Genomic DNA, 288,358 nt, shown 5'->3' with positions numbered 1-288,358 from the left:
CATGTATAACTTACATATGTTGGTGATGATGAGGATGGGGTGTGCCCTGGATGTTGATGGTAGTGCCATCATGTATAACTTACATATGTTGGTGATGATGAGGATGGGGTGTGCCCTGGATGTTGATGGTAGTGCCATCATGTATAACTTACATATGTTGGTGATGATGAGGATGGGGTGTGCCCTGGATGTTGATGGTAGTGCCATCATGTATAACTTACATATGTTGGTGATGATGAGGATGGGGTGTGCCCTGGATGTTGATGGTAGTGCCATCATGTATAACTTACATATGTTGGTGATGATGAGGATGGGGTGTGCCCTGGATGTTGATGGTAGTGCCATCATGTATAACTTACATATGTTGGTGATGATGAGGATGGGGTGTGCCCTGGATGTTGATGGTAGTGCCATCATGTATAACTTACATATGTTGGTGATGATGAGGATGGGGTGTGCCCTGGATGTTGATGGTAGTGCCATCATGTATAACTTACATATGTTGGTGATGATGAGGATGGGGTGTGCCCTGGATGTTGATGGTAGTGCCATCATGTATAACTTACATATGTTGGTGATGATGAGGATGGGGTGTGCCCTGGATGTTGATGGTAGTGCCATCATGTATAACTTACATATGTTGGTGATGATGAGGATGGGGTGTGCCCTGGATGTTGATGGTAGTGCCATCATGTATAACTTACATATGTTGGTGATGATGAGGATGGGGTGTGCCCTGGATGTTGATGGTAGTGCCATCATGTATAACTTACATATGTTGGTGATGATGAGGATGGGGTGTGCCCTGGATGTTGATGGTAGTGCCATCATGTATAACTTACATATGTTGGTGATGATGAGGATGGGGTGTGCCCTGGATGTTGATGGTAGTGCCATCATGTATAACTTACATATGTTGGTGATGATGAGGATGGGGTGTACCCTGGATGTTGATGGTAGTGCCATCATGTATAACTTACATATGTTGGTGATGATGAGGATGGGGTGTGCCCTGGATGTTGATGGTAGTGCCATCATGTATAACTTACATATGTTGGTGATGATGAGGATGGGGTGTGCCCTGGATGTTGATGGTAGTGCCATCATGTATAACTTACATATGTTGGTGATGATGAGGATGGGGTGTACCCTGGATGTTGATGGTAGTGCCATCATGTATAACTTACATATGTTGGTGATGATGAGGATGGGGTGTCCCTGGATGTTGATGGTAGTGCCATCATGTATAACTTACATATGTTGGTGATGATGAGGATGGGGTGTGCCCTGGATGTTGATGGTAGTGCCATCATGTAAACTTTAGTTGTGACTACATGTTGGTGATGATGAGGATGGGGTGTGCCTGGATGTTGATGGTAGTGCCATCATGAATACCGCCTGGTATTCCTCCTATGTATGGCAATTGCTGCAAGGTAAGAAAAGGAAATGTAATTTCGAAAACAAAGTCGAAAGTGTCGACATAAGAGGTATCCTGTACAATACTCACGCATACGGTACATGTGAAATTTTATTGATTGGCTCTTTTAGAATTCATCAATGCAAAAACAAATCCTTTAATTTCAAGAATACTTTATTCTTGGATTTTGTCAATACTTATTATCGTGAACGTATCTTTCATTGACCAGGTAAAGACTTATTATCGTGAACGTATCTTTCATTGACCAGGTAAAGACTTATTATCGTGAACGTATCTTTCATTGACCAGGTAAAGACTTATTATCGTGAACGTATCTTTCATTGACCAGGTAAAGACTTATTATCGTGAACGTATCTTTCATTGACCAGGTAAAGACTTATTATCGTGAACGTATCTTTCATTGACCAGGTAAAGACTTATTATCGTGAACGTATCTTTCATTGACCAGGTAAAGACTTATTATCGTGAACGTATCTTTCATTGACCAGGTAAAGACTTATTATCGTGAACGTATCTTTCATTGACCAGGTAAAGACTTATTATCGTGAACGTATCTTTCATTGACCAGGTAAAGACTTATTATCGTGAACGTATCTTTCATTGACCAGGTAAAGACTTATTATCGTGAACGTATCTTTCATTGACCAGGTAAAGACTTATTATCGTGAACGTATCTTTCAATGACCAGGTAAAGACTTATTATCGTGAACGTATCTTTCATTGACCAGGTAAAGACTTATTATCGTGAACGTATCTTTCATTGACCAGGTAAAGACTTATTATCGTGAACGTATCTTTCAATGACCAGGTAAAGACTTATTATCGTGAACGTATCTTTCATTGACCAGGTAAAGACTTATTATCGTGAACGTATCTTTCATTGACCAGGTAAAGACTTATTATCGTGAACGTATCTTTCATTGACCAGGTAAAGACTTATTATCGTGAACGTATCTTTCATTGACCAGGTAAAGACTTATTATCGTGAACGTATCTTTCAATGACCAGGTAAAGACTTATTATCGTGAACGTATCTTTCATTGACCAGGTAAAGACTTATTATCGTGAACGTATCTTTCATTGACCAGGTAAAGACTTATTATCGTGAACGTATCTTTCAATGACCAGGTAAAGACTTATTATCGTGAACGTATCTTTCATTGACCAGGTAAAGACTTATTATCGTGAACGTATCTTTCATTGACCAGGTAAAGACTTATTATCGTGAACGTATCTTTCAATGACCAGGTAAAGACTTATTATCGTGAACGTATCTTTCATTGACCAGGTAAAGACTTATTATCGTGAACGTATCTTTCATTGACCAGGTAAAGACTTATTATCGTGAACGTATCTTTCATTGACCAGGTAAAGACTTATTATCGTGAACGTATCTTTCATTGACCAGGTAAAGACTTATTATCGTGAACGTATCTTTCATTGACCAGGTAAAGACTTATTATCGTGAACGTATCTTTCATTGACCAGGTAAAGACTTATTATCGTGAACGTATCTTTCATTGACCAGGTAAAGACTTATTATCGTGAACGTATCTTTCATTGACCAGGTAAAGACTTATTATCGTGAACGTATCTTTCATTGACCAGGTAAAGACTTATTATCGTGAACGTATCTTTCATTGACCAGGTAAAGGCGGACCTTTTATGATATTGTTATTACATACCAACCCATTTAAATAGGGTAAATATTGTATCATCAACATCATAAAAGATGAACGATGATGTTTTAAAAAGAAAACTGATAAATTTATTCCCACAATAATTTAATTCCTGAATCAAGGTCGCGTTCAAAATGCAATATGTATTTAAACTATAAACATTTAAATATATCAAAGGTATAAGGAAGTAAGGGAGGGGGATTTAGTTTAACAAAGCTCAGGGAAGAAAAGGCAGTGACTTGGCAAACATTAGACAAGGAAATATCAGCAAGACGATTCAAATGTAACCTATGAATTAGGTTTAATATGCATTAATACTAGTATCCTTAAAGATAACCAGTTGAACTGGATTTAGAACTTATCTCATACTTTGTACAAAACAAACAGATAATACCAAAAACCCAGCAAATTAAAACAGCTTGCACTTATATAAAGAGTGTTTTATATAGTAATGCTTGACAATTTACATACTGATATATCTTATCCAGATTTGTATAACTGTCCCAACACTAGGATATCTACCGTATATAAGATGCTTTAGTATAATATGCGTCACACCTATTGATTTTTACTAAGTAACTACATTTAAATAGCAGCATATACAGCTTCACACATGACATTGAGAACATTCACTTTACAGCTCTTTAAGTTTTTATTTGACAATGTATCAAACATCTGATTGAAGATAAAACGGATACAATATAAATATGATAAAACAGGTATTAAAATTCCATTTCATTCGTTCAGATTTAAAGTCAAGTAGGGATTTCTACAAAGCTTCGGTCTAAACTTGACATTTTTATCTTAAGATATAAATATATTGTCTCCAGATAAGTTGTTTTATATACTATGTACTATTTTACTCACCGGGTTATATACCGTCCCGGCCATCCTGTGTCTTAAGATATAAATGTATTGTCTCCAGATAAGTTGTTTTATATACTATGTACTATTTTACTCACCGGGTTATATACCGTCCCGGCCATCCTGTGTCTTAAGATATAAATGTATTGTCTCCAGATAAGTTGTTTTATATACTATACACTATTTTTCTTTCATACCTACACGTGTAATACTGACTGGTCTAGGGCAATACACTCATGTCGCCTGAGGCTGTATTGCATGGCTACCCATGCAATAAAGCCTCGTGACGTCACGGCGTCAACAAAATCTCTATTTCCTCGGTAAAATTTTAACATTTTTTTCACAGAATTGACTGGTTTTACTATAAAAGATGCAAGCAACGGAATTTGTGTTGAAAATATAACGTAATTTTTCATGTATGGAAATTGACTTCAAGCCGTGGATTTCTTCGAATTTATTTCAAAATGGCGGCATATTTTAGTTGTAAAATTGCAATAAAACGTCGTGGTATGAAAGAAAAATACTCTTTCATAAGTGGATATGAAGGATAGGGATATCCTACCCTCGGGATCACAAAATGTTGCAAAACCCTCGGCAAGCCTCGGGTTTTACTACATTTTGTGACCCTCGGGTAGAATATCCCTATCCTTCATATCCACATATGAAAGAGTCTTATATTACTCACCGGGTTATATACCGTCCCGGCCATCCTGTGTCTTAAGATATAAATATATTGTCTCCAGATAAGTTGTTTTATATACTATATACTATTTTACTCACCGGGTTATATACCGTCCCGGCCATCCTGTGTCTTAAGATATAAATATATTGTCTCCAGATAAGTTGTTTTATATACTATGTACTATTTTACTCACCGGGTTATATACCGTCCCGGCCATCCTGTGTCTTAAGATATAAATATATTGTCTCCAGATAAGTTGTTTTATATACTATGTACTATTTTACTCACCGGGTTATATACCGTCCCGGCCATCCTGTGTCTTAAGATATAAATGTATTGTCTCCAGATAAGTTGTTTTATATACTATGTACTATTTTACTCACCGGGTTATATACCGTCCCGGCCATCCTGTGTAAACGCTTCTCCTTCTCTCCTCACCCGACTTATATTTAGGTGACAATCCGCCCACTGACGAGTTATCCCGTGATTCCCTCTGATCAATGGTCACGCGACAAAGGTGGCGCTAGTGTCGAGTCAAGTATTGACAAACGAGAGGCACGGTCATCCCGATACTTAGCCTATCGTTGTTTAGTGTGTGAATATAGATATACAGTTACATACACTTACATGTATATACAAATATTTATTATTATAAACTATTTACCTAATAAGCTTTTTATGGAGAATGTAGATATTGAGATATAAAGTGAATATAGCTCAGTAATCACAAAGGTTACAAGAGATACACGGAATATTTTACTTTCAAATAGGTCCTTATCTGGTAATGAACTAACCTTATAGAAAACCCTCATTTCTACTAATTGGTAAAATGATATGTCGATATGGGGAGAGACAACCATGCTGTTGGATGTTTTCTTCTCAAACGTCTGATTGTAGCTATATGGAAATTCCTATAACTAGAAGCAACAATAATAATGTATGTAAAGGTAAGATTTGTAGAATATTAAATTTTGGTATACAATTGACAGATGATAAAATGTATACCTTTTGACATAAATTGTAATAATGTAGTTTCATGTACTGTCATGTGTTACTGTGATATGTAATGTACACGAAGCAGATATTACACCTGTATACATATATATATCACCACAGCCAGGACTTCACTCACGGTAAAATATCCCGTGTGTATGATATCCCTACCTGCTGACTCCGCCACACAAGTTCAGACATTGTTTGTTTACATTAGCCTGATAAACACAGATAGCCTAAGTGTACTCATATTTTATCATAAACCCCGTTTTATCTTTAATACATCTAAAGACATGTTTCAGGGTTAGGTGAGGTAACAATTATATAGGTTTCCAATATAATATTGTCCAAATTTCCTGTGACCTTTGCACATCTTTAGACAATGTGTCTGATCAATGCTTACACATAATACGTATTTACATGCGCATTGTCCTGAACTGAGTAAAACTGTTTTTGATGCATTGATTATTCCGTTATCTTTGATCTCGACCAGAGTTTCCATAACCAGCGATCAAATTTGGTGTTAGATCCACTTTAGTATTAAAACCTTGTTATCCTGAGCTCGAAGTGTTTGTTTGTCCAATCTGTAGTGTGGTTTACTAAACTCAAACATTCTGGTAGCTTTCATTGTTTTCCTGGTTGCTTTAGAACACAACATAATAATTATATTTTCTTTTTTTTTCATAATAAATCCGACTTTCTGATTGGCCGATTTTTTTATTCATAACTTTATGAAGAAAATGCAAACCTAAAATGGCGCGTAAAAACTCGACTTTATGATGGAATCATACGTTTAAACGTATTTTATTTTATCATATGGTCTGCAAAAATAATTATAAACATTGGTACTGTTTGATTTTAATATCATCGGGTTATGAAATAGTGACATCAATGTTTTAATGCATTTGTTAATGCATACTCAATGTTCAACCAGGGCATTTTGGTAACATATTAATGTTTTGTATAACCATATTTTATTACTATATAGTTATTATATTTCTTATACAGCTTCAATCTTTCCATTGTACCGAATGTTTCCATGGCTTTGTATCACATATTTCTGAAGAAGGAGAAATCTGTTTTAAACATATGAAAACGACACCTAACTTCCGCGTTTGTGTGATGAATTGCTGGTTTTATATTCTAAAATACTTCCCGGTTAATATCAAGGTTGACTTGCAGATAGGACAGTAGGAATTTACCTGATGTCCCCATCCATGTATCGTAAAAGGCAACTAAATTTGGGATATCTTCGTTTCACTAACTGAAATTCTCTTTCTAACGTCTCCCTTGCCGTCTTCAGTTGAGCACTGTCTCAGAGCTCTGTCCTCTGGCCGAGACACATTGTAGTCTATAAAAATGGTAGTTTTTACTTCTGTTTAAACGCTGTTTAAACTCGTCTCGAAGTTTACTTTTTGCTCGCCAATGCTCGCAAAAATAAAAACTTCTTGGACTCGTTTCATAAAATCTCAAATAAAATGAACACTCGTGTAAGATCCTATATCTATGAGAGCAGTTTTTATCCCATAATCCGCCTGATATGCAGTGATTTGCGTGTGTAATATGACCTGGAGCGATTTCCACTGGCTGGAAATTCATTTTGACGTCAGACACAAACAATAAAATAACGTCAGGAAATATGACGTGACGTCAAGATTACGCTGCCGACGGGACAAAATGGCGGCCTCTGCTGGATTTACGGAATACATTTTGACGTGAAATTCTTTGTTATGTAGGTATTTGTAGTTATATGATAAAAAGTATCTTAAATTTGTGTTCATTTCGTATGAGATTTAAAGGGACAATTCATTCTGTGAGAACATTAAAATTTGTACATATGTCGGGAAAAACCCCAGTTCTAAAAGAAATTAGATCAACCGGTTTTACTGTGATATGTCAGAAAATCCAATGGTTGTGAAATGCGTGTGAAATGTTCAAACTCGCTCGCTGTCCGCCATTACACATTGTGGTCAAACATCTTGTATGCCGAACCCAGTCCCTTGCTCGTAGAGTAATGCTACGTTTGTCTAGAACTGCTCAAATCGCTCTGACAGAAGTGTGTTTAGGTGAATTGTCTTGCCTGAAAAATCATTATACCACCTCCACAATGGTTATGTAATTTATTTGTTTAACGTGCGTGACTTTGGCTCGGGTATGGGTAACGTACATATTGTACCTGCTTAATCATATTGATCAACGATTTGTAATTACAACGGTATCAATTAAAATAATAAACAATGACGTGGAATTTGTCAATATTTTATATTATATGTTTCATGAGAAATGTACAACAATACATTTATGCAATGTTTTGTTCTTGGTTATGTAGAAGAATTAGCCTGAGTGAATTGTCCCTTTAATGAAAGTCGTCTCGAAGTTTTAATTTTAACTTCTTAGACTCGTCTTATAAAATCTCATATGAAAAAAAAACTCATGTAAGATTTTGTATCTATGCTGCTTTAGGATTAAAAATAAAATGTTTATACTTTAAATTAACAATGACTTTAGCAGTATAAGAATAAAATGTTTATAGTTTAAATTAACAATGACTTTAGCAGCATAAGAATAAAATGTTTATACTTTAAATTTACAATGACTTTAGCAGCATAAGAATAAAATGTTTATACTTTAAATTAAAAATGACTTTAGCAGCATAAGAATAAAATGTTTATACTTTAATTGAACACAGACTTTAGTAGTATAAGAGTAAAATGTTTATACTTTTATCTAACAACGACCTTAGTTGAATAAAAATAGAGTATTTATACTTTAATTAAACATGGATTTTCTAGTATAAGAGTAAATTTTTTATACTTAAATTGAACATAGACTTTAGCAGTATAAGAGTACAATTGTTATACTTTTATTTAACAACGACCTTAGTTGAATAAGAATAAAATGTTTATACTTAATTTTAACATTAACTTTAATAGTATAAGAATAAAACAATCATTCTTTAATTGAACAACGATTTTAGTAGTATAAGAATAAAATGTTCATACTTTAATTTTACATAGACTTAATAAGTATAAGAATAAAATATTTATATTTTAATTGAACAAAGAAGTAAATAAAAACTCAGTAACACATTTCGTATCGTTTTATGAAATATTTTTAATCTTTCCACATACAGATTAAAGGATCACGTTCTTTGAAGGTTTCATATGGCTATATTTCTTTACTATGAATGCAGGTCAACTACGTCGTCAAAAAGGGCATCCCAAACTTCGTAGAACTCCGTATTTTCAATGTAACTGTCTTCTGTAAGTAGACGAAAAGTGTGCATTCAAACCTACAGGTAACAGTCTGTGTGTTAAAAGGGAGAAATTACCACAATAAGGTAATCTAGTGATCGAATTGATCATTAAAACCGTATCAAATTAATTATGATTTTCCCCTGTATTTTATTACAGTTTAATGACAGTATTTATCAGTGTATAGGGAATACTTCCGATTGTAGCACTTCCTCACCAAATACAAAACCACGCCAAGCACATGTCGCAATTAAAATTTATTATCATCAATCGCCTATCATATCATTACATGAAATAAAACTTTAAAATAGCAACGATCCATTTACAACAGAATTAATGAGATGCAGGTTGTAATATGATAATCAGTTCCATCTACTAACCTATATGTTTTAAAACTATTAAGTATGTTAATATTATCATACTCTGCGCTCTGAACACGGTACCAAAGTTGAATAAAAGTTTAACAGAATTATGACCAACATTACTTAGGTAAAAAGGAAATATTATAAAAGATATAGTTCTCATTCTTTTAACAATTTAATAAAAATAATGTCCTACTCATTCGTTTCTAATATTGGAACAGTAGTATGTATCAGTCTTGTGAGTTGGCAATGATTATGTCAATCATATGTAAGAGGCACGCCTGTGTCATTTGTGACAAAGAAAAGTATAAAATATCAGTAGCTTAGGAAATGCCTTTTGCATATCGAAAACAGGGAGATTTAGTGTTAACATATCTGGTATTACAAAGGACTGGAGGATCCTCTCTACATTACACTTACCGTTCTTATCATCTGGTATTACAAAGGACCGGAGGATCCTCTCTACATTACACTTACCGTACTTATCATCTGGTATTACAAAGGACCGGAGGATCCTCTCTACATTACACTTACCGTACTTATCATCTGGTATTACAAAGGACCGGAGGATCATCTCTACATTACACTTACCGTACTTATCATCTGGTATTACAAAGGACCGGAGGATCCTCTCTACATTACACTTACCGTACTTATCATTGGTATTACAAAGGACCGGAGGATCTCTCTACATTACACTTACCGTCTTATCATTTACATCTGGTATTACAAAGGACCGGAGGATCCTCTCTACATTACACTTACCGTACTTATCATCTGGTATTACAAAGGACCGGAGGATCCTCTCTACATTACACTTACCGTACTTATCATCTGGTATTACAAAGGACCGGAGGATCCTCTCTACATTACACTTACCGTACTTATCATCTGGTATTACAAAGGACCGGAGGATCCTCTCTACATTACACTTACCGTACTTATCATCTGGTATTACAAAGGACCGGAGGATCCTCTCTACATTACACTTACCGTACTTATCATCTGGTATTACAAAGGACCGGAGGATCCTCTCTACATTACACTTACCGTACTTATCATCTGGTATTACAAAGGACCGGAGGATCCTCTCTACATTACACTTACCGTACTTATCATCTGGTATTACAAAGGACCGGAGGATCCTCTCTACATTACACTTACCGTACTTATCATCTGGTATTACAAAGGACCGGAGGATCCTCTCTACATTACACTTACCGTACTTATCATCTGGTATTACAAAGGACCGGAGGATCCTCTCTACATTACACTTACCGTACTTATCATCTGGTATTACAAAGGACCGGAGGATCCTCTCTACATTACACTTAACCGTACTTATCATCTGGTATTACAAAGGACCGGAGGATCCTCTCTACATTACACTAACCGTACTTATCATCTGGTATTACAAAGGACCGGAGGATCCTCTCTACATTACACTTACCGTACTTATCATCTGGTATTACAAAGGACCGGAGGATCCTCTCTACATTACACTTACCGTTCTTATCATCTGGTATTACAAAGGACCGGAGGATCCTCTCTACATTACACTTACCGTACTTATCATCTGGTATTACAAAGGACCGGAGGATCCTCTCTACATTACACTTACCGTACTTATCATCTGGTATTACAAAGGACCGGAGGATCCTCTCTACATTACTCTTACCGTACTTATCATCTGGTATTACAAAGGACCGGAGGATCCTCTCTACATTACACTTACCGTACTTATCATCTGGTATTACAAAGGACCGGAGGATCCTCTCTACATTACACTTACCGTACTTATCATCTGGTATTACAAAGGACCGGAGGATCCTCTCTACATTACACTTACCGTACTTATCATCTGGTATTACAAAGGACCGGAGGATCCTCTCTACATTACACTTACCGTACTTATCATCTGGTATTACAAAGGACCGGAGGATCCTCTCTACATTACACTTACCGTACTTATCATCTGGTATTACAAAGGACCGGAGGATCCTCTCTACATTACACTTACCGTACTTATCATCTGGTATTACAAAGGACCGGAGGATCCTCTCTACATTACACTTACCGTACTTATCATCTGGTATTACAAAGGACCGGAGGATCCTCTCTACATTACACTTACCGTACTTATCATCTGGTATTACAAAGGACCGGAGGATCCTCTCTACATTACACTTACCGTACTTATCATCTGGTATTACAAAGGACCGGAGGATCCTCTCTACATTACACTTACCGTACTTATCATCTGGTATTACAAAGGACCGGAGGATCCTCTCTACATTACACTTACCGTACTTATCATCTGGTATTACAAAGGACCGGAGGATCCTCTCTACATTACACTTACCGTACTTATCATCTGGTATTACAAAGGACCGGAGGATCCTCTCTACATTACACTTACCGTACTTATCATCTGGTATTACAAAGGACCGGAGGATCCTCTCTACATTACACTTACCGTACTTATCATCTGGTATTACAAAGGACCGGAGGATCCTCTCTACATTACACTTACCGTACTTATCATCTGGTATTACAAAGGACCGGAGGATCCTCTCTACATTACACTTACCGTACTTATCATCTGGTATTACAAAGGACCGGAGGATCCTCTCTACATTACACTTACCGTACTTATCATCTGGTATTACAAAGGACCGGAGGATCCTCTCTACATTACACTTACCGTACTTATCATCTGGTATTACAAAGGACCGGAGGATCCTCTCTACATTACACTTACCGTACTTATCATCTGGTATTACAAAGGACCGGAGGATCCTCTCTACATTACACTTACCGTACTTATCATCTGGTATTACAAAGGACCGGAGGATCCTCTCTACATTACACTTACCGTACTTATCATCTGGTATTACAAAGGACCGGAGGATCCTCTCTACATTACACTTACCGTACTTATCATCTGGTATTACAAAGGACCGGAGGATCCTCTCTACATTACACTTACCGTACTTATCATCTGGTATTACAAAGGACCGGAGGATCCTCTCTACATTACACTTACCGTACTTATCATCTGGTATTACAAAGGACCGGAGGATCCTCTCTACATTACACTTACCGTACTTATCATCTGGTATTACAAAGGACCGGAGGATCCTCTCTACATTACACTTACCGTACTTATCATCTGGTATTACAAAGGACCGGAGGATCCTCTCTACATTACACTTACCGTACTTATCATCTGGTATTACAAAGGACCGGAGGATCCTCTCTACATTACACTAACCGTACTTATCATCTGGTATTACAAAGGACCGGAGGATCCTCTCTACATTACACTTACCGTACTTATCATCTGGTATTACAAACAAAGGACCGGAGGATCCTCTCTACATTACACTTACCGTACTTATCATCTGGTATTACAAAGGACCGGAGGATCCTCTCTACATTACACTTACCGTACTTATCATCTGGTATTACAAAGGACCGGAGGATCCTCTCTACATTACACTTACCGTACTTATCATCTGGTATTACAAAGGACCGGAGGATCCTCTCTACATTACACTTACCGTTCTTATCATCTGGTATTACAAAGGACCGGAGGATCCTCTCTACATTACACTAACCGTACTTATCATCTGGTATTACAAAGGACCGGAGGATCCTCTCTACATTACACCTACCGTACTTATCATCTGGTATTACAAAGGACCGGAGGATCCTCTCTACATTACACTTACCGTACTTATCATCTGGTATTACAAAGGACCGGAGGATCCTCTCTACATTACACTTACCGTACTTATCATCTGGTATTACAAAGGACCGGAGGATCCTCTCTACATTACACTTACCGTACTTATCATCTGGTATTACAAAGGACCGGAGGATCCTCTCTACATTACACTTACCGTACTTATCATCTGGTATTACAAAGGACCGGAGGATCCTCTCTACATTACACTTACCGTACTTATCATCTGGTATTACAAAGGACCGGAGGATCCTCTCTACATTACACTTACCGTACTTATCATCTGGTATTACAAAGGACCGGAGGATCCTCTCTACATTACACTTACCGTACTTATCATCTGGTATTACAAAGGACCGGAGGATCCTCTCTACATTACACTTACCGTACTTATCATCTGGTATTACAAAGGACCGGAGGATCCTCTCTACATTACACTTACCGTTACTTATCATCTGGTATTACAAAGGACCGGAGGATCCTCTCTACATTACACTTACCGTACTTATCATCTGGTATTACAAAGGACCGGAGGATCCTCTCTACATTACACTTACCGTACTTATCATCTGGTATTACAAAGGACGGAGGATCTCTTACATTCACGTACATCTGGTATTACAAGGACCGGAGGATCCTCTCTACATTACACTTACCGTACTTATCATCTGGTATTACAAAGGACCGGAGGATCCTCTCTACATTACACTTACCGTACTTATCATCTGGTATTACAAAGGACCGGAGGATCCTCTCTACATTACACTTACCGTACTTATCATCTGGTATTACAAAGGACCGGAGGATCCTCTCTACATTACACTTACCGTACTTATCATCTGGTATTACAAAGGACCGGAGGATCCTCTCTACATTACACTTACCGTACTTATCATCTGGTATTACAAAGGACCGGAGGATCCTCTCTACATTACACTTACCGTACTTATCATCTGGTATTACAAAGGACCGGAGGATCCTCTCTACATTACACTTACCGTACTTATCATCTGGTATTACAAAGGACCGGAGGATCCTCTCTACATTACACTTACCGTACTTATCATCTGGTATTACAAAGGACCGGAGGATCCTCTCTACATTACACTTACCGTACTTATCATCTGGTATTACAAAGGACCGGAGGATCCTCTCTACATTACACTTACCGTACTTATCATCTGGTATTACAAAGGACCGGAGGATCCTCTCTACATTACACTTACCGTACTTATCATCTGGTATTACAAAGGACCGGAGGATCCTCTCTACATTACACTTACCGTACTTATCATCTGGTATTACAAAGGACCGGAGGATCCTCTCTACATTACACTTACCGTACTTATCATCTGGTATTACAAAGGACCGGAGGATCCTCTCTACATTACACTTACCGTACTTATCATCTGGTATTACAAAGGACCGGAGGATCCTCTCTACATTACACTTACCGTACTTATCATCTGGTATTACAAAGGACCGGAGGATCCTCTCTACATTACACTTACCGTACTTATCATCTGGTATTACAAAGGACCGGAGGATCCTCTCTACATTACACTTACCGTACTTATCATCTGGTATTACAAAGGACCGGAGGATCCTCTCTACATTACACTTACCGTACTTATCATCTGGTATTACAAAGGACCGGAGGATCCTCTCTACATTACTCTTACCGTACTTATCATCTGGTATTACAAAGGACCGGAGGATCCTCTCTACATTACACTTACCGTACTTATCATCTGGTATTACAAAGGACCGGAGGATCCTCTCTACATTACACTTACCGTACTTATCATCTGGTATTACAAAGGACCGGAGGATCCTCTCTACATTACACTTACCGTACTTATCATCTGGTATTACAAAGGACCGGAGGATCCTCTCTACATTACACTTACCGTACTTATCATCTGGTATTACAAAGGACCGGAGGATCCTCTCTACATTACACTTACCGTACTTATCATCTGGTATTACAAAGGACCGGAGGATCCTCTCTACATTACACTTACCGTACTTATCATCTGGTATTACAAAGGACCGGAGGATCCTCTCTACATTACACTTACCGTACTTATCATCTGGTATTACAAAGGACCGGAGGATCCTCTCTACATTACACTTACCGTACTTATCATCTGGTATTACAAAGGACCGGAGGATCCTCTCTACATTACACTTACCGTACTTATCATCTGGTATTACAAAGGACCGGAGGATCCTCTCTACATTACACTTACCGTACTTATCATCTGGTATTACAAAGGACCGGAGGATCCTCTCTACATTACACTTACCGTACTTATCATCTGGTATTACAAAGGACCGGAGGATCCTCTCTACATTACACTTACCGTACTTATCATCTGGTATTACAAAGGACCGGAGGATCCTCTCTACATTACACTTACCGTACTTATCATCTGGTATTACAAAGGACCGGAGGATCCTCTCTACATTACACTTACCGTACTTATCATCTGGTATTACAAAGGACCGGAGGATCCTCTCTACATTACACTTACCGTACATCTGGTATTACAAAGGACCGGAGGATCCTCTCTACATTACACTTACCGTACTTATCATCTGGTATTACAAAGGACCGGAGGATCCTCTCTACATTACACTTACCGTACTTATCATCTGGTATTACAAAGGACCGGACCGGAGGATCCTCTCTACATTACACTTACCGTACTTATCATCTGGTATTACAAAGGACCGGAGGATCCTCTCTACATTACACTTACCGTACTTATCATCTGGTATTACAAAGGACCGGAGGATCCTCTCTACATTACTCTTACCGTACTTATCATCTGGTATTACAAAGGACCGGAGGATCCTCTCTACATTACACTTACCGTACTTATCATCTGGTATTACAAAGGACCGGAGGATCCTCTCTACATTACACTTACCGTACTTATCATCTGGTATTACAAAGGACCGGAGGATCCTCTCTACATTACATTTACATCTGGTACTTATCCGTAACTTATCATCTGGTATTACAAAGGACCGGAGGATCCTCTCTACATTACACTTACCGTACTTATCATCTGGTATTACAAAGGACCGGAGGATCCTCTCTACATTACACTTACCGTACTTATCATCTGGTATTACAAAGGACCGGAGGATCCTCTCTACATTACACTACCGTATTATCACTTGGTATTACAAAGGACCGGAGGATCCTCTCTTACATTACACTCTGGTATTACAAAGGACCGGAGGATCCTCTCTACATTACACTTACCGTACTTATCATCTGGTATTACAAAGGACCGGAGGATCCTCTCTACATTACACTTACCGTTCTTATCAATCTGGTATTACAATAGGGACCGGAGGATCCTCTCTACATTACAACTTACCGTACTTATCATCTGGTTATTTACAATAGGACCGGAGGATCCTCTGCTACATTACACTTACCGTACTTATCATTCTGGTATTACAAAGGACCGGAGGATCCTTCTTCTACATTACAGTACACTTACACAAGGACCGTGGGATCCTTTCTATTATACTTACCGTACTTATCATTGGTATTACAAAGGACCGGAGGATCCTCTCTACATTAAACTTACCGTAATCTTATTATGGTATTACAACGGAAAGTAGGGCTATACATTTACTCTTATTAGGACCGGAGGGATCCTCTCTTACATTACACTTACCGTATTATCATCTGGTATTACAAAGGACCGGAGGATCCTCTCTACATTACACTTACCGTACTTTCTCTTCTGGTATTACAAAAGGACCGGAGGATCCTCTACATTACAATTACCGTACTTATCATCTGGAGTATTACAAAGGACCGGAGGATCCTCTCTACATTACATCTTGTGCATCAAACCAAAACTCCCCGGTATCCATACGCCTTGTGTATTACCAAACTCCCCGTACGGGAGGGATCACTATCCCCGACAATATTGTGTAGCACAGCATACCAAACTCCCCGGCTATACGCCTTGTGTATCACAGCATTACCAAACTACCCACAGCACCAAACTCCCCGGCTATACGCCTTGTGTATCACAGCAAACCAAACTCCCAGACTATACGCCTTGTGTATCACAGCATACCAAACTCCCCGACTATACGCCTTGTGCATCACAGGCAAACCAAACTCCCCGACCTATACGCCTTGTGTATCACAGCAAACAAAACTCACGGCTATAACGCCTTGTGTATCACGGCAAACAAACTCCCCGACCATACGCTTTGTGTATCACAGCATACCAAACTCCCGGCTATACGCCTTGTGTATCACAGGCATACCAAACTCTCCGACTATACGCCTTGTGTATCACAGCATACCAAAACTCCCGACCATACGCCTTGTGTATCACAGCATACCAAACTCCCCGACCATACGCCTTGTGTATCACAGCATACCAAACTCCCAGGCTATACGCCTTGTGTATCACAGCAAACCAAACTCCCCGACATACGCCTTGTGTATCACAGCAAACCAAACTCCCCGACCATACGCCTTGTGTATCACAGCATACAAACTCCCCGGCTATACGCCTTGTGTATCCACTGCATACCAAACTCTCCCGCCTCCGGCTATACGCATATTGGTGTATCACAGCATACCAAATCTCCCCGGCCATACGCCTTGTGTATCACAGCATACCAAACTCCCCGACTATACGCCTTGTGTATCACAGCATACCAAACTCCCCGCCTATACGCCTTGTGTATCACAGCATACCAAACTCCCCCGACCATACGCCTTGTGTATCACAGCATATCAAACTCCCGGCTATACGCCTTGTGTATCACAGCATACCAAAAACTCCCCGACCATACGCCTTGTGTATCACAGCATACCAAACTCTCCCGGCTATACGCCTTGTGTATCACAGCATACCAAAACTCCCGGCTATAACGACTTGTGCATCACAGGCATACCAAACTCCCCGACCATACGCTTTGTGTATCACAGCATACCAAACTCTCCGGCTATACGCCTTGTGTATCACGGCATATCAAACTCCCGACCATACGCTTTGTGTATCACAGCATACCAAACTCTCCGGCTATACGCCCTTGTGTATCAAAGCATACCAAACTCTCCGACCATACGCCTTGTGTGTCACAGCATAACCAAAAATCCCCGACCATACGCCTTTGTGTATTACAGCATACCAAAACTCCCCGGCTATACGCCTTGTGTATCACAGCATACCAAACTCCCCCAGCTATACGCCTTGTGCATCACAGCAAACCAAACTCCCCGACCATACGCCTTGTGTATCACAGCATACCAAACTCCCCGGCTATACGCCTTGTGTATCACAGCAAACCAAACTCCCCGACCATACGCCTTGTGTATCACAGCATACCAAACTCCCCGACCATACGCCTTGTGTATCACAGCATATACCAAACTCCCCCCGGCTATACGCCTTGTGTATCACAGCAAACCAAAAACTCCCCGACTATACGCCTTGTGTATCACAGCAAACCAAACTCCCCGACCATACGCCTTGTGTATATCACAGCAAAACTCATACGACTTGTGATCACAGCATACCAAACTCCCGACCATACGCCTTGTGGTATCACAGCATACCAAACTCCCCGGCTATACGCCTTGTGTATCACGGCATACCAAACTCCCGACCATACGCTTTGTGTATCACAGCATACCAAACTCCCCGACTATACGCCTTGTGTATCACAGCATACCAACTCCTCCGAGCTATACGCCTTGTGTCACAGCATACCAAACTCCCCGACCATACGCCTTGTGTATCACCAAACTCCCCGGACTATACGCTTGTGTATCAAGCATAACAAACTCCCAAACCATACGCCTTGTGTATCACATCAAACCAAACTCCCCGACCATACGCCTTGTGTATCACAGCATACCAAACTCCCCGGCTATACGCCTTGTGTATCACACAGCAATACCAAACTCCCCGACCTACGCCTTGTGTATCACAGCATACCAAACTCCCCGGCCATACGCCTTGTGTATCACAGCAAACCAAACTCCCCGACCATACGCTTTGTGTATCACAGCATACCAAACTCCCCGCTATACGCCTTGTGTATCACAGCAAACCAAACTCCCCGACCATACGCTTGTGTATCACAGCAAACCAAACTCCCCGACATACGCCTTGTGTATCACAGCATACCAAACTCCCGACCATACGCCTTGTGTGTATCACAGCATACCAAACTCCCCGACGATACGCCTTGTGTATCACAGCAAACCAAACTCTCCGACCATACGCTTTGTGTATCACAGCATACCAAACTCCCCGACTATACGCCTTGTGTTATCACAGCAAACCAAAACTCCCCGACCATACGCCTTGTGTATCACAGCAAACCCAAACTCCCGACCATACGCCTTGTGTATCACAGCAAACTCCCCGACTATACGCCTTGTGTATCACAGCATACCAAACTCCCCGACCATAACGCCTTGTGTATCACAGCATACCAAACTCTCCGGCCATATACGCCTTGTTGTTATCACAGCATACCAAACTCCCCGGCTATACGCCTTGTGTATCACAGCATAGCAAACTCTCCGGCTATACGCCTTGTGTATCACAGCATACCAAACTCTCCGGCTATACGCCTTGTGTATCACAGCATACCAAACTCCCCGACCATACGCCTTGTGTATCACAGCAAACCAAACTCTCCGAAGCCATACGCCTTGTGTATCACAGCATACCAAACTCCTCCGACCATACGCCTTGTGTATCACAGCATACCAAACTCCCCGACCATACGCCTTGTGTATCACAGCAAACCAAACTCCCGGCCATACGCCTTGTGTATCACAGCAAACCAAACTCCCGACCATACGCCTTGTGTATCACAGCAAACCAAACTCCCCGACTATAGCCCTTGTGTATCACAGCATACCAAACTCTCCGGCTATACGCCTTGTGTATCACAGCAAACCAAACTCCCCGACTATACGCCTTGTGTATCACAGCATACCAAACTCTCCCGGCTATACGCCCTTGTGTATCACAGCAAACCAAACTCCTCCGGCTATACGCCTTGTGTATCATCACAGCATACCAAACTCCCGACCATCCGGCTAGCAACTACGCCTTGTGTATCAAAGCATACCAAACTCCCCGGACCATACGCCTTGTGTATCACAGCAAACCAAACTCCCCGGCCATACGCCTTGTGTATCACAGCATACCAAACTCCCCGGCTATACGCTTTGTGTATCACATCATACCAAACTCCCCCGACTATACGGCCTTGTGTATCACAGCATACCAAACTCCCCGGCTATACGCCTTGTGTATCACATCAAACCAAACTCCCCGGCTATACGCCTTGTGTATCACAGCATACCAAACTCCCCGGCTATACGCCTTGTGTATCACAGCATACCAAACTCCCCGGCTATACGCCTTGTGTATCACAGGCAAACCAAACTCCCCGACCTATACGCCTTGTGTATCACAGCAAACCAAACTCCCCGACCATACGCCTTGTGTATCACAGCATACCAAACTCCCCCGCTATACGCCTTGTGTATCACAGCATACCAAACTCCCCGGCTATACGCCTTGTGTATCACAGCAAACCAAACTCTCCCGGCTATACGCCTTGTGTATCACAGCATACGCCTTGTTATCACAGCATACCAAACTCCCCGGCTATACGCCTTGTGTATCACATACCAAACTCCCGCTATACCATCATGGCACCAAACTCCCCGACTATACGCCTTGTGTATCACAGCAGCGCTTTGTGTATCACAGCATACCAAACTCTCCCCTATACGCCTTGTGTATCACAGCATACCAAAACTCCCCGACCATACGCCTTGTGTATCACAGCAAACCAAACTCTCCGGCTATACCCGTGTACACGCATACATACTTACCAAACTCCCCGACCTTTGTGTATCACAGCATACCAAACTCCCGACCATACGCCTTGTGTATCACAGCAAACCAAACTCCCCGACTATACGCCTTGTGTATCACAGCATACCAAACTCCCCGACCATACGCCTTGTGTATCACAGCATATACGCCTTGTGTATCACAGCATACCAAACTCCCCGGTGTATCCACAGCATACCAAACTCCGACCATACGCCTTGTGTATCACAGCATACCAAACTCCCGACTATACGCCTTGTGTATCACAGCATACCAAACTCCCCGACCATACGCCTTGTGTATCACAGCATACCAAACTCCCGACCATAACGCCTTGTGTATCACAGCATACCAAACTCCCCGACCATACGCCTTGTGTATCACAGCATACCAAACTCCCCGGCCATATACGCCTTGTGTATCACAGCATACCAAACTCCCCGACTATACGCCTTGTGTATCACAGCAAACCAAACTCCCCGACCATACGCCTTGTGTATCACAGCATACCAAACTCCCCGGCCATACGCCTTGTGTATCACAGCATAACCAAACTCCCCGGCCATACGCCTTGTGTATCACAGCATACCAAACTCCCCGGCCATACGCCTTGTGTATCACAGCATACCAAACTCCCCGATCGCTTGTGTATCACAGCAAACCAACTCACCGACCATAACGCCTTTGTGTATCACAGCATACCAAACTCCCCGGCTATACGCCTTGTGTATCACAGCATACCAAACTCCCCGACCATACGCCTTGTGTATCACAGCATACCAAACTCCCCGACCATACGCTTGTGTATCACAGCATACCAAACTCCCCGACCATACGCTTGTGTATCACAGCATACAACAAACTCTCCCGCTATACGCCTTGTGTATCAGCATACAACACACGCATACCAAATACTCCCCGACTATACGCCTTGTGTATCACAGCATACCAAACTCCCCGCTATACGCCTTGTGTATCACAGCATACCAAACTCCCCGACCATACGCCTTGTGTATCACAGCAAACCAAACTCCCCGACCATACGCCTTGTGTATCACAGCATACCAAACTCCCCGGCTATACGCCTTGTGTATCACAGCAAACCAAACTCCCCGACCATACGCCTTGTGTATCACAGCAAACCAAACTCCCCGACCATACGCCTTGTGTATCACAGCATACCAAACTCCCCGGCTATACGCCTTGTGTATCACAGCAAACCAAACTCCCCGACTATACGCCTTGTGTATCACATCAAACCAAACTCCCCGACCATACGCCTTGTGTATCACAGCATACCAAACTCCCCGGCTATACGCCTTGTGTATCACAGCATACCAAACTCCCGACATACCCTTGTGTAACAGACTCCACCCGACCATACGCCTTGTGTATCACAGCATACCAAACTCCCCACCATACGCCTTGTGTATCACAGCAAACCAAACTCCCCGACCATACGCCTTGTGTATCACAGCATACCAAACTCCCCGACCATACGCCTTGTGTATCACAGCATACCAAACTCCCCAGCTATACGCCTTGTGTATCACAGCAAACCAAACTTCCCCGACTATACGCCTTGTGTATCACAGCAAACCAAAACTCCCCGACCATACGCCTTGTGTATCACAGCATACCAAACTCCCCGACCATACGCCTTGTGTATCACAGCATACCAAACTCTCCGACCATACGCCTTGTGTATCACAGCATACCAAACTCCCCGACCATACGCCTTGTGTATCACAGCATACCAAACTCCCCGGCTATACGCCTTGTGTATCACAGCATACCAAACTCCCCGGCTATACGCCTTGTGTATCACAGCATACCAAACTCCCCGGCTATACGCCTTGTGTATCACAGGCATACCAAACTCCCCGACCATACGCTTGTGTATCACAGCATACCAAACTCTCCGACTATACGCCTTGTGTATCACAGGCATACAAACTCCCCGACCATACGCTTGTGTATCACAGCATACCAAACTCTCCGGCTATACGCCTTGTGTATCACAGCATACCAAACTCTCCGACCATACGCCTTGTGTATCACAGCATACAAAAATCCCCGACCATACGCTTTGTGTATCACAGCATACCAAACTCCCCGGCTATACGCCTTGTGTATCACAGCATACCAAACTCCCCGACCATAACGCCTTGTGTATCACAGCAAACCAAACTCCCCGACCATACGCCTTGTGTATCACAGCATACCAAACTCCCCGACCATACGCCTTGTGTATCACAGCAAACCAAACTCCCCGACCATACGCCTTGTGTATCACAGCATACCAAACTCCCAGACCATACGCCTTGTGTATCACAGCATACCAAACTCCCCGCTATACGCCTTGTGTATCACAGCAAACCAAACTCCCCGACTATACGCCTTGTGTATCACAGCATACCAAACTCCCCGACCATACGCCTTGTGTATCACAGCATACCAAACTCCCCGGCTATACGCCTTGTGTATCACAGCATACCAAACTCCCCGACCATACGCCTTGTGTATCACAGCAAACAAAACTCCCCGACTATACGCCTTGTGTATCACAACAAACCAAACTCCCCGACTATACGCCTTGTGTATCACAGCATACCAAACTCCCCGACCATACGCCTTGTGTATCACATCAAACCAAACTCCCCGACCATACGCCTTGTGTATCACAGCATACCAAACTCCCCGGCTATACGCCTTGTGTATCACAGCAAACCAAACTCCCCGAGACTATACGCCTTGTGTATCACAGCATACCAAACTCCCCGACCATACGCCTTGTGTATCACAGCAAACCGAAATTCTCCGACCATACGCTTTGTGTATCACAGCATACCAAACTCCCCGACTATACGCCTTGTGTATCACAGCAAACCAGACTCCCCGACCATACGCCTTGTGTATCACAGCAAACCAAACTCCCCGACCATACGCCTTGTGTATCACAGCATACCAAACTCCCCGGCTATACGCCTTGTGTATCACAGCATACCAAACTCCCCGACCATACGCCTTGTGTATCACAGCATACCAAACTCCCCGGCTATACGCCTTGTGTATCACAGCATACCAAACTCCCCGGCCATACGCCTTGTGTATCACAGCATACCAAACTCCCCGGCCATACGCCTTGTGTATCACAGCATACCAAACTCCCCGGCTATACGCCTTGTGTATCACAGCATACCAAACTCTCCGACCATACGCCTTGTGTATCACAGCATACCAAACTCTCCGACTATACGCCTTGTGTATCACAGCATACCAAACTCCCCGACCATACGCCTTGTGTATCACAGCATACCAAACTCCCCGACCATACGCCTTGTGTATCACAGCATACCAAACTCCCCGACCATACGCCTTGTGTATCACAGCATACCAAACTCCCCGACCATACGCTTTGTGTATCACAGCATACCAAACTCCCCGGCTATACGCCTTGTGTATCACAGCATACCAAACTCCCCGGCTATACGCCTTGTGTATCACAGCAAACCAAACTCCCCGACCATACGCCTTGTGTATCACAGCATACCAAACTCCCCGGCTATACGCCTTGTGTATCACAGCAAACCAAACTCCCCGACCATACGCCTTGTGTATCACAGCATACCAAACTCCCCGACCATACGCCTTGTGTATCACAGCATACCAAACTCCCCGACTATACGCCTTGTGTATCACAGCAAACCAAACTCCCCGACCATACGCCTTGTGTATCACAGCAAACCAAACTCCCCGACCATACGCCTTGTGTATCACAGCATACCAAACTCCCCGGCTATACGCCTTGTGTATCACAGCATACCAAACTCCCCGGCTATACGCCTTGTGTATCACAGCAAACCAAACTCCCCGACCATACGCCTTGTGTATCACAGCATACCAAACTCCCCGGCTATACGCCTTGTGTATCACAGCATACCAAACTCCCCGACCATACGCCTTGTGTATCACAGCAAACCAAACTCCCCGACTATACGCCTTGTGTATCACAGCAAACCAAACTCCCCGACCATACGCCTTGTGTATCACAGCATACCAAACTCCCCGGCTATACGCCTTGTGTATCACAGCATACCAAACTCCCCGACCATACGCCTTGTGTATCACAGCATACCAAACTCTCCGGCTATACGCCTTGTGTATCACAGCATACCAAACTCCCCGACCATACGCCTTGTGTATCACAGCATACCAAACTCCCCGACTATACGCCTTGTGTATCACAGCATACCAAACTCCCCGGCTATACGCCTTGTGTATCACAGCAAACCAAACTCCCCGACTATACGCCTTGTGTATCACAGCAAACCAAAATCCCCGGCTATACGCCTTGTGTATCACAGCAAACCAAACTCCCCGGCTATACGCCTTGTGTATCACAGCAAACCAAACTCCCCGGCTATACGCCTTGTGTATCACAGCAAACCAAACTCCCCGACTATACGCCTTGTGTATCACAGCATACCAAACTCCCCGGCTATACGCCTTGTGTATCACAGCAAACCAAACTCCCCGGCTATACGCCTTGTGTATCACAGCAAACCAAACTCCCCGACCATACGCCTTGTGTATCACAGCATACCAAACTCCCCGGCTATACGCCTTGTGTATCACAGCATACCAAACTCCCCGGCTATACGCCTTGTGTATCACAGCATACCAAACTCCCCGACCATACGCCTTGTGTATCACAGCAAACCAAACTCTCCGGCTATACGCCTTGTGTATCACAGCATACCAAACTCCCCGGCTATACGCCTTGTGTATCACAGCATACCAAACTCCCCGACTATACGCCTTGTGTATCACAGCATACCAAACTCCCCGGCTATACGCCTTGTGTATCACAGCAAACCAAACTCCCCGACCATACGCCTTGTGTATCACAGCATACCAAACTCCCCGACTATACGCCTTGTGTATCACAGCATACCAAACTCCCCGGCTATACGCCTTGTGTATCACAGCAAACCAAACTCCCCGACCATACGCCTTGTGTATCACAGCATACCAAACTCCCCGACCATACGCCTTGTGTATCACAGCAAACCAAACTCCCCGACCATATGCCTTGTGTATCACAGCATACCAAACTCTCCGGCTATACGCCTTGTGTATCACAGCATAGCAAACTCCCCGACCATACGCCTTGTGCATCACAGCATACCAAACTCCCCGACTATACGCCTTGTGTATCACAGCAAACCAAACTCCCCGGCTTTGTGTATCACAGCATACCAAACTCTCCGGCTATACGCCTTGTGTATCACAGCATACCAAACTCCCCGGCTATACGCCTTGTGTATCACAGCAAACCAAACTCCCCGACCATACGCCTTGTGTATCACAGCATACCAAACTCCCCGGCTATACGCCTTGTGTATCACAGCAAACCAAACTCCCCGACCATACGCCTTGTGTATCACAGCATACCAAACTCTCCGGCTATACGCCTTGTGTATCACGGCATAATCAAACTCCCCGACCATACGCTTTGTATATCACAGCATAGCAAACTCCCCGGCTATACGCCTTGTGTATCACAGCAAACCAAACTCCCCGACCATACGCCTTGTGTATACACAGCATACCAAACTCTCCGGCTATACGACTTGTGCATCAAGGCATACCAAACTCCCCGACCATACGCTTTGTGTATCACAGCATACCAAACTCCCCGGCTATACGCCTTGTGTATCACAGCAAACCAAATGACAAATAAAACCATGATTTTTCCTAAATTGAATCAGTCTGATGTTTGACGGGTTTATCTCAAAAACAATATAACAATATTAAGCCAGAGAAAAATAATATAGAAAAAATTATTATTTATTTAAAAGATGAATAACATCATTATGTAAAATGTTTAGTTAATATATATTTAAAATGTTGTTGGTGGCTTCATCAGCATACAGGTCGTTAACATTTAATTTTATTGCTTATGTTTCACTTTGGTCAACATTAGCCGCAACATACTGCTCGGCTAGAGAAAACTTTAGCTCGATGATTTGAGCGTCAGATTAGTAACCCAGATGTCCCGAGTTCGATCCCTAACAGTGACAGTGACTTTTTGTTTTGAATCGTTCATCCTGTTACATGTGTGTCAGTATTACAACTTAAGTAGACAAATAACATTGTTCACATAACAGTAATCATTTGAGGGCATCATTAATTGTAAATGCAAAATATTTCAAACATTACCGCTATTACATCAATAAAAATATACAATAAAACAGTGTACTACTATACACATATGCAGTTCACTATAATATCTCATAAGGACTCCTTGCTGTTTACCTTTTTATCAAATGATTGTCTTAAGTTAAACAAAAAGCATCTTACCAAAAGAAAGCAAAAAGCAGAACAGGTCGAAACATGGTGGACATGATATGCTGTGTACAATGATAAGGATAATAGAGTGAGTGTGGTTATATGATACTCATATAGATAAGGGAGGTTGTCACTGTCCACACGTTTTTGACCGAAATGTTAATATAAATGATCAATGACACTTTAGTTATTCATTTATCTCCTCACGTTATCATATGCTATTATCTTATCATTTGTTCTGTAGTTTAGTTTCCTTCAAGCATTTCAACTTTTTATCTAAGATTACTCGGTCTGCACCCAAGCTTCCAAGTCTTGCAAAATCCAATACAATGTACTACGAATGATTTGAACCTACCAGAGGATATTCTATAGCTCGATAGCTTTGGCATTTCAATTGCAAGCTGGAGGTCAATTGTTCGAGCTCATGCGTGGGAACTCGAGGACGCGTTCTATCCTACAAAGGGTAGTATATATGTAGTAATGTTGTCTAGACTTATATAAAAAGGACATTGAATACCATATCCCAGTCGAACAATTTACCTCTATCTTGCCATTGAAATACCAAAGCGATCGACTCAACTACCTGCTCATCTATTGTCACACACAGAACTTCAATTTTGCTATGACATATTCCAGTGGTGGATATAACGACAGTGATAGTGAACCCTGGGATATCGATGATGTTTTAATTTGAATGAACGTTCGTATCTCTTCATGCATGAATTATTTTTATTATGGAAGCGAAAAAATGTAATAATAAAACGAAACACACCATATATGTTTGCTAGTTATCAGTATAATATGACCGGGTGAGGTATGATTTACGATTTCGTTTCCAGTATGCTTCAAACAGATGGAGGATATACTCCTTGTTTCTTTATACCATTAATATTTTATCACGTGAGGTGGAAACTTTGCTGTTTTTCACCCGTGAAAAATATCGAAGTTTCCACCTCACTCGACAAAGTATAACTGGTGTCAAGAAACAAGGAGTATATCCTACATCTGATCATCCGATCATGTTTATACTGATAACTAACAAACCTTTGCGGCATGTTTGGTTCAGGGGGACTGAATACATTCATTAAAAATCAAGAACACTTAACTATTTGTTGCTTATAATAATCATAATTGCTGCATTTAAAAACGAGTTTAAAATTATTTTTGAAAATATGGAATATTTAAAGAAATCTACGACATATTTCAACACAGCAATAATAATTCGTCCAGTGACGAGATTCGTTTATTTCTGTCTTTAGCATGAGAAAATCACATGTAGCATTATGTTTATAGAAATATCCAAATGTAAACAATAAAGTTGTGGTATTTTGTATAATTTAGAATACGAGTGAAGAAATTTCCTGATATAACATGTAGGTCTAAATGTGGTCAAGGTCTGGCCGCCCACTGTTTGTGGGAGTGTAACCATGTGTCTTATCATCTACTAGACTTATTACCGTATATAAACACGAACGGATTGTTTAGCAACACTCGTCATCATGCTTCCTTTCCTGGTTTTATCACTTTTTGTGTCCGGGTAAATGGTTTGATATGTTACGTAATATTTAATTAATAACATGTATTTAACCTTCTTACCAATTACAGGCTATATAACTAATTACAGGTGACATAACTAATTACAGGTGATATAACTAATTACAGGTGATATAACTAATTACCGGTGATATAACTAATTACACGTGATGTACTTATTGATATACTGTAAACTTACACATTTTTGTGGGTATTTATTTTAGTAATGTAATCTACAGAAAAAGGTCAGACCGGGCGGCTTCTACTTTCTTAACTTATGTGATTTTTGTATTTTCCAGCGTTGCCTCGGATCCGCATTGGCAGTCGAGCTCAAGCCTGTTCCAACACAGTTCTGCCGACAACCATCACCTGACCAAGGATGAGTTTGCCCACATCTTCCTCGAATTTGATAGTAATAGTAAGTCATTTATATTAGAGTTGTCCCTCTTTGATTTCGTATCACTTTTGTGTTATAATTTTTTTTTTAAATAAAAGCCTTTTTATTGAATTTTATTTACTCAGTTGCAAAAAGCATTTGCGCAATATAAAATATTTATTTGACAACAACATTGACAATCTCTTCAAGAAATATTACTAGATAAATGCAGAATATCCTTGTGGATTTCCAGTCTATTTTAAATGATGCCGTGTTTTTATGAGGTGAAACATTACCACTAAAAACATATCATGCTGTTTCTTGCCTTTTGTTGTTTGTGATTATATTTAAAAGGTAAATCAATTTAAAGGTATATTAGGAACATCAAACGAATTATCGTATATCGAAGTATAGGTGAAAATGTCATCATTTTGTCATAATCTAAACATGGACGTTGTATGATATGCCCAAACACTAGGTTTATGTCTAATTCAATCGTGTGTCTGGCATATTCTCATCCTTTATAAAAGTAATAATACAAGAGGAGTACCAGGATCAATAGTATCTCTAAAACCATTTTATACACTACAATATTCAGTTACAATTGAAGATACTGCAAATCATCGGTTAAACATAATTAAACAGGGACGCAGTCCCTAAATATAATATAAACGACGTTCAGTCAAAACTCCATAATTCCTGATATAAACAATTCGCTGTATCTTCTTAGCTTTAGATATATACTTATATATAACTATACGAGGCTTCAGCTCGCATAACATTTCTGTTGAATACACCAACATGTTACTTATCATTTTCTTATTCATTCTCCGATAACAATACATTTGAACGATCACTCGATAACACATTGTAACGAGAATTTCTATTGGATGTAAGATTTATGTTAATATAACATGACCTTTTAAGGAACTTTTGATTGGATACTATAACAACGTCACAGAGTTTTAGAGAAAAGAGTCCCTCGTTAAGTCAGACAGGATTAAATAGAATTATAAGGATTACAATGAATAAGTGATTAGATATAACAGAAAAATAAGGTTTACAATGAATAGGTTATTAGATATAACAGAAAAATAAGGATTACAATGAATAAGTGATAAGATATAACAGAAAAATAAGGATTACAATGAATAAGTGATTAGATATAACAGAAAAATAAGGTTTACAATGAATAGGTTATTAGATATAACAGAAAAATAAGGATTACAATGAATAAGTGATAAGATATAATAGAGGAATAAGGATTACAATGTCTAAGTGATTAGATATAACAGAAAAATAAGGATTACAAAGAATAAGTGATTAGATATAACAGAAAAATAAGGATTACAATGAATAAGTGATTAGATATAAAAGAAAAATAGGGATTGCAATGAATTAGATATAACAGAAAAATAGGGATTGCAATGAATAAGTGATTAGATATAACAGAAAAATAGGGATTACAAAGAATAATTTATTAGATACAACAGAGAAATAAGGATAACAATGTCTAAGTGATAAGATATACCAGAAAAATAAGGATTACAATGAATAAGTGATTAGATATAACAGAAAAATAAGGATTACAATGTCTAAGTGATAAGATATACCAGAAAAATAGGGATTACAATGAATAGGTAATTAGATATAACAGAAAAATAGGGACTACAAAGAATAGGTTATTAGATACAACAGAGAAATAAGGATTACAATGTCTAAGTGATAAGATATACCAGAAAAATAAGGATAACAAAGAATAAGTGATTAGATATAACAGAAAAATAAGGATTACAATGTCTAAGTAATAAGATATAACAGAAAAATAAGGATTACAAAGAATAGGTGATTAGATATAACAGAAAAATAAGGATTACAATGTCTAAGTGATAAGATATACCAGAAAAATAAGGATTACAATGAATAAGTGATTAGATTTAACAGAAAAATAAGGATTACAATGTCTAAGTAATAAGATATAACAGAAAAATAAGAATTACAAAAAATAGGTTATTAGATACAACGGAGAAATAAGGATTACAATGTCTAAGTGATAAGACATACCAGAAAAATAAGGATTACAAAGAATAAGTGATTAGATATAACAGAAAAATAAGGATGACAATGAATAGGTTATTAGATACAACAGAGAAATAAGGATTACAATGTCTAAGTGATAAAATATACCAGAAAAATAAGGATTAAAATTAATAAGTGATTAGATATAACAGAAAAATAAGGATTAAAATGAATAAGTGATTAGATATAAGAGAAAAATAAGGATTACAAAGAATAAGTGATAAGATATAACAGAAAAATAAGGATTACAGTGAATAAGTGATAAGATACAATAGACAAATAAGGATTAAAATGAACAATTGATTTGATATAACAGAAAAAATAAGGATTACAATGAATAAGTAATTAGATATAATAGAAAAATGTATGGCTAAATATATAGTTAAGATGGCGGTAAGTTGAGAGGAGGATCCATACCTTTTTCTTTTTTACTTTAACAAAAGTAAAATAAGCATTACTAATATTTTAAATCATTATCTGTATTCAATTTGATAAAATGTCACAAACAATTTATTCAGGTCTTAATTGAAAAAAAATGTGAAAAGATTGAAATAAGTAACTTTAGGTAAGGTATTGATTTTTGACATCTTGATTTTAAAAAAAAACATGCGATCATGAAAAAGAGATACTAATATATTTACTTTCCGATTCCAGGAGATGGTCACGTGACAATATCGGAGTTTGAGTCAGGCTGGTCACATGATCAGCTCAGGGACCCTGCCGATGCCGGTTTCTACTTCACGGTTGCCGACGTGACAAACGATCTGAGGATTACCAAGTCCGATATGGACTACCTGTTTACCGTCATGGACGCATCAGGTAGGTGTTCTGGTGTCCTTTACTTCTCCATGTCGTTTCCGGTAGAGGTTAGATCCAACTTGATTTGAATCAAACACCACCGGAAACGGTCTTATCACGAGATAACTTCCGGTTTAGTTTGTTTTAGATTAATTGATTTGAAGTTGTTTAATCACTAAAGATTAATGATACATCGAATTACTAATTACATAGCAAACTGATATTCGAAACAAAAACACGATTACATAACAGATGAATTTCTAATACACTTTTAACTTTTTGATACAACTTGGATTCATATAAAAATGCATTTGGTTCTTTGAAGTATATTGAATACAATGTGCTCCATAACTGGAAGAAAAAAGGTTCCTTCATCCATCTATTGAAAACTACAACATTTAATAGCAACAAGAAATAATTCATGCACTGTAAAATTCTTGTTTTTCATGTTTTATGTATGTTACGAATTCGATTTTCCAAAACATACACAACGATTCCTTTTTGACATTGTCATGAAAATGGCGGTTGTAAATGATATCACGCAAATATGGCACGGGACGTTCCAATTGATACCAACGTGCATATTCCAATGTTATAATATCGTCGGAAAATAGTTGGAATACTGTTTTAAGAGGAATAAATGTAAAATGGGAGTTTAGGTGAACATCCACAAATCTGTAGGCTTTGCCACAAATACAACGTTTGTTATTTTTGTTTCTTTGTTTCATGTCATTGTTCCTAAATGTATATAATAGGTGTTCATGTGATGATTTAAATGCCTTCCTTTATGCCATATTTGCGTGATATAATTTACAACTGCCATTTGCATGACAAGGTCACAAATTATGAGTTGCTACCTGCTATAGACACTAGTAAACATAATAACATGGTTATTTTGTGACAGAAATATGCATTGAACCCTGTGGACTTGTTTTCCTGAAATATTTATATTATATGTACAAATATATTTTTTAATGTTATATCGTTCGCAGCTGATGATTCCCTCTCGTCCGCTGAGTTTACCAATGGATGGCATCAACTATTTGAAACCGGAAACGGCCATGGTGATGGTGACGACGATTAGGAAGTATATTGCATCAGGACACAATAAATAAAATCCACAAAATAACTGTCTTCTCCTTATACATGTCAGTGTCAACTGTAAACCAATGTATTACCGTATCGACCTACTTAACAACATTAACTTCGATTCAGTTTTCAACTTTGCTTTCTAATGTCCTATTGATATGAAATAATTCATGTGATATAATGATGGCCTTCCTCCCATATCATACCTTCCACGTGTGTGAAGCGCCTGTGTAATGTGGGTGACTACGATATGTGCCTGTTTTGTCTCTATGTGTCTTGTCCATTTTGTACTGTGAAGGGCCTTTGTAGTGTGGGTGACTACGATATGTACGTGTTTTGTCTCTATGTGTCTTGTCCATTTTGTACTGTGAAGCGCCTGTGTAATGTGGGTGACTACGATACATGTATGTGCCTGTTTTGTCTTTATGTGTCTTGTCCATTTTGTACTGTAAAGCGCTTGTGTAATGTGGGTGACTACGATATGTGCGTGTTTTGTCTCTATGTTTCTTGTCCATTTTGTACTGTGAAGGGCCTGTGTAATGTGGGTGACTACGATATGTGCGTGATTTGTCTCTATGTGTCTTGTCCATTTTGTACTGTGAAGCGCCTGTGTAATGTGGGTGGCTCCGATATGTGCGTGTCTTGTCCATTTTGTACTACTATCTCACTGAAACATGCTGCTAAAGTCACAAAGCAACACAGTAAATCCGGCCATTCAGTGGCGTAGCTAGGTCTGGATAGGTCTGCATGCCTGGGGGTGCAGGGGGCGACAGCGAAGCCCCCCAGAAGCTGACGGGACATTGTTACAATGTAGTAACCATTTTACTTCTATGGTAACTTTAAACGTATATACCAATGGTTAAATGGAGGTCACGATATTTAGTTGATAACCATGCAAAACTATACACAAAATTAGAACTGTGGTGATTTTTTTTATATACATATAATAGTACTATACTAGACTCCCCTGACAAGTGCTCGAACAAAAAAAACAACGGATTTTCGTCTGTAAAAATTAAAATAGTAAGCAATGGCAATATTTTGTGTTATTTCAAGTGATAAAAAACTTATGGCGAATATTTTAAACAAAACTGATATTAAGTTTACGTAATTGCGTAAGAAGGGACCAGTCCTCGACCACCTCAATAAAAAAAAATAAACATAGTATTTATGACCTATTTTTCTACATATTCAGTTCTATTTCTAACAATTACAATAACAAAAAATATTTTCTTAATCAACAATCTGTTCATATTCTACAAAAATAAAAGTAAACTATTTCGTGAGTAGACACCGAAAATCATGGATTAACACGCGTTTTAACGGGGCGGAAGGTGAACTAAAATTGAAAAATTCACTTTGGCCAAGAACATATTGCAATTGCTATTTCAGTTGATTTGCTATCATTTAAATATAGTTATATGTTTTTAGAATATTTCTCACTTTTCATGCGATGTTGTTTATTTTGGTATTCGTAAGTGTTTTCCGATTCAAAATCCACATTTGCTTGAGGGAATTTGGTGAAGAAGTCTAATATTGTCTTCGACAAGATTCAAACAATCAAATTTAACAACTAAATGCACGTGGTAACCGGAAATATATAGACTATTCTAATAATTTTCCAGAATGGACCAATCTTCAAGTCTGTCAAATGTGCACAAAGTTATGTTAGGCATACAGTTGGACATATCATATGTATTTATACGTAATTTATATTCAGCAGCGTAACGTGTATTCAAATGTTGTGTTTTTTCTGACTGTACAAAAATGTAAGTCATATTATTTTTTCATGCTTGAGCATGCAAGCATGCACGGGCACTACGCCACTGCCATTATACTGACAACGGGCGAACCAGTCGTCCCACTATCATTATACTGACAACTGTCTAATCACTCGTCCCACTATCATTTTACTGACAACTGTCGAATCAGTCGTCCCACTATCATTATACTGACAACTGTCGAACCAGTCGTCCCACTATCATTATAGTGACAACTGTCGAACCAGTCGTCCCACTATCATCATACTGACAACTGTCGAATCAGTCGTCCAACTATCATTATACTTACAACGGGCGAACCAGTCGTCCCACTATCATTATACTTACAACTGTCGAATCAGTCGTCCCACTATCATTATACTGACGACTGTCGAATCAGTCGTCCCACTATCATTATACTTACAACTGTCGAATCAGTCGTCCCACTATCATTATACTGACGACTGTCGAATCAGTCGTCCCACTATCATTATACTTACAACTGTCGAATCAGTCGTCCCACTATCATTATACTGACAACTGTCGAACCAGTCGTCCCACTATCATTATACTGACAACTGTCGAACCAGTCTTCCCACTATCATTATACTGACCACTGTCGAATCAGTCGTCCCACTATCATTATACTTAAAACTGTCGAATCAGTCGTCCCACTATCATTATACTGACAACTGTCGAACCAGTCGTCCCACTATCATTATACTTACAACTTTCGAACCAGTCGTCCCACTATCATTATAGTGACAACTGTCGAATCAGTCGTCACACTATCATTATACTTACAACTGTCGAATCAGTCGTCCCACTATCATTATAGTGACAACTGTCGAATCAGTCGTCACACTATCATTATACTTACAACTGTCGAATCAGTCGTCCCACTATCATTATACTTACAACTGTCGAACCAGTCGTCCCACTATCATTATAGTGACAACTGTCGAACCAGTCGTCCCACTATCATCATACTGACAACTGTCGAATCAGTCGTCCAACTATCATTATACTGACAACTGTCGAATCAGTCGTCCCACTATCATTATACTGACAACTGTCGAACCAGTCGTCCCACTATCATTATACTGACAACTGTCGAATCAGTCGTCCCACTATCATTATACTGACAACTGTCGAATCAGTCGTCCCACTATCATTATACTGACAACTGTCGAACCAGTCTTCCCACTATCATTATACTGACAACTGTCGAATCAGTCGTCCCACTATCATTATACTGACAACTGTCGAACCAGTCGTCACACTATCATTATACTTACAACTGTCGAATCAGTCGTCCCACTATCATTATACTGACAACTGTCGAATCAGTCGTCCCACTATCATTATACTGACAACTGTCGAATCAGTCGTCCCACTATCATTATACTGACAACTGTCTAATCACTCGTCCCACTATCATTTTACTGACAACTGTCGAATCAGTCGTCCCACTATCATTATACTGACAACTGTCGAACCAGTCGTCCCACTATCATTATAGTGACAACTGTCGAAGCAGTCGTCCCACTATCATCATACTGACAACTGTCGAATCAGTCGTCCAACTATCATTATACTTACAACGGGCGAACCAGTCGTCCCACTATCATTATACTTACAACTGTCGAACCAGTCGTCCAACTATCATTATACTGACAACTGTCGAACCAGTCGTCCCACTATCATTATACTTACAACTGTCGAACCAGTCGTCCCACTATCATTATACTGACAACTGTCGAATCAGTCGTCCCACTATCATTATACTGACAACTGTCTAATCACTCGTCCCACTATCATTTTACTGACAACTGTCGAATCAGTCGTCCCACTATCATTATACTGACAACTGTCGAACCAGTCGTCCCACTATCATTATAGTGACAACTGTCGAACCAGTCGTCCCACTATCATCATACTGACAACTGTCGAATCAGTCGTCCAACTATCATTATACTTACAACGGGCGAACCAGTCGTCCCACTATCATTATACTTACAACTGTCGAATCAGTCGTCCCACTATCATTATACTTACAACTGTCGAATCAGTCGTCCCACTATCATTATACTGACGACTGTCGAATCAGTCGTCCCACTATCATTATACTTACAACTGTCGAATCAGTCGTCCCACTATCATTATACTGACAACTGTCGAACCAGTCGTCCCACTATCATTATACTGACAACTGTCGAACCAGTCTTCCCACTATCATTATACTGACCACTGTCGAATCAGTCGTCCCACTATCATTATACTTAAAACTGTCGAATCAGTCGTCCCACTATCATTATACTGACAACTGTCGAATCAGTCGTCCCACTATCATTATACTGACAACTGTCGAATCAGTCGTCCCACTATCATTATAGTGACAACTGTCGAATCAGTCGTCACACTATCATTATACTTACAACTGTCGAATCAGTCGTCCCACTATCATTATACTTACAACTTTCGAACCAGTCGTCCCACTATCATTATACTTACAACTGTCGAATCAGTCGTCCCACTATCATTATACTGACAAATGTCGAATCAGTCGTCCCACTATCATTATACTGACAACTGTCGAACCAGTCGTCCCACTATCATTATACTGACAACTGTCGAATCAGTCGTCCCACTATCATTATACTGACAACTGTCGAATCAGTCGTCCCACTATCATTATACTGACAACTGTCGAACCAGTCTTCCCACTATCATTATACTGACAACTGTCGAATCAGTCGTCCCACTATCATTATACTGACAACTGTCGAACCAGTCGTCCCACTATCATTATACTTACAACTGTCGAATCAGTCGTCCCACTATCATTATACTGACAACTGTCGAATCAGTCGTCCCACTATCATTATACTGACAACTGTCGAATCAGTCGTCCCACTATCATTATACTGACAACTGTCGAATCAGTCGTCCCACTATCATTATACTGACAACTGTCGAACCAGTCTTCCCACTATCATTATGCTTACAACTGTCGAATCAGTCGTCCCACTATCATTATACTTAGTAGGAACAAAAACTACCACTTTTATAGACTGCGGTGTGTCTCGGCCAAGGGACAGAGCCCACAGCCTTCCTCACAGGGCGAGCACTCAACTCAATGTCCAAAAGTGAGGTAGTGTCAAGGGAGACGTTAGGAAGAAGTAAGTTTGGAAGAAAGAAAAACCACACCCTTAATTTAGTCGCCTTTACCAACATACATAGCAAATATGTATTGTTTGTAAAATTTTAGCCCTATTTTTAAATAGGAAATCATTATATTGATTGATTTTAATTCCATATTCATATTATTTTGTTCAAGTTTCTAATTTGCATTAAATAACTAATAATTTCTAGTTTTGTTGGTTAGTATCGCGATCGAATAGCTCACATCATATTGAGCTTAATTGATTTAAAACTGTAATTACACTAAACTCACATGGCATAAACACCGTTTGAATAACAAAATTAAACACAGTAGCATCCATATTCACAAAAATAAACAAATAAGTGATAAATATCTAAAAATAAAATCTTTTATGAACGAGACCAACTTAAATATGCTTTTCAATAAAGATTTTAAAAAATTAAAAGCGTTGAAAAACAAAACAAAAAAAGTGAAAAAATATCTGAGGCAAAGTGGTTTTTTTAATGTATTCCTGACTGGGTTTTCTTCAGAATAAATAACTTAACTTTACTCGCGCGTCCATGTAGGTTAATGTTGTTTTATTCTTGTGACAATTACTAACAACTTGCAAGCAAACGTAATGAAAAAAGAAATTGACCAAGATTTCAGGAAATGTACGCTACTAATTACTTCACATGTAGAGTTTATTTTCATTTTTCCTTATTTCCCACTAACGTTTCGAGAAAATGTGATTGGCAATTCTCCGAAATAGTAATTACAAATTCTATGAATTCTTTCGAAGCGAAAGACAGTGTCCGAGATGCTGCAATAATATTAATGTCTTAATATGGTCATTGTTTTATATGACAAATCGTGTGTGAATAATCCAGTGGAGCTTACTTCATTCTGTGACATGAACACCAACATGAATTCTGAATTCTAAACACAATACAATATATGTATTAAGTGTCACATCTCAATTTACATAAAACATCATAAAAGGTGTAACTATACAATATGGTAAAATCTAAAATTGACATCAAACCAATGTTATTAAGCGAACAATAAACAATGCCCTTATTTTTCAAATTAATTGTTTCAAACAGGTACATTATCTGCAACATCTGGGCCCGGCACCATAAAACTATTCTCAGACAGAATTTTTACTCAAGTATATGATTTTCCATAGACTTGAGTAAAAAAATTTATCTGAGAAAGTTTTATGGTGCCGGGCCCAGAATAGGTACCTATCTCCAATTTCCACGGGTTTAATAATTGTTATCAAAACAGGAACAGGAAGCTGTGTATACTAGTGATACAAACTAGCCATACCAACTACAGTAAACACGTGAATATAAACAATAAATATACATTATCAAATATTTTACAATTAACCCTAGCTCTGAAATAAATGTAAATGAAAAATGAAATCAGATACGCAAAAATACATAAAATACTTCATTAATGAAGACGTGACAACTCGTCCAAGCTCATCATAAAAATGGAATTCTACCTCCGACGTGGACGCGACAGGTATATCGCTAAACACGTGGCCAAATTATACTCAGGTAAATTAACAATTTGAACTGACTTACAGCGGATTGTACAAGTAGATGAAATATGAAGATATTCCGATAGCCGGCTTTTAATCTGCAAGTACAGGTGGCGGGCAGATGGGTACCGAATAACAGCCACGTGACCAGTCTCGAGATGCTTCTCTGAGGCACGTGACCATCCTTCTGGTAGCCATTGTTTCGTAGTTTGAAGTGACATTGAACATCAGTCCTGGTATTATTTTCTGATCATTTTTGTGTACATTACACAGATAAAGTGTATTAAAGTAATTATTGCAGTGAATTTTAGTGTTTGGGCGATTAGAGTGGGACTCGCCGCAACTTATGTTGGAGTATCTTAATTAAACATAAAATCTGAGGACCGTCGACATCATTTTGTGACGAATAGTTCAATTGCTTTCTTCAGAAAAAAAAAACGCTCGGATTTTTTTGCCCATAAGGAGATTCAAGTGTGATGAAGACGGGTATCAACTGCGGAATATTTGAATATAGGCTAACTGAACAACAGAGAATAACGCGTTATATATTAAACCAGTCTAAATTAGCATATACTTAGTAATATTTAGAATACAGCACATCAACGTTCTTTATAATTTGTATAAAAAGTTGTAGGATACACGTGAAATGTATTTCATTATTAAACATTAGAAAAGTGCAAAATAAATAAGTACTTGAGCTTTACATTTACTTCGCACAGTGTGCGTTCATAAGTCGTCAGTGACTTTAACGTTTTATTTTATTGTTTTATTGACCATTGACAAATACCCCGGTAGGTTCATTTCAGCTGTGATAATGACTAACCCAGAATAGAGACAATGCTTCAACAAATAGATGGCAAGTGAGTGTTTTATTTCGCTATACCTAACCTTTTAGAACCAGTATCAATGGCTTAACCCAGGAAAAGATGTACGGACGTTATGTAATCGATAATTCTCATTTAAAACATTATCATGTGATAATTATTGACAAATATTCACAACTTCACTGATTCCTTAGGCTATATAGAAACCGTAAACTTCGTCTAATTAGTTTTCAGAGGTTTATTCAAATGAACATGCAAATGTGACGATGATTTTATGTTATTATGCAACTCCTAAATTCTTTTTTAAACATTGCTTCCCCCCGTTTGTTTGATTACAATATAAATGATGTTGATATATTCATTTTGAATCAATTGTTTTGGCGGCTCTTGCCAATTGCATGGAATCTATTTAGTTTCAGCGCTGGGTTTGGTATTGGTTATGTAGATTAGGTTGTAAGTTATTACCCATACCCGCAGTGCATACACAAACATGTAAATATTTGCTCAAGTAATGAAATTTACTCGCCTCGATTACGGTAAACAGATTTTCTCGGTTTCATTAACTTACCATATATTTTGATGCAAAAGTGATTACTGAAATGAAATAGTATCCGTAATTGAATGTTAAGTACCAGAGTTGGGTACTGGAGCCCATCCATCTCCTGGCCCGTCCGTCCAGCCGTGGTGGCCCGAGGGTGATGACAGTTCCGATTATCTGTTAATTATTGTTGTCGAGAAATAGGAGGTAATCAAAGCTAACCGGACAGCCTCTCGCTTAATAAAATCAATGATATGGAGCTTAAAGGCCTATATCGCGAGATTCTCTAAGCGTCACGCTTGATTGAACATGGCTGAGAACAGATGCGCTCGGAATTTCCCCTTAAGCACTTTACGCTTCCAAGAAATATAACGACGTTTAGTTAACACCCCTGACTCCCCTGTCGCTGTTAGTTTTTTGTTAAAAGCTACAAGCAGAATTTGTTATCTGAATTCGCTGATATTACTCCACAGTTTGCGTTAGGAATATATATATAGATATCACTTCCCTTAATACATGTACTAGTTCAATCTTACAATTTAAGCCTGAGGTTTTGGCAAAGGCATTGTCTATTCAGCTATCAAAAAGACGCCTTTTTTAGTACAAACCTGAATACCAACACCGCTAATGATAAAAAACAGCGATTCGATTTGCATACATTTAAGCATTTATGTCACTATATTTTAACTTCATCGGGTTATGATTTTTGTGAAAATCCGCTAAGCGGTTTCACACAGTTTGCAAACAAAATTTGCATAATAACCCTGTGAAATTAATAAATAACGACATCAATGCTTATAATTAATTTTCCAGACTACTTGATAAAATCAAATACATTTCTACAAGTACGATCTCATTTATTGTCCAAGGGATTATTTTTACAAATCAATACGCAACGTCAATGTTTTTATTGTGACGTACCGATAACATCGGGATTTCGCACCATTCTCGATTTTTCTTTAATAATGGTATGAGAAAAAAATCAGCCAATCTGAATGCCAAATTCAGAATGCTAGATTTAGATGATAACAAATGAAAAATAATCATTTAACATTAAAATGTTGTGCTGTTCATCGGATAGTTACAATCCAAACTTCGATCTAACATAGTTTGTATTCCCTATAAATTGCTATAATAATTTTTTCTTTGTTTTCACTGTAAATCTAGCTTTCTGATTGGCCGATTCTTTTTTCATATCACTAAAAAACGAGAATAGTACCAACAATCGACGTTATTGTAAAATCATTATATATACACAGACGTTGCATACTAATTTGAAAAGCAAAACAAGAAATCCTTGAAAAATCAATTGAATTGTACTTTCAAACATAGTTCATGTGATCAAATAGTCAAAACAATAATTATAAGCAGTGATGTTACTAGTTATTTTTTTTAATTTCATCGGATTGTGAAAAACCACTGGCTATATGAGGTATGCGCTGCGTGGCTGAGAACGACGAGAATATTCGGGTTACACTGAAATAACAAACGGAAATTAAATAACGTTTCGTCACTCAACTCCGTCTTTCCAGTTGGTTTAGCGGAGTCGTCCTGCATACTGACTAGCACGTTACGACATTAGCTTGCTATCGAATCACCAACAGTGATTATATATATGGAATTGGGAATCCGAAAAATTAACATCTAGTTCTTATTTCCACAATTTGTATTAGTGTGAGCCTCCGGGTTATAGTCTTAGAGTGGTGGAAATTGGCTGGGGCACGGGTCGTTTGACAGTGAACTAATATCCAATAAAAACCAAACAGGCGAACATAAATCTATTGATCAACTTATAATATTTTACCGTAAGTTATGGAAAACAAACTTGTGTCAGCCGACTGGTTAAATCCTGGTCCAGAGAGTATAGCTCCCAATAGCCCAATAAACATGTTTTATGTTACATACAAATGTAGGGTAATCTCCCTACCACATTATAAGTGGTGAAATTGTTACTATTACATATGTACAAAATGAAATTCTATTAAAATTGAATTGACTATTTAGCGAAATTATGTAGTTTTATTACAGTCTTACCATTTTGATGACGTAAAACTGGAAAAAACCATGGCTCTTCTAAATTAACAATACTGAGATGAAAGTACGCAAAAAGAAGCATCAGCTCTTGACAATAGAAACCTTAAGACAAACATCAAGATTTCCCGAATTCACTAAAAATTCTTATAATTTACAATGAACTGAGTAGTACTTACTTATCTGCTCCCTGTACAATAGAAGTGACGATGACATTCAGGTGTTCGTGCAGGCCGGCAATGAATCATATTAAACAATCTCTCTTGTGTATTCGGCTGCTGTTGAGGGGAAACACATGGATTATATAGCAATGAACTTTGTGTATTGAATGGAATGAAAGTGATTGTTTAAGTTCTGATTTAAATCAATGACACTCGGAACGGAAAGAAAATCAAGCAATCGGTAAAATAACCTCTCACCTGCATCAAAAGAATATATTTCAGAGCGCCGTCCTGCATCACAAAAGTTGTCATATTTAATTCCCATAAGAAAACGTTTTGAATGTTTCCAAAGATAAAATAAGGATAAGATATAAGGGATTCCTGTCCAGAACAATGCTATACGCTAGAATTAATTATTTGTCACGCAGAAAACTTTCCTTAGAAATACACCGGACGCGTGTGAACATCTTTATTATAAATCCAGTAATTGTTGATGAATGAGCGAATAATTGCTATGCTTCATTGTTAAACATATCTTATTCTATCCTAGAGTTAGCATGGTTTTAAAAGAGAAATGAATTGTGTCAGAGAATGTCTTGTTTCCATTGGAATTTGATTAAACGTGTGTTGTCCCTGTGACTCAAACTCTTTAGTGTGTATATATATATAAAATCAGAATCGAGACAGGTCATATGATTGTTTTAATGTATTACACCGTATAAGACGTTATAGCTCATGTGCTTTGTATATTTAACGTAATGTAACTTTGGTCTACCGGTATATCAGTGGTTTGTTTAGTATGGAGTCGTTTTTAGTAGTGATACAACATTTCCTAATATCTACCAAATACCTTTAAAAATTTATAATTAAAGTATCCATTAATTGGAGTTTATCCATGAGATGATTGAGCAGAGGACAAAACACAAAGCTAAAGAAATGAAATGAACGTTACGTTATTAAATAAAGTACTCAGATAAGCCAATGCTTTAACGATATGGTCTTTGACATTTCATAATAGCAAATTATGAATAGTTACCTTAACATTAGCGGTATCAAAGACATGATCAGTTTGGCCATATGTTACAATCCGTAGGTTAAAAATATTATAGCTTTGGCTGTCCATTTATTCGCCAGTAAACGCAAATACTAAATAATACATCGTTATGTAAACTGTTTGATAGAAAGTTACATGAAACGTAATAAACTCATATAATCGGCAGTATGTGATAAATATTTGGTACACTTCGAAATAAACAAAATCGTGAGTAAAGTATCGATTGCTATTGAAAGAATGATAATGTTCTGTCTATAAATAACCCGATGCAAGAGCACCCATATATATATTTCATCTTGTATCTTATTCTTCAGTTACAAAATGATACAACCCCAACAATGGTATGAAACACTATAATCATCAATTGCAATTGCATGCCTAATTGTTAAAAATGGGAACATTCACATCGCATAAAGATAAGTCATCATGTATTCATACCGCATTAAATTTCCTCAACAGAAATATGAGGTTTTCCCGAAAACATTCCACGACATTTAAAAAAAGTATCATTTTGGGTTAGCTGATGAATGCAAAGTAACAATGTATGTGACTGTAAAAGGTTAATAATTAAACAATGTAAAGGATATCAAACAATCAGAAAAATGGCAAAATAGACGAGACATATTTATCAATGAAGGAAAAAAGTCATAAATAATAGTGAAAGCGGTGTATATTTACTAATGGATTATCTGTTGTATAAGCCGGATGTATGCTAGGTTTCCAATGATATTATTGTAATAGTTCCAATTGTGGCTCGTTCTCATCTCATTGTTTTAATGGACCTCAAATGTTACCGCTTAAAGAATGATGAATATTTATGAGAAATGTAATTCACGGGTATAGTAAGGCAGTGTGACAGCTATCTACTATAGGAGATTGTTACCAGTCCGAGTGTGTATTACCGCCGCTAACATTTATCACCTGTTTGTATTAATTACACGTATAACCTAGCTTTGTTTTCACGGTTATTGCCGGATGATGTTGGATGATCAAGGCTTTTTAAGTCAGCTTCATAACTTTTAGACTATGTAACCAGATTGTTTTTCGTGTCATCAATGTACATTGTATTGATGTCTATTTTAAACTTGACATCAGCGAAACGTTTTACAGACATATTCGGGCAAACCGGTGGCACTTCGGACCTGTCGGTTGTAAGCAGTTTGATCGATATCGTAATACAAGCTAACAATGCCGATATTTACGCGCATACAAGGACCCATTCAAATGGAACTTGAATAGTTTAATGATATGAAAATACTGTAAATAAAAGATTAATAAGAGTTATTCTAAGCGATCGTGTTTAAATATTTTCTGTGTTTGCAGTGTAGCCGCTTGGATGAAGGCATGTTGTTAATCTATTGTCGTGCGATAGATAGGGTTGGAACGGGACTGGGAGGGGGATATAATTCATTAAACGTCATTCAGATGGACCTGCTCCCAGGAGACTGTCGGCTAATGTGTTTGTAACGTCCGATTTGTCACTACCGATACAGGTACAAATGTTGGATGATCGTCCGAGTGTGTCTGTAATTTAAGTAATTTCTACAGTCAAAGGCTTGCAAATATAGCCCAGCATTAATACCAGACAATATTGTACAGAACGTAATCGGATAGAATTAGGATGTGTATATTGGATATATTGAATCCTCATATACCTACTGGGTATCAATTGAAAGGTACGCTTAGCAGGTTAATATACCTCACCTGGGTAAATCTTACCTATAAAACCGAGTATCTGACGAGAACAGAATCAATTTTACGGTATTGTATACACCATAAATCCACTCTTAGTACTATAGATGTTTTAATTAGAACACCACCGCCAATCGATACTCCCTGATCAAAGATGCCTTCTGTCTAAGCAGGTTTAAAAAAGCGTTATTACTAAAGTACAAGTATTAGTCCTTACATGCACAGTCTATATAATTAGATCTCAACCCTTTGTACTTGCTTGACTATGGTTCAAAACACCGTGAGCAAGCCACACGTAACGCACCAGCAAGTATTATTTTTTTAGGGAAGTCGTAAAGTTAAAACGATCTGAGCTATCCCGTGATAGCTCTCATTAACGGTTATAATTAACCTGCCGTCAAAGACAAAGTAGAACAGTAAATTAGGGTGTTAATTTACCATTTAAAGCGGAGAGAGTCACTTAAAACAACATCAACTCTTATCAAAGGCAAAACATTATCTACTGTGAAATTCTATAGTAATTATAGCATTTTACTTGTAGGAGGAATCATTTTTTGTAACAACATTATTGATTTTTTTTATCTTGGAACCCTTTAAAGTATAAATTTTTGAATGTTGTCTAACTCTACAACACAAAGAGAAAATTAAAGAAAATCCTTATTTATTCTTACCGATCATAGTAAATCATTTAATTTGATCTTTGGAGGTATTTGTTTTGCTCCTTTGACAATGTCTATTTGATATATACTCGATACTGTATCATTCAGCCATGACTTGTCATACAGTCCGTGATCGACAGACATATCTTACCTTAAAGGCCTATACAAAGTAGGATGATTTAAATATCACTTTCTGGATACCACTGGTATTTACATTCATTTTACAATTACTTCTATATTGTCATGACGTGTGTGATGCGGGGGACTATCGGTGTTTTGCCCTCTTTTTTAACATTGCAAAATATGTTGCTTTAGATTGTTTTAAGTAAGATTTACACTGTAGACTCACTTGGGAATTGTAGATAACACAGGGTAGAAGTGTAAATAGATGACATTCATACAGAAAATTAAATAAAATACAACGCTTGTCAAACGGTCCTGACTGTTGGTCCAGGAATAGTGGAAAGTAGTGAAAAGTAGTCAAATACAAGCTCTAAGTGATCTTTGCCATGATAGATAAAATGTTAAATATTTTGACAATTTACCAACATTTAAACCACAACAAGCTGTAGGTTTAAGGAGTAAAAAGCTAGTAGAACAGAGAGAAGGGCCTCTGATAAAACGTTGTCATAATTAGTAAACGAAATACACCCTCACCCATCTGTTTATTATCATATCTTTATTTCCTTTAAAATACGAAGATTTCATGAACAAAATAAATTACATAAACAATTAAATCATAACATACATGCTAAATTCGTGCAAACAATGGATGGATATGCTACATGTAAAGAGCGTTACAGGGCAATAACCACCTCTCTTGTAGAAGGCTGAAGGAACATTGATTGGGGTATTTTTTTACATGTATTACTGCTTCACTTCCATTATAACATTCAGTTGCTAAAACATTTTTATGTTAGAACGGTTTTTTTATCGTGGTATTCTAAATCCTATCACGCGAACTCAAAACAGAAAAGGAATCTCAAAAAAAGGCATTAGTTATTATAAACAAAACACTTCGTTATTGCACTTGTAAAAGCAGTAGATAGACTATGTGTTATGCTTACCGACGGGATCAAATATATGTAGACAATGGTTCAAACTTATAATGTTGTTCCTATTGTCTCGCGACGATTCCAAACGCTCTATAATGAATCTTTTATCGATAGCATCATTTCAGAGCTAATTTTTTTCCTATTTTAACGATGCTATTTTCATTTTATCGATGTTTAAACTTCAGCGATAATGTTACTTTACCGATAATCTTATTTTAGTGTCAACCTAATGTGATTTCAAATGGTGGTATTTCTGGCAGTATTTTTTATTCCATTTTTTTCATTTCGATAACTTATGAAAAGTGCTTGCAGTTTATATAATTATGAAAATATAAGGGCACTCTGGCAGCCGTGACCAATAATCATTTTTTGTTTACAGATTACAGATATCCAGGGGTTAGAACAGCATGATATGACATATGATTAAGGTCATTTGTGAGTTATGGGAGGCGGGTTAAACAGGAGGGTCAATTTTCTGCTTTGTCCAGTGTCCAGTTTTGCTATTATTTGACATTTTTGAATGATATTCATAAATTAGAATGCATTGATATGCTGAAAATAAAATAAATTGGAAACATAACTTACTTTCAAAAATAGGTCACAGTGTTAAGTCATTTATTCTGTAATTTCGCTAGCGTTAATGCTTCTCTTCAGATGGTTTTGTTAAATAAACCAATCATTTTTTGTTTTATTAATATGTGATATAGATACCTGGATATCGATGCTAATCATTGCTACCGAAATATGATCGTTGTAGACCTACAACAATCATCAATAGGGACTGTTCGTGATTAAACAGTAATACAGAAACACGTGATACACCTTATGTATAATTAAATCATTATATAACATGGTCCATATGATGTGGAGTATGGTGCCCATTGTGTCCATGTGTACATGAAAAGGGGGCGGTGGCTGAGTGATTGAAATGTCCTTACATATCACCACAAGCCCTCCACCTCTTCATGTATGTGGGGCAGTTGCTAGGCACTGATACTGTTCGGTGGATTTTCTTCGGGAACTCCGGTCTTCCCCTACCAGCATACCTAGACACATTCTTAAATGACACTGGCTTCCAACACAACGTTAAAGTAATAAAACCAAATGAAACTAAATGTGTAATTTTATTTGAAAGTCGGTAACATTTACGTTACTAAAAGCTGGCTATCGTTAAAAGACAAGCCGTTTATTAACATTGATAATCCATCACTATTATTATGGTGACGCCTTTTTGAAAATTCTTTTCTCTAAATCGACGGGTGAGACAACGTGTTTGCATGGCTACTAAACCAATAACATTAAGATATGAATAATTGAAAAGCGTTAATTTTACTACATGATGGTGTCGGCCTTCAAGGTCGTGTCCACGCCATCTTTTTATCTGTAACGGTCCGGCATCATACAACATACTGGCTATACATTTCAATTACTCGATTGCTATATACTTTACCAATTCTAATTAGTATTAATCATATTAGCTGAAATAAAACGAAAGCCTGCATTAGAATATGACAACATTATCAGCACGGATGATATCGGCCAATTACAGTAGGTTTTTTTAGTCTGTTTTAGTAATCTTAAATAATTAACGTCAGGAATGAAATGGTAGTTGAAGTAATACTAGTTTGTCACGAGGCGAGTACTGAACTTGTTAAACAGTGTGTTTTGTGTTGAAATCGTGCGAAGAGTTAATTTAAACGAAATTATCTGCGATAATCACCTCAATGACATACTGTCAACAGATTCAGAAAGACCGATCAATAGCAAATAAAACAGAGACCTAATCACGGCCCACAAACATATAATATACCTCCGAGGTCGCTTTCTCAATTCTAAAACATTCGGGCTGATTGGGTGTAATTTCAGAGAAATAGGTATCCTGTCATACACGTGCAACGCACGTTCTAACAATGCCATGACGAGTGTCCATCCATCTGTTAAATGTGGCGATATGAATTTTAGCTTTAATTAAGTGACTACAGAAACTCACTTAATCAAACTGCTGTTTTCTAATTTGTTAAGCTAATTAAACAAGAAATAAGACATGTTTTGACTTTTTTATTGTAAAATTATTGTTTCGTTATTGATAGTTTGAAAAAATACGAAGCCTAAGATTGAAGTCAATTTTAGTCCTATATTGTCGGTGTGAAATACAAAATTATATAATAATGTTTTATATATATATGTTACAGAGCCACCTGCCCATGAGGGAAGGTATTGTGTTTTAGGTCATCTGTTTCTGTGTCAATGACGTAATGTTGCCCGCAAAGTGATAGTATACATGAACAGTCGATACTAACATGCAAGGGAGATGAATCAGTTATAGTAATAAAAAAAATATACGTTAGTATTCAAATTGACCAGAGCATTGGACAACGTATAAATATGACGTTTGACTAATAACCTTTCAATTACAGGTGTAGCATTTTTACTTAATCATATAATTCTAAAGAAGTTTGTTTACAACTGAACACAAGCGTGTTGATGGCGGAAAAATATGACCGGCACCTTTCAAACAAATCTTGTAGCAAAAATATGACCGGCACCTTTCAAACAAATCTTGTAGCAAAAATATGACCGGCACCTTTCAAACAAATCTTGTAGCAAAAATATGACCGGCACCTTTCAAACAAATCTTGTAGCAAAAATATGACCGGCACCTTTCAAACAAATCTTGTAGCAAAAATTTGACCGGCACCTCAAACAAATCTTGTAGCAAAAATATGACCGGCACCTTTCAAACAAATCTTGTAGCAAAAATATGACCGGCACCTTTCAGACAAATCTTGTAGCAAAAATATGACCGGCACCTTTCAGACAAATCTTGTAGCAAAAATATGACCGGCACCTTTCAGACAAATCTTGTAGCAAAAATATGACCGGCACCTTTCAGACAAATCTTGTAGCAAAAATATGACCGGCACCTTTCAAACAAATCTTGTAGCAATAATATGACCGGCACCTTTCAGACAAATCTTGTAGCTGATTTAATTGATACGTACCTTATACTAATGTTGTTTGTTTGCCACTAACTGTGTTAATTAGTCCTACACTACGATAATTAGCTAAAACAGGACGTTTTGAAGGATGACTAAGTTTAGTTATCAAATTGTCGTCACTGGTCTTCATTATTGTAACTCATATTGGTTTTAAATACCGAATAAATTTAAAAGTTTATTTGAGGAAGTAATCAGCGGCTAAGATGAACCACAAACATTCCTTTAACTCAGTGTAAATATTTCTATGAACACTGACTGTAACGCGACGCTAATTGATTTTGTAAGTCACAAAAGATACAAAACGGCATAATACACCAGTGACTGGATCAAGATGGAAGATACAGATGTCCATAAAATATTCCTCGGATCAACATGGAAGATACAGATGTCTATAAAATATTCCTCGGATCAACATGGAAGATACAGATGTCTATAAAATATTCCTCGGATCAACATGGAAGATACAGATGTCTATAAAATATACCTCGGATCAACATGGAAGATACAGATGTCTATAAAATATTCCTCGGATCAACATGGAAGATACAGATGTCTATAAAATATACCTCCGATCAACATGGAAGATACAGATGTCTATAAAATATTCATCGGATCAACATGGAAGATACAGAAGTCTATAAAATATACCTCGGATCAACATGGAAAAAACAGATGTCTATAAAATATTCCTCGGATCAACATGGAAGATACAGATGTCTATAAAATATTCCTCGGATCATGGAAGATACAGATGTCTATAAAATATTCCTCGGATCAACATGGAAGATACAGATGTCTATAAATAATTCTCGGATCAACACGGAAGATACAGAAGTCTATAAAATATTCCTCGGATCAACACGGAAGATACAGATGTCTATAAATAATTCTCGGATCAACACGGAAGATACAGAAGTCTATAAAATATTCCTCGGATCAACACGGAAGATACAGATGTCTATAAAATGTTCCTCGGATCAACATGGAAGAAACAGATGTCTATAAAATATTCCTAGGATCAACATGGAAGATACAGATGTCTATAAAATATTCCTCGGATCAACATGGAAGATACAGATGTCTATGAAATATTCCTCGGATCAACATGGAAGATACAGATGTCTATAAAATATTCCTCGGATCAACATGGAAGATACAGATGTCTATAAAATATTCCTCGGATCAACATGGAAGAAACAGATGTCTATAAAATTTTCCTCGGATCAAGATGGAAGATACAGATGTCTATAAAATTTTCCTCGGATCAAGATGGTATATAATGAGACGCAATATAATGACAGTATTATATCCCCACATCATTTCCCAGTGATAGTCGTTTAACCTCAAAATCCAGAAACATTTACGAAAATCACTTATTTAATATTACCCCAAGACCATTTTGTCGACAAAAGGATAGAGGCACCCTTTTTAGGTTAGAGGCCTTATTTTGGGTCAGGCAAGGTAAGGTATACACATTATAAACAGCTTTATATTAAGAGAAAATACGATGTCATTATCGTTAGGGTGGACAAGAAATCAAAAACATCAGAATAACAATGCATTCTTTACATCATAAAATCTATATTTATTTTGTAAATCCGATTGTAAACAAAAACATACTGTTGTATCCTACACTAAATCTAAAAAACCTAAATTAAGAAACAAATCGTAAACGTTGGCGGACTTCCTTTGACATTCCACAAAATCACGTGTCAATGTTTACTTATAACACATGTACGAGACAATCGCAGACATACAATTAAACAGATTTGTTTTTTTGAATATGTTATTACTATTTGACATGAAAAAAATAACTGAAATATAAGAACTATTTTTGCGACGTCATAGAAAAAGGGGCGGATGAGTATAGTTTGAAAAAATACGAAGCTTAAGATTGAAGTCAAATTTAGTCCTATATTGTCGGTGTGAAATACAAAATTATATAATAATGTTTTGTATATATATATTACAGAGCCACCTGCCCATGAGGGAAGGTATTGTGTTTTATTTCACCTGTTTCTGTGTTAATGACGTAATGTTGCCCGCAAAGTGATAGTATACATGAACAGTCGATACTAACATGCAAGGGAGATGAATCAGTTATAGTAATAAAAAAATATACGTTAGTATTCAAATTGACCAGAGCATTGGACAACGTATAAATATGACGTTTGACTAATAACCGTTCAATTAGTTCTTCATTCAATATAGAGCATAGTGCCATGGATTTTTTTTCGGGAAGCAAGAATTATTTTAAATATTTTTATCTGAAAGTAAAATAAGAAGCTCAAACTTTGCAACGATGGTAATAGTGTACACTAAGTAACTTTTGTAACTGAAGAAAAATAATGATTTGTCTGCTCCTGTTTATGATAACGAAAAAATACCATTTGTCAGCGGTGTAACATCTTTAAGGGTACGGTGCACAAAACAGCAAAACAGGCGTACCTTTTGATTACGTGGTTTCACCATACTGAGTGAGCCAGTGTACGCAACTTTATGTCGAACTCTTCAACAGCAGTGACTCTCTGTCCAAGAAGAAGCTTGAATTCCTCGTAGAGTTGATTTGTACTTTAAGTTATTGTAATAAATATTATCGAAACTTTACGCGTCGATATGTGATTAAAATACTAGTAATGATGGTCCTGTTTGTTATTTTACAGTTCAATACACGTGTTTATTTAAGAACATGGACAACAAGTTACAAGCAGAATTCTATGCTCGATATTCATCATGTCAATTCAACATGCAAATATTTGGCCGCATAATGATCATGCTTGTATGAATAAATTAATAATATATATCTGGACATTGGTATAATGAATATTGGAAATCTTAGAGTACATGCTACCTCGAAGCAAAAACTGGACACATCCTATCGCAAATATATATACTATTGACATAAAGATCCACAATGTTATTTTTATGTAGATAACTTTAGCTTCATTTAACGCATAAATCAGCAATATATATATATATATAAACTGTCATTGGTGAAAAATAACATTACTGTAAATATTATAAGGGTAGAATGAAAACTTACTACTGTGAAACGGGTTTTGTCTTTGTTGTCGTAGTGGTAGTAGCTGCATATTGCTCAGCAAAAGAGAGTGGATGGGACGACTGGTTTGCCCGTTGACAGTATGATATGTGACAGGCTGGGGTATGTTGTTCCGTGTCTTTTGTGGTATAATTCAGTAAGATATCAGTATGAAAATGGCAGGAGTTTCCACGAGTACAATACGACACAACACTAATATACCGTAGACTCACATAACACAAGACTTTCACACACGCAAAACATTGCACATAGGAGAGGCCGTCCTTAAATAACCCTGGCCGTAGATAGCTGTTAGGCCAACCCAAACCAAACCACAATCATCCTTAAAGCATTCCCTATCAAAACCTTGGAACTATTAGATTCGTAGATACAAGTGCCCCTACATATGCATCTTCGGTTTGTCCTGTTGAGTGTAATACCGACGCATTTGTCTTTAATCTCGTATCAGAACTTGCCATCAAGTATACAAGCCTTACAAACTGGCCGAGCCTTGCGTATGTCATTAGTAATTAGACGATAGACGAACTAATGATGAACCCCTTTCTAGCCCATGCCAGACTTGATTAATCCTTGAGTGCAAATCGCTGTATACGTACTAAATACTTAATGACTTATTAAAATTCGTCCTCGACCCGGTGTGTATGTACTGCGGCGGTAATGATGAAATGTCGCGGTAATTAAGACAATGCGTGTGGTGTAAATGTGACAAGACCTGGAGAACACAATTTATACCTACATCAGGTCAGATTAAAATACCTCGTGGATCTGCTACCATCATACAATTCTCATTAGATATTGAGCCTGGTCTTAAATTAGACCTGTATGGTAGGTGTCGTCAAAATAATGCAGATAATACTTCTGAAGCACCTGGTTCATGATTTTCTGGAAGTCTCTGTTTTTCTGGAAGGCTCTTTTCCAGAAGTCTATCATCCTCGATATTCCAGGGGTTCCGATCACATACGATCTCTACAGCCCTGGACTATCTCATAGTAAAACTGGAGGCAACAGAATAGAACAGGTAATTTAGTCATTTGATGTACATCAAAAGAGCCGTATAACGGTACACTGTGGTCGACTGTGTGACTTTGATGTTAGGCGTCGCTCTCTCTGTAGTCCTCAAAGGAATTTTTTTGTTAGCCTGTGATTGGTCAAATGTTTTCTGCTAAGCTGCCTTCAATTTCACTATGAGATAGTCCAGGGGTGTAGAGATCGTAAGTGATCGGAACCCTTGGAGTATCGAGGATGGAAGTCTATATCCGTAAAATAAAACACGCTACATAGTCTCTAACCAAGTCGACTACCCCTTGTTTCTTGACCAACAGTGGTATTTAATATTCATGGTGTCTAACAAACGTGATTATATACTTTTCCATTACTGGATAGTAACATCGCTGTTTCTGTAAAGTGTATTATGGTTGAAGTATAATGCTTTTGAGAAACACATCCTTCATCTTCGTAATTTAACTTTGTCATTGCGTATTTATGCATGATTGTTACAATTTCTTCTCTCAATTCCAAATTTTAAATTCTGACCTAAATGTTCGGTAGTTGAAATCCTGAAAAGCAGTCACAATTTGTAGTAGTACCACATCCTGGAAAGACACTACTGATATATATTGTAGCATACTTTTCGTTCTTCGATCCAAGCAAAAACAGTAATGCGGTAAACATAGATGTTTTTCATGTAGTGAGAACTGACTTGCAAACGCTTTTTTTCCGAATATTGTTCAAAATGGCTGAAAATCATAGTTGTAAAATTGCAATAAAACGTTGAGGTATGAGAGAAAAATACTCTTTCATACGTGGAACTGAAGGATAGGGATATTCTACCCTCGGGATCATAAAATATTGTAAAAAAACGTAAGCCGCGGGTTTTGCAAAATTGTGTGGCCCTCGGGTAGAATATCCCTATCCTTCATATCCACGTATGTAACATTTTCTTGTTTAAGTATGTTGATTTAAATACCTTTGTATAATGGTTACTGTTTTGCTGACCTTTAGATGTTATTTTGTTTAGGTCTAGTCAATGCTTTAGACTGACTTACATTACGTTATAACACTATTAAGGCAGCATTACGTTACAACAAGCCCTATACAATAGTATCATAATCTAAAAATACATCATATCATTAATAAAAAAAAAACAATACAAATTACATATGATCTATTGCTTTTGAAATATACTCTTAAGTAATTGGTCGATATATTAATGCCAAAAAGCCTTAGATGTGTATCGCCAGACTTCTATTGCCAGTAAACGCTAGACAAATATGGTGGTCGTGGATTAAATGGACATGATACCGGAACTGAGAGAGTGTCTCAAATTCTCCATCAGGTAATTGAGCGTTATTGGTGCTTGCTATCGGGCGGACGGATGTTGGTTCTGACCATTAGGTGTATATCACTGTAATAAAGGATTCCAGTCGTGGGTGATAAGCTAGCAAAACACGTGTTAATAGTCAATTTCCAAATTATAATTCTTCTGGAGCGTCGAGATGTTTGCACTACATTTAGGCTGTGTTCGGACATTGGATGTTATGGTAATTTGAAATCATTCCTTCCTATGGGAGTAATTTATTCTAGATACAAACATAACTTTAACAAATGGATATGCGTTTATGTTAACACGCGAGTCTGAGCCGTTAATCGTCGGCTATTGTTGACGAAGATATGCGCTGTGTTACCAATTATCGCCTTAATTTATCAGTGTCCATCGTCCCTGGCCCCGGGGGAGGCTCCGCACCGTGCGACACACCATCGTCTGGGTGTAGACAGGTAACCATTACGGTGATTACGCTCTGCTAAAGATCATTTACCTTACTAAACGCGAGTGCTCGCAAACGCCGACACTATAGCGGTAGATTTCACAGAAAGGTTTTGCTGTACGACATTCAAATTAACCAAACAAACACAAAATGTTGTTTTATTTCAATTATCGCCGACAATGATTTGTCCACGCTTTTAGAAAGATTTAATTCACAAATTGCCATTGTCGTGCTGAGTTTAACACAAAATCAAGTTTTTTATGCAGTATTAAGAGATAGCATGCAGATTATGTTGTGTATGACATTTCAACATGCAAGATTCACCTATACCCAGAACAATCGGCATAATACAGGTGATCGGTACCGAGCTGTTAGCATTCCGTTACAGACAAGATAGAGAGGTAAAAACAAACAATCATGACCCTAGTATATCCCTTTATGCAATGAGTCAGTATAAACAATGCTTAGACTGGTAATAATGATCACATTTAGATTGTATTATTCACACTTTTATTGTAATCAATTGCGTTATACTGAGGTGAATTCCGTTCCAAAGGGAAGATAAAGTGCCTCCTCCTCCTCTCCACTCCAATGTCACTGTACAATCAGCCAATGTTAAGTGATGGGCAATTAATAAATGGAAATTCAATAGCATTAAAATAAACTCTTTTTCACAAGTTAATGTATTTGTAATAACACTACAAAATCCTATTATAATTATTGATGATAATCCTATATTTACAATACAACAAACTAAGTACATCAAGAAAAATAGATTGATTCCATTTGGATGAAATACATTGTGTGCATCAAAAGATCATTATCTACATTTCAGAACAATGTATTTAGAATTCTATATATTTATGAAGAGGTTGTTTTCAGGGTTTCACATTTGTACTGGTGCATTTTCCACATTGCTTGATAAACATTACTGTATATGTTATTTACTTTAGAGATACTTTACCGCAGACAAATGGTATTTTTCTCTATCACTTTTTTTTCAGATACAAAAGTTACTTTACACCAATCAAACGTTTGAGCTTCTCATTTTACTTTAAGATAATATACTTAAAATCATTAATTGCGACCCGAAAGTCTATGGCATGATATGACTATAAATGAAGTACTGATTGGGCTTCTACCAAAAGCAAAACAAGTTGTTTCATATCGTTTTTGTGTTAATTAGACATACATTTACATGAATACCAATTATTATTGTTCAAATGACGAGTATCGTTTATGGTCTATCGGCGGTTACATGGTTATTCTACAATGATTAACAGAAATGCTTTGATATTTTAACCTCGGACAATCATATGTAGAGAATAATGCCCAATAATTTCTTTACACCATCACGCATTGAGATTTTATTTCTAACATATAAAAAGTTCAAATGAATTGTACAAGCATTGGTCATTCCAAAAGAAAATGAATACTACCAATATCCAATGAACAACGAAAGGCTTAGAAACGTGATAATGTTTTCGTTAATGCTGCAAGAAAAACAACTGTAGCAGACTGATGTTGATGTTCAAGAATAATAACATATATATCAGAATGGTAGTGTCTGCTATAGGTGCAATATCTAGTTCAAAGTATTATATATTGGTTATTCTGTTTACAGTGTATGTATTTAATTCATATAATTACTTTTTTGGAAAATACGCACCGCTTTAGTATTTTGTCAAATGTATTCTTTAGAATTTGTGTTATTGTGTAAATGTATAGGTTTGTTTGCAGCCGATAGGCCAAATGGCCTAAGGTAATAAAAGATTTGAAAATTGACTAGCGCTCAACATACCGGGAGTGGGACGACTGGTTCGCCCGTTGTCATTATAATGTGACCGGATAGGGTGTGTTGCTTGGTGTCTTCGGCATGCTTCAGTGATATAACACTATAACAAGGGCAAAAGTTCAGGTATACAAGAAGACACAACACGAATATACCGCAGCCTTCCAAAATATGCACCATACACTACATACACGCTACACACTTTATGCATGGGAGGCCGTCCTTACATGACCCTGGCTGTTAATAGGACATAAATAAAAAAAAATGTTGAAAATGTTGCTACTTGAAGTATATCACAGTAGTCATAAGTAGCGCTATAAAGTGTCAGGTGCCTGAGACACAAATACCCTTTGGAACTGAACAGTTATGTTGCATTCTATTGTAATGGTGTTCTTTACAACTCTCTAAGTTGTATAGATGAACCTCCACATTTTTCTTGTCGTGAGACTTGATGTTTATCATACATCTAAAGAAAGAGAATTATATTTTACGCTATGGATCTTAGTATCATGTGAAACGATCTCTCTTATCGCCTTTCAACGTTTTCAAATGATGAAACCAATGTGATCACTGACTACCTTTTAAACACTATAAACACACAGAAGATGGACCGTTAAACTAACAAAACTGCACATTCTGTTAAATGCGTTTTATCATCCTATTTCAGCTACGTACCTATCAGAAATTCAATTACGTTAATTTTTTCTCCATCACTGATTCAAATATACACCAATCCGTAAATTATTTGATATGTTGAATAGAAACTTTGTCAATACAGTTGATCAGTAACAATTAAACATGGACGAGCATGGTACAAAACTCCCCAATTATTATACCGGACATTAATATTTTATAAATTGTTGCAGTTGTCAGGGAAAGCGATGCTTCGTAAAATTTGTCATTTCATTATTCCAGTTTAACTTAAACGACTGAAAGGGCTTTTAGAAATGTTGGACAGCTATAACAATGTTGTGTGCATTTATCAGCTCGATATTGACGTTTTGGCGTGATCCGTGTGAAATGCTAGCCATATTATTTTCCCGTAAACGTTATAGTTATTAGTTTGAACGAGAAACGAATCATAAAAAATTGATATAATAACTAGTATTCTAAACTAGAAAAAATGTAATTGATTTAAATGAATAAATTATGTTTTGTTTGATTATTTGCATGTTGAAATTCACATTCATCGTCGCAAATCACGAACTTTATCTCTCTCTCGGCCGCAATCGATATACCACAGCGAGCTATTTTAGCAGTCGTAATATTTGCCAATTTAACCGTGAAAATTGACGGTTTATAATTATACGTTTGATACCAATTTTTTGTTGTGATTTGGACCTAATAATGTAAAGAGTTATAATGCATTATTACTAGGAACTTGAGTAGTTAACAACTTACCTTATTTAAATTAGATGCTGATGCGGAGTGGACATTCTGTCAAAGGCAAACTTTAATCCGACACTGAATGTGACACACAAGCAATTATTGTATTGGCTATCCACTAACATGTATCTGGTCTGACGTACTGTTTTACTAATGTTTTAATAAGGAAACGTCGTTACGTATTAAATGCTTAAAGATGGTCCACTGTAATCAGCTTATACACGACACTCACCATTTAAACAATAATTCGTGTTAAATAGTGTATAATTTTATTTATGTCTAATTGAAAGAAAAAAATATATGAAATAATTTATTTTGCTTTTCGTGCATACGCAATCAGTACTTCTTTCCATAAAAGACATGATGCCATGATTTTTTCGGTCTTAATTACTTATTTTTTAATATTTTCATCTGTAAGTAAAATTAGATGCTCCAACTTTTCAATGGTGGTAATGATGTGAAGTACAGGGCGCCGATTGGGACTTTATCTTTTTGTAATCAAATTAATTTTGTGTATACAAAATTGAATTCTGTCATTACGAAATCATTTTTGTCTTACAAAATTATCTTCAGTACACAAAATTAATTTTTGTCTCCACAAAATTCATTTCTGTCATGACAAAATTCACTTTTGTAGACGGAATTGAGTTTTGTTAGACAAAAGTGAAAATTGAACACAAAACTCGATTTTGTCTACACAAAATTCAGTTCTGTCGTGACTAAATTCATTTTTGTGGACGAAATTGAGTTTCATTAGACAAAAGTGAAAATTGAATAAAAAGTTTAATTTTGATTTACAGAAGTCAATTTTGTCACCAGAATCCAAATATGGATATATACAAATGAACTGTCTCATCACGACTTTGTGACGAGATCTAGACCTCTCATGGAATATAGTGACCGTTGGTATGGCACGCGCACACGGTGTTACATTATGTATTACATAATGGATAGGCTGCAAGAGCTTTTGGAGAAAGCTCCTGTGTTTGTATCATCCTTGTCATTCTTGTGGGTGTTTTAATCAGCAGATTATGTAACGACTTCTTGTGAAAGGCGCATGCTCTGGAATATCATTTATAATGGCTAGTAGAAGGGGAGAGGGGTTACAATATCAAGTACAGACAGATTACGTACATACAGAAATGGATACTCTATGGAATAAAGTCTTTCAAGGAAATGCACATGAATTGTCATAAGCGTAAAGATTACGTACCTATTAAACAAATATTCGTTCACTATATCACAACTTTTATGTCCGGTTACCCTTCACCAAAGATTGAGCGAACTGTAAGCGTTTAAACCAATCGGTTAGGAGCTTACATGGTCAAACATTAAAGGTCAAACATGGACTCATTTGCATACTTAACTGACGAAAATGACTTCTGTCGAGACGAAAATGAATTCTGTTCACAAAAATGAAATTTGTCCACTGAAAGATGACAAAAATTATTTTTGTCATAACGGATATGAAGCTATTATAAAAAAACAACACATTTTTATAAGACGAAAGTCATTTTGTTACGACAGAATTTAATTTTGTGTCACGAAATTGAATTTTGTCTACAAAATTGAATTTCGTCATGACTTTTGTACACTGAAAGATTGTTTGTATAACAAAATTTACTTTTGTAATATGTTATAAATTTTGTTAATCTGGACGCATTTTTGTCTACATAAAATTGGATTTCGTGGACAAAATTACAAGTGTCCCATTTTGCGCCCCGTATTACGTAAGGAACTTTAGTAACTAAAGAAAAATACTAACTCATCTGGTCCTGGTTTTTTTTATAGAGAAACAAATACAATTTGTCAGCGATGTAACACCTTTAAGATGCTCCACCACTGACAAATATTATTTTTCTCAGTGAAAACAGAAGCAGACGAGTTCGTCATTTTCTTTATTTACTAAAGTTTCTTACTTTAAACCATTACCACCATTGTAAAGTTGGAGCATCTAATTTTACTTAAAGATCAAAATATTTCAAATAATTAATTGCGCGGCGAAAAAAAAATCCGTGTCATTTAATCAATATTGAGCTACAGTATTATATATGGTTAAAATCAAAGCTTTGTAGTGTATGTATTGTAATGGTAAATGCCACGTGAACAGCTCCTCGTGATTCGTCAGTATGAAAATTACGACACATATAACTTTAAGTGTCACATATAATATCTCTATTTGTATTGGTTTATTGCTGTGTTACTTTATTCGCATAATATCATCGATATGTTTACGTTAAAATGTTGTCTTTCATCCTACTAAGTTAAAAGATAACATAATTCTAACACCCTTCCTGAAAACATTGCCATCGAGGCATATAAAATTGATATACATACAAATATTGCTTGAATATTACCCGCGTTTCGACTATATAATTGAAAATATTAAATACGAACTAATGTGAGCTATCTGATGAAATGGACTAAATATTAAAAGAAAAAGATAAAAGTAATATCCACCCCTTGGACGCTGTCATAGAAAAACTGAAGGTTCTCTGTGCGGCAACAGATTTTGTCATTTGATGCACACCAAAAGACTCGAATAATGGTATATTCTATGACTTTGAAGTTGGGGTCGCTCTTTGTAAATCTTCTTCAAATGAATACTGTATAGGCATTAAATGGTTAGCGTTTTATTCTCCTGAAATGCCTTCCGTTTCACTATAACATAGTCCAGGGAAAAATTATCCTAGAAAGGCGCAAAACCGTATGTTATTGTGACGTTCCATTAGAGATATTAACGGTGCGTATTGATACAGGAATAAAATCATTTAAATCTAACATTATAACGTATTTTATTTCATCAAATGATAACGAAACATTAATTATAAAAAAATGATACATTTTTTTCAGTAAGGAGCTAAAAATCATGAATGAGCGTATTATATTTATTTTTATGCAGACGACATTCCAAAATATAGTGAGACAGTCTCTTTAAAATTCAAATAATTAATGTCAGAAAACATAATAACTCGACACGTATATGTGTTTCATTGATTTATTGTAACAATTTGTTCTAATGAACTAAAAAATAAAAAAAAACATTCAACTGCACATCAACATGACAATAAAGCAATGCGAGTCAATTTGTGTCACAGTATATATAGATAGTTTAGCCATGCTAATATTTCTTTATAACGTCCATAGGCTAGCACTTTGGTTTAACTCTAACGAGACTAGCACTTCTTTTACAGACACTGGTCTAGGACCAGCAGGTCTTAAATAGATTGTAGAACTAGCACTTCTTTTACAGACACTGGTCTAGGACTAGCAGGTCTTAAATAGATTGTAGAACTAGCACTTCTTTTACAGACACTGGTCTAGGACTAGCAGGTCTTAAATAGATTGTAGAACTAGCACTTCTTTTACAGACACTGGTCTAGGACAAGCAGGTCTTAAATAGATTGTAGAACTAGCACTTCTTTTACAGACACTGGTCTAGGACTAGCAGGTCTTAAATAGATTGTAGAACTAGCACTTCTTTTACAGACACTGGTCTAGGACTAGCAGGTCTTAAATAGATTGTAGAACTAGCACTTCTTTTACAGACACTGGTCTAGGACTAGCAGGTCTTAAATAGATTGTAGAACTAGCACTTCTTTTACAGACACTGGTCTAGGACTAGCAGGTCTTAAATAGATTGTAGAACTAGCACTTCTTTTACAGACACTGGTCTAGGACTAGCAGGTCTTAAATAGATTGTAGAACTAGCACTTCTTTTACAGACACTGGTATAGGACTAGCAGGTCTTATATAGATTGTAGAACTAGCACTTCTTTACTGACACTGGTATAGGACTAGCAGGTCCTAAATAGATTGTAGAACTAGCACTTCTTTACAGACACTGGTCTAGGACTAGCAGGTCTTAAATAGATTGTAGAACTAGCTCTTCTTTTACGGACACTGGTATAGGACTAGCAGGTCTTAAATAGATTGTAGAACTAGCACTTCTTTTACAGACACTGGTATAGGACTAGCAGGTCTTAAATAGATTGTAGAACTAGCACTTCTTTTACAGACACTGGTATAGGACTAGCAGGTCTTAAATAGATTGTAGAACTAGCACTTCTTTTACAGACACTGGTATAGGAATAGCAGGTCTTAAATAGATTGTAGAACTAGCTCTTCTTTTACAGACACTGGTCTAGGACTAGCAGGTCTTAAATAGATTATAGAACTAGCTCTTCTTTTACAGACACTGGTCTAGGACTAGCAGGTCTTAAATAGATTGTAGAACTAGCTCTTCTTTTACAGACACTGGTATAGGACTAGCAGGTCTTAAATAGATTGTAGAACTAGCCTTCTTCTACAGACACTGGTATAGGACTAGCAGGTCTTAAATAGATTGTAGAACTAGCACTTTTGTACTGGTATATGGCGTTCATCTTTTTAACAATGATCTCTTGGAGTTTACGCACTTCTTTTACGTACTAGTTGAGGATCTTTCAAATGCTAACAGATGTAATATACTGGTCTGAGTCTTTTAAACGCGTTAGGGAATTAAGTACTTGGTTCAGGTATTAGTTTATGATTAACACATTTTTTAATTAATACCAGAACTAGTACTTATTTTAGATACAAGGATAGGAATAAAGAATTTAATATGCCATCAGGAAAAAGCACATTCCAATTTGGAAGCACTCTAACCCGTGTTGGAATTATATGAGGAACTAGAGCACTTAATGACATTAACAAGTTTTCCTACAAGAGCAGGAACATAAAGTTCATATAAGGTAGATTTGAAGAAAACAAAAGACAGTGACGCGGAATAAGTATGGACACAATGGATGGAATCACAGTAAGGAGAGAACTATTGTATATTTACAGAAATAAAACGTGACTTTAGATATCAAAGATTAAAGCTTGTGTCCTCTCGTCCCACAAAATTACTGTCGAGGAATTTCACCTTCCTTAAACGTACAATCATCGCACTGGCGAGATGCTAGCATTTTACACGAGAAGTTGTGCAGAGCGTCATGAGCCTCTGAAATAAAGAAAACATTTATTTAAAAAAATGGAATACTACGTAATAATCAAAGTTAATTGGTCATTCACAGCTGTTTTTTTATAAAAATTAATTGAGTTTCTCCGATCGAATTTGCACACTGTTAGTAGGTCTACTATGACCCATTAGTTTGAATTATGTAGTTATAACAAATATTTATATAAAAATATATGAAAAATAAACATTTATGATCCATTGCTTTAATTATTACCTTTTAGTTTCTGTTGTAGAGAAAACCGAACCTGCCGTTCCTGTTCCAGCTCATTTGTCAGAGTATCTGGAAGACGTGAACAAAATCATTATTTAAAGACAACATATTAAAATGCTTTGATAGTTACATCAAACAATTATTTGTCTTATTAGAGTATTCTTCTTCCGATTTTTTTTATTATTTATAAATCAATGAAGAAAATGGCATAATAAATGGTTAAAATGTAACCATCTTTTTAGCCTGGATGTTTTGCGTAAATTGTTTATTCGAGTATCTTCTTTGACGACGACAAAAGTTAAATGAAGGGAAAAGAAGATAAATGAATGAAACAAATGAAGGGAATAACAAACAAGCGAAGAAACAAAAGTGTTTCAAACTAACAGAAACAATGCATTCTCATAACTGAATAATGAAATTCCGGGACAGATACGTGGACCATAGCACCGACCTACCTCGCACTATTTGTAGCTGTTGTGTTATCTCATCCCGATAACTATGTTCTCTGTTCACCTCCTCTCGAAATGTTTCTTTAAATAAATAATAAATAAATAGCCACTTAAAACGCTGCCTTTGTAACATCCTGTATTCATTCAGATGTTTGACACGTATGTGTTTAATTTTTCATGGCCTTATCAGTTTAGGCATCTGTATCAAAGATACAAGTTATTAGACACACTTCATCTCCTACACGGTAATTCGTCTGAATTTTCAAAACTGACAGCATCTTATCTCAGCAGAGATCAATTTTACCTTATGGACTAACACAAATACCCTTGTACATACACTGTTAAAAGTTTAATTCTGAATAATTAATGGCAGCAAATTTCTGTCTTGTTCCGTGCCGATTTACGCTTTAGCTATGCACAATTTATCACGTAATTTATTGTCGTGGGACTAGTGTTGGGTACATTTACCTTTGCGCAAGAGTATAACGTTAGCTTTTAAATGTATCATACTCCTTTAAGATCATTCCAGCGATAATAAACCTGACAGTTATATAAGGACTCCTAGATGTTCAAATTCAAACACGGAAATCAGGATAGATCTACATAGCAAGTACAAACTGGACTTGGATGTTAAAAACATAATTGAAAAATAAAAATCTAGTTTTAACAACGGTTTAAATTTAATTGATTATCAAGTTCTAGGATTGGTCGAACAAATCTATGTTAACATCAAGTGTTTTGGCTTATTTTTTATCGATCGATGAAAGCTAATTCTTCTCAGCAGTATTAACAAGTTAAAAAATCAAACAGTTATATAATATCCTTAGTAACTGACGAGCTCTGGAAGATCAAAGCCGTAAATGTTTTAAAATTAATTATTTTTGTATTATTTCTTCAAAAAATTCTCAAATATTGTATTATTAAAACAGAAGGAAACAGAAACAGCTGTCTCTTCAATAACACTGAAATATTCAAGCGTTACTCATTTATCTATGTCACTCACTGAATGATGATAAATTAAACAACTCAAACAAACCTTTCATTAACTCTATGTCTTTTTCTATTTTTCTTCTGGTATCGATTTCTTTCCGGAGCTTCAATTGTAACTCTTCTGCAAGGTAATTTGAATAATTTCAATTAAATAAAAGTTGAAATGAAATGGTATGTGTCAGGAAATAGATATGATAAATTAATAGTACTGTTAAATTATTATCGATTTCGACAAATCAAAATATGCAATTAGCTTTAGATGAGCATTTCAATTAATAAATCACGCCCACAAGCGTGTATAAAATATTGATATCGGAAAAACGTCCATGGTGATATTTGTACATAATTAACATTCTGGATAACAAAGACAAAAGTAATGCAATTCGATGCACGTTAAACGACATTAATGTTCCGCCGTGACAATCATAACACAAAGAGGAGAGCTGAACGGATCAACTTGTTTGTTTCGTGAATATTAAAATTAAGGTAGAATACTGAGAAACAGATCAATTCACCTTTAGATAGATTGTCCTCAGCTGCTGTAGGGCTGTCGGTATGGTCCGTCTCGGCGTCTGTGAAATGATATGTGTAATTAATTGTCAGATGTGAATAAACTATAAATCAGCCATCTAATGGTCAGCTGAGCGTGTAATAAATCAACGGAACGTAGTTTTACGGATCAGTGGTCACAGATCATTGGTGAGAAGTTTGACAGGTCCTTTGATGTGAAAGGTCGTGTGTATTATGGTCTGATGTTTTATTGTCTATATTATAATGTTAAAGTTATTTAAAAAATAAGCATGTATTTTCTAGTCCAAGAACTTTATATACCAAGACTAAATTATTTCTTTAACGACCGTGAATAATTAGTGGCATATAATTAAGTGACAACGATGTATGATAAAGCGATATGTAATAAAGAGATATTTAAGTCAATCAGAATTATCGATGCTTGTAAATCTAACTGTAGTGACTGTTTCACCCAGCAACTTAATATTAAAATTCACAGGTAACTGAATAATGCATTGCTTAATAAATGACCACAGCGGTAAGTGTTCCCTTCAGCTGGGAGGTTTGTGTCGACACATTAATACTTAATTATTTTAGATGATTAAATGGCGTCCACAGACTAAATTAAAAGATGGATTATTAGATTACAGATACGGATGATGACCATTAAACGGATAGTTATACTATAACCTATAATTGTAATATTCGTACTCTACAAACGGTAAGAAATGTCAAATATTGAAATTTGAAATAAAACCAACAAAGAGGTTAACATTTAGGTTCAGTGTCGTATTTACAACGCCGCCGATTGAAATTTTAGATAAAGAATAATTATTTACCATTGAGGATTGTGTCCGTCCCAGTGGTGCACACTTTACTTGATGTACTATCTGGGAAAAAAGCCACAACACTAGTTAATACCTCAAATAAAACCACGCAGAACATATGTTATTAATCCAATTGTTATATTGTATATTATATTTATATTTCAGACTTACAAAATATAAATCGTATAAAAAGCAATCCGCCAATCTGTAGAATTCACACAAAACTCTGAAGACAATATCAAATAATGTCGAAAACTCACCTTCATTTAGGGGTTGCCGCTTTTCCTGAAAAACATAAAAATATAAAAAATACATATCATGCTTAACCAAACTGATACATATTATTTCATAAAAACTAAAACAAAAATGAAAATAGTGTTTAGATGTTTTTATATGAAAGTTGCGGGTTTGTATGCTGTTTAGTATTACCATTATTGGTTAAAAAGAGAAAACATGTACCTCTTTCCTCTCAGTAGCTTCTTTAGTACAGGAGTAGTCTGGTGAACACATTGGGCGGCTGCTTTTCTCACTAAATCTAGATCCACAAGGGCTTGGTGCATTATTATCAAGTTTTTCGTCTTCGCTGCAGCTGGTCTCGTGCCGTAGATTGTCATCTGCATCCTCGTGGCGACTCTCGTCTGTTATATTGATTTCCCCGTCCGAATCCTCGTCCTCCTCTCTTTCACTGTTCCTGGCGCTATCATTCGGATCGTCTGTCTTTTTCACTAGTCTGAATGCGGAAAACCTTTCCCCGTCCGAGTTGTTATAGGAAGGACTGTGATCTGGCGACGAGAGTTCGTTATCGTTGCCGTTCTCATACATATCTATAGTGTCCTGATTGTGAATGTCCTTAAATGGGTACATGGCGCCTCTGATGCCGTTACGGTGATGAGCGCCCATCTGAGAGTTCCACAACATGTTGTATGTAGGTAGAACACCGTGGAGACCCCAGGATGTGTTTTGTAAAGAGGCGACCTTCGCAGTGTCCGCACTGCTGTCCTTATTGAATGGTAGACCTAGACTAAAAGGGGGTGAATGATTGAGCTGTCCAAACTGGTATGATTTGCCTGGCAATGACAGAAGAGGAAATGGAGAGTAAGGGGAGGGATACATCGGCTTGTTCACAACGCATTCGTCAAGTCTGAGTCGACTTTTCTTTTCTGACGGCTCCATCTTAGAGGGTAAGACACGACTTGAGTTTCCACTACCACTCGACATCACTCTTTTCCTGTTTCCGCCATTGAACATCGCTTTTACATCTTCCCAGGCGCACGTTATTTCGTCTTTTTCACAAGGATCGCAAAGTTTTAGATGGCGCCTCCAGGAATTAAAGTTAGCAGCATCAGGGTGATTGTATTTAGATTCAGCGGTCCGATGAAAGTGGAAAATAAATTTATTGGGAGAGAAGTAGGCATTGCAAACGTTGCACTTGATACATTTTGCCCTAGAACTGTTATATCGAGATGGTTCAAACTGTCCAACGCATCCCCATCCACATTCGTGTTTCACATCAAATCGGAAATTCTCTGGTAACTTCGGGGGTGAATTGTCTTCCAGGAAAGATTTGACTAACCTTTCGGCCTCGCGTAGGGTGATCATGCCACATCGGCGTGATGAGATAGGCATGGCCCCAGCCCGTCGCAGGATTTCCAACTGTACAGGAGTACACTGTACACAAGTGATGCCCAGGGCCACCCGTCTGTTGTGGATTTCATTATAACTGTAATTTTTCAGAAGCGTGTTACTGATTTGTGCGAGACAAAGTCTTTCCTTCTGGTCAATGAACAATGATACAATGGGGACCCCCTGTAAAATAACACTGCCCACGTGGTTTTGACGGACGTACGTTCCGTTGGATAATCGCATGTGTGTCTGTGAGAGAACTTCGGGAAGGATTGTTGACATGTCAGGGGTTTCTTTGTCCATATTTGTTGTGTTGTTGATAATATCCTCCGTAATCAGTGGCGATCCGTCTCTACTGGAATCGTTCTATAATAGAAAACATTGTGATATCACACCGTTATGCATCGGACTGATATTATCAGTAATATTTAAACAGATAATATATAACCCTTAGTGTGTTAATTACTGCTCAACTTTTGACTAAACCTTTCTTTAAAAGTAGTATTAAAAATTATTTAAAGATTATCTAAATCACCCATTTCCGTAATGTCCGTATTACAAATAAGTTAAATAAATAATTCTTAATGATTTTAGTTTCAACATGATATGCAGTTGGATGTTTCTGAAATTATTTAAAATATTTATCGTGGCTTACATTCATTACCAAATGAGTATTATCACTATCGGCCAATCTTGTTACAGCTGCAGTTATCAGTACTAAAACATTATAATTACCATTGATATATTGATATAAAGCTTCATTATTTAACATTTTATGCCATTTTAACAACATTTCCTACCCTCTATCCCAGCTGTAAAACTTAAATGAACAGTTGTACAAATAACAATGATATAAGTAACTGGTATCTAACTTTTAAAATTAATTCAAATCTAATTTAATTTTACCTAAATAATCGTTAAATTAATGAAATTGATCAATCCATTTTTTGTGTTATGTGTACCTGTCAAACATTGGTTTATATAAATCACCATATATCGCGCGTCTGTATTTTGTTACAAAGATAAAGAAATAATTCAATCCATTATGATAACAACCTGCCAGGTAAAATATAGTTTATATAGGAAAAATAAACATATGGACAAATAAAGAAGATAGAAAAAAAACTAAGTAATACATTCAATGTTTTTTTTACACAATAAACAAAAGAAGTCGCAACATACAGATCACAAGAAAAAGAAGAGTACATGAAAGTTAAAATAGCCTCAAACCAAACTTTAAAAAAGGTAATTGTTGTGATTAATTTTAATGCGAGTTATTTCTGAACATATTCATCCGGTTCAGAAGCATGAATAACGCCATACCAGTACTGATAGCCTAACTGATACACCAGCATCCGTAGGAAGGAACATGATTTGTCGCTATCTCCAATCGATATCTATCAGCGTGCGATATCCGAGCTCATGTCTGTAAATGATTTCCGCTAAATAACTACAGAGTTGATGCTGAAATTGGAGATCTTTTGGGTGGCATTAGATTTTATTAACAAAGAAAATGGTGATGACTTCTATGAATAAAAGTTTGTATTGGTTCTGTATTAATAACAACCGTCGTACACCTCTGTATCATCGGTGATTTATGACGATTTCAATACAATATTTCCTGGCGGTGTATTTAATGAAAGAGAAACCTGTGAATCCCTGACTAATTTTCTAAACTTAATCAACTCCAATTCCCGGACATATGGTCTGCCTCATCTTCTCGCAGAAAGTCAAACCTTTCTTGTCAGTATTAAGACAGAATGACAATCACTTGAGGTTCGTCTAACACTGAAATGGCATACCGCCATTTACCTGTGTCACGGTTTAAAAGAAATGCTAACGATCCATATGTCCCATCGCCTATCAGTTACTACAGATATCTGAGTTTGATTCATAGAAACATCGGTGTGTATCTCCATTTCAGAGGACTTTGAGCATTAAGTAAAGTTTCTTGGTGAACGTTCAATAAATCGGTATAAAAACAAATCTGATCTTAGACAGCTGACCGTCCTTACAATGTGTAATTTGTAAAAAGATATGTTTTAGTAATAATTTTTATTATTAGAGAAATATTTCCCACAACGATTATTATTGGTTTATTTTTCACAGTGGACATATTATAATGTGTCATTCATTATTTGCTCTATAAAAAAAATTCAAAAATAGAAACCTTTGCCATCAAAGAAAAAGATAAGCCTAGTATCAAAATGATGTTGAATACTAAGTCGATGAAGGTGTACTCAGCTGTCAAATGATCTTCCTTCATCAGTGATATCAACATAATTCAAGACAATAGTTAATCACCGGTTGATGATTGCGTGTTCTAGCAGGTGCTGAGAGGCAATTTTCAGTTATTGGATAGAAACGTAAATTAAAAACTCTCATCTTTGACAGGAATTTTCAAGGGAGTCATATACAAAATGTATTGCTCCGCTGGTAATCAGAATATAAAACTGTACTTGGGTAGCATCAAAAAGGTGGACTTAGTGATCCCATGACTGGGCATTTCAAGTACCACAAAATAGCCTTGAACGGCAATTAAAGATAAAGGAGTCTAATGTTCTATTTAACATCATTTACTGATCAATATTAAAAACAATAAAACGATGCTATCTAAACAAATGATGCGCCCGTTCAGTTTAAGATTAATAATTTAAAGTAACAGACAAAATGCTATATGAATGTAGATTTTATTCTCTGATTGTCTGATATCGCATGCAGATTTCGATTCTTTCATAGAAGTATCGCTTGTTGCCTTAATTGAAATACTATAGTTGAACACAAAATTGTGATAAAAAACATACAGATGATAAAATGAATTAATCTTCATTAGAATATGCCTTTTGCCATTATAAACAAATTTCATGCGATATAAAATATAATTGTTATTGTTCGAACCAATGAAAAACTATGGAGTTAAATGTTGTAACTACAAAAGTTGAATAACAATGACTTCAAAATACATAAGGAAACATTTCTACTTAAATATGATGTGTAAACAAATTTAATGTAACAAATTACTTTATTTCTTACTAATTCACGTAATTAATCTGCCAATGATTTACCATTATAAATTTGATAATCAAATTAAAATTTCTTAATTAACTTGCATTTTCAATCAATCAATGAACACAACGGTGTACATCATTATTCATAGATGATAATTAATCTTTCAGACTGCTTTAAAGAAATCGAAGAAGAATTTGACATTTCGTAGCTTTACAAATCAAAGGTCAAACGATCTCCGTGTTTCATTTAGATGACTAGGAAGTTAAGATGATATGTAATTTATTTTTCCATTGTTACCATTTTAACACCAACTTAGTAGCAGTATTTTAATCATGAAGATGATAACAATATGAATTATATAAAAACCAATTAACAATAGTTTGGGTTTCCTGTATATTTAATCAATAATTTTATCATTCATAACATTATGACAACTGTACAAGTCACATTATTCATTGTGAATTGAAGTTTTTAAAGTGATACTATAGCTACAACAAATAGCACGCAGAGAAGAAGATGTTATTGTTGGCGCCTTAATTAATAGGAACGGTTTTTTTATAATTAATTATCTACGTTTACTGATGGTGAATTAACGAAAAAAAGACAGGCATTCAATAAATACAGATGCAAAACTTGGACTTTCAATTTTCAGATCTAATTTTAAAAAGATCCTTAATTACAAGTTAATACATATCGAATAAAGCATTATGTGAATCAACCAAATGAAAAATAATTTTGTTTCATTTTAAGCCATACTATATGTCTTTTTATATATATATCGTCCAAGCTGTTGGATTTTGCTGTACTAATTAGTATATAATGTATTACAGGAGCTTAAATCTATCGGGTTAACATTAAAACTAACGGTACTTTACATTATACTGTAATTTGTCAGTGTAATATCAGTAGATATAATGTATTACAGGAGCTTAAATCTTTCGGGTTTACATTAAAACTAACGGTACTTTACACTATACTGTAATTTGTCATTGGTATATCAGTAGATATAATGTCTTACAGGAGCTTAAATCTTTCGGGTTAACATTAAAACTAACGGTACTTCACATTCTACTGTAATTTGTCATTGGTATATCAGTAGATATAATGTCTTACAGGAGCTTAAATCTTTCGGATTAACATTAAATCTAACGGCACTTTACACTATACTGTAATTTGTCATTGTTATATCAGTAGATATAATGTCTTACAGGAGCTTAAATCTTTCGGATTAACATTAAAACTAACGGTACTTTACATTATACTGTAATTTGTCATTGTTATATCAGTAGATATAATGTCCTACAGGAGCTTAAATCTTTCGGATTAACATTAAAACTAACGGTACTTTACACTATACTGTAATTTGTCATTGTTATATCAGTAGATATAATGTCTTACAGGAGCTTAAATCTTTCGGATTAACATTAAAACTAACCGTACTGTACACTATACTGTAATTTGTGATTGGTATATCAGTAGATATTATGTATTACAGGAGCTTAAATCTTTCGGATTAACATTAAAACTAGAGGTACTGTACACTATACTGTAATTTGTCATTGTTATATCAGTAGATATAATGGAAAATTGAGATAGGGGCGATAGCTTACCTTAACTATAATAATTAAAATTCACAGGTAAAATGTCGATGGTATATTACCAGATGACTTGTAATATTGACCAGCGAGAATGAATAAAATAAAATGATAGTAAAGTATACATTCTGACGTAAGAGTTTTGTAGGCACATTGACCGTAACTGACATACATACAAAATGCATCAAGCGATATTTTTAATGTGCTTGATAACTTATGTGTTTTGCTAAATTCATGTTAAAGTGAAAAAAACATATAATTCAAGTGCAAAAAGATAAAAATAAATTAAGAACATCATATACATTAAATCATAATTCAAACAACAAACCAAAAAAACTTTCAACAATAATGATTCGATTATTATAAAATCGCTCGGCGTTTGTCATCACATTACGAATATCAAGTTAAATATGTTGACTTACCATAATTGTGACCATAATTTGGATAAGATATTCACAGGTAGACGAGCATACCAGTCTTCATGAAATGTTTTTTTTCAAAGTCTTAGATCATTTGTGCCATCTTCATTTACAGTGATGAATGAAGTTTGTACACACCACTTAGAAGTAGGGTCCGGCGCTGTATCTGATGCTGATACTAACGTTACCGTCCTGACAATGACGCTCCATTTAGCAGAACTGTCACATATACGAGTGTTGACGACCCGCTACAATTAATGATGAACATTTTAATTCTGACATATGGCAGACGCCCGCTACTGTTTATTTGTAGTCTGTCTTTAGAAAATTATGCATTGTAATATTCAACGAGCAATGAAAAATTGTATGATTGTCGGAGGACGGAGACATGGGAGGCGTGCTTATATTGATCTAAGATATAACGAGGTTGCTGGTTGGTCCATTCACCGCGACAGATTGTTACAGTGAACCAGTCAGGCGCGACCACACAAGACTGACAGTAAAGAACCCCGCTCTATCATTTCCATGCAGCAATGTGATCTCTATTGTAATTCAATTTGTCTGTTGAAAAGGATGAACGTCAAACGACTTCACGTTTCACTTTCAACATCATTTTGTGAAATAAATCGACAACAACACATATATATAATTATATCTAGATTTAAACATTTTATATGCAAACACTTATTTAATTACTATTTTAATTGATATACAATTGATTGCGTGGATGGAGTTAGAAATAGGATCTTTTATAATGTATCATGTTTATATGATATAGATAATATCTTAATTAACGCATTTTCTTGCACGGTCTGTTATGAAAACTTTGATAAAATAATCCACATCGCTTATTATCTCACCATGCTAAGATAAACTTGTAAATACACAAAATTTCTATTCTTTTTACACGAAACTATATTGTTTACCAAAGCCATTTTATCAATGAAACGGTAGCTGTTTAAAAAGAAGATAATGCTGTACTTAAACACTGATTTGGAGGCAAGATAAAGAATAAATGATAATGTTAAATTATTATATGTTATACGAAAAAAATATGATTTAAACAACAATTATAAAACTAAACAAAATGAAACTGTAAATTTAACTCAAAATAAAAGTGAGAAAAAATGTAATTTTAATTAGAAATAAAAATTTAATAAAAATTTAAAAAAAATAACTCCAAAAACATTGGATACTTAGTAAATGAGGACAATAATCATCTTCTTTATTCATGACACCAATATTATATGAACACATCTAAAGGTATACAAGATAAAAGTACAATAAATATATCACCAGCGAAGGTTTTTATGAATTGGATCCCTAAGACTGTGATAATTGTTTTTAATGTTGGGATTTATTTACCTAAACAGAAACAAGTCACACTCATTTCAGGCATGGCAAACATTACTAGTATTAGAACGCCTGTTATTGATAATACTGACACTGACAAGGCTTCCTGCTGGAATTTTATTTACCGTCCTTGTCATAGTTAAAGATGCTCCACCGCTGACAAATTGTATTTTTTCACTACAATAAGTAGACGATTTAGTATTTTTCTTCTGTTACAAAAGCTACTTACCACCATTACCACCATTGAAAAGTTTGAGCTTCTAATTTACTTCAAGTTAAAAATATGAAAAATAATTAATTGCATCCCGAAAAAATTCTTGGCGCTATATTCTACATGAAATGAAGTACTGATTGCGCATGCACCAAAGGCGAAACAAATTATTTTATATTATTTTTTGTGTTAATTAGGCATATATATACACGATTGAACACAAATTATTGTTCGAATGATGAATATCATTTATGCTCTGTCGGCGGTGGAGCATCTTTAAACTGTCACTTGCTTTAATATGATATTATATAACAAAGAGAAATATTTATATCAATAAAAACAATTTAAATATTATCATATTCGAATCGTCTACTTTATTTTAATACTATTTATTAAGTACTATCATCTTATTCAAAAATTTAAAAAAAAAATCTAATTATGAATTATTCTAATCCTCTAAACATTTGGTAAATCTGAATATTGGAATTTTCTTAAATATTGCTGAGATTGAAAATAGAAATACTCTGAAACCTCTGTCGTACAGTATGTATCACTGGTATTTGTTTGGTGTTTTATTTCTAATGCTGATTCAGGATGAGCTATACACTGCATGTGTAATTGACTAAAAACTAAGTAAACGTACTAGATACTGCAAACCATTTTATGTTCGTGAAACACAAAATTCCATGTCATTTCGTGTGAGAGATCAAACGTCAAATGATTCGCATGTAACTGTATACAACGTTACATGGACACACGTTTGTCACTAATTAAAAGTCAATGATCGCAAACTTTCGAGTCTATAAAATAACAAAGATGTGTACGCAAATAAAATGGTCTATAGCAGTTATATTACTATGGAAACCAGTAGTGATATTTTTATTTGTCATTAATTGTTGATCTTATTGTTTCTTTTATGACAATAGGATACACAGTGAACAGCTTCATATGTACGTATACAATAGTTCGTGTCTCTGTTATTGTCAATATATTTGAGAATACAAAACATCGCGATCAAAGGATCTTAACAATAATTCTTAATCATTTTATACAGGTATAAGCGAAATATTTGAATTTGCATACGAACTCTCGAAAATGTTTATCGAAAATAAAGTGTTCATACTAGCAGTACATGCTAAGGCGACAACTAGGATTTCATTCGACTTGTAATATGACCAAATATATCAATACCTGACAGAGACGTGAAAGCACAGTCGTAACAAAGATTGAAAATGACTACTGTTATGTAATAGCCGAGGCTTGGCTGTACATAGCCATTCCTTGTTATTGTATTATCACTCCCAGACGTGTGTGTTTGCCTCAATTATTTATCAACCAAGTGTATATGTATCAAAAGGTCAGGTCATTGGGTAAAGTTTCTACAAATAATCCAGTACTGAATAGTGTTATACACATTCTAAAAACTTTTCTCAATTTAAACAAAAATAAATATAAATTATTATATTAAAAATAAAAATGTTTGTCAATAGTTGCGCTTTGTGTTGTAATAACAGGTAAATCGATACCGCACACAGTCAAGAACTTCCTCTATTCACCATATGAGCTTTTGTTTCCTGTTCGCCCTCCAGTGCAGGGTAGGTATATTTGACATAATACAAACATATCTATTTTTGAATATTGATCTAAATGTGAAAATCCGCCACGTATCGTCTAGCACAGATGTGCAATAACCGTTTTGGAACAAAATGGCGCGATCCATAAAAGAACCAAAAAATACGCATAAAAACCATTTCAGTTTAATTCTGAATGCCATTTGCTAGAATTCATGAATAATTTGTCCGTTTTCAAAGACACATTCTCTTGCTGACTTTCTGGCTTCACAATAATTATTCCCTTTCAAGACAAATTTCCCTATATCTCCATCTTTGGCGGGAAAACAAGTTTTGCATATTTTATGATTTTTAATGGTAGAGCTCTACAAAGTAATTCGTTGTCACTCGTACTACTATATTCTTGCTAACATGAGGCACGCGAATACTAGCAGCCGCTGCACATAAACGGAAATCACACACGCGGAACCGTCTCAGTTTTTACCCGTGCACCTCATCCGCCTTTGACTTGTCGCTCGAACCAAATATTCCACACCTGTTTGTCTAATTAGAATTATTTATCTTTGTGAGCAATCTCCACAATTTACCGTTTTCGGCACAAAGAGCGCAAAAATCCGTCAACAGTATGTGCTATATACATGGAACACATCAGTGGAAACAGCAGTAATTAAAATCATGAAGATCATCATGTTACGTGCTCGCCAATGCTTAAAAACACTATATATAAAAGATCTAAAAGTATCTTAAGTAAGCAAATTATAAATTATAAATATGATATCGCATTACTAAAACAAAACTGATCAACTGATTGGTCTATCAGGGGTTTGGTAATTGGATTTTGGTGTTACTGCCGAGACTGATAAATTATCCCACTGATAGTGTACATTATACAGTGCTAATAAAGTCCAGTAATGTTGAGTACAGTCCATTTCTTCTCTTCATATATTACTGATGGAAGTAAGTGTTCACATTTCTACTATTACACCACTGTTACACTCAATAAAATCTGTTTGGCATGATATTAATAAAAAAAACATTTTTCTCTGATCAGAAGTGTTCACATTTGATGTTTTATTGTTGGTGTAAATGATTTGATATTTTTATTAACATGTATGGCAACACATATTTATCACGTGAATCGCGTGTTACAATATATCTGTATTGTAAATGAATGTCATAACAACAAATAAAGAAAATAAGCATACAAACAATGTATGGGTCACCTTTCCGAAACATAACAATAATATCTGACAACAATAATTACTCCAGAAAATTTATACCGGTGACCTAAGATAAGGTTTCAACACCAAAGGAATGCAAGGTTCTCTGCGTAGTTTATGTTAGCAGAGAAAATTAATGTTTCCGTTTTACATTCTGGCGAATTGATAGTCAACTAACGCGCGGGAAATAGGTTGACGGCGAGAAAAAAAACAAGACGACTCGCGTTATAAAAATTTCAAAACATTATTTTATTTAAATTTAATTGTTCATGAGGTTGATGATAAGTGTAATATTTCCGTTAAGCTAATAACTTTTGAGACTTTTTACCAATCTCGTTTTACATCATTATCTTAAAAGTCATCAACCGGTTCAGAATGATAGTGGACCTATGATTATTTTTTTCTTAAAGAATACTGTTAAGCAACCTGAATCTTATACTCCTCTACATGAAAGCTACATATATTTACTATGATATTAATTAAATGTTTAATATCACATGGCAATCTGTAAATGGAACTAATTTTGTGAGGTCTCCATTGGTGTATTCTATAAATTTTATATTAATTTGGTTAAACAAAGTGAAGCGGTACATTTATTTGTAAAAGATTGATGATAAGTACCTATCAGTTGTTGTAATACTCTGCATGACTACATTTTTTCGGCTCATGTCTAAAATCAATATTCTTCATGATTTATTTATGATATAATGTTTTATTTCATCCTTCTATTTTACAAACTCTTTATGTCGTAATTGGTGGCTTCTTACCGTGGGCAAGAGATAACAGATATGTCCTTACCAGGAAGCCATACCGTAGTTACTTATGGTAAGGGTACCTGTGACCCTGTTCTCTGATATTATCTTCAGTACCAACGATAGGACACGATAAATTGTGATCATATATCTATGATATAATATTTATAATGTTTTGATGAACAAAAAACATGAATTAAATAAATAAATGAGAAAAAACATGTATATAGTTTTAACAATGGCCTGGAAAAGGCGATATAGATTACAAAACCCAAATGATATCAAGGGTAATTTACTGAACAATCACAAAACAGGACGAACGTATATGAGAAATATGACTTACTAATCCTACTAGTAGTGGACCTTGACGATGACGTCACCACGTATAATCTAACACTACTATGTAATATCAAAACGAGCTCCAATGTGTGTTAATTAATCGCTGTATACCATAATGTATGTATGTCTTTATTAGGAAGTAAAAAAATGCATCTTGATAATATTTCTATGTACAGTAGATACTTGCTGTAACATGTTATTAAAAAATTACGTATGTGTATTTTGAACTGAAAACTGTTGTATTAATAACATTATCACTTAGTTAGATTTTGAAATGTGTTTATGTTTTTTATGTATTGGTTAATAAAAGATTTTTTAATAAAAATGTAAAGTAAGTCTGAAAATTAATCTTACTCCCCATTAGTGAAATGATGAGTGTCATTCACCACAGATATTCAATTAGTATTAACTTAGAAAAAAAACTATCGAGGAAAAAAATCATTAAAACACATTTAAGACTTTCTTTTATTAGAAGATAGAACTATCCTTTTAGTAGTAAATCTATTTTTCACCTAACAATACTTGTTCCTCCATACAACACACCCAGTGAACCCTGACTAAATCTAGGATTGTTGTTCCAGTCCATTCGTACCGATATATCAATCAAGATGATTGTCTCCCGGATTTAATCGTCTTTTCTTAAATAAGCAATATGTTTTAATTGTTACGGTAGAGCTTCACAGAATCTCCGGCTACCATCACTTATACTCTGACGGTAAGAGGATTTCCTTTACTGAGTATCTGCACAGGTAAAGCGGTATAAGTGGGTCAAAAGCCGGTTTTGTAGGAAAACCTGTTTCTATTCACACAAGCTTTTAACGAGGTGTCGATGGAACATAATGTATTAAATTTGCCTATTCTTAATAAAGAGAATTTCTTTACAAAAGCAGCTCAGGCGCTGTGACAGTCAGCTTAGACATATGACAGTTGAATTAATCAAGAAAAGGAATTTGTGTTTGGCGGTACCCGGGTGAATTGAGGCAGGATTCCCCATCTGGCTTGCTATTGGTTATTTCGAGGTGTTTTGTTCTAACCCCACTCGGGTCCAAGACGTCTAAATGTCACAAGCTATATCCGGAAAAGACAACCGTAATCTGTGTATTTTCTGTGTGAATTAACCATCATTAGATGAATATTGCAGGATATTACGTTTTGTCTGGCCAGCGACAATAGAGCTCTGGTCGTCCTTCAGTGCCTTACATATACGACAACCGTGCGACACTAGACATGCATATTAATCAGGTTAAAAACGATAAAATAGAAGAAAAGATATCAATCGTATGATTACATTAATGGTTCAAAATCTAAACTTCATTTAAGTACTTTTTTCTGCAAAAGGCATTAGAATGAAAAAGTAATTCATACAACAGTAAAATACCTTAAATTAATGTAACAGTGTCAGTTGTTTGTGACATTTGCATTTGTATAAATAAGTAGACCCTGCTAGATTAAGTTGTTTATATTTTAAATGTCTCTTTAAGGAACTAATCTGGTTGTCAGTTAAAATATTTTAATGTCACGGGGGATTTAAATGAAGTGATGCTAGGTTGTTGATATAGTATACGAGGGAAACATTTTCGTACATGGAAAATTTAAAATAAAAATCGGAAGAATTGTAAAATCACACGTCAACATTTTAGATTTTCTGTTTAATCTTATTTTTATGTGTAGCCTTATTTTAATACTTTCAAATCTGTTTTCATTTGTATTTGTTACAAATATTTCATGAACGTGTGTTAAACAAGAGAAAAACCATACTATGTACAAATCATAAACATTTTTTGCAAATTCTTACTTTATATCTACCAGGATAACATTTGAGCTAACAACAAAACCTTACTCAGAGACTATATGAATTGTCATCGAAATAAAGTACATGTCAATTAAGACATTTCCAAATCACCCCAACAGATATTGTTAGAAACTTTTTAATTAGACAGAAATTCCTTATCTTAAAGTTAGCCTTTGAAATAGTTCAGATAAAGTAGATAATATTATAATAGGGAAATGTCTCGCGTGTCAACGTACCGTTTTATTATGTTTAATAACAAAATCAAATCATCTCCAATCACTCGGCTTACCCTCTGGCTAAATGGGATGATTCTCTTGCCATTTAACAGTTCTATCCGATAACAGTCCTCGCTGTTCCTCACCCTATCGTACCAATCTTGTTTAAGTGATCATTTTCTAAAAGTTTTTAGGTGTTGTTCATAATTCATCGGATTTTAATGAATAATTGAAAGCTGGTCGCAGTTTCACTTTAAAGTGTGTTTAACTATGTACATATTTTTGTGAACTTGTAAGTCTCCGGTTTGGCTTAACGTTGTCACGGATGATTGTTTCGCGTGCTGAACCATTGTGATTCACTGTACCGTGGCGTTGCTGAACAAAAGAAACCCTCTCCACCGGATGGTTTGCTCGCACACCTCTATGACCAAGAATAAACTAAATTTACCTTTAAAATAAGGTTGATATCGGTAATTAGTATACCGTTAGAATCACGCTATTGTTCACAGTGCAAGACGATATCAGTTAAAGTAGTCTGCTAAAGAATATATGAGAGACTGTCCGCAAGAAAGCGGATTTAGACGCGTGTCTGTGGCTAAGCATCATCAGCTGATTATGATATTACGTTAGGATGTTTTTTTTTTCACAAAAACAACATTGTGATGATACAAACAACTGTTTTATTTTACCTTACAAAGTTAAGTTTGTGACGGACACTTTAACCATATGACAGAGACAGCTTTGATATGCTATTGAGACAAAACAGATCTGAACCTGGTGACAAACACCCCTACTGCGATAACGAGGTATTATAGTCGCCGAGCACCAATCACTCTGGTTTGCGGTGAATCTGATGACAGGAACTTTCAATTGCTAAGATTAATTTGAGCTCATACCCTCTTAGTGAAAATCTCGGAAATACCGAAATTGTGGTATTATTGAAAGTCTGTAATTATACTCAATTATACTGGAATGATGGAGGAAGCGGAGAATAAATTGTTGTTTTGAATAGCGTTTGAAGCTGATCCCATATGTTGAAGTGTAAAAATCTCCGGCAGTCCTGAATGCTTGACGTAAAATCAGCAACGATTACTGTTTCGCAGTAACGAGGGACTGACAATTGTCGGAAGACGAAAGAAGGCCTAGAGGAAGACAGCCTTCCGGAAACTGGCTTGGAGTACCATTACAATTTCACGCTAGCCTCGCGGAAATTGATTTACAAAATATAATTGGCTTAGCACTGCCTTATTTACAATTCTAAATAAAATATAGGGATACGAGCAATGTCTCAAAGAGAATTTCCATATAGGGATACGAGCAATGTCTCAAAGAGAATTTCTATATAGGGATACGAGCAATGTCTCAAAGAGAATTTCCATATAGGAATACGAGCAATGTCTCAAAGAGAATTTCCATATAGGGATACGAGCAATGTCTCAAAAAGAATTTCCATATGTCGCCTACTTTCGCTGCTTTAATCTCGGAAAAAATATTATTGTTCAATGTTGTGCAAAATAATTGGATTTATCACGCCACATTTCAGATTAATACGTATATGATAGTTCCGAAGGCTTATATTTCAGCAGCACTTATGACAACAAGTTTCGTAATGATACAAACAGCACTGTTATAACGGCACATGGGGTTACCTAACGAGAAAACAGAAACAAATTAAATCTCCAAACGCCATAGGAAAAGTGAGATAAAGAATTTATCGGTTCAGGGCTATTTTTGTTGTGATTGCTTTTTTAAAAATCTTTTTATTCATTTTTGTGTAACTACCTACTCACAGTCATTAATGACGTGTCAGGATTATGAGGTGGAGGGAGGTCTGGTACCTGGAGAAAAAACACCGACCTGCAATTAGTATATGCCACCTATTCAACATAGCTTTCAAACTTGGCGCTCATAAGTGGGGGCTTGTGGTATTTTGTTGGTACATCTTAACCACTCACCCTAAATAGCACAATGCTTTCTTTTGTTTCCATAATGTATTTTCTTGATGTAAAATGTCATTAAAAAGGGTAGCAAAAATCAAATCACCAGATCGATTATTTGACTTTATCTTTGGTAATCCATCCAGTTTGGTTCCTAGCACCATAAAAGTTTATTGTATTTGATGGCATCTACAAATACATGAATCTTGAATTGACATTTTAAAAAAATACCTATATCATTGAACACAATATCCTATTATTTTCAATCAGACGATCATATGAAAGAGGAAACTTCTGCGACAAGATCAAAGTTTTTTTTTGTTTTTTTTTTGTTTTGGTATTTATTTTAATGTTACCGTACAAATTTCATATTTATTTCATGAAATGGTGAATAAACTTAACAGCCATGCGATTTTGTTCAGAAATACGAGATTTGAAAAATTATTTAAAAATCGGGGTATTTAAGTCATGTATCAAAGTTAGATCTAAGTTAAATAACAATATGAAATATGTGACGTGATGATAAAAACTGTAAAAACTGTACAAGTATTCAGAACTCAGAATAACAGTTGAAATATGTGACGTGGTGATAAAAACTGTAAAAACTGTACAAATATTCAGAACTCAGAATAACAGTTGAAATATGTGACGTGGTGATAAAAACTGTAAAAACTGTACAAGTATTCAGAATAACAGTGTGAAATATGTGACGTGGTGATATTAACTGTAAAAACTGTACAAGTATTCAGAACAACAGTGTGAAATATGTGACATGGTGATAAAAACGAAACATTAACTTAATAATCAATCCTCAATCAAAATGCATCAAAACTGTACAAGTATTCAGAATATTAAACTATACAAGTATTCAGAATATCAGACTGCACATGTATTCAGAACATTGAATAATACAAGTATTCAGAATATCAAACTGTACGAGTATTCAGAATGTTAAACAGTACAAGTATTCAGAATATTAAACTGTACAAGTATTCCGAATATTAAACTATACAAGTATACAGAATATCCAATTGCACGCGTATTCAGAATTTTGAACTGCACAAGTATTCATAATATTAAACTGTACAAGTATTCAGAATATTGAACTGTACAAGTATATGGAATACTTAACTGTACAAGTATATGGAATACTAAACTGTACAAGTATGTGAAATATTAAACTGCACAAGTATTCAGAATACTAAACAGTGCGTGTATTCAGAATATTAAAATATATAAGTATATGGTATACTAAACTGCACAAGTATTTAGAATATCAAACTGCACAAGTGTTCAGAATATTAAACTGTACAAGTATTCAAAATATTAAACTGTACAAGTATATGGAATATTAAACTGCACAAGTATTCAGAATATTAAACTGCACAAGTATTCAGAATATCAAACTGCACAAGCATTAAGAATAATAGACTGTACAAGTATATGGAATATTAAACTGTTCAAGTATATTGAATATTAAAATGTACAAGTTTATGGAATATTAAGCTGTACAAGTGTATGGAATATTAAACTGCACAAATATTCAGAATATTAAATAGTACAAGTATTCAGAATATCAAACTGTACAAGTATTCAGAATATTAAACTGTGCAAGTAAATGGAATATTAACTTCAGAAGTATTCAAAATATTAAACTGTACAAGTATATGGAATAATAAACTGCACAAGTATTCAGAATATTAAACTGCACAAGTATTCAGAATATTAAACTGCACAAGTATTCAGAATATCAAACTGCACAAGCATTAAGAATAATAGACTGTACAAGTATATGGAATATTAAACTGCACAAGTGTTCAGAATATCAAACTGTACAAGTATTCAAAATATTAAACTGTACAAGTATATGGAATATTAAACTGCACAAGTATTCAGAATATTAAACTGCACAAGTATTCAGACTATCAAACTGCACAAGCATTAAGAATAATAGACTGTACAAGTATATGGAATATTAAACTGTTCAAGTATATGGAATATTAAAATGTACAAGTTTATGGAATATTAAGCTGTACAAGTATATGGAATATTAAACTGCACAAATATTCAGAATATTAAATAGTACAAGTATTCAGAATATCAAACTGTACAAGTATTCAGAATATTAAACTGTACAAGTAAATGGAATATTAACTTCAGAAGTATTCAGAATATTAAACTGCACAAGTATTCAGAATATCAAACTGCACAAGCACCCAGGATATTAAACTGTATAAGTCTTTAGAATATTAAAACTTTACAACAACTCTACAGAATGTTAAATTGATCAAGGAGGCAGAATATTTCCCAAATAATGTCGATCAATGACTTTCCATGCCGTTAAGTATAGCTTTGATAGTTTTAGGTCTATTCCTTATTATTGTTAGACACAAGAAGAAAACTCCTAATGATATCACCAGCGACAGTGGCACCTGACTAGTATACCGTTATTGAAGTGGTTAGAATCATTAGCTATAGTAAACAATGAGAGTGGATTATCTGTTATCTATGTCGGCGAGCAAATACAAACAAATCCCGCATTCAATTAACATGTTATAAAGTGCTATTGGGACATGAAATTCAATTTGTAGGTGTAATTACAAATAAAAAATATACCCATTACTATCAAAACTCCATCACAATTAGCTGTTAGTCGTGTGCAATAACGGTGCCGGCACATCAGTAAGGTAGTTATATGTAACAATTAAACATAGAGTTTCCTTCATTTGTGTGTATGGAGATGAAGGGAGAGAAACATTGTGATCAAATATTCATAGTCAATGCTTAGTGTGGCACTGACTATTTATTACATCAGCCATCATCAAATGACATTACGTACACCTAGTGTTTTGTCTAAAGCTATCAAATGCCTCACGATACATCCTGTCAATAATTTAACGAGGATCTCATCATCCTGTCGCCATCACACAATGGCTAATATATGTAAGGAGGCTGCTTCTATTCTAGTTTTAATTTTTGATTCTGTTTCATTTTTGATAGTGGCGAATGTATTTGTATTTATCATGTTAACTGTAGAGAAATGGCATTATCAAAACGGTTCTGAATATCACGTTGATGTATGCATGAATGCCTAATTGTAAATGTATTAAGTAATACTTTAAATAATGGACGACGTTTTAAATTAAAATAATTTCCACGGAATTCATTTTCATGCTCACATTTCAATCTCTAAAGATCATTATTCTCGAGTCACTTTTAATCACTAAGAAGTCACTAAAATGAGAACTCCACCTCGTATATTTTGGTCTGGTTTCTCTATAATTGCCTTGTGTTTTAATGCAATTGTACAATGTTATGGTCACAAGAAATAAATATAATTATTTCTGATATCCAACTTTACTTTGTTGTAAAAGAAGTCATGACTATTAACTATGGCTTCATACTTTAAATCAAAACCATCAAAATACTAGTGGTAGGATTTTACTCCTTTGCACTTAATATGTCCTATCCGTTCAGATTTATTTCAAAAATAATATTGAAATGATTGAATAATTGACCGGTTAAGAATGCCATGTAAAATGTTACGTGATTTGGTGCCCGATAAATATCTATAGGTCAATTTGTTACTGTTTTAGTTATTACATCAGCAGGTTGATGTGTTACATGTGAAAGTATTACAGTTTAAAGGCCATAAGATAGCATTATATCTACTTTACGAATTACGATTTCATCTTTATATTTTTCCGATTGACATGTTTAATGCTCTTGCGGTGCATCTGAAATTCAGCATTGTTTGGTGTCCATAACTTTTGTTACTGTATGATTATCTTAAATTCCTTTTTGTATTTTAAATATGCTATTTATGATACATAGGATAGGATTTCAGACCTAAACATAATTTGTTATTTCCTATATCTTCAATGATAATTATATCGTGAAAAAAAACTAGGAACATTCTCGTCTCTTTTTAGACAATATTTGGTATTATAGTGTCACACTTTCTGTATGTATAAAAAAGCCATGACGCATTTGCATCTCTATAAAAAAATAACATTTTGTGTATTACAAACGTTTTGATGTATAGGACAAGACGCCATTCGCGTGTCTAGTAAGTCTAACATTTCATTACAATGCTGTATTGAATATCAAAATATCTTGATCCATATCCTTATCCTCTGTGAATATCTTCGACCATTTTCGTTATATCTTCTCCAGTATTGTAATGAGATAGAGGTGAATCAACATGACATAAATAAGGCAATACCAAGGATCCTATTAGGTTGTGATAATCGGAAGACACCTTGTCTAATGCAGGAAGTCCACTGTGGCCCCTGTGATCCTAACCAAGTCCTTATGAATTATGTAAGGAGTTTTACAGCGATCCCACCAGTTACAGTCCCTGTGATCCTAACCAAGTCCTTATGAATTATGTAAGGAGTTTTACAGCGATCCCACCAGTTACAGTCCCTGTGATCCTAACCAAGTCCTTATGAATTATGTAAGGAGTTTTACAGCGATCCCACCAGTTACAGTCACTGTGATCCTAACCAAGTCCTTATGAATTATGTAAGGAGTTTTACAGCGATCCCACCAGTTACAGTCCCTGTGATCCTAAACAAGTCCTTATGAATTATGTAAGGAGTTTTACAGCGATCCCACCAGTTACAGTCCCTGTGATCCTAACCAAGTCTTTATGAATTATGTAAGGAGTTTTACAGCGATCCCACCAGTTACAGTCCCTGTGATCCTAACCAAGTCTTTATGAATTATGTAAGGAGTTTTACAGCGATCCCACCAGTTACAGTCCCTGTGATCCTAACCAAGTCCTTATGAATTATGTAAGGAGTTTTACAGCGATCCCACCAGTTACAGTCCCTGTGATCCTAACCAAGTCCTTATGAATTATGTAAGGAGTTTTACAGCGATCCCACCAGTTACAGTCCCGTCCTGTCTAAGTGATAGCTATCACTGCCATCTCTTTGATGAACGGTATCTAAGTTGTTATACCGACGATGCGTAAATAATGAACAGGATATTAAATATATCAAAAACTTATAATTACCATCTAAACGCTTCACTATTGATTTTCAGATTGTTTTCTTTTTCAAAAACACATGTAAATTACTAAAACATGAATTAGTTATTTACTTCAGCTTCTATATTGAGAAAATCATACCTTAGATTATAAATAATGCAATTTCACAAACCGATGAATATGTAAAATACGCAAGGGACTGAACATTATATACACTAGGTTCAAAGTCATAAGAAACACTATTAATAACTGGTTATTATGGAACTTGGTAAACATACTTGTTATGTCAAGAATTATTTGTTTGAATACGAGACTGTGTACTATATGCACCGTATAGGCTCACTCGTTTGGGAGAAGACAACATTGTTTACCTAGTAATAATAGCACAGGTATATATATATACTAAACAAAGGAGGGACAAGTACCACGAATCTTATTGACTAGCGGAAAAAGTGCACAAATGTTGGTGACATAATTAAATACATCATTGCACTTTTAATTTAATTGTAACCCTCTCATGTTAGGTTATATGCATTGTGTTCTGTTCGCTGTCTGTAGTTTATAAAGAGAGTCAGAAAATATTCATAAAGTCGCGTCGAAAGTTATTGTTGTCTTTCTCCAAGGGAAACACACAATAAACTCACCTTATCTATTTCTGTGCATTAGATATGCACTAAATATCTATACTATATATACATCTAGTAAGCCTAACGTGGAGAGCCTGGGGTTCGAATAAGCGGAGCGGTCACCTATCACAGCCCGCGATAAGCTGTGTTTCGCTATAATGATAGTAGATACCGACACCTAGTGGAACCTGCGGCTGAAATGTCCATACCTATGTGTCGTCACAGGAGCTTCTATACCGCTACAATTATATTTATGAATGTTGAATCTACAACATCATATACCAGTTGTTAAATAATTTATCATAGTTGGCCTTTTTTTATACATTATTCGATTAATTTGCCACCTCGTCACATAAGATCATTGTGGGAAAAGGAAATATTTGTTGGTCTGGATTGTTAATAAAATCACATAGGATCATGGTGGGAAAAAGAAAAGTTTGTTGGTCTGGGTTGTTAATAAAATCACATAGGATCATTGTGGAAAAGGAAATGTTTGTTGGTCTGGGTTGTTAATACCATCACATAGGATCATGGTGGAAAAGGAAATGTTTGTTGGTCTGGGTTGTTAATAAAATCACATAGGATCATGGTGGGAAAGGAAGTGTTTGTTGGTCTGGGTTGTTAATACCATCACATAGGATCATGGTAGAAAAGGAAATGTTTGTTGGTCTGGGTTGTTAATACCATCACATAGGATCATGGTAGAAAAGGAAATGTTTGTTGGTCTGGGTTGTTAATAAAATCACATAGGATCATGGTGGAAAAGGAAGTGTTTGTTGGTCTGGGTTGTTAATACCATCACATAGGATCATGTTGGAAAAGGAAATGTTTGTTGGTCTGGGTTGTTTATACCATCACATAGGATCATGGTGGAAAAGAAAATGTTTGTTGGTCTGGGTTGTTAATACCATCACATAAGATCATGGTGGAAAAGGAAATGTTTGTTGGTCTGGGTTGTTAATACCATCACATAGGATCATGGTGGAAAAGGAAATATTTGTTGGTCTGGGTTGTTAATACCACCACATAGGATCATGGTGGAAAAGGAAATGTTTGTTGGTCTGGGTTGTTAATACCATCACATAGGATCATGGTGGAAAAGTAAATGTTTGTTGGTCTGGGTTGTTAATACCATCACATAGGATCATGTTGGAAAAGGAAATGTTTGTTGGTCTGGGTTGTTAATACCATCACATAGGATCATGGTAGAAAAGGAAATGTTTGTTGGTCTGGGTTGTTAATAAAATCACATAGGATCATGGTGGAAAAGGAAGTGTTTGTTGGTCTGGGTTGTTAATACCATAACATAGGATCATGGTGGAAAAGGAAATGTTTGTTGGTCTGGGTTGTTAATACCATCACATAGGATCATGGTGGAAAAGGAAATGTTTGTTGGTCTGGGTTGTTAATACCATCACATAGGATCATGGTGGAAAAGTAAATGTTTGTTGGTCTGGGTTGTTAATACCATCACATAGGATCATGGTGGAAATGGCAATGTTTGTTGGTCAGGGTTGTTAATACCACTTAAAGTTATAGATGTCATAATTAATATCAAATAAGACAAGACCGAAGGCTCCTTAAACACTGCCGTGACTCTTTAATCACCTATTATAGTTATTGTTTTAACATTTATCTGAGAAGTTCCTTAATCAACACTTTGATTAGGTCTTTAAATATTAGTCAAAAAGAAAATAAAGCAACCACTTAGATTGACGATAAAGATAATGTTCAGATAGACGATAAAAAATGTCGAGAATGGTTATAAATGAACACTCAAATAGGTGACAAAGAAACCATACAAATAGGTGGCAAAGACACCACACAAATAGGTGGCAAAGAAACAACACAAATAGGTGGCAAAGAAACTACACAAATAGGTGGCAAAGAAACCACACAAATAGGTGGCAAAGAAACAACACAAATAGATGGCAATTAAACAACACAAATACATGACAAAGAAACCACACAAATAGGTCACAAAGAAACCACACAAATAGGTGGCAAAGAAACAACACAAATAGGTGACAAAGAAACCATACAAAACAGGTGGCAAAGAAACCACACAAATAAGTGACAAAAAGACCACACAAATAGGTGGCAAAAAGACCACACAAATAGGTGGCAAAGAAACCATACAAATAGGTGGCAAAGAAACCACACAAATAGGTCACAATGAAACCACACAAAGAGGTGACAATGAAACCACACAAAGAGGTGACAATGAAACCACACAAATAGGTGACAAAGAAACAACACAAATAGATGGTAAAGAAACAACACAAATATGTGGCAAAGAAACAACACAAATAGGTGGCAAAGAAACAACACAAATAGGTGACAAAGAAAGCACACAAATAGGTGACAAAGAAAGCACACAAATAGGTGGCAAAGAAACAACACAAATAGGTGGCAAAGAAACCACACAAATAGGTGGCAAAGAAACCACACAAATAGGTGACAAAGAAACCACACAAATAGGTGACACAGAAACCACACAAATAGGTCACAATGAAACAACACAAATAGGTGGCAAAGAAACAACACAAATAGGTGGCAAAGAAACAACACAAATAGGTGACAAAGAAAGCACACAAATAGGTGGCAAAGAAACAACACAAATAGGTGGCAAAGAAACAACACAAATAGGTGACAAAGAAAGCACACAAATAGGTGGCAAAGAAACCACACAAATAGGTGGCAAAGAAACCACACAAATAGGTGGCAAAGAAACAACACAAATAGGTGACAAAGAAACCACACAAATAGGTGGCAAAGAAACCACACAAATAGGTGGCAAAGAAACAACACAAATAGGTGGCAAAGAAACCACACAAATAGGTGGCAAAGAAACCACACAAATAGGTGGCAAAGAAACCACACAAATAGGTGGCAAAGAAACCACACAAATAGGTGACACAGAAACCACACAAATAGGTCACAATGAAACAACACAAATAGGTGACAAGGAAACAACACAAATAGGTGGCAAAGAAACAACACAAATAGGTGACAAAGAAACAACACAAATAGGTGGCAAAGAAACAACACAAATAGGTAACACAGAAACCACACAAATAGGTGACAACGAAAGCACACAAATAGGTGGCAAAGAAACCACACAAATAGGTGGCAAAGAAACAACACAAATAGGTGGCAAAGAAACCACACAAATAGGTGGCAAAGAAACCACACAAATAGGTGACAATGAAACCACACAAATAGGTGACAAAGAAACCACACAAATAGGTCACAATGAAACCACACAAATAGGTGACAAAGAAACAACACAAATAGGTGGCAAAGAAACAACACAAATATGTGACAAGGAAACCACACAAATATGTGACAAAGAAACACACAAATAGGTGACAAGGAAACCATGCAAATAGGTGACAAGGAAACCACACAAATATGTGACAAAGAAACACACAAATATGTGACAAGGAAACCACACAAAAATATGTGACAAGGAAACCACACAAATATGTGACAAGGAAACCACACAAATATGTGACAAAGAAACACACAAATATGTGACAAAGAAACACACAAATATGTGACAAAGAAACCACACAAATATGTGACAAAGAAACACACAAATATGTGACAAGGAAACCACACAAATATGTGACAAAGAAACACACAAATATGTGACAAGGAAACCACACAAATATGTGACAAGGAAACACACAAATATGTGACAAAGAAACACACAAATATGTGACAAAGAAACCATGCAAATAGGTGAAAAAAACCTCACAAATATGTGACAAAGAAACACAAACAGGTGACAAAGTAGCCATATACTTATGTAACAAAAACACACAAATAGGTGACCAAGTATCCATACCAATAGGTGACAAAGAAACACAAAATCAGATGACAAAGAAAATACACAACGAGATATCCAATGGGTAGCTTTAGAAACACTGCAAGACCTGTTTGAACAGTAAAGCCAGGAAGCCATTTCAGTATGCTAGCTTACCTGATTCAATTAGGTAATGGTGTGACGGTCATCTCAACTAATCTTATTTCTCCAATTAACTCCAGGAAACTTGTTTTACGGAGCCTAATTGATGGTAATCATTTACAATAACCATTTGATGAGGGTAACTACATTAGCCGTGATAACATCGCTGGGATTATTTATTCACAAGTCTGTGAGGTTCATTACGGGGCTTTGATGACCAGCAAATGGTGTACTATTAGGGGACTCTGATGACCAGTACATTGTGTGCCATTACGGGGCTCTGATGACCAGCACACGGTGTGCCATTACGGGGCTCTGATGACCAGCACACGGTGTGCCATTGCAGGGCTCTGATGACCAGCACATGGTTTGCCATTACGGGGTTATGATGACAAGCACATGGTGTGCCATTACGGAGCTCTGATGGCGCCCATGGTGTACCATTCGGGGACTCCGATGGCCAGTACATGGTGTGCCATTACGGGACTCAAATAGGTGACAAAGAAACCACACAAATAGATCACAATGAAACCACACAAATAGGTGGCAAAGAAACCACACAAATAGGTGGCAAAGAAACAACACAAATAGGTGACAAAGAAACCACACAAATAGGTGACAAAGAAACCACACAAATAGGTGACAAAGAAACCACACAAATAGGTGGCAAAGAAACAACACAAATAGGTGACAAAGAAACCACACAAAAGAGGTGGCAAAGAAACCACACAAATAGGTGGCAAAGAAACCACACAAAGTGGCAAAACACACAAATAGGTGGCAAAGAAACAACACAAATAGGTGACAAAAAAACCATACAAATAGGTGACAAAGAAACCACACAAATAGGTGGCAAAGAAACAACACAAATAGGTGACAAAGAAACCATACAAAAAAGGTGGCAAAGAAACAATACAAATAGGTGACAAAGAAAAAACCATACAAAAAAGGTGACAAAGAAACCACACAAAAAGTTAGGTGCAAAAAGTGCAAAGAAACCACACAAATAGGTGGCAAAAAGACCACACAAATAGGTGGCAAAAAGACCACACAAATAGGTGGCAAAAAAACCACACATATAGGTGGCAAAGAAACCACGGGACTCTGATGACCAGTACATGGTGTGTCATCATTACGAGACCCTGATGACTAGCACATGGGGTGTCATTACGGGGCTATGATGACAAGCACATGGTGTGCCATTACGGAGCTCTGATGACCAGTACATGGTGTGCCATTACGGGGCTCTGATAACCAGCACACGGTGTGCCATTACGGGGCTCTGATGACCAACACATGGGTGCCATCATTACGAGACTCCAATGACCAGTACATGGTGTGCCATTACTGGGCTATGATGACCAGCACATGGTGTGCCATTACGGGGCTCTGATGACCAGCACATCGTATGCCATTGCGGGGCTCTGATGACCAGCACATGGTGTGCCATTACGGGACTCTGATGACCAGCACATCAGATGGTAGCTCGGAACTAGTTGATGGGGGTTACTAAAGCAGATTATAATGGTCATAGATAGACAAACGAAAATGTGACTTGGTTGTCAGTTAAATGAAGTTCACATCTATCGGTAGTTGTAACATTACAGACATGTCTCGCAGTGTGGACTATTGGTTCATACTATTATGTAGACACATTTTATTCAGAAATAAACAAGCCATGTATTCTGAGGAAGTATAAAAAAACACGAGAATTTACTGTTAGTTAAAATGTTATTCATTGTATGACTACCAAATTCATGTACGTAAATTTATGCATAGTTATCCTGAATATAAATCTCTTTATGAATACCTTTTTAAGTAATATAAAATATACGCATTAACATATTGATACATCTCTGGCGATTTTTTTTAATTCTTAATCGAACCTTTTTCTAATGCTGATTTTTGTTCATATCTCAAACTGATTTGGGATCTATATCAAAGACAATGTTTTTCGGTCTACAAGAAATACAAATTTGTCACACAGGGAGACAAAAACGTCTTTAAATATAACTCGTTAACGTTTATTATGTTTTACATTGCCACGAGTAATAATTATGGCATTGCTGACATACTTAGGCATGGGTATACATTTGTCGGCATTAGGTTTGCTGTTCTTCTGAAACCCTCCATGATCTCTTTTGTTATTATCAACCTAAGTTCATCGTATCATATTATACCTTCGTTTACTTCATGTCTGTACACACGGACCTCTAAAACGTAGGGTTAGGTAAACTTTCCAAAAACAATGAGTGCAGACAAATTGATGATTGAATTCCGCAAACAGATTGGCATTTGACACGACTGAGCGGTCCTCCTGTGGTGAGCCTCAATATTAACTTTATCAAGATTGAGTCGCGAACGACAGCAAACGCAGAGTCATGGCTCGCGGGAAAAGGTGACAAACATATAGTCAGCCGGCACCTAAGGTTAACTGTGAATTGATAACGAATAGGCCCAACACTTAATTCTGTAGCCATAAGGCATTAAATAACAAAAGTAGAATTAATCTGCACGATTACTAACATTAACTTCAAGGGAAAAAGTCAGTTTTCACGAAACTAATTTTAAAACTTGACAATGAAATTATATAATTTCTCGGCCTGTATGATGACATTGACTACGAGATACAGCAACATGACATGTCTGTGGCTACGCTACAACTTAAATTACATTAATCAGAAAAAAGGTTGCCTAATAATTGAAATGGCTTCCGTCTTGAAGCTTCCTGAAAGCTTCGCGATGCGTGGTAGAATGTAGAATCCTAGAAAAAATAATATCCATTAAATATTCAGATTTATTCTTGTCGATTTAGAATCTTTGAGAATAACCAAATATCAGAACTGGTCATGAAATAATAATTTGTTCAATTTTAATCCTGCATGAGAGAACATCTGTTAACTACCGGAAAACATATAGACGTGTCTCCTCTATTGGCACATCTGATAATTTTGAAAAATGTTAAGGTTAACATCGCAAAACAGCCGTGTTAGTAAATAAAGAAACAATATCAGTAGGGAAGACTTTATATCAACACCAAGAGTTTGTAAACAACACTATCTTAATTCCGCTGTCATCTTTCTATATAATGATGTAGGATATATATAATTATCTGTTTGCTGAACAAGTTCTTCTGAATGAATCTTAATAATGGCTTTAATGGGCTCTCTGATGGATTATACAAACGTTTTCAGAATTTTACATAATGGGAGGAAATCGTCTGTCTTATCTATCCACGGATCCCAACTGTTCCTAAAGGCCAAAAATTGATGTGGACGGAGACAAAATGAAAAATACAAAAACAAAATATAGCCGGGTACAAAGATAAGGTAAACAATCTCAAAGTCAATAGTTTTACAAACTTCCAATCGGAATACCTCAAGTTTTGGACTGTTTTATTACTACATATCTTTATTGATTTGTTTTATTTTCTAATGTGTGATGGTGTTATCATTTCCTGTTACCTAGATAACAATGAAATAACATTTAACATTTAATAAAAGCATACAATACCTAGATAACTGGTAGGTATATGGTTGTAGGACAGTGGACGTACCAACATTTCCTGTTACCTAGGTAACTATATTAACATTAAACATTTAATAAAAACATACAATACCTAGATAACTGGTAGGTATATGGTTGTATGACAGTGGACATACAAACATTTCCTGTTACCTAGGTAACAATGAAATAACATTAAACATTTAATAAAAACATACAATACCTAGATAACTGGTGGGCATATGGTTGTAGGACAGTGGACGTACTAACATTTCCTGTTACCTAGGTAACAATGAAATAGCATTTAACATTTAATAAAAACATACAATACCTAGATAACTGGTGGGTATATGGTTGTAAGGCAGTGGACGTACTAACATTTCCTTTTACCTAGGTAACAATGAAATAACATTAAACATTTAATAAAAACATACAATACCTGGATAACTGGTGGGTATATCGTTGTAAGGCAGTGGACGTACTAACATTTCCTGTTACCTAGGTAACAATGAAATAACATTAAACATTTAATAAAAACATACAATACCTAGATAACTGGTGGGTATATGGTTGTAAGGCAGTGGACGTACTAACATTTCCTGTTACCTAGGTAACAATGAAATAACATTAAACATTTAATAAAAACATACAATACCTAGATAACTGGTGGGTATATGGTTGTAAGGCAGTGGACGTACTAACATTTCCTGTTACCTAGGTAACAATGAAATAACATTAAACATTTAATAAAAACATACAATACCTAGATAACTGGTAGGTATATGGTTGTAGGACAGTGGACGTACCAACATTTCCTGTTACCTACGTAACTATATTAACATTGAACATTTAATAAAAACATATAATACCTAGATAACTGGTGGGTATATGGTTGTAAGGCAGTGGACATACTAACATTTCCTGTTACCTAGGTAACAATGAAAGAACATTAAACATTTAATAAAAACATACAATACCTAGATAACTGGTGGGTATATGGTTGTAAGGCAGTGGACATACCAACATTTCCTGTTACCTAGGTAACTATATTAACATTGAACATTTAATAAAAACATACAATACCTAGATAACTGGTGGGTATATGGTTGTAGGACAGTGGACATACTAACATTTCCTGTTACCTAGATAACAATGAAATAGCATTAAACATTTAATAAAAACATACAATACCTGGATAACTGGTGGGTATATGGTTGTAAGGCAGTGGACGTACTAACATTTCCTGTTACCTAGGTAACAATGAAAGAACATTAAACATTTAATAAAAACATACAATACCTAGATAACTGGTGGGTATATGGTTGTAAGGCAGTGGACGTACTAACATTTCCTGTTACCTAGGTAACAATGAAAGAACATTAAACATTTAATAAAAACATACAATACCTAGATAACTGGTGGGTATATGGTTGTAAGGCAGTGGACGTACTAACATTTCCTGTTACCTAGGTAACAATGAAAGAACATTAAACATTTAATAAAAACATACAATACCTAGATAACTGGTGGGTATATGGTTGTAAGGCAGTGGACGTACTAACATTTCCTGTTAGGTACCTAATAAAAACATAAATACCTAGGTAACAATGAAAGAACATTAGGTAACAATGAAAGAACATTAAACATTTAATACAAACATACAATACCTAGATAACTGGTGGGTATATGGTTGTAAGGCAGTGGACGTATTAACATTTCCTGTTACCTAGGTAACAATGAAATAACATTGAACATTTAATAAAAAAACACACAATACCTAGATAACTGGTGGGTATATGGTTGTAAGGCAGTGGACTTACAAACATTTCCTGTTACCTAGGTAACAATGAAATACAATCCCTAGATAACTGGTGGGTTTATGGTTGTAAGACAGTGGACGTACTGACTCTTGTAAGGTTATTAGCATTGTTCTCTGGGTGGAGAAATAGCTTAGGAATGGTTTTGTTTTCACTGTAGACTAGAGAAAATGTATTGTAATCAATGGTTATTGAAATGGCCATTTTAGTGTCTCCAGTTCTATGTTGAATGAGTATGAAGTCTTTGTTATTGTCATGTAACCATTTTATTATTTTGTATGTAATCATTGAATGCTTTTTAATGTTATGTTTTAATACAATATTATTTAATTAATTATCATAATAAATATTGTATATTTTGTATAATTGTATACCCTATCACTAAACAAGGTTTCTTAAAAAGACTGTGTAAATTATCTCTAAAAACAAATAGCAACTAGTTATTACAAATAATAAGCACATTACCAGATTAGTAGTATTTACCTGTTGGTATCATGACTTAAAGGCCAACTACCTTACCGAAACGGTTTTTAATTTTTTTAAAAACGATGTAAAACAATTGATTTAAAAAAATTATGGAGTCGAAAAGATGTTAACCTACCGTTAATACTACATTTATCATCACCTTCTGAACATTTTAGTTGAAATGAACAAAATGTTAATTTTTGTAACGCAGGTCGTCTTATGTTTCCCGCGGTTGTTCTAAATTACACAGGAAATCTTGCGTATGTTTGGTGTTGTAACCTCATTTTAGGCCAGCGATATATATTTTCTCATGTTATTAATGTTTTTTAAGAAATATTTATGTTTTTCTCCGGAAAGATAGTGGAACTTTAACAAGAAAAAGGTACATATTGTGTTCAAATCAAAGACATTAAAGGATGAAAAATCTACAAATTCATAAAAAATGCGCGACCGTATCACTATTTACAATTAAAACCTGCTACACTACCCCCCTCCCCCCAACAGAAAACAAACACAATTTCTCTCTCCAATGAAGCCTCTTATACTTCCACTTGGAGAGGTCAACGGCACCCACAGAACTGTGTTACAGTTATATATAATGGATGTAATATCTATTTGGAAAACGCTGTTAATATATTATATTTCTTCCTGGTACAACCAAAATCCAAAAACACATTCAGGTTAAGGAAACATGTCAATGTTTTGGTTAATCGCTTCCAATGCATTATATATGGCTTTATATCCATCTTTAACCCGCTCATTGGTAGTTCAGAGCTAATCCATGTAATCATCAATAGAAACAGTTCCGAATCAATGATGTGAACAGGTTTAAGTGCATTCTGTCTCTGAATGGCAATTCGGTGTAGAAAATATGATAGATATAAATAATTTGTGGTAATCACTTCACTGTTGCATATCCAGATAGAAGTACATCGTGAAGGTGCAGCATACTAACTGAACTTGCTACGCTCATTGTATAATCGTAATAAATAATATTTTTATCTTGGTTTTTCGTATTTCTCATGAGTTGACTAAAACTGTCTCATGTTAAATACGTGAGCATCCTATGATAGAAGTTCGGCGCCCTATACTGGCCGGTTTACGTCACTGTCGAGACAATTCGAGGTCCCACAACTAGAATACGCTATAAAGCAAACATATAAATGGTATGTCCTAAATGTTAAAATCAAATCATAAGTACTTTTAATATCAAATAAATGTATAAGATAATGTAACAATTAAGAAGGTATGTGGAAACATTTCAAGAATTCTTTGAAATCATTACTCTGTTGCCATTCAGAAGCAACGTTACAAATGGCGATGCCATTTTCCTTCATCAGCTGGTTAAATAAAGTGTTACGCCAATGAAAATGCTCCTCGGTATGAATTGCCTTGAAAAAAACATTTTTCCTTTCCTTTGATAATGTCCTTGCATACAGCAAGCGAAATAGTTTAATTTAAGTGTTATTTAATGTGCATGTAACACCTTTAGAAATTAATAGCCGGCATCCCTAATATTAAGATATTTGCTATTTGTAACCAGAAAGTCTTAAAGATGAATATATCGAATATGACATCTCTTTCATAAAATGAATAAATAACTTATCATTACAAATGAAGAAAACAATAGCAATGTTTCATTAAATTAAATTGGTTATGAATTTTAAGGCCAAAGCTTTATTACTGAGACAACATCCCATGAGACGTTCTAGAGTGATAAACGTTAACAGGTATTGAAAATTATTCATAAATACGAATTCACTGTATATAAAGTGTATACGTCTTGTCGCATACGAAGAGAAAACCACTCAGAAGTCAAACCGATTCAACCCATTAGTTGTATCTTTAATTAGTAATCTGGAGAGATAATCATACGAGAACATTGTACGCCATAGCACTGGCACTGACAATGACAAGTTTATTTATGTTCCAAGATAAGAAATGATATTATTTTGCATGTCCTTGTGATGCAGCATACTTTAGTTTATGTTATATTATAGTTACACAACCAGTACATACCCCGTGTACCGTTCCCATGACTATTACGGTGTTTACGCTGTAACCGATTCTCACAGCTTGTTTGACAATGTCGTTACATAAACCAAACTTCCCAACCTAAAGAAATGATTCGAAATAGCTGAATATATTATTATATTTTATCAAAACGATTGATATACCACGTACATGACTGGGTTGAAAGGTTATGTACAAACACCTGGAGCAAGTAGCTGTCACAAAAGTAGCATGTAGAAGGTCTGATTCTAGTTCCTGTCAAGGAAATAGTAATGTACAACCTATTGGATGGCACAAACCATAATATAGATATTCTATTTATATCATGTATTTATGCTGACTGTTTTTTGTTTTTAATCCATGTACTTTATAGACTAGAAGGACTTGTGATACATTTTTTATCATATATTGGTTTTTTCAGTTGATTTTATTTTTATATAAGTTGTAAGAGGTATTCCCAGTCTTATTGTCTCAACTTATAGCATGTTGCCATATAGAATATCATACTTTTATTGCCGAGAGAATTATTAATACATACATTTTGAGAAATGACCAATTTGGTGGTCATTTTGAAAAGGAACATTTCTAACCCTTTGTAGAGCATCGTGCATATAGAGCACCGTGCATCATTCTACGAACATATAACATCGTGTATCAGCCGATGCTATCAGCCTATTGGCTGATACATGATGCTATACGTTCGTAGAATGATGAGACTTGAAAATGTTGGAATTGCATGAGATTGTGTAGAATGGATTGAGATATAAAAATTGAGTTGAGGCATGAGATTGTGTAGAATGGTTTGGATTATAAGAATTAATTTGAATAAATAGATTATGAAGCTACATCACAAAATCGTAGTGTATTATTTCCATGAACTGCCCAGTTAATACTGTAATATATTGCAGTCCTCCATTGTGTACAAATAACAGCATGTTATCTACTTTTCAGGATTTTGGCATCCATTTTGGAAATGCTGGTATAAAGAAAACTAATATTCTATTATCCTTATTAAACTTTTAAATGAGGGGAATATCATACTAGAAATAGTCACCATATATCGTATCCATATAATATCATACTAGAAATAGTCACCATATATCGTATCCATATATTATCATACTAGAAATAGTCACCATATATCGTATCCATATAATGTAACATGACGTAAAAATACCAGTCACAAAGCATTATGTAAAAAATAGCATTTTACAATATTACTAAATATTTTATTTTAATAGAGAAAAGAATTTTGGACACGCGAGATCGTTTTAACAAATTAGCAAAAACTCTTTATTTCAATATCTTAATTGAAACATTTAAATAAGTGATAGTGTTATTTTAATATTTAATGTTAGGACAGGGAATACGTGAAATCTAACCCTAAGACATGTGAGCTGTAATCATTTAATGGTAAAACTATATATAAACTGACAGCTATAGGACAGTATTCTATACTGACACAAACAAGGAATTTAAATATTCATCGTGAACTATGCAAGACTCTAATTATAAGACCGACTGTCCGCCACTGTCCGTTGACATTCTACAATATGGTCCCTTACGCTCGCGATAATGGCACTGTCAACAATGAAGCTCTCCTCAAATTAATTCTACGCATCAGCCGAGAAATCGGTGGTAGTTAATTCCCCGGATATATTTTGTGTAGCCCAACATGCAATTTAATCAGGAAATGGGTGCTATCAAAAGAATTTCCCGCTCAGTTAATGACGGGTTGAATGTTTAAAACTCCATCTCGTATTCAGGATGGTTTCCGCTCCGACTGGGCGTTTAGACAAGAGGAGTTTGTAGGATATCCTGAATGTCAAACAGACAATCGTACCTCGTCATTTACTCTTGGCACTTTTAAGCCATGCTGAATCCTTTGTCCACTTTTCCTCAGTAGACCATTTCCCTGTGTAGCTTCATTAATATACCATTTCATTAATACACTGATTTCTTTTAATCTTCTGTCGGCTCCCAAAGAAAGTGGGCTGCGTTTACCTACAATGGTCACGTAATGCCAGACTATGGACGCTGCCATCACTTGCATATACAACAATGTATATCATCTAGCTATTGTTTATTCAAGCCCTCAATACCACGGAGACAGCGAGAAAAAGAACCATATGCTTTATAAAGATTAAGTTTTACCTTTTAATGAATTTCTCTCAAATATCACGCGATAATTACCGGCAGAAGACATAAATACCTCTAGAAATGGACACAGATGGACACAGATGGTTTATGAATTTGCGGTTATCCGCATTCATATATCAATGAACGCAATCCCCTTAGCACACCGTTATATTGACATTTTAGCCTTTTAAATTTTATAAAAAGAATTAATACAATACGTCTCTGTGCATGGGAAGTAAATATCGCTACCTTAAGTAATTCAATTGAGCGCGTTATCCTTCTAATGGAAATTATAAAGATAAAATGGATGTCTTGAAGAAAACTACATGTATTAAGTTAATAGCAACCAATTATTTATCTTACAAGGTTGGAAACATATATTTTTGTATTGTCATTTCAATCGTTTTATTTTTATAAAATACAAATGATAATACAAACTTGGTTAAAACGTTTTTTATGTAATTATTTCTATCGGATCAGCACTCACTTTAGATTACGTATACTAAGGGTTAAGCTATCATTGTCTTATTTGGAGAACGCTACATCTGTATTTCATTATTATTCTTAGTTCTCGAATTAAGCTTTAAGCAGCTTCTTTGACTACAAATTATTTCATCTTCTTCGTTATTCCAGGTTGGAGCTGCATTAATCTAGCTACAGTATATTAATTTGGGGGAGAAGAGGAGGAGGACTGGAACAATAGCAACGACGAGGTGGAGGGGAAAACGATGACGATCGAAATAAGGAGGGAAGATGACGATGAGGATCATAAACAGGAGAACGACGAGGAGGAAGTAGACGAGAGGACTGCGATTTATGGACTTGGGAGGTTACATTTGTATGGATATATATTTAATAACCTTTTCGAAAAGTGCATGATATAACTGTTAAAATATCTCAAACGAATGAATCACAAAATCTCTAGCATTATATCTTAACAAGTCCACAACCAATACCTTTCTTCTCAACAGCTTAAGTTCAAATGAGTATTTTATTTCGTTTATTGAGATCGGAGTGTTACCTGCTGTAATAGGTGTTAGGGCGTACAGGTAAGCTGCAAATAATGGGTACAACCTTTAATGCTCACGGTGAAAGTGTATGACATATTTTCGACGGTAAGATAAACTTCATATGAATTGGATTTTGCATTGAATTCTAATTATTACGATGATAAATACTGTCTTTGATTGGGATCAGTGAAGATGAGCGCCTAGAAATACCCCCTCAGTAAGCTTTGTCACTATTCCGCACTGACATCTCTATAATGAATAGACCATTGATTTTGGCTTTAACGAAGCGGTTTGTACCTTCTGATTCTGTCAATAAACTAGACCTACAAGAAAAGAAAATGAAACGTTTATAATCCCACTCCTTCAGGGGTGTTATTGTAGAAAATCACAAACGGCCGTGATTAATTTGTATTTCTCTCTCGTGGTTCCCCACAGGAGATTTAATTAAGCTAACGAGATAATAATAACAGTTTTGTGATGTCTTTAGTCTTTATCTAGCAGCGGGCATTCTAACACCAATTACTATCGAGTGGTAACACCATCAAGATACAGGTAAATCGACAGGTAAAAACAAAAGGTGATTAGTAACCTAGGAACCAAACTACAACAAAGGTGTACCTTCAAAGGTTGGAGACTGAGGTGTGGTAAAAGCCATATATTCCTTAACAAAACTGGTGATTATTCTCTCATCAGGCAGCATCTCCCACAGTGGAAATGGCTAGTTACTTTGTGTAGAATGCCATGATCGCTGCCAATTATTTTACAGACTAGTGTACTTTTCGCACTTTCGTAAGACCGACAATTAGTTTACGTGTCTTCCGTTAAGGTATTAAAATACCACAGGGGAAGTAAAACGACTAATGGCTTTATGTGTGCATAATTTATGTTAATGAAACTTTTTATGAAAATGTTACTTATATTCTGTTAAATTATATGAAATAACGCTTAGCAAAGTCGTATCTATATCAAATTTATTTATTGGCTTCTTAAACACAATATTGTTGATATTTTCAACACAATATTGTTGATATTTTTATCACACAAAAAAAGAGAAAAAGATCAATCATAATTTATTAGCGCAGATACAAAGTATCACAATTCAGTGGGTCAAAACCGAAAATACCATTTTACAAAATTTAACGCTGTACATGAATTTTATTGTTAGCGCATAAAAGATAAAATAAAACTATTATAGCTAAAATAAAACTAATGCTAAAATAAGTATGTTTAAAGTATAAGAGGATTTCATTCTTATATTTGAAACAATATTAACCAAGGTCTGCTTTGAAACAATAAAACATATTCTTAGGCAGTCAAAGGAGAAGAATCATGAAAAACCCGTAACAGGGTGATGGCCTGTTCCATTCCATTAGTGGCGATATCCTCATGAATAACTTAATACAGCGATTCCAGTTATATGTCAATATTATTACCGTTTTGTGGAGATCAAGCCATTCCTTACCAATAAAACCTACGTACCGATACATGTATATGTCATCAGTTTACCATTTATCCATTCTAATCTGTAAATTTTTAAACTTGTGATTAATGGAATGTCTATGTTTATCACAGCTCAAGCGTCTCTGCTATAGAGCCATACAGGCGCCAACATTGTCGTTCTCTCTACATATGTAACCATTATGTGTAATATACATTTACACTTTGTTAGATTATACAGTTGCTTTAACGAATAGTATTTATGTTTGTTTGATTTTTAAGTGATTATATACTTGTCCAAAATCACATATACCACATGCTCCAATTACGTTATCGAATACTTAAAGATGCTCCACCGCTGACAAATGATATTTTTTCACTATCAAAAACACGAGCAGACGATTTAGTATTTTTCTTCAGTTGCAAAAGTTACTTACTTTACACCATTACCACCATTGAAAAGTTTGAGCTTCTAATTTCACTTCAAGTTAAAGTTACAAAAAATAATTATTTGCATCCCGAAAAAAATCTGTGGCACTATATCCTATATGGAATTAAGTATTGATTGCGCATGCACTAAAGGCAAAATGAATTATTTTATATTATTTCTTGTGTTAATTAGACATATATATACACGATTAAACACCAACTATTGTTCAAGTGATTAATATCATTTATGCTCTGTCAGCGGTGGAGCGCTCATCTTTAATCCTCACCTCGCTGCTTTCTCGGAATAAAGCTTGTTTAAAATAAAAAAATAAATAAAAATACAGAAAAACGAAGTCAAATATTCTTTAAGATACTTTACAATATGGATTTTGCAGCTTTTCCAAATCAGCAACATAGACTTTTAAAACAAGGCAGACTATGACTAACTTTTGTTCTAATACACATGTTTAAAAAGACATTCAATCACTTGATTTTGGAAATAGCAGGTAAAATTAATTATCTTACCCTATTAAAACACTTTGACCAGACAAAACTGGCCACATCTGCCAATGATACAACGTTTAATATTATATTTAATATAAATACTCAAAAACATTGCCGCCTACAAAATGCCTATAAACTGAAGGTCCCTCCTCCGTCAGTAAATACAATAAAGGAATTTCCAATATAGTCGTATATATGTTTCTGCCTATACCTGCTTAAAAATAAAAAAAAATCCCATTTTTTACAATATTTGACAGATTTTTACCTCCGTATAAAAATTACAGATTCTCGACATTTTTATATATGTTTCACTTAAAACAAACAGAATATTCTTCCAAAAACCGACATAAAAGACACATGTTTGCATGAATCCCAAGAGATATTTGTCAATTTATCCAAGATACACACATTTTAAAAATAGGTCATTCCCATTCTTGCGCAAAAATCTAAAAACTATACAAATAAGATTTTTACTCAATTTTCACATGGCAGCTTGCTACAAAAATGTTTTTTCTTAAATCACAAAACCTTTTTGATCAATTATGGAACGAAACTTTCACGAGACTGAAACCTGACTACAGTGGATCCTTAAAATCACTCTGATAACGGAAAATGGTATTTTTTATATACAGTGTACTTTGAACAGTATGGGTCGACTGCTTCTAAAAACAATTATCTAGTCTAAGATGAGAAAGAAGAAAAAAGTATCAAATGTGATGATACCCTAAATGTTTTATATATGTAAGATCCCATTGGATAATTGGTATGTAATATAAAAGACTATTTACTAATGACAAACATTGATAACAGAAAATACCACAAGCCCTCCACCTCTGGGATGCGGGTTCGAATCCCATGTGGGGCAGTTGCCAGATACCGACCGTTGTCGGTGTTTTTTCTCCGGTTACTCCGACTTTCCTCCGCCGAAAACCTGGCACGTCCTTACATGACCCTGCCTGTTAATAGGATGTTAAACGATTAAAAAAAAGATTTCTTAAATCCCTGAGGTCGACCTGACACCTCCACATTACATACCTACTTGTGTTTGCAATGAAGTGATTACTTCTTTTTGGTATAAACTAAAATAATTGCTGTATATTGAATCATTATTTGTTTCGTTTGTTGTTATATCTAAGAATGTTTAGTACATGTAGACAAAACACAATAACGCAGAACTTCCCTAAAAACTAAACATAAAAAACTTTCACAGCACATCGCAGACAGAGAATGTCGTCCTTAAAGACAATTATCATAAAAAAGCAACTTCATCACACTACATGATTTTTTTCAGGTGTAAAACTAATGTTCATTTGCCAGTCATGTGTTAAAGGCTGCCAGGATGAGGACTCTCGCTTTATAATCATATGTTATTATTAATGTCGCGATTAAAATGTTGTGTAGGATTGATAAAATGTTTTCTAAGTTGATATGATAAGTGAAGATCGTTCATGTCATAAGCTAGAAATCTATGGTATGTCTATAACTAGCGTTAAACGAAAGGAATAGCTAACATTTAACGCATTGGGGAGTTTAGTAACAAGAAAGTCGATAATTGTAAACATAGTAATGGATTCAGAAAAAAATGCAAACTAAAATGGTTGTGACATGTTTTTAAATTTTCGATCTTTAGTTTTAACATAATGCCAAGATCTACCCGTTAAATGCAGTGAAGTAGCACTTACAACGTAAGGGAATGATAAATAAATAATAAACCAAGCCTTGGTGATCGTCTTCAAACTCAGACAAGAGTTTAAAGATGAGGACAAGCATAAAACTATATATCTAAATATACAAATATGTGGCAAAACAGCCAAGATAACATCAATGTTTTAATGAGCATTCAACTTTGTATTCATGAACTGGGAGGTTTAAAATGCAGACCGGGACTCGACAACAGACGCCATAGTAAATAAAACAAAATATCAATTATTCTGTGTCATTTAAAGCTAAAATAGCGACACATTAATACCGACAAACACAACTAAAGGCATTACTCTAGCTCCCCCAGCTCATCAACAATTCATGTAGCCAAGCTTAATCCAATGCCTTTTAAAAGTTAACTCTTTACAGTCATACAGAATCTCAACATTGCCATGGTTAAACAATAAAAAAACGTAGTTTAAAGAAACCACAAGCGTACGACATATAGGATGGCAAATTACGGTATCTAACACCACAACGGTTAAAACGTGTGATAATGGAATGATAAAATATTAAAAGTGATTCTTTCAAAAACAGCATGACATGATATGGCATTTGGACACTTTACAGTCACTTTACTTCTAGAGAACAACATAAAACTATGATTGGTTGTGACATGTACGTCTAAATAACAACAAACGTCTTAGCAGGGTTCTTTAGCGATGCAATCGCTCTTAGAAAACAATAAGTTAAAAATCTACTAATATTCTACAGGTAGGCCGTTAGCGTACTTGCTTTCCCTATTGCATGGTCATAAAAGGCGACGTAATTTAGGATCTTATCTTTTTTCTTCTTTCTAACTGAATTGTTCTTCCTACACAACATATTCCTTGACACCGCCTCACGTTTTGTCAGTAGTTGTGCGTTCGTCCCTGTTATGTAAATATAATCTTTCAGTCCATTTGGGATGAGACTCACGCCGGTAAAATTGCAGATATCTCTGTTCGGGGTAAGAGAATATGGGTTCTGTCCCCTGGCCGTGTTAGTCGCTAATCCTGCTAAGAAATCAGCATAAATGGAGTGGGGAGACTGGTTTGCCCGTTGTCAGTATAACGTGACAGGGTGGACATCTGTGGCGGCACGATTCAGAGAGATACACTTTAAAAAGGGAAAGAGGTTCACTATTGATAAAGACAAACATTCCGCAGCCTCCAAAAACATACAGACGTTCACAGATAAAATTCAGAGAGGATGCCGTCCTCAAATGGTCTGTTAATAGGTAGTTAAGTCTTATGAACCTAATACATTACTATCATTAAAGGTTAGTTCATTGTCGTAATTCAATACAAATTTAGAAAAGCACCGATAACACCGTCGCATTTAATTTAAAATTCTATTGATTTATATCTATATATGTATTGCCTCAGATGTTACCACACAACTTCATCTGAACAAATTAGGACATTTACAAAAACGGGGCATAAGTTTCAAACCGTCAAGTTAAATATCACACGTGTGTAATAGGAAGCTTAACATTAGCCATGTTACTTACGCTGAACTATGTTCGTTAACAGAAATCAACTTTTCTCTATCTAGGGTTGACGATAAGGGAAACTGAAATGAAATTTGAAGATGTATGTTACATGTATAATGTAAAACAGATCGCGTGACCCTATCTAACTTTCGCATGTCACTCCGAGACATGGTACTTTATGGTGATAGTGATGACCCATCTACTAGTGTGCGCTGAAAAGGAAGGCTAACGGTCCATTAAGAATAATAACATGAGTACTGTATTCAATACATTCAGTACATATGTTAAACCAAGAAACTCCATAAAAAAATTATTTACAACATGAAGTAAAATGGTAAGTAACAAAAAGCTCTAATAAATTTTGTATAAGTTAGTAGACTCCATTAACAGCCGGTCACATCAATAAATAACATTAAATATTACGACTGGCGTGAGATATGTGTCTGGGGATAGATCAAGGATGAGTAAGTTACTGTTTTAGAAGTGATCCCTACTATTAAGTGATAGGCTTAACAAAACGCCATTTTCTACTAATTTACCCATCAAATATACATAAAGTGGAGTATAGGAAAGGAAATAGCCATCAGCGCCATTAGGACCTAATGTATTATTCCAAAGCAATGTCAAACCTTAATGTGAGTAAACTGTATATCTCTAAATAAATCCTGAATGTGACACCTTGTAATATAAAGGTAAGAATGATACCTTCCAGGTTAAACATTGGGCTTTGTCATTTAATTAAGACTTGGTATGTTGATCACTAGTATTAAGAATATATACTCAATGGTCAATAAACGGCCTTATTCAATTCATTCCATGTGTTCTAGTTTTATTTAAGGATTAACTTGAATAGATTTTTTATGTTATGGAGATATAACACAAAAATCTGAGTGTACTCTAAATAAACCGCGAAGCGGTTTATGATGAGAGTACACTCAGATTTTTGTGTTATATCTCCATAACATAAAAAATATATTCAAATTAATCCTTATAATTCAATTTACTAAAGATAATCTCTTCAATATTCAAAATTCATTATGGGACTCTTTTGTCTATGAAATCATTACGCCGTCATCTCAGCCAATCAGAAGCAACGTTATAAACGGCGACGCCATTTTTTCCTTTATGGGCTGATAAAGTAAATTTTTAAGCCAATGAAAATGCTCGTAACAAGCAAAATTGAATTATATTAATTAAGTCTTATAAGCTTGCCATGGTGAAGGCTCTGTATAAATACTCACATCAATACCGTGACATAAGCGTAAATGTCCTGACAATTTAGAAAAATCTAATAATCACAGACATATTTTCTTCTTTGGATTTAAAGTTTGGAATTTAGTTTAAATAAAATGTTTATGACTGATGGTGATCAAGTCCCTAATACTATACAACAAGAATAGACTATTTTAGCATAAATAAATATACGAATTCGTGATATAGAAATATTTAAATCTCTCAAAAGAGTGTGGGATGAATAAAGGAGAACGTGTCTCTAAAGTTTCCAAGATTCACATTCCATAAAAACAGAAATAGATTCACTGAATATACAGACATTTGAATTATATTTAGCCAAATAATGTATAACCTGAATATGAAATCATTCTCACAGGTTTTAGAACTCTATCAACTTCCCTCATCGTATTATCTTAAAGACAACTTAAAATATACAATGTGATGGCAATTTTCAATTTCATCAACGTTACTTAACTTAAAATTCTCTATAGGAAGGCATTAGGCTAAGGGGGGAACTTTCCGTAACTAAAATATATGAATGTAATACTATCTCTTGGATAATATTCCTTCAAATTAAGGAACGTTGATGAAACTGGAACCAAAGTCTTGGAAAATTAAATTATAGCGATTACAACTTGCGCGATTTGGCTTCACTGTTACAGGAAATTCAACTCATCTTAATATTTCACGGATCAAAATTTCGCGATCGATGACCCGTGAAATCGCGAAAATAGCATCAGAGCTAAAACAACCGACTAAGCCTATACGTAATTGAAACGACGAAATTCAGGATTAATTAGTCACATTCCTTATGTTTACTATTACACCCATTTATCTAACTTAGTGCAGTCTTTCATATTTTCACACACAAACGCAGGACGGATTTGGGCTGATTATCATTATGTATTGGAGCATGTGAAAATATGTTGTTTTTTTTCAAATTCCTTTCATAATGATATGTGATGGTTAGTGTGATAAAGTGTCTGGTCACAAAACAGGAACGAATGGACAATTTGCAAGAGTAAGAGAAATCGAGGAATCATGGTGTATTTATCAGGGCATCCAGTATGATCAAAATCTTAAGAGTCAGAGACCCGTGGCTGTAAAATCCTGAGGGTCAAATCAAATTCCTGAGGGCCAAATCAAATTCCTGAGGGTCAAAATATTAAACTTAAGGGTCAATTATTAATCGCGTTTAAATGATCTAAACACAGTTATATGCACATATCTGTTGTCCGTATATAAATCAGAGATGTCGATATGACACTGGATTTTGTAGAGCTACAATGATTTATGATGAAAGTGATATTCGTAGTAAAAATAATCAAATCTCACTTTGCAATATCATCATGTCTCAAACCTAAAACCTATGCAGTAAAAGTATTTATATATGCATTTAACACAAAAAACTAAATATGACGAAAAGACCAACAAGAAAGGGATCTTGTGTTCCTGAAGAGTAAACGTTTTCTTCTTCATCAAACAACATCTCTGTTCGAATCAAAATACCCACCTCACCCACCACTCTCTAGAGGTGAGGTCATGGAAACCAAATGTTATTTTTTAATATTTACATTTCCGTTTTCTCTTTGATATATAACCTTACCAACTGCGAAATCGTTTACACTTGCGTAGAACGCAGTGGTTGCCGAGCAAGAATACACACACCGGAACACTGACTTCCGCAAGTAGTGTGAATGCGCATCCGGATAGGCATATTGTATTTGTATGACAAATCTTCAATAAATTGCATGTATGAATGTAATGTAAATCTAAATTTATATATCATCAAATAAAATAGTTAACAACTATTGTATAAATGGGATGAAAAAATATAAAGTTAACGTTGAACAATATTTTCTGTACTCTCTGAATTTGACAACATTTCCCGTCAAATTGGGCCAGCTGTTCCGGGATCCCATCAATTGACCGGCTGTTCCAACCATCGTATAACATTGAAAAACAAGTTTTTTTTTTATTTGAACACTTAATTTAAATGAAATGGTCGGACGAAATGTAAATATAAGGAATTATTTTTATTGTTTGTTGTTTACTCGTGTGTAAACTGCATTTTAACATGACGCGCGTTACTTAAATATCTTTGTCTTCCCTCAAAACTTAACTCTCCAATGATCCATAAACAAATTTCCATTTATGTTCAATGTGACGTTTCGATTGCTTAACATGACAACCAACTGACGTTAGATGTGACAATTGTCATCCTTGAAAATTCTTATGTAGCAAATTTGAAACCTTAAGGTAGGTACTGCAAAATCAGTGGGTATTTGGTTAACTAACAAATCATTGAGTACTTGATTTACCTAACAATTCAGTGAGTACTTGGTTTACCTAACAATTCAGTGAGTACTTGGTTTACCTAACAATTCAGTGAGTACTTGGTTTACCTAACAATTCAGTGAGTACTTGGTTTACCTAACAATTCAGTGAGTACTTGGTTTACCTAACAATTCAGTGAGTACTTTGTTTACCTAGCATTTCATTAAGTACTTAGTTTACCTAACAATTCAGTGTGTACTTGGTTTACCTAACAATTCATCGGGTACTTGGTTTAAATAACAATTCAATTAGTTCTTGGTTAATTCATTGGGTACTTGATTAACCTAACAATACAGTGAGTACTTAGTTTACCTAACAATTCAGTGAGTACTGAGTTTACCTAACAATTCAGTGAGTATTTGGTTTACCTAACAATTCAGTGAGTACTTGATTTACCTAACAATTCATTGTGTACTTGGTTTACCAAACAATTCATTAAGTACTTGGTTTACCTAACAATTCAGTGAGTACTTGGTTTACCTAACAATTCAGTGAGTACTTGGTTTACCTAACAATTGTTTGAGTACTTGGTTTAGCTAATAATTCAGTAAGTACTTGGTTTACCTTACACAGCCAATTAGCTTATTTACTATTCTTCAATTTTATTATAAATCATTGCATATATGATATATTATTATTTTTTGTTATTTTGATTTCCCTGGGCATGCCCATAAAATTCAATATCAAAAACATGTTTTCTTGAATGACGCCGCTTTTCATCATACTAAATCAACTTCAATATTCATAAAATTAACTGCATCTGATCTCCACACCTTTTTTGGTCATTGACACTGAATTGCACTCAAAACCTTATCGTTATCAGATGGAAATATACAAAATGATCATAATCTTGTCTAATATAATTGAATCCTTATCAGAAATACCTTGCAAATAATAATTTCTAATAAACAGAATTGTATATAACATAAAATCAGTAAAAATCAAGAAGTATGTATTTGTGTTAATCAAAACGATTCACATGAGATTACTCAGAAATTAATAGACACATATCTACGATAGTAAAACTTCAATCATACATTCATTTGAAAAACAGTACAGTTATCAAAAGAGTAGAGCATTCATGCTTTGGTGAACATCATAATTAGATTCTATTCCGGATTTATTTATTTTGAAGCCTGCAATCGTCAATCTCATTACTGAATCACTTGAAAAATTCCAAATCCAGAATTTTAACGCAGTCAGAATCAATAATTTCTTTAATTATGCATAAAAACACAAGCGTGTGATACGAGTGTAGTTTGTGTAGAGCTGAAGGTGGTGAGTTGGAACACGATGGTGTTGTCTACCATGCCGTAAAAGGATAACTGGATAACTTCTGGAACAACGTTACACATCAAGGTATATTCCGTCTTTGCATATGTATCGATTGTTACGTCATTATTTTGTGAGCGCAATTCACGTCGTTTTCTCCGAAACGTATGACGTTACGCTCGAAGTCATATGACGTCACAATCAATACCTAACCGCAGGTGCAGATAACTCTGTAATATGCAAATTCGGAATTGGAATATAAATATGAATAAAGAATTAATACCACAAGTAAAATTGAATAAAAAACGAAAATAAAGAATAACATCATCAAAAAACTTCTTTTGTATCGAAAGTGAGGAAAACAAAGAATTGATATTGTTATGCGGAGTCGATTTTGTTATCTAATCCATTGTGTCGATGTATAACGTAAGTTTTTGAGAGTCTTTTGTACAATAGCTAGAGTACGAACTGTTGATGGTTATTTTTATATACATTCGGTATAAATCATAAGAACATCAGTAACTAGTCAAAACCATATCTGTATCAAGATAGCTATACATGGCAAAGAACCTCTTCTGATTGTCTAAAGAAGTTTCCCATCTTTATAAAAACAGCAAAAAAACGTGTGATATTACACTAAAACAACTATCGAATCGGATAATATTATTATTATATTATTATTATTTCATCAAAACAGATACTAGTGTTCTTGGCTGAGGAACAGACTTCATACTGAATCAAACAAACAAAAATTAATTCAACTTTCTCGATGTTTTTGGATTGTTCAAAATTCGACTTGTTAATAAAGTGTGAGTATCAATAATTATAATAATGGAATTACACTAATTCAAAATTGATGTTCGCATTTTCACATACTTGTATATTGTATTGCATTCTTATCGACATTAACATAGAACTACGATTTTTTTTCAGAAGGCGACGAAAATAAAACAAACACTTTATTTAACGACTGATTTTAATTATTAGATCTATATATTTTCAGTCATGCCGTAAAATATGTCACTATCTAGAAATGTTTCACGACTTATAATGTCAGCCCGGTGTTCTTTTCTCTTTCTTTTTGTACTATCGAACAGTTAGTAAAAGTTATACATCTCATGTACAGCGGTTTCAATCTGGTTGATATCGTTAGTATGAAACTGGAAACCAGTACTCCGAAACATGCGCGATGTAATCATATAACCTAGTGTAGAATCAATAAACCCTGCATAGAAAAATAATCATCTATTTTGTTGATTACAGTAAGCAAAAATCTTTAAGATAAACTAATAATGATACAAAAAGAAGTTATCAAGCCAGTTACAAATCCTACCAACAAAACCCATGGTAAGTTCTGATCGACTGGTGCATATTTTTTTTCCAAGCGCGACCATGCTTCTTATGCAATTCTATAAATATCAAAACTAACCACAAGGATGAAGGTCATGGAGTGACCTACTGGCAGTTGTACATTGGAAACGACTCTTTTGTTAGTGTTGTACAAATTTACTGCAGTTTCTATAAAATATCCAGAAAGAAAGTAGGGGATAAGAAACCATAAGAATATGCTGGTTAGATTTGGAATGCTGTGTTTTAATGTACTGCAAATGTATATTTTAAATCTTCATATGCTCGTTCTACAATTTGCACTTTAAATAGACTGAACAAAAAAAACATTAGTCTGCATTTGACCATTTTAAAGGTAATTTGTACAATTTGTACTACGCCCAAGTACATTTGTATGTTGGTTTACAGTATCATATTGGCATATATGTATACAAGACACATATTTGTGTTTATTATTTCATCATCACTAATTGCAGTACGAGAGTTTATGTTTTAATGGCTTTTATGTGTACAATTATAGCAATTTTCTGTATTTTTCTAGACTGATATTATGATTTTATTCTTCGATATGATTTACTTATTCTGTGATATCTTTTATTTCATTTTTCATAATTACTGTATGTTTATTAACTATGCTGTAAATACTGTACGTTTTATATGTTCGACCACATGTGAGAAGTCTTTGACTCAATGTGAAATCGAATGAAAATAAAGTCAATTATTATTATTATTATCATTATTATAGTATTAATTCTTAATCTCTTGAAAGCAATATTGCTAGTTCATATACTGCACTAAAATGGCACCGAACATGTTTAAGTACATGCACATTGTATTCATAATTATGTTAGATTTCCTTTTATAAGGCCCAACAATATTACTTAAAAACATGTACCTATATACAAGTATTAATGTGTGGATCACAAAAAAAAACTTCATACAATGTCTGTTCTTTGTAGTTTCTTTATTGTGTTTTATTTTTTTATTTCATTTTTTTTTGTACATTAGTAATTCATTTCATTTCTAATATTACAGCTGTTAATGAGAATGAAATTATTTGGCACAACACCTTTCAACATGAGAGGATTACAGGGTATGAATCAAGTTCTCAACTCCATAGCAATGACCTTTGCACTGCCCAACCTTATATTAACGTCATTAACGCTACCTTGTATGCAGTGTGTAGCGTGTGTGAAGTGCAAGGTGCGTGGTTTGGGAGACTGCGGTATATTCACGTTATCTTTTTGTATAGTGGAACCGTTGCCCTTTCTATAGTGCTATATCACTGAAGCATGTCGCTGAATACACCAAGCAACACACCCCATCCGATCACATTATACTGACAACTATTGCTCCAGAAAGAACCACTGTGACATTTTGTTCTCATGATAACAGTTTAGGAATGTCATTATTATGCCTTCAGGAATGAGCATTAAAGCTGAACACATGCTCTAAAATTTATAAAACCATTGTCAACAACATGAAAATTACTCAAGTTTACAGACACATGTATACTGTTTTAAAGTCTACATTGTAAAGTTGATATAAATGAGTCACAGGGATAGTCACAGGGATAACTACACAGGTATCAATAACTAAGAAATAAATATTTTGAACTAATTTGAAGAAAATTTGTAAATTGTTCTATAAGAAATTATTTGATGCATGTTGATAATTAATTAAAAAACTATAAAGCATTACATACCTGTATTAAAGGCCCACTACTCCTCCAGAGGAAAATTTAAAGGTTTCTTAAAAACATTAATAACATACGAAAATACATATTGATGGCCTAAGATGAGGTAACAACACCAAATATATGCAAGATTTCCTGCGTTATATATGATAACTATAGAGATTCATTTCACAGTTTTGCCGTCTGACGCAGTGATAATCAACTACTGGGCTGTGTTTAGGACGACAGCGGGAAACATAAGATGACCCGCGTTATGAAAATTGAACATTAATTTTTTCAATTGAATTTTTCAGAAGATGATTATAAGTGTAGTATTAACGGTAAGTTAATTAATTTTGTGACTCCACAAAATTATCGTTCTACTTTTACATTCCAATTTTAAAAATTAAAAGCCGTTTCAGAAAGGTAGTGGGCCTTAAATGGGATCATTAAATAGCACATAATTATATAATCTACAGATTGTCTCAGGATTCAGGGTGTTGGTAAGGGTAACATTCACGGAAATTATTTAATGAGAGTAACAAGAGAAAAATAGCGTCTTATTTTGGAGTCTTATGGTCAGGTAGATATTGTATTTGAACAATTTTGGTGTTTTGTGGAACACATAAATGTAGGGGAGACAACTACCACAACTTAAAGACACAATAAATACATGTAATGAATAAATAGACACACACATGTTAATGTGCACAGCTTTAAATAAACAGCATCAGGTAAAAATATGTTCAGATAAAAAAATATAAGAGTATCTGGTGTAATGAGACAAGTGATCTACAAACAATGACTTGTATCTGTTCTAGCATACAAAATAGGGCAGCTGTATAAAACAACAGTGGCTTGCTGCTTAACTTCAAAATTACTGAAGTTTAATGTCTTACCAAAATTCTTTTATAACAATTTACCAAAATCTAAATTATAAAGTATGAAATGTAATTCAGGACAACATCAGCATGTAGGTTTGTTAACTGCTTTAACTTAAACGTTTTAAATATGCGTAAGCAGTCCAATGATATATGCAAAGCATCTTACAAAAACCACTTGGTATCTAATGACTTACACACTAACATGATCTGGACACAAGCATCTTACAAAAACCACTTGGTATCTAATGACTTACACACTAACATGATCTGGACACAAGCATCTTACAAAAACCACTTGGTATCTAATGACTTACACACTAACATGGTTTATGATCTGGACACAAGCATCTTACAAAAACCACTTGGTATCTAATGACTTACACACTAACATGGTTTATGATCTGGACACAAGCATCTTACAAAAACCACTTGGTATCTAATGACTTACACACTAACATGGTTTAGGATCTGGACACAAGCATCTTACAAAAACCACTTGGTATCTAATGACTTACACACTAACATGGTTTAGGATCTGGACACAAGCATCTTACAAAAACCACTTGGTATCTAATGACTTACACACTAACATGGTTTAGGATCTGGACACAAGCATCTTACAAAAACCACTTGGTATCTAATGACTTACACACTAACATGGTTTATGATCTGGACACAAAGCATCTTACAAAAACCACTTGGTATCTAATGACTTACACACTAACATGGTTTAGGATCTGGACACAAGCATCTTACAAAAACCACTTGGTATCTAATGACTTACACACTAACATGGTTTATGATCTGGACACAAGCATCTTACAAAAACCACTTGGTATCTAATGACTTACACACTAACATGGTTTATGATCTGGACACAAAGCATCTTACAAAAACCACTTGGTATCTAATGACTTACACACTAACATGGTTTAGGATCTGGACACAAGCATCTTACAAAAACCACTTGGTATCTAATGACTTACACACTAACATGGTTTATGATCTGGACACAAGCATCTTACAAAAACCACTTGGTATCTAATGACTTACACACTAACATGGTTTATGATCTGGACACAAGCATCTTACAAAAACCACTTGGTATCTAATGACTTACACACTAACATGGTTTATGATCTGGACACAAGCATCTTACAAAAACCACTTGGTATCTAATGACTTACACACACTAACATGTTTAGGATCTGGACACAAGCATCTTACAAAAACCACTTGGTATCTAATGACTTACACACTAACATGGTTTATGATCTGGACACAAGCATCTTACAAAAACCACTTGGTATCTAATGACTTACACACTAACATGGTTTATGATCTGGACACAAGCATCTTACAAAAACCACTTGGTATCTAATGACTTACACACTAACATGGTTTATGATCTGGACACAAAGCATCTTACAAAAACCACTTGGTATCTAATGACTTACACACTAACATGGTTTATGATCTGGACACAAAGCATCTTACAAAAACCACTTGGTATCTAATGACTTACACACTAACATGGTTTATGATCTGGACACAAGCATCTTACAAAAACCACTTGGTATCTAATGACTTACACACTAACATGGTTTAGGATCTGGACACAAGCATCTTACAAAAACCACTTGGTATCTAATGACTTACACACTAACATGGTTTATGATCTGGACACAAGCATCTTACAAAAACCACTTGGTATCTAATGACTTACACACTAACATGGTTTATGATCTGGACACAAGCATCTTACAAAAACCACTTGGTATCTAATGACTTACACACTAACATGGTTTATGATCTGGACACAAAGCATCTTACAAAAACCACTTGGTATCTAATGACTTACACACTAACATGGTTTATGATCTGGACACAAGCATCTTACAAAAACCACTTGGTATCTAATGACTTACACACTAACATGGTTTATGATCTGGACACAAAGCATCTTACAAAAACCACTTGGTATCTAATGACTTACACACTAACATGGTTTAGGATCTGGACACAAGCATCTTACAAAAACCACTTGGTATCTAATGACTTACACACTAACATGGTTTAGGATCTGGACACAAGCATCTTACAAAAACCACTTGGTATCTAATGACTTACACACTAACATGGTTTATGATCTGGACACAAGCATCTTACAAAAACCACTTGGTATCTAATGACTTACACACTAAACATGGTTTATGATCTGGACACAAGCATCTTACAAAAACCACTTGGTATCTAATGACTTACACACTAACATGGTTTATGATCTGGACACAAGCATCTTACAAAAACCACTTGGTATCTAATGACTTACACACTAACATGGTTTATGATCTGGACACAAGCATCTTACAAAAACCACTTGGTATCTAATGACTTACACACTAACATGGTTTAGGATCTGGACACAAGCATCTTACAAAAACCACTTGGTATCTAATGACTTACACACTAACATGGTTTAGGATCTGGACACAAGCATCTTACAAAAACCACTTGGTATCTAATGACTTACACACTAACATGGTTTAGGATCTGGACACAAGCATCTTACAAAAACCACTTGGTATCTAATGACTTACACACTAACATGGTTTAGGATCTGGACACAAGCATCTTACAAAAACCACTTGGTATCTAATGACTTACACACTAACATGGTTTATGATCTGGACACAAGCATCTTACAAAAACCACTTGGTATCTAATGACTTACACACTAACATGGTTTATGATCTGGACACAAAGCATCTTACAAAAACCACTTGGTATCTAATGACTTACACACTAACATGGTTTATGATCTGGACACAAGCATCTTACAAAAACCACTTGGTATCTAATGACTTACACACTAACATGGTTTATGATCTGGACACAAGCATCTTACAAAAACCACTTGGTATCTAATGACTTACACACTAACATGGTTTAGGATCTGGACACAAGCATCTTACAAAAACCACTTGGTATCTAATGACTTACACACTAACATGGTTTATGATCTGGACACAAGCATCTTACAAAAACCACTTGGTATCTAATGACTTACACACTAACATGGTTTATGATCTGGACACAAGCATCTTACAAAAACCACTTGGTATCTAATGACTTACACACTAACATGGTTTATGATCTGGACACAAGCATCTTACAAAAACCACTTGGTATCTAATGACTTACACACTAACATGGTTTATGATCTGGACACAAGCATCTTACAAAAACCACTTGGTATCTAATGACTTACACACTAACATGGTTTATGATCTGGACACAAGCATCTTACAAAAACCACTTGGTATCTAATGACTTACACACTAACATGGTTTATGATCTGGACACAAGCATCTTACAAAAACCACTTGGTATCTAATGACTTACACACTAACATGGTTTATGATCTGGACACAAGCATCTTACAAAAACCACTTGGTATCTAATGACTTACACACTAACATGGTTTAGGATCTGGACACAAGCATCTTACAAAAACCACTTGGTATCTAATGACTTACACACTAACATGGTTTATGATCTGGACACAAAGCATCTTACAAAAACCACTTGGTATCTAATGACTTACACACTAACATGGTTTATGATCTGGACACAAGCATCTTACAAAAACCACTTGGTATCTAATGACTTACACACTAACATGGTTTATGATCTGGACACAAGCATCTTACAAAAACCACTTGGTATCTAATGACTTACACACTAACATGGTTTATGATCTGGACACAAGCATCTTACAAAAACCACTTGGTATCTAATGACTTACACACTAACATGGTTTAGGATCTGGACACAAGCAACAAAAACCACTTGGTATCATTACACACTAACATACAAAAAAAACCACTTGGTATCTAATGACTTACACACTAACATGGTTTAGGATCTGGACACAAGCATCTTACAAAAACCACTTGGTATCTAATGACTTACACACTAACATGGTTTAGATCTGGACACAAGCATCTTACAAAAACCACTTGGTATCTAATGACTTACACACTAACATGGTTTATGATCTGGACACAAGCATCTTACAAAAACCACTTGGTATCTAATGACTTACACACTAACATGGTTTAGGATCTGGACACAAGCATCTTACAAAAACCACTTGGTATCTAATGACTTACACACTAACATGGTTTAGGATCTGGACACAAGCATCTTACAAAAACCACTTGGTATCTAATGACTTACACACTAACATGGTTTATGATCTGGACACAAGCATCTTACAAAAACCACTTGGTATCTAATGACTTACACACTAACATGGTTTATGATCTGGACACAAAGCATCTTACAAAAACCACTTGGTATCTAATGACTTACACACTAACATGGTTTATGATCTGGACACAAGCATCTTACAAAAACCACTTGGTATCTAATGACTTACACACTAACATGGTTTATGATCTGGACACAAAGCATCTTACAAAAACCACTTGGTATCTAATGACTTACACACTAACATGATCTGGACACGGTAAATGTTAGATCCCCCATTGTTTGTGTATATTATGTAAATGTTGTGCCGTTGTTTTACTAAGGTTTAACGCTGCATGCATTTTCTGTACTCCGGGTTCTCCTAGTAATGACATTCCACAGACTCCAAAGTAGGCATGTAGTGCATCTGAAACACAAACAAGTTAATATAAACACTGTACATTAAGTATTTCTACAAGACATCTGAAACACAAACAAGTTAATACATAATCTGTACATTAAGTATTTCTACAAGACATCTGAAACACAAACAAGTTAATATAAACACTGTACATTAAGTATTTCTACAAGACATCTGAAACACAAACAAGTTAATATAAACACTGTACATTAAGTATTTCTACAAGACATCTGAAACACAAACAAGTTAATATAAACACTGTACATTAAGTATTTCTACAAGACATCTGAAACACAAACAAGTTAATATAAACACTGTACATTAAGTATTTCTACAAGACATCTGAAACACAAACAAGTTAATACATAAACTGTACATTAAGTATTTCTACAAGACATCTGAAACACAAACAAGTTAATACATAATCTGTACATTAAGTATTTCTACAAGACATCTGAAACACAAACAAGTTAATACATAATCTGTACATTAAGTATTTCTACAAGACATTTGAAACACAAACAAGTTGATACATAATCTGTACATTAAGTATTTCTACAAGACATCTGAAACACAAACAAGTTAATACATAAACTGTACATTAAGTATTTCTACAAGACATCTGAAACACAAACAAGTTAATATAAACACTGTACATTAAGTATTTCTACAAGACATCTGAAACACAAACAAGTTAATACATAAACACTGTACATTAAGTATTTCTACAAGACATCTGAAACACAAACAAGTTAATACATAAACTGTACTTAAGTATTTCTACAAGACATCTGAAACACAAACAAGTTAATATAAACACTGTACATTAAGTATTTCTACAAGACATCTGAAACACAAACAAGTTATAAAGTATTAATATAAACACTGTACATTAAGTATTTCTACAAGACATCTGAAACACAAACAAGTTAATATAAACACTGTACATTAAGTATTTCTACAAGACATCTGAAACACAAACAAGTTAATATAAACACTGTACATTAAGTATTTCTACAAGACATCTGAAACACAAACAAGTTAATAAAAACTGTACATTAAGTATTTCTACAAGACATCTGAAACACAAACAAGTTAATACATAAACTGTAAATTAAGTATTTCTACAAGACATCTGAAACACAAACAAGTTAATACATAAACTGTAAATTAAGTATTTCTACAAGACATCTGAAACACAAACAAGTTGATATAAACACTGTACATTAAGTATTTCTACAAGACATCTGAAACACAAACAAGTTGATACATAATCTGTACATTAAGTATTTCTACAAGACATTGAAACACAAACAAGTTGATACATAATCTGTACATTAAGTATTTCTACAAGACATTTGAAACACAAACAAGTTGATACATAATCTGTACATTAAGTATTTCTACAAGACATTTGAAACACAAACAAGTTGATACATAATCTGTACATTAAGTATTTCTACAAGACATCTGAAACACAAACAAGTTGATACATAATCTGTACATTAAGTATTTCTACAAGACATCTGAAACACAAACAAGTTAATACATAATCTGTACATTAAGTATTTCTACAAGACATCTGAAACACAAACAAGTTAATATAAACACTGTACATTTGGTATTTCTGTATTTCTACAAGACAATTAAGAGATACAGCGTAAATTGTCTTAGTGCCCAATTTCATGGAGATTACTTAACATTAAGAAATACCCTACATTAAAGTTCTCCTTATAAAAGCATTGCAGAAATTAAGGGAAACTCTTAGCTTAAGGAGTTTTACTTCTGCTTTCTATGGGGAATGTTAAGTTTAGAAGTTTTCCATAACTTCTGCTTTCTATGGGGAATGTTAAGTTAAGGAGTTTTCCTTAACTTCTGCTTTCTATGGGGAATGTTAAGTTAAGAAGTTTTCCATAACTTCTGCTTTCTATGGGGAATGTTAAGTTAAGGAGTTTTCCATAACTTCTGCTTTCTATGGGGAATGTTAAGTTAAGGAGTTTTCCATAACTTCTGCTTTCTAAGGGGAATGTTTAGTTAAAGATGCTTCCTCCATCGCTGACAAATGGTATTTTTTCACTATAAAAAACAAGAGCAGACGATTTAGTATTTTTCTTCAGTTACAAAAGTTACTTACTTTACACCATTACCACCATTGAAAAGTTTGAGCTTCTAATTTTACTCAAGTTAAAAATATGAAAAATAATTAATTGCATCCCGAAAAAATTCTGTGACACTATATCCTATATGGAATGAAGTGCTGATTGCGCATGCACCAAAGGCGTTATAAATCAGTTTATATTATTTTTTGTGTTAATTAGGCATAAATATACACGATTAAACACCAATTATTATTCTGATGATTAATATCATTTATGCTCTGTCGGCGGTGGAGCATCTTTAAGGAGTTTTCCATAACTTCTGCTTTCTATGGGGAATGTTTTGTTAAGGAGTTTTCCATAACTTCTGCTTTCTATGGGGAATGTTTAGTTAAGGAGTTTTCCATAACTTCTGCTTTCTATGGGGAATGTTAAGCTAAGTAGTTTTCCTTAACTTCTGCTTTCTATGGAGAATATTAAGCTAAGGAGTTTTCCTTAACTTCTGCTTTCTATGGGGAATGTTAAGCTAAGGAGTTTTCCTTAAAGGCCCACTACCTTTCCGGAGCAAAATTTAAAGGTTTCTTAAAAACATTAATAACAAAAGAAAATATATATCGATGGCTTAAGATGAGGTTACAACACCAAACATATGCAAGATTTCCTGTCTAATGTACGATAACAGTGGAAATTCATTTCGCTGTTTTGTCGTCTGGCGCAGTGATAGTTAACTACCGCGCGGCATTTAGGACGACGGCGGGAAACATAAAACGACCCGCGTTATAAAAATTAACATTTTATTTATTCTAATTAAACAGTTCTGAAGGTGATGGTAAGTGTGCTAGTAAACGTATAGCTAATAACTTCTGCGGCTCTACAAAATTACTAATCTCGTTGTACATCACCATTTCAAAAATTAAAAGCCGTTTCGGAAGTATGGGGAATGTTAAGCTAAGGAGTTTTCCTTAACTTCTGCTTTCTATGGGGAATGTTATGTTACGTTTTCCATAATTTCTGCTTTCTATGGGGAAGGTTATGTTAAGGTATGATAATGGAGTTGATAAGTTCTACTGTAATACGATTACTACACGACTGAATAAAGGGAAGTAACCTAATCATGGAACAGACAGTTTTAATTTTTTTTTCAGGAGAGCTCACTATCTGCTGTGATGTGGTAATGAAATATGTGTTATATACGTATATGTTGATTGAATGGATTCTTTTTGATAATATTGTGTTTTGTATAATCCGAGGGGTTTAATATTAAATGTAGTAGGGGGTAGTTTCTTGTGATCTCCGGCAATTTCAACAGCAACCCATATTCTGACAAGTAAAAAGCTCCCATGATAAGATATTTTTTATTTGTTTTACCGTTCTATGTATGATTCTATAACCAATACATGGGCAGATAACTCTGTATTAAAGATGTTATCGTGATCAACAGATGTTACCGTGATCAGTGAGGAATGACTACCCACCAGGTGTGTGATCTGGCCATTTGGAGAATCCCCCTGTAATAGCTTGCTGCGTTGACATGAGAAACCCTCGGTTAAAACTAGCATTACTTTGTTTGAACATGTTGAGCAGCTGAAAGAATAAGAATATTTTTCATTAATACCAGTATTTCTTCTGCTTAAAATACAATAGAGATATATAGTACATATTTTCACTTAGAAATGATATAACTGGTTAATTCCATCCCTTCCCATAAATTTTACTGAAAATTATCTTTAAAAAGAACAACACTTCCCTATCAAAAAATGTGACTTTAACTACAAATCTCAAGCTCAAGATTTTAGTTGAAAATATATAATTCTGTCATCAACAATACAAAAAGTTGGTTTTTTTATATACCATCATGTAATTCAGTTTTACCAGTTTTGTGAAACACCTGTGCATGAAACAAATATTGGAGTCATTTTGCTGGAGGTTGATAGAGTAAGATTGTCATTGTTTACATGCCTACCTTTAAACTAGCACCAACCCAGAAGGAGTAACATGTGTCTACTGGTTTATTGGGCCGGCCCTGGAAACCTGTCTGCTGCCTAGCTATACACCACCAACGCAGTCGCTTCAGCTCTTTTACTGAGAAAGTTTCTTCCAGTCTGTCCATCAAAACCAGTGCAGCTAGACCACAGAATGTAGACCCACCTATCCAAAACAGTAAACCATCAATTTTACTTTGAATAAAATTCGAGACTATCTAATTATCTGAAATACCAATTTTGAATCATATAATATAAAATGATTTCTCGTCAAACAAACATTTCAAATGACAAAATTCAATTTCAGAGGTCAATCTCAATATTAGTAATGATTTTGCATATACATTAAAATTGAGGCACTTCTATTATTTCAATGTATGACTATGTTAACAGCAGTTCTATTATGAAATTTGTATGATTCAAATTAGACTCCTTTCCATTTTAAAAACATATATGAGAGAACATTTATAATAAAAGTTTATTGAGTTACAGTTAACAGTGAAGTAAACAATGATTTAAGTAAAATGATAACTAAAATGATAATTAAAATGATAATTAAAATATTTAAAATGATATTTAAAATGATAATTAAAATGATAATTAAACGGATATGTAAAATGATAGTTAAAATGATAACTAAAATGATAATTAAACTGATATGTAAAATGATAATACCATGAGCTTCTAGTCCTGATTTAAGTACAATGATAACTAAAATGATAATTAAAATGATAATACCATGAGCTTCTAGTCCTGGTCCCTGCGCTATTCCTCCTTCATAAGTCTGTAAAACAAAAGTTCAATATAAGTGACTGAACAGAGAGATCTGGTACAGAATGTCCTGTTGGCTTAATCATACTATTCCACCTTCATAAGTCTGTAAAACAAGAGTTCAATATAATTGACGGAACAGAGAGAACTGGTACAGAACATCGTGTTGGCTTAATCATACTATTCCACCTTCATAAGTCTGTAAAACAAAAGTTCAATATAAGTGACGGAACAGAGAGAACTGGTACAGAACGTCGTGTTGGCTTAATCATACTGTTCCACCTTCATAAGTCTGTAAAACAAAAGTTCAATATAAGTGACTGAACAGAGAGAACTGGTACAGAACATCTTGTTGGCTTAATCATACTATTCCCCCTTCATAAGTCTGTAAAACAAAAGTTCAATATAAGTGACTGAACAGAGAGAACTGGTACAGAACGTCTTGTTGGCTTAATCATACTATTCCCCCTTCATAAGTCTGTAAAACAAAAGTTCAATATAAGTGACTGAACAGAGAGAACTGATACAGAACGTCGTGTTGGCTTAATCATACTATTCCCCCTTCATAAGTCTGTAAAACAAAAGTTCAATATAAGTTGCTGAACAGAGAGATCTGGTACAGAACGTCGTGTTGGCTTAATCATACTATTCCTCCTTGGCATATAACAGATTACCTCCCATGCGATTAGATACCCTTTGAGACTACATTATATTGTGAGCAAAACTTTCTTTAAAAAGTCTGATTATACGCACATAAAAACAAAATCAATAACTACCTGCAAGGGCAGATTTAAGCATTGAACGTCTTCCAGTTGGCATTCATAGCCAATATAACTGCCAACAGGACATAGGCGAATTCCATGAAGTGCGCTAGCGCTTCATGTTGAATTTGTCTCTGTTCAGTTGGCATTCATTGTGGCTATGAATGCAAACTGAAAGACGTTCAATGCTTATCTTTACATTTGGTCACAATTTTATGATGAAATCCCAAGGGATTTTGCATCTATAATGAATAAATCATTCGTTATCGTCGTTGATGGAACAGCCATTTGAACAGGCATTTTCTGTGTGATCGCTGGCATGACATATGTGACGTCACAATGATAAAGACGTCATAATAAGCGTTTTAAGTTCATAGTCTATATGACTGCCACCTGCGCATGCAATTATAAAAGCCGTGAGTTTTTTTCCTAGAAATATGATGTGTAGCTTATACTCTGGTGTTTATGTAAGTTTAATAATATGTAAATATTTAATGATGAATTCTAGTACATGCAACTATCTACAGATTCTTTATCATTATGAATTACAACAGGTTAGAAAGGGGGATAACTTACCTGACTTTTTCTAATAAAGTTAACAGCCTTTTCTGTATCTATACCGCTCCAATCATTGATCATGTAACAGGTACAGGCAGCACAGTAAACAAACCGCATATCATTCTCACTGCCCTCAGGTACACAACAAAAACTGCAAGACAACAAATAAACACTGTAAACAAACCCCATATCATTCTCACTGCCCTCAGGTACACAACAAAAACTGCAAGACAACAAATAAACACTGTAAACAAACCCCATATCATTCTCACTGCCCTCAGGTACACAACAAAAACTGCAAGACAACAAATAAACACTGTAAACAAACCGCATATCATTCTCACTGCCCTCAGGTACACAACAAAAACTGCAAGACAACAAATAAACACTGTAAACAAACCCCATATCATTCTCACTGCCCTCAGGTACACAACAAAAACTGCAAGACAACAAATAAACACTGTAAACAAACCCCATATCATTCTCACTGCCCTCAGGTACACAACAAAAACTGCAAGACAACAAATAAACACTGTAAACAAACCCCATATCATTCTCACTGCCCTCAGGTACACAACAAAAACTGCAAGACAACAAATAAACACTGTAAACAAACCCCATATCATTCTCACTGCCCTCAGGTACACAACAAAAACTGCAAGACAACAAATAAACACTGTAAACAAACCCCATATCATTCTCACTGCCCTCAGGTACACAACAAAAACTGCAAGACAACAAATAAACACTGTAAACAAACCCATATCATTCTCACTGCCCTCAGGTACACAACAAAAACTGCAAGACAACAAATAAACACTGTAAACAAACCGCATATCATTCTCACTGCCCTCAGGTACACAACAAAAACTGCAAGACAACAAATAAACACTGTAAACAAACCCCATATCATTCTCACTGCCCTCAGGTACACAACAAAAACTGCAAGACAACAAATAAACACTGTAAACAAACCCCATATCATTCTCACTGCCCTCAGGTACACAACAAAAACTGCAAGACAACAAATAAACACTGTAAACAAACGTGATATCATTCTCACTGCCCTCAGGTACACAACAAAAACTGCAAGACAACAAATAAACACTGTAAACAAATGTGATATCATTCTCACTACCTGCGGGTACACAACTGCAAGACAACAAATAGCAATGTAAACACTGTAGTATCCCACTCAACAAAATATCCTTTAAGCATTACATCCTTAAATCTTGATCAGTATCAAGTCAAACTTCCAGATGAAGAAAACAATCAAGGTAAAAATAAAAAGTGTGTATGAGCTAACTAGACGATAATGGTATTCTGTGAAAAAATAGCTATGGTATACCATCATCAAATCTGACAAATTACCAAAATTACCAACCGAATCAATTGAACTTTTGTTAAACTTGCAAAAAGCTGACTTAATGAAAAAACAAACATTTGATTAGTTTTAAATCTGATAGATAATTCTGAAGACTATAGCAATGATTCAATTATGATTATATAAAACTTGATTCAGAAAAAAAAGGTTTACACAGGTAATGAACATCTGAGAAGCAACACAATGAAACATTACCTGCCATCTACTTGCTGTAGTGCCCTTAATCCAGCAGCTATTGCTCGCTTGTTGACCTTAGAAAGGTCGTCTCCAAGGATAAGGAGGGACGCAAGGGCAGTGTAGGTCATTGCAATGTGACCACTGTCAAGTTGTATAGGATGTAATCTAGCCTGTAACACAGTATCATAATAACTTTATATGTAAAATCATCCCTAGCGTATGTAACATGACTGGGATCCCAGTTTTATTCGAAGGTATTAATCCCCACAGGATCTGATGTATGCAACTGTACATAAAATCATATACCTAGCACAACAGTAGTCTTTAACAACAAACGGTCTCATTCAATTTTCTCTTAGAAAGTATCTGTGTCAGTAAAAAGGAGGGAAAATAAAATACAGCAAGAATTAGTTTTCATTGATAGAATATATGATTATTACCTTTTCTGTATCAAAGGCATTGCCATTAGTTGTAGAACCTCTGAATCCACACTGGCTTAAGTTGGAATCTAGGAGAAAAAGAAACATTATGTGTTAAATGGTATATATTTTTGAACTAGTTTAACAACCCTTGTAACGTTCATTGTGATCAATTTACATGTAAATTTTAATATATTTATTGTTGTTAAATGCAGTATTCAAGAAAAAATATTTACCATCTGCTGTAGGAAGAAGCTGCAATGAATATATCCAATCTATAATTTCTCTTTTATTCTTCTCTACAACATGTAATGAATTCAGCATGTCAAGTCCTGACAAGGAGAAAAATGCTATTGTCATTCTGAAATGAAAATAAAAACATGTATAGCTAGAGTATATAAGTTGTAATGCTTACCTTGTACAAATGAAAGACAAACCAAAGTCAGAGTTTACACAAAATCATGTAGCATGCCAGCTGGACAGGGTCGATCATCAGTGACCACTGAGCTCAGTCGGTAGAGCACTTGGCTAGTGTTCGGAGGGTCCCTGGTTCGAATCCAAGTCTGGCCACTACGTTTTCCCCTCTCCTGTTACACACTCACACAATTTATAATATGAAAATCTGATATACAGAAGATATATTTATGAAAAGATATGAACTGTATAGCCAGGTGAGTGTAACCTGTAATTACAATGTATATACTAAGGTAAATGCCAGTATTCATCTCGATAGTTTGATATAATTATATTTTCTGCTGTCACATATAGGTCTGTATATAGAATAAATAAACATTATGTAAATATTTAAAAAGTGGCACTCTATTTTTTCATTTCAACATATTTTATTAATAACAAATATTAAAGGGATCAGACAACATATTTTATTAATAACAAATATTAAAGGGATCAGACAACATATTTTATTAATAACAAATATTAAAGGGATCAGACAACATATTTTATTAATAGCAAATATTAAAGGGATCAGACAACATATTTTATTAATAGCAAATATTAAAGGGATCATCAACATATTTTATTAATAACAAATATTAAAGGGATCAGACAACAGGCAAGCCTATATAAGTCTTCTCACATAGATCTACATACATAGATGGACAATATTATAGGATTATTGTAAGTGAATATACACATGTAAACAATCCCATACATCTCTCTCACACATACACACACTTACACACACACTTACACACACTCTCACACATACACACACTTACACACACTCTCACACATACACACACTTACACTTACACACTCTCACACATACACACACTTACACACACTCTCACACATACACACACTTACACACAATCTCACACATACACACAATCTCACACATACACACACACACACTCTCACACATACACACACTATCACACATACACACACTTACACACACTCTCACACATACACACACTTACACACATAGTGTAGCTTTACTCAGATTCATGGATTAATGATATAAGATTCAAATTACATCAAGAAGATTAGCATACGATATTCATAAGTATATTTATAGTAAGTATATAACTAAATAACAAATTTAACAGGATAGCTAGAATTAATCTGTTACGTTAGTGGCAGAGATATAATTATTCACATTTAAAAGGATGAATTGATTCTCTTCAATAGTTAGTTAAGAAGAGATATGATTGAAATGATTAGCAATGTCAACAATAAAGTGTCTGGAGTCAGTAAAAAGAGGACAGAAGAGAAAATAGTGATCAGCATTTTCACAAGCAGCGCCACAGCAACAAGCAGGGTCATCAATAAGGTGGTCTTTATATTTGTCAAAGTTTAGATTGCTCGCATTATTACTTAATTGACATAGTATTATATTAAGTTTTCTTGGATTACAGGAGGTGAAGATAACAGTATTACTATTAGAGTGTGTTTGAGTTTTATTTAAATTCTTTTTAAAAGCACTAAGAGTAGGGGAAGGGGTAACAGAATGGTCAAAATTATTCCATAGGCGCATTGTGTCGGGAAAGAAACTACGGTCATAGGTGCAGGTTCTGGATGGAGGAATATTAAAGAATCTATTAGTACAAAGTCGGTGATTAACATTAATATTAATGTAGGGTTCAATAGTGTGATAAAGATAGTCAGCTGTTAGGTGATTAATTATTTTGTACATTAAAATGAGATTATGTCTGTTACGTCTATCTTTTAATTTTTCAAACTCAGATTCATAATATAATATTTGATGAGACGTTCCACTTCTGAGGCCTGTAATAATTTTTATTGCATCAATTTGGACAGATTCAAGAAGTTTTTTGTCTCCAATATTACAGTTATCCCATACAGAAGAGGCATATTCTAATATGGGCTGATGAAAGATTCTAACGATTTCTTGTCAATTTTGTGTTTAAGCATGGGCAGGATATTTAGTCTTTTATAAGAAGTATCATTTATATATTTAATGTGATCACCCCAGCTTCCATTTGAATTAAAAATAACACAAGATGTTTGTGGAAAACATGTTCATTAATTATTTGGTTATCAAAAATAAGTGGTGGATGGTATCGCTTTTTCCTTGAAACAGATAAAGCAACAGTTTTTTGTGGATTAAAATAAATTTTCCAGAGTTTTGCCCAATTATAAATGGATTCTAAGTCATCGTTGAGATCATTAGCTGGGGTAATAACATCTTCATCAACTATAACATAAAGTGATGCATCATCAGCAAAACGTTTTATATTAGTATTAATTTCATGAGTGATGTCATTAATAAAAAGAAGAAAAAGGAAAGGACCAAGAACAGAGCCTTGGGAAACACCAGCAGAAATGGGTTAAAAATTGGTAATCTATGGTTATTACTAAAGAGTAAGTATACTGTATATATATTTTATGCTGTACATTATTGACTGAAAACCAAGCTCCTGTGATAATTCTGATGGTTATTGTTAATATTGAAAAATCAGTTGGTGACAATTTTAGAACATGTTGCGGCCCCTCCCGTATATGCAGGATAGTCCTGCATTTGAGTAACAGTCCTGTATTTGAGGAATAATTTTGTTACGTTAATGCAGGATTCTGTGAAAAGAAAATGGAAAAATAAAGTTGTTTAAAAATTTGTATCAAAAAAGGGTGTCATAATTTTCAGATAGCCTTAAAACTGATTTAAGACTATATTTTTGTGTATGATTTTTACAAACATTTACGTTAGGTAAAGAAATTTGTTTTCATTTGAGTGATAATGTGGAAAGTTGCATTACTGCTGTTGCCTTATAAAAGTTATGATGCCCTCAAATACAGGACTGTTATTTTTAAATCAGTTATAAGGCTATCTGAAAATTATGACACCCTTTTTCGATACAAATTTTTAAACAACTTCATCCATTTTCATTTCACAGAATCCTGCATTAACGTAACAAAATTATCCCTCAAATACAGGACTGTTACTCAAATGCAGAGCTATCCTGCATATACGGGAGTGTCCCCAACAGCCGAATCTGTAGATGATACATTAATAAGTTGTTAACAACCAGTGCGAATTGTTACTGTTGTATCTTTATCTAATATAGGCTTATAAGGCCAAATTTCTCCTCGGTCTGACAATTCAGCAGTTATACAACACAAATTATGATCAGCACCGGGTCGGTTGACAACGGTGGACAAGGCGGGGTCTAATCAGCTGTTGTTGAGTATCACGAAATTCGTCGTTTTAAGTAGTTTCCTTACTCAAAACTTCCACATCTTCAACCAAATACGTTACCTATTACTGTCAACGAAGAATATCTCTCAGGTAATATCTGAAGACATCTTTCAAAGAATTTGATGTGCTTATTCTTCAAAAACACATTTGGATCCATTTGGTATTTTATTATCTCTCAACACAGAAGAGTTCCAACAGAAATTTTGCAATAAGTAAAAATGGATTCGAATCCTACCAACGGCGATTTTTATTATTATTATTATTTTTTGTGTGTGTAAAATTTTCATATCATATATACACACAAAAATCCATTCAAAATTAATGTAATAAATAAAAAATAAATAAATAAATAATGTAACAATGTCATGTTACTCTACTTTATACTCGCTTCAGTGTACCTATTCTAAAAGTTTGTTTTCTACAATGTAAGTCTAAAAAATTAAATTAGAGATATAGACATTGAACAAGATATAATGAAAAAACTGTCATTGTTTTTTTTTCATTTTTTGCTTAATCTTAAATGAAAAGTCTGAACTCCCATTGAAAGGATTGATTCTACTATATTTAATTGCTGACCAGCAGTTATGGAGAATTCAATTGTTGATGGACGGACGGACAGACAGACGAAGGACGACAGATGCCACAGTATCGCATAAGCTCACCTAGGTCCTTCAAACCAGATGCACTAAAATGAGTTGATTTACAGCAATCAATTCCATCATAGAACTTGTACCAAGCAGCACAAATGATGTTGCATTTAGTATGGTACAACATATTTTGTTTATTAGTAGGTTTGCATGACCCGACATTGTTGTCTAACATTGTAGCTATTTTGTAGTTTTATTTAGATAGCAATGTTGGAATTTAATATTTACAGCATGATTCAAATTCTGCTAATTACCCCATTTCAATCTGTAGCATGCTGGAATGAAGGACTTTATCAAATTTGTTGAAATGAATTACCTTGTCCTTCCTTCAAGGTCACAGGGGTCAAATAGCTAGGCTAAAATATTCATATTTAACCAACATCTTGTCAATAACCAAGAGACCTAGAGACCCTATATCAAGCTTGTAGTATGTTTCAAACAAATGACTGACATCCCAAAGACACAGATAAATCTTAACGCCATACTTGTAGTATGTTTCAAACAAATGACCTTGACCATCACTCCAAGTTACAGGAGAGTCAAACAGAATAAAAATCTTAAACAGCTTCGACCTTTTCAATAACTAAGAGGCCTACACAAAGTGGACATTGTTTTTGTTACATGATAGGACGAAGTGTTACCAATTTTTGTTCAAATGAATGACTTTGACAGTTCATCAAAGTCACAGGTGTCAAACAACATGCTAATCTCATTTTAATTTCTCAATATTTATGTTGCCTAAAGACCTGATAATGCAGATATTGAGTCTGGAACTTGCTGAGATGAATGACTAATGCTAAAAAGTTTTATTGATACAGTATCAAAAACTAGCCACTGTCTTCTATTGAAGACTTAGTGTCTTTAACTTTGATTCAAAGGAAAGGTGAGCATTTTCGGAACATTTGGTCTTTTATACCTATTTATTTTTCACTAATGTAGAATTCCACTATGTTGTATTACATGGTATTCTAATAGTTAGAGGACCACTAAGATCCATAGGTCTAATTGTTTTATTATAAAATACAATGTAGAAACAAATACAAATATATTTTGGTGAATCTGTATGCTTCACAAGTAAAATGTTAGGAATTTGTGGTTAGGATATGAAACATTGTTCTTCGACATTCCTAATCAAATGTATCCAAAATTATTTATCGTATATTTTGACTCCAAACCAAGGTCATAATTATGAAGGCCTATATTTTGGGTATTTTGATCATGACTGGACTATAATGGTAGGTACCAGAACAAACTGAAGAACTTCCTGTAATATCTTTTTAAGATAGCAGATTATATCAATTTACTCTACTTGAGTATTTGAATAAGTTCAAAAATAATAACAGACACAGTGGGTAGTTGTTATCAGACTTGTTTATGTAGATAATTTGGAAATATATTTTTGATAGACAATATACCCAACAGAGCATTGGTGATAACATTATTCATTGGTTTCTATTGATCATCATTATAACTTGTTCCTGAACGTCATCAGTCTCTGCTCCTACTCCTCCTGTGTTTTGACCGGTAGTGATCTTTCTGGTCTCTAAACCTATCTCTAGATGAAGGAGACCTGTCCCGAGACCTGTCCCGAGACCTGTCCCTAGAATAGCCTCTGTCCTCCCTGGACCGTCCAAATCTTTCTCTACCCTCTCTTGATCTGCTAGAAGAATCACTATATTCTTTGTCACCTGTTCTTTCTCTACCCTCCCGCGATCTGCCAGAGGAATTACTGTATTCTTTGTCACTCATTCTTTCTCTACCGTCCCGCGATCTGCCAGAGGAATCACTATATTCTTTGTCACCTGTTCTTTCTTTATCCTCCCGCGATCTGCCAGAGGAATTACTGTATTCTTTGTCACTTTGTCTCTCTCTACCCTGCTGATATTTTCCACCTGAAGACCTGTCTGAATATTCCTTCTCAAATCTATCATGTCCTCTCCTTTCATTTCTGTATTCAGATCTTGAGCGAGAGTCTTCCTGATATCGTGTTCTGTCTCTCTCACGATGTTCGGCCCTTAATCGATTGTCCATATCCAGGGGCCTTCTGAAAGGCCTATCCTTGCCACCAAACCTCAGCTGACCCGATTCTTTTTTACCTCCTAACCCACCACCAAGACGTCTTGGTATCCATCCTTTTAGTTTCCGCTCACACTCAAAATCTACAAATATTTCACAACCATCAAGTTCAGTCTTATCTGCCTCCTTTGAAGCCCTGTACGCAGACTTTTCATTCTGATATTCTACAAAAGCATAACACCGGGAATAGCCAGTCACCAAGTCTCTCACTAATCTGAGCCTTTCAATATCTCCATACTTTGAAAATTTTGATTCAATGATGTCCTCTGTAGTCTTTGGATTAAGTCTAGCAATAAATACAGTATTTTCTGGATTGCCTACAACATCTTTGTTTGGTCGATATTTGGCATTCATTGCCCGAACAATGCCTCGATCATGAGGGTCCTTATCTGTGGTATCAATGCTGCCTGCTCTCAGAGGACTGTATGTAACAGCTATAGGGGACCAAGCCTCAAACTCCATTTTCACTCTGTAAAAGTAAAAAAGAAAACAAATAAATCTGAAAGGGTTTTTTTTAAAGCAAATTTTCATACATATTATTCAGATAATTTTCTAATGCAAAACTGATGATATGGATTTCTAAAATAAAATGATGGAGGTCCCATTGCCTCAAAGTGAATAATGTAAAATTAAATCAACGATAATTAAAACACATTTGTAAAGATTTAAATGGACTAACAACAAATTGCTACTATGCTAGTGGAAAAGATATCACCTTTTAAAGGCCCACTACCTTTCCGGAGCAAAATATAAAGGTTTATTAAAACAATTAATAACATCAGAAAATACATATCGATGGCCTAAGATGAGGTTACAACACCAAACATATGCAAGATTTCCTGCATAATATATGACAACAGCTGAGAGTCATTTTGCCGTCTGGCGCAGTGGTAGTCAACTACCGCGCGGCATTTAGGACGACAGCGGGAAACATAAGACGACCCGTGTTATGAAAATTAACGTTTTATGAATTTCAATCAAATTGTTCAGAAGGTGATGATACGTGTAGTATTAACAGTAAGTTAATAACTTTTGCGACTCTACAAAATTATTGATCTCGTTTTACATTCCCATTTCAAAAATTAAAAGCCGTTTCAGAAAGGTAGTGGGCCTTTAAAATCAGTCAGAAGGTGATATTGTTCATGCATTTACTAGAATCTACTATGGTAGTGGAAAAGATATTATCTTTTAAAGTCAGTCAGAAGAATGGCCAAATCAATTCTTGTACCATTTGTTCTAACCCTGCCAGTTGAGTTGTCCCCCTTTGACATCTTTCCTTCCAGTCATAGTCACTATCCATTGTATGATTGAAACATGGTTTTTTGAAATTTTCAACACATTAATTTTAACTGTTAGTGTTTATTCTGTCAATTTTTACTTTTTGCAATATTGGCATATATGTATATTACACTCTTGCACTGTCTAAATACTCTATAGTAACACCAGTGTGATATACTAATTTTCAATATTAACTTACTTTTTAACTCCATGTGACAATGCTTACTTCAAATGTTATAATACTTTCCGTGTCATTTTCATTGTAAAGTCTATCAGTGTATAATTATGTCTGTGATATTTTTCCAGCCATTTCATAGTTAAATTACAATATGTATATTTATATATATACTTATGTTTGTCGGAAGAATAGCACTACAGTGCCAATGTTGTATTTGTTTCTGATATGTGACGTAAAATAAAATTTCTTGAATCTTGAAGGTGATATCTTTTCCGCTACAGCAGTAGCCAATTTAATTTATGTTATAATGTATAGCTACATGTACATTTGTAGGTGGTAATTTTAAAAGTGCCAAGAATGAAAATGACCTGATACTATGTCACAGCTGTTTGACTTGGGTTCTACATGAATATACATCTTAGTGACCACCTTCATCAAGCTGATGTTCATGTCAAGTGAAAAACAAATCAAATAGAGAGAGAGCAGATGCCAGATGGTGAATTAGAAGCTGGAGGTCAGAAAATCAATAGAATTTTAGAAGATAAAAAAGATAACTTATGTGGCTTTTGAGGAGGTATTCTACATCAAAGAGTCTGATATGTATACTGGAACACTGTATGTGTGTTTTGTGTTGCATGTTGGAGGGATGGCGCGGGGTCTTTTCTGATGAGGACTTTGTTATAAATGTAAAAAAAAATGAAAGTTATTCTAATTAGCATAGTTAGTCACATATCTTTCCTATGCTGCTCTAGAGAGAGTCAGTTAGATATTGTAACATGTCACCAACATAAACTAGAGGTGTGCTCCTGTGGTTGAATTGGTGGTGACATATTACTCCAATATAATGTAAGAGGTTAACACGACGAGGTGTACAGTAATGGAAAAGCAGGTGGTCAACGAAAATGATAAAGTCTTTTTACTCCCTGAAATACATTATTTCTGTAAAGGTCAACATATCGTAACTGAACAATGACTGTACAATAGACATAACCAAATAAATTTGTGCAATATGATCGAGATCGTGCACAAATAGTGGAATTACCAGGAGATTTCTACCAACAGTCGTCTGCTTTTTTCTTCGAAGACCAACCGGAAGTTGAGTTAACGTAAAGTAGTACATTATATTTACGACACAAATAATTTTCGAAGATTTCGAAAATATGTTAAAAAAATAAAGTATTTTGATATTTAGAGGTCATATTTGCATAGATATTATGATTTAATGCAACATAAAGAATATTGGATTTTATTTTCATGATTATGTTTCCGTAACTATGTCGTAAATAGGGATGATTATTCTCCACTTTACGACACTCATGTTCCAAGGAGATCGATTGCTGGGAGACAGAAGACATAGGCAGAATTTTCTGGAAGACCGGCGATTTTTGTGGAAAAAGTATGATCATCATCTTGAAATAGCTTTAACTAATAATTTTCTTTAATTTTCAGCTTTGTATAGATGGTATGTTTTGCAGTTTATATAATTCTTACAGTCAATGTCATTGATCAATGCCATGGGAAGATGAGCCTTGCTTCAGCAGCAACCGGCATAGGTTTCCACCTTCTTCGCTCTCTTGTTTATATTCATGTACATGCTATTTTATACTTGTATGTTTTGTTCTCGATAAAAGTTTGTATTTTTTCCACAGAAGAGATGTTGCATCATAATAAATTCAATTTTAATTCATAGAAGTACTGTAAATTACTCTGATTATGTAATGCGACTTAGCTCAAAGTTCCAAACTAGGCCTAAGGATTTATGTAATCTTTGGAGTTGTCTTATTGTAATTGTTTTTTTAAAAATACCACTTATGGATAAATTCAGCTTTCACTTTCCATTTACACGACATTAGTGTAAGTGCTTAAAAATGGAACACAGCAAATTATCTGGAGTTTCCATATGTAAATTAAAATAACAAAAAGTTTGACAAGGTTGCAAGTTTATCAATTAATAGAATAGAAGACAAGCATGCAATATAATATATTACATATAAAATGTCATGCTAAAAAAATACAAGAATTCTGTCAAATATTTAGAAGTTACATTTTGAGAAGCGCTACAGTGTAAGTAGGTTATTATCAAGTATTGGAAAATGTCCAAAATATATCTCAGATATGTTGTTAAAAGTGAACTTTGTAATTTACAATTGCATTTTAGATAGATTTTAAAGGGCCACTACCTTTCCGAAAAGTCTTTTAATTTTTAAAATAGGAATGTAAAACGAGATCAATAATTTTGTAGAGTTGCAGAAGTTATTAACTATGCATTTACTAGCACATTTGTCATCACCTTCAGAACTGTTTAATTAGAATAAATAAGATATTAATTTTCATAACGCGGGTCGTTTTATGTTTCCCGTCGTCGTCCTAAATGCCGCACGGTAGTTGACTATCATTGCGCCAGACGGCAAAACAGCGAAATGAATCTCCACTGTTATCGTACATTAGACAGGAAATCTTGCATATGTTTGGTGTTGTAACCTTATCTTAGCCATCGATATATATTTTCTTTTGTTATTAATGTTTTTAAGAAACCTTTAAATTTTGCTCCGGAAAGGTAGTGGGCCTTTAACCAACAAAACTGAAATAGATATTTTTATACACTGAGACTTTGTTTATTTTTGAAGTAAAAAGGTGTCTGTTTGCTGATGATAGAAATATTCCATGTTATATTTACCTACTAGTACTATGACCAGCTGCAGCCTCAGTTTTTGGCAGTTAGACTGAAACTATTGTGGTCTGATTGATAGGTGTGAAGTCATCATCAATGATAACTATTGTTGTTTATAAGGTAAAGGTTAACACCTACATTTGTAGGTGTCAAGTTTGCACAAGTTTGAAAAGACATGCACAGACACTTGACAGTATGTAGACATGTACAAACACTAGCCTTTTAGAAATTGTATTGACTTGTGTTTTATTCAAATTAATTTCCTCTGCGGTCATTATGCTCTAAGGAATTGATTGCAGATGTAACAACTTAAGAGACAGGAGTACAAATATAAAAACCTTTATTCATCGTATGAAATACAATGTTACATCGACAAAACAAATAAAGGAGATTATACATAGTTTCATATATACAAAAATAACATATTGAATGTAGTTTTATAATAAGATTTATATAATTCATTAGTAAAATACTTATTCATTATACATAGTTCTTCTCAAAGAATAATTTATTATAATATGTTGTAATGGACATTAGATAAAAGTTAAACTTGATAATGATAAGTTACAGGGAATCTCAAGTTATATGCAGAGTTTACAAAATTTACAACATTTTTACAAATTTCAGTATCCCCATTGTTTTTTTAATATATGACATTATAAAAAGGGGATATGATGATGATGAGGAGGAGGAATTATTGATGATGATGTAGATCTTGTTAGAAGTTTAAATTAATTTACACATTCATACAATGTGTGAATTTCAATACAAGAGACTGGTTAAAATATTATCCCTTTTTGCTCATAACATGGCCATCACAATTGGTATCTTGCTTCAAATGGCTGTCCATATTTACTCAAATTAGCCTTTGAATAAGATGAATTCAAATATGTCTTCAGGGGTGAGTGAAGTAATGAGATCTAAGTTACTCAATTCTGTAAAGTTTATAAACCACCTTAATTTTCGCATTTGATTTATCTTCACGATGTGAATATAAATGACAGCATACACTAATTACTTATTAAGTACAATAGAGCAGTTTACTGCAACATAACATTTTATCATTTTTGAAATGTTGGACATAAAACACAAAATTAAGTAATTGTGAAAGTAAGTTAGTTTATAGTAACATAATTTTGTCCTGCCACAGACAGTTTTAAAACTCATATGATGCATCTTGGTCATTCTTAAATTTTATAATTTTCTATTAACTATTTAAAAATTGAAAAGTGATCTGCTCTAAAGGCCCACTACTACCTTTCTAAACAAAAATTAGAAATGAAGAATAACATAGAAAATTGACCTTTTTATTTTATAGTCATTGCCTAAAATAAGGTTACAACTCCAAACAAATGCAAGGTTCTATATGTTATATATGTTGTTTCATTTTGTTGTTTTGTTTGGCGCGGTGATAATCAACTAACGTATAGTAATTCGGATGACGATGGGAAACATTTTATTTATGTCAATAAGTTGTTCAGAAGGTTAACAGGCATTCTTATATGAATAAAAGCCTCCTGTGAATACTGTAGTTGTAGCATATCTGCAGCAAATGATTTCTAGAAAAATGCCCAATCTAATTCAAATTAGACTTGTAATTCCACTCCACTATGATGTTCTATGTTACGCTCCAATACAAGATCTAACGACTCCCCATTCAGGGTCACCTCAACATAACCCCTATGGTTAACTTAGCCCAATTGCGTGTCACCTACAAAATCTCAGTGTGGTTGATTCATTTGGAAATATAAACGGCTAAGCATCATGTCCCGGGATGTTCCGATTCTAGACCAGGGGTCATTCTGTTGTGACCCCGAACGAGGAGTTGTTAGATCTTATATTGGAACGTATATAAGCATAGAGCATTGTGTAGTGCAGCAGAATTACAAGTCTAATTTTAATTAGAAAATATTTGCTGTATTTGTGGTTAATATTTTTTTTTTTAGTTGTTATGAAATGGTTTCAACAGATTTATTGCAGCGATGAATTGAACTGGGGGTTTTGTTTTTAGCCCACCATCATCAGATGGTGGGCTATTCAAATCGCCCTGCGTCCGCCAGGCAGCCATCTTTGATTTTGGCAGTTGAAGTTTGTTATTGATATTTCTTGAGAACTACTGAAGGAATTTTGTTCAATCTTCACATGGAGGTTACCCTTGGTCCCTATTTGTGCCATACAGATTTTGAGGCTGATAGGAAAAACAAGATGGCCGCCAGGCGGCCATCTTGGATTTTGATAGTTAAGGTTTGATATCCCCATTTCTCAAAAAGTGCTGAAGGGATCTTTCTCAAATTTAATTTGTAGGTTCCCCTAGGGCCCTTGTTGTGCATATTGCATTTTTGGACCAATCGGTGAACAAGATGGCCGCCAGGCCGCCATCTTGGATTTCGATAGTTAAAGTTTGTTATGGCTATTTCTCAGATAGTACTGAAGGGATCTGTCTCAAATTTCATATGTAGGTTCCCCTAGGGCCCTAGTTGTGCATATTGCATTTTGGGACCGATCGGTTAACAAGATGGCCGCCAGGCAGCCATCTTGGATTTTGTTATTCAAAGTTTGTTATCGCTATTTCTCAGAAAGTACTGAAGGGATCTGTCTCAAAATTCATATGTAGGTTCCCCTAGGGCCCTAGTTGTGCATATTGTGATTTGGGACCGATCGGTCAACAAAATTGCTTCCAGGCAGCCATCTTGGATTTTTATATTAAAAGTTTGTTATCGCTATTCCCTCAGAAAGTATTGAATGGATCTTTCTCAAATTTCATATGTAGGTTCCCCTAAGGCCCTTGTTGTGCATATTGTGATTTGGGACCGATTGATCAACAAGATGGCCGCCAAGGAGTCATCTTGGATTATGATAGTTGAAGTTTGTTACCGCTATTTCTCAAAAGGTACTGAAGCGATCTGTCTCAAATTTTATATGTAGTATGTTTGAAAAAGTTTAAAAAGTAGAGAAAAGATCCATCTTTCCTTTGTCAGATATAGATCATTCTTTGGTGGGCGCCAAGATCCCTCTGGGATCTCTTGTTATCAAAGTTGAGTGTGATTAACTGATTTTTTACAATATTCCATGGCATCTGTGTATCAAACTAAGGATTATCCATTACATTATATACATATTTTTTTGTTGTTGTTTAAACTTGTTTTATACAAGAACAAAAAGTATCTAGAATATAAAATACACGGGATGTACATTTAATTTGTAATTGCAATCCATATCACAAATCAAAATTTCCTGTTTTATAAATTCTATATCTCTGGATTTTAATCCTTTCTGTTAGTCAGAAAAATAACAGTCCCAAAAATGATGATAAACCTATTATTTTAATTTGAATCTCTGCAAACAGAGACTGCCTGATGATTCATTATGTAAGTCAGAATCATAAATTGGATGTGATCTACACAGAATACATCCAACACTTTGTAATGTATATTATTGTTTGTTCTTTTCCAGTGTCTAAATCTGAAACGGAAGCAGTTTCATTTCCTCAGGAGGTTCACAGAACCCCTGAGACCACACCTGCAGAAGGCCAAAATGTGGAGCTTCAGGCAACAGCCCTTACAAATGGATTTGATATGAACACTACCTCTGGTGAAGGTGAAGCCAGATGCAAGACATCTGATGATAGTGCAAAATGTGATACAGACAGTGAGTTAACACAGAAGGCATCAAACAGTGATGATGTATCTCTTCACAAAGACATTACTTCTGAAGCAGAAAGTGCCCAGGCGGCACCAACCTGTGGAGCAGAGGCACCATCTGGCCTCACTGCCGTAACAGAGGCTACAGCAGCAGGTGCAACAGCACAGACAACAAGTGTCTCAAACACACAAGGCCCTGAGGAAGCATCAGCAAGCCCATCTGCTACACAGAGCCCTGCAGAGGCATCAGCTAGCCCTTCTGGAGCACAAGGATCTGAGGAAGCATCAGCAAACACATCTAGCACACATGATGGACAGAAGGATGTAGCTGCAAAGAATGAAGAAGCAGAAAAGGAGAAAGATGTTGATATCTTTGGAAATGGACTCCTTGTGAAGAAAGTAAGCAGTTAAATGTTTATGATTAGATTACTAATCTGTTTTTAATATCATTGTGCATGAAGAAGGTTTACCAGGACTGATGTAAATGTTCCATACCTTAGTATTACTTACTTTGAATCAGTTTGAAGGCATTTTAGTTATATATATAAAGCTTCCAATCTAGTATCATTGTCAGTTTTGATAAGGTTCTCTTTGTTTCATTCTCAGTTGATCAGCAAAGGAAAGTCTGAGGACCGTCCCAATGATGGCGACACATGCACCATCAACATTGATATCAAACTGGCTGATGGCACACTGGTTGATCGCATGGAGGAATTCAGCTTCTTCCTCGGAGAACACGAGGTCATGCTTGGTAAGTGATTATTGAGCACAATAAATAAGATATCTATGTGACTGGAAACTTTTATAAAGCCAAATCAGAACTCTGGAAGTTTTGTATGTCATGGATTGCTGCCTGATACTTTATAATGTGCTAAGCTGTACATTTTACTAGTTAAGAAAAAATAACATGTTAAAAATAAAAAATAAATGTAGTTAAATCATTATCATTCTGAGATTTAGTCCTAAACTTTTAACTTTAAAACTTTTTCTTACAGCCCTTGATGTTGGGGTCAAATTCATGTACACTGGAGAGGTCAGTGTCTTCCACACCGATGCTAAATATGCATACGGATCAAGAGGAAGGTATGGTCTGGGTAGAAAAGGCAATATTGTTTACATGATAATGATCATTTTCATTAACGACCTTCAATCTGGATAAAAAGCATGGAATCCAAAAATACAAATACAAATTTTCAGCTTTATGTTTTATATGTGAAACCATGAATCTTTTACTTTTGAATCAATCTTTCAGACTTTAAAGTAATATTTTAAAGAAAGCATGATCTAAGATATTTTATGGTCAGTTAGTACTTTGCTAAATGTCTTTCTATCCTTAAAATAAGTTATAAAGCTATAATTGACTACTTTATCAACTTTTGGCCTAACTCATCATACTCACAAGAAAATACTGTTTTCAGTACTTTTCATGTTGTGCTCGATTTCCAGGAGCCCTGATATCCCAGCCAATGCTGCCTTGGATTTGACTGTTGAACTTCTCCGTTTTTACCCTGCTGTGGAAAGACAAAAACTCTCAGTCGACCAGCGCCTCAGCTTAGGGTGTGTAAATTTTAAATGCTCACTGATCAAAGTTTATTGTGCTGATCTCTGTAAAGTTTATAATGAGAAACTGATCGCTGCATACAATTGACATGTATTACAGTACTATGTGTATTCATTATTTGGACATTGCATTACAATGTGCAAAGTATCAATTTGAAACATCATTTGACAAGTACATGCATTAGATGCACTACCTATTTGGAATTCTTGTTTTTCATGCCAGTCACATGATGTTTTCAGACTTACAGCATTTTGTAGAAAGAAACTACTGATTTCATGAATGAAATTTTAGCCTGATGTAAACACTTGTATTTAATGAATTTTTACTGCGTTTTATAAAATTGTCATTTGTTAACATTTTAATAGGGAGAAGAAACGAGTCCGCGGTAACCAGCTGTACTCATGGAAAGACTATTCAACAGCTATTGAGGTCTACAGCCGGTATGTTATACATCTAAACCATTGCGTTTTTGTGTATGTATTAGAGAAAGTAAGTACTAGTAATATATTAAGCAAAGGTAAATGGTAAATTTTATAAGCTTTTTTGCTCAGTTTTGATGTATATGTTGTAAATGAGATTTAATATAGACAAACTACAGCTAATCCTAAATATCAGGTTTAACTACTGCAGGATAAAGGTGCAAATTAAATTGTTATCATAACACCAGGAATAGACTTTTGTTACATTGTATTCTATCTGTTGTAGAGCCCTGTACATCCTGGACCCCCAGTCTGGATCCTTCACAGAAGCACCAGAGAAGCTACAAGAGTTCCTCGACTGCCGCATCAAATGCTACAACAACATGTGTGTGTGCCAGATGCTGGTAAGTTGTGATTTGAATACATATCCTTTATTAAATATAACATACCTGCAATTCAATTTGTTGTCTATATAGATACTAGTCAGTTATACAGAATGAAACACATTAATAATTGAGATAAATTACTTTCATCACATACTGTTTACCAATTACTTTCATTCGTGTTTACCAATTACTTTCATTCGTGTGCAATTTTCTTTCGCAAATTTAGCGATCCAAGTAAATTTAAAGCGAATAGTCGGACAAACAAAGGCTAAAGTCGGTAAAAATGGAGTTAATATATTCAGTGTAATTTCTTATGAAATAGAAAAATAAAATCTCCCATCAAAATCGCTCTGTATGCGAAGAAATTGATATATATTAAAGGAATCCCAATACATCTTCCCGACGGGCTATCAGTGCAGTTCACTCTTAACATATCGTGTTGACATATCCGCGCAGCCTCATTTTCAAAGAGTAAGGCAAATTTATATTTAGAACTGTGCTAACTTTACACGGGGCTTCCCCATAATTTCAATGGTCACCATAAGCAGAAATTGACCATCATTATGGTATACAAGGACTTTTGGAAGGCCAAAGAATGCATTAAGACTGGTTTCCTTTGCCCGACTATTCACTTAAATATCTACATCATCTATATTTTTAAAATTATTTAATCTTCGTGATACAAACTTGTTTTGAAATGGAAATCAAGAAATTAAATAGCCTCGAAAGAAAGTTGAGTTACAGTATTTAGAGTTCAATGGACTGTACATTGTAACTGAAATGTCTAGCATTAGCATTTTTAGCATTAATCAATTTTATTTCACAGCTTGGCCACCATGAAGCTGCCATCAAGTCTGCCAATGAAGTGTTGAATGTACAACCCGACAACTGGAAAGCTCTCAGTCGTCTTGGCAAGGTATGTCATAACAATATTACAGAGAGGAATTCTTGATATTGACCTGAATAGATCTATATATTTGCAATCAATTCTTTCTGCAGGTAGGGCGTTAGAATTGTACCTGCTGCCCCTATTGCATGATTGTAAAAGGCGACTAAATTTAGGATCTTATCTTTTCTTTTCTTCCTAACTGACTTTATCTTTCCTAATGCCTTCCTTGGCACCACCTCACTTCTGGCCTTGAGTTGAGCGTTCGCCCCTGTGAGGAAGGCACTGGGTTCTGTCCCCTGGCCGAGACGCACCAAAGTCTATAAAAGTGGTAGTTTCTGCTCCTGCTTAACGCTCAGCAAACGGGGAGTGGGACGACTGGTTCGCCCGTTGTCAGTATAATGTGACCGGGTGGGGTGTGTTGCTTGGTGTCTTCGGCGGCATGCTTCATTGATATAGCACTATAAAAAGGGCAATAGTTCCACTATACAAGAAGACACAACATTAATATACCGCAGTCTCCCAAAACACGCACCTCGCACAACATACACGCAACACACTGCATACATGGGAGGCCGTCCTTACATGACCATAGCTGTTAATAGGACGTTAATTAATCAAACAAACAAACATCTTGTTTTTAATATGGTTTCAAAAATTACAATGGGTGTAGTCAGGACATTTGTGTTTGCTAAAGTGACATTTAATTTAGAGATGCACTTAGACTTTTCCAACTATAACAAACATCTTTATTTTAAGATACATCAAAGATGAAAAAAGTGATTCCAACTGTTTGTTTGATATTTAGCATGTACTTATATTTAGACCTAAAACCTGGTTACATAGCTAAGGATCTAAAAGGTATTGGAGTTCAGGACAACAATGTTAAGTTGTTAATGTTTTCTCTTTGTTTAGTTATTTTATCACACTTTTATTATGCCCCTGAAGCATTTTTGTCCTAACGTTTATGGTCTGCCAACATAGTATCACCAGCAGTCATTTGTTTTACTAAATTAAAGTTTGAAACCCAACTGAAGCAGTTGTCAGGTACTGACTAGGCTGGTGGTTTTTCTTTGTGTACTCCAGCTTTGCTCTATAGCTCCTTGTCTACCAGCATTGCCTGCCTTCCATTAAATAACTCTCGCTGTTTATAGGAGATAACTAAAACAAAACCTTTACATAAATTGTTTTATTCCAGGCTCACGGTGAATCAGGGAATTATAAGAAGGCCATTGAAATTTTGAAACGGTGCGAAAAACTGAACGCAGATGATAAGGTATGTTTGATTTATATAACAGTTACTTTTTTTAAACAGTGGCTTGTGAATGCCTCTTTGAGTACTTTTAAGAGCCACATACTGTATAACATGAAATATCTTTTGTGTAGGAACGTTATTATTTTTGCTGTATTAGTTTTGTTTCTTCAGTATGTCCAAGACGTCTGATTTTAATTTTGTAACTAGGGGGAGATAATCTATTATTAATTAATACTAAGGGAGATAATCTTGTATTAGAAATTTAGCTGAAAAATAACGTTTCAGTTTAAGAATATATACCGGTAATGTTTGGAATAATTAAACATTTAAGGAAGTGGATTTTGTTTGTCTTCAGCTATTCCAATCCCAGAACCAGACACTGATGCAGAAGTACATCAAGAACTCCACCAAGGAAACAGAGAAAGAGAAGAAGATGTACAAGAAAATGTTTGGACTGGAAAAAGCTGAGACTCCTAAAGTAGAAGAAAAGAAATCCACTCCTGTAAGTGTAATACATGTAAACACATTTTATTTACACTAATAGGAAAGTTCATTCCTGATAAACCTGGAATACAAATTAATTGTCCTCAGATTAATTCTCCTTAGTCTATTTAGTCAACTGATATTTAATGAATTGTCTTAAATTTTAAAATCATGTGTAGTGTTCAATTAGAAAAAGAAATATTTATGAAACTGCCCTACAATGAGTCTGATTTATATATTTTCAGATTTTTGCTCCATCCTGGAAGTGGGCTCTTGGAGGCGTTGGCATGGCCTTGGTTGCTGTGGGAGTTACAGCAGCCTTCAAATATTTCCAGCACTAGCATAACAAGCTGTGATGAAGGGAGAAGAAAGGGGAGGGGGGGTTCTCAATTTCTGCATCATTTTTTCATTATTTACAAAAACATTCAAAAATTCTAGTATGGAGATTATATTATTACAATACTATTGAAAATATTATGTTTATATAATTAATAATATTATACATATTGTATATGCACACAAGATAGTTTAAGGTCACAGAGAAGGTATTGGGTATCTACACATAGAGGCTATAGAAGTCATTCAAACGAGGGCTTTGGAATCATTACGTGATGATTGTGTTTATTATGTATAGATTTATATCTTTTGGCTTAATCAATTGTTGTTCATGTCATATTCTAAATTTGTTAATGTATAAGATTTAGAGCCACAAAAAGTGCTATGTAGATTTAGTTTTTGTGCCCAAGATTCTTTTCTCTAAGGCATGAACATTTTGGTTAAATTGTTTTTAATCACTCAAAAGCAGACCCCTAACATTTCAATAAGATTTAATTTGTTTTGGTATGGAACTCCAGGGATTATAAAATTTATTGACAAAATTGTTTTAACTTTGATATTATGGTTTGAGGAAAATGTCCAGAGGACAGAGGCGGGAAAGGCGTTTGGCTGGAAGGTGTAGAGGCGTACCTCATTCACTTCTACCATTATTGGCATTTTCATTGGGGCCAGGGAGAGAAGGAGGTGGTTGTGGACAAGATGGCTCCCAGGGAATTTGCGCTTTAAGGATGTTGTTTGTACGTACCTAGGTGGTTGTACATCTCATTGTTGACTGTGGCTGATATAGTGTGTGCTTGTCACCAAGGCCTGGTGGACGCGATCCGAAGCAATGATCCATGTCTGCTGAAATCTGAAACCAATTACCTAATTTGCAAGTGGTGTTTTCCTGCAATGGAAACTTTATCAAATCATGAATTTGTTGTCTTTGGCATCCCATGACTGCAGTTGTGTCCACTTTGGAGAACGCTTTAGTGATTTGGCATTGAGACTCCAGTGGAGGGTATAATGTGACGCTTTATTATACATAAGTCCACATCAACATTTGTGGGAACAGGGTTTGCGGTGGACACAGCACATTTGGCTTCAGACAGATGTTGACCAACCCTGGTTGTGACCGCTGCTGCCCGCCTCTCGTAAATGTTTTTGTGTACTTATGTATCATTTTGTGTTGACGTTCTACTCGGCTCAGATGACTCATGACAAATGACGAATCCGACCTTCAAAATGTACACAAATGTAGTCACTGTGGGTATCAAATGACAACAAATTCCTGATTAGATATTGTTTTCGTGGCAGGAAACCGGCACTCTGCAAATTCTGTAATTGGTGTCAGTTTTAGTTGGATTTGGGGAGCATTCGGGGATTCACCGTGGTCTAGTTTCCGGCATACTACACTTCGGTTATAGGAGGCCTTGAGTGTGCGGTTATTCTGGACTATGTACTGATTTCCTTGGAGGTTCCCGTAAATGAACTGTCGAGTCGGACTGGACTCGATCATTATCCAGGCTCATACCAGGTGCATTATCGAACAGCTACCATGCTAGTTTGGTGACTTCCCTGTCTGATGAGGAGAGGCCTTACTAGAGTATGGACTCTCTCAGATAACAAGTCTGCCAACTAAATATGTGAAGTGAATTGTTGTACAATTTTACCCTGACTGACAACACCTGACCCCCATCCAAGGACCATTAGTGGCACATGTTAATACACCTGGACTATTTGGACCGGGGCCTGTTTGATATAAACACATCATACACTTGATGGAGACCAAAGGCACTCGCTTTGGTGGCAGCAAGTTTACTATGAATTCTTTTAATTGACTTTAGAATTATTCAGTTATTTTTTTACCTTGAGTCAGTATGTTTCTAGACTTTCACTATAAATAAACTGCCTTCTTTGTGTCTTAACTGTTCTGAACGTATTTTTACAGAAAAATTATTTGTACAAGATCATGCTTTTAAATTCCGAAGTAAAAATAACATTTTTTGTAAAATGAAAATCATTCTGTGTACATCTAGTCAGAAAATGTTCCATATTTTTTAGACTAATAGTTTGGGGATATTTCATGGTACTTTGTTGATCAGCTTACCATAAACATTGCATCTTTGCTTGAATCATGATTAAAGAAAGAGGTTTAACCTCAAAGTCATACTTTTTTGATGTTTTGGTATGTTTTAATTTGTGCCAAATTCAACAAAACTGAAAACATGGGAAGAATTTTATGAAAAAAGCATCAGCTCCATTGGATGAGAATTTTTATTGCCATTGATGTACATTTTATGTACAAATCATTGTATTTGTTATTGTTATGTTTCATATTCACATCATTTATTTAGAATCTCTTCTTTTATGTGTGAAGAAGAGATACATTTATTTTCCCAAGAAAATGGACCACAGATTTGTCAGGTGATTGTACAGTACATGCCTGTATGTGTTCTCTATGTAAACTAAGATTGTTTTGATCCCCACGATTGTATTTTAGACATCCACACTTGTTGAGAACAAGCTCATGGACGATCTGTAACATTGCATATAAATTATTTCTTCATGTCTACATGTAATGCAATACACAATACACATGTTTAATTCTTTAATCAAATTTCATTCTAATTAAATCTAATAGAGCTTCATTTTTTTTTAATATGCTGCTTCCTTTCAAAAATTGTTGGATTTATAATTGATGTATGATTATCTGTGTGATTGTGGTCTAAATGTCAACAAGATGTGAATATGCTGGTGAACATATGTACTGGTTGTTATGTGATAGATTATCTGTGATGTGAATGAACAAAATATATGTCAAGTCTTTTTACAGATAACCATTTCGTGTTGTCTTTTTAAATTTAGCAGACTATATGGACAATAGTACAAATCTTTGTACCTGACAAAATGTAGCAGACTACAGCATGGACACCTGGTCTTTGTACCTGACAAAGTGTAGCAAACTACAGCATGGACAACTTACCTTCGTACCTGACAAAGTGTAGCAAACTACAGCATGGACAACTTACCTTCGTACCTGACAAAATGTAGCAGACGACAGTAGAAAAACTGGCCTTCATAACCATACAAAATGTAGCAGACTGCATCATGGACAACTGGTCTTTGTACCTGACAAAATGTAGCAGACTACAGCATGGACAACTGACCTTTGTACCTGACAAAATGTAGCAGACTGCAGCACCTGGTCTTCGTACCTGACAAAATGTAGCAGACTACAGCATGGACAACAGGTCTTTGTACCTGACCAAATATAGCTAGCAGACTACATCAGCCCTCTGTATCTGAAAAAGGTGGCAGATGATAGTGTGGACGACTGGCTCCAATTTCTCGAAAATATATGATAACAAAATGACTTAAAGCCGTTTTTTTTTTACCTTAATTTGTTTCGAGAAATCGGGGCCTGGTCTTTGTACCTGACAAGAGGCAATAGACTATATATACGGCTGGCTTTCGGTTAAACTTCCAAAACTATCTTGATTTCTTGCCGCAAAACTTTTGTGCACAGGGATCTGAGAATTAGTAAGCGATTACTATCTACACCAGCATTCCAGCCGATGTAGGCCAACTCGCATGAGAGAGACTGTACCAGCGTGAGGAAGGAACAACGGTAGGTAGACTGGGATAGAGCGCTGTTCAATTCTTTACTGTTGTAGCACTATATAAAGGATATGACTTATTTTATTCAGCGTAGTAAAATACAACTTTAATCCTATTCCCAAAAAGTGGTTGTCCGATGCGCTCATGCTGAAAAATGAGAAAAACCGAAAACATGATATACCAAATTCAATATCACCCAGACTGCGTATGAATTAATGTAAAAAAAAACAACGAAGTATCAAGTTGTACTAGCTCAGATGGTTGAGACAAGAAACCTTGTGCTAAAGTTCGAATCACTAGCAGGTCTATCGAGGATGCAAATCAGTATACTAAGGCACATTGGTAAAAATTGGAGGGAAAATCAATCAAGCGAGCGCCCGTGGTTTGGCAAAAACGAGAGCCCCTGAGTTTGACGCCTTATTATGCACGCGAAAACTTTAGCACGTGGTATACGTACATGTATTCTATGTGTTTACTGACGTAAATATTGTATTTTGTAAACCCGACTCGAATTATGAACATGGTTGTTAGAGTCTCTATGAAGCAAAAAATGATTTTCCAGCCCCATATATATAGCAGGTTCGTGATATTGTTTTCTGGGTATATTTGTTGGATACGAGATCTATGGACACGAATATATGCATTGACACGTCGGACACTCCGTAAAAGCAAATGTAGGTATCTCTCCACACAGAACATTTCCTTTACTCATCGTTGCTTTCGACGCCATTTCTGTATACAGTTTGAAAAACGAGCGCCCGGCTTTGATGCGACAGCCCAAGCTAAAACATTTACCAGTGTGTAAGGCCGATACTCATTGGACATCATCGTGTCCTTTATTCTCTGACTAATAATACCAAGCTGTCTAGCAAGATAAGAAATGATGATACGAAACTCGGAAAGCTAAAAGCAGATTGGGATATTACACTGTCAAATCGTATATAAATATAACAGCTAGATTGTCTCGCAAACCAACCTGGAGGTGTCGTACCACAGGGACCTGGTACGAATTTCTAACCAACAGTATTTATATATATATTATGGTATCATATAATATAGGTTACAAATTCGTGTCATTACAGGTCCCTGTGGTTCATGCGACTTTATACAAAAGACATTCAAACGACAGACTTGGGACAAAAACCTTCTTCCTGGATAAAAAAAAATACGTTCATATATGAGGAACGATTAAAGTATACTGAATTTCCCAACACTAATATTACAATAATAATGGAACAACTCATTCTTGATCCATGGACGCATCTGGTACAGACTCCAGCGCTTTGCAGGTACCATGCAGCTAACTTAGGAGTCTTCTAAAGGCTAATTTTTCATAATTGCGGTATAGACAAGCATTTTACGTCCTTGGTGAAGATTATGTAACCATAAGTATTTAGCACGCTGGTAAACCAAAGACCCACTACAGACTAATATATAAAGTCTCTATATTAGTCTATAGTGGGTCTTGGACTTACCAGCGTGATAAATTGTACCTTATTTAGAACGTATGTATATATATATATATATATATATAAAAATTTATGTAATTTTTTAAAATCAATTTATTCTAAAGCGGTCAGCATTTTCTAACCTAGTATAATACTGAATCTATATTCTGTTTGGGCCTACAAAATGTAATGTACATGCATATTAGTCCTTAGATGCGCTACAATATTAGTTTTCTTGCCAAACCGAGATATTTCATGTCTTTCCGTTGAGAAAAACATTGATAAATAACAATGCAATCTAACTTAGTAATCGAATTTAATCTAGGGCTAACCGTTTTTTTTTTTATTCCACATCTTGTTTGATAACAAGAGGGTTGTATCCAAAAAGATCAACTAAGCCAACGTGCCTGTTTTTGTACGATGTCACATGATCACGAACATTTTGCTAAGTGGAACTACTTATTCAGTCTACGCGACATAATATAGTTCTAATATCAATTTGAAAGGAAAAAACAATTTTTGCTTAGTTTGAAATAGATTTTGAAGAACAACATACCAGGAAAACCGAAAACTTTGGTATATAAAAATCAATTATAAAGTGTCGCGTTTAAAACGTAAACATATACAATACTTGACCTACTGCGGATGTGTCGACAGTAAATTGGCTTGTGCTATTATTGCAGTGTACTTTGCAAAACGAAGCGATTTTCTTACTTCGATGAGACCAAGACAAGGATTCGATGCATTAAAACTCCTTGAATGGCACAGTCTGAAGAAACCATCGTGTGACGCTGTGCCAAATCAGTTTATTTTCTCCTTCATTTAAAAATATTTAGTTTTGAATAATTTCATGGAGTGCCCGCATTTGGAAGAAACTGTACATGTAACAGCGCCATCTATAAAAAGCGAAAATTTACCACCAGATTATTTTTGCGCAGGTGAGTCTACACCCTATGTGTAAGTGTACTGGCTTTTGTGACAACTGTTTATGTCGTGTTTAACACATGTGTGAAGTGTTTGAAGGCGTTACTTTGTCTGGAATCTGGTAATCATCGATGTGTATTGCCCCCTTGTTACAAGCGGTTCTGCCATCATCGTGCCATGTGCTCTTGTGTTGAAGCCTCCTCGACAGAAAATAATCCTCGTTTTCGATGTTATTTCCAAGGAAATAAGTCACTGTGATATATTGTGCATTGTGTATAGATAGATATGAAAGTATCGCCTTCAACGACCAGATGATACGCATGATTTACACCCGTTTGTTTACACAAGAGTGATAATTATTGTCATTTCAACATGACAGCTCAGACGTGTGCAATACACACAAGGGTCGTCTCAAAAGGTAATATACGCGAAGGGAGATAACCTAAATGTTTCTTATCACAAAAGATGTAAAAAAAAATCATAAACTTTTTTTATCACATTTCGACAATTTAAAATGTTCAAAAAATAATTATCATATTTCGACATGTTTCAAATATTCAAAAATTGAATGAAATAGTGGTTTTATCAATAGATTCTTTTGCTGAAAACCACAATTTTTTTTTGACAACTTGTCAACTTCTCTTATTTTCTTTTGTGTGTTACTCGGGAAGAAACATAATTTTAAGCTTAAATCACTTTGAACATGTTACTAAAAAATCACAACCATAGGCAGATATTTAATTAATGTCTTATGTTAATCTATGGCAAATTTCAGATTGTTCATGTATTAGTCTAATTAAGCCCAATGAGATCAAGGTACCAATATTTATTGGTATTATTACTAAATTTGTGCAGCGGTGATTTGAATTTTTTGTTTGTTTGATTAATTAATCCTATTAACAACTATGGTCATGTAAGGACGGCCTCCCATGTATGCAGTGTGTTGCGTGTATGTTGTGCGAGGTGCGTGTTTTGGGAGACTGCGGTATATTCATGTTGTGTCTTCTTGTATAGTGGAACTCTTGTCCTTTTTATAGTGCTATATCACTGAAGCATGCCGCCGAAGACACCAAGCAACACACCCTACCCGGTCACATTATACTGACAATGGGCGAACCAGTCGTCCCACTCCCTGTATGGTGAGCGCTTAGCAGGAGCAGAAACTACCACTTTTATAGACTCACAGGGGCGAACGCTCAACTCAAGGCCAGAAGTGAGGCGGTGCCAAGGAAGGCATTAGGAAAGATAAAGTCAGTTAGGAAGAAAAGAAAAGATAAGATCCTAAATTTAGTCGCCTTTTACAATCATGCAATAGAGGCAGCAGGTACAATTCTAACGCCCTACCTGCAGGTGATTTGAACGATTGCAAAACGATTGAAGTGTCTCATGGGACATGGATAAAAAATAATATAGTCGTAAAATTTAGTGCTGCAACAAAAAAAACCTTGGACGATATATCACGGTTTAAACTTCATGGTTTTTAGCTCACCTGGCCCAAAGGGCTGGTGAGCTTATGTCATGGCGCGGCGTCCGTCGTCCGTCCGTCCGTCCGTCAACATTTAATTTAAATCGCTACTAGTCATAGAGTTCCGCATGGATTGTGACCAAATTTGGCCATAAACATCCTTGGGTGAAGGGGAACAGAACTTGTATAAATTTTGGCTCTGACCCCCCAGGGGCAGGAGAGGCGGGGCCCAATAGGGGAAATAGAGGTAAATCCTATAAATCGCTACTTGTCCTAGAGTTCTGCATGGATTGTAACCAAATTTGGCCACAAACATCCTTGGGGGAAGGGGGAATGAACTTGTATAAATTTTGGCTCTGACCCCCCGGGGGCAGGAGGGGCGGGGCCCAATAGGGGAAATAGAGGTAAATCCTATAAATCGCTACTTGTCCTAGAGTTCTGCATGGATTGTAACCAAATTTGGCCACAAACATCCTTGGGGGAAGGGGAACAGAACTTGTTTAAATTTTGGCTCTGATCCCCCGGGGGCAGGAGGGGTGGGGCCCAATAGGGGAAATAGAGGTAAATCCTATAAATCGCTACTTGTCCTAGAGTTCTGCATGGATTGTAACCAAATTTGGCCACAAACATCCTTGGGGGAAGGGGGAAAGAACTCGTATAAATTTTGGCTCTGACCCCCTGGGGGCAGGGCCCAATAGGGGAAATAGAGGTAAATCATATAAATCGCTACTTGTCCTAGAGTTCTGCATGGATTTTAACTAAATTTGGCCACAAATATCCTTGGGGGAAGGGGAACAGAACTTGTATAAATTTTGGCTCTGACCCCCCGGGGGCAGGAGGGGTGGGGCCCAATAGGGAAATAAGAGGTAAATATTCAAATTCCTTCAGAAAAGAAACAATGACCCTGTATTCAGAACATGATTTGACATTACAAACCAGGTGAGCGATACAGGCCCTCTGGGCCTCTTGTTTTATATAAAAAAAATTATGTCACAGTATGTACGCCCCACCATTTTCCGGATAGGGTGAAATCCAGAAATTTTAAACAGTTGCCTGCAAACATGGCGTCACTATAAATACCCAGAGAATTAAAAGAACCTCCTGACACTTTAAAATCACATATGGAGTAAAAAAAAAATATCACTTTTTGACTTATTAATAATTTAATAAATATTGTGATAAGTATGGTGAGACAAGTATCGTGATACATATTGTATCCTGGGGGAAGCATATTGTTGCAGCACTTGTAAAATTGGTTTTTGTTGAGTTCCAGAAGTCCACAGTTTCCTGCAAAATCTGGATCAGTTGTTACTTTGTTTAATCAGCTCCCGGGGCTGTGCTTGGTTTAGATATATATCAGTTTGGCTATATATAATAATTTAATGATTAAAATCTGTCTCTATATAAGAAATTATTTTTTGATTTTTATTGTTCATTTGTTTTTGATCAATTCTATTTAATAGATTATGATCTTGTTATTGAAGACTTAAAACGGGAGATAACTGATGCTTTTCTTATATGTATACTGTGCAGTAAATGAATATTATGTTTCGATTAATATGCTAAATCGGCATTTCAAATTATCTTGGATACATGATTTATCAATTATAAATAAAAAGAATTGCTTCTTCATCTCTAGTTTTGAAAATTCCTCTGGGAAACTAAAATATTTATTTCAATCATGTTGTACATAGGAAAGGAAGTGGTAACCGTCCTAACGGATTTAATATACCAGTAAATGATGTACCATATGTAGCTGTTCTGTTAACGTTTGTCATCGAGGATTGTGCCAAAATTTTCTGTTACTTAATTGTAATTGTCAGCAGTATCTACACCTTGATTGACATAATATTCAGTACCTGAACATGATATGAAAGTCAGATACCGTTATATACCTAAAAAATATATAAATGGTTATAGTCCTATTTTTTAGTAACATTACATATTTATGATTATTAAGTCGTATTTTGCTATGCATTAACGTGGGACAGACTTCAGAGCTCTTTATTTCATTTTCAAAAGAACAATGACGCATATCAGTTCAATAACCCAACAAAATTACAGTGTGGTGAATATACATGTAGAACATGAATATTCATGAGTTTACCAGACAGTAACCTTATTCAGTGAAGCCATAGAACAAGAATTATATTTGCATCACTCTGTCTTATCCTTCACAGAAAGCATGAGTAGTCGCCAGGAGAAATCTGTCCCTTGCTTCCCTCTCTGTGATTAGGCCTGCTGACTGTGTAATTGTAGGACTTAACAAGCCAACGCTACAGCTGCATTCAGCAGGAACCACACAGAGAACAAACTAGCAGGGGGATGTATCGCAAGACAAAATCTCAGGCCCATTAAGTTATTCATGTGAGGCATGATGGAAAGCGATGCATCTTTGTATTGATCACAAACTTGAGAAGCCTTGTTTAGTCTAGGGGTTGTTCCTGGCAGAGGTCGATCTGCTTATAAACAATATTTATTCCTCATTTTTCTGGCAAGCGTACATGCATAATGTGGTGATGGAAACAAAAGAAATCTAAAGATATTACCATCTGATATTGTGCCATTATTCCTGATTTTATACTCGACAATAACATCTGTGACAGTGCATACTGTTTATTCAGTCTAACCTTTAAATAAGACCTTGAGTAAAAATTACCTTATTTTAACTCACTAACCAATATTAGAGCTAGTGGGACGAGAAACCTCTGATTTGCCTTTTCACTAATTTTAGTGTGATTTTATGAAATCTTTGATTTATTGATATGAATCATTGTCTTTTTGTTCATGATAGATCACCAGTTTCACTTACATGTTATACATACCTGGTATGCTTCTTTAAAGACTTTCCTTTGAAAACTGCAAGGAACGACACCTAAATTAAAAGCGGAACTTTTTCCCAATGCTTTGGGAATGGAGCCAAGGCTTTGAATGTGAGAAAATGTGCGACAAAACCAAGATTTGGGAAATAAAGCATAACAAATAAGGTTTTTTATTTCCAATGTAGCATATGTACTTTTCTGAAGCCAATTCACAAATATTTAAAGGCTTAACCAACTAAGACATGCAATATTTTTGGATAGTTTTCAAGAAACTTTGATTTTGGGAAACTAGAATTGAAATAGGAAAAATTTATCTGAGGCTTTGCCATGGGAATGGGGCCGAATATCAACCCCAAAGTATACTAAAAAAAAAAGCCCTGCAAAGCCAATCAACATAGTTACTAGATTTTTTCGATGTATACCTGTTTCATCTGTTGTCTTACACAGAGCCCTCATTGTCCAGGGGTGAATTAGGACAACCTATATCGCTACTAGATATTCATTTTATGAATAGATGCTATTTACAGAAAACTCTCCTATATTTTATATTTGTTTTATTTTACCTTTTAATTTTTTGAAGAATTTTAGATACCCATGAGTGAACCAACAGTATGAAGAAGTATTTCGTTTTTCTTAATTCAAATTATTGTGTATTTATTATGTCTCTGGCATTTTGAAATGTGGTATTGCACATACATTATATATTACATAATAAAGGCTAATTAAGCACGAGTTATTTCACAGTTAGATAATGGACTTTTAAAAGTTTAGTTTATACATTTCATAATCTACAGTATTTGGAAAAATTATTATCAATCATCAATTAAAATCAAAATTAGTCCAACATAAATTACAACTGAGTTTTGAGGATGTTTATACATTGTAATTTGAAGGAGATGATGCATGACAATGAATATTCTAGTCCATGACATGGACTAGAATATTCATGCTATTAACGTGAGACATCACCAATTTTGTTTTTGTCCACAACAACTACACAACTTGAACTAAACTTTTTGCTATGGAATGATTTCTTATGTCAGTAAAATGTTATTTTGTTTTTGCTTGTAGGATGCAAGACCGACAAAAGTCCATGGATTTGTACTCGATGTGGGAAAATTCATTGTGGAAGGTACATCATATGTTCACTTATTTTCATAAAAAGATGGTATAAATCTTGGTTAGTCATAATACAATGTAAATCTGGAGGAGGAACATCCGAAATCACTCTCCGTTTACAAATATTTAGAAATGTTTCTTTAATTTTTGGGGGAGGGGGTTTCATTTCATGATGTGATTGTTCCTAATGAAAAGAGTTCTTTCATTAGATACAACACATTTTTAAGCATGTGTAAGCATATATTGATCACAATATGGTTATAGTCAAATTGCCAATGGGTATAGGCTCATGGAAATAAATGTATTGAAAATGAAAATTACTGCTTAACTTTCTTTGAATTAATGAATCCATATTCATATTTACTTGCCCTAGACGAGTCCTGGACTCATGATTTTCCTGTGGGACTCGCCAAAATTTTAAGAATCCTCTTTGTTCTGGGACTCATTAAAAAATAGAAAATTGGTGTTCTGGACACGCCTTGACTAAGAATCCTACATGAATTGTTGTGTTTCAGATATGTGAATGGCCATGCCAAGGAGCATCACGAGGCGTTCACCCAACATGCTGTTTGTATGGATTGTGATAATTATTCTGTTTACTGGTGAGTGTTGTTACTGTCTTTATTTGGTAATGGCTGATGATAAGGTGGTGTAAAGGTATAACCATTTACATTCACCTTGCCAGCAAGGGTTCGATCCCCAGCTTCCTATATTTTCATTCAGGCCATGGAAAGTGTTTTCTATAAGTTGTAAAACTTGCTTTATTTTGCAATTAATTTAAAATGGCTAAAGCTATGGTTTACACATAGTAAGTCTGTTGAATACTGGTTGCAGTAAGACTAGTTATACAAGTGCAAGTTAAATTATATAAGATCATGCTCAATGTTAAAAGATATTTTGATCATTTTATCAGTGATTAGGAAAAAGGTTTAGATAAGATTCATCCTTTAAAATGTCAATGATGCAGTACCATTATTTCATTGTTTTACACAAAGTAAAAAAAAAAAGAATTTTTAGTATATGAAAGAATTTCATTGATTATGAATTAAACAGTTGATTTTTGTTTAAAAATTATGATATCAATGCTGACTATTTGCGAACCATAAGATAGTTGAGTTGATTCTTTTGTTTGAGGGGGAATGTCATTTAGACTTAGAATCACAGAAATTGTTTCTTTTTCATTCTTCATTATTTTGGAGTCTCTGAACAAAATGATTTCCTTGTTTTCAGCTATATCTGTGATGAATTTGTGATTAACGATACAAAGTACGGGCACTTGGACAAACTCAGGAAAAGCTTACAGTCATTAGCCAGGTAAGGTTAAGATGATACCATTGAAACAGGGCCGGGGAAATGTACTCGTCTGCTCACCCAGATGAGTGGATTTGGCCTTCGGACAAGTGATTGTTGACAGCACACTCGTCTGTTGAATGAGTAAAAAAATTATGATGCTGATTATGACCTGGACTTTAAATTATATTACACAATATATATCTCATTTACAGCTAAGTGAAAATGTCATTAAGACTACATTCTTTGATTTTAAGCACCAGTTCGATGCCCACGACTAGTAATTTTATAGCTGGACTAGTACCAATTGTAATGAACTAGTTCGGTTGGACTAGAGGCTCCCCACTCAATTAAAATCTGTAAATATACTATATTTACAAGAGCAGTGGTCAATTGTATTTTTCAACACATTTTGAGTGCATTTGCATCATTTTGTGAGAATTTTTGTTCACTAGCGTATCCAGACTGTAACTTGGGTCAAAAACTGATCATGACTGAAGTTCTGAAGCAAAACGGCTGTATATAGTTTGGTATATAGTGATTAAATAGTCTTGACTAGTTAAATTCTGGTATTTAATAGTCCAAATGACTAGCATCCAAAAAAATTAACGTCACAGACTGGGACTTGTAGATTTTAGAGAAGCACTTGTCTGACGGATGAGTGCATTTCAAAGATTTTCTATGGCCCTGTGAAATCAGTCAATTACTGTGAAATGAGTAACTTGATACAAATCAAACCATCTTCAATTCTGGTTAATTGGTGTGGTATGATCTTGTTGGTATTTTCTGGGGAAGGAAAAGAAAATCAATTGTATATCTGTTTGTTTTTAGTGCCAGAAATCATATAAGACAGAAAGTTCGTCGACGAGCTTCCACAGATTCACAAGAAAATGACAGACATAGAAAAAAGATCAAGAAGGTAAATCGTTTATCATTTCCTTTACATATGTTTATATACATGAATTTTCTGCCCTAAATGATCATGGAGGTTAATATAAAGGAACAATCATTAATGAGATGACATGAGAGACGTGTAAAATTGGTATCTTTTCATGCATGAGGAAATGCATGGAAATTTTTTATCCCTGGCAAAACTCATTTAAGTATCATAGACATATGAGGCATTGGGATATTGCTTTGTGACTCCTTGTCTGTTTTACACTAGTCTTGATATTTCACTTAAAGTGGCATAACTTGATATTTTGTTTTGTAGGATGACAGACCAAGATCTTCTGGACTTAGGAATTTAGGAAACACTTGTTTCATGAATGCAGTATTACAATCTCTTAGGTAATATATATGTTGTTACCCTGGTTTTGAAATGCAAACGCAAAAGCATAGGTACTGATCACGTCATGTATTTATCAGTGTAACATTCACAAAGTAGTGAGATCACAATCGGTACTTTTTCACAATGGAGATAACTCTATTGCATATATTTGATTGGACAACATCGGAGCAAACTAATGATGATTTTACACTGCCAAAATCCTTACTCATCTGATTAGTCCATGATAATCACATGTTTACCCTGAAGTTTGCTTGGCAACTTTAACAAAAAGAAGCCCTCAAGGTGACTAACATATATAGGGTCATTGTTTCTTTAAATCAAGGATTTATAAGTAAGAAGGAATGGTCACTGTCTCTTACACTACTAAACACCACACAAGATGCCTATGAACCGATAATAAAAAATGTTTTTCTCAACAAATGCTTGTCTTATCGAGTCAAACGAAACACCAATGTAAAGTTTATTTAATTTCACAACATTTAGTACTTGCTTTAAGGACGGAAAATTAAAAGAAAAAAATGTCTTAAATTTTCGTTAAAAAAATACGACAGCTCATGAAATGGCGGCCTGCTTCAGAAAGTAAGACAGTAACCCTCCCACCCACAAGCTACATCAAAGGCTGCACCGGCGGATATCAAAGGAAAATCAGTCGTCACCCATCATCATGGTCAGTGAACAACCACAAAAGCTCCTGCGCTGTACTTCCCCAAAACCCAGTGTGACTTATCCTTTTCATATACATCCTTGCTTTAAATAGAACACTAGCTTTCCTATCTAAAATGTTTTAAATTGATCATATATTGAAATGGTTGTGATTTTACTCACTTTTCAGTAACATCCAGCAGTTCTGTGGATACATCAAACAGCTGCCATCTTTAGAGGAAAAGATTAGCAAGTCACGCAAATACCACCAGACTCGTAAAACGCGGAATGAGGAGGATGACGTGTAAGTTTTACTATAAGGTTTATCTGGCACAAGGGGCCACATTAACATTAGATATTCTTCTGATATTCTGTCTGCAGGAATCTTCGTACTGGATTCTAGGAAATCATTCTTCAATTCAGCATGTTATAAGTGAACAATTACTGAAATATATAAGTAGTGAATTTTAAATATTGCAAGGAATTGATAAGGAATAGGACTTATTTGTGTACCATGTGATAACATTTGTGTCGGATTAGGATCTACAGTGGTGATGGAATGTAACTCTTTATAATCTTCCCAATGAAAATGACGTTATGGGAGATATCATCTTTAAGTGTCGATCCATCACCAAGAGTCCCAAACAAAAGTTGTCAGGTATCGTGTGATACATGAATTAGTCCCATTGATCAAACATAAGCTGGAGCCAAACTAAGCAAATTAGAAATAAAAAATCCTTATTTAGTCTCTGGGGTTCACTAGGAATGATCTGAAGAATCTGAAGATGATAATGACTTAATGGATTATTTTAGTTAAAATGTCAATAATGATGTATGAAGAGAAATAAATTTTCACAAAATTGCAGCACAATTACATGTTTGCCATTGTTTTCTGTATAGGTTCCTTTGACTAATATTATTTTCCTGTTTTGCAGACTTCTAATCGAGGAGTTACGGAAGACACTAGTAGCTTTGTGGTGACTAATATTATTTTCCTGTTTTGCAGACTTCTAATCGAGGAGTTACGGAAGACACTAGTTGCTTTGTGGCAGGGTACCAAAGGAGCCATTTCACCCGAATCTCTCTTCTGTGTCATTTGGAAAGTTGTGCCAAGATTTAGGTATAGATATAATTGTAAAAAAAAAATTTCTATCTAAACCAATAACGTATATGTAAATGAATCCAGAAGTAAAATGAAGTCATATTAAAAAAATGTTTTGAATAATGCAATATGTGTAAAACTATTTCAAAATCCACTGACAGTGCTTTTTCAGTAAAACACGAACACCATCAAGACATTTGTTTTGGGTACCATCCATAAATTTATTAAACAAATGAAAGAGAAGTAAAGAATTTGAGCCAGGAAAATCAGTTTATCCTGGGGTATGTAAGGGCTGTTCCAGAAAAACATATATGGTAGGGGAAGGAAGGCACTTTGAAATAGGGAGACCCACCGATAGAAGCGATTTTCAATTTTGTTGACCCCTTCACATATCTATTTTTTTGTGAATGATACTATGGCATAGAAGCGATTTAATTTTTAGCTCACCTGGTCCGAGGGACCAAGGTGAGCTTATGCCATACCGTGGCGTCCGGCGTCCGTCGTCCGTCCGTCCGTCCGTCCGTCAACAATCGACTTCTTCTCCATAACCGCTGGTCGGATTTCAACAAAATTTGGCTGGTAGCATCCTTATGGGCTACTAACTGAAAATTGTACAAATGATGGGGCTGACCCCCCAGGGGCCTGAGGGGCGGGGCCAAAAGGGGTCAATTTGGCTATTTCCATATAAACGACTTCTTCTCTGAAACCAAGCATGGGATAGCACCCATAATGCAATGGTAGCATCCTTATAGGGTGGGGATTCAAAATTGTACAAATGATGGGGCTGACCCCCCGGGGGCCTGAGGGGCGGGGTCAAATGGGGTCCATTTGGCTATTTCCATATAAACGACTTCTTCTCTGAAACCAAGCATGGGATAGCACCCATAATGCAATGGTAGCATCCTTATAGGGTGGGGATTCAAAATTGTACAAATGATGGGGCTGACCCCCCGGGGGCCTGAGGGGCGGGGTCAAATGGGGTCCATTTGGCTATTTCCATATAAACGACTTCTTCTCTGAAACTAAGCATGAGATAGCACTCATAATTTCAATGGTAGTATCGTTATAGGGTAGGGATTAAAAATGGTACAAATGATGTGGCTGACCCCCCGGGGGCCTGAGGGGCGGGGTCAAAAGGGGTCAATTTGGCTATTTCCATATAAACGACTTCTTCTCTGAAACCAAGCATGGGATAGCACCCATAATGCAATGGTAGCATCCTTATAGGGTGGGGATTCAAAATTGTACAAATGATGGGGCTGACCCCCGGGGGGCCTGAGGGGCGGGGTCAAATGGGGTCAATTTGGCTATTTCCATATAAACGACTTCTTCTCTGAAACTAAGCATGAGATAGCACTCATAATGCAATGGTAGTATCTTTATAGGTTGGGGATTCAAAATTGTACAAATGATGTGGCTGACCCCCGGGGGGCCTGAGGGGCGGGGTCAAAAGGGGTCAATTTGGCTATTTCCATATAAACGACTTCTTCTCTGAAACCAAGCATGGGATAGCACCCATAATGCAATGGTAGCATCCTTATAGGATGGGGATTCAAAATTGTACAAATGATGGGGCTGACCCCCAGGGGGCCTGAGGGGCGGGGTCAAAAGTGGTCAATTTCCATATAAAAGGGGCCAATTTGGCTATTTCCATATAAACGACTTCTTCTCTGAAACTAAGCATGGTATAGCACCCATAATGCAATGGTAGCATCTTTATAGGGTGGGGATTCAAAATTGTGCAAATGATTGGGCTGACCCCCAGGGGGCCTGAGGGGCGGGGTCGAAAGTGGCCAATTTGGCTATTTCCATATAAACGACTTCTTCTCTGAAACTAAGCACGGTATAGCACCCATAATACAATGGTAGTATCCTTATAGTGTGGGAATTCAAAATTGTGCAAATGATAGGGCTGACCCCCCGGGGGCCTGAGGGGTGGGGTCAAAAGTGGTCAATTTCCATATAAATGACTTTTTCTCTGCAACTTAACATGGGATTACGCTCATAATGCAATGGTTACATCCTTATAGGGTTTGGATTCAAAATTTTGCAAATGATGGGGCTGACCCCCCAGGGGCCTGAAGGGTGGGGTCAAAAGGGGTCAATTTAGCTATTTCCATATAAACGACTTCTTCTCTGCAACTAAGAATGGAAGAGCACTTATAATGCAATGGTAGCATCCTTATAGGTTTGGGATTTGAAATTGTACAAATGATAGGGCTGACCCCCGGGGCCTTAGACGGCAATAGATGCGAGGTCAAAAGGTCAATTAGGCTACTATTTTCATATAAATTACTTTGTCTCTGAACCTATGTATTGGATAGCATATTTGTATGGTATCAATAGCATCATTGTATGGTTGTGATTCAAAATTAAACTTTGGGAGTCAATTTTGCTTATTTTTCTAATTGTCTGAGTCTTGTGATAATTACTAACAAAAAACCAGGTGAGCGATACTGGCCCTCTGGGCCTCTTGTTTGTTTTGCTCCAACATCTTTTTGGATTTACATATTTTGATTTCTAGCATCACCGAAGAGTCCTAGGACAAAATTGTGCCGTATATGGTGCAGTTAACTATTGTTTTATGTGCTGCATCAATTACTAGATTTGTATAAAGGTACAATCTTCATAGAACCAGTTAAAAATCTACTAAAGATACCAAAGTGTTGCCCCAGGGTAATGCAAGAGTAGACATCTGGACATTCACACTTAAGCTTGTGAACTGCCACTTTTTCCACAACTTAATACCAGTGAATTTAAATAAAGATCTATTGATGACAACAGTATTTTGCCAATACTAATCCATTGTTTCTCTGTACCATTGCCAAGTTTGATTGAATATAATATGTTTTAAATAAATGTTCTGTCATTATTATATTAAAACATCCAGAAAATAATTTATTGAAGATGAACAACACATTAATATTGTTTTCTCAAGTTATTTTTGTAGTCCGGATGACTGACAACAACATTGTAAACCACAAATTTTGCATTTTATTTCAAAATGTTACAAATGCTTCAGATAGACCCACCCACAGTAGTGATTTTATTGAAACGCCACCATGGCACATAGTATTTTTAAAGTGCCTTCCTTGGGTGCCATATATGTTTTGCTGGAACAGCCCTAAGATAATTATGTATCATGTACTAGAATTCAAAGATTATTGCTACACTGAAGAGTTTTTTCACAAAATAGTTCTGAGACTTTGAAAGTTTGAGAAGCTGAAAGTTAGACTGAGATGCTGAAAGTGTAGACTGAGATTTTGAAAGTTTAGACTGAGAAGCTGAAAGTTTAAACTGAGATGCTGAAAGTTTAGACTGAGATGCTGAAAGTGCAGACGATGATGATATAAATATTCTCTATATTACACAGGGGCTACCAACAACAGGACGCCCACGAGTTTATGCGCTACCTCCTGGACAGACTACACACAGAGCTGCTGACACTTCTACCCTACCCAAACAACAACAGTCCGTTTATAGGACCCAAGGGCAAAAGTACCATTGTCACAGCTATATTTGGTGGCTTACTCCAGAATGAAGTCAACTGTCTAGTGTGTGGAGTGGAATCTAAAAAACATGACCCATTTCTAGGCAAGTATCACACTAATTATCTCCCCTTTATAGTGTAAGGATGTCGGTTAAGTACAAACACCACCCATTTCTAGGCAAGTATCCCGCTAATTATCTCCCCTTTATAGTGTATGGATGTCGGTTAAGTACAAACACCACCCATTTCTAGGCAAGTATCACACTAATTATCTCCCCTTTATAGTGTAAGGATGTCGGTTAAGTACAAACACCACCCATTTCTAGGCAAGTATCACACTAATTATCTCCCCTTTATAGTGTAAGGATGTCGGTTAAGTACAAACACCACCCATTTCTAGGCAAGTATCACACTAATTATCTCCCCTTTATAGTGTAAGGATGTCGGTTAAGTACAAACACCACCCATTTCTAGGCAAGTATCACACTAATTATCTCCCCTTTATAGTGTATGGATGTCGGTTAAGTACAAACACCACCCATTTCTAGGCAAGTATCACGCTAATTATCTCCCCTTTACAGTGTATGGATGTCGGTTAAGTACAAACACCACCCATTTCTAGGCAAGTATCACACTAATTATCTCCCCTTTATAGTGTAAGGATGTCGGTTAAGTACAAACACCACCCATTTCTAGGCAAGTATCACACTAATTATCTCCCCTTAACAGTGTATGGATGTCGGTTAAGTACAAACACCACCCATTTCTAGGCAAGTATCACACTAATTATCTCCCCTTTATAGTGTAAGGATGTCGGTTAAGTACAAACACCACCCATTTCTAGGCAGGTATCACGCTAATTATCTCCCCTTTATAGTGTATGGATGTCGGTTAAGTACAAACACCACCCATTTCTAGGCAAGTATCACGCTAATTATCTCCCCTTTACAGTGTATGGATGTCGGTTAAGTACAAACACCACCCATTTCTAGGCAAGTATCACACTAATTATCTCCCCTTTATAGTGTAAGGATGTCGGTTAAGTACAAACACCACCCATTTCTAGGCAAGTATCACACTAATTACAAACACCACCCATAGTCTATGTCGGTTAAGTACAAACACCACCCATTTCTAGGCAAGTATCACGCTAATTATCTCCCCTTTATAGTGTATGGATGTCGGTTAAGTACAAACACCACCCATTTCTAGGCAAATATCACACTTATTATCTCCCCTCTATAGTGTAAGGATGTCGGTTAAGTACAAACACCACCCATTTCTAGGCAAGTATCACACTAATTATCTCCCCTTTATAGTGTAAGGATGTCGGTTAAGTACAAACACCACCCATTTCTAGGCAAGTATCACGCTAATTATCTCCCCTTTATAGTGTATGGATGTCGGTTAAGTACAAACACCACCCATTTCTATTCAAGTGTCCTCATGTATTTTCCTTATCTGCCCTTTACAGTAAAAGATATATCTGTTAAGGACGTGAAGACGTTTTATACCATAGAAAGGAACAAAACTAATTGATTTTCATTGTTCAATTGTTATATTACTATAACATTAAGTTATCTCTGCCGTTGTATAATAACTGTGTGGTGTATCTTTTTAGGATCTTTTTTTTTGGAGTATACTTCTGACAGTGAGATAGCACTAGAGTTGATTAAAACACCAACATAATTTGCATCTAGATAGCAGAGCTTACTTCCAAATAGCATTCGTTGATAGCAGTATAGATTTTACTATTTATTATACCAGTAGTGTGGTTGATGTAATAAATTGCTGATCTATTTACAGATCTGTCACTGGATATACCAGCCCAGTACCAAACACGGGTAGCTAAATCCAAAGACGGAGAGCAACAAGTCTGTCGGTTATCAGGTATTCATTTCTTATCCTATATACCTGTAAGATTCAAGGTACCTTTGTAATCCCCATGCTTCTAGATTTTCCAACACTGCTGACACATTTTCTGCATGAAAAGAGCTTCACCTGAAATTCACCTGAAAAAGAGGTCAATTTTACATGAAGAAAACTTTTTTGGGCGGGGGGGGGGGGGGGGGGGGGGGGGGGGGGGGGGGGGAATGTAAATGAAAACACAAGTTTTTACAGGGCATCCATTAACCCGAGACCTCGGGTCATTGACGCAGCAAAATTGGTTTGGACGCACGATCTGCATGCCGTGCGTCAATCTGACATTTAATAATTTTACTACCACTGTCTATCAGGCTTGTGTATGTGTGTATTATGTGATGCCCAGTCCTCAATAAGGTGTATATTAGCTAGGGTCAGTGACACTAATTGGTAGAACACCCCACACCAATTAAAAGATTCACTCAACTGTGACTTAGTCCGACCGTAATCTGTTAATTGGAGCACAGGTAAAGAAGTCACAACTCTACAAGTACCTACCTACCTCCTGTCCGCTAAAACTGCACATTCTTATCAGCAATCACATTTTAATCAAAGCTGTATTAGATGTCCATTTCATTAAATCAATGTTACATAACTTGTAAGCAGAGATGAGATCGTAAATAGGCCTAGTTTGATGCATGCTGCAGAAGCCATTTTGTTGTTAACCTGAATAACCCTGCATGTACATTACCCACAAACCATCAGGGTTAGAGTGTGAGAAGCGTAAATCATTCCTGTTACCGCTTCTAATTGGTTTTTGGCGGCAAATATGAAAAGAGGATTGATGTGGAAAAGAAACACAACATAGATAAAAAACATTGTATTTATTTTTTGAAAACCGTTTTAGAAATACTGCTGAATTAATAAAATTTTTATCTCAAACCAAAAAATAGCAGTAGTAACTAAGATTAATAAAACAGCCTAATCATCATTTTTTTTATAAAAGAATCATTTTTTATGAAAAAAAAAAGTTATTGATTAAATAATATATACATGATCAGCAGATCAAAAAAATATCCTTTTAAATTATAAAGATTTTTGAAAATTGATTATGATAAATTGATAAATTGACGTTAAAATTTATTACTGTTTTAAAATTTATTTGACATAATAGGTTTTTTTTTTCTTTTCTTTCAAGAGTTCTGAATGGAAGTTTACCAAATTTGGCCACAAACATCCTTAGGGGAGGGGGAACAGAACTTGTATAAATTTTGGTTCTGACCCCCGGGGGCAGGATGGGCGGGGCCCAATAGGGGAAATAGAGGTAAATCCTTTAAATCGCTACTTGTCCTAGAGTTCTGCATGGAATGTAACCAAATTTGGCCACAAACATCCTTGGGGGAGGGGGAACAGAACTTGTATAAATTTTGGCTCTAACCCCCGGGGGCAGGAGGGGTGGGGCCCAATAGGGGAAATAGAGGTAAATTCTTTAAATCGCTACTTGTCCTAGAGTTCTGCATTGATTGTAACCAAAATTAGCCACAAACATTCTTGGGGGAGGGGGAACAGAACTTGTATAAATTTTGGCTCTGACCCCCTGGGGGCAGGAGGGGGCGGGGCCCAATAGGGAAAATAGAGGTAAATTCACTAAAATCGCTACTTGTCCTAGAGTTCTGCTGCATAGATTGTAACCAAAAATTAGCCACAAACATCCTTGGGGGAAGGGGAACAGAACTTGTATAAATTTTGGCTCTGATCCCCCAGGGGCAGGAGGGGCGGGGCCCCCAATAGGGGAAATAGAGGTAAATCCTTTAAATCGCTACTAGTCATAGAGTTCTGAATGGAAGTTTACCAAATTTGGCCACAAACATCCTTGGGGGAAGGGGATCAGAACTTGTATAAATTTTGGCTCTGGTCCCCCGGGGCAGGAGGGGCGGGGCCCAATAGGGGAAATAGAGGTAAATCCTTTAAATCGCTACTAGTCATAGAGTTCTACATGAATTGTAACCAAATTTGGCCACAAACATCCTTTTTGGAAGCGGAACATAACTTGTATAAATTTTGGCTCTGACCCCGCTGGGGCAGGAGGGGCGGGGCCCAATAGGGAAAATGGAGGTAAATTCTTTAAATCGCTACTTGTCCTAGAGTTCTGCATGGATTGTAAACAAAATTAGCCACAAACATCCTTGGGGGAAGGGAAACAGAACTTGTATAAATTTTGGCTCTGATCCCCCAGGGCAAGTGGGGCGGGGCCCCCAATAGGGGAAATAGAGGTAAATCCTATAAATCGCTACTAGTCATAGAGTTCTACATGAATTGTAACCAAATTTGGCCACAAACATCCTTTTTGGAAGCGAAACAGAACTTAAATTTTGGCTCTGACTCCCCGGGGCCAGGAGGGGGCGGGGCCCCAATAGGGGAAATAGAGGTAAATCCTTTAAATCGCTACTTGTCCTAGAGTTCTGCATGGAATGTATCCAAATTTGGCCACAAACATCCTTGGGGGAGGGGGAACAGAACTTGTATAAATTTTGGTTCTGACCCCCAGGGGCAGGATGGGCGGGGCCCAATAGGGGAAATAGAGGTAAATTCTTTAAATCGCTACTAGTCCTAGAGTTCTGCATGGATTGTAACCAAAATTAACCACAAACATTCTTGGGGGAGGGGGAACAGAACTTGTATAAATTTTGGCTCTGACCCCCTGGGGGCAGGAGGGGCGGGGCCCAATAGGGAAAATAGAGGTAAATTCACTAAATCGCTACTTGTCCTAGAGTTCTGCATAGATTGTAACCAAAATTAGCCACAAACATCCTTGGGGGAAGGGGAACAGAACTAGTATAAATTTTGGCTCTGACCCCCCCGGGGCCAGGAGGGGCGGGGCCCAATAGGGGAAATAGAGGTAAATTCTTTAAATTGCTACTAGTCATAGAGTTCTGAATGGAATGTAACCAATATTTGGCCACAAACATCCTTGGGGGAAGGGGATCAGAACTTGTATAAATTTTGCCTCTGGTCCCCCGGGGCAGGAGGGGCAGGGCCCAATAGGGGAAATAGAGGTAAATCCTTTAAATCGCTACTAGTCATAGAGTTCTGAATGGAAGTTTACCAAATTTGGCCACAAACATCCTTAGGGGAAGGGGATCAGAACTTGTATAAATTTTGGCTCTGGTCCCCCGGGGCAGGAGGGGCGGGGCCCAATAGGGGAAATAGAGGTAAATCCTTTAAATCGCTACTAGTCATAGAGTTCTACATGAATTATAACCAAATTTGGCCACAAACATCCTTTTTGGAAGCGGAACATAACTTGTATAAATTTTTGGCTCTGACCCCGCTGGGGCAGGAGGGGCGGGGCCCAATAGGGAAAATGGAGGTAAATTCTTTAAATCGCTACTTGTCCTAGAGTTCTGCATGGATTGTAAACAAAATTTAGCCACAAACATCCTTGGGGGAAGGGAAACAGAACTTGTATAAATTTTGGCTCTGATCCCCCAGGGGCAAGTGGGGCGGGGCCCAATAGGGGAAATAGAGGTAAATCCTATAAATCGCTACTAGTCATAGAGTTCTACATGGATTGTAACCAAATTTGGCCACAAACATCCTTGGGGGAAGGGGATCAGAACTTGTATAAATTTTGCCTCTGGTCCCCCGGGGGCAGGAGGGGCAGGGCCCAATAGGGGAAATAGAGGTAAATCCTTTAAATCGCTACTAGTCATAGAGTTCTGAATGGAAGTTTACCAAATTTGGCCACAAACATCCTTAGGGGAGGGGGAACAGAACTTGTATAAATTTTGGTTCTGACCCCCGGGGGCAGGATGGGCGGGGCCCAATAGGGGAAATAGAGGTAAATCCTTTAAATCGCTACTTGTCCTAGAGTTCTGCATGGAATGTAACCAAATTTGGCCACAAACATCCTTGGGGGAGGGGGAACAGAACTTGTATAAATTTTGGCTCTAACCCCCGGGGGCAGGAGGGGTGGGGCCCAATAGGGGAAATAGAGGTAAATTCTTTAAATCGCTACTTGTCCTAGAGTTCTGCATTGATTGTAACCAAAATTAGCCACAAACATTCTTGGGGGAGGGGGAACAGAACTTGTATAAATTTTGGCTCTGACCCCCTGGGGGCAGGAGGGGCGGGGCCCAATAGGGAAAATAGAGGTAAATTCACTAAATCGCTACTTGTCCTAGAGTTCTGCATAGATTGTTACCAAAATTAGCCACAAACATCCTTGGGGGAAGGGGAACAGAACTTGTATAAATTTTGGCTCTGATCCCCCAGGGGCAGGAGGGGCGGGGCCCAATAGGGGAAATAGAGGTAAATCCTTTAAATCGCTACTAGTCATAGAGTTCTGAATGGAAGTTTACCAAATTTGGCCACAAACATCCTTGGGGGAAGGGGATCAGAACTTGTATAAATTTTGGCTCTGGTCCCCCGGGGCAGGAGGGGCGGGGGCCCAATAGGGGAAATAGAGGTAAATCCTTTAAATCGCTACTAGTCATAGAGTTCTACATGAATTGTAACCAAATTTGGCCACAAACATCCTTTTTGGAAGCGGAACATAACTTGTATAAATTTTGGCTCTGACCCCGCTGGGGCAGGAGGGGCGGGGCCCAATAGGGAAAATGGAGGTAAATTCTTTAAATCGCTACTTGTCCTAGAGTTCTGCATGGATTGTAAACAAAATTAGCCACAAACATCCTTGGGGGAAGGGAAACAGAACTTGTATAAATTTTGGCTCTGATCCCCCAGGGGCAAGTGGGGCGGGGCCCAATAGGGGAAATAGAGGTAAATCCTATAAATCGCTACTAGTCATAGAGTTCTACATGAATTGTAACCAAATTTGGCCACAAACATCCTTTTTGGAAGCGAAACAGAACTTAAATTTTGGCTCTGACTCCCCGGGGCCAGGAGGGGCGGGGCCCAATAGGGGAAATAGAGGTAAATCCTTTAAATCGCTACTTGTCCTAGAGTTCTGCATGGAATGTATCCAAATTTGGCCACAAACATCCTTGGGGGAGGGGGAACAGAACTTGTATAAATTTTGGTTCTGACCCCCAGGGGCAGGATGGGCGGGGCCCAATAGGGGAAATAGAGGTAAAATTCTTTAAATCGCTACTAGTCCTAGAGTTCTGCATGGATTGTAACCAAAATTAGCCACAAACATTCTTGGGGGAGGGGGAACAGAACTTGTATAAATTTTGGCTCTGACCCCCTGGGGGCAGGAGGGGCGGGGCCCCACAATAGGGAAAATAGAGGTAAATTCACTAAATCGCTACTTGTCCTAGAGTTCTGCATAGATTGTAACCAAAATTAGCCACAAACATCCTTGGGGGAAGGGGAAACAGAACTAGTATAAATTTTGGCTCTGACCCCCCGGGGCCAGGAGGGGCGGGGCCCAATAGGGGAAATAGAGGTAAATTCTTTAAATTGCTACTAGTCATAGAGTTTTCTGAATGGAATGTAACCAATATTTGGCCACAAACATCCTTGGGGGAAGGGGATCAGAACTTGTATAAATTTTGCCTCTGGTCCCCCGGGGGCAGGAGGGGCAGGGCCCAATAGGGGAAATAGAGGTAAATCCTTTAAATCGCTACTAGTCATAGAGTTCTGAATGGAAGTTTACCAAATTTGGCCACAAACATCCTTAGGGGAAGGGGATCAGAACTTGTATAAATTTTGGCTCTGGTCCCCCGGGGGCAGGAGGGGCGGGGCCCAATAGGGGAAATAGAGGTAAATCCTTTAAATCGCTACTAGTCATAGAGTTCTACATGAATTATAACCAAAATTTGGCCACAAACATCCTTTTTGGAAGCGGAACATAACTTGTATAAATTTTGGCTCTGACCCCGCTGGGGCAGGAGGGGCGGGGCCCAATAGGGAAAAATGGAGGTAAATTCTTTAAATCGCTACTTGTCCTAGAGTTCTGCATGGATTGTAAACAAAATTAGCCACAAACATCCTTGGGGGAAGGGAAACAGAACTTGTATAAATTTTGGCTCTGATCCCCCAGGGGCAAGTGGGGCGGGGCCCAATAGGGGAAAATAGAGGTAAATCCTATAAATCGCTACTAGTCATAGAGTTCTACATGAATTGTAACCAAATTTGCCACAAACATCCTTTTTGGAAGCGAAACAGAACTTGTATAAATTTTGGCTCTGACCCCCCGGGGCAGGAGGGGCGGGGCCCAATAGGGGAAATAGAGGTAAATTCTTTAAATTGCTACTAGTCATAGAGTTCTGAATGGAATGTAACCAATATTTGGCCACAAACATCCTTGGGGGAAGGGGATCAGAAATTGTATAAAATTTTGCCTCTGGTCCCCCGGGGGCAGGAGGGGCAGGGCCCAATAGGGGAAATAGAGGTAAATTCTATTAATCGCTACTTGTCCTAGAGTTCTGCATGGATTGTAAACTAAATTTGGCCACAAACATCCTTTGGGGAAGGGGAACAGAACTTGTATAAATTTTTGCTCTGACACCCTGGGGGCAGGAGAGGTGGGGCCCAATAGAGGAAATAGAGGTAAATCCTTTAAATCGCTACTAGTCATAGATTTCTGCATGGAATGTAACCAAATTTGGCAACAAACATCCTTGGGGGAAGGGAACACAGGCCCACTTGGTAAATTTTGGCTCTGGCCCCCGGGGGCAGGACGGGTGTGGCCCAATAGGGGAAATAAAGGTAAATCCTATAAATCGCTACTTGTCCTATTTTGTTTTATAAAAGAATCATTTTTTATGAAAAAAAAAGTTATTGATTAAATAATATATACATGATCAGCAGATATCAAAAAATATCCTTTTAAATTATAAAGATTTTTGAAAATTGATTATGATAAATTGATAAATTAACGTTAAAATTTATTACTGTAGTTTAATTAATATTTGACATAATAGGTTTTTTTTTTCTTTTCTTTTATTCTATAGAAAAAATAACATTATTGTCATATTTACTTTTTTAAACATAATCAATGTTATTGGTAATAAAATTTGACTTGTAGAAATATCTAAATAGCTGAATTTTAACACGATTAATTATTGACCCTCAAGTTTAATATTTTGACTCTCAGGAATTTGATTTGACCCTCAGGATTTTAGAGCCAAGGGTCACTGACTCTTTGAGATTTTGATCCTACTGGATGCCCTGTTTTTACAGTATGCACATACAGAATACTATCATGAATTTTGTACACATATAACTACTTTTTTTCAGACTGCTTAACTAGCTTTACGGAAGTAGAGGAGTTGGAAGAATCAGAACTCTACATGTGTAGTAATTGTAAACAGAGACAAAGATCAACTAAGAAATTCTGGATACGACGGCTGCCAAATGTAAGTCAGAAAATTCTAAGAAATTTGTATGTTACGTTTACTGAGATTTAAGGTTAAAATAGTGTCGTACAATCTAATCAGAATTAGTCTTGTAGTTCTGCTCCATTACAATGCTCTACGATACGCTCCAAAATTAGATATAAACTTCTCGTTCGGGGTCACCACAGTATGACCTCTATGGGTAGCCAATCAGCTACTGCCTATGAAATCTCCCTTGGAAGTATAAACGGCTACTAGTATGTTCTGATATGTTCAGGTTCTAGGCCAGGGGTCATGCTGAGGTGACCCCGAAGGAGGAGTAGTTATATTTTGTATTGGAGCGTTTCATAGACCATAGTCGTAGAACGGAATTACAAATATTATTTTAATAAGATTGTAGTATCGTATAGGCTGTGATTTCCATGGTGTTGATATTTTTGCGGTTTTGTAGGTTATTGCTATTGGGATAAGGATTTGTCCCGGGGGAAAAAATTAAGAAATGGATGAATTATGCATACACTTATAGTCAAATAGAAAAAAACATTAAAAAAAAAAACGTGAAAATTTCATTTTCCCATTTTTTTGTCCAAATCATGAAATAGCCATCTACGGTATCTATTTGTCATTAAATAACATCCTAGAAATATCTAGGGTAGCAATTTAAAAGGAAAGAAATTGCAAAATATCTTAAATTCATCAAATGACATCGTAATAGTCAACATACTTTTTGTTTCCAGGTTTTATGTTTACACATAAAGCGCTTTAGATGGCAGTCCTTCTTTCGAATGAAGTTGGAAACTTTCATAGAATTTCCACTCCGAGAGCTCAATATGAACAGATATGTCCTGGACAATTTGGTACGTTTTAGGACCTCGGAAATTTAATTGCTCAATTAAGTCACATTATTTTAAGTGTACACGCCTAACAGATGTCGTTTGATGTGTTACTTTTATATGTAAAACAAGTAGTGAATGACATGCTATCTGATCTTTGAATTATCACGTTTCAACATACCATTGGACCAAGGTGAGTTTATGCGATACCCTGGCATCCGTCCGTATGGTATTGATTTATGATGAGACCCATGGGAGTTTTGTGTTTGTTAAATGTTCATTAGGTTGGCCCTGTATGTTATTGTTTTATGATGTTTTAGCATGAGACCCGTGGGAGTTACGGAGGGAGTAGTCAGTATGACCTTGCTGCTGTCATTGTACACCATGGATCTGGGTAAGGGACTTCCTTCTTAAGTAGGAGTACAGAATTATATCTAGTTTTAATGACTTTCAGAAATAAAACATAATTAAGTATGTTTGTAATATCCCAAAACAAACATTGACTTTAATGACAGGTAATAGTTATCTGAATTATTAATGAAATGGCTACATAGCAAAGGTCAACAGCAAATTCTATTGTAATTCCATTGTAAGTCCAAATATTCGTAGGTAGATAACTAATTTGATCAGTTTGTGATCTTTCAATTCTACCTACTAAGTTATGTTTGGTTTTGGGGATTTTCAGTGCTGGATCAGGTCATTATACAGCGTATGCCATGCACGAAGGTGAGAGGTTTCAACATCTTTGGAATCAGTATTATGATAGACAACATCTTTGGAATCAGTATTATGATAGATAAGTAATAAATAAAAATCAATTAGTAAAAAATTCAAGATGTACTTGGTTTAGCATTAATTTCAATATCTTTCTTGAAAAGTTATCTTTGAAATTTATGTGATTAAAAAGTTCATTACTCATTGAAAGAAGAATGCATCATGTTTTCTTTAGAATAACAATACATGTATCATGTGGAAAGTTGAATTTTAGATAGTTAGTGAAAGTAATCTAATTAAAATTCGACTTGTAATTCCGCTCTACTACGATGCTCTATGTTAAGGTGACCCCGAATGAGAAGTTTACAGATCTTGTATTGAAGTGTACCGTAGAGCACAGGGGTGTAAAAATCCATTTGCCCGACGCCGGGGCAACCAGTTTTTGAGTTCGGGCAAGTAGAAAAGTTGGTTCACATTGCCCTGGGCAAGCGACAGCAGAGTGAATTTCTGGACATAATTTTTCTGGTTCACTAACTTTTATGCTATATGAGACTTATAACTAAATACCTGGGGAAACAAACCTGCCTAAATATTTCTATAAACAAATAATTTAAGATTATAAACAATTTTTATTTCACAAAAATAAACGTGAAGTTTCTAGTATAGCGCACCCCGAAAGTTTAGAAACATAATAATCAGTGCGCATGTCAGAAGTTGCTACGGTCATGTAAACATGTCGCCATTTTGAATCACTGCTTCGAAGAGCCCGGGGGTGAAACCCCCGAGAAAAGAAAGAAAAAAAAGAAAAAAAAAACTCAATTTTACATCTTGAACTCATCTTAACTGTTTTTGTAGCATTTGAAATATTTAAAAACAATTCTAGGGCATTTGAAAGGAACTTTGGCCTCAGTGTGATCTTCGATAGTGTTTGGACCATGGCCAGCACATGTGAACACTGAGTCGCTGTCTTTTCCACCCCAAATTTTCCTCTGTTGAGCAATATTCACCTGACAAAATGAATAATGATCCAATTTCAATAAGCCAGTGGATGGATTTCATTTTTTCTGTCATATATCCTTCATTAGAATCATCACCATCGTAAACTATACGTGTACTTGTGTTTACAATTAAAATCAAAGTCCGTAAAATCACTCATTGCGCATGTTCAGCGCGTGCTCGGCTAACAACCAAAACGAAATCCCGAATTTTTTTCTCGTTCAGTCTACAATGTTTTCCGCATGATCCCTAGTTTTTAACCATAAAAAGACACGGTAAGCTCAAATTTTAACTTTTTTTTTGCATAAAAACCCATGGTTTTTTTATTTTTGACCGCCCGCTCACGCGGTGTCTATATATATACAGGTTGCCGTCAATAAACTCGTGATATTTCGCGGAAAAAATGGGGTCCGCTCTACTAGATGTGTTCCAATCAAGGATGTATATGAGAAGGATAAGTCACACTGGGTTTTGGGGAAGTCCAAGGCAGGCGCTTTTGTGTTTGTGCACTGACCGTGACGTTGGGCGAAGACTTATTTTCCTTTGATATCCGCCGGCACAGCCTTTGATGGAGCTTGCGGGTGCGAGGGTTACCGTCTTACTTTCTGAAGTGGGGCCGTCTTTTTATGAGCTATCGATTTTTTTAACGAAAATTTAAGACATATCCTCTAAATATTCCGTCTTTAAAGCAAGTAATAAATGTCGTGAAATTTAATTAACTTTACAATGGTGTTTCGTTTGACTCGATAAGACAAGTGTTTGTTGAGAAAAACGGTTTTTATTCCCGGTTCATAGGCGTCTCGCGTGGTGTTTAGTAATGTAAAGAGACAGACACGAATCCTTCTCACTTATAAATCCTTGGTTCCAAATAAACAAAAAATTGAAATGGTCATAACTGGGTCGCTAGGTGCACCTTCAGTTCAGAGACGTTCAATCTGATAAAACAATAATTAACTGCTTTTAAGTTATATATGAATATTTTTTAGAGTTAACTGACATTATTAGTTGTCTAAACCATTATTTTTAGCCATAAGAAAGAAGTTTTTCTCTGTAAAAACGCTCTCTGTTCAAGGTAGGAAGTTGCACTTGGGTACTAATAATGGAGTCGGAATCTGGTTTCAGGAATTCAGAAATTAAAAAAAAAAAAGAATGATAGAGAAACAAAAAAGAAAGTTAAAAATGCAAATAATGCTGCAAATTAATTTCTTTATTATTATTATTATTCTAATAATAGAAGGAAAATATTTAAAGGGACAATTCACTCAGGCTAATTCTTTTATATAACCAAGAAGCAAAATATGGCATAAATATTGTTCTACATTTCTTATGAAACATGTAACATACAATATTGACAAATTCCACGTCATTGTTTAGTATTTTAATTAATATCGTTGAAATATCAAATCGTTGATCAATACAATTAAGCAGGTACAATATGGATGCTGTACCCATACCCGAGCCAAAGTCACGCACGTTAAACAAATAAACTACATAACCACTGAGAAGGTGATAAAATGATTTTTAGGCAAGACAATTCACCTAATAAGGTAAACACACTACTATCAGAGCGATTTGAGCACTTCTAGACAAAAGTTGCATTATTCTACGAGCAAGGGACAGGGTTCGGCATACAAGAAGTTTGACCACAATGTGTAATGGCGGACAGCGAGCGAGTTTGAACATCTACACACATGTCACAACCATGGGCTTTTCAGGCATATCACAGTAAAACCGACTGAAAACCGACTGATCTAATTTCCAAAAGAACTGTTTTTTTCCGATATATGTACAAATTTTAATGCCCTCGTAGACTGAATTGTCCCTTTAATAGAATTAGAAATGTTTATTAGATAATTCTGAAGTTTTTTATTTTCTAGTTCCACTAGTACAGTACTACGATAAAACAAATGGGTTTTTTTGGGGGGGGGGGGGGGGGCCAAGTAGAATTTAATTTCGGGCAAGTGAATTATTGCGCTTTACTTGCCCGGGGCAAGTGACTTGGAAAAAATTCTTACACCCCTGTGAGCATCATAGTGGAGCAGAATTAAAAGTCTAATTGTAATTAGATCATTTGTGAAGTCATATTCATTCTTTAGTGTAAATTCCAATTTGGTTGAAACTTGCTTTATATCTTGCAATGCTATTGAATTTCTTAATAAACAGATTACTGTTATTTTTTTAAATAATCAAGTTCTTGTGAATGTTTGCCTGTTTGTAGGTCAGTGGTACCACTTTAACGACAGTACAGTGACCCCTTGTGACCCAGAGGTCGTGGCCAAGTGTAAAGCTTACATACTCTTCTACATACGGAGGGAGTTCAAACTGCCAGACTGTTTGGGCATCAACGGTAACGGCCATAGACAATGAGATGGGTCCGCATGATTGTAACTACCAGAGACCATTGTCCAGGTCGTCACAGAGAGGCTCTAGTCTTTACTGGGCCAACCAACACTCACCAGTGTTCAGGAATACAGGTTCACCAAGCTTTTCACCATCTATAGGAACAACTTGTAGTGTAACAGCAGTATTAGCCCACCAGTCTAAAGACTATTCCAGTAAAACAATCGCCCGATCCAGGGTGTCTAGCAGTACTATCTGTTTGGAATATTTACATATGTAAATCCAACTGGGGATAGAAATGGTATTTGGTCATGTATCTAGTAGATGTTGTAATGGAATAACATTACATGATACATTTCAAAATCAAACCATAATGGAATTTTGAAATCATTTTTTTGAAAGAAATGTTTTGGAAAAAAAATAGGGAAATTAGATTAAGAAAAAACGCAGATTTCTAATGTTTAAATTGTATAGATTAGAAGGTTTATTGTCATCCAGACCTGCCTATATGATTTATGTGTTAACCACGAATTAAGAAGTTATTATGAATAAAATAAATTGCCATTCAAGTTTATGAAATTATTCGTAGTACTAAATGCAGGAATGAACAGAGTTGCTATGTTTGACTGACCAGGAAGTTTTACAACAATGTTCATAGCTTATATATAGAAGGAAATAATAATAAAGCTATGATTTCATTTTTAGCTCATCTGGCTCGAAGGGCCGGTGAGCTTATGTCATGGCGCGGCGTCCGTCTGTCCGCCAACATTTCCTTTAAATCGCTACTAGTCATAGAGTTCTGCATGGATTGTAACCAAATTTGCCAACAAACTTTCTTGGGGGAAGGGGAACAGAACTTGTATAAATTTTGGCTCTGAGCCCCCGGGGGCAGGAGTGCCGGGGCCAAATAGGGGAAATAGAGGTAAATCCTATAAATCGCTACTTGTCTTAGAGTTCTGCATGGATTGTAACCAAATTTGGCTACAAAAATCCTTGGGAGAATGGGAACAGAACTTGTATAAATTTTGGCTCTGACCCTCTGGGGCAGGAGGGGTGGCGCCCAATAGGGGAATCAGAGGTAAATCCTATAAATCGCTACTTGTTCCAGAGTTCTGCATGGATTTTAACTAAATTTGGACACAAACATCCTTGGGGGAATGGGAACAGAACTGATATAAATTTTGGCTCTGAGCCCCCGGGGGCAGGAGTGGCGGGGCCCAATAGGGGAAATAGAGGAAAATCCTATAAACCTCTACTTGTCCTAGAGTTCTGCATGGATTGTAACCAAATTTGGCCACAAACATCCTTGCGGAAAGGGGAACAGAACATGTATAAATTTTGGCTCTGACCCCGTGGTTAGAGGAAGGGTGGGGCCAAATAGGAGAATTAGAGGTAAATATTAAAATTCAGAAAAGAAACAATAAACCTGTATCCAGAACATTACTTGGCATTACAAACCAGGTGAGCGATACAGGCCCTCTGGGCCTCTTGTTTAACAATTTATATTTAAGGCATATTAGTTCTATTAAACTGAAGCAAACTGGCTCTTGCACGCTTAAAGGTTTACTCTGAAAATAACTTGACACTAATTATAATTATATTGAGGATTAAAACACTGAATAGATGTATATGTAGTGTTTCAGTTCTAAAACATTTTTATTCCACACGTCAAAATATTATGGAAAAGATGCTCAAAATTGCATGATTTTTAATGTACAATGTTGTAAAGTTGGTATGTAGATCTGGTACTGGTGATAGAGCATAAACATGTTGTTTTATTTGCTTGGTGATTTTTCAATCATTTTCTGCCTGTATAAAAGTTTGTTCCTGGATTATTATCCAGGGTTGAAAGAGTCCACATCACACTTGAGTTGCTTCTTCTGAAAGTAGCCACAGAGAACAGTATGTATGTACGGTCCGAAGGTTTCCTCCTCGTAGCCACCAGAGAACATATATCTCCACAAAATATTTGAACAGGTTTCTTTATAGTGAACAATATATGTCAATATGATATAATAGGTACCTATACTGTCTCCATAGTCACCAGAGAACAGTGTGTGTCTATATGATATAATAGGTACCTATACTGTCTCCATAGTCACCAGAGAACAGTGTGTGTCTATATGATATAATAGGTACCTATACTGTCTCCATAGTCACCAGAGAACAGTGTGTGTCTATATGATATAATAGGTACCTATACTGTCTCCATAGTCACCAGAGAACAGTGTGTGTCTATATGATATAATAGGTACCTATACTGTCTCCATAGTCACCAGAGAACAGTGTGTGTCTATATGATATAATAGGTACCTATACTGTCTCCATAGTCACCAGAGAACAGTGTGTGTCTATATGATATAATAGGTACCTATACTGTCTCCATAGTCACCAGAGAATAGTGTGTGTCTATATGATATAATAGGTACCTATACTGTCTCCATAGTCACCAGAGAACAGTGTGTGTCTATATGATATAATAGGTACCTATACTGTCTCCATAGTCACCAGAGAACTGTGTGTGTCTATATGATATAATAGGTACCTATACTGTCTCCATAGTCACCAGAGAACAGTGTATGTCTATATGATATAATAGGTACCTATACTGTCTCCATAGTCACCAGAGAACAGTGTATGTCCATATGATATAATAGGTACCTATACTGTCTCCATAGTCACCAGAGAAACAGTGTGTGTCTATATGATATAATAGGTATCTATACTGTCTCCATAGTCACCAGAGAACAGTGTGTGTCTATATGATATAATAGGTATCTATACTGTCTCCATAGTCACCAGAGAACAGTGTGTGTCTATATGATATAATAGGTATCTATACTGTCTCCATAGTCACCAGAGAACAGTGTATGTCAATATGATATAATAGGTACCTATACTGTCTCCATAGTCACCAGAGAACAGTGTGTGTCTATATGATATAATAGGTATCTATACTGTCTCCATAGTCACCAGAGAATAGTGTGTGTCTATATGATATAATAGGTACCTATACTGTCTCCATAGTCACCAGAGAACAGTGTGTGTCTATATGATATAATAGGTATCTATACTGTCTCCATAGTCACCAGAGAACAGTGTGTGTCTATATGATATAATAGGTACCTATACTGTCTCCATAGTCACCAGAGAACAGTGTGTGTCTATATGATATAATAGGTATCTATACTGTCTCCATAGTCACCAGAGAAACAGTGTGTGTCTATATGATATAATAGGTACCTATACTGTCTCCATAGTCACCAGAGAACAGTGTGTGTCTATATGATATAATAGGTACCTATACTGTCTCCATAGTCACCAGAGAACAGTGTGTGTCTATATGATATAATAGGTATCTATACTGTCTCCATAGTCACCAGAGAACAGTGTGTGTCTATATGATATAATAGGTATCTATACTGTCTCCATAGTCACCAGAGAACAGTGTGTGTCTATATGATATAATAGGTATCTATACTGTCTCCATAGTCACCAGAGAACAGTGTGTGTCTATATGATATAATAGGTACCTATACTGTCTCCATAGTCACCAGAGAACAGTGTGTGTCTATATGATATAATAGGTACCTATACTGTCTCCATAGTCACCAGAGAACAGTGTGTGTCTATATGATATAATAGGTATCTATACTGTCTCCATAGTCACCAGAGAAATAGTGTGTGTCAATATATGATATAATAGGTACCTATACTGTCTCCATAGTCACCAGAGAATAGTGTGTGTCTATATGATATAATAGGTACCTATACTGTCTCCATAGTCACCAGAGAACAGTGTGTGTCTATATGATATAATAGGTACCTATACTGTCTCCATAGTCACCAGAGAACAGTGTGTGTCTATATGATATAATGGGTACCTATACTGTCTCCATAGTCACCAGAGAACAGTGTGTGTCTATATGATATAATGGGTACCTATACTGTCTCCATAGTCACCAGAGAACAGTGTGTGTCTATATGATATAATGGGTACCTATACTGTCTCCATAGTCACCAGAGAACAGTGTGTGTCTATATGATATAATGGGTACCTATACTGTCTCCATAGTCACCAGAGAACAGTGTGTGTCTATATGATATAATAGGTACCTATACTGTCTCCATAGTCACCAGAGAACAGTGTGTGTCTATATGATATAATGGTACCTATACTGTCTCCATAGTCACCAGAGAACAGTGTGTGTCTATATGATATAATGGTACCTATACTGTCTCCATAGTCACCAGAGAACAGTGTGTGTCTATATGTATAATGGTACTATACTGTCTCCATAGTCACCAGAGAACAGTGTGTGTCTATATGATATAATGGGTATCTATACTGTCTCCATAGTCACCAGAGAACAGTGTGTGTCTATATGATATAATGGGTACCTATACTGTCTCCATAGTCACCAGAGAACAGTGTGTGTCTATATGATATAATGGGTACCTATACTGTCTCCATAGTCACCAGAGAACAGTGTGTGTCTATATGATATAATAGGTATCTATACTGTCTCCATAGTCACCAGAGAACAGTGTGTGTCTATATGATATAATAGGTATCTATACTGTCTCCATAGTCACCAGAGAACAGTGTGTGTCTATATGATATAATAGGTACCTATACTGTCTCCATAGTCACCAGAGAACAGTGTGTGTCTATATGATATAATAGGTACCTATACTGTCTCCATAGTCACCAGAGAACAGTGTGTGTCTATATGATATAATAGGTACCTATACTGTCTCCATAGTCACCAGAGAACAGTGTGTGTCTATATGATATAATAGGTACCTATACTGTCTCCATAGTCACCAGAGAACAGTGTGTGTCTATATGATATAATAGGTATCTATACTGTCTCCATAGTCACCAGAGAACAGTGTGTGTCTATATGATATATAATAGGTACCTATACTGTCTCCATAGTCACCAGAGAACAGTGTGTGTCTATATGATATAATAGGTACCTATACTGTCTCCATAGTCACCAGAGAACAGTGTGTGTCTATATGATATAATAGGTATCTATACTGTCTCCATAGTCACCAGAGAACAGTGTGTGTCTATATGATATAATGGGTACCTATACTGTCTCCATAGTCACCAGAGAACAGTGTGTGTCTATATGATATAATAGGTATATATACTGTCTCCAAAGTCACCAGAGAACAGTGTATGTCTATAGTGTTTAACCTTGACTGTTGGCCCTGTGGGTATTTGTGAAACATTTCGTGTTATTTCCATACTCACTATCGATAGATTCATTATGTTGCTGATTTGTCCCACCATGAGAAAGTGTTACTATGTACATGTATCAAATTCTGGTGTCTGTATGGGTGGTTTTAATAGAACATGACTGTTCAGTGTTGAACATGACTGTCCAATGTTGAACATGACTGTCAAATGTGGTTGAAACAATATCTTTACTTATAAATTTATTGTCAGTAATGGTTAAGTGTTGGATTTAACTCCAGGCTTTTGCTTTGTATCTTAGATCTAGCATACTCTTGGGACAGAATATGAAGGAACAAATCATTATAAATAAGGAACAAATCATTATAAATCTAATCTAAATGTGAAATTAAGATAATATCATGGCCATAGGTTCTGTTTTATCGTGGGGAGTGGCGTTGGCCTGGTTGTAGCTTTGTATGGTTAGAATATAGCACAAAATCTTTCACACTAATGTTAAATCAATATATATCTAAACCGTATCAATAATAGCCCTGCTCTTGTGCCATGGTCAGTTGTATTGGTCCTGTGAAGCCATGACATTTTTTAGTCCCCACAAAACCTACAATTTTGACACTTGTCGATGACAATGGTTTAATGTACTTGTACCATCATGAATGTAACATGGTAATGATGATTTTGTCCTTAATGTATGGTGATTTCATCTTTTAACAGTTATACCAGCACTGCGGGGCTCAGTTATCTCGTAGAACATCTATATCTACTGTAACTGTAGTATACCAGCACTGCAGGGCTCAGTTATCTCGGAGAACATCTATATCTACTGTAACTGTAGTATACCAGCACTGCGGGGCTCCGTTATCTCGTAGGACATTTATATCTACTGTAACTGTAGTATACCAGCACTGTGGGGCTCCGTTATCTCGTAGAACATCTATATCTACTGTAACTGTAGTATACCAGCACTGCGGGGCTCCGTTATCTCGTAGAACATTTATATCTACTGTAACTGTAGTATACCAGCACTGCGGGGCTCCGTTATCTCGTAGAACATCTATATCTACTGTAACTGTAGTATACCAGCACTGCGGGGCTCCGTTATCTCGTAGAACATCTATATCTACTGTAACTGTAGTATACCAGCACTGCAGGGCTCAGTTATCTCGTAGAACATCTATATCTACTGTAACTGTAGTATACCAGCACTGTGGGGCTCAGTTATCTCGTAGAACATCTATATCTACTGTAACTGTAGTATACCAGCACTGCGGGGCTCAGTTATCTCGTAGAACATCTATATCTACTGTAACTGTAGTATACCAGCACTGCGGGGCTCCGTTATCTCGTAGAACATCTATATCTACTGTAACTGTAGTATACCAGCACTGCGGGGCTCAGTTATCTCGTAGAACATCTATATCTACTGTAACTGTAGTATACCAGCACTGTGGGGCTCCGTTATCTCGTAGAACATCTATATCTACTGTAACTGTAGTATACCAGCACTGCGGGGCTCCGTTATCTCGTAGAACATCTATATCTACTGTAACTGTAGTATACCAGCACTGCGGGGCTCAGTTATCTCGTAGAACATCTATATCTACTGTAACTGTAGTATACCAGCACTGCGGGGCTCAGTTATCTCGTAGAACATCTATATCTACTGTAACTGTAGTATACCAGCACTGCGGGGCTCAGTTATCTCGTAGAACATCTATATCTACTGTAACTGTAGTATACCAGCACTGCGGGTCAGTTATCTCGAGAACATCTATATCTACTGTAACTGTAGTATACCAGCACTGCGGGCTCAGTTATCTCGTAGAACATCTATATCTACTGTAACTGTAGTATACCAGCACTGCGGGGCTCCGTTATCTCGTAGAACATCTATATCTACTGTAACTGTAGTATACCAGCACTGCGGGGCTCATCTCGAACATCTATATTACTACTGTAACTGTAGTATACCAGCACTGCGGGGCTCAGTTATCTCGGAGAACATCTATATCTACTGTAACTGTAGTATACCAGCACTGCGGGGCTCCGTTATCTCGTAGAAATATCTCGTAGTAAACATCTATATCTACTGTAACTCTTAACGTAGTATACCAGCACTGTGGGGCTCCGTTATCTCGTAGAACATCTATATCTACTGTAACTGTAGTATACCAGCACTGCGGGGCTCCGTTATCTCGTAGAACATCTATATCTACTGTAACTGTAGTATACCAGCACTGTGGGGCACAGTTATCTCGTAGAACATCTATATCTACTGTAACTGTAGTATACCAGCATTGCGGGGCTCCGTTATCTTGTAGAACATTTATATCTACTGTAACTGTAGTATACCAGCACTGCGGGGCTCAGTTATCTCGTAGAACATCTATATCTACTGTAACTGTAGTATACCAGCACTGCGGGGCTCCGTTATCTCGTAGAACATCTATATCTACTGTAACTGTAGTATACCAGCACTGTGGGGCTCAGTTATCTCGGAGAACATCTATATCTACTGTAACTGTAGTATACCAGCACTGCGGGGCTCCGTTATCTCGTAGAACATCTATATCTACTGTAACTGTAGTATACCAGCACTGTGGGGCTCAGTTATCTTGTAGAACATCTATATCTACTGTAACTGTAGTATACCAGCACTGTGGGGCTCCGTTATCTCTTATTTATATCTACTGTAACTGTACAAGAACAAATATTTTAATGACATGTTTTCTAGTTGTCTAGTTGCTCAATGTTTGACTTATTACAGTACAGAATACATAAATTATGTGCATTGTATGATATTGATCCTGTTCTGACAAATGTAACTCACGGTGTAACAGTTTATTAACGTACATATCTAAATCATAACTTTCTAAGTAATGGTTGTAAAGTAATATTTTGTGTAAAATATATTATTTGTCTTATTTGACTGCCTGTTTTAAAGGAGGGAAGGCTATTTTGTCAGGTCATGTAGAACAATGGGATTAGGCTTGTAAAATATTTCATCTTGTGTGCCAGTGTGCAGAAGATGTCAGAATTTTGCTGAATTTAGTAGATAGCTTGATGAACTGATGATCAAATTCATATGTTTATTTTACTGGTTGTCCAAGACATCCAGTATATTTTTCTTAACACACTTTGATAGGCAATGAATGAATCAATGTAAATTTAATTGATTTAATAATATTTAAATAAGATGACTTAATTTTTGAGAAATTTTGAAATGAAAAAATTAAAAATAACACCAGATTTCCCCATTTTTCCCGATTATTTGATTTGAATCATACTTTGATAAGAATCACTTGAATGCAAAACCACATGTAGTAATTATGAGAAAGTCATGCCTGCTTTGTAGAGTTTTGTCAGAAAGAGACTAAAATATGTTTATATCTCTGGTATAGATTCGATCTCATTTTATAATTGTCTTACAGAGGTCCAAGTGACTAGCATCAACGAGGTCTTTTTTTGTTTGTTGAATTTTACAATACTTTCGTGCTAAATCTGCATGCTTTGTATTCAGTGAGCATTGATGTGGTAAGTGAAGTAAATGTTGTGTACAGAGGTGGATGTTGGAGTGCAAGACATACATGTATTGATGTTTGTTACCATGGTAACAGTGCTGGACACAGGAAGTGCATGATTTTGGGTTTCTTGCTTTTTTGAAATAATAAAGCATTGAAAAGAAACATCAATAAAAAAATGAACAATAACTTGCCTTATGTTGTCTTTCATCACCCATATTTTTACCAATTTCACATTTCCAGTCGTATACTATAAACCAAATTTTCTAAATTTTGAGATTTCCATTTTAAAACAAGTTAAAAAGATTACTATGCGCAGATTTTAAAATTGAAAAAAAGGTTTAAAATTAATTCAAAATGGATATCAATAATGTAGATGTTGATTTGCAGGGATCAATTAATTTTTTGTGGATTTACTTGGATACTCTTTGCAAAAGTGAAATGCACACGAGTTTGTTTACAATCCCATTAAGGAACTGTCCAGTCAATTTCCTAATACAGCTTCTTGCATCCTAATATGAGGGTCACTCAAGTTTTACCCCATCTAAGGACATAAAGGTTTTGTTCTCTCTACAATGAAGTTGGAATCTCTCTTTGTCATCCACATATCTCAGGGATGCGATTCTTCCTCTTTTCAGAGGGTTTCCCATAATTGAATAAGATCTATGATAGCCCGAGATACTCTGACCCTGACACCAGACTTGGACATTATGACAGATAGATGTCTGGTTTAGGGCCAGAGTGCACTGCTATATCAAAACGTGGAATAAGCCGACACCGTTTCGTATCGGACAAGGTCATCTCAGATTCAGCTGACTACCGAGAAGCACCAATAACCTTAGTCTATTCAACAAATGAATATTGTATCTACCCAAATATAGTAATGTCGAGATTAAAGGCGATTTGCATACTTTGAGAAAATGGCGACTACAACAAGGGAAATTTAAAGTTGCTGAAAAGAAACTATGGTGTTGACAAAAGAATGTGCATGTGTGATAAAACGGATGGCTATGAGTAGATAAATTATTCATTTGTTGAAAAGACTAAGGTAAGTGGCGATTCTCAGTGGTAATTTTTTGCAAGCAGTCTGAATCGGAGATGACCAAACGGTGTCGGCTTATTCCACGTATCTCTGGCTAGATCTATGAGAGACCTGTCGGATGTGATATGCGACACCAAAGATATGGCCAAGAGGGAGGAATTCCTCTTAGCTAGATTGTCTCCCTTTGCTACGGTAATATGAACAATCACATCCCCAATATCTTGTCCAGATAACTTCTCTGAAGTGAGAAAAGAAAATCTGACATAACGAGATCCCAGAGGAATCCTGGCACACACCAAAGAATGATCTATGTATGACAGTTGAAAGAGGGACTTTTCTCGGCTTTTCATACTTCAACCATCAAAATCCAAGATGGTGGTCTGTCAGCCATCTTGTTGACCAATCGTGCCAAAAATGTATTATGCAAATCTAGGGCCTATGTGGACCCTATACATATGAAACTTGAGAATGAGACAATCAGTACTTCCTGAGAAATAGAAACCTTCAACTATCAAAATCCAAGATTGTTGCTGGCGGCCATCTTGTTGACTGATCAGTCCAAAATTTAACAAGCACAACTAAGGACCCTAGGGGAACCTACATAAATTATGAAATTTGAGCAAGATCCCTTTAGTAATTTCTGAGAAATAGCTCTAACAAGCTTACCAAAATCCATGATGGCGGTTTGTCGGCCATCTTGTTGACCAATTGGTCCCAAAATGCAATGTATACAGCTAGGTCCCTAGGCGAACCTACATATCAAATTTTAGAAAAATCCCTTAAGTACTTTCTGAGAAATAGTAGTAAAAAACTTTAAAGACCAAAATCCAAAATGGATGCCTGGCGGCGACTTTGTTTACCGATCGGTCCCAAAACGCAATATGCACAACTAAAGCCCTAGGGAACCAACATATCAAATTATATAAGATCTCTTTAATACTTTCTGAGATATAGCGGTAACGAGAATTGTTACGAAATTGTTGGACAAAAGGCCATTTACATAGCCCACCATCTGATGATGGTGGGCTAAAAGAAAAACTGATTATGAAGATTACAAAGATAAACACAAACTCACACCAATATAGGAACTTTTATTTCAATAAGTGTTGATACAAACTCTGATATTCTACTTTCTTAATTAGCTCCTTTATTTTGTTCAATAACGTAAATTAATCAAATGGACATGCATTACAAACCAAAGATTATTTTGATTTCAGTTTCAAAAGCTGAATCTATAATTTTTTCTTTCTTATTTCAGTGAGGTATTTCAGACTCAAAACATATCAAACTTACATTTATCATACTCTTTATCATAAAATATCTTGAAAGAAATGCAAATTTGCAGACATGTTAAAATTCATTCATTCATTTTTTTCACCCTTTTTTTTAAATATTTGTATAGAACAAAAATTTACAAATGTTCTCCCAATATATAAACTAAGATTTCTTCATAAATGCCAAAAGAAAAGACAAACCTTGATGATATAAATCATGCCAACATTAAGACAGTCCTAATTGTGGGAAAATGGTTAAGAGCAAAGGGAATAAAACTTTCCTTTGCTTTTAGAACAGAAAGCATTATGTACTTAAAACGTAATTCATTCAAAATTGAAAACAAAAAAACATGTACCTAGAACACCTATGATTATCATACTAAAATGTCCAGAATGTCAACCTTCTGTACAAAGAATGATCCAATCCAGTAATCGTGGAAATTTATATGAGGTGAAAGTTCACTCTAATTACACAGAGACGGTAATATTTTGTGTATACATGCATGTATAATATACACTCCAGATTATGTCCACGATAACAGTATATAGTAATTAGCGGAAAGGTATAAAAGACAATTATTGTTTATTTATGTACATATATTAAAAGTTATTTATTTACTTATTTTCCATTTGCATTATATATTTTAAAAGATGTTGTTCTCAATTATTTTGCCAAGTAAAGATGTAGATGCCAGCAAACGCATAAGACATATTAATGCAGCTATACAAATATGTTTTTACTAAATTTACCATTTTAATCTTAAAGACAAGAGGAATTGTCATGGAAAGCATAAGCATCATATAGACCACTTGATCATGTTTTTTGCTTTTTCAATTTTGCAAGCCAGATAACATAAGACAATTTCTAGTTATAGAATCAGGCCCTGATTTCTCGAAACAAAAGTGCAGACTTAAAGTTTTTCTCCTTATGTAAATTATATGAAAGTTTATGCCATCAGTTTTTAACTTAAGTTTGTTTCGAGAAATCGGGGCCCGAGCTAAAGACAAATAATTCATGTAATAATATTAAACCCATGATGTAATTAAGTGTAAGATTTCAGCCAACAGTAACAGATTTAAAGATCTACTAAACATAATTGTAATGCATTGCATTGAGCGGTCACAATACACAAAAGGACTCAAATGACAATTCTCGATGATCACTTTTTTCTTAGAGAGATGAATCGCAAACAGATTTTAGCAAAGAGAATGAGCAAATTACATATATCACATTATTACATACCTGGTTATATCTTTGTTATATTATTTTTTTATGATTACAAGGAATTATATTTTTAACAACTACCAATATTCCATCGCTAGCCTGTATAGAAAGGCTTTTACAAATGGGCCTTCGTTGCTAGCTTGTATAGAAAGGCCAATACAAATGGGCTTTCATCGCTAGTCTGTATAGAAAGGCCATTACAAATGGGCCTTCATCGCTAGTCTGTATAGAATGGCCATAACAAATGGGCCTTCATCGCTGGTCAGTAAAGAAAAGCAACTTGCACTGGACTTCATGTCCAACAAGGAAGAAAACTACCTCAAGATGTAAACTTTATCTATGACATAACAACAATAGAAAACCACCGAAAGAATATCTAACAGATGAATGTGGTTTAGACGAAACATTCTCATGATCCAGGCCTTGTTCCGAGGGTTAATTTTTATAGTCACCATCAAGACTATATTACATAGCCCTTCGTGAACTTAGGTGTAGGTCATTGGCAAGTTACATGAGCAAAGTTTCTTTTCCAGGGGACACGTAACTTACTTGTGAAAAACACATCACCATTTAAACATGGACACACTTATGACCTTGGAAATAGGTCAAGGTCAGTCAGTAAACAATTTCAGTATCCCTTCTACCCTGTCCAGACCATGAGAGGTTTGGTTATTGAGAAGAAATTGCTTTAATATTTTAATACATTGGACTTCTGTGCCTTTATAAGTTGATCAAGTTGACACATATGTTTAAACTTGGTAGCCATGCAACCTGCAGAGTAGGTCTGAATGGTTATTTTGAATATACAGTGTATCTAAATATACCTACAACTACATGTTTATATATGTGGCAAATGGCACTGACCATATGTTTATATATGTAGCAAATGGCACCGACTAAATTTGATCTTAGGCTTCTTGGTCACTGAGAGGAAATTGTTGTCATGCAATATTGCACCTTGATAGACACACAGACACTACACTTAGGCATAAACTTGCTTGCTGTTGAGGTAGGCAAACAAAAACAATTTCTAAAAATCACATTATGTCATGGAAATATGAAGACCAGCAGACATACTTTACATGTTCTTTCTTATTACTTTGTGTTTATCTTTTTTCTCTCTTTCTATTATTAGCAGTATAGTACCAACCACTGCATTGCTGATTATGTATGAAAGTGAAATTGTAGCCTTCACACGAAACTATATCGCAGACAAATTATAACCAATGCCTCGATCACCATTCAAACTCTTGTAAATATCATGAGGCTTCAATATAGAATACTCCACCAAATACCACAAGAAATAGTACATCTCTTCTACCTTAAGAGAATATATATTATATACATGTACATTTCTTTAAGTTCCTGAGGATTTTATTCTCCTCAGATTTGTACCTTGATATATGTGCTTGTATAGGTAAATGTAATATATATTTATTAATTAAAATTTGAATTATTTCATGACCCTTCCTTCTAAATGAAACGGATTTGATTAGCTTGTGTGACATAGGGGTTTCACATAGACTTGTGAAACCTTTTCCTTATCGCAATAAGAAAATACAAACATTTTACATTTTAGTCTACATAAATGTCTGCGTAACGCCGGAGTACAAAATACCTTCTACAAAGAATAAAACTAGTCTAAATAAATGTCTGCGTAACGCCGGATTTCAAAATACCCTCAATAAAGAATAAAACATTCTCATCGAGAGTAATATAAACATCAAAATCAATAAAATTGTACAAATCAAATGAATCCCAGATTCTACCATTAATACAAAATGTCTCCTTAAAATAGTCCATATCTAAGATACAGAACTATACACATTACCTATGTGTTTTGACCAGAAACCAAAGATTAATCGATTCTTGGAGACAGATCAATACCGATACAATCTAAATTTATAACACCATAATCTTCCTGTATCACTTTCAATAGTTCACTCACACCAATACAGATCAAGTAGAATATATGTAAAATTCATTAATCTTTATATTCTGTCCTTGCATATCACAGAGTTACCTTCCTTGCGGTTAGGCATCAATTGTGGCGTCATTATTTTGTGAGCGAAATTTACATGGAAACAAGAGATCCCAGAGGGATCTTGGCGCCCACCAAAGAATGATCTATGTCTGACAATGGAAAGAGGGATCTTTTCCCTGCTTTTCAAACTTTTTCAAACACACGACATATAAAATTTGAGACAGATCGCTATAGTACTTTCTAAGAAATAGTGGTAACAAACTTCAACAATGAAATTTAAGATGGCGGCCGGTTGGCTATCTTGTTTACCGATCAGTCCCGAAAGGCATTATGCATCAGTCCTAAAAGGTACTATGCACAACTATGGTACAAGGGGAACCTACACATAAAATTTGAGAGAGATCCCTTCAGTACTTTCTGAGAAATAGCGGTAACAAACTTAAACAATCAAAATCCAAGATGGCCGTCGGTCGGCCATCTTGTTTACCGATCGGTCACAAATAACAATATGCACAACTAGGGTCCTTGGGGAACCTTCATATGAAATTTGTGAACGATACCTTTAGTACTTTTTGAGAAATAGCGGTAACAATCTTTAACTATCAAAATCCAAGACGGCCACCTGTCGGCCATCTTGTTGCCCGATCGGTCCCAAAATGCAATATGCAAAACTAGGGCCCTAGAAGAACCTATATATGAAGTTTGAGAAAGATCCCTTCAGTACTTTTTGAGTAATAGCGGTAACAAACTTTAACTATCAAAATCCAAGATGGCCGCCTGTCGGCCATCTTGTTGCCCGATCGGTCCCAAAATGCAATATGCACAACTAGGGCCCTAGAAGAACCTATATATGAAGTTTGAGAAAGATCCCTTCAGTACTTTTTGAGTAATAGCGGTAACAAACTTTAACTATCAAAATCCAAGATGGCTGCCTGTCGGCCATCTTGTTGACCGATCAGTCCCAAAATGCAATATGCACAACTAGGGCTCTAGGGGAATCTATATATGAAATTTGAGAAAGATCCCTTCAGTACTTTTTGAGAAATAGCGGTAACAAACTTTAACTATCAAAATCCAAGATGGCCGCCTGTCGGCCATCTTGTTGACCGATCGGAGCCAAAATGCAATATGCACAACTAGGGTCCTAGGGGAACCTGTATATGAAATTTGAGAAACATCCTTTCAGCACTTTTTGAGAAATAGCGGTAACAAACTTTAACTATCAAAATCCAAGATGGCCGCCTGTCGGCCATCTTGTTGAACGATCGGTCCCAAAATGCAATATGCACAACTAGGGCCCTTGGGGAACCTACATATGAAATTTGAGAAAGATCCCTTCAGTACTCTGAGAAATAGTGGTAACAAGTATTGTTAACGGATGGACGGACGGACGGACGGAAGGACGGACGACGGACCACGGACAAAAGGCGATTTGAATAGCCCACCATCTAATGATGGTGGGCTAAAAGAAAACTATCTTGACATGACACTACAGTCGCAAACACATAACATCACAATGGATTCCTGCCTGCAAGGGCTCTTCAATATGCAAAGATGGAATATAATGTTTTCCTTAAGCATTCATGTCGACGTTTCCCTGTAAGATGGGAACTCTTGGTAGTATCCCCAAACAAGACACTTTTTAAACACTCATGTTTAATCAGCATCATAATTTTCTTAAATCCATTCATCTTAAACAGCTCTTGCAATAATAATTGTAGTAAATCAGTAAAGTTATAGGGGATCAATACTACAATCTGATACTATGCAAACATTTTAAGTTTACTATTCTGAATGGAATCTTTTCCCAGTTCAGTGAGCTGTAACATATAACCAATTGAATATTGACGCTTTTTTTGACGCAATAACAAAAATCTTTGTTTAATAGAAATAACAACATATTTATATTTTTTTGAATTGGAAAACACATGCATAACATCAATAAGAGGCACTGAGAGCCCTACAGACCTCCCAGTAAGAACTGTAAAGCATATCGTGCCAGACTTAAGGAGGAGAGAAGACATCAAAAGTCAAGGCATTTCTACAGAATGTATATTTACAATTTAAATCATTTTTTTCTTGTTATGGTTCCTGAAAATCAAACTTTTAGATTTTCATCTGTGGTTAAAAGTTTCCCTGGATAATTCTAAATTTATAATATAAAGTATTTCAGGATTAGCCATTAAGTAATTGACCTTATGTCGTTGTATTCCATAATTTGATTTCAGAACATTATGGAAAGTATTACTTTTCTCTTTCTTATCGTCTTTGTTATTTATGGAACCAATTCTAATACACAAATTGAAAAAAAAAATATCAGGGAGTTTCTCATATTTAACATTGAAATAATGTTTTACCTTTTCAAACAAGTTAAAACTTTGATATTTCAGTAACATGATTTCAGACTACAGGAGATCTGGTGATCAACTCCTCTTTACCACTAAAGCCTATTGATCCTCATTCTCGTCCATTTGTGACTTAACGATTGTGAGGGAAATGTTTTATTTATCCTCCAATGGTTGTTCAATTTGATCCTCCAACATTCTTCAGGGGTTGGCCATTAACATTCTTCAGGGGTCGGTCATTAACAAGTTTTTTCAGTGGTTGATAATTTAGGTAAAATTTGATTCTTCAGCGCTAGATCTGCTAATCCCCTGACCCAAGTCCGTTCTTGACTGGTCAATCACTTTAATCCTCCGATACAATAGAGGTTATTTTCACCTCAGTCAAGAAATGCTGCAATGACAACATAATATCACAATAAATGAGCACCTATAAAATTCAAATGACAAATTATTTGTCAAAAGCATCTTTAAGTATACTGGCCTTCCTATTATCAACCTTTTCCACAGTTCAAATACAGTAAATATACTCAACAAACAGACCTAATAAGAGAATTATTTTTTTTCTTACAGCTGAATTATTTTGACAATTGACTGCCTACTTTCAACTCAAGCAATACAAGTATGACATACTAACCGTTTCATCTACTCCGATTCTGTTGACTGTCACGGTGATGATCTTCCATACCATCTCCTGGGTAAGAGGCAGGGAGCCTTCTACAAATATAACATCATACATGTATACTAGAGGCAGGGAGCCTTCTGCAAATATATCATCACACATGTATACTACAGGTGGGGAGCCTTCTATAACATCATTACCAGGTAAATTACCTCGACTAGAATGTTTTTGTTCTTCATACTCCCAAATGAAACTCATATATAATCTAACTAAAATTTTGTCCATTGGCTTGATTTCTTTACCTATAATTTTAAACGGCTTGACCACTGGCTTGGTTTCCTTACCTATAATTTTGAACGGTCTGACCACTGGCTTGGTTTCCCACACCTCTGGTATAGTAAGGCTGGTTTTAAATTTATCCATAGTGGACGTGTTTCCATAATCGATGAAGAAGACGTCTACCTTAAAGTTGGGTCTTTCAGCCGTTATCCATCCCCTGCACACACAAAGTACACCAACTATACTTTGTCATACAGGAGGGTCCTGTATATGTTCAATCATATCACATTAGTAGAGAGATAAAGTTGCTTGGCCATTCTAACCCAAGGTAACCAATACTCAAATTATTAACTTGTACCCAACTTTCAATTGGCGTAGACAACAGGTCGATAAAATATCAGGACAACAAATATATTTGATACAGACTTTACATCACATTCACCCAACTCTCCCTCGCACATATTATTTCAGCAAGCATGCCAACAATCTTGTTGCATTGCATATTTGTGGCCCGCAAAAATTGATATCTGAAACATGCACGAACATGTACACTAAAATATAAAGTACAAACAAAAGTAGTAGCAGAATATAACACTTCTACAGATTCAAAAACATTCAGCCTCCTAACTCCCTTTACCACATAAAATCTTCAGTTATGACAGGAAAACTTTGATCAAACACACCAGAAAAATAACAAGGACAAAGTCATTCAGATCCCCCCCCCCCCCAATGGAGATATCAAAGCTGAAGTAAGTTTGATTGTGGAGACTTATGTGTATGAAAAAAACGGGAAAAAGGAAGTTGAGCTAAAGAAAGATGGAGTATAATTCAAGTAGAGTGGGACTGCAATTGTTGAATCAGGTATACAGCCTTGACATTTGTTGGCGATAATTTTCCTGGTTTTTTTTTAAATATTTTACTCCACGCAGTATTAAATTCAAGGTCTGTGTTGTCTAATGTCTTTATACATATATTATTCAAATTTGACCGCAGTTTTAAATTCGTATTTTCTTTCATCCACCAAATAACACTGCCACGAATATAATCCAAATGTTTTTCTTTCTTTTCTGGTAAGGGCAGATACAGCAAGGTGAATAGTTTTATGAGTGTAAAGTATATAGGTGAAAAAAGGTACTACTAGACCATAAAAAGAATGTGTCTATGAAGTTTCGTGGAAATATCTCTGCTGGTTTTAGAGTTATGCTCCGGAAATGAACCTGCTACAAAAATGTGATATTTTCAGCAATGTTTCTATGGTTACAGAACAAGAGGCCCATGGGCCTTAACGGTCATCTGACTCATGGCACAAAACAACAAAGTCACAGTATAAAGTATTGGTTAGCGATTAATATAAACAATACAAGGAACTCCTTAGTTGAATATGTAAGTTTCTGAAAAAGGTAAATGTCATTTGTTGAACAAACTTGGTAGCCCTTCATCCAAATATGGTCGAAACCCATTCAAGGATTAATATAAGGAGAGTCAGATTTTAAAGCCAAATTTCAGCAAAGCTCCCATTTTGGACCTCGGTCATACTATCCCCATGGGTCTTACCTCGGTCCTTTATAAAATATGATTGTCCTTACCTAAAGTTCCCCCTTCTGAATCAATTAAAACCACTATAGACCAATTTTCATTGAGATCGGGGATTGAAACCTTAAAACAGGAAGTGGGCCAGTGGCCATCTTGGAATACCAAGGGGTCGGACCAAGCTCATTTAAATAAAATATGATTGTCCTTCCCCAATAATGTTTCACACCAAATATGGATGACAGCCGGCTAGCGGTCTAGGAGGAGTAGCGTTTTACTGTCGTGTCGGTCTAACCGTTGACGATGACAGTGATGTACTCGCCGCGCAACTTGCACAATACTATTGCATACTGGGTTACAATATAATGCTAAACGCGAGTTGATTGGTTGGTGGGCGTGGCTTTTATAGTGTGATATGTGTGACCTTCGTGTGATAGATCTATCCTGAACTCATCGGGTATTACCATACTCATAAGAACTAGATCTATCCTGAACTCATCGGATATTACCGTATCCAAAAGAACTGCAGGATGTGTCCATACTTTCTATTAGGCCTACCCGCAGTTTTTACAACAGACGTTTCTTCAAAGAAATCTCAGTCATTGAATGCGATAACGCGGTTTTCAAGAGCTGCTGTCCGTGTTTCAGCCGGGATAGACTGGATAACTTTTTGCGTCATCGCTAGCATAATTCACGGTAGGGAATGTGCGTCACAAACGTTAGCTAACCTGTTAGGCTACTTCGAGAACAACGTAATGGCTGCCGTGAGGCCCGACTCGCGGTAAGTTTACCTCTGTTTGTTTCTTTATCAATCAACTTCTTAAATATCAAAGTACTTTTAATTCACTACGGATTTGATTTATTCTATAAACTTAAGACTTCGTTGGTAATTTTGCTTGGGTTCCGATAAACAGGTAGCTGGGTTAAATGTCCCGCGTGCAGTCACATTCTTTATAATCTTGTGACAACCTCCTCTCGTACGTAACATCAGTTGTTTTTTTTTTACTAATCTCATGAAAAAGATAATCCTTTAGTTTATAATGAAGATCAAGTAATTCACTACGAAGTTTACCGTCCGTCAGTACCCCGTTAGCATAAGATCTTCCACACACGTTTTTTTATCAGGCGCAGTCATATTGCCTTTCAAACTCTAGAACATTGTCAGATAAACTCCGCCCACTCGCTCTATCGCCTGACGTCGGGTAGGCTATCTAAACTCCGCCCCTCCAGACAATTGACAGACCAGTTGATAATACTGTCGCTCACATACCGAGGTATTACATCATTGTTTTTATCAACGGTTAGACCGACACGACAGTAAAGGGAAAAGTTTACGCACGACAGACGGCACACGGCGCACAGCGCACGACGCAGAGCGCACGGCGGACGACGACAGACAAATCACGATGACTATAGGTCATCCTGACCCTTCGGGTGAGATGACATAAAAAAGCACAAAAAGTGAAAACCTAAAAATAGCAAAAGGCACTACTAGACCATAAGAACAATGTGTCTATGGAGTTCCGTGCATATATCTCAACCGGTTTTCCAGTTATGCTGCGGAAACGAAAACCTGGTACAAAAAAATATGATATTTTCAGCAATGTTTCCATGGTTACGGAAAAAAAGCAAAAAATGAAAACCTAAAAATAGCAAAAGGCACTACTAGACCGTAAGAACAATGGGTCTATGAAGTTTCATGGAAATATCTCTGCTGGTTTTAGAGTTGTGCTCCGGAAACAATTCTTACACAAAAATCTGCCATTTTCAGCAATGTTTCCATGGTTACAGAAAAAAGTACAAAAAGTGAAAACCTTAAAATAGCAAAAGGCACTACTAGACCATAAGACCAATGTGTCTATGAAGTTTCGTGGAAATATCTCTTCTGGTTTTAGAGTTATGCTCCGGAAACGAACCTGGTACAAAAATATGATATTTTCAGCAATGTTTCCATGGTTACGGAAAAAATGCAAAAAATGAAAACCTAAAAATAGCAAAAGGCACTACTAGACCATAAGACCAATGTGTGTATGAAGTTTCGTGGAAATATCTCTACCGGTTTTAGAGTTATGCTCCGGAAACCATTCGTACGGACGGACGGACGGACGGACGGACGGACAGAACCCATTTGTATATCCCCCGTCAACTTCGTTGGGCGGGGGATAATTAAACATGGGTCTGTTCCGTATCTCGACACTGTGTAAACATGTGACTGGACAACTCTTGGTGGACCTCTAAATGAAAAGACAACCTTACGCCAAAACAAAAATATATATGTTTCAGGTTACATGACGGGAAAAAAGAGGTAATTCAAACATAACGTATTCACCATAATTAGCACCCCTCCCCTTTTCTGGAAAAAAGTTGTATAAACGCCCACATCTCATGGGTTTAACAATATTTTCCAACATGTGATACCTTTAACATCATTACATAAACTTGCGAGTCTTTTACATGTGAAACATGACATGATGCAGATTAATGTATTATGAATACAGAAAGTTTCAAAATATGACAATTGTCTAATTTTTTTGTGTCCATTCATTACTTACATCTTGGTTTATTAATAAGTAGTGCCCCCCCCCCCCCCACCTCCTCCCCTCACCCCATTGATAACAAGAGGCCCATGGGCCTTAACGGTCATCTGAGTACCTTGGCAATAATCATATAAGAAATTAATTAGATATAGTGTTATGGTTGCCATCTTCGATTGGGGATCAACCAGAGATGTAACAACACTTTGTTGGGACCATGTCAGGCTCCTTTCATGCAAGTTTCAGCCAAATCGAACCGGTAGAACTTGAGAAGAAGTTCAAAATGTGTTTTCAAGAGGGCAGCTGTGGCGGCCATCTTGGATTTCAGATCAACCCGAAAATAAGAACACTTTGTCAGGACCATGTCAGGATCATTTCATGCAAGTTTCAGCCAAATTGCACTTGTAGAACTTGAGAAGAAGTTCAAAATGTGTTTTCAAGATGGTGGCTGTGGCGGCCATCTTGGATTTTGGATCGACCCGAAAAATAAGAACACTTTGTCGGGACCATGTCAGGATCATTTCATGCAAGTCTCAGCCAAATCGCACCGGTATAACTTGAGAAGAAGTTCAAAATGTGTTTTCAAGATGGCGGCTGTGGCGGCCATCTTGGATTTCGGATCGACCCGAAAAATAACAACACTTTGTCGGAACCATGTCAGGATCATTTCATGCAAGTTTCAGCCAAATCGCACAAGTAGAACTTGAGAAGAAGTTCAAAATGTGTTTTCAAGATGGCGGCTGTGGCGGCCATCTTGGATTTCGGATCAACCCGAAAAATAACAACACTTTGTCGGGACTATGTCAGGATCATTTCATGCAAGTTTCAGCCAAATCGCACCGGTAGAACTTGAGAAGAAGTTCAAAATGTGTTTTCAAGATGGCGGCTGTGGCGGCCATCTTGGATTTCGGATCGACCCGAAAAATAACAACACTTTGTCGGAACCATGTCAGGATCATTTCATGCAAGTTTCAGCCAAATCGCACTAGTAGAACTTGAGAAGAAGTTCAAAATGTGTTTTCAAGATGGCGGCTGTGGCGGCCATCTTGGATTTTGGATCGACCCGAAAAATAACAACACTTTGTCGGGACTATGTCAGGATCATTTCATGCAAGTTTCAGCCAAATCGCACCGGTAGAACTTGAGAAGAAGTTCAAAATGTGTTTTCAAGATGGCGGCTGTGGCGGCCATCTTGGATTTCGGATCGACCCGCAAAATAACAACACTTTGTCGGGACCATGTCAGGATCATTTTTATGCAAGTTTCAGCCAAATCGCACTTGTAGAACTTGAGAAGAAGTTCAAAATGTGTTTTCAAGATGGCGGCTGTGGCGGCCATCTTGGATTTCGGATCGACCCAAAAAATAACAACACTTTGTCGGGACCATGGCAGGATCATTTCATGCAAGTCTCAGCCAAATCGCACTGGTAGAACTTGAGAAGAAGTTCAAAATGTGTTTTCAAGATGGCGGCTGTGGCGGCCATCTTGGATTTCGGATCGACCCGCAAAATAACAACACTTTGTCGGGACCATGTCAGGATCATTTCATGTAAGTTTCAGCTCAATCCCACTGGTCAAACTTGAGAAGAAGATTGAAATGTGAAAAGTTTACGGACGGCGGACGGCGCACGGCGGACGGCGCACGGCGCACGACGACGGACGAAGCATGATGACTATAGGTCATCCTGACCCTTCGGGTCAGATGACCTAAAAAAGCGTCCTGGGTACTAATTATGGCGAATACGGTACACATTTTATCCCTTTATGGGCAGATCAAGACTTTGCCTGCTTCAGGTCTGCAAGCCAGCCAAAATCATTATTGACAGTCGAGATATTCCTGTTTTTGACAACCAAGTTTTTTCAAAATCTCAAAATAGACTATGGTATTTAACTGAATAACTAACACCATTACCATATATACTTAGAAGATCCACTTACCTGAACCATTCCCCATCAATTTGTGCGGCACACCTGCCAAGACCCTTGGTGTTTCCGATTCTGATTTCGGGATTTTGTAGGTCGCTCATTATTGCATCAAGATTGGAAATAGGGGAGGACTGAAAATACATGTAAATAACATTGCTAGCTTGATGTTAACTTATCTGACCTGTTTACTTAACACATTTCAATAATCATTTTCCCCTACTGAATAATTACAAAACGTTGAAGAATTGCAAATCAAAATTTTCTTAATGCGTGGGGTTGATTATAACATTTACATCTAAAGTGCCAGTGAAACCAGTACTTCTTACAGTCAGACCATGAAGCCAAGTTTTGGTCTGCAATTTATTCAACTTTTTTAGTGTTATAAGTAATTGTTAAGTGATTTCTGCAAGTATGTTTCCATCTAGTCATACAGGAGGCATAAATAACAAGAATTTTACACTGCATACATTTTGTGTTGTAACTAGTGTTTATAAGGCATCATATATGTTTGTCGGACCATTTGTATGATTTTCACAATTTAAATCATCAAACCTTGTGTTTTACAAAAGATTACTTTAGAAAACAAGAGGCCCATGGGCCTTAACGGTCATCTGACTATTAGTACAATACAACATAGTTGTTTAAAGATTTTAGCCTATTTGACCTCTGTGACCTTGATTGAAGGTCAAGGTAATTCATTTGAACAAACTTGGTAGCCCTTCATCCCAGCATGCTACCAGCATGCCACATGCTCAATATCAGTACCCTGGGCCTTCTGGTTCTTGAGAAGAAGTCATTTAAAGATTTTAGTCTATTTGCCGCCCGTGACCTTAAATGAAGATCAAGGTCATTCATTTGAATAAACTTGATAGCCCTTCATCCAAGCATGCTACATGCCCAATATCAGTACCCTTGGCCTTCTAGTTCTTGAGAAGAAGTCATTAAAAGATTTTAGCCTATTTGACCCCTGTGACCTTGAATGAAGGTCAAGGTCATTTATTTGAACAAACTTGGTAGCCCTTCATCCTAGCATGCTACATGCCCAATATCAGTACCCTGCGCCTTCTGGTTCTTAAGAAGAAGTCATTTAAAGATTTTAGCCTATTTGACCACTTTGACCTTGAATGAAGAACAAACTTGGTAGCCCTTTATCCCAGCATGCCACAGGCCTAATATCAGGTCTCTAGGCCTCTTAGTTATTCACAAGAATTTGTTTAAATGATTTTAGCCTATTTGACCCCTGTGACCTTGAATGAAGGTCAAGGTCATTTATTTGAACTAACTTGGTAGCCCTTCATCCCAGCATCCTATCAGTACCCTGGGCCTTCTGGTTCTTGAGAAGAAGTCGTTTAAAGATTTTAGCCTTTTTGACCCCCGTGACCTTGAATGAAGGTTAAGGTCATTCATTTGAACAAACTTGGTAGCCCTTCATCCAAGCATGTCACAGTCCCAATATCAGTACCCTGGGCCTTCTGGTTCTTGAGAAGAAGTCGTTTAAAGATTTTAGCCTATTTTACCCTCGTGACCTTGAATGAAGGTCAAGGTCATTTATTTGAACAAACTTGGTAGCCCTTCATCCCAGCATCCTACAGGGCAAATATCAGTACCCTGGACCTTCTGGTTCTTGAGAAGAAGTTGTTTAAAGATTTTAGCCTTTTTGACCCTCGTGACCTTGAATGAAGGTCAAGGTCATTTATTTGAACAAACTTGGTAGCCCTTCATCCCAGCATGCCACAGGCCTAATATCAGGTCTCTAGGCCTCTTAGTTATTCACAAGCAGTTGTTTAAAGGATTTTAGCCTATTTGACCCCTGTGACCTTGAATGAAGGTCAAGGTCATTTATTCGAACAAACTTGGTAGCCCTTCATCCCAGCATCCTACAGGGCAAATATCAGTACCCTGGGCCTTCTGGTTCTTGAGAAGAAGTTGTTTAAAGATTTTAGCCTTTTTGACCCTCGTGACCTTGAATGAAGATCAAGGTCATTCATTTGAACAAAATTGGTAGCCCTTCATCCCAGCATGCGACAGGCCTAATATCAGGTCTCTAGGCCTCTTAGTTATTCACAAGAACTTGTTTAAAGGATTTTAGCCTATTTGACCCCTGTGACCTTGAATGAAGGTCATAGGTCATTTATTTGAACAGACTTGGTAGCCCTTCATCCATGCATCCTGCAGGCCCAATATCAGTACCCTAGGCCTTCTGGTTCTTGAGAAGAAATCGTTTAAAGATTTTAGCCTATTTGACCCCTATGACCTTGAATGAAGGTCAAGGTCATTTATTTGAACAAACTTGGTAGCCCTTCATCCCAGCATCCTACAGGCCAAATATCAGTACCCTGGGCCTTCTGGTTCTTGAGAAGAAGTCGTTTAAAGATTTTAGCCTTTTTGACCCCCGTGACCTTGAATGAAGGTTAAGGTCATTCATTTGAACAAACTTGGTAGCCCTTCATCCAAGCATGTCACAGTCCCAATATCAGTACCCTGGGCCTTCTGGTTCTTGAGAAGAAGCCGTTTAAAGATTTTAGCCTATTTTACCCTCGTGACCTTGAATGAAGGTCAAGGTCATTTATTTGAACAAACTTGGTAGCCCTTCATCCCAGCATCCTACAGGGCAAATATCAGTACCCTGGACCTTCTGGTTCTTGAGAAGAAGTTGTTTAAAGATTTTAGCCTTTTTGACCCTCGTGACCTTGAATGAAGGTCAAGGTCATTTATTTGAAAAAACTTGGTAGCCCTTCATCCCAGCATGCCACAGGCCTAATATCAGGTCTCTAGGCCTCTTAGTTATTCACAAGCAGTTGTTTAAAGGATTTTAGCCTATTTGACCCCTGTGACCTTGAATGAAGGTCAAGGTCATTTATTCGAACAAACTTGGTAGCCCTTCATCCAAGCATGTCACAGTCCCAATATCAGTACCCTGGGCCTTCTGGTTCTTGAGAAGAAGTCGTTTAAAGATTTTAGCCTATTTGACCCTCGTGACCTTGAATGAAGGTCAAGGTCATTTATTCGAACAAACTTGGTAGCCCTTCATCCCAGCATCCTACAGGGCAAATATCAGTACCCTGGGCCTTCTGGTTCTTGAGAAGAAGTTGTTTAAAGATTTTAGCCTATTTGACCCCTTTGACCTTGAATGAAGGTCAAGGTCATTTATTTGAACAAACTTGGTAGCCCTTCATCCCAGCATCCTACAGGGCAAATATCAGTACCCTGGGCCTTCTGGTTCTTGAGAAGAAGTTGTTTAAAGATTTTAGCCTATTTGACCCTCGTGACCTTGAATGAAGGTCAAGGTCATTTATTTGAACAAACTTGGTAGCCCTTCATCCCAGCATGCCACAGGCCTAATATCAGGTCTCTAGGCCTCTTAGTTATTCACGAGAAGTTATTTAAAGGATTTTAGCCTATTTGACCAGTGTGACCTTGAATGAAGGTCAAGGTCATTTATTTGAACAAACTTGGTAGCCCTTCATCCCAGCATCCTACAGGGCAAATATCAGTACCCTGGGCCTTCTGGTTCTTGAGAAGAAGTTGTTTAAAGATTTTAGCCTTTTTGACCCCTTTGACCCTTAATGAACGTCAAGGTCATTTATTTGAACAAACTTGGTAGCCCTTCATCCAGCATCCTACAGGCCCAATATCAGTACCCTGGGCCTTCTGGTTCTTGAGAAGAAGTCGTTTAAAGATTTTAGCCTTTTTGACCCCTTTGACCTTGAATGAAGGTCAAGGTCATTCATTTGAACAAACTTGGTAGCCCTTCATCCCAGCATGTCACAGGCCCAATATCAGTACCCTGGGCCTTCTGGTTCTCGAGAAGAAGTCGTTTAAAGATTTTAGCCTATTTGACCCCTTTGACCTTGAATGAAGGTCAAGGTCATTCATTTGAACAAACTTGGTAGCCCTTCATCCCAGCATGCCACAGGCCTAATATCAGGTCTCTAGGCCTCTTAGTTATTCACAAGAAGTTGTTTAAAGGATTTTAGCCTATTTGACCCCTGTGACCTTGAATGAAGGTCAAGGTCATTTATTTGAACAAACTTGGTAGCCCTTCATCCCAGCATCCTACAGGCCCAATATCAGTACCCTAGGCCTTCTGGTTCTTGAGAAGAAATCGTTTAAAGATTTTAGCCTATTTGACCCCTATGACCTTGAAAGAAGGTCAAGGTCATTTATTTGAACAAACTTGGTAGCCCTTCATCCCAGCATTCTCTACAGGCCTAATATCAGGTCTCTAGGCCTCTTAGTTATTCACAAGAAGTTGTTTAAAGGATTTTAGCCTATTTGACCCCTTTGACCTTGAATGAAGGTCAAGGTCATTCATTTGAACAAACTTGGTAGCCCTTCATCCCCAGCATGTCACAGGCCCAATATCAGTACCCTGGGCCTTCTGGTTCTTGAGAAGAAGTCGTTTAAAGATTTTAGCCTATTTGACCCCTGTGACCTTGATTGAAGGTCAAGGTCATTTATTCGAACAAACTTGGTAGCCCTTCATCCCAGCATCCTACAGGGCAAATATCAGTACCCTGGGCCTTCTGGTTCTTGAGAAGAAGTTGTTTAAAGATTTTAGCCTATTTGACCCTCGTGACCTTGAATGAAGGTCAAGGTCATTTATTTGAACAAACTTGGTAGCCCTTCATCCCAGCATCCACAGGCCTAATATCAGGTCTCTAGGCCTCTTAGTTATTCACAAGAAGTTGTTTAAAGGATTTTAGCCTATTTGACCCTCGTGACCTTGAATGAAGGTCAAGGTCATTTATTCGAACAAACTTGGTAGCCCTTCATCCAAGCATCCTACAGGGCAAATATCAGTACCCTGGGCCTTCTGGTTCTTGAGAAGAAGTTGTTTAAAGATTTTAGCCTATTTGACCCTCGTGACCTTGAATGAAGGTCAAGGTCATTTATTTGAACAAACTTGGTAGCCCTTCATCCCAGCATTCTACAGGCCTAATATCAGGTCTCTAGGCCTCTTAGTTATTCACAAGAAGTTGTTTAAAGGATTTTAGCCTATTTGACCCCTGTGACCTTGAATGAAGGTCAAGGTCATTTATTTGAACAAACTTGGTAGCCCTTCATCCCAGCATCCTACAGGCCCAATATCAGTACCCTGGGCCTTCTGGTTCTTGAGAAGAAGTCGTTTAAAGATTTTAGCCTATTTGACCCCTTTGACCTTGAATGAAGGTCAAGGTCATTCTTTGAACAAACTTGGTAGCCCTTCATCCCATCATGCCACAGGCCTAATATCAGGTCTCTAGGCATCTTAGTTATTCAGAAGAAGTTGTTTAAAGGATTTTAGCCTATTTGACCCCTGTGACCTTGAATGAAGGTCAAGGTCATTTATTTGAACAAACTTGGTAGCCCTTCATCCCAGCATCCTACAGGCCCAATATCAGTACCCTGGGCCTTCTGGTTCTTGAGAAGAAGTCGTTTAAAGATTTTAGCCTATTTGACCCCTTTGACCTTGAATGAAGGTCAAGGTCATTTATTTGAACAAACTTGGTAGCCCTTCATCCCAGCATGCCACAGGCCTAATATCAGTACCCTAGGCCTTCTGTTATTCTTGAGAAAGTTATTTAAAGGATTTTAGCCTATTTGACCAGTGTGACCTTGAATGAAGGTCAAGGTCATTTATTTGAACAAACTTGGTAGCCCTTCATCCCAGCATCCTACAGGGCAAATATCAGTACCCTGGGCCTTCTGGTTCTTGAGAAAGAAGTTGTTTAAAGATTTTAGCCTATTTGACCCCTTTGACCTTAATGAAGGTCAAGGTCATTTATTTGAACAAACTTGGTAGCCCTTCATCCATGCATCCTACAGGCCCAATATCAGTACCCTGGGCCTTCTGGTTCTTGAGAAGAAGTCGTTTAAAGATTTTAGCCTTTTTGACCCCTTTGACCTTGAATGAAGGTCAAGGTCATTCATTTGAACAAACTTGGTAGCCCTTCATCCCAGCATGTCACAGGCCTAATATCAGGTCTCTAGGCCTCTTAGTTATTCACAAGAAGTTTGTTTAAAGGATTTTAGCCTATTTGACCCCTTTGACCTTGAATGAAGGTCAAGGTCATTCATTTGAACAAACTTGGTAGCCCTTCATCCCAGCATGCCACAGGCCAATATCAGGTCTCTAGGCCTCTTAGTTATTCACAAGAAGTTGTTTAAAGGATTTTAGCCTATTTGACCCCTGTGACCTTGAATGAAGGTCAAGGTCATTTATTTGAACAAACTTGGTAGCCCTTCATCCCAGCATCCTACAGGCCCAATATCAGTACCCTAGGCCTTCTGGTTCTTGAGAAGAAATCGTTTAAAGATTTTAGCCTATTTGACCCCTTTGACCTTGAATGAAGGTCAAGGTCATTTATTTGAACAAACTTGGTAGCCCTTCATCCCAGCATGCCACAGGCCTAATATCAGGTCTCTAGGCCTCTTAGTTATTCACAAGAAGTTGTTTAAAGGATTTTAGCCTATTTGACCCCTGTGACCTTGAATGAAGGTCAAGGTCATTTATTTGAACAAACTTGGTAGCCCTTCATCCCAGCATCCTACAGGCCCAATATCAGTACCCTGGGCCTTCTGGTTCTTGAGAAGAAGTTGTTTAAAGATTTTAGCCTATTTGACCCCTGTGACCTTGAATGAAGGTCAAGGTCATTTATTTGAACAAACTTGGTAGCCCTTCATCCCAGCATCCTACAGGCCAAATATCAGTACCCTGGGCCTTCTGGTTCTTGAGAAGAAGTTGTTTAAAGATTTTAGCCTATTTGACCCTCGTGACCTTGAATGAAGGTCAAGGTCATTTATTTGAACAAACTTGGTAGCCCTTCATCCCAGCATGCCACAGGCCTAATATCAGGTCTCTGGCCTCTTAGTTATTCACAAGAAGTTGTTTTAAAGGATTTTAGCCTATTTGACCCTCGTGACCTTGAATGAAGGTCAAGGTCATTTATTCGAACAAACTTGGTAGCCCTTCATCCCAGCATCCTACAGGGCAAATATCAGTACCCTGGGCCTTCTGGTTCTTGAGAAGAAGTTGTTTAAAATTTTTAGCCTTTTTTACCCCTGTGACCTTGAATGAAGGTCAAGGTCATTCATTTGAACAAACTTGGTAGCCCTCCATCCCAGCAACCTACACGCCAAATATGAGTACCCTGGGCCTTCTGGTTCTTGAGAAGAAGTCGTTTGAATAAAAAGTTTACGCACGGCGCACGGCGCACGACGACGGACGGTGCATGATGACAATAGGTCATCCTGACCCTTCGGGTCAGATGACCTAAAAAGTTTACGCACGGCGCACGGCGCACGGCGCACGGCGCAAGGCGCACGACGACGGACGGTGCATGATGACAATAGGTCATCCTGACCCTTCGGGTCAGATGACCTAACAAGAGGCCCATAGGCCTTAACGGTCATCTGACTAATAGTACAATACAACATAGTCTTTTAAAGATCTTAGCCTATTTGACCCCTATGACCTTGAATGAAGATCAAGGTCATTCATTTGAACAAAATTGGTAGCCCTTCATCCCAGCATGCGACAGGCCTAATATCAGGTCTCTAGGCCTCTTAGTTATTCACAAGAACTTGTTTAAAGGATTTTAGCCTATTTGACCCCTGTGACCTTGAATGAAGGTCATAGGTCATTTATTTGAACAGACTTGGTAGCCCTTCATCCATGCATCCTGCAGGCCCAATATCAGTACCCTAGGCCTTCTGGTTCTTGAGAAGAAATCGTTTAAAGATTTTAGCCTATTTGACCCCTATGACCTTGAAAGAAGGTCAAGGTCATTTATTTGAACAAACTTGGTAGCCCTTCATCCCAGCATTCTACAGGCCTAATATCAGGTCTCTAGGCCTCTTAGTTATTCACAAGAAGTTGTTTAAAGGATTTTAGCCTATTTGACCCCTTTGACCTTGAATGAAGGTCAAGGTCATTCATTTGAACAAACTTGGTAGCCCTTCATCCCAGCATGTCACAGGCCCAATATCAGTACCCTGGGCCTTCTGGTTCTTGAGAAGAAGTCGTTTAAAGATTTTAGCCTTTTTGACCCCTTTGACCCTGAATGAACGTCAAGGTCATTTATTTGAACAAACTTGGTAGCCCTTCATCCATGCATCCTACAGGCCCAATATCAGTACCCTGGGCCTTCTGGTTCTTGAGAAGAAGTCGTTTAAAGATTTTAGCCTTTTTGACCCCTTTGACCTTGAATGAAGGTCAAGGTCATTCATTTGAACAAACTTGGTAGCCCTTCATCCCAGCATGTCACAGGCCCAATATCAGTACCCTGGGCCTTCTGGTTCTCGAGAAGAAGTCGTTTAAAGATTTTAGCCTATTTGACCCCTTTGACCTTGAATGAAGGTCAAGGTCATTCATTTGAACAAACTTGGTAGCCCTTCATCCCAGCATGCCACAGGCCTAATATCAGGTCTCTAGGCCTCTTAGTTATTCACAAGAAGTTGTTTAAAGGATTTTAGCCTATTTGACCCCTGTGACCTTGAATGAAGGTCAAGGTCATTTATTTGAACAAACTTGGTAGCCCTTCATCCCAGCATCCTACAGGCCCAATATCAGTACCCTAGGCCTTCTGGTTCTTGAGAAGAAATCGTTTAAAGATTTTAGCCTATTTGACCCCTATGACCTTGAAAGAAGGTCAAGGTCATTTATTTGAACAAACTTGGTAGCCCTTCATCCCAGCATTCTACAGGCCTAATATCAGGTCTCTAGGCCTCTTAGTTATTCACAAGAAGTTGTTTAAAGGATTTTAGCCTATTTGACCCCTTTGACCTTGAATGAAGGTCAAGGTCATTCATTTGAACAAACTTGGTAGCCCTTCATCCCAGCATGTCACAGGCCCAATATCAGTACCCTGGGCCTTCTGGTTCTTGAGAAGAAGTCGTTTAAAGATTTTAGCCTTTTTGACCCCTTTGACCCTGAATGAACGTCAAGGTCATTTATTTGAACAAACTTGGTAGCCCTTCATCCATGCATCCTACAGGCCCAATATCAGTACCCTGGGCCTTCTGGTTCTTGAGAAGAAGTCGTTTAAAGATTTTAGCCTTTTTGACCCCTTTGACCTTGAATGAAGGTCAAGGTCATCCATTTGAACAAACTTGGTAGCCCTTCATCCCAGCATGTCACAGGCCCAATATCAGTACCCTGGGCCTTCTGGTTCTCGAGAAGAAGTCGTTTAAAGATTTTAGCCTATTTGACCCCTTTGACCTTGAATGAAGGTCAAGGTCATTCATTTGAACAAACTTGGTAGCCCTTCATTCCAGCATGCCACAGGCCTAATATCAGGTCTCTAGGCCTCTTAGTTATTCACAAGAAGTTGTTTAAAGGATTTTAGCCTATTTGACCCCTGTGACCTTGAATGAAGGTCAAGGTCATTTATTTGAACAAACTTGGTAGCCCTTCATCCCAGCATCCTACAGGCCCAAAATCAGTACCCTAGGCCTTCTGGTTCTTGAGAAGAAGTTGTTTAAAGGATTTTAGCCTATTTGACCCTGTGACCTTAAATGAAGGTCAAGGTCATTTATTTGAACAAACTTGGTAGCCCTTCATCCCAGCATCCTACAGGCCGAATATCAGTACCCTGGGCCTTCTGATTTTTGAGAAGAAGTCGTTTAAAGATTTTAGCCTATTTGACCCCTGTGACCTTGAATGAAGGTCAAGGTCATTCATTTGAACAAACTTGGTAGCCCTTCATCCCAGCAACCTACAGGCCAAATATGAGTACCCTGGGCCTTCCGGTTATTGAGAAGAAGTCGTTTGAATGAAAAGTTTACGGACAGCGGACGGCGGACGACGGACGGCGGACGGCGCACGACGACGGATGGTGCATGATGACAATAGGTCATCCTGACCCTTTGGGTCAGATGACCTAAAAACATGTCAAAATTTACACCCAATCCACTTCATCTGATATGACTGGTTTCAATCTATCTCTTGATAAACTTGCTTCTATCTGTTTCAATTACTACTTATGATATTACACTAATAGGCTTACATCATGTAGGACTTGTCCCCAGAAGTGCTGCTCGTCGTAAACGGATGTCACGTACAGGGTAACCTCTTCACTCGCATTAAACGCCAATTCCCGTCTCCGTGCTCCCAGTTTGTTCATGATTATTTTATATGTCATTAGGAGAGAGTTGAATGTCTTTTTGATGATGGTCGTGTCCGACATCTTGGTGTCTTGACTGGAAGATGAAGACGACGACGTTTCCCTATACTGGGCTCCACCTCTAGAGAAACTACGTCCACGCCCCATCTGCATGTCACGTAGACTCTCTGTAACAATGACATAGTTGCTATGGTTGTTGAATCTCATTGTGTAAAACCATTGCCCTAACATAGCATATGAAAACTTGCACTTAATTAGGAGTCAAAAAGTTTTAATTATCCATGAGTTAATTTCTTGTACATGGAGGTAATTGTGGCACACATTTTTAATACCTATTCGACCCTATAAGCGCCCATGTCCCTATAAGCGCCCCTTCCCCTTTTTGATGCCTCAATTTCAATTGCCCAAGCATAAATAAAGACCAAAACTACACAAAACCGTATAGATTTGCAGTAATAGCGTCTTATTAGCACTTTTTTCATTTTTTCAATTTTTTAAATGCACTGGGCGCTTATTGGGTCGAATACGGTATATACAATTGACACAAATTGAGAGGAATCATATTGCTTACCATTCAGTGCAAACTGACACAAAACCTTATTGGTGCAGCTACAGATTACAGTACCACATGGGTAAAAACAGCATCATTGTTTACATCTGGTAGATTGTTTATTACCTTGGTTAACATGTAGATCAATGGTAAAATAGGTATAAATGACCTACATTTGATGCATGCCACAACTTCTGCTTCATCAATGCATGTTAAGTTGACATTAGGAAATTCCTTTATCTCAAAATCCTCAATAGGAAAGCACACTAACATTAAATAATCAAAAGAGAGGTTTAAACTGATTTAAATACTTTACGGGTATTCTAAAACCTCCGCTCAGACTATACACGTAAAAGTTAAGGGCAGATATTCTAAACAAAACAGAGCAAAGTTTACGACACACAAATAAAAAGATAATATACCTTCACTCATTATTACCAAACATCACTCACCTTCACCCATGGTCACATTCCTGCGAGAGACACCTGTCAATGACATAAGGTTACATTTTCTGAGAATCAAGGTTACATTTTCTGAGAATCATAGATACATTTTCTGAGGATCAAGGTTATATTTTCTGAGGATCAAGGTTACATTTTCTGAGGATCAAGGTTACATTTTCTGAGGATCAAGGTTACATTTTCTGAGAATCAAGGTTACATTTTCTGAGATTCAAGGTTACATTTACTGAGGATAACCAAGGAAGATTTCATGGGAATATCAAATAACTGATTGAGTTAGGCCAAAATTTTTTAATCAGTTGGTTCTCAGGCCCGCGCGCATATCATTTTTAAGCCCCGCATTGCCGATTTTATTGTAAAAAAAAATTGTATGCTTGGACCAAAATTCCGGAAAAAATATCTGTATCCATTTTTTTGTAAGATTTTAGACAGCACATCTTCAAAACGCTTGTCTGCATTCACACTACGAGTATTCCAAGCGCAAACGTGATCTTGATTGGCAAACGCACGAAGTTGCTCTCGTAAAAAAAGTGTCTGTCTCCAGCTTTTTAGCAGTTTTAGACGGCACATCTTTCAAACGTTTGTCTGCAATACTAGTGAATGAATGTTCCAAGCGCCAAAGTGATATGCAAAACACGACATTGTGATACGGTCGTGTGGTAATGTCGCTGGTATCTGTCCACATTTGGCACGGTTCCACTGTCGTACTGCCATGGAACATTATCTGTGGATTCTTTGATGCTTGTACTTTTACCGAACTGTTCCAATTATTGAAGGAGGGCACATAAGGACCCCAAGATTGGACTTTTCCTGAGAAACTGATGCTGAACAAAATGACGGCGTCAATCGGTCAGAGCAACGTGTCTGGATTCGATCAAGTAATGATGAACATGAAGGTTGGGGAGAATGTCACAGCATTCCGCCGTTACATCCGATATGACATTATTGATGGTGCATGCACCCAAACGAAACCTGAATACCTTGATCATGATGAAACGAGTGATAGTGGGAACCGTAAACGAAATCCTTTTGATGTACTTTTCGCGGCCGCTCGGAAACTGTCATTACCGGAGCCCTACCCCAAGGATACCACCGTTGTCAACAACAAACGTGTTGTATTTAACAAGGTGTTGATCATTTGCTGTTACGAAATCCTTTTGAATTGAAACTTTGGTGAATTTTACCTCCTATTGTGTTGGGAAATTAAAAAAAAAAAAAAAAAAATCCCTTGCTCTTTTTTCTACAATAAAAAAGAAAAAAGAAAAAACCTCCCTCCCTCATGTATTTTCAGAAAAAGTGGCCTGAGAACCAACTAATTAATTTTGTCTTATCATAACAATATCAATGTGACACTATAACACTATAATTGTTTAATGGATACACCTGTTAAAAATACTGGTTGAGTACCGACTCTAGCTTGTGATTGTAACTGTGTTGTGCGGAAGAGCTTTATTGTTCCGCTCCAGCAATCACATAGTTTAGTTGACAGTGCCAACTGAATTTTCAACAGTAATGTGTAATGTCCTCTCCACGATTTCAAGCACCAACAAAATTGTTAAATTTTATAATCCATGAAAATTAAGCACAATGAAAATAAATTATTTCACAATTAGTATATATTGACTGATGAGTACCTGATCCTCCTATAGTACAATGGATATTGTGAAGGTCACGAGGGGAGGTAAACACGGTAGCTGGTTCATAGGCAGGGTCCTCCTTAGCCATACAGACTAGAAGTCGGCGACCGCGGTGATACGTCTGGTCCAACTCCATCATAGCGCGGTTAGCCATTTCCATGTTAGCTACAGTCACAACGGCACTTGTTCTACAAAAGCAAAGGTCTTCATATATAACAGCTGGGTTCATCTGAAACCAGGAATAACCATGGCCTCCCTGCAGTGGCTGGTGATAGCTTACTGAACTTTAAAGGAAACATCTTAAATGTCAGAAGACTCAAAGATACGAAGCAAGTTATACCCCCACTTCAATGTGGACAATAAAACAATCATTTTTAATTTTAAACCCCTGTAGAGCTTATTCTTCTTTTGAATGTGATTTTTTTTTTTTTAGTACTGTTGAACAGTAATTTTTCATCACACTAGTTGTAGTCCAGTTTATACTTACGTTTTTCTTCTGTCATTGTTGTTGCGTATCTCGACATATTGAACTCCATAAGCCTCAAATAGGTTGGCTAAGTCATGCTACCAAAATAAAGAAATAAATCAGGGATCATCAGTAAAAACAAGTAATCCTTAGCTTCCCTTACACCACATACATAAAATGCAATCTTGCACCCACACAAAAACTGTTACACTACCAAGTGATATTTGAATTCCTCGACATATTTCCACTAAAAATCTCCAACACATATCAGTTCTGTACCGCTACATGAAATTCTATCATACATACAGGTATATTTATTAGAAAGAAGAACTCATGAATTAGGAAGAAAATTCCACAGATGAATACACTGTGATATGTTTATATATATATATATAGCTACTGTCACAACTGCAGTAGTAGTTATTTCTGGCAAGCTTATTGAACTTTTTAAGAATCTTTTTACTGAATAAATACAACAAGTGTTCGTATCGGCCGTGACCTATCAACCAATGTGGCGGCTCAGTAGCTACGGTGATAGGTGAGCGAGCCAATCCAGCGATTAGACAATTCAAGGATGTAAACTCGGCTATGATTGTTTGGGATAGCTCCGTAGGCATGGCTAGGATATGAAAGACAATCTTTCATGAAAGAGTAAATGTAAAATAGCAACAACATACAACACTGCCACATCTTTTTAATCGGTATTATCACCTCTATATAAGTCTCAGTCACAACAGTCTTTTCCATAATAAATGAATTTACACATATCTACATTTCTCAAATAGATTCGAAAGAAATGAATCTTTGATTTCTATGATAGTATAGCAGTTGTAACTGCATATTCAGACAAGTCCACTACATTACTAAGTAAATGCAGAGAGTGAAACTTAAATAACAAACTAACACGTAGCTTTGAACAACGGATGGAGGATTTCTGACAGATGGTCGTCGTCAGAGAGCTTTACGATTCCGTCCAATTGACCGTAGTGTAACAAAATATCTAGTGGTGAAAACAATACAATTCACGTGTTTGTAAGCATATTTTAATACAGCTCACATCTCCAACATGGCTCACTTGAATTGGCCACCATGATGCTTCTTGTTACATTACCATATTTGGAATTAACCTACAAATTTTTACCACGAAATATGATTTTCTAACTCGAGTTTGAATTCAGAAAAAAATATTTAGGGTAAATTCCAAATAATACTTGTGTTTATTTAGTTCCACAATGTTTCTTCCAAATTTGTCGCCTTTTTATAACTTCAAAACTTTTTACCTGTTAATTGTTTGATTTTCGTCGCGGTAAATCAAACATGGCCATTTATTTTAACAGAATAATGTGTGCGTTTTGTTTGCCTAGGATTTTGCCTTTTATAGTGGACAAAACATTATCATTGGCAAATTTGTGATTTGAAAATTGATCATAGTTGTTAGTACAATACATTTACAAAGGTCAAAGGTCTTCAGCGAGGCTATGCTAATTATAGCGATGGGTACCTCACAGCATCATACATCTGCTGTGTGACCGACTGTGCCACTTATTGTATTTGGACAGTGAGTATCAGAAGACCCAAATTTATGACCCCCCACCCTTGTCCCCAAACCTTCTAAGTTGGCCCTATATGGCCTCCAACTGTCTAATGATAGACTTAACCAGTTATGAATCTATCACCCAAAATTATGACACCCTCCACCTCCCCCAACCTTCCAAGTTGGCCCTATATGGCCTTCCAACTGTCTAATGACAGACTTAACCAGTTATTAATCTATCAAGATCTATATGCAATACATTAAACAAAGCAGTAAATATTTGTCAGATCTTTTACCTCATTTTCGTAGTAAACAAAGTTTCCTATAAACAACATGACTGGTCGGTTTTTATCGTCACGGTGATATGTCCTAGGAGCTCCTCCTATCCTCTCCAGTCTTGGCATTCCATCAGCTCCTATCGGCTCAAGGTTTGGCATCCCAGTATATCTCCCCTGGATTGGCTCTAAACTAGGCATGCCAGTGTAACTACCCTCGATGGGTTCTAGTGGGGGCATTTCCTCGTCACCGTTTATTTTCTCCAGAGGTGGCATCTCGTCTAAATCTGACCTTTTGGGTTTATTACCAGATGCTCCCCCTGGTCCACTGGGTGTCTTTTTGGGGAAAACACTTTGAACTGAAGCTCCCTGAGGACTTTTAATAGGGGAGATAACTGGGTGTAGTTTCTGGGGGCTGATCACTGGGGAATGACTTGGCTTTTGTGGCGACGGTTTCTTTGTATCAACAGACAAAGCGGCCATTTTTGAGGCTAAGCTTTCCTGTGCTACACCATTGGTAAGTTTAGTCTGTACACTGGGTTTTGTCTGTGGACCACTGTCGTCTGGCTCCTCGCCCCATTCATCCTCCTCATCCTCCACTACTGCCTGGTATTTCTTTGGACGCACACCATTACTATCTCCACCTGAACTTGGCTTACTCCCTGTCAGAGTATCAAATTCAGTATGTTAGTGTCGTATTGGTATGTCACTATCATATCCAGTATGTTAGTGTCGTATTGGTATGTCACTATCATATCCAGTATGTAAGTGTCGTATTGGTATGTCCATATCAAATCCAGTATGTTTGTGTCGTATTGGTATGTCACTATCATATCCAGTATGTTAGTGTCGTATTGGTATGTCACTATCATATCCAGTATGTTAGTGTTGTATTGGTATGTCACTATGATATCCAGTATGTTAGTGTCGTATTGGTATGTCACTATCATATCCAGTATGTTAGTGTCGTATTGGTATGTCACTATCATATCCAGTATGTTAGTGTCGTATTGGTATGTCACTATCATATCCAGTATGTTAGTGTCGTATTGGTATGTCACTATCATATCCAGTATGTTAGTGTCGTATTGGTATGTCACTATCATATCCAGTATGTTAGTGTCGTATTGGTATGTCACTATGATATCCAGTATGTTAGTGTCGTATTGGTATGTCACTATCATATCCAGTATGTTAGTGTTAGTTTCATTGGTATGTCACTATCATATCCAGTACGTTAGTGTCGTATTGGTATGTCACTATCATATCCAGTACGTTAGTGCCGTATTGGTATGTCACTATCAAATCCAGTATGTTAGTGTCTTATTGGTATGTCACTATCATATCCAGTATGTTAGTGTCGTATTGGTATTCACTATCATATCCAGTATGTTAGTGTCGTATTGGTATGTCACTATTCATATCCAGTATGTTAGTGTCGTATTGGTATGTCACTATCATATCCAGTATGTTAGTGTCGTATTGGTATGTCACTATCATATCCACTATGTTAGTGTCGTATTGGTATGTCACTATCATATCCAGTATGTTAGTGTCTATTGGTATGTCACTATCATATCCAGTATGTTAGTGTCTTGGTATTCACTATCATATCCAGTATGTTAGTGTCTATTGGTATGTCACTATCATATCCAGTATGTTAGTGTCGTATTGGTATGTCACTATCATATCCAGTATGTTAGTGTCGTATTGGTATGTCACTATCATATCCAGTATGTTAGTGTCGTATTGGTATGTCACTATATCATATCAGTATGTTAGTGTCGTATTGGTATGTTCACTATCATATCCAGTATGTTAGTGTCGTATTGGTATGTCACTATCATATCCAGTATGTTAGTGTCGTATTGGTATGTCACTATCATATCCAGTATGTTAGTGTCGTATTGGTATGTCACTATCATATCCAGTATGTTAGTGTCGTATTGGTATGTCACTATCATATCCAGTATGTTAGTGTCGTATTGTATGTCACTATCATATCCAGTATGTTAGTGTCGTATTCGTATGTCACTATCATATCCAGTATGTTAGTGTCGTATTGGTATGTCACTATCATATCCAGTATGTTAGTGTCGTATTGGTATGTCATTATCAATCCAGTATGTTAGTGTCGTATTGGTATGTCACTATCATATCCAGTATGTTAGTGTCGTATTGGTATGTCACTATCATATCCAGTATGTTAGTGTCGTATTGGTATGTCAATATCATATCCAGTATGTTAGTGTCGTATTGGTATGTCACTATCATATCCAGTATGTTAGTGTCGTATTGGTATGTCACTATCATATCCAGTATGTTAGTGTCGTATTGGTATGTCACTATCATATCCAGTATGTTAGTGTCGTATTGGTATGTCACTATCAATCCAGTATTAGTGTCGTATGGTATGTCACTATCATATCCAGTATGTTAGTGTCGTATTGGTATGTCACTATCATATCCAGTATGTTAGTGTTCGTATTGGTATGTCACTATCATATCCAGTATGTTAGTGTCGTATTGGTATGTCACTATCATTCCAGTATTAGTGTCGTATTGGTATGTCACTATCATATCCAGTATGTTAGTGTCGTATTGGTATGTCACTATCATATCCAGTATGTTAGTGTCGTATTGGTATGTCACTATCATATCCAGTATGTTAGTGTCGTATTGGTATGTCACTATCATATCCAGTATGTTAGTGTCGTATTGGTATGTCACTATCATATCCAGTATGTTAGTGTCGTATTGGTATGTCACTATCATATCCAGTATGTTAGTGTCGTATTGGTATGTCACTATCATATCCAGTATGTTAGTGTCGTATTGGTATGTCACTATCATATCCAGTATGTAGTGTGTTAGGTATGTCACTATCATATCCAGTAGTTATGTCGTATTGGTATGTCACTATCATATCCAGTATGTTAGTGTCGTATTGGTATGTCACTATCATATCCAGTATGTTAGTGTGTATTGGTATGTCACTATCATATCAGTATTTGCTATCGTTAGGTGTATGGTATGTCACTATCATATCAAGTGTAGTAGTGTGTGTATTGGTATGTCACTATCATATCCAGTATGTTAGTGTCGTATTGGTATGTCACTATCATATCCAGTATGTTAGTGTCGTATTGGTATGTCACTATCATATCCAGTATGTTAGTGTCGTATTGGTATGTCACTATCATATCCAGTATGTTAGTGTCGTATTGGTATGTCACTATCATATCCAGTATGTTAGTGTCGTATTGGTATGTCACTATCATATCCAGTATGTTAGTGTCGTATTGGTATGTCACTATCAAATCCAGTATGTTAGTGTCGTATTGGTATGTCACTATCATATCCAGTATGTTAGTGTCGTATTGGTATGTCACTATCATATCCAGTATGTTAGTGTCGTATTGGTATGTCACTATCATATCCAGTATGTTAGTGTCGTATTGGTATGTCACTATCATATCCAGTATGTTAGTGTCGTATTGGTATGTCACTATCATATCCAGTATGTTAGTGTCGTATTGGTATGTCACTATCATATCCAGTATGTTAGTGTCGTATTGGTATGTCACTATCATATCCAGTATGTTAGTGTCGTATTGGTATGTCACTATCAAATCCAGTACGTTAGTGTCGTATTGGTATGTCACTATCATATCCAGTATGTTAGTGTCGTATTGGTATGTCACTATCATATCCAGTATGTTAGTGTCGTATTGGTATGTCACTATCATATCCAGTATGTTAGTGTCGTATTGGTATGTCACTATCATATCCAGTATGTTAGTGTCGTATTGGTATGTCACTATCATATCCAGTATGTTAGTGTCGTATTGGTATGTCACTATCATATCCAGTATGTTAGTGTTGTATTGGTATGTCACTATCATATCCAGTATGTTAGTGTCGTATTGGTATGTCACTATGATATCCAGTATGTTAGTGTCGTATCGGTATGTCACTATCATATCCAGTATGTTAGTGTCACAGTTAAGCCATTAGAATTTAAACATTTAAACAGGACCAGTTCGTTAGAAATACTTCCCAAGAGATTCAAATGAACATGTTTCTTCTCCAATAATACACATCTAAGTTACATGTAATAAAGCAATTCTAAAACAGCCATACTAGAGAATTCTCTTTAAACAATTTAACAAACCAATCACAAACTGTGGTCACTAAGAGACAGTGCTTAACCTTTTAAAAGTGAAAAACCTTCCAGTGATAAAACTTCTATGCAAATTTCAATATTGATCGTAAAAGCTCAAGACATTTTGATGACTTCTGTGACCTTAAAATGTTTAAGTGAATATTCTTAATGTTGGATATAGAATTCATACTATGTGTTTAATATTTACAATTATGTGTTTTGTTTGAAACAATAGTAAATAAATACAAACTTTGGTTATTTGAATTATTCTTTTCAAATATTGGTTTGTCTGGCTGTGCATATCGGACGTTGAGCTTTCTGCCCTCCCACTCTTTTTGATCCAGTTCACGTATCGCCGCGGCTGCCTTATCTTCATCATGAACACTGAAGTCTGCAAAGGCAAACCTGTACAAGGCAAAAAAAGATCTGTGTTACAGGTAGTGTTACAGGTGTCTTAACTACTGGAGTCAGGTTAGCATAAAATATGTCATGACAAGTCTTAACATGGCATCAGATATATAATAAATTCAGAACCTGAGAATTAGTGGTTTATATATACCGCTAAGCTCTAGACATAATAGAAATCAGATTTTATAGCACTTGTGTAATATTTCCTTTCTTCGAAGTTCCTCTATAGTATATTCTTTTTTTTAATTAATTTGTATTTGTTTAGGGAGTAGAGGTACACTTGTATGAGTCTAGGATCAGCTGTAATGAGAAATGGTGTGAAATTGACTGCTTCATTTTCTGCACATTTTTATATGCTCAAATGCTTACTACTACATACATGACATGTATTACATGTAATATTGTAACATTGTACTCGCTTGTGTGCCTACTACTTTATATTGTGTATCATTAGACAAGAGCATTAACTTTATGTTAAGTAGCAAATAAACAATTTTTTTTGTTACTTAAAGATGCTCCATCGCTGACAAATGGAATTTTTTCTTTATCAAAAACAGGAGCAGACGATTTAGTATTTTTCTTCAGTTACAAAAGTTACTCACTTTATACCTTTACCACCATTGAAAAGTTTGAGCTTATAATTTAATTTCAAGATAAAAATATCAAAAATAATTAATTGCATCCCGAAAAAAATTCTGTGGCACTATGTCCTATATGGAGTACATTACTGATTGCGCATGCATCAAAAGCAAAATTATTTATTTTGAGTTACTTTTTTGTGTTAATAAGACATATAAACACCTATTATTGCTCAAATGATGGGTATCATTTTGCTCTGTCGGCGATGGAGCATCTTTAACAAGAGATCCCAGAGGGATCTTGGCGCCCACCAAAGTATGATCTACGTCTGACAATGGAAAGAGGGATCTTTTCTCTGCTTTTCAAACTTTTTCAAACATACAACATATATGAAATATGAAACAGATCACTTCATTACTTTTTTAGAAATAGCAGTAACAAACTTCAACTATCAATATCCAAGATGGCTACCTGGCGGCCATTTTGAGATCCCTTCAGTACTTTCTGAGAAATAGCGGTAACAAACTTTAACTATCAAAATTCAAGATAGCTGCCTGGCGGCCATCTTGTTGACCGATCGGTCCCAAAATGCAATATGCACAACTAGGGCCCTAGGGGAACCTACATATAAAATTTGAAAGAGATCCCTTCAGTACTTTCTGAGAAATAGCGGTAACAAACTTTAAATATCAAATTCCAAGATGGCTACCTGTCAGCCATCTTGTTGACCGATCGGTCCCAAAATGCAATATGCACAATTTGGGCCCTAGGGGAACCTACAAATGAAATTTGAAAGAGATCCCTTCATTACTTTCTGAGAAATAGCGGTAACAAACTTCAATTGTCAAAATCCAAGATGGCTGCCTGGCGGCCATCTTGTTGACCGATCCGTCCCAAAATGCAATATGCACAACTAGGGCCCTAGGGGAACCTACATATGAAATTTGAGAAAGATCCCTTCAGCCCTTTCGGAGAAATAGTGGTAACAAGAAATGTTAACGGACGGAAGGACGGATGGAAGGACGGACCACGGACGAAAAGCGATTTGAATAGCCCATCATCTGATGATGGTGGGCTAAACATGTGATAAATAAAACTTTGTTATTAATGTATCCCACACAATAGCAATGATAGACAAAGCTTAGATGTGCCACCATACATCAATGTATTCATATCAACACTATACATTAATGCTGATTATTTTCAACAGTTTTGACTACTATCTGACTCTGTCACGCTGTTTCAATGCTGTGAACATGTGACTCACACTTTTCTTGGATCTGATTTGGGTTTAGCCATTCTGACAGAAAGTGGAGAGAAAGGCGCCAGGAGTTCTTCAAATTGTTCCTGTGGGTATAAAAATTAAGATGGAATTTAAACATCCTATCAATAGCTAGGTTTGATTAAAGACAGATGGACTGCTATTAAATGATAAAATCATTTATATTTTAGTCACATGTTAAGATTGAAGTATAATAGTAAGATTTATATAAAAGTATTACAATTATTAAATACATAACATTTAATCACATATATTATAACACTGAATTATAATGGTGTGATTTATATAAAAGTATTACAATTATTTAATACATAATATGTAATCACATATATTACATACTGTTTAGTCACATGCTATCTTCATGTTACTCTCTCACAACTTATTACTATTCTATATCTCTTTCCCATCCTTTCTTGTAATATTTTCAATACAATAATACAAATTCCACATCACTAGACTATGTCTTACCTTGGTAACACTCTGATTTATATAGCCTATGTATGACTGTCTTACCTTGGTAACATTCTGATTTATATTGTCTATGTACGACTGTCTTACCTTGGTAACATTCTAATTTATATTGTCTATGTATGACTGTCTTACCATGGTAACATTCTAATTTATATTGTCTATGTACGACTGTCTTACCTTGGTAACATTCTGATTTATATTGTCTATGTACGACTGTCTTACCTTGGTAACATTCTAATTTATATTGTCTATGTATGACTGTCTTACCTTGTTAACATTCTAATTTATATTGTCTATGTATGACTGTCTTACCTTGGTAACATTCTAATTTATATTGTCTATGTACGACTGTCTTACCTTGTTAACATTCTAATTTATATTGTCTATGTACGACTGTCTTACCTTGGTAACATTCTAATTTATATTGTCTATGTACGACTGTCTTACCTTGTTAACATTCTAATTTATATTGCCTATGTACGACTGTCTTACCTTGGTAACACTGATTTATATTGTCTATGTATGACTGTCTTACCTTGCTAACATTCTAATTTATATTGCCTATGTATGACTGTCTTACCTTGGTAACATTCTAATTTATATTGTCTATGTATGACTGTCTTACCATGGTAACATTCTAATTTATATTGTCTATGTATGACTGTTTACCTTGGTAACACTGATTTATATTGCCTATGTACGACTGTCTTACCTTGGTAACATTCTGATTTATATTGTCTATGTATGACTGTCTTACCTTTGTAACATTCTAATTTATATTGTCTATGTATGACTGCTTACCTTGGTAACATTCTGATTTATATTGCCTATGTATGACTGTCTTAACTTGGTAACACTGATTTATATTGCCTATGTACAACTGTCTTACCTCGGTAACACTCTGATTTATATCGCCTATGTACGACTGTCTTACCATGGTAACATTATGATTTATATTGCCTATGTACGACTGTCTTACCATGGTAACATTCTGATTTATATTGTCTATGTATGACTGTCTTACCTTGGTAACACTCTGATTTATATTGCCTATGTATGACTGTCTTACCTTGGTGACATTCTGATTTATATTGCCTATGTATGACTGTCTTACCTTGGTGACATTCTGATTTATATTGTCTATGTACGACTGTCTTACCTTGGTAACACTGATTTATATTGCCTATGTACGACTGTCTTACCTTGGTAACACTGATTTATATTGTCTATGTATGACTGTCTTACCTTGGTAACATTCTAATTTATATTGCCTATGTACGACTGTCTTACCTTGGTAACATTCTAATTTATATTGTCTATGTACGACTGTCTTACCTTGGTAACATTCTAATTTATATTGTCTATGTATGACTGTCTTACCTTGGTAACATTCTGATTTATATTGCCTATGTATGACTGTCTTACCTTGGTAACACTGATTTATATTGTCTATGTATGACTGTCTTACCTTGATAACATTCTAATTTATATTGCCTATGTACGACTGTCTTACCTTGGTAACACTGATTTATATTGTCTATGTATGACTGTCTTACCTTGGTAACATTCTAATTTATATTGTCTATGTACGACTGTCTTACCTTGGTAACATTCTGATTTATATTGCCTATGTACGACTGTCTTACCATGGTAACATTCTGATTTATATTGTCTATGTACGACTGTCTTACCTTGGTAACATTGTAATTTATATTGTCTATGTATGACTGTCTTACCTTGGTAACATTCTAATTTATATTGTCTATGTATGACTGTCTTACCATGGTAACATTCTAATTTATATTGTCTATGTACGACTGTCTTACCTTGGTAACACTGATTTATATTGTCTATGTACGACTGTCTTACCTTGGTAACATTCTGATTTATATTGCCTATGTACGACTGTCTTACCATGGTAACATTCTGATTTATATTGCCTATGTTTGACAGTCTTACCTTGGTAACACTGATTTATATTGCCTATGTACGACTGTCTCACCTTTGTTACATTCTGATTTATATTGCCTTTGTACGACTGTCTTACCATGGTAACATTCTGATTTATATTGCCTATGTACGACTGTCTTACCATGGTAACATTCTGATTTATATTGTCTATGTATGACTGTCTTACCTTGGTAACACTCTGATTTATATTGCCTATGTATGACTGTCTTACCTTGGTAACATTCTGATTTATATTGTCTATGTACGACTGTCTTACCTTGGTAACACTGATTTATATTGCCTATGTACGACTGTCTTACCTTGGTAACACTGATTTATATTGCCTATGTACGACTGTCTTACCTTGGTAACACTAATTTATATTGTCTATGTATGACTGTCTTACCTTGGTAACACTGATTTATATTGTCTATGTATGACTGTCTTACCTTGGTAACACTGATTTATATTGTCTATGTATGACTGTCTTACCTTGGTAACATTCTAATTTATATTGCCTATGTACGACTGTCTTACCTTGGTAACACTGATTTATATTGTCTATGTATGACTGTCTTACCTTGGTAACATTCTAATTTATATTGTCTATGTACGACTGTCTTACCTTGGTAACACTGATTTATATTGCCTATGTACGACTGTCTTACCTTGGAAACACTCTGATTTATATTGTCTATGTATGACTGTCTTACCTTGGTAACATTCTGATTTATATTGTCTATGTATGACTGTCTTACCTTGGTAACATTCTGATTTATATTGCCTATGTACGACTGTCTTACCTTGGTAACATTCTGATTTATATTGCCTATGTATGACTGTCTTACCTTGGTAACATTCTAATTTATATTGCCTATGTATGACTGTCTTACCTTGGTAACATTCTGATTTATATTGCCTATGTATGACTGTCTTACCTTGGTAACATTCTGATTTATATTGTCTATGTATGACTGTCTTACCTTGGTAACACTCTGATTTATATTGTCTATGTATGACTGTCTTACCTTGGTAACATTCTGATTTATATTGTCTATGTATGACTGTCTTACCTTGGTAACATTCTAATTTATATTGTCTATTGTATGACAGTCTTACCTTGGTACAGTTTATATTGGTACACTGTCTTACTTAACACTGATTTATATGCCTATGTACGACTGTCTTACCTTGGTAACATTCTGATTTATATTGTCTATGTATGACTGTCTTACCTTGGTAACATTCTGATTTATATTGTCTATGTATGACTGTCTTACCTTGGTAACATTCTGATTTATATTGTCTATGTATGACTGTCTTACCTTGGTAACATTCTGATTTATATTGTCTATGTATGACTGTCTTACCTTGGTAACACTCTGATTTATATTGCCTATGTATGTACGACTGTCTTACCTTGGTAACATTCTGATTTATATTGTCTATGTATGACTGTCTTACCTTGGTAACATTCTGATTTATATTGCCTATGTATGACTGTCTTACCTTGGTAACATTCTGATTTATATTGCCTATGTATGACTGTCTTACCTTGGTAACATTCTGAATTTATATTGCCTATGTATGACTGTCTTACCTTGGTAACATTCTGATTTATATTGCCTATGTATGACTGTCTTACCTTGGTAACACTGATTTATATTGCCTATGTATGACTGTCTTACCTTGGTAACACTGATTTATATTGTCTATGTATGACTGTCTTACCTTGGTAACATTCTGATTTATATTGTCTATGTACGACTGTCTTACCTTGGTAACATTCTAATTTATATTGCCTATGTACGACTGTCTTACCTTGGTAACATTCTGATTTATATTGCCTATGTATGACTGTCTTACCTTGGTAACACTGATTTATATTGTCTATGTACGACTGTCTTACCTTGGTAACATTCTGATTTATATTGCCTATGTACGACTGTCTTACCATGGTAACATTCTGATTTATATTGTCTATGTACGACTTTCTTACCTTGCTAACATTCTAATTTATATTGCCTATGTATGACTGTCTTACCTTGGTAACATTCTAATTTATATTGTCTATGTATGACTGTCTTACCATGGTAACATTCTAATTTATATTGTCTATGTATGACTGTCTTACCTTTGTAACATTCTAATTTATATTGTCTATGTATGACTGTCTTTCCTTGGTAACATTCTGATTTATATTGCCTATGTTTGACAGTCTTACCTTGGTAACACTGATTTATATTGCCTATGTACGACTGTCTTACCTTGGTAACATTCTGATTTATATTGCCTATGTACGACTGTCTTACCATGGTAACATTCTGATTTATATTGTCTATGTATGACTGTCTTACCTTCTTAACATTCTGATTTATATTGTCTATGTATGACTGTCTTACCTTGGTAACACTCTGATTTATATTGCCTATGTATGACTGTCTTACCTTGGTAACATTCTAATTTATATTGTCTATGTATGACTGTCTTACCTTGGTAACATTCTAATTTATATTGCCTATGTATGACTGTCTTACCTTGGTAACATTCTGATTTATATTGTCTATGTATGACTGTCTTACCTTGGTAACATTCTGATTTATATTGCCTATGTATGACTGTCTTACCTTGGTAACACTGATTTATATTGCCTATGTACGACTGTCTTACCATGGTAACATTCTGATTTATATTGTCTATGTATGACTGTCTTACCTTGGTAACATTCTGATTTATATTGCCTATGTATACTTCAATTTTCTCTCCAAAGGCTGAAAAAACAAGATAGCATCATTTACTTATATTACTTATATTACACGGTATTTCTATCTGATTTCAGCAAGTTTGTTATACATGCATATAACATTTCTTTGCAGATTAAGGTTGTTCAGGAAAAACAATTATTATCTATTTGTAATTAGTTATATTTGAAATATTAATATAGATGTTTTATATACAGAATATAAATCAAGAAAACACTCTTCTTTCTTACAGTTAGATTCACATAGGATTCACAAACGACTTATAGATGTATACTGATCATACCAACAGTCTACCGAATTAGGTTGTAGACCACAAATACTGATAACTGCCATCTTGTTTTTGCAATGCCTTGTTTCAGAGCCAAATGCTCTATTAGTGATAAAGAAACATATCATACAAATGAAGTTTCAGAAACATTTTGAGAAATCGCGACAACAACAAATTATTTATAATTTGTCAATAGTTCATCATCTAATCATGGTTGTCGAAAAATTACTTAGTGCAAAGGATTGTTATTCAATGACTTAACTAAATTCATTTCTAATTATTAAGTAAAGTTTACTATACACACATTTTTCTAATTGTCTATTAGCTAGGAGCCTTGACGACAGATGAAAACTATTTCACTATTACCATCAATTTGAGGTAGTAAGGAAGTGTGTTTGTTATAAACTTTTACTGTAACTAAGCTTATTGTCAGTCAACATGGGAACAGATAACTTAAAGATAGAAAACTTACCAGTAGAAATTGGTGCATTAGTAAGCCAGTAGCTTACCAGTAGAAAGTGTTGCTTTAGTAAGAAAATTTATCAGTAGAAATAGGAGTGTTAGTAAGAAAAATTACCAGTAGAAATAGGTGCTTTAGTACTGGACGATCTTTTCTGAACCAGTGTGTCCTGTGCATCTCCCGACTCTCTAGGAGCAGGTTTACTGTTGGCATTCCTGGGTCTCCTCTCGTCTGCGATTCTCATCTCAATACGATGTTGATACTGATTTAGGCACTTTATTGCACCAGACCTTTCCTCAAATCGGATGAATATCAAGCTGTAAATGAGAGCAATACCAATTGAGCATTTTGTTTGTGTGTGAACCTCATATTACGACCTGTAGTAATAAAATCACATCACAGTCAAGTTCTGTGGAGGAGCAATATTATGATTTATTTGAAGTTGTAAATTCCATTCACTGATTAACAAGACATCCCAGGGGGATTTTGGCGTCCACTCAAGAATGATCTACGTCTGACAATGGAAAGCGGGATCTTTTCTCTGCTTTTCAAACTTTTTCAAACAGATTACATACAAAATATGAGACAGATAGCTTCAATACTGCAGCCATCTTGTTGACCGATTGGTGCCAAAATGCAATATGCACAACTAGGGCCTTAGGGGAACCTACATGTGAAATTTGAGAATGATCCTTCAGTACTTTCTGAGAAATAGTGATAACAAACTTTAACTATCAAATTCCAAGATGGTTCCCAGCGGCCATCGTGTTGACCGATTGGTCCTTAAATGCAATATATGCATAACTAGGGCCCAAGGGGAACCTACATATGAAATTTGAGGAAAAAATACCTTCAGCACTTTCTGAGAAATAGCAATAACGAGAACTGTTAACGGACGGATGGACGGAAGTAGTTTTGTCATATTATCGATTGTGTAGCAAGGAAGTACATATGTTTTATTGTATTTATCAGTCACCTTACTGTGTTTGTACCTTTGAGGACCTGGAGTGAACTTTCTGTGATGCCACATCATCTTTTCTGAAATCTATACCTACAGTACTGTACCTGCAAGGGCATATAACTCTGTAATATGCAAATACAGAACACATACCCAGTAGTTACGCATGTCACCAAGTAATTTGACATTACATATTGACATGCTGAATGAAGGATGTAACCTCACATACAACCCTGTGATTAAACTGACTTACCCAGGGATCATGTGTACTTCGCCTATTGTACATCCCTGCTGTGATTAAACTGACTTACCCAGGGATCATGTGTACTTCGCCTATTGTACATCCCTGCTGTGATTGAACTGACTTACCCAGGGATCATGTGTACTTCGCCTATATATCCTGACTTACCCAGGGATCATGTGTACTTCGCCTATTGTACATCCCTGCTGTGATTAAACTGACTTACCCAGGGATCATGTGTACTTCGCCTATTGTACATCCCTGCTGTGATTGAACTGACTTACCCAGGGATCATGTGTACTTCGCCTATATATCCTGACTTACCCAGGGATCATGTGTACTTCGCCTATTGTACACCCCTGCTGTGATTAAACTGACTTACCCAGGGATCATGTGTACTTCGCCTATTGTACATCCCTGCTGTGATTAAACTGACTTACCCAGGGATCATGTGTACTTCGCCTATTGTACATCCCTGCTGTGATTAAACTGACTTACCCAGGGATCATGTGTACTTCGCCTATTGTACATCCCTGCTGTGATTAAACTGACTTACCCAGGGATCATGTGTACTTCGCCTATTGTACATCCCTGCTGTGATTAAACTGACTTACCCAGGGATCATGTGTACTTCGCCTATATCTCCTGACTTACCCAGGGATCATGTGTACTTCGCCTACTGTACACCCCTGCTGTGATTCAACTGACTTACCCAGGGATCATGTGTACTTCGCCTATTGTACATCCTGCTGTGATTAAACTGACTTACCCAGGGTCATGTGTACTTCGCCTATTGTACACCCCTGCTGTGATTAAACTGACTTACCCAGGGATCATTGTGTACTTCGCCTATTGTACATCCCTGCTGTGATTAAACTGACTTACCCAGAGTCATGTGTACTTCACCTATTGTACACCCTGCTGTGATTAAACTGACTTACCCAGGGATCATGTGTACTTGGCCTATTGTACATCCCTGCTGTGATTAAACTGACTTACCAGAGTCATGTGTACTTCACCTATTGTACATCCCTGCTGTGATTAAACTGACTTACCCAGGGATCATGTGTACTTCGCGTATTGTACACCCCTGCTGTGATTAAACTGACTTACCCAGGGATCATGTGTACTTCGCCTATTGTACACCCCTGCTGTGATTCAACTGACTTACCCAGGGATCATGTGTACTTCGCCTACTGTACACCCCTGCTGTGATTCAACTGACTTACCCAGGGATCATGTGTACTTCGCCTATTGTACACCCCTGCTGTGATTAAACTGACTTACCCAGGGATCATGTGTACTTCGCCTATTGTACACCCCTGCTGTGATTAAACTGACTTACCCAGGGATCATGTGTACTTCGCCTATTGTACATCCCTGCTGTGATTAAACTGACTTACCCAGAGTCATGTGTACTTCGCCTATTGTACACCCCTGCTGTGATTAAACTGACTTACCCAGGGATCATGTGTACTTCGCCTATTGTACATCCCTGCTGTGATTAAACTGACTTACCCAGGGATCATGTGTACTTCGCCTATTGTACACCCCTGCTGTGATTAAACTGACTTACCCAGAGTCATGTGTACTTCGCCTATTGTACACCCCTGCTGTGATTAAACTGACTTACCCAGAGTCATGTGTACTTCGCCTATTGTACACCCCTGCTGTGATTAAACTGACTTACCCAGGGATCATGTGTACTTTGCCTATTGTACACCCCTGCTGTGATTAAACTGACTTACCCAGGGATCATGTGTACTTCGCCTATTGTACACCCCTGCTGTGATTAAACTGACTTACCCAGGGATCATGTGTACTTCGCCTATTGTACACCCCTGCTGTGATTAAACTGACTTACCCAGGGATCATGTGTACTTCGCCTATTGTACACCCCTGCTGTGATTCAACTGACTTACCCAGGGATCATGTGTACTTCGCCTATTGTACACCCCTGCTGTGATTCAACTGACTTACCCAGGGATCATGTGTACTTCGCCTATTGTACATCCCTGCTGTGATTAAACTGACTTACCCAGGGATCATGTGTACTTCGCCTATTGTACATCCCTGCTGTGATTAAACTGACTTACCCAGGGATCGTGTGTACTTCGCCTATTGTACACCCCTGCTGTGATTAAACTGACTTACCCAGGGATCATGTGTACTTCGCCTATTGTACATCCCTGCTGTGATTAAACTGACTTACTCAGGGATCATGTGTACTTCGCCTATTGTACACCCCTGCTGTGATTAAACTGACTTACCCAGGGATCATGTGTACTTCACCTACTGTACATCCCTGCTGTGATTCAACTGACTTACCCAGGGATCATGTGTACTTCGCCTACTGTACACCCCTGCTGTGATTCAACTGACTTACCCAGGGATCATGTGTACTTCGCCTATTGTACACCCCTGCTGTGATTAAACTGACTTACCCAGGGATCATGTGTACTTCGCCTATTGTACACCCCTGCTGTGATTAAACTGACTTACCCAGGGATCATGTGTACTTCGCCTATTGTACACCCCTGCTGTGATTAAACTGACTTACCCAGGGAACATGTGTACTTCGCCTATTGTACACCCCTGCTGTGATTAAACTGACTTACCCAGGGATCATGTGTACTTCGCCTATTGTACACCCCTGCTGTGATTGAACTGACTTACCCAGGGATCATGTGTACTTCGCCTATTGTACATCCCTGCTGTGATTGAACTGACTTACCCAGGGATCATGTGTACTTCGCCTATTGTACATCCCTGCTGTGATTAAACTGACTTACCCAGGGATCATGTGTACTTCGCCTACTGTACACCCCTGCTGTGATTAAACTGACTTACCCAGGGATCATGTGTACTTCGCCTATTGTACATCCCTGCTGTGATTCAACTGACTTACCCAGGGATCATGTGTACTTCGCCTATATCTCCTGACTTACCCAGGGATCATGTGTACTTCGCCTACTGTACACCCCTGCTGTGATTCAACTGACTTACCCAGGGATCATGTGTACTTCGCCTATTGTACATCCCTGCTGTGATTAAACTGACTTACCCAGAGTCATGTGTACTTCACCTATTGTACACCCCTGCTGTGATTAAACTGACTTACCCAGGGATCATGTGTACTTGGCCTATTGTACATCCCTGCTGTGATTAAACTGACTTACCCAGAGTCATGTGTACTTCACCTATTGTACATCCCTGCTGTGATTAAACTGACTTACCCAGGGATCATGTGTACTTCGCCTATTGTACATCCCTGCTGTGATTAAACTGACTTACCCAGGGATCATGTGTACTTCGCCTATTGTACACCCCTGCTGTGATTCAACTGACTTACCCAGGGATCATGTGTACTTCGCCTACTGTACACCCCTGCTGTGATTCAACTGACTTACCCAGGGATCATGTGTACTTCGCCTATTGTACACCCCTGCTGTGATTAAACTGACTTACCCAGGGATCATGTGTACTTCGCCTATTGTACACCCCTGCTGTGATTAAACTGACTTACCCAGGGATCATGTGTACTTCGCCTATTGTACATCCCTGCTGTGATTAAACTGACTTACCCAGAGTCATGTGTACTTCGCCTATTGTACATCCCTGCTGTGATTAAACTGACTTACCCAGGGATCATGTGTACTTCGCCTATTGTACATCCCTGCTGTGATTAAACTGACTTACCCAGGGATCATGTGTACTTCGCCTATTGTACATCCCTGCTGTGATTAAACTGACTTACCCAGAGTCATGTGTACTTCGCCTATTGTACACCCCTGCTGTGATTAAACTGACTTACCCAGGGATCATGTGTACTTCGCCTATTGTACACCCCTGCTGTGATTAAACTGACTTACCCAGGGATCATGTGTACTTTGCCTATTGTACACCCCTGCTGTGATTAAACTGACTTACCCAGGGATCATGTGTACTTCGCCTACTGTACACCCCTGCTGTGATTAAACTGACTTACCCAGGGATCATGTGTACTTCGCCTATTGTACACCCCTGCTGTGATTAAACTGACTTACCCAGGGATCATGTGTACTTCGCCTATTGTACACCCCTGCTGTGATTCAACTGACTTACCCAGGGATCATGTGTACTTCGCCTATTGTACACCCCTGCTGTGATTCAACTGACTTACCCAGGGATCATGTGTACTTCGCCTATTGTACATCCCTGCTGTGATTCAACTGACTTACCCAGGGATCATGTGTACTTCGCCTATTGTACATCCCTGCTGTGATTCAACTGACTTACCCAGGGATCGTGTGTACTTCGCCTATTGTACACCCCTGCTGTGATTAAACTGACTTACCCAGGGATCATGTGTACTTCGCCTATTGTACATCCCTGCTGTGATTAAACTGACTTACTCAGGGATCATGTGTACTTCGCCTATTGTACACCCCTGCTGTGATTAAACTGACTTACCCAGGGATCATGTGTACTTCACCTACTGTACATCCCTGCTGTGATTCAACTGACTTACCCAGGGATCATGTGTACTTCGCCTACTGTACACCCCTGCTGTGATTCAACTGACTTACCCAGGGATCATGTGTACTTCGCCTACTGTACACCCCTGCTGTGATTAAACTGACTTACCCAGGGATCATGTGTACTTCGCCTATTGTACACCCCTGCTGTGATTAAACTGACTTACCCAGGGATCATGTGTACTTCGCCTATTGTACACCCCTGCTGTGATTAAACTGACTTACCCAGGGAACATGTGTACTTCGCCTATTGTACACCCCTGCTGTGATTAAACTGACTTACCCAGGGATCATGTGTACTTCGCCTACTGTACACCCCTGCTGTGATTAAACTGACTTACCCAGGGATCATGTGTACTTCGCCTACTGTACACCCCTGCTGTGATTAAACTGACTTACCCAGGGATCATGTGTACTTCGCCTACTGTACACCCCTGCTGTGATTAAACTGACTTACCCAGGGATCATGTGTACTTCGCCTATTGTACACCCCTGCTGTGATTAAACTGACTTACCCAGGGATCATGTGTACTTCGCCTATTGTACACCCCTGCTGTGATTAAACTGACTTACCCAGGGATCATGTGTACTTCGCCTATTGTACATCCCTGCTTTGATTCAACTTACTTACCCAGGGATCATGTGTACTTCGCCTATTGTACATCCCTGCTGTGATTCAACTGACTTACCCAGGGATCATGTGTACTTCGCCTATTGTACATCCCTGCTGTGATTAAACTGACTTACCCAGGAATCATGTGTACTTCGCCTATTGTACATCCCTGCTGTGATTAAACTGACTTACCCAGGGATCATGTGTACTTCGCCTATTGTACACCCCTGCTGTGATTAAACTGACTTACCCAGGGATCATGTGTACTTCGCCTACTGTACACCCCTGCTGTGATTAAACTGACTTACCCAGGGATCATGTGTACTTCGCCTATTGTACATCCCTGCTGTGATTAAACTGACTTACCCAGGGATCATGTGTACTTCGCCTATTGTACACCCCTGCTGTGATTAAACTGACTTACCCAGGGATCATGTGTACTTCGCCTATTGTACACCCCTGCTGTGATTCAACTGACTTACCCAGGGATCATGTGTACTTCGCCTATATCTCCTGACTTACCCAGGGATAATGTGTACTTCGCCTATATATCCTGACTTACCCAGAGTCATGTGTACTTCACCTATTGTACATCCCTGCTGTGATTAAACTGACTTACCCAGAGTCATGTGTACTTCGCCTATTGTACACCCCTGCTGTGATTCAACTGACTTACCCAGGGATCATGTGTACTTCGCCTATTGTACATCTCTGCTGTGATTAAACTGACTTACCCAGAGTCATGTGTACTTCACCTATTGTACACCCCTGCTGTGATTAAACTGACTTACCCAGGGATCGTGTGTACTTCGCCTATATCTCCTGACTTACCCAGGGATCATGTGAACTTCGCCTATATCTCCAAACTCTGAGAACTTCTTCATCACATCCTAATGAACAAAGCATTATCAGTTAAACCAAAATTATCTTACATTTACAAGTCATGTTAATTTTATTCTAAAGACTTGGATCAGTCGAGTTGTGTGCCATCACATTAATCCATTAGTATTCTGATATTGATCATTTTCATATAGGAGTCCAAAGGCAATTTGGGTTTACTCGGCATTTGCCTCGAAAAGCAAATATGAATATCAAAATGAATCTTTTGCTGAGATAGTTAATGATTTTAAAACTAGGGTTCTCACTAAGTTTTTAATAAATGGTTGAAAATTAATAATAGGTGGTTGGGGGCAGCAGGCCCTTTTGGTAGCTAATACTTATTTCTGACAAAAATAGCCGGTTGTAAACAAGGAAATAGACGGCTGTTTTTGCCGGCAACCGGCTTTTAACAAGAACCCTGAAAACCGTATTATAACACAAAACAAGAGGCCCATGGGCCTTAACGGTCACCTGAGTTAGAATATATATTGAAACAAATAATGAAACAAATAATGAAACAAATTAAAGACATATAAACACTGTATGCTGGGCCTTGAAGTTGGTCAGCGATTTATAAATTTGACTTTTTAGTCTATGAAGAGTATTTGCTTCCATCAAACCTGTGAACTTAGAGATATTTTTTGAAATTTTAATCATTTTGACCCTGTTTGGTCCTGCCTCTCTGGTCCCCCAGGGGGTCTTCAGATATAGATGTTAAAATGCTATATCTCAGGCTAATAATTCTAATCAAGTTTGACTAATTTCCTATGAAAATTGGCCAAATAATGTGCAACAAATATGTTTTTCCTATATAAACTAAAGTTAACTTGACCCCTCCCCAGGGGGTAACGTGAGACCCTAAGGTCATATAATTTACAATTTTTATAAAACACCTTAAGACCTTTCCATCTATAATTATTTGATTCTACTATTTCCAGAATTTTAGAAGATTTTTGAAGTTTTAGCTATTTGACCCTTTTTTAGCCCCGCCCCTTTGCCCCCAGGGGGTCGGCCAGGACCAATGTGGATATGATATTAAAATTCTATCTCATGCTAATAATTCTAACCAAATTTGACTCATTTCCTATGAAAATTGAGCAAAAAATGTTCATTAAATGTGTTTTTCCTATATAAACTATAGTAAACTTGACCCCCTCCCATAGGGGAAACATGAGACCCCAGGGTCATCTAATTTACAATTTTTATAAAACAAACTTTAAGACCTTTTCATCTATAAAATGTATTTGATTCTACCATTTCCAAAATTTTAGAAGAATATTTTTAAAATTTTTAGCCTATTTGACCCTTTTTGGCCCCGCCCCTCTGCCCCTAGGGGGTCGGCCTGGACCAATATGGATATGATGTTAAAATGCTATCTCAGGCTAATAATTCTAACCAAGTTTGACTCGTTTCCAATGAAAATTGAGCAAAAAATGCTCATAAATGTGTTTTCCCTGTATAAACTATAGTAAACTTGACCATCTCCCAAGGGGGGAAACATGAGACCCTAGGGTTATATAATTCACAACTTTTGTAAAGGACCTTAAGACCTTTCTATTTATGAAAAGTATTTGATTCTACCATTTCCAGAATTTCAGAAGAAGATTTTTGAAGTTTTAGCCTATTTAACCCCTTTTGACCCCGCCCCTAAGGCCCCTGGGGGTCAGTCATAGAAAATTTGTTAATAGGATTAAATGGCCATCTCATACTGATAATTCTGACAATATTTGACTCATTTCCTATTACAAATGACCAAATAATACTCAAAAATGTGTTTTCCCTATATAAACTATAGTAAACTTTACCCCCTCCCCAGGGGGAAACCTGAGACCCCAGGGTCATATAATTCACAATTTTTGTAGAGGGCCTTGAGACCTTTCTATCTATGAAGAGTATTTGATTCTACCACATCTGTGAGTAGAGAAGAAGATTTTTGAAATTTTACTCAATTTTACCCCTTTTGGCCCCTCCCACAGCCCCCTGAGGGGTGGGGACCATATAATTCACAATTTTGATTGGCCTTATGCCATAGAAGGTTTGTGCAAAATTTCATTGAAATTGCTTCAGCAGTTTTGGAGAAGAAGTCGAAAATGTAAATTGTTTACGGACATACGACGGACGACGCACGACGCACGACGGACGACGGACGACGAGACGACGACGGACAAAAGGCGATTAGAATAGGTCACTTGAGACTTCGTCTCAGGTGACCTAATAATGATAAATCTTTTACTCATGTTTTCACACAAAACGTTACCAATGCAACAGAACTTTGAACTTACATCATTAGTAACAGATTTGGGTTCTTTGTGCCTCGGGTAACACAGACTGTAGAGGCCTTTAGCGTTAGGGTTGAGCTTTCCCAAGTATTCATCATGTCCATTGCTGGTAGGACTCTTCATACCAGATAACACTGAATTACAAGTAATCAAAGTACTGAAAGTACTGAAACACAAAAACTCTTCACACCAGATAACACTGAATTACAAGTAATCAAAGTACTGAAAGTACTGAAACACAAAGACTCTTCATACCAGATAACACTGAATTACATGTAAAAACTCAGCTATTTACACTTTATTATTATCAACAAATAAGTAACCTTTTTCCTGTTATAATTCATTTCATTAGTATATGATGAACTCCATACCATAACAGTTGATTATTGGTTATGTGCCTCCAAAAAGACATCTCCTACCACTCTTGATTCCAATTGGTTAGATATGGTTTTCGGCTACTTTTCATAGCACATTTCTTTTAATTGCATAAATGATAACAGCTTGTAGTTGTTTTTTAAATATTTCAAACAACCGAATATTGGCCACTTTTATTAGTTTAACTTCCTATTAACAGCCAGGGTCATGTAAGGATGTGCCAGATTTGTTGGTGGAAGAAAGCCGGAGTATCCAGAGAAAAACCACTGACCAACGATAAGTACTGCCCCACATGAGATTCATACTCGAGTTTGATAATCATGATAAATAATTGTCACTTGTATGACAAACTTGTAGTAATTACCATTAGCTATGACAGACTTGTAGTAATTACCGTTAGCTATGACAGACTTGTAGTAATTACTGTTAGCTATGACAGACTTGTAGTATTTACCGTTAGCTATGACAGGCTTGTAGTATTTACCGTTAGCTATGACAGACTTGTAGTAATTACCGTTAGCTATGACAGACTTGTAGTAATTACCATTAGCTATGACAGACTTGTAGTAATTACCGTTAGCTATGACAGACTTGTAGTATTTACCGTTAGCTATGACAGACTTGTAGTATTTACTGTTAGCTATGACAGACTTGTAGTAATTACCATTAGCTATGACAGATTTGTAGTAATTACCATTAGCTATGACAGATTTGTAGTAATTACCGTTAGCTATGACAGACTTGTAGTATTTACCGTTAGCTATGACAGACTTGAAGTAATTACCATTAGCTATGACAGACTTGTAGTATTTACCATTAGCTATGACAGATTTGTAGTAATTACCATTAGCTGGATCAGCTGATCCTCCTCCACCTCCTCGCTCGGCCTTCTTGGCAGATACACCCATATACATGTTGGGATCACCTTTCCCATACATCTTGTAGGCCATGGCATTATCATCAAACTCCAATCTGGAAAATCATATGGATGAAATATAAACTTTATTACCGTTATTACCATGCCGAGGCTTTGTTTACTCTATACCCAATCCAAAATGGCAACACACCGATTCCTATAATTGCAATTATCAATTTTTGATCAGGCATGGCTTTAATGGGATCTTTTATTGCAATTATAGGAATCTGTGTACTGCAAAATTAAATCTATGCGAATAGATTCGGTTTACATAACCGTACAGTACATAGACCCGTGAATTTAAAGCGTTCTATGCTGATATTTTTATGCAATCCTTTGGATTCTCAATGTCATATATATAATCTTCGCGTGGATAAGAGATTAAACCAAGATACTTTACCTCACAACATCAGGCATGGCTTTGATGAAATCTGTCATTGTTTCGAAGCCCAAATTTTTGTACTTTAATGGAATCTGTAGTAGACTTTTGTAGTCCCTGCTAAACTCACTAACCAGCACCCCTCCGACCTTGGACAGTAGGACAGACCGGACATTCTTCTTTACATCAGATGGTACTTCCATGGCAGTGGCTCGATTAAAATCTGAAAAGGGAAATAATCTATGAACTGTATAGGAACCATTGATTTCCCTGCTGAAAATAAAACATTATCTATATCTGTACAATTAAAATAGCTCACTAAAGTTCTTCCAGTGTTGGGGAGTGAGCACTAAACAAGAGGCCCAGAGGGCCTGTATGGCTCACCTGGTTTGTAATGCCAAATAATTTTCTGAATACAGGTTCATTGTTTCTTTTCTGAAGGAATTTTAATATTAACCTCTAAATCCCCTATTGGGCCCCACCCCTCCTGCCCCCTGGGGGTCAGAGCCAAAATTTATACAAGTTCTGTTCCCCTTCCACAAAGGATGTTTCTGGCCAAATTTGGTTACAATCCATGCAGAACTCTATGAGGAGTAGCGATTTAAAGGATTTACCTCTATTTCCCCTATTGGGCCCCACCTCTCCTACCCCCAGGGGATCAGAGCCAAAATTTATACAAGTTCTGTTCCTCTTCCCCCAAGGATGTTTGTGGCCAAATTTGGTTACAATCCATGCAGAACTCTAGGACAAGTAGCGATTGATAGAATTTACCTCTATTTCCCCTATTGGGCCCCGCCCCTCCTGCCCCCTGAGGGTCAGAGCCAAAATTTATACAAGTTCTGTTCTCCTACCACCAAGGATGTTTGTGGCCAAATCTAGTTACAATCCATACAAAACTCTAGGACAATTAAGTAGCAATTTATAGAATTTACCTATAATTCCCCTATTGGGCCCCGCCCCTCCTGCCCCGGGGACCAGAGCCAAAATTTATACAAACTCAGTTCTTATTCTCTCAAGGATATTTCTGGCCAAATTTGGTTACATTCCATGCAGAACTCTATGACTAGTAGCAAATTAAAGGATTTACCTCTATTTCCCCTATTGGGCCCCACCCCTCCAGCCCCCGGGGGGGCCAGAGCCAAAATTTTATACAAGTTCTGTTCCCCTTCCCCCAAGGATGTTTGTGGCCAAATTTGGTTACAATCCATGTAAAACTCTATGACAAGTAGCGATTTAAAGGATTTACCTCTATTTCCCCTATTGGGCCCCGCCCCTCCTGCCCCCGGGGGGTCAGAGCCAAAATTTATACAAGTTCTGTTCCCCTTCCCCCAAGGATGTTTGTGGCAAAATTTAGTTACAATCCATGTAGAACTCTATGACAAGTAGCGATTTAAAGGATTTACCTCTATTTCCCCTATTGGGCCCCGCCCCTCCTTCCCCGGGGGGTCAGAGCCAAAATTTATACAAGTTCTGTTCCCCTTCCCCCAAGGATGTTTGTGGCCAAATTTGGTTACATTCCATTCAGAACTCTATGACTAGTAGCGATTAAAGGATTTACCTATATTTCCCCTATTGGGCCCCGCCCCTCCTGCCCCCAGGGGGGAGGGGGGTCAGAGCAAATATTTATACAAGTTCTTTTCCCCTTCCCCCAAGGATGTTTGTGGCAAAATTTAGTTACAATCTATGTAGAACTCTATGACTAGTAGCGATTTAAAGGATTTACCTCTATTTCCCCTATTGGGCCCCGCCCCTCCTGCCCCCGGGGGGTCAGAGCCAAAATTTATACAAGTTCTGTTCCCCTTCCCCCAAGGATGTTTGTGGCCAAATTTGGTTACAATCCATGTAGAACTCTATGACAAGTAGCGATTTAAAGGATTTACCTATATTTCCCCTATTGGGCCCCGCCCCTCCTGCCCCCAGGGGGGGAGGGGGGTCAGAGCAAATATTTATACAAGTTCTTTTCCCCTTCCCCCAAGGATGTTTGTGGCAAAATTTAGTTACAATCTATGTAGAACTCTATGACTAGTAGCGATTTAAAGGATTTACCTATATTTCCCCTATTGGGCCCCGCCCCTCCTGCCCCCGGGGTGTCAGAGCCAAAATTTATACAAGTTCTGTTCCCCTTCCCCCAAGGATGTTTGTGGCCAAATTTGGTTACAATCCATGCAGAACTCTATGACTAGTAGCGATTTAAAGGAAATGTTGACGAACAGACGGACGGACGACGGACGGACGACGGACGCCGCGCCATGACATAAACTCACCGGCCCTTCGGGCCAGGTGAGCTAAAAATTTACACAGATTTACCAGCTTAAGTGTGGATTTCACCTTACACTATAATGTTACACAGGAGAGTATTTCCTCTGTGACACACTTAAGCTTAATTATATTGAACAAGAGATCCCAGAGGGATCTTGGCGCCCACCAAAGATTGATCTATGTCTGACAAATGAAAGAGGGATCTTTTCTCTGCTTTTCAAACTTACAATTCTTTTTTCTGCTTTTCAAACTTTAAACTATCAAAATCCAAGATGGTGGTCGCAAAATGCAATAGGCAGAACTAGGGTCCTAGAGGAACCTACATATGATATTTGAGAACAATCCCTTCAATACTTTCTGAGAAATAGCGGTAACAAACTTTAACTATCAAAATCCAAGATGGCCACCGGTCGGCCATCTTGTTGACCGATCAGTCCCAAAATGCAATATGCACAACTGGGGTCCTAGGGGAACCTACATATGAAATTTGAGAAAGATCCCTTCAGTGCTTTCTGAGAAATAGCGGTAACAAACTTTAACTATCAAAATCCAAGATGGCCACCGGTCGGCCATCTTGTTGACCGATCAGTCCCAAAATGCAATATGCACAACTGGGGTCCTAGGGGAACCTACATATGAAATTTGAGAAAGATCCCTTCAGTACTTTCTGAGAAATAGCGGTAACAAACTTTAACTATCAAAATCCAATATGGCTACCTGGCGGCCATCTTGTTGACCGATCAGTCCCAAAATGCAATATGCACAACAAGGGTCCTAGGGGAACCTGTATATGAAATTTGAGAAAGATCCCTTCAGCACTTTTTGAGAAATAGCGGTAACAAACTTCAACTATCAAAATCCAAGATGGCGGCTGGTCGGCCATCTTGTTGACCGATCAGTCCCAAAATGCAATATGCACAACAAGGGTCCTAGGGGAACCTGTATATGAAATTTGAGAAAGATCCCTTCAGCACTTTTTGAGAAATAGCGGTAACAAACTTCAACTATCAAAATCCAAGATGGCGGCTGGTCGGCCATCTTGTTGACCGATCAGTCCCAAAATGCAATATGCACAACTAGGGTCCTAGGGGAACCTACATATGAAATTTGAGAAAGATCCCTTCAGTGCTTTCTGAGAAATAGCGGTAACAAACTTTAACTATCAAAATCCAAGATGGCTGCCTGGCGGCCATCTTGTTGACCGATCAGTCCCAAAATACAATATGCACAACTAGGGTCCTAGGGGAACCTACATATGAAATTTGAGAAAGATCCCTTCAGTACTTTTAGAGAAATAGCGGTAACAAGAATTGTTAACGGACGGACGGACGGAAGGACGGACGGACCACGGACCACGGACGAAAGGCGATTTGAATAGCCCACCATCTGATGATGGTGGGCTAAAAAGCTTAATTGTGCAAAGGCCCAATAATCTGTTAGGCCTGATAGTCTGAAGGCCCATAAATCCATAAACCAGAGGGATCTTGGCGCCCACCAAAGAATGATCTGGGTCTGACAATGGAAAGAGGGATCTTTTCCCTGCTTTTCAAACTTTTTCAAACACACTATATATAAAATTTGAGACAGATCGCTATTGTACTTTCTAAGAAATAGCGATAACAAACTTTAAGTATCAAAATCCAAGATGGCCACCTGTCGGCCATCTTGTTCACCGATCGGTCCCAAAATGCAATATGCACAACAAGGGTCCTAGGGGAACCTGTATATGAAATTTGAGAAAGATCCCTTCAGCACTTTTTGAGAAATAGCGGTAACAAACTTTAACTATCAAAATCCAAGATGGCCGCCTGTTGGCCATCTTGTTGACCGATCGGTCCCAAAATGCAATATGCACAACTAGGGTCCTAGGGGAACCTGTATATGAAATTTGAGAAAGATCCCTTCAGCACTTTTTGAGAAATAGCGGTAACAAACTTCAACTATCAAAATCCAAGATGGCCGCCTGTCGGCCATCTTGTTGACGGATCAGTCCCAAAATGCAATATGCAAAACAAGGACCCTAGGGGAACCTACATATAAAATTTGAGAAAGATCCCTTCTACACATTTTGAGAAATAGCGGTGTAGCAGCCAATTCTTTCCCCCCTGCTGAAAGTTTCCCCGGGGAAAGAATCAGCTAGCTGAAAGTTTCCCCGGGGAAAGAACAGGCTAGCTGATTCTTTCCCCCCCTAGTTATTTTTTTCCCCCGGGGAAAGAATTAGCTAGCTGATTCTTTCCCCCCTCTCGATTTATTTCTAGGTGGGAAACTATTGGCAAGCTGATTCTTTCCCCCCTCTCGATTTATTTCTAGTTGGGAAACTATTGGCAAGCTGATTCTTTCCCCCCTCTCGATTTATTTCTAGGTGGGAAAACTATTGGCTAACTGATTCTTTCCCCCCTCTGGAATTATTTCAAGGGGGTGGGAGAGACTATTGGCTAGCTGATTATCCCCCCCCCCCCTTCTTGATTAATTTTAGGGGGAAATATTGGGTAGCTGATTCTTTCCCCCACTTCGATTTATTTTTAGGGGTAAATATTGGCTAAATGATTGTTTCCCCTCTTCCCTCTATATTTATTTCTATAAGGGGGAAACTATTAGCTAGCTGATTCTTTCCCCCCTCTCGATTTATTTCTAGGTGGGAAAAACTATTGGCAAGCTGATTCTTTCCCCCCTCTCGATTTATTTCTAGGTGGGAAACTATTGGCAAGCTGATTCTTTCCCCCCTCTCGATTTATTTCTAGGTGGGAAACTATTGGCTAACTGATTCTTTCCCCCCTCTGGAATTATTTCAAGGGGGTGGGAGAGACTATTAGCTAGCTGATTATCCCCCCCCCCCCTTCTTGATTAATTTTAGGGGGAAATATTGGGTAGCTGATTCTTTCCCCCACTTCGATTTATTTTTAGGGGGAAATATTGGCTAAATGATTGTTTCCCCCTCTTCCCTCTATATTTATTTCTATAAGGGGGAAACTATTGGCTAGCTGATTCTTTCCCCCCCTTCCCTGTCTATTTATTTCTATATGGGGGAAACTATTGACTAGCTGATTCTTTCCCCCCTTCACTGTATATTTATAAGGGGGGAAACTATTGGCTAGCTGATTCTTTCCCCCCTTCCCTGTCTATTTATTTCTATATGGGGGAAACTATTGACTAGCTGATTCTTTCCCCCCTTCCCTGTCTATTTATTTCTATATGGGGGAAACTATTGGCTAGCTGATTCTTTCCCCCCTTCCCTGTCTATTTATTTCTATATGGGGGAAACTATTGACTAGCTGATTCTTTCCCCCCTTCCCTGTCTATTTATTTCTATATGGGGGAAAACTATTGACTAGCTGATTCTTTCCCCCCTTCCCTGTCTATTTATTTCTATATGGGGGAAACTATTGGCTAGCTGATTCTTTCCCCCCTTCCCTGTCTATTTATTTCTATATGGGGGAAACTATTGGCTAGCTGATTCTTTCCCCCCTTCCCTGTCTATTTATTTCTATATGGGGGAAACTATTGACTAGCTGATTCTTTCCCCCCTTCCCTGTCTATTTATTTCTATATGGGGGAAACTATTGACTAGCTGATTCTTTCCCCCCTTCCCTGTCTATTTATTTCTATATGGGGGAAACTATTGACTAGCTGATTCTTTCCCCCCTTCCCTGTCTATTTATTTCTATGTGGGGGAAACTATTGACTAGCTGATTCTTTCCCCCCTTCCCTGTCTATTTATTTCTATATGGGGGAAACTATTGACTAGCTGATTCTTTCCCCCCTTCCCTGTCTATTTATTTCTATATGGGGGAAACTATTGACTAGCAGATTCTTTCCCTCCTTCACTGTATATTTATAAGGGGGGAAACTATTGGCTAGCTGATTCTTTCCCCCCTTCCCTGTCTATTTATTTCTATATGGGGGAAACTATTGACTAGCTGATTCTTTCCCCCTTCACTGTATATTTATAAGGGGGGGGGGGAACTATTGACTAACTGATTCTTTCCCCCCTTCACTGTATATTTATAAGGGGGAAACTATTGGCTAGCTGATTCTTTCCCCCCTTCACTGTATATTTATAAGGGGGAAACTATTGGCTAGCTGATTCTTTCTGATCAGCTATAGCCAATAGTTTCCCCCTAGAATTAATCAAGAGGGGAGAAAGAATCAGCTAGCTAATAGTTTCCCCCCTAGATATAATCAATAGGGGGGAAAGAATCAGCTAGCCAATAGTTTCCCCCCTAGATATAAACTAGAGGGGGGGAATATCAGCTCGTCAATAGTTTCCCCCTTGAATTAATCGAGAGGGGGGAATGAATCAGCTAGCCAATAGTTTCCCCCTAGTATTAATCGAGAGGGGGGAAAGAATCAGCTAGCCAATAGTTTCCCCCTAGAATTAATCGAGAGGGGGGAAAGAATCAGCTAGCCAATAGTTTCCCCCCTAGATATAATCAAGAGGGGGAATGAATCAGCTAGCCAATAGTTTCCCCCCTAGATATAATCAAGAGGGGGGAAAGAATCAGCTAGCCAATAGTTTCCCCCTAGAATTAATCGAGAGGGGGGAAAGAATCAGCTAGCCAATAGTTTCCCCCTTGATATAATCAAGAGGGGAGAAAAAATCAGCTATAGCCAATAGTTTCCCTCTAGAATTAATCGAGAGGGGGGAAAGAATCAGCTAGCCAATAGTTTCCCCCCTAGATATAATCAAGAGGGGGAAAGAATCAGCTAGCCAATAGTTTCCCCCTTGAATTAATCAAGAGGGGGGAAAGAATCAGCTAGCCAATAGTTTCCCCCCCCCCTAGATATAATCAAGAGGGGGGAATGATCAGCTAGCCAATAGTTTCCCCCCTAGATATAATCAAGAGGGGGGAATAATCAGCTAGCCAATAGTTTCCCCCCTAGATATAATCAAGAGGGGGGGGGGGAAATCAGCTCGTCAATAGTTTTCCCCCTAAAACTAATCAAGAGGGGGGATAATCAGCTAGCCAATAGTCTCCCCCACCCCCTGAAAATAATTCGAGAGGGGGGAAAGAATCAGCTAGCCAATAGTTTTCCTCTAGATATAATCAAGAGGAGGGAAAGAATATGCTGGCAAATAGTCTCCCCCACACCCCTGGAAATAATTTGTGAGGGGTGAAGAATCAGCTAGCCAAAAGTTTCCCCCTTGATATAATCAAGAGGGGAGAAAAAATCAGCTAGCCAATATATATTTATAATTTCCCCCTAGAATTAATCAAGCGGAGAGAAAGAATCAGCTAGCTAATAGTTTCCCTCTAGAATCAATCAAGAGGGGGGGGGATAATCAGCTAGCCAATAGTTTCCCCCACCCCCTGGAAATAATTCGAGAGGGGGGAAAGAATCAGCTAGCCAATAGTTTCCCCGTAGATATAATCAAGAGGGGGAATAATCAGCTAGCCAATAGTTTTCCCCACCCCCTGGAAATAAATCGAGAGGGGGGAATGAATCAGCTAGCCAACAGTTTCTCCCCTAGATATAATCGAGAGGGGGGAAAGAATCAGCTAGCCAATAGTTTCTCCCCTAGATATAATTTGTGAGGGGGGCAAGAATCAGCTAGCCAATAGTTTCCCTCTAGATATAATCGAGCGGGGGAATGAATCAGCTAGCCAATTATTCCCCCTAGAATTAATCAAGAGGGGGGAATAATCAGCTAGCAAATAGTCTCCCCCACTCCCTGGAACAAGTTCGAGAGAGGGGAAAGAATCAGCTAGTCAATGGTTTTCCCCCTAAAACTAATCAAGAGGGGGGAAAGAATCAGCTAGCTAATTCTTTCCCCGGGGGATAAAAGTAATTAGGGGGGGGGGGAAAGAATCAGCTAGCCTATTCTTTCCCCGGGGGAAAAAATCAGCTAGCCAGTTTTTTCCCCGGGGAAGAAATCAGCTAGCCAATTCTTTCCCCGGGGAAACTATCAGAGGGGGAAAGAAATGGCTGCTACACCGGTATCAAACTTTAACTATCAAAATCCAAGATGGCCGCCTGTCGACCATCTTGTTCACCGATTGGTCCCAAAATGCAATATGCACAACTAGGGTCCTAGGGGAACCTGTATATGGAATTTGAGAGAAATCCCTTCTGCACTTTTTGAGAAATAGCGGTAACAAACTTCAACTATCAAAATCCAAGATGGCCGACTGTCGGCCATCTTGTTGACCGATCGGTCCCAAAATGCAATATGCACAACTAGGGTCCTAGGGGAACCTACATATGAAATTTGAGAAAGATCCTTTCAGCACTTTCTGAGGAATAGCGGTAACAAGAATTGTTAACGGACGGACGGACGGACGGACGGACGGACGGACGGACGGACGGAAGGACGGACGGACGACGGACGACGGACCACGGACAAAAGGCGATTTGAATAGCCCACCATCTGATGATGGTGGGCTAAAAAGTAAACATTGAAAAGTCATAAACTTGCGTAATTCACTCAATTTTGATCAAGCAGTTCGGTATATTTCCATTAAAACATTTTTCTTCACTGTTTCAAAGTTGAAATTTAAAGAACATATTAATTGCTAATGAAAATTAGGCCTACATTCAAAATTATTGAAAATTTTATAAAAAGATATCTTATAAACATACAAATTATCTTAAATATCTTACACAGAATATTATCCTATAATATGTGCTATTTCATAATAAAACAACACATATCCTCTGGAAGAGACAATTAAAATATCATGATCATAATGCCATAAATTCGAGATGCATTACAGTGGAACCTCCCAAAACCGAACCTTCTCAAAACCGATCACCTCTAGAAACCAAACATGGATGTCATGTATGGAATGAATTCCTCTTTATTAATAGTATATAAAACTTCCCAAAACCGATCCCTCCCAATTCCGAATACCGGACCGATTTTGAGATCGGAATAGTCAAATGTAACTAAAATACACTTCTGAAAACCGGCCTTACCTGAGCGACACCGATAGATTGCATTGAGGTCTGATCAACCGACCGTGAAATACACACATACCTGTACCATAGTTGTTGCATGCCATGTCCTTGGGCATGTATACCGATGGGAAGGCTATAGGTACACAGTAATTATACCCGAGATGGTGGTGTAATTATTTAATCATGCCTATTGTTTAGATATCTAACGAAGGTCTACCATGTGCACACGGTTTGTTTACTGTAGGAAAACAAGCAGAGCTAGTAATAAAGAGAAAGTTTCGTATTCAAATCACACGGTTATTTTTTTTTAATTTACATATGTAGTTGTCGGATAACGTAAATTATCTGTATGAAGAAGCCGAAGCCATGTGTAGTTTTAGAAAATGACTATGTCATATAATGACCGGCATCGACTGATCATCGTGTAATTAGACCATATAATTTAATTCTTGACCTAACCGGAAGCGATCGGTCGCATGTAGGTTGCAGACGAGAACATCCACAAGAACATTCACGCAACTAACTAACTAAACTACGTTTATAAGCGGTAACAAAGTCAAGTTTGCTGTAATCCATTCCTTTTAAACGTATGATTCTCTCTTTTGTGATAACATTCACATTAACAGTCAATATCGGTCGGTTTTAACGAACACTAGGCATACATGCGGTGCACTAATGTAAAAAACGACTTCCGATCGATTAAATCCGGATCGTGATGATCGATATTCGGTTCACTTCTCCAAACCGAACCCTCTCTAAACCGGCCGAAATTATATGCACCGACCATGATCGGTTTCGGGAGGTTCCACTGTATATGTTTTCAGACTAGGCATTACAGTTTTCACTGAGAGCTGATTCCAATCTCTGATGGTTGCTGAGATAAATGAATTCTTGACTATAAGTCTAACTTTTTTTTTTATTTTGTTTGTCTCTAGAATTTTATTCTATGATATCAAATCTCAAGTTATGAAGTTTTTTCCCATTTCCTGAACATTGGAGAAATAGTCCTGTATTTGAGGGATAATTTTGTAATGCAAATGCAGGATTCTGTGAAATGAAAATGAATAAAGTTGTTTTAAAAATTTGTATAGAAAAAGGCGTCATAATTTTCAGATAGCCATATAACTGATTGAAGACTTTATGTTTTTGTGTATGAACTATTGAATTCTATTATCTCTCTTTGTAATAAAGTGACAATTTAGGTGCTTTCCATAGACTACAGTATATAGCCATCAGGGAAATTTAGTGCAAATGGCATGGTTGATTGACTTTTACCTGTGTTCTATTTTTAGCCCCATAGTAAGCATCATCATCATCATCATCAATCTTTATTCCTCAAAAATGAGAGTGTATAATACAGAACAAGAGATCCCAGAGGGATCTTGGCGCCCACCAAAGAATGATTTATGTCTGACAATGGAAAGAGGATCTTTTCCCTGCTTTTCAAACTTTTTCAAACACACTACATATAAAATTTGAGACAGATCGCTATAGTACTTTCTAAGAAAAAGTGGTAACAAACTTCAACAATGAAATCTAAGATGGCGGCCGGTTGGCCATCTTTTTTACCGATCAGTCCCAAAAAGCATTATGGAGCAGTCCTTAAATGCAATATGCACAACTAGGGTTCTAGGGGAACCTACATATGAAATTTGAGAAAGATCCCTTCAGTACTTTTTGAGAAATAGCGGTAACAAACTTAAACTATCAAAATCCAAGATGGCCGCCTGTCGGCCATTTTGTTCACCGATCGGTCCCAAAATGCAACATACACAACTAGGGCCCTAGGGAACCTATATATGAAATTTGAGAAAGATCTCTTCAGTACTTTTTGAGAAATAGCAGTAACAAACTTAAACTATCAAAATCCAAGATGGCCGCCTGTCGGCCATCTTGTTCACCGATCGGTCCCAAAATGCAATATGCACAACTAGAGTCCTAGGTGAACCTACATATGAAATTTGAGAAAGATCCCTTCAGTTCTTTTTGAGAAATAGCTGTAACAAACTTTAACTATCAAAATCCAAGATGGCCGCCTGTCGGCCATCTTGTTGACTGATCGGTCCCAAAATGCAATATGCACAACTAGGGTCCTAGGTGAACCTACATATGAAATTTGAGAAAGATCCCTTCAGTACTTTTTGAGAAATAGCGGTAACAAACTTTTAACTATCAAAATCCAAGATGGCCGCCTGTCGGCCATCTTGTTGACTGATCGGTCCCAAAATGCAATATGCACAACTAGGGTCCTAGGGGAACCTGTATATGAAATTTGAGAAAGATCCCTTCAGCACTTTTTGAGAAATAGCGGTAACAAACTTTAACTATCAAAATCCAAGATGGCCGCCTGTCGGCCATCTTGTTGACCGATTGGTCCCAAAATGCAATATGCACAACTAGGGTCCTAGGGGAACCTACATATGAAATTTGAGAAAGATCCCTTCAGCACTTTTTGAGAAATAGAGGTAACAAACTTTAACTATCAAAATCCAAGATGGCCGCCTGTCGGCCATCTTGTTGACCGATCGGTCACAAAATGCAATATGCACAACTAGGGTCCTAGGGGAACCTACATATGAAATTTGAGAAAGATCCCTTCAGTACTTTCTGAGAAATAGCGGTAACAAGAATTGTTAACGGACGGACGGACGGACGGACGGAAGGACGGATGGACGGACGGACGGAAGGACGGACGGAAGGACGGACGGACGGACGACGGACCACGGACCACGGACGAAAGGCGATTTGAATAGCCCACCATCTGATGATGGTGGGCTAAAAAGAAAACAAATTAATAATTGATATATACAATATAGATAAAATTTTGAAAGTCTCATATCTTAAACAACATATCAATGTTCTTTGATAGGGGTGTATCCACCCTAACATCTTATGGTATCATTCCAATCCATGTTTATGGCGTTAAAATAAATTTGTGCTGCTTTATACAAGAAATATATACAGTCATTTGCGAATTCGCAGCCCACAGCATCATTGTCAAAGTCATATTCGCCAAGTGTTGCTTTAAAAAGAGACAATAAATGTTTCTCGTCATTCATCTGTGATAACGTCAGATATGGCTGTACATCATATTAATTTATTATTTTGTCCATAAACATGTCCCTGAGAATGAATGTGGTAGTACATTCAGTGACGAAATGCCGAATGACGTCATAGGAAGGTTTTCCGCACTTCACACATATTTTGCTAGTACTGTGTTCTATAGGAGGGTAAGTTAACATTTTACAGACGTATAATACTTCTTTCTTATTGGAGTTCTCTAATTTCAATAGCTTATATGGTTCACTATATGTCATGTGTACATTTTTAAAGCGATTAAAATCAGAGTCATTGTTCATTCGTTCCTCAAGTTTTGCGTTTTCATGGATGTGTATTGCAGCTCTTACTATATATTTCCACTCACGTCGATTTGGAAAGTTCCCATCAATTACTTATTGAGATATATATGTTATTAAATTATACTTGCTAAGAATGTTGACTATATCAGGCATGAATCCGCCTTGTATCTTTGATGTTCCGTTATAATTCAGGAATTTTAAAAGTCTACGAATGAAAATATCTTTTGATGTGCTATTTGGAGGACTACTTATCAGGCAGTGTAGAAAGTTCAATTTCCTCAATTTTTCAAACATTTAGATAATGAATTTTGTTTCCATTTGAGTAATAATATGGAAAGTTACAAATTTAGTGATGATGCCATGTAAAATTATGACGCCTTTTTTTGCTGACAATATTTAAAGTGTACACGGAACGGAAAATAATATTTAGATATGTTATTCTGTTTGATCTCCTGACAAGAATGTTGAAAACCGCATCAAAATCGGCCGCTTCGTTACCGAGATACAGCCCTCTAAAGTGCTCGATTTTTACCTGTATATCGACTGCTAATCAGAAATCGGCCGCTCACGCTGATTTGGGGAATAACCGGATGTGACGTCACGAGGACAACGGCAGTGAGGTGTTTGGTAGTGGGGTTATAGAACAAAGGGGGACATGTATTCCTGAAATGGGGTTACGAGAATTTTACAAATATATATACAGTATACAGTTATGTTGACGATTTAATCATATATATAAAAGGAAATATTACAACTAAAATTAGGCTAAATACATATGTAAATTAGCGGAAACATGTATACGTTATTTATGTTTCTGGAACATTTAACTAGAGATCTTATCTCTGTTTTAACAATTTTCTAAATTATCAAACCTCGGGAATATTCCATTTTCATAATGTGATCTAAAAAGAGACGAATTAGAAACTGTGATGGGTCAGAGAGGCGACGACCGCCTATGAAAATGGACCTCGACGACAGGTAACAGGTAACAGGAATTAGAAAAATGATGGTTATATATTTATTCATTTGAATATGTTTCTGTATAAATAAAAATTCTCTCTAGGCCTATGGATTTGAACAGAAATATATATGTATATATGTTTCTGATTTCAAGAACCAACATAAAGAAAAGAAAATGTTTTAAATGTATTTCATAGTTCAATACACGTAGATATCATAGACATAAATTAGTAGGGGAGTAAAAAATGGATATCCGAAATCTAGCAACTATCTGAAATATCAAAATTCTGACATTGAGCATTATATTTGCATGGTTCTTTCTCGACATGCCATTTGTAAATAATTTTGTAGTTTTTGTTATAAAAATACATTTACGTGAAACCAGAACATATAAACAAGACAAATGTATAATGAGTCTTTCTGAAATATCTACTGTACATCTAGTAATTTATACACTTGTTATATGCTATGTTGGAACGGTATATTTTACTGTAAACCAAGGATTTTTAAGTGTAAACAAATATTACATTATACAACAATTACATGATGGTCCATCGCTGACTTACCTGTGATCTTACTTTTGACACCTGACGCGAGCTAATCAACAAAGCGTGACAGGTCACTAAACACCTTTCTTACGTAATCTGGTTAGTCCCCTTCGATTCATTAGTCTTGGTTGACCACTCGGTTTAGTTACTGCAGTATACAGGTACAGAGATTAACGCAGCACGACATTGGTTATTCGGAATGACAGTTCTGTTTTTGTTCTGTACTTGATATCTGCGAAGTAATTGGATTAGACTTGTCACATAGACATCTTCAGTCTCATTGTTTTCGTCTGACCCGTGCATGATTTATTTTTCAATTAAAGACACTAATGAATGAACTTGAGCGAAATATCAACAAGTCGTCGAGTGTACTGTATTATATGTAAGCTGAATGTATTTCGTCAAAAAAAACACCAAATAGATCGATTTCAGATATAATGCAATTAGTAGATGCATTTACATATATGCAAAAAATTCTGTTTGGAATCATAACTTAATCGTATGGGCAGGTTTTATAAAAAAAAGTCAGAAATTTGTTAAGCGGGTTTGACCAGTAGACATTCAAAGGCCCGAGTCGGGCTTTGGATAACATAATCAAGAATCCTTGATATAATATACACATATACCGTATGTGGTTCCAACCACCGCAGCTATACAACGTACGTGGATTATTATGAACATTTTATAGTGTATAATTATGCAGTAATTGCGTAGAGATATTCATTTATCTAAAACAGGTAAATCAATATACATGTATGCATGGTATAAATCCCTGTTTTCAAGCGTTTTTCAAACTCATATCTGTGATTAAGGATAATATTAAATAGGTATCGGACATGAACACAGGTATTTGTGTCTTCAAAATCGATATTTACAAACAGATAGTTTATATTAGATGGCAGACACCAAAAATCGCCTCTCTATCTTATGCGAGTAGAATAGGTCCCGTTGTCCTCGCGACGTCACAGGTCAGGGGTCCGGAATCGGGGTCAATGGCTTGGGGCTTCAGGTGTGTTCTAGAGAAAAGTCGCATTATCTCTAATACCGTAATCGCTATGAAACTCGTACTTTCTCCATTCTAAATTTTATCCAAAGACGCATTTATCAAGCCTTATATACCAAACCATTCCGTGTACACTTTAAAACAACTTTCAGTTTTCATTTCACAGAATCCTGCATTTGCGTAACAAAATGATCCCTCAAATGCAGGACTATCCTGCATACACGGGAGTGTCCCCAACTCTGTTTAGTTGTCACACCTCGATATCAAAATATATCCCGAGGTGGTAATGTCTGGGTTACCCATTTCCCAAATACATATGTAGTGCTTCCCGTGCACTTACCCGGGACAGTGGGTGTTTGGCCTCGAAGAAAATAATTGTTCGATTACTTACAAACGTTATTGCATTTGACATAGATTTATGCATAGTCAAACTTAATAAAACGTTTCACCAAATGCATCATTAAATGATCCGTATGCATGACAACAAAATGATGTTTGTACCTGATGGAAATTCTCTCCGCTGTGTTTATTTTCCTGCTTTCTGCCATGTGGTGGTATTCTAATGTGCGGAAACGCGGGAAACGATAGGTTCGGTGAATCCGGAATTTATAAAATAGACTTGCACAAGTCAGAGATTTATAAATAACCGGGATTATTTTTTTTGGTTGATTATAGTTGAAAATTTGTTAATTTTCATATCAACATATTTAATGTGTATGCATAATCACACGATATCAGAGAGTTACAATATACATGTAGATTCCTATTTTTATATCCTTTATAAACCTACTGTACATCAAACTATTTTTTTGTGGTGTTTTTTTTTTGTGTGTACTATAACGGATGTCCTAGAAGCTGATTGACAGTAAGACAATAGCAAATACCCGATATATCCACCGAATAGCAAATTGCCCGCGGACAGGTAATTACAGGTGAGGTCGATGAATGGCGTTGTGTACGGGTAAACAACATCCTGGTCCAGGTATTACATAGAGAATACATGGTTAGTATCTTACAATACAAGGTTTATTTTGGTGCGAGACTTAGGAAAGCCGAGATGACGAGGCTTTGCCGAGTCATCTCGGCTTTCCGTGTCGAGCACCAAAATAAAACTTGTATTGTAAGATACTAACCGTGTATTCTGTTTATCCTGCAACCATTATGGCATTCAAAACGAAAGCAAATTGACAGTTCCTTACTTTGTTTCGCTCGAAGCGAGACGCTTCTTTGATGCGGAGGTAAAGATTCATTCACTTAAGCGAATGAGAGTGTACTCCTTTTTACTGCCGTGGGAAATAAAGAAGCGCATTCACAATCAGTAACCGTAATTCTATTCAGTGTGATATATCACTGAAAGGAAATGAAAATACTCAAATAACAATAAATACCCATTAAAGAATTACTTAACAATACATACCTTTGTCATGAGCCAAGAAAAAGACGACACCGCCATACGAGATTTTCGATATCGTAAAAATGACGTCATTTCGGTGAATGTGACGTCACGTTTTAGCGGGACTGTCTGACGTTTCATTCACCGGAAGGTTCAAGTTCTGGGTCAAGTTAGAAAAAGTTCCGTCAGATATGGAACTAATTCACGTGATCGTATTGACGGATAAAGCATATCGTATTGACGGATAAAGCACAAGTTTATCTGGCAGTAGTTATCGGTCAGTATGTGGGACAGTTGCAGGATAAATAACCATCAAACCAAAGGTATGGCTAATTATATACAAATGTATCTATATCGGAGTATCTACTTGTATATCGATTAAAATTTGAAAGCGACCGCACGGTCTGAAAAAAAATCGTGTGTTTTGCCTCATGTCTCAATATTTTTATCTTTTATATTATCAAAAATAAATTCTTTCTACCACACGTTGAAACATATTACGATATTGTAATAAATGTATCTCAATTAATTCGGTTAGCAACACACAACACAATGTTTGTAATGATCAATCATCGGTGTGTACATTATATTGTACGTACGTTAAGCACCATATCCTTGATGCTTTAATCAAGGATTTCTTTAATTGTTACGTAAAATGTCATTTTACAGTCACAAACTTTGCAATTCTCAAAGATAAAGACTACAGGAAAATGTTATCTTATTAAAAAAACGTATTCGTTGCTGAACTCCTCGACAAAAAATCCTAAACATTCTGTGTGGATGTGTGTGGATTTTCTTTCATAATTACACCAGAAACATATATACATAGAGATAGGTAACTTCGCCATTTTTACGATAGGCAGATGTACATGTACCTCTGTATGTCCCCATGAGGGGCTTTTAGATAAACTCTTAAATAGTTAAATGCAGCAGAATAACTTTGATATGTTAGAAAAGTTAAGTAATTTTCAGATGGTTTGAGTACGATTTTAGAAAGAAAAAATAGTATTTTAACTTATATAATAATAAGACAAAATGCACTTCCGGTTTTGAATGCCCGATTTTCGAAAAACCAGGTAAAATTGCTCATTTTTATACTTTCAAAAATCATATTAAATAACATCAATTGGCACTGATCACATCAAACCATGATATAATGTTTAAACTTTGTGTTGATGCAAAATACCATGTTTAAAAGAATACACTTAAAAGTAGTTAGCCAAGGGAAAATGCCTATAAACTGGAGGTCCCTCTGTCTGTCAACATAGACGAAGAAGGAGTTTCCAATCTCTATGTATATATGTTTCTGATTACACAAAGATACATATACCTGCAATTAGAGCATAATTTAGAGTATTTGAAACATCGAATTTAATTCGAGCCAAAGTTATTGCACGATTAACTTCACTCAAAAGTAATCACAACAATCGACCTATCACAGTTTTATGTTGTATCTATAAACTTTTTGGAAAGATCATCAGTGTCCAAATACATGACTCGTTAGACACCTCAGTTGTTTCATTTCCTAGCGATCAGCAGAACGGTTTCCGAAAATCCTTAGGATGTGCGACAGCCACGTTTTCCTCACAAGAGACTATCTTCCACAATCTTGAACTAAACAGCAAGGTCTTCGTAGCATTTCTTGATATAAAAAAAGGCTTTTGACACTGTCTGGCACGCTGACCTCATGCGTAAATATTTGATCTCGGTATTACTGGAAATCTGTTTAAAACTATTTGCGATTCCTACACGGATATGCTGAGCTCTGTGACGTGGCACGGAATGACGTCAAAGTGGTTCGCCGTTGAATCGGGATTTAGGCAAGGTGGAGTATTGTCCACATTTTTAAACCAAACATTTATCGACAATCTGCTGAAACACCTAATGTTGGAAAGCAAACGCTTGCAAATGACATTACGCTGATAAGCACGTCGCCTCGTTCACTCCAAAGTCTACTGAATATTTTCCATGATTACAGTGAAACGTGGAAATTCGAATTCAATAGCACGTAATGCAAAATTATTGTAATGGGGAATAATACCGTACGCCAGCTCGACTTCAATTGGATGCTCGGTCCTGTCGATATCTGGAGCGTAGCTAGAGGCGTTTACAAGTGCAAGCCCAGGCGAGGGGTCTGGGGGCCGCCTAGGCCCCCAACGGGTCCAGGACAACCCCCTGGTTTTGGGGTTCAGGGGGGCGAAGCCACCCAACGGAAAATGGTTTTAAGGAATTAGCCCCGAAAATGATGTTTGATATGGCTTGGTATTACTAAACTAGATATATTAAAATTAAATGGATAGGTCTGTTTTTTATATGTACATTGTACCTGATAATTATGCGTTAATGTTTTACTCGTTTCTTTTCTATTTGCGGAATGTTTTCATGTGTAAAAATCGAGTTATACATATATATGTGAAAAAAGTGAATGAATATAAAAACAGCGCCTCATATTATAAGGCATAAAATTCGCACTGATAGAAAAATATGGTATACGAAATTTTATCTTCATAAAGTCTATCTTGACGGGAAATTAAATATATCGTTCCAACAAGAGTATTTGTCAGTAGATTGTACATTTACTCTGGGTTGGGATTTTGGAAAAATAATCCCATATCTAAATAAGTTGGCCTATTCCTATTTAGATGACTGAATAGAATCTAGTCCGCTAAACCTGCCTATGTTATTAGGTTGATTATTATTACATTTTTTGCCTTATATATAGACTTTATATTAGGCAAAAAATATAAAAAGCCTAATGATAAAGGCAGGTTTTAGCGGACTATCTAAGTAGAATCTACTCTTTGTATATTTCAGTATCATTAATTTTAGAAAAATCAACTAGGTTTAGGTTATTTTTTACTTTGATTTTACATTACATTTAAGACTTTGACGGATCGGCATAGATGTTTTAACTTTGCAAGACCATGAATAACTCATATAACTGTTATTTACATGTAAATGTAATTTTTGTATTGTCGTTTCGCTATTTTCAGCATTCTGTATTTTTAGTGTTTGTAAGAATTGATGTACTTCCGCAATGTTTTGCCGCGCCTCGTTTTCAATTGAGATGTGATTCAACAACCACGCTAAAGGCTGATTATTTTTGCTGATGAAATTTGCTGAATTATGGCTGAAGGTAACGACGGGACTCGCCCCAAGCGAACGGGAGCGGGAGTAAGACTAAAAGGGTTTGTCGGCGCCCTTAAAACGAAGAAGAATCCCGCGAAAGTGATACGGAAGACGTTTTCCATGAATCTTTGACGATGCCAGAACATGGACCCATGCCGGGGAGTGATGGCGACCACGTAGACGATCATGATGACGAAGAGCTACAACAACTGCAAAGCGAACTGAAAATGCTAAAAATTGACAGAGAAAAAAATTATGATACGAAGACAAATTAATGAAGAAAAGGAAAAAATACGAACCGAACTCGCAAAAGATTACCTGACACCAGACAATTCTAGGGATCACGGTCAAGGTCAAGAGAGTGGAGCCGTTGCCAGTGTCGGTGAGTTAATGTTGATCAATTTGAACAATAACAACGAACAGCGAAAATGTTTAAAAATCGTAGACCATATCTGCCAGGACCCTATTTCCCAATACGATACTGTGAATCTAGGTAAAACTATGGAGGTGAGAATAGGTAAAACTCGTACTTTGGAAAAAAGTGACACTAGAACAATGGGGGTTCGCGAACATCCAAATCATGAATGCCCTAACAAAATCAGGCAATCTCCCCAATTCTGCGCCATACTTAAAGTATACAGCTGACATTTTCCGGCTCGCGTCCAAGTATGTTTGATTTTCCGTACTCCTTTATGATAAGGAATATCGAGAACAACATGCCAGGGAGCATTTTGAGTGGGGGACATACAGACAAGATCTGCGAAAATTTAACCCTGTTCATAAATCCTCTAATGCCACGTCTAGGGTATTTCAAGAGGCCGGCATGCAAACCTCGTTTCACAACAGTGCACCGGATCGACGTATGAAGGGGTCCTTCCTGCCTAACGGGAAAGAAATCTGTCGTAGCTTCAACAGTAACATGTGTACGCGACCGACATGTAGAATGGCACACAATTGTGCCATTTGCCTTTCAAGTGTTCATTCTGCCGTTAACCACTCCCAAGACACTTCCAAATCTTACCCCACTATTATAGGGACCCCCCCAAAACGGGTCAGCTCAACAGTAGACTGTACAAACTGCTTAAAACATGGGGCGTGGGAAGAACTTCTCCCCAACGACTGTGAGGATAGGAAGGAACTTTTAGTTGGTATACGTGATGGGTTTAAGCTTACTTCAAAATTTGGTCCATCCCAAGATGTCGTAAGAGACAATTATGCCGCAGCTGCTTTATATAATGAAAAAGTTGAACATCAGTTACTCACAGAGTTATCGCTAAAAAATTGCATAATAACAAATACAAAACCGACAATAATTAGTTCGCTTGGAGCTGTCCCTAAAGCTAACGGGGATGTTCGCTTAATTCATTCTGCTAGTCGGCCTGTACATACATGCTTAAATTCTTATACCTGGGATACAGATTGTTCTTATATGGATTTAAAAAGTACTATTTCTATCATTAAACCAGGTGATTTCTTAGTAAAAGTGGATTTAAAAAGTGCCTACCGCTCAGTAAAAATTCACCCTTCAGACTATATATGCACTCACAGGCTTAAAGTGGACGTTTAAGGGAGAAACATCACCATCATATTATGTATGACACAAAATTACCTTTTGGGCATGCCAAAAGACCTAAAATCTTTCAAAAACTGAGTTCGTCTGTGTGTCATATCATGAAAGTTCATTTTAATGTGACAGTTATCGCATATTTAGACGATTTTCTGATTATCGAAAACACTTTTGAACAATGCAGTAGAGGTCTTCGATTACTCATCTCAACTCTGAGAAAATTGGGCTTCAATATATCGTGGAACAAAGTCGAGGGTCCTAGTCAGCAGCTTATCTTCCTTGGAGTCTTAATCAACACGACGGAACTAACACTGAGTAAAAATGACAGAATTTCAAAACTTACTATATACATTTGTTGGAAAAAAGCGTGCAAGTGTCAAACAACTAGAATCTTTATGTGGAAAGCTCAGTTGGGCATATTCAGTGATAAAGGGAGGCCACACCTTTTTAGACGTATGCTAAATTTGATTCCAAGTGAATATAAAAGTTCTAATGCAAAAGTTAAACTAAATAATGAGTTTTTCTCCCACTCAAACTAGTGGATAACGTTTATGCAACTTTTAATGGCTGTGTCCGCTTTATAGAGTCAACACCTCTGACAGGCCTACAGACAGACGCGTGTGATAAAGGATGTGCAGGGTACTTTAATGGTGATCACTTTTATGTCAATTGGGAATTAGACCTGCCAGTGATGTCCTCAGAACATATTAATATTAAAGAAACAATGGTTGTTGTATTATCAGCTTTACGTTGGGCCCCTTGGTGGTGTAATAAAACTGTGATTGTGTCAACGGACAATATGACCACCATGAGCATTATTAACAAAGGGTCCTCTAAGAATAGTGTACTTATGTTTTGTTAAAGATTGTTATTTTGGATATCTGTATATTAAAATTTCAAAATCAAAGCAAAATTCATAAATGGACGATTTAATACTATCCAGATAGTGCTTCTCGCCTTCATGAGCAAGGTCAGCTTTCTCGCTTGTATAGTGTTGTGACTAGTTATAACCTTATTGACTTTACTGCCGATGAGCTGTTAAAGCATGTTTCCCTTTCTTTTCTATGTTATAGGTGGGGATCACGCGGATCCCCAGACAGAGAGACTCAAACACAGTGTAAAAAGACTGAAAAAGAAGGGTGGGCTAGTTCCACATCAGAGACTTATAAAAGTCATTTACAGACTTTTTTGAGTTTTTGTAAGGCCCATAAGTTAACAAGCATTCGGCAGATATAGAGACTGTAGAAATGTATGTCGCCTATTTGGTTGATGTGAAAAATTCAAATTTAGCAGTATAAAATCTTACTTTAATATCATATCAGTCTTTTGCACAAGTCTGAAAATCTACCTGATCCTACTACAGCCTGGCATGTAAAACATGTCTTAACGGGTGTTAAGAGAGAAATTGGCACAGCACAATCCTGTAAGTCCCCAGTAACTTCCCGTTTGTTGTTAGAGATCCACGATATTTTAGATTTTACTTGTAAAGACAACTGTGTTTTTTGGGCAGCCTGCCTTGTTGGTTTCTTTGGTTTTTTGAGACCTAATAATTTCTTAGTTAAAGGTGTGTTTGACGCATCCCGTCATGTTCAGTGTCTGGATTTGGTGCCTCACACATGGGGTATGTTATTGTCTGTAAAAGTTGTAAAGACCATGCAATTTAGATCAGCACCAGATTTCTCGAAACAAACTTAAGTCAAAATTTGACTTAAGTCAATTTTATCAACATAAGTTACATAAGGAGAAAAACTTAAGTTTTGACTTAAGTCTGTACTTTTGTTTCGAGAAATCGGAGCCTGTTCCTATTGAATTGTTCTTCCCCGTTTACAGCTAGGTCACCCCTTTGCCCTTGTGCCCCACTTCAGCAGCTTTTAGTATGACCAGATTTGACCCAACCTCTGTTCCTCTAACCTCTGGGAAGTGCTTATCCTACTCTGGTTTCCTTAAGGCCTTCCGCTTGGGTACTACGCTGCTTCTTATGGGGGTCACTCTCTGCGGCGAGGGGCTGCTACTTGGGCTAGTTCGTGTGGTGTCGCAGATGACGATATCCAACTTCTAGGTTTATGGTCTAGTAATATCTATAAACACTATATTGAAACTGACAGGAGCAAACGTTTCAAAGCTATGAACCTCTTTTGTTTACCTCTTCCTCGTTAAGCTGTATCCTAACCCCCGTTTCCCCTTAAACTTCCTTTTCAACAAGTTGGGTTTGGACCTATATATCTCATGACATTTGCAACACTCATTTTTGTTGTATTCTCAATTTCAATTGATAGATATAGGTCTGGTACAGTTAATAGATGTACTCTGGAAGTGGTATCCAATAAAGTCCTTATTGTTATAATGTTGTTGCTTCCTTTCATTAGACTGTCCGTAAACTTGTTCCCAAGTTCATCTTGGAACTTTAGTATCAGCCGGAATGTCCAACGTAAAACGTGTTCGCGCAGCGTGTGATAAAGGAAGAAGAACCATGCATCCACTCAATCATCGGCATTGGCCCATCCAATTTTATTAATCCGCTCGTCAAGACCAATTTGTACAAAAAAGTGGTTTTGTCATCTGTTCTCTATGGATGTGAACATTGGGTGCATTTGAGTGTGAGCGATCTTTCACAACTAGCTCGTTTCCAACACTTCGCAGCAAAACATATTCTTTGTGTACACCGGTGTAACGTTGAAAATGGACCCCCGTTGAAAACTGGCCTCGGGCCATTTTTCAACGTTGAAAAATGATCCCAAAAACCGTTGAAAACTGAACATTAAGCGCATTTTTCACACCCACAGGGATATGCGAATTAGTTACAGATTATATAATCATGGACCCACCAGAGTGCCTTAAGACCATCTAATTAAAAATGCATACTGGTATCGTGGCTGATATAATATGCATGAGCGAGGCTTCGGCTGCAATCTCATTGGCCGGCTGAATGCATATTATATCAGCCACGAAACCAGTATGCATTTTTAATTAGATTGCTTCAATATGTTTGTCATAATGGGGCTTATATCGTCTTAATGACAGCACTTTGTATAGATGCATAGGATGATTTTGAAAGGAAAATTATCGCTCTTTCCAACGGTAGTACGATGTAATACTAATAGAAATGTGTTTTTATAGCCGCTAAAGGTAGGCGGGTTAGAAATTTGGAGTCTAAGGCTTTCCACCCTTCTCGTATAAAGTACCATGTAGAGTATGATTTTTATCGTTTTTGAATCTAGACCTCTTAAACGTCTAAAATGGTCTTAGGGCACTCTGGTGTGTCCATGATTATATAATCTGTAACTAATTCTCAGATCCCTGTGGTTGAAAGGTGACCCCATGAGAACTCGTTTTTTATTACGTAACCCAACTTTCCCGATGACTGGCCTCAGTCGACTATCTATCTATCTTGCTTTGAAAAAAATGAATGCCAAAATTCCAGGTCTTTATTTTTATCAAAAGCCAAGATTAATTTTTTTGTACATTTTTATAGATTTTTTACGATATTATGAAGAAAATAAGTGCAGAAATTAGCAAAACGTTGTCGGACAAATGCATTAGTTTGGTTTGGTTTATTTTTACTTTATGTCCTATTAACAGTCAGTGTCATTTCAGGACGTGCTAGGTTCAGGAGGTAGTGGAAAGGCAGAGTACCTAGAGAAAAACCACACCACACAACACACCACAACAAACAACACCACACAACACAACACACAACAACATCATGCGACAAGACACCACATCAACACAACACAACAACGCAACACACAACACCATACGACAACACAACACATCAAGACACAACACAAAATCATGCAACGACACAACACAACATCATAAAACACAACAACATACAACATCACATACACAACAAAATATTATACAACAGCACAGCACACAACAACAACACCACAACACACAACAATACAGCACACCACAACAACAACGCAATGTACAATGACACAACAACACTATATGACAACACAACACAACATCATACAACAACATACAACATTACACACAAAACAAAACATTATACAACAACACACAACATACAACAACAAAAAACAACAACGCAATATACAATGATACAACACACAACAACACCATACGACAACACAACACATCGACATAACACATAATAACATACAACATCACACACAAAACAAAACATTATACAACGACGCAATTACATACAACAACACAAAAAAGCACAAAACAACACAACACAACAACAACGCAATATACAATGACACAACGCACAACAACACCATACGACAACGCAACACAATACAACATCACAGAACAACTCCACACAACAGTATAACACACAACATCACAAAGCACAACAAAACATCACACAGCACAACAAAACATCACACAACACCATATAACAACACACAACAAAACAACGCAAAATACAACAACACAACACCATACAACCACACAACATCGCACAATACAACAACACACCAAAAAAACACAACAACAAACAACACAACAAAACACACAGTCACACAACACAATAACATCACACAACAGAACAACACCACAAAACCCAACAACACATCACACATAAACAACACACAACCAAACAACACAAAACAAGAACAATAAATTAAATGAGGTATTTGTTAAGACGATAACAATACAAAATTTCAATTGAAATCGAGGTGATTACGTAATTTAAAAACCAGCACAGAAGGGGCGCTTATATTATGAATGGCGATAACAGAATTCGAGAATGTTTGTGCAACAGCTATTGTGTACTTACTAAAGGTCATTTTTCAACAGACGATCCGTTGAGAATTTGCTAAGGTCATTTTTCAACGGTCATTTTTCAACAGACCTGCCGTTGAGAATTGAACCTAGACGCTGTCAATTTTCAACGGCATTCGGGGTCCGTTTTCAACGTTGAAAAATGACCCGAGGTCAATTTTCAACAGAGGTCAATTTTCAACGTTACACCGGCGATCAAGATCGGACTTGATCGAGCCCATGCTCGAGTTATTTCGTACATCTGCTGAGATTGACAGAAGAAAATTGCGTTTCCTTCAGAAACTGATATCCTTAGAACAGTCGTTTTTAGTCAAGCGAATCTTCCCCGCACGTTTGTAAACTTATTTGAATGTACAAGTAGTAAAACCAGGATCTTCTTGTGGCAAAGGATACTTTCCAGATATCGTTGGAGTCCTTAAAATTACGTGCTACTCTCATATCTTGACACGTACCTCAGGACTTATACATTCCCCTCTAAATGTAAATGGAAGTCAATAGTGAATACCGCAATATCATCTACTGAAAACGCGGCCTTGAAAGTCCGTATGACAAATGATTCAGATTTTGAGATGTTTCGGCTGTGTCATTCATCCTACAACCCGAACGTCATGTTGAAAGCAGCAACATCATTATTGGATGTTAGGTTATTTACTAGTACTCCTTGTGTTCCATGTTGGCATTATCAGTCACCCATGATACTACAGTGTACAATTTTGTGCCAACACCATAGTTCATTTCTGCGCTAGCTGTGATCATTCCAGAGTTCTCCGTGACAAGTTTCTCCAGGAAATCATGACTGAATTTGGGCCCCGTGTCTTCAACATTATCATAAGCAAAAATGACTTTTCATTTGCTGGAACCCCTTTAGGCGAAACGGCAGGAGTCCCTTTCAAGTATGATGCTGCTAGAAAGACATACCTGATGAAATCGGCTCGGTTCATCTTGGACGCTTCGCGTTTATTCCATCCGTAAAAGTGACTTTGATATAAAATTCGCGCAAAAGAGTAATGGCTTGCCTATTACTCTTTGATTTATACTAATTGAACTTCTCTCTTTGTTCTCTTTTTTTGACGATTTATATTGTATTTCCACCTGGAGGAAATAAAGTTTGATGACGATGGCTAGAAAATATGCATAATCGGGCGGTCAGAAAATTTGACCTCGATATCGACAGCTTACAGGTTATTCCGGTCGCGCGCGACACGGAGAAGTTTCTACACGTGCTAATAAAACCATTTCAAGCATAAACTAAAATTGTCATTTTTGACTGCACAAATCCTTTAAGCCTATGAATCATCGAGAATAACTGTACCCCATCTATTTTTACTAGTATTTTTATATCAGACATGCAAACAGATACACTGTACTTGGATGTACCATTATGATTTTACAAGTAATGCAAAACCCATTTTTAGGAAAACATTAATGTTATAGGAATAATATATATGTGAGTTCATGGAAAGCGAATGTATTATGGAGATTACGTGTGTATTGTTATTATGCTTGTCAATTTAAGAAGTCATCAAAGAGAGAAAGAGAGAGAGAGAGAAAATAGATTTATGTTATATAAAGCTAGCCCGAGATACTCTGCAGTACTCTGGTTCTGACACCAGACTACCAGACATCTATCGGTCATAATGTATAAGTCTGGTGTCAGGGCCAGAGTATCTCGGACTACACCAGACATCTATCTGTCAAAATGTATAAGTTTTGTTGTCAGGGCCAGCGTATCTCGGGCTACACCAGACATCTATCTGTCATAATGTATAAGTCTGGTGTCAGGGCCAGCGTATCTCGGGCTAGTTATATAATGTGGGCATGGTCATCCTAGATACTCCAATGGTTCCGTTCATTACGATCTCTACAAACCTGGACTATTTCATAGTAAAATCGGAGGCAGCTCGATCAGCGCAAAACATCTGAACCAATCAATCACAGGCCTGCAAAGATTTCCTTTGAAGACTACGGAGAGACCGACGCCCAACATCAAAGCCACACAGCCAACCACAGTACATCAAACGAGTAAATAACCTGTTTTGTTTTGTTGCCTCAATTTTTCTATGAGATAGTACATGGGTGTAGAGATCATAATTGGTCGGAACGCCTAGGTCATCGAGGATAGTTGTGGTCTGAGAGCTCAGCAAGGATTGTCTCTCTTTGTCTGTTGTGGTCTGAAAGCTCAGTTAGGATTGTCTCTCTTTGTCTGTTGTAGACTAAAAGCTCACGTAGGATATTGCCTATCTTTGTAGTGGTCTGAAAGCTCAGTTAGGATATTGTTTCTCTTTGTCTGTTGTAGTCTGAAAGCTCACGTAGGAAATTGTCTATCTTTGTTAGTAGTGGTCTGAAAGCTCAGTTAGGATGTTGTTTCTCTTTGTCTGCTGTAGCCTGATAGCTCAGTTAGGATATTGTTTCTTTTTGTCTGTTGTGGTCTGAAAGCTCAGCTGGGATATTGTCTCTCTTCGACTTACTCGGGGATAAAAATCAAGATATGTCCTTGGAGGAGGTCATTCAATTTGTGGAGGCGAAGGAGGCTGGTAAACGTTCGGCGTCACGTTTAATTGACACGCAGGTTGTCAATGCGACAAGCACACACAAGCAAACACGTCGGTCGTCGTCAGGTTCCGCAAAAAAAAAAAGTTCTTATCCTATTGCGATAAAACAGGCCATGGAGTCAGATCCCTCGCCCGTGAACGAAAGAATGTCTGCCCTGCATACAGACACAGATGCACACTTTGTAACAAAGAACATCAGCCACAGTTGTCGCCGCCATGGCAGATACTAGATAGCTGCCTTGCTGGCATGAAGGTCATGAATCGCCTCGGACTTGTGTTCCATGTTGGCATTATCAGTCACCCGTGATACTACAGTGTGTGTTTTTGTGCCACCAGCCCTTCCATGACACCATAGTGAATTTCTGCGCTAGCTGTGGTCATTCCAGAGTTCTCCATGACAAGTTTCTCCAGGAAATCATGACTGAATTTGGGCCCCTTGTCTTCAACATTATCATAAGCAAAGATGACATTCATTTGCTGGAACCCTTTTAGGCGAAACAGCAGGAGTCCCTTTCAAGGATGCTGCTGCTAGAAAGACATACCTGATGAAATCGGCTCGGTTCATCTTGGACGCTTCGCGTTTATTCCATCCGTGAAAGTGACTTTGATATAAAATTCGCGCAAAAGAGTAATGGCTTGCCTATTACTCTTTGATTTATACTAATTGAACTTCTCTCTTTGTTCTCTTTTTTTGACGATTTATATTGTATTTCCACCTGGAGGAAATAAAGTTTGACGACGATGGCTAGAAAATATGCATAATCGGGCGGTCAGAAAATTTGACCTCGATATCGACAGCTTACACTTTATTCCTGTTGTTGTCTGAAAGCTCAGCTAGGATTGTCTCTTTTTGTCTGTTGTAGTCTAAAAGCTCACGTAGGATATTGTCTATCTTTGTAGTGGTCTGAAAGCTCAGTTGGGATATACATGTATGTCTCTCTTTGTCTGTTGTGGTCTGAAAGCTCAGTTAGAATTGTCTCTCATTGTCTGCTGTGGTCTGAAAGCTCAGTTAGGATTGTCTCTCTTTGTCTGTTGTGGTCTGAAAGCTCAGTTAGGATTGTCTCTCATTGTCTGCTCTGGTCTGAAAGCTCAGATAGGACTGTCTCTCATTGTCTGCTCTGGTCTGAAAGCTCAGCTAGCACTGTCTCTCTCTGTCTGTTGTTGTCTGAAAGTTCAGTTAGGATATTGTTTCTCTTTGTCTGTTGTGGTCTGAAGGCTCAGCTGGAATATTGTCTCTCTTTGTCTGCTGTGGTTTGAAAGCTCAGCTGAGATATTGTCTCTCATTGTTTGCTGTGGTCTGAAAGCTCAGCTAGCACTGTCTCTCTTTGTCTGTTGTTGTCTGAAAGTTCAGTTAGGATATTGTTTCTCTTTGTCTGTTGTGGTCTGAAAGCTCAGTTAGAATATTGTCTCTCTTTGTCTGTTGTTGTCTGAAAGCTCAGTAAGGATTGTCTCTCTTTGTCTGCTGTAGTCTGAAAGCTCACAAGGATTGTTCCTGTCGTGCTGAAGCATATTGTCTCTCTTGTTGCTGTCTGAAAGTCAGCAGATTTTCTTGTCTGTTGTGTCTGAAAGCTCAGCTAGCACTGTCTCTCTTTGTCTGTTGTTGTCTGAAAGTTCTGTTAGGATATTGTTTCTCTTTTGTCTGTTGTAGGTTCTGTAAAGCTCTGTTAGTAAGCTCAGTTAGAATATTGTCTCTCTTTGTCTGTTGTTGTCTGAAAGCTCAGTAAGGATTGTCTCTCTTTGTCTGCTGTAGTCTGAAAGCTCAGCAAGGATTGTCTCCCATTGTCTGTTGTGGTCTGAAAGCTCAGTAAGGATTGTCTCTCTTTGTTTGCTGTAGTCTGAAAGCTCAGCAAGGATTTCTTTCTTTGTCTGTTGTGGTCTGAAAGCTCAGTTAGGATATTGTTTCTTTTTGTCTGTTATGGTCTGAAAGCTCAGCAAGGATTTCTCTCTTTGTCTGTTGTGTTTCTCTTTGTCTGCTATGGTCTGAAAGCTCAGTTTGGATTGTCTCTCTTTGTCTGTTGTCGTCTGAAAGCTCAGTTAGGATATTGTTTCTCTTTGTCTGTTATGGCCTGAACGCTCAGCTGGGATATTGTCTCTCTTTGTCTGTTGTGGTCTTGTTATTATAGATTATTGTTTATTACTGTTATAGATGGTAGGTGACAAAAGATAACCATCACTTCATTATATAAGATGTATTTATATGTTCAACTTCATCGCCATCGATTTCACGTCCAGAGCGAGACCACAAGCGCTTGCTATAAAAATATAACGGAATAGGCTCGGGCTACTTGTTAACTCTACATACCCTATAGTTAACCAGTAGACTCCATTATACGTTTATAGTAACTTTCATAAGCGGCAAGCGCATGTGAGCGAAACCACAGCGACTCGTTTCCCAACATGAAGATGAGTCAGCTTTTATTATTTCTATAAAATATTGTTTTAAATTCGTATCATATATTTCCTTTAAGAAACCCAGTTAAGACTTATTGAGGACCCATCATGTCAGCTCTGTGGGAGCCAGGGATCAATGGCCCACATCTTGACAGGGTGTCAGACATCGTTATCACAAGGCCGGTACAGATGGCGTCACGATCAGGTCCTACGCGAGCTGGCAATCATTGTAGAGGAAGAAAGGAGAAGGAAGCGCCCAAAGTCAACACCAGGAAATATGAAGATTTTTGTAAGGGAAGGTGAGGTAGTGGAGCAGAAGAAGGCAGCTACAACATCATTGCTGGATAGAGGAAAGGACTGGGAGCTCAAAGTGGACCTGGGTGGAAGGCTTGTTTTCCCAATAGTGGAGACTACATTACGTCCAGGCATGGTATCGAGCAGTCCAGAGCTATAATTGTAGTGGAGCTCACAGTACCTTGGGAAGAAAACTGTGAAGAGACTCATGAAAGGAAGAACTTGAAGTATGCGGATCTAATAGCAGACTGAAAAGAGAAAAAATGGAAGGCATGGCTGTATGCAGTCAAGTCTGGATGCAGGGGGTTCCCAGCTCAATCAAGGAACAGACTCCCGTAACATTTAAGAGTACAGGGGAAGGCAATGACGTCAGCCATGAAAAGAATCGGTCAAACTGCTGAGAAAACAACTTTCTAGTTATGGCACTGTCGGGGCGACTTCGAATGGAAGTCGGGATCCATCGAGTAGTGGATTGGCCACCACTACTAACCCACACACTGCAGGATGTCGTGGAGTTGGCGACCACCTGATGACGATGGAGACTGAAAAATGAGCATAGAGGGACAGAAAACCAGGCATTTGAACTACAGGGATACCAGGAAAATGATGCAGCATTAGATCATCTGTAAGTTTAACAATAGCATTTTCTATTGTTTTATATCTTGCGATCGCATTTGTTTCGTGTGTCTTGTTAAAGGAGCGGGATGCCTTGAAGATTCAATTTTATGTTATGTCTGCATGGTTAAATTTAAACGTTGCATATCCGATTGACAAAGATATCAAGATTACATTTTCCAGTAGTAAAGGAAAGTTAACATTTGCAGTAGGGAAGGAATTTAACATTTTCCAGTAGTAAAGAAAAGTTAATATTATCCGGTAGGAAAGGAAAGTTGACATTTTCCAGTAGGGCAGTAATTTTCGGCAGGGAAGGTTAACCTGTTATAGAGACATGGAATGTTTGATGTATGGCGTGTCGATGATTAGAATATGATCTGTGGCACCACGCTGTCTACATGTAATAACGAAGACAATATACACGTTATACTAGTCATCATAACGTCACACTAGAAGTACGGACTGGGTAAGACATAACTATACAAAATTATAATTTACAATTGGAAGAAAATATTTAGAAAAAAGTATTCACATTATTCTGCAAGTTAATGTCTATGCCGAATTTAGTTCATTTTCTTTATTGACAGCACTCTATGTTCGAACTATGTCTACTGCACGAAATCGTAAAAAGGAGACTGTTTAGGATCATATCTTTTCTGTTCTTCCTAATTTACTTAATTTGTTCTTCCTATTCCTAACATCTCCCTCGTCATCGCCTCGTATTTTTCCTTCAGTTGAACGTTGAACGTTTGCCCCTGTGAGGTAGACTCTGGGTTCTGCCCCCTGACCTGCACACAAAAGTCTATAAAAGTGGTAGTCGTTGCTCTTGGTTGGTGATCAGCATATAGGGAATGGGACGACTGGTTTGCCCGTTGTCAGTATAATGTGACAGTCTTGGATGTGTTGTCTGGTGTCTTTGACGGTATGTTTCAGTGAGATAGCACTAGACTACTATTGTTAAGAGACACAAACATATTGCATACAGAATGCCGTTCGTAAATAACCATAAATAGGGTCTGATTCGCCGGTTGCCTGACTGTTAAAGGTGACCAAATTTTGGATGTTATCTTAATTTCTCCATCTCTGCTTTTCGACACCGTCCTTTTTTGACTCTTTGAGCAATGCTCTGAGTTCTCTCTCTTGGTATATAAATAGAACAGTTTTTTGTCTGTTGTCAGGGTTGGTTCCGCTTGGAATGTACCGTTCGGTGTCTTTGGCAGTTTATTCTGAAGGTAAGGTTTTACAGTGTACCTGTTCCCCGATGCATTTCTCACAAATGGTGGCTAAATGTGGGACATATTTGCTGTCTCCTTTGTCACTCTCTTCAATTGGTTTTGGCAGTTGAACGTTTGCTCTTTGATAACGATTGGGTTCTGTTTTCTGCTCAAAACACACCTTAGTCTATAAAATATTTCCTCTGCTACTTTTCTCAATGCAATTCATGACCAAAACTGAGGAATTGTCAAATTAGATGTCATGTCGAGAAGATGCAACTCAGTTAGGAAATTTGAATGGACAAGTGTTCCATATTACAAGGAGATGCGATACAAACATACCACAGTATCCCAAATCGTCATACATTCCCTTTATATGGTGAACGCTAAGCATGAGCCTGCGATACTGCCACCTTTATAGACTATGGTGTGTCTCGCCAGGGGACAGCCTACCTCACAGGGGCGAGCGCTCAACTAAAGGCCAAAGTTAGGCGGTGTCAATGGAGACGTTAGGAAGAAAGAAAAGGTATGATCCTAAACTTAGGCACCTCTTACGATCATACAACAGGGCAGCAAGTGCAATTCTTTCTCTCCTGCAAGGTTAACCACATGCAAACCACCACCACCTTTTTAGATCTAATTGTCCTTTCTTAGATCAGATTGTCCTTTCTTAGATCAGATAATCCTTTCTTAGATCAGATCATCCTTTTTTTAGACATGATTGTCTTTTTAGATCCTTTTTTCGATATGGCCGTCCTTTTTTTTTAGATCTGATGGTACTTTTTGTTTTAAATCAGATTGTCTTTTTTTTAGATCTGCTCATCCTTTTTTAGATTTGATCGTCCTTTTTTATATTTGATCGTCCTTTTTTATATTTGATCGTCATATTTTTTTGATCGTACGTTAGTGTCCTTAGTTATAGAACCTTTAGGTTTTAGCCCCATTAGATAATGTGATATTGTGCGTGCCAATAAATCACTTTTTAGTGCTGCTGAACAGAACTACGTCATTGGAAAATGGCTAACAAAATATCATACTGTACTGTTAAGCGTTTTCCTATGACTAACTTTGTTTTTAAAATTAATATAGATTTTTGGAAATTGGAGTTCATACCAAAGTTGAAAATAAAATTAAAATAATGTGGCGGTATGTTTAATGTTAAGCTGTTGTATATCTATTTTACACACACTGAGATTTTACTGGAATTTCACTGTTTTGATCATACACAGGGCAAATTAAAGCAATATTTTCAAAATGGGCTGTCTGATATGTATGAATATCAAATAAACTAGTGTTATCGTTTAGAACACATAAACCAGTGTTATCGTTTAGATCAAATAAACCAGTGTTATCGTTTAGAAAAGCACAATTTCACTGCCAAAACCTTTCTTTCTCTCTCAAAATAGCAGTACCCCTTCCTCGTTTATTTTTGTTTTACAATTTTTGACAGGGTCTACATCTCACAGAAAAAGTTTTATTTTTTTATTTTTTTTCTGTACTCAGAATTGGCTCGTCATGTATTAAAATACAATTTATACATAGCATAGTCATATCATTTATAAATAACACTCGTTAAAGGGACAATTCACTGAGGCTTATTCTATTACATAACCAAGAAGCAAAATATGGCATAAATGTATTGTTCTACCTTTCTTATGAAACATATAACATAAAATATTGACAAATTCCCCGTCATTGTAAAGTATTTTAATTGATACCATTGAAATTACAAATCGTTGATCAATACGATAAAGCAGGTACATGTATACGTTGTACCCTTACCCGAGCCTAAGTCACGCACGCTAAACAAATGAACTACATAACCACTGAGGAGGTGATAAAATAATTTTTAGGTAAGACAATTCACCTAATAAGGTAAACACACTACTGTCAGAGCGATTTGAGCAGTTCTAGACAAAAGTTGCATTACTTTACGAGCAAGGGACAGGGTTCGGCATACAAGACTTTTGACCACAATGTGTAATGGCGGACAGCGAGCGAGTTTGAATATTTCACACACATTTCAACACCATGGGCTTTTCTGGCATATCACAGTAAAACCGACTGATCTAAATTCCATTAGAACTGGTTTGTTTCCAAAATATGTACAAATTTTAATGTTCTCTTAGACCGAATTGTCCCTTTAAAATAATAACGTTTTTGAATATATATAAAAATAACTAAAATTAAGTAAATGAAATAAAACAAAGAGTTGTTTAATGTTAAATGTAGTGAAATTAGTATTTATTAAATTGTGATGTTAACGTCTTGTCTAATATTTATCTATTTATGTTATATTTTATGCCTCTGGCATGGAGCCATTTCATCATCGTACTTTTTTTCTGTCGTATTATTTTTTTCATACTTTTATTTTCATTTTGGCATTAGATTGTATTCTCCTCATTTATACTCTTTCATTCTCTTTGTCACTTTAATGCAGCTAATAAAGAAGTTTTGTTACAATACTATATCTTCTCTCACTCTCTCTCTCAGAAAAGTTTTTCTAAAATGTCGCAGTTAAAAACAAGGTTGCTGTTTCTAAAACCGGCTTAAACGTAGGATGTCATTGTGATTGAGTTAAAAAGAATATTAATAATAGAAAAAAGCGACTGATTATGATTTCACACTAGTATGCTTAATATTTTCATAACTGTGAATCTTGAAAATAATTTAAGTGATAATTTTGACGTAAAAATTAAAAGATGAAATTTCATCTATCTTCAAAGTGCAAGAAATAAATTTTTCGAAATGGTCGCTAAACTGGTCATTTCTCAAAACCCGTGAATAAAAGTAGAAGTTTATTTATGACATATCCTCTATATGGCAACTTGCTATAAACGGAGACATTTACTATTTTTGAAAATCACATAAACTCTTTGATTAATGTTGATATGAGACTGAAACCTCATGATCACTAGAGTTGATCCTTGAAGGAATTGATCAAGCACTAATGTAGGTTTGATACTACCAGGTATAGCCCAGAGGTCTTCCAAAGGAATTTTCTTAAATGTTAGTGTGAGTCTCCTCTAAATGTTTGGATAAGATAAAAGCATAAAAACTCAAAAGGTTCTTAGCTATTGATAAACAAATGTCATCATTCGTAGCTCAGCTAAATATAAACCAACTATTATTCATTCTGCAGAGCCATAAAAAGACTAAAGACTTGCATCCGCACGCCATTTATACACAGAGTGATGGCATTATTCAAAACTCATAAAGGTGTGTTTTGATTGGATATAATGTTAAAAAAGCTTTAGAATATACACAAATTACATGAGTTTAGACACACTATTTCTGACGCAGCACTATGACTTGTGGGCTGATTTATTTATGGACGCCCTACCTTGTATGTAATGCGTTGTGTTATGTGTAGAGGAAAATGTTTTACTTCGTTGTGAAAAACATAATGATATTTGAAGAAAACTTCTTTTTATATCGTGTGTCTAAACGAGACTTCCTTCTTGTGTTTTATGCACATCACAATGTTACGTTATTGAATTTTGTTGCCTGAATCAATTTTCACATGAAAAAATGTCAATGTATTCTGTCTCGTTATTAGTTTTATCCCATCCAACCATTTGGATGCCTTTGAGACGTTATCGACGTCGTAAGCTTGCCATCATAAAGAGACAATGCACAAAAGGTCACAGTCGCAAAAACATGCAACACATTGTGTTCTGTGTCTGAATCGGGTTGATGTCAAAAATAAGGTAACAAATGATGTCGTAAGTGCTGCAACATACTGTGTGCAGTGGTTATGGCCCAGTTGTCTTACCAAATTTTTGAAAACTGAAATTTTGGTTTTTATAAAACCCATTAATTTCAGGTAGATTTTTTTTTAACGTGGACAAAGTAGAGTACACTTTACTATTTGGGTACGTATTGCATATACCGTATACATTTATCAGTATTTAACCTTGGTAAGTAGCTAACTGTATATGATTCTAATCATAAGTGTTTCAAAAGAGCTATCTTTATTATTGACCATTTACAGACTTGACCATCTGTTTCAGACATATGTTTTCCTATCATCGGAGACGAAAACACCAATACACTGAATTCCATCAGGAATACCTGTCAATACTAGAATGTGTAACGACATCATATCAGATAATACCACAGGGACGTTTCCTCCAAAACCACATATAGGTCTCCCTACAGACGAGCAATTTACAGACACTGCTAAAGTGACGGACTAATTCATTGGCTTCTGAACAAATACAGCCACCATTTCCATCTTCCAACAATGTAATATTTTGCACAATGTAAAATCCTATAAACCATACTGAAACATTTCCCCTACAAAGTTTAGCACAACGGTGCCGTCAACCAGTTTTCTGTCAGTAATAATTCATGTAATAACGAGTCAGGAACACTGGGACTGCTGTAAATTGTATTTATTGTGATAACGCTGCATAAAATGACATTTATCCTTCTGAATAAATATAGACTTAAGATATCACCTTGTGGATTGTGAACAAATCCAACACATTAAGTAGTAAATAACTCTAAATAGGATGATTTGAAGGGAGGCTGAAGTTGGTTCCGAGTTCCGAGTTCCGAGTTCCGTTTAAGCTAAACGGAACTCGGAACCAGTTCCGAGTTCAGTTTAATAATTTTGTTTTTTAAAATGAAATTTAAAAAAATCAGTTTATGTAATTTGAACATATTACAAATGTTCTCTCTTGTTTTTGAACATATTTTTTTTTTTTTTTTGCAATATCAAAGAACATCTATTTCCGTTTGTAAAACGGAACTCGGAACCAGTTCCGAGTTCCGTTAAGGAAATTTTATCATTTTTTTTTTTCATTCTATATGCTAAGACATATGAGAATGTTGCCTTTGTTTTTCAATGTTTATTGTAAATCCACTTTAATTTAGTTTTCGGTCAACTCCCATTTCCCAGTTCCGTTTAAGTAAAACGGAACTCGGAACCAGTTCCGAGTTCCGTTTAAGGAATTTCTATCGTTTTAAATAAAAGTTCAATATGCCTAAGACATATGAGAAATGTTGCCTGTTGGCTTTTTTCAATGGATTAATATTGGTAAATCCACTTTAATTTAGTTTTCGATCAACTCCCATTTCCCAGTTCCGTTTAAGTAAAACGGAACTCGGAACCAGTTCCGAGTTCCGTTTAAGGAAATTTTCTATCATATTTATATGAAATCATTCTATATGACTAAGACATATGAGCAATGTTGCCTGTTGTCTTTTTTCATGGGTTACTAGTGATGAATCCACTTTAATTCAGTTTTCGATCAACTCCCTATTTCCCAGTTCCGTTTAAGTAAAACGGAACTCGGAACTTCCGAGTTCCGTTTAAGAATTTTCTATCTATTTAGTGAAATCATTCTATATGACTAAGACATATGAGCAATGTTGCCTTGTCTTTTTCATCGGTTACTAGTGATGAATCCACTTTAATTAGTTTTCGATCAACTCCTATTTCCCAGTTCCGTTTAAGTAAAACGGAACTCGGAACCAGTTCCGAGTTCCGTTTAAGGAAATTTTCTATCTTTTATAAATCATTCTATATGCTAAGACATATGAGCAATGTTGCCTCTTGTCTTTTTTCATCGGTTACTAGTGATGAATCCACTTTAATTTAGTTTTCGATCAACTCCTATTTCCCAGTTCCGTTTAAGTAAAACGGAACTCGGAACCAGTTCCGAGTTCCGTTTAAGGAAATTTTCTATCTATTTAATGAAATCATTCTATATGCTAAGACATATGAGCAATGTTGCCTGTTGTCTTTTTTCATCGGTTACTAGTGATGAATCCACTTTAATTTAGTTTTCGATCAACTCCTATTTCCCAGTTCCGTTTAAGTAAAACGGAACTCGGAACCAGTTCCGAGTTCCGTTTAAGGAAATTTTCTATCTATTTAGATAAAATCATTCTATATGCCTAAGACATATGAGCAATGTTGCCTGTTGTCTTTTTTCATGGGTTACTAGTGATGAATCCACTTTAATTCAGTTTTCGATCAACTCCTATTTCCCAGTTCCGTTTAAGTAAAACGGAACTCGGAACCAGTTCCGAGTTCCGTTTAAGGAAATTTTCTATCTATTTAGATAAAATCATTCTATATGCATGCTAAGACATATGAATAATGTTGCCTGTTGTCCTTTTTTCATGGGTTACTAGTGATGAATCCACTTTAATTTAGTTTTCGATCAACTTCCATTTCCCAGTTCCGTTTAAGTAAAACGGAACTCGGAACCAGTTCCGAGTTCCGTTTAAGGAAATTTTCTATCTATTTAGATAAAATCATTCTATATGCCTAAGACATATGATGAAATGTTGCCTGTTGTCATTTTTCATGGGTTAATAGTGGCAAATCCACTTTAATTTAGTTTTCGATCAACTCCCATTTTCCCAGTTCCGTTTAAGTAAAACGGAACTCGGAACCAGTTCCGAGTTCCGTTTAAGGAAATTTTCTATCTATTTAGATAAAATCATTCTATATGCCTAAGACAATGAGAAATGTTGCCAGTTGTCTTTTTTTCATGGGTTACTAGTGATGAATCCACTTTAATTCAGTTTTCGATCAACTCCTATTTCCCAGTTCCGTTTAAGTAAAACGGAACTCGGAACCAGTTCCGAGTTCCGTTTAAGGAAATTTTCTATCTATTTAGATAAAATCATTCTATATGCCTAAGACATATGAGAAATGTTGCCTGTTGTCTTTTTCATGGGTTACTAGTGATGAATCCACTTTAATTTAGTTTTCGATCAACTCCTATTTCCCAGTTCCGTTTAAGTAAAACGGAACTCGGAACCAGTTCCGAGTTCCGTTTAAGGAAATTTTCTATCTATTTAGATAAAATCATTCTATTTGCTTAAGACATATGAGAAATGTTGCCTGTTGTCTCTTTTCATGGGTAACTAGTGATGAATCCACTTTAATTCAGTTTTTGATCAACTCCTATTTCCCAGTTCCGTTTAAGTAAAACGGAACTCGGAACCAGTTCCGAGTTCCGTTTAAGGAAATTTTCTATCTATTTAGATAAAATCATTCTATATACCTAAGACATATGAGAAATGTTGCCAGTTGTCATTTTTTCATGGGTTAATAGTGATGAATCCACTTTAATTTAGTTTTCGATCAACTCCTTTCCATTTCCCAGTTCCGTTTAAGTAAAAAACGGAACTCGGAACCAGTTCCGAGTTCCGTTTAAGGAAATTTTCTATCTATTTAGATAAAATCATTCTATATGCCTAAGACAAATGAGAAATGTTGCCAGTTGTCTTTTTTCATGGGTTACTAGTGATGAATCCACTTTAATTCAGTTTTCGATCAACTCCTATTTCCCAGTTCCGTTTAAGTAAAACGGAACTCGGAACCAGTTCCGAGTTCCGTTTAAGGAAATTTTCCATCTATTTAGATGAAATCATTCTATATGCCTAAGACATATGAGAAATGTTGCCTGTTGTCTTTTTCCATGGGTTACTAGTGATGAATCCACTTTAATTCAGTTTTCGATCAACTCCTATCTCCCAGTTCCGTTTAAGTAAAACGGAACTCGGAACCAGTTCCGAGTTCCGTTTAAAGAAATTCTCCATCAGTTCCGAGTTCCGTTTAAGGAAATTTTCTATCATTTTGGATAAAATCATTCTATATGCCTAAGACATAAGAGAAATGTTGCCAGTTGTCTTTTTTCACGGGTTACTAGTGATGAATCCACTATAATTCAGTTTTCGATCAACTCCCATTTCCGAGTTCCGTTTAAGTAAAACGGAACTCGAGTTATGTTTAAGCGAATTTTCTATCATTTTTGATAAAAGCAGTCAATGTCCTTGGGACATAATAGAATTGTTGCCTGTTCCGAGTTACGTTGAAGAATTTTTTAATGAATAGACTACGAACCAGACCTGAGTTCCGTTTAGGCCGATGCTGGCGTAGACATTGCTGTTAAAGACTGAATATCCTGATGCTTATAATCGCATCGCAATACGGGTGCCTTTTAAGTAATCAGGTTGTCCGTCTGCCTGCCGATCGATCCGTCCGTCTGTATGGTTGTCTGTCCGCCTGTCCGTCCGGCTGTCTCGCTTTTTGTTACCACTATTTATCAAAAGACAAGGAACTGTTTCAAATTTCATTTGTAAGTTACCCCGGCGCCCATGTTTTTATACTGCATTTTGGGACCAATTGGTCAACATGATGGCCGATAAGCATATATTTTGGATTTTGATATTTGAAAATTGTTACCCCTTTATCTTAGAAAGTACCAACTGGATCGGTCTCAAATTTTATAGGTAGATTTCCCTTAGGATCTTGTTGTGCATATGACATTTTTGGATAGATCTATTAAAACAATGGCTCTGAAGGACATTAGTTGTCGATGGGCCATAAAACTCGTTCAAGCAAATTCATCAAGATGGCCAAGAGGCAGCCATCTTGTATTTTGATATTTACAGTTTAAAAAAAAAAAAGAAAAGATATTTTTTTTCCATTGTCAGAAATATATACTACTTTGGTAGGCGCCGATAATTCTCTGGGACCTTTTGTACTATACTGTCATCAATTTTTTTCGAGTGATAGCTTCAATTGTATATTCCATTTTCTAATCGTAATGTAGATTGAGCGGGGCCTTTTCTGATATGTCAGTGTTTTAGTTTTTTACAGGAATCGTCTTTTGAACCTTCAATAACATAAAGTCACAGTAAAATTCTATATATCGTCGATTTCTTAAACGGAGCCAATAACGAGGTCCCCGTTCCGTTTTAGATTACATGTATACCAAAAATAGGAACCAGACCTGAGTTCCTTTCTTGCAAATTCCATGTTAAAGCTGACGATGCAAGTTAAAAAATATATATTTGAGATTTAAAACATTTTTTTTTTCAAATATCGTTTCTGAGACAACCCTTTGCGTTTCTAAGGACGGGCAGTCGCCATTTTGTTTTAACTCTGATTGGATAAAAAACGCCTACCGGCCCCTAAATAAAGCGCATGGATCGACACACTTGCGCTCTATCATGTACATATAGACCTAGCAGTTGTCCTGTGTATCACCTACTAATACGTAAAAAACACTTACCTGTAAATCTGTGTAGGGCTTATTTTAGCAAGAATACATGTCAAATCCTCTAAGTTGTCATTTAGATGCTTGTCATAACCTAATTACAATCACTGGATTGCAGCTCCACAGACGTCATCAGCCAGGTCCACCTCTCCTTGAACGTTTCGACTTTGAACGTCCTCAAGATGGCGAGTCGACAAAGGTTGGCCAAATCACTGCCCGTCTGTGGATAGTGTCCAGCTCATGTGTTGTCGTCTCCACCACAGCCAGCTGGACGACTTCTCTGCTGTTCTTGACAGTCGGTCAACT

The 288,358-nt window shown here is 36.8% G+C and overlaps 10 protein-coding genes across 19 annotated transcripts in view; 5 read left to right on the top strand and 5 right to left on the bottom strand.

The window, feature by feature from the left end:
* The window catches only part of LOC138332923 (galectin-4-like), a 17,544-nt gene extending 12,358 nt beyond the window's left edge, over positions 1–5,186 (bottom strand). The window contains exons 1-3 of one of the 7 annotated variants that reach the window (XM_069280953.1): positions 5,047–5,186; positions 1,364–1,426; positions 1,119–1,150 (exon numbers count right to left, since the gene is read on the bottom strand). In XM_069280953.1, coding sequence (XP_069137054.1) covers positions 1,119–1,150; positions 1,364–1,426; positions 5,047–5,070 — 119 coding nt within the window. In that variant the 5' untranslated portion in view covers positions 5,071–5,186. Of the gene's footprint in view, positions 1–911; positions 944–1,118; positions 1,151–1,363; positions 1,427–3,984; positions 4,127–4,666; positions 4,706–5,046 lie in introns of those variants that run through there. The other 6 variants (XM_069280954.1, XM_069280959.1, XM_069280956.1 and 3 more) reach the window with 6 other exon arrangements.
* An 11,457-nt stretch (positions 5,187–16,643) lies between these two features.
* Positions 16,644–26,725, top strand: LOC138334038 (mucin-2-like). Its single transcript, XM_069282755.1, has 7 exons — positions 16,644–16,661; positions 16,806–18,549; positions 18,588–21,514; positions 21,597–22,604; positions 22,925–23,932; positions 24,293–25,024; positions 25,190–26,725. The coding sequence occupies exons 1-7, from the start codon at positions 16,644–16,646 to the stop codon at positions 26,723–26,725; spliced, it is 8,973 nt and encodes a 2,990-aa protein (XP_069138856.1).
* A 2,019-nt stretch (positions 26,726–28,744) lies between these two features.
* On the top strand, positions 28,745–33,209 carry LOC138332509 (insoluble matrix shell protein 5-like). Its single transcript, XM_069280512.1, has 4 exons — positions 28,745–28,830; positions 29,126–29,244; positions 31,936–32,100; positions 33,072–33,209. Exons 1-4 carry the CDS (start codon positions 28,793–28,795, stop codon positions 33,161–33,163), a joined length of 414 nt encoding a protein of 137 aa, XP_069136613.1. The 5' UTR covers positions 28,745–28,792; the 3' UTR covers positions 33,164–33,209.
* Positions 33,210–62,652: 29,443 nt separating this feature from the next.
* On the bottom strand, positions 62,653–74,502 carry LOC138332921 (SKI family transcriptional corepressor 1 homolog-B-like). Its single transcript, XM_069280949.1, has 9 exons — positions 74,281–74,502; positions 68,091–69,620; positions 67,892–67,916; positions 67,644–67,694; positions 66,810–66,866; positions 66,341–66,415; positions 65,311–65,385; positions 64,859–64,924; positions 62,653–64,626 (listed from the first exon to the last, which is right to left on the bottom strand). Exons 1-9 carry the CDS (start codon positions 74,293–74,295, stop codon positions 64,529–64,531), a joined length of 1,992 nt encoding a protein of 663 aa, XP_069137050.1. The 5' UTR covers positions 74,296–74,502; the 3' UTR covers positions 62,653–64,528.
* A 16,269-nt stretch (positions 74,503–90,771) lies between these two features.
* LOC138334037 (ice nucleation protein InaU-like) lies at positions 90,772–94,188 on the top strand. Its single transcript, XM_069282754.1, has 3 exons — positions 90,772–90,796; positions 91,339–92,634; positions 93,659–94,188. Exons 1-3 carry the CDS (start codon positions 90,772–90,774, stop codon positions 94,186–94,188), a joined length of 1,851 nt encoding a protein of 616 aa, XP_069138855.1.
* Positions 94,189–122,392: 28,204 nt separating this feature from the next.
* LOC138332920 (geranylgeranyl transferase type-1 subunit beta-like) lies at positions 122,393–135,173 on the bottom strand. Its single transcript, XM_069280948.1, is given in 10 exon segments — positions 122,393–123,184; positions 126,750–126,858; positions 127,238–127,422; positions 127,995–128,040; positions 129,365–129,497; positions 130,926–131,077; positions 131,348–131,415; positions 131,563–131,687; positions 135,066–135,078; positions 135,081–135,173. Coding segments are annotated over 10 exon segments (1,053 nt in total). The 5' UTR covers positions 135,163–135,173; the 3' UTR covers positions 122,393–123,044.
* A 1,816-nt stretch (positions 135,174–136,989) lies between these two features.
* Positions 136,990–140,286, bottom strand: LOC138332919 (U11/U12 small nuclear ribonucleoprotein 35 kDa protein-like). Its single transcript, XM_069280947.1, has 2 exons — positions 140,227–140,286; positions 136,990–138,197 (listed from the first exon to the last, which is right to left on the bottom strand). The coding sequence occupies exon 2, from the start codon at positions 138,188–138,190 to the stop codon at positions 137,141–137,143; it is 1,050 nt and encodes a 349-aa protein (XP_069137048.1). The 5' UTR covers positions 138,191–138,197; positions 140,227–140,286; the 3' UTR covers positions 136,990–137,140.
* Positions 140,287–140,446: 160 nt separating this feature from the next.
* On the top strand, positions 140,447–153,641 carry LOC138332917 (peptidyl-prolyl cis-trans isomerase FKBP8-like). Its single transcript, XM_069280946.1, has 11 exons — positions 140,447–140,580; positions 145,309–145,895; positions 146,103–146,247; positions 146,492–146,579; positions 146,943–147,053; positions 147,423–147,497; positions 147,763–147,880; positions 148,689–148,778; positions 149,947–150,024; positions 150,359–150,505; positions 150,732–153,641. Coding segments are annotated over exons 1-11 (1,536 nt in total). The 5' UTR covers positions 140,447–140,579; the 3' UTR covers positions 150,828–153,641.
* A 2,703-nt stretch (positions 153,642–156,344) lies between these two features.
* On the top strand, positions 156,345–184,638 carry LOC138332916 (ubiquitin carboxyl-terminal hydrolase 3-like). 3 transcript variants are annotated; one of them, XM_069280945.1, is made up of 16 exons: positions 156,711–156,808; positions 160,440–160,626; positions 162,153–162,213; positions 162,716–162,802; positions 163,431–163,514; positions 164,322–164,409; positions 164,704–164,780; positions 165,614–165,727; positions 166,430–166,543; positions 169,899–170,119; positions 171,822–171,905; positions 179,085–179,203; positions 179,920–180,039; positions 180,336–180,409; positions 180,701–180,741; positions 183,944–184,638. In XM_069280945.1, the coding sequence occupies exons 4-16, from the start codon at positions 162,774–162,776 to the stop codon at positions 184,090–184,092; spliced, it is 1,314 nt and encodes a 437-aa protein (XP_069137046.1). In that variant the 5' UTR covers positions 156,711–156,808; positions 160,440–160,626; positions 162,153–162,213; positions 162,716–162,773; the 3' UTR covers positions 184,093–184,638. The 3 variants fall into 3 exon arrangements, with proteins under 3 accessions (XP_069137045.1, XP_069137044.1, XP_069137046.1); XM_069280943.1 differs by lacking the exon at positions 160,440–160,626 and having other exon boundaries at positions 156,350–156,808; XM_069280944.1 differs by lacking the exons at positions 160,440–160,626; positions 180,701–180,741 and having other exon boundaries at positions 156,345–156,808.
* Positions 184,639–194,915: 10,277 nt separating this feature from the next.
* Positions 194,916–262,016, bottom strand: LOC138332915 (uncharacterized). Of its 2 annotated transcripts, none has more exons than XM_069280942.1 (18): positions 261,995–262,016; positions 246,106–246,307; positions 245,634–245,761; positions 244,418–244,548; positions 242,088–242,146; positions 235,045–235,244; positions 234,153–234,208; positions 229,002–229,081; positions 226,998–227,152; positions 222,604–223,244; positions 220,795–220,871; positions 220,305–220,495; positions 218,662–218,694; positions 217,543–217,826; positions 207,566–207,684; positions 201,629–201,780; positions 201,300–201,379; positions 194,916–201,056 (listed from the first exon to the last, which is right to left on the bottom strand). In XM_069280942.1, the coding sequence occupies exons 2-18, from the start codon at positions 246,285–246,287 to the stop codon at positions 201,009–201,011; spliced, it is 2,616 nt and encodes an 871-aa protein (XP_069137043.1). In that variant the 5' UTR covers positions 246,288–246,307; positions 261,995–262,016; the 3' UTR covers positions 194,916–201,008. The 2 variants fall into 2 exon arrangements, with proteins under 2 accessions (XP_069137043.1, XP_069137042.1); XM_069280941.1 differs by lacking the exon at positions 261,995–262,016 and adding an exon at positions 261,612–261,738.
* Between the last annotated feature and the right edge of the window lie 26,342 nt (positions 262,017–288,358).

This window comes from Argopecten irradians, chromosome 10, assembly GCF_041381155.1.
Source record: "Argopecten irradians isolate NY chromosome 10, Ai_NY, whole genome shotgun sequence".
NCBI classification, from domain to species: Eukaryota; Metazoa; Mollusca; class Bivalvia; order Pectinida; family Pectinidae; genus Argopecten; species Argopecten irradians.
This window is presented reverse-complemented; position numbering and strand designations above follow the sequence as displayed.

Coding starts and splice junctions, on each gene's coding strand:
- LOC138334038 (XM_069282755.1), top strand. Junction 23,933..24,292: donor TCCCCGGCTATACGCCTTGT/GTATCACAGCAT, acceptor TGTGTATCACAG/CATACCAAACTCCCCGACCA. Junction 25,025..25,189: donor TCCCCGGCTATACGCCTTGT/GTATCACAGCAT, acceptor TGTGTATCACAG/CATACCAAACTCCCCGGCTA.
- LOC138332916 (XM_069280943.1), top strand. CDS start 156,721: ATGGAGTGCCCGCATTTGGAAGAAACTGTACATGTAACAGCGCCATCT. Junction 164,410..164,703: donor ATAGAAAAAAGATCAAGAAG/GTAAATCGTTTA, acceptor TTTGTTTTGTAG/GATGACAGACCAAGATCTTC. Junction 171,906..179,084: donor ACAAGTCTGTCGGTTATCAG/GTATTCATTTCT, acceptor ACTTTTTTTCAG/ACTGCTTAACTAGCTTTACG.
- LOC138332509 (XM_069280512.1), top strand. CDS start 28,793: ATGCTTCCTTTCCTGGTTTTATCACTTTTTGTGTCCGG. Junction 28,831..29,125: donor TTATCACTTTTTGTGTCCGG/GTAAATGGTTTG, acceptor TGTATTTTCCAG/CGTTGCCTCGGATCCGCATT. Junction 32,101..33,071: donor TACCGTCATGGACGCATCAG/GTAGGTGTTCTG, acceptor TATCGTTCGCAG/CTGATGATTCCCTCTCGTCC.
- LOC138332917 (XM_069280946.1), top strand. Junction 145,896..146,102: donor ATGGACTCCTTGTGAAGAAA/GTAAGCAGTTAA, acceptor TTTCATTCTCAG/TTGATCAGCAAAGGAAAGTC. Junction 146,580..146,942: donor GCATACGGATCAAGAGGAAG/GTATGGTCTGGG, acceptor CTCGATTTCCAG/GAGCCCTGATATCCCAGCCA.
- LOC138332915 (XM_069280942.1), bottom strand. CDS start 246,287: ATGGAAGTACCATCTGATGTAAAGAAGAATGTCCGGTCTGTCCTACTG. Junction 223,245..226,997: donor GAATAATTCAAATAACCAAA/GTTTGTATTTAT, acceptor ATACTCTGACAG/GGAGTAAGCCAAGTTCAGGT. Junction 220,496..220,794: donor AACAATGACAGAAGAAAAAC/GTAAGTATAAAC, acceptor TTGCTTTTGTAG/AACAAGTGCCGTTGTGACTG.
- LOC138334037 (XM_069282754.1), top strand. CDS start 90,772: ATGGTGGAAATGGCAATGTTTGTTG. Junction 90,797..91,338: donor GGAAATGGCAATGTTTGTTG/GTCAGGGTTGTT, acceptor CATACAAAACAG/GTGGCAAAGAAACCACACAA. Junction 92,635..93,658: donor CAAGGAAACCACACAAATAT/GTGACAAAGAAA, acceptor TATGATGACAAG/CACATGGTGTGCCATTACGG.
- LOC138332921 (XM_069280949.1), bottom strand. Junction 67,695..67,891: donor GCGGCAACCCCTAAATGAAG/GTGAGTTTTCGA, acceptor CTTTTTTCCCAG/ATAGTACATCAAGTAAAGTG. Junction 65,386..66,340: donor AGACATAGAGTTAATGAAAG/GTTTGTTTGAGT, acceptor ATTTATTTAAAG/AAACATTTCGAGAGGAGGTG.
- LOC138332919 (XM_069280947.1), bottom strand. CDS start 138,190: ATGGAGTTTGAGGCTTGGTCCCCTATAGCTGTTACATACAGTCCTCTG.